Source organism: Pseudophryne corroboree, chromosome 6, assembly GCF_028390025.1.
Source record: "Pseudophryne corroboree isolate aPseCor3 chromosome 6, aPseCor3.hap2, whole genome shotgun sequence".
In the NCBI taxonomy this organism is placed as follows: domain Eukaryota; kingdom Metazoa; phylum Chordata; class Amphibia; order Anura; family Myobatrachidae; genus Pseudophryne; species Pseudophryne corroboree.
This window is the reverse complement of record NC_086449.1, coordinates 194,491,324-194,779,681: the sequence shown is the minus strand read 5'-3', so window position 1 is coordinate 194,779,681 and position 288,358 is coordinate 194,491,324. Positions and strand designations below refer to the sequence as shown.

At 46.2% G+C, this 288,358-nt stretch overlaps 2 long non-coding RNA genes and 1 pseudogene across 3 annotated transcripts in view; 2 read left to right on the top strand and 1 right to left on the bottom strand.

Annotated features, from left to right (window-relative positions):
* Positions 1-7,182, top strand: part of LOC134935125 (uncharacterized) — an 11,556-nt gene extending 4,374 nt beyond the window's left edge. Inside the window, exon 2 of the long non-coding RNA XR_010179918.1 lies at positions 6,804-7,182. This is a non-coding gene — a long non-coding RNA (uncharacterized LOC134935125). The remainder of the gene's footprint in view (positions 1-6,803) is intronic.
* A 64,670-nt stretch (positions 7,183-71,852) lies between these two features.
* Positions 71,853-208,841, top strand: LOC134935124 (uncharacterized). 2 transcript variants are annotated; one of them, XR_010179917.1, is made up of 5 exons: positions 71,853-72,022; positions 115,283-115,362; positions 143,404-143,616; positions 207,545-207,607; positions 208,753-208,841. It is a non-coding gene; the product is annotated as an uncharacterized LOC134935124 (long non-coding RNA). The 2 variants fall into 2 exon arrangements; XR_010179916.1 differs by lacking the exon at positions 115,283-115,362 and having other exon boundaries at positions 71,858-72,022.
* LOC134937815 (5S ribosomal RNA) lies at positions 100,191-100,309 on the bottom strand (annotated as a pseudogene).
* Positions 208,842-288,358: the final 79,517 nt, after the last annotated feature.

Genomic DNA, 288,358 nt, shown 5'->3' with positions numbered 1-288,358 from the left:
CGGTGTCGGCTCTGGCTTGCGACACGATCCGGTTTCCGGAGCTCGGGCTGTGCGCTGGTTGGGGTGTAGAGGCCTCCGCTGGGACAGCCTGCGGGATTGGCTTAGGTCGTCAGTCGGACGTTTCGGGTATCCGCTTTTTCTGGTCCTGCATCTGGGTGGCAATGATCTGGTGCGCCGCACTGGGCTTGACATTTGCCTCGAGATCAGACGTTAATTGCTGGAGCTTATGGCAGACTGGTCATTTTGCCTGATGCTCTGGTCAGACATTGTCCCTAGGAGGTCTTGGTGCGGAGCCTTTAACCCCAGGGAGATTGACCTGGTTCTGAGGCGGGTCAATTAGGTGGTCGGTCGCGCTGTCCTCGGGCTGGTCGGGACGCACGGGAGAATCTCCTTCCGTGATCCGACGCAGTACTGGTCTGACGGGGTGCATTTGTCGCCAGCGGGTATGCTGATCTTTTTGGAGGACATTATTCGGGTCTTTAGGTTTGTTTAGATTGTGTTCTGCTTTGTTTAGTTGAGTTGGGTTTTTTGCGTTCGGTGGCGGTGACAGGTTGGTAACCTGGCAGTTGGTCAGTTTCTGAATGGTTATTTTAGTTTAACTTAGGAGTTTTTATGTTAGTAAGTTCAGGTGTACTTTTAGGTAATTTTATAGTATTATAATTAATTTAGGGGCACCACTGTACCTGGTGGGCCCATATGATAGATCATAAACATATGTGGATATCGGGGCCGGTGGCCCAATTTTTACCCCGTGGGGGCGGAGTGTACCGCCATCCCTACAACTGTTGGTGGGCAGGGGTAGTGGCAGAAGGTCGACCCCTGGCCTTGGAGTTGGGATTTCCGATGTCTGGGATGGTGGCAGGAGGCCGATCCCGGAAAATCTGGGGCAGAAGGCTCCCTAACACATGTTTTTTATTGCTTAATTTTCTCTTATTATAATGTTGATCACCCATGTTACGTTTTATCATGTTTAACTGTTCATCTCCCCGCCACCTTAGTTAGAGAGGGAAGTCTGCATTTTAGTTTTAGTATTAATAGGCCTTCCTCTCAGTCAAAAATGAAAAGCTGACCCCTTTCACGCCAATTACAGTTGTTGTGCATTTATTTACTAAGATAAGTGTGCTTGAGTGGCGTGCGGATGCATCTGACGTGTGAAGTTTAAGACTGTGTAGGGCATATAATGTGACCAAGCAGCATAAACTCACCGTCTGAGTTTGCGGCGCGCCACTTAATGCATCACCTTGGCATGGGTATAATGTTTTTGTGGGAGGAACGTGAGGAAAAACGTTCAGGATCATGATTGGCTGGATGATGAATAGGGGCTGGTCTGACAGACATATAGCCTGCAGACCTAGGAAATCCTGCCTCTTTCCAGTTTTCCTCGTGACCCGCCCTGGGGATTTGTTTTTGTTGCTGCAGTTGGGTTCATTGTGTCGGATTTTGGTGGACGGTTTCTGAACGGTTATTTTAGTTTAACTTAGGAGTTTTTATGTTAGTAAGTTCGGGTGTACTTTTAGGTAATTTTATAGTATTATAATTAATTTAGGGGCACCACTGTACCTGGTGGGCCCATATGATAGATCATAAACATATGTGGATATCGGGGCCGGTGGCCCAATTTTTACCCCGTGGGGGCGGAGTGTACCTCCGTCCCTACAACTGGCCTTGGAGTTGGGATTTCCGATGTCTGGGATGGTGGCAGGAGGCCGATCCCGGGACATCTGGGGCAGAAGGCTCCCTAACACATGTTTTTTTTATTGTTTATTTCTCTGTATTATAATGTTGATCACCCATGTTACGTTTTATCATGTTTAACCGTTCTTCTCCACGCCACCTTAGAGAGGGAAGTCTGCATTTTAGTTTTAGTATTAATAGGCCTTCTCAGTCAAAAAAAAGCTGACCCCTTTCACGCCAATTACAGTTGTTGTGTATTTATTTACTAAGATAAGTGTGCTTGAGTAGCGTGCGGATGCATCTGACGTGTGAAGTTTATGGAAGCAAAGACTGGATATCCATATCATTTTGTAACCAGTGGGAATTAATAGTTTCATAGCTGTAAAAAAATCTAGGAAAAAGTCCTCCCTGCCAAACCAAAAGCTCAGTCTTCTCCCAAGGAGTATTATTATTATTATTATTATTATTATCCTTTATTTATATGGCGCCACAAGGGTTCCGCAGCGCCCAATTACAGAGTACATAAACAAATAATCAACCAGGAAAACAGCAACTTACAGTTGACTACAATATAGGACAAGTACAGGGTAAATAAACATAGCTACATATGCAGATGACACTGGAATAAGTATCAGGTGGCAGAAGACTGCTGGATTTGGTGCAGCTGAAGATTATTAAAGTAAGAAAAGGGTAAGCACATGAGGGAAGAGGGCCCTGCTCGTGAGAGCTTACATTCTGAAGGGGAGGGGTAGACAGACAGGGGTGAGACAGATGGGGTACATAGAGAGCGTGGAACAGAGGTTTAGGATGAGATTTGGCTGGGTTTGGTGAAGAAGTGGGTCTTGAGAGCCCGTTTGAAGTTTTGTAGAGAGGTGGAGAGTCTGAGGGGGAGAGGTAGGGAATTCCATAGAAGTGGTGCAGCACGTGAAAAATCTTGGAGGTAGGAGTGGGAGGAAGTAATCCGTAGGCAGGAGAGTCGGCGAGCATTAGCAGAGCGAAGAGGACGGGTGGGAGTGTAAAGCGAGATAAGATCAGAGATGTAGATGGGAGAGGAGTGGGTGAGGGCTTTGTAAGCAAGTGTGAGAAGCTTGAAATGGATTCTGAAAGGGAAGGGGAGCCAGTGAAGGTCTAGTAAGAGAGGAGAGGTGGACGTAGTGCGTTTGGTGAGGAAAATGAGCCGGGCAGCAGCATTGAGGATAGATTGGAGTGGAGAGAGGTATTTGTCAGGAATGCCAGTCAGGAGGAGATTACAGTAGTCCAGTCTGGAGATGACCAGTGAGTGGATAAGAGTCTTAGTAGCATCCTGGGTCAGAAAGGGTCTGATCCTGGAAATATTTTTTAGATGAAAACGGCAGGTTTGTGAGAGGTGCTGAATGTGTGGTTTGAAGGAGAGGGAGGAGTCAAGGATTACTCCAAGGCAGCGCACTTGGGGGGTAGAGGAGATAGTAGTGCCATCAATAGATAATGAGATTGTAGGAGGTGAGGTTATGCGGGAGGGAGGGAAGATGATCAGCTCGGTCTTAGACATGTTAAGTTTAAGAAAGCGCTGGGACATCCAGGAAGAGATAGCAGAGAGACAGTTGGAGATACGAGTGAGCAGAGTAGGGGAGAGGTCTGGAGAGGAAAGATAGATTTGAGTGTCATCAGCATAGAGATGATATTGGAAACCAAAAGAACTAATGAGCTTACCTAGTGAGGACGTATAGAGAGAGAAGAGAAGAGGACCAAGGACAGAACCTTGGGGTACCCCTACAGTTAGTGAAAGTGAGGGGGAGGTGGAGTCATGAGAGGAGACAGAGAATGAACGGTCAGAAAGGTAGGACGACAACCAAGAGAGGGCAGTGTCACGCAGACCAATGGAGTGAAGGATTTGCAGTAGGAGAGGATGGTCCACAGTGTCAAAAGCAGCAGAGAGATCAAGTAGAATAAGTAGAGAGTAGTGTCCCTTAGATTTAGCAGCATGGAGGTCATTGCATACTTTTGTAAGGGCAGTTTCAGTGGAGTGGAGAGGACGGAAGCCAGATTGGAATGGGTCAAGCGGTGAGTGTGAGGAAAGAAAGGAAGTAAGGCGGTTGTAGACGATACGCTCAAGGAGTTTGGAGGCAAAAGGGAGGAGAGAGATGGGTCGGTAGTTGGAGAGAGTGTTTGGATCAAGGGTAGGTTTTTTAAGAATAGGAGAGATGAGTGCGTGCTTGAAGGCAGAGGGGACAGTGCCTGACGAGAGGGAGAGATTGAGAAGGTGGGAAAGATGGGAACAAGCAGAAGAAGAGAGGTAGCGGAGGCGGGAGGGGATAGGGTCAAGTGGGGAGGTGGTGAGGGGACAGGAACGAATGAGGGCCATGACTTCCTCTCCAGATGCATGGGAGAAAGATGACAGAGTTGGTGCGAGGGATGGGGAGGGTTGGTAAGGGATGGGAGAAGGCTGGTTACTGATGGTCTGGTGTGATGTGATGTCTTGACGTATGGAGTAAATTTTGGATGTGAAGAAAGTGGCAAAGTCAAGAGCAGAGAGTGAGGAAGGGAGACGAGGTGGAGGTGGGCAGAGGAGTGAATTGAGAGTGGCATAGAGGCGCCAGGGGTTGGAAGACTGGGAGGAGATGAGGTTCTTGAAGTATGACTGTTTAGCAAGAGAAAGGGCAGCACTGAAGGATGAGAGCATAAGTTTGAAATGGAGGAAATCTGCCTTAGAGCGCGATTTCCTCCAGTGTCGCTCAGCAGTACGTGAGCATTTTTGCAGATATCTGGTGCATTTGGTGTGCCAGGGTTGAGGTGTTAATTTGCGAGGGTGAATAGTGGTTGGTGGAGCAACAGAGTCAAGAGCAGAAGTAAGGGAAGCAATGTACGTGGAAGTGGCTTGTTCAGGGCATGAGAGAGAGAGAGAATAGGAGAGAGAAGTGAGTCAAACAGGGAGGAAAGGAATGTGGTGTCAATAGCTTCAATGTTACGCTTAGTGATGGTAGCCTTAGGAGGTTGAGATGGGGAAGTCGAGAGAGATAGGTTAAAGGAGAGCAGGTGGTGGTCAGAGAGGGGAAATGGGGAGTTGGAAAAATCAGAGATATCACAGCGGTGAGTGAAGACCAGATCCAGTGAGCTCCCATTCACATGGGAGGGTGAGGAGGTCCACTGGGAGAGACCAAGTGAGGAGGTGAGGTTAAGGAGTTTAGAGGCAGGGGATTGTGTGGGGATGTCAATAGGTAAGTTGAAATTGCCTAGGATAATGGTGGGAATGTCAGAAGAGAGGAAGTGAGGAAGCCAAGAAGCAAAGTTGTCGATGAATTTGGAAGCAGTGCCAGGGGGGCGGTAAATGACAGCTACTCTAAGATGGACTGGTTGGAAGAGGCGTATGGCGTGGACCTCAAATGTAGAGAATATAAGGGATGGTTCTGGTGGTATGAGTTGGTAGGAGTAACTAGAAGGTAAAAGGACCCCAACACCACCCCCATGGCGACCCCCCAGGTCGGGGGGTGTGTGTGAATGTGAGGCCCCCAGCAGAGAGAGCAGCAGCAGAAGTAGTGTCAGAGGGCGTAATCCAAGTTTCAGTAATGGCTAGTAGGTGTAGGGATTTGGAAATGAAAAGGTCATGAGTGGGGACCAGTTTGTTACAAACAGATCTGGCATTCCAGAGTGCACAGGATAGGGGGTATAAGTCTGTGGGAGAGATGTGAATGAGATTATCAGGGTTGCTGTAGCGATGAGGTGGGATTAACTTTGAGGGCAGGGATGATGAGAGAGTAGTGATGGTACGGGTGCCTGAGCTAGGAGGGGAAACTGCAGGAGGTGGGCAGGGAGGGAGGTCAGTGTGATGTGGATGGGGGTGTGGGGAGGTGACAGGGAAGGGAGAGAGGGAGCAGGGCTGAGTTGTGGGGTAGCAGGACCATGGGGCAGAGGTGAATGAAAGTGGGGTAACAGGAAAGGTGGGGGAAGGAAACAGAGGGAAGGAGGGGAGACAGAGGAGGGGAGAGAGGAGGAGGTGTAGGAGACTAGGGGGTAAGGATAAAGATACATTATTAGGTAGACACTGAGTGATGTGGGGGGTATAGGAAAGCCTTGACATAGTGTTATGTAGGTAAATAGGTTGAGGGAAAGTGGAAGTAGGAGAGGAGACTGTAGGGGAATCCAAGCAGAAGAATTGCAGAAATGCAGGTGAGAAAAGCAGTGTAGGCTCAAGGGGTGTAGATTTAGTATGAAATGAGTCAAAAGTGTAGATAAAGTGGGTGCAGAAATGTATTTGGAGTGTAAGAAATGATAGGATTGTGAGAGGTTTAAGAAGCAATGGTACTTATGTTAGATGTTTTAAGTGTTTGCAGGTAAAATTGCATTGGTGCAGCTGTGCATAAAAAAACAAAATTACAATAATACAGATACAAGCATTTGTAGGTGAAATGGATGGTTTTTGAATTGTCCAAGTAAGGTTGTTCCGTGCTATTTATTCTGATGCAACAATCAGGAGGTGAGTGATCTGAGGAGTAAGTGACTCACATTTGTTTTTAGTTTTTCAGTTTTTTTGTTTGTTTTGTTTGATTGATGTGCTTCCGTTTTCCTTCTTTTTCACTTCGATTGAACGCTGATTGAACGCTGCTGTTATTTGTCAAATTTATCACGCTTCGATTTTAAATGCACAGCCAAACGGCTTTACACAGCCTACACCATTGGACTTAAGTAGAATACTATTACAAGTGAAACCAATAATTGAAATCTGCAACCACACCCCAACCCCTCAAATGCCAGGCAATAAATTACCTTAAAAACAACACCCAGGCATTCCACAAAGATAAAACTGGGTCTATATCATTCAAAACTTTAAAAAGTACTTCAAAAACACATACTATGCAATAATGTTTCAATTTGCATTACCCAGCAGAATTAGCTTTGCATATATAGAGATATAGTGCAACAGAATATGATGGTAGTTGTAGTCAATTGTAATTACCCAGCAGAATTAGCTTTACAGATATTGCCATCATATATACACAGTATTTAAAATAGGTTATACTATGTAAGTAATGGCAATACAGAACAGACTGCCTTTGTGTTCTGCAAGTGCCCTGATTCTCCTCCTCACTGTATATACTGCTGGTAATACTCTCTCCCTTCCTACTGAATTATTCTTTCTCCCCCCTCCCCCTCAGGGCCTCATCATGCAAGTTAAGTTCTCCTCTCTGCACCCCTGCAGTGAGTTGGCAGCCCAAGCTCTGCTGACAGATGATCCTCGCTGCTGTCTACAGATAGGACCTGTGTGATGGATACTTTTCCTGTGAATATTATGGTTGCAAATTAGCATGTTTATGGAGGTAAAAGTGCCTGTTTGTATTCTCCTAGTCAGTGTCTGCAAGGACTGCGCTCCATCTGCTGCAGAGAACCTGGTGGGAGAAGAGTAATCTCAGCGATTCGGATTGGTCCACACATCTGCCGTTTTGCTTATCCCTGGACTGAGTAGCTCCCCAATATTATTTTACATAAGTAATGTTTACACTGATAATCTCCTGTAAATTATATGTTATGAACCCACATCAGTGACAGTTTTTAGTATTCTAAAGGCTGCAGCAACTTCTGTATTCTATGAAAGACCATCCATTTTACTTCATACCGTATGTGAATATCATGTATCACCTGGAAGTGATATCCTTTGTTCTGGTCATGGAATATGGGTTTAATATCGATTGCAAAACATCCAATACTGTGGAAACACCAGAAAATTATTGTTTCCCTATAAATGTGTACTCATTTTTTTTTAGTCTCTTACGTCCTAGGGGATGCTGGGGTCCATATTATTACCATGGGGTATAGACGAGTCCATCAGGAGCCATTGGCACTTTAAGAGTTTAATAGTGTGGGCTGGCTCCTCCCTCTATGCCCCTCCTACCAGACTCAGTTTAGAAAATGTGCCTGGAGGAGCCGGTCACAGCTAGGGGAGCTCTACAGGTAAAGTTTAGTTTCTTTATTTCAGAATTTGTTTTTTTACAGGGAGGCTGCTGGCGACAGCCTCCCTGCAGCATGGGACTGAGGAAGAGGAGCAGTGTCCGCCCTGCGGGGTCTTGAGCCACTGCCCCCGCTGACTGGAAGTTGAGCTCCAGAGGGGTCTGATCGTGCCCCGCCGCAGGGGAACGCTCGCCCTGGCAGCCAGCCGCCACCCCATCAGGATGCTGAAAACAGGCAAGTGAGTCACTGTCTCCCCTTGAAAGCGGGGGGACAGTGTAAATGTAGGCGGCTAGTGGGTAGGGGTGCTCCTGGAAGGCCCAGCGGTACTGGGAGGGGGGCGCCCTGGGCCAGCTCCGGACCCAAGACTGACCACAAGCAGCCTGTCAGGGTCTAAGGATCCAAGCCAGCTTGAACTTCTCCAGCCAGTATAATCTGCATAGAGCGGGAAGACAGCGCCATTGAGGGGGCGGAGCTTCTCAGAGTGGACCCAGCAGCGTTCAGCGCCATTTTCCAGCCTGCAGCTCAAGTGGATGCCAGGTCCCTCCTGCTCAACTCCAGCTATCTGTGCGGTACCAGGGGGTTGTAGAAAGGGGGGGGGGGGGGGAGACTGTGTTAAGGCTGTGTCACCTGTTAAGGGACACAGTCAGCGCGGGTTTAGGGTTTCCCTATACTATAACAGCGCTGTGTGTGGGTTGGCTCCAATCTCTGTGTCTCTCTGCCATTCTTGGGGGGGAAACTCTGTCTGCCCAGTACCCTGTGTGTTTGTGGGGTGTTTGAGGTTGTATATCAACATGTCTAGGGACACTGTTTCATATGCTGCAGAGGAGTTGTCTTCCCAGGAAGACTCCATTCCATGTAATCAGGATTGCACTGTTTTAGCGCAGATACCAGCTAGAGAGCCAGAATGGTTAGTCTGTATGAGGGGGACTATTTCTCAGATTTCTGATAGGGTTTCCAGGACTGAGCATGCCACTCAGGTCCTCCAGTCCTCTATGGTGGTATGGTCTGATACTGCCTCCTCGGGGTCCCCTGCAGTACATTCTCAAAAACGTGCGCTGTCAATTATGCAGGATGACACGGACACCAACTCTGACACGGCAGACGGTGATGGGGATGTGTTGAGGGGGACAGCATCACTTGCCAAGGGGGTGCAGTTGATGATTGAGGCTGTTAGGGATGTTTTACACATTTCAGACACGACTCCGGAACAGGTGGAGGAGGCCTTTTTTTACAGATAATAAGAAGCCTCCCTCACCTTACCGGCATCCAAAGAATTAAATGCTATGTTTGAAAAGGGAAAATCCGGAAAAGAAATTCCAGATTCCCAAAAGGGTCTTGGTAGCTTTTCCCTTCCCAGAGGAGGATAGGAAGAGATGGGAGTCCCCGCCGATATTCGACGCCTCTGTCTCCAGGCTGTCCAAACAGGTGGTATTACCGGTCCCGGGATCTACCGCGTTAAAGGACCCGGCAGATCGCAAGGTGGATGCTACGCTGAAATCCATTTACACGGCTTCAGGGGCTATATTGCGGCCTACTATTGCCTGTGCTTGGATTGCTAAAGCTATTGCCAGGTGGTCAATCACTCTGCAGGAGGAATTGACTACGCTGGATAAGGGTGACGTTGATTTATTTTTACGTAATATTCAGGATTCTGCAGGGTTCCTGGTGGATTCCATGAAGGACCTGGGTTCCATAGCTGCGGGGATCTCCTCCATGTCCGTCTCGGCTCGCAGAGGTCTCTGGCTGCGCAACTGGTCTGCGGACGCGGAATCCAGAAAGTGTGTGGAAGGCCTGCCATACAATGGCAGGCTCTCTTTGGGGAGGCGCTGGATGCGTGGATTGCCACAGCTACCGCGGGCAAGTCTCCTTTTCTCCCCTCAGCTGCACCGGCTACGAAGAAGCCCTTTTTGTCTACCACGGCACAGTCCTTTCGGCCCGCGAGGCCTAGAAGGAATAAGCCTGCGAACACCTTCTTCAGAGGTGGTTGTGCCAAGGGAAAGAAACCTGCTCCCGCAGGTTCCCAAGCCCAGAAGCCTGCTTCTGATATTATTATTATTATTATTATTATTATTATTACATTTTATTTATAAGGCGCCACATGTGTTTCGCAGCGCCGTACAAAGGACAGTACAGGGAGACAAAACATAGCATTACAGTAAATAAATAACAGAAATACAGTACAGGTAACAGAGCACCACACATTCTCAAGACATAATACAGCTAAGATGTAAGTATTGATGGAGTGATCATCGTACTACTAGGGGCTGGTGGCCATAGATGGAGATGAGCCTTTACTAGCAGGATAAAGATGGTCATTGAGTAGGGGAGAGCTGCAAGTGAAATGTGTCGAGACGAGGGCTTAGATAACAAGAGGAAAGAGGGCCCTGCTCTGAAGAGCTAACACTCTAGTGGGGAGGGGCGACAGACAGATGACAAGAGGTGCAGGCAAGTGGGAGGTAGCCAGATGGCAGTATGCAAGCAAAGCTGAGGTGTTCACGGCATGAGGCAGGGGGGTGGAGGCGCGGCTTCAGCACTGGGTTATGCATCGGGAGGGTATGATTTGATGAATGGGTGGGGTTTTAGTGCCCGTTTTGCAAGGTCGGGAAGAGTCCAATGGAGCGGGGGAGTGCGTTCCACTGAAGGGGTGCAGCACGGGCAAAATCTTAAACTCGTGCATGGGAAGCAGTGACCAGGGCGGTGGAGAGGCGACGGTCATTAGTCGACCGTAGGGGGCGGGAGGGAGTATGAAGGTAAAGGAGGTTGGAGATGTAGGGAGCAGTGGAATTAGAGATGGCCTTGTATGTGAGGGTGAGGAGTTTGAAGAGGATTCTGTAGGGGAATGGGAGCCAGTGTAGATTTTGTCGAAGGGGAGTGGCAGATGTGGTGCGGCGGGAGAGGAAGATAAGCCTAGCTGCGGAGTTCAGGACAGATTGGAGGGGAGCAAGATGGGAGCAAGCGAGGCCAGTGAGGAGAACATTGCAGTAGTCAAGTCGTGAGATGACCAGTGAGTAGATGATGAGTTTAGTTGCACTCTGGGAGAGATATGGCCTGATACGAGCAATGTTGCGTAGCTGGAAACAACAGGATTGTGCCAGAGCTTGGATGTGGGGTGCAAAGGAGAGGGAGGAGTCAAGAGTGACGCCCAAGCAGCAGAGTTGGGGAACGGGGCAGATGGTGGTGTTGTCAACAATGATGGAGATATTAGTCGGGGGTGTTGCTCTGGATGGGGGGAAGATGATGAGTTCAGTTTTGTCCATGTTGAGCTTTAGAGAGTGTTCAGACATCCAGGAGGAGATTGCGGAGAGGCAGCTGGAAACCTGACAGAGCAGAGATCAGAAGATGAGAGGTAGAGTTGTGTGTCATCGGCATAGAGGTGGTATTGAAGGCCAAATGAGTTAATGAGCGCACCCAGGGAAGAAGTGTACAGGGAGAACAGAAGGGGTCCAAGGACAGAACCCTGAGGGACACCAACAGAAAGGATGGAAGGGTGTGAGGTGGTGCTGGAGGCAGACACAGAGAAGGAGCGGTTAGTTAGGTAAGAAGAAAACCAGTCAAGGACAGTGCTAGAGAGGCCAGCGTTTTGGAGTATGCGGAGGAGGAGAGGATGATCTACGGCAGAGGTTCTCAAACTTGGTCCTCGTGGGCCCACACAGTGCATGTTTTGCAGGTCTCCTCACAGAATCACAAGTGAAATCATTAGCTCCACCTGTGGACCTTTTAAAATGTGTCAGTGAGTAATTAATACACCTGTGCACCTGCTGGGTTACCTGCAAAACATGCTCTGTGTGGGCCCACGAGGACCGAGTTTGAGAACCTCTGATCTACGGTGTCAAAGGCAGCAGAGAGGTCTAGAAGGATGAGCAGAGAGAAGTGGCCCCTGGATTTGGCCGAAAGCAGGTCATTGGTGACTTTCACCAATGCAGGGGTATATTTACTAAGGTCCCGATTTTGACCGAGATGACGTTTTTTCTTCAAAGTGTCATCTCGGGAATTTACTAAGCAAAAATCTCGGCAGTGATGAGGGCATTCGTAATATTTTGGAAGTCCTAGGAAAAAATTACGAATCAATACACCATCGGTCAAATACGCCTGCAATTTGGTAGAAATCGGTAATTTACTAAAAAGTGCAAATCACAAACACTGCCGACAATAGCCAAACACTGCCGTGCTGAAATACAATTCGTGAAAAAGTGCTAAAAATAAACAGACCTGCTTTTTTTTCCCGTGTTTGGATTGGCATGCACGGATCCATGAGATCCGTGCATGTTTTTCAGTGGGAAGGGGTGGGAAAGTGTTAATTAAAAAAAAATAATAATGCGTGGGGTCCCCCCTCCTAAGCAAAACCAGCCTCTGGCTCTTTGAGCCGGTCCTGGTTGCAAAAATATGGGGAAAAAATGTCAGGGGTTCCCCCATATTTAAACAACCAGCACCGGGCTCTGCGCCTGGTCCTGGTTCCAAAAATACAGGGGACAAAAAGCGTAGGGGTCCCCCGTATTTCTGAAACCAGCACCGGGCCCACTAGCCAGATACATAATGCCACAGCCGGGGGACACTTTTATATAGGTCCCAGCGGCCCTGGCATTACATAACCAACTAGTCACCCCTGGCCGGGGTACCCTGGAGGAGTGGGGACCCCTTCAATCAAGGGGTCCCCCCCCTCCAGCCACCCAAGGACCAGGGGTGAAGCCCGAGGCTGTCCCCCCCATCCAAGGGCTGCGGATGGGAGGCTGATAGCCTTTTTGTCAAAAAATTAATATTGTTTTTAGTAGCAGTACTACAAGTCCCAGCAAGCCTCCCCCGCAAGCTGGTACTTGGAGAACCACAAGTACCAGCATGCAATGGAAAACCGGGCCCGCTGGTACCTGTAGTACTACTACTAAAAAAATACCCCAATAAAAACATAAGACACACACCTTGAAAGTAAAACTTTAATACATACATCCACACCTCCATATACACATACTTACCTATGTTCACACGAGGGTCGGTCCTCTTCTCCATGTAGAATCCATGGTGTACCTGTTGAAAAAATTATACTCACAAAATCCAGGGTAGATGGCTCCTCTTTTAATCCATTTGTAATCCAGGTACTTTGCAAAATAACAAAACGGACACCCGACCTCGCACTGAAAGGGGCCCCATGTTTTCACATGGGACCCCTTTCCCCGAATGCCAGGAACCCCCTCTGACTTATGTCTAAGACTGTTCCATCAGCCAATCAGGGAACGCCACGTTGTGGCATCCTCCTGATTGGCTGTGTGCTCCTGTACTGTATGACAGGCAGCACACGGCAGTGTTACAATGTAGCGCCTATGCGCTCCATTGTAACCAATGGTGGGAACTTTGTGGTCAGCGGTGAGGTTACTTTCGGTCAACCGCTGACCACAAAGTTCCCACCATTGGTTACAATGGAGCGCTTAGGCGCTACATTGTAACACTGCCGTGTGCTGCCTGTCATACACTGGCTGTGTGCTCCTGTAGTGTATGACAGGCAGCACACGGCAGTGTTACAATGTAGCGCCTAAGCGCTCCATTGTAACCAATGGTGGGAACTTTGTGGTCAGCGGTTGACCGAAAGTAACCTCACCGCTGACCACAAAGTTCCCACCATTGGTTACAATGGAGCGCATAGGCGCTACATTGTAACACTGCCGTGTGCTGCCTGTCATACAGTACAGGAGCACACAGCCAATCAGGAGGATGCCACAACGTGGCGTTCCCTGATTGGCTGATGGAACAGTCTTAGACATAAGTCAGAGGGGGTTCCTGGCATTCGGGGAAAGGGGTCCCATGTGAAAACATGGGGCCCCTTTCAGTGCGAGGCGGCTGTCCGTTTTGTTATTTTGCAAAGTACCTGGATTACAAATGGATTAAAAGAGGAGCCATCTACCCTGGATTTTGTGAGTATAATTTTTTCAACAGGTACACCATGGATTCTACATGGAGAAGAGGACCGACCCTCGTGTGAACATAGGTAAGTATGTGTATATGGAGGTGTGGATGTATGTATTAAAGTTTACTTTCAAGGTGTGTGTCTTATGTTTTTATTGGGGTATTTTTTTAGTAGTAGTACTACTACAGGTACCAGCGGGCCCGGTTTTCCACCGCATGCTGGTACTTGTGGTTCTCCAAGTACCAGCTTGCGGGGGAGGCCTGCTGGGACTTGTAGTACTGCTACTAAAAACATTATTTTTTTGACAAAAAGGCTACCAGCCTCCCATCCGCAGCCCTTGGATGGGGGGGACAGCCTCGGGCTTCACCCCTGGTCCTTGGGTGGCTGGAGGGGGGGGACCCCTTGATTGAAGGGGTCCCCACTCCTCCAGGGTACCCCGGCCAGGGGTGACTAGTTGGTTATGTAATGCCAGGGCCGCCGGGACCTATATAAAAGTGTCCCCCGGCTGTGGCATTATGTATCTGGCTAGTGGAGCCCGGTGCTGGTTTCAGAAATACGGGGGACCCCTACGCTTTTTGTCCCCCGTATTTTTGGAACCAGGACCAGGCGCAGAGCCCGGTGATGGTTGTTTAAATATGGGGGAACCCCTGACATTTTCCCCCCCATATTTTTGCAACCAGGACCGGCTCAAAGAGCCCGAGGCTGGTTTAGCTTAGGAGGGGGACCCCACGTAATTTTTTTTTTTAATTTAACACTTATTTCATTTTTTACAAAGGTGCACAATGAAGCCCAGCACGGATCTCTCAGATCCGGCCGAGATTCATTGTATTAAAGTCGGCAGTGTTTTACAAGTCACTCACGTAAAACACTGCCAAAAAAAACGAATGACATCGACATCGGTAAATCCGAAAATGCAGAATACGACAGCTTAGTAAATTAGTCGTAATAAATTCAAAAAGTTGCAACTTTACACTTTCGATGTCATTCGTGATTGAACTTTGACCTCAAACGGGAAAATACGAATTTTAGTAAATATACCCCGCAGTCTCAGTTGAGTGGAGTGGGCGAAAGCCAGATTGTAGTGGATCGAGGATGGAGTTGTCAGAGAGGTAGCTTGTGAGATGGCTGTAGACTAGTCGTTCAAGTAATTTGGAGGCGAAAGGGAGAAGAGAGATGGGGCGGTAGTTAGTGGGTGATGAGGGGTCGAGGTTGGGTTTATTGAGAATAGGTGAGACCAGAGCATGTTTGAATGGCGAGGGGAAGATGCCGGTAGAGAGGGACAGGTTAAAGAGGTGAGCAAGGTGGGAGCAGGCAGTGGGGGAGAGGGAGGGAAGGGGGTCCAGGGGGCAGGTGGAGGGGAGGAGGATAAGATGAGGCAGTGGACTTCCTTTTCTGAAGTGGGACGGAAGGAGGACAGGGTGGGATTGATGGAGGGGAGGGATAAAGGGGGCAGGAGGGTAGCAGATGGGTGACGGCGGGAGATGTCGTGTTGGACGTCCTCAATTTTGGAGATGAAGAAGGAGGCAAAGTCAGTGGCAGTGTGGGAGGATGGGAGGGGAGGAGGAGGGGGGCGAAGGAGAGTGTTGAAAGTTTTAAAGAGACGGCGTGGACAGGAGGACTGAGAAGAGATGAGTGCTTGGAAAAAGGATTGCTTGGCGAGGGAAAGAGCAGAGCTGTAGGAGGAGAGAATAAACTTGAAATGGAGGAAGTCCGGGAGAAAGTGAGATTTCCTCCAGGAGCGTTCAGCGGAGCGTGAGCATTTTTGTAAGAAACGTGTTAGTTTGGTGTGCCAGGGTTGGGGTTTGGAGCGGCGCAGGGGGTACCCCTAAGTCCTACGCATGACGGTGGACAGCTAGGCCTGGAGGAGGGTCAGGTGGGGGCAAGACTCTGGCAGTTCAGCCACGTCTGGGTGTCGTCTGGTCTGGACCCCTGGGTACTGGATATAGTGTCCAGAGGGTACAGACTGGATTTCAAGATTCCCAGCCTCACCGTTTCTTCAAGTCGGGCTTGCCAGCCCTGCTGGCAGACAGGGCAATTCTTCTGGAGGCCATCAGAAAATTGGTGGTGTCAGAGGTCATTTTTCCGGTCCCACTTCAGCAGTGGAATAAGGGTTATTATTCAAACCTTTTTGTGGTACCGAAACCGGATGGTTCGGTACAGCCTATTCTAAACTTAAAGTCTTTGAACCCTAATCTCAGGGAGTTCAAATTCAAGATGGAATCTTTATGAGCTGTCATCTCAGGACTGACGGAGGTGGAGTTCCTGGTGTCGCTGGACATCAAGGATGCTTACCTCCACATTCCCATTTGGGCGCCACATCAAGCCAAGCATATCTCAGGTTTGCGCTGATGGACGATCACTATCAGTTCCAGGCGCTGCCGTTTGGCCTCTCCACAGCACCGAGGATCTTCACCAAGGTGATGGCGGAGATGATGGTTCTCCTCCGCAAACAGGGGGTGAACATGATTCCATATCTGGCCGATCTCCTGATGAAGAGGTAGTTGCGGTCCATCGGGCTCACGACACAACTGCTCGGGAGGCACGGTTGGATCCTAAACCTTCCGAAGTCTCATCTGGAACAGACAAGGCGGCTGTCTTTCCTGGGAATGATCCTCGACACGGAAGTGCAGAGGGTATTTATCCCACGTTGGTGATTCAAGCAATGGTCCGGGATGTCCTAAAGCCCACCCGGGTATCTGTTCATCAATGCATACGCCTTCTGAGAAAGATGGTTGCCGCCTACGAGGCTCTGCAGTACGGCAGGTTTGATGCTCGACATTTTCAGCTGGACCTATTGGACCAGTGGTCGGGCTCTCACCTACACATGCACAAGAGGATACGCCTGTCTCCAAAAGTCAGTATTTCACTCCTCTGGTGGCTACAACTTCCTCACCTTCTGGAAGGCCGAAGGTTCGGAATTCAGGACTGGATCCTTTTAACCACAGATGCAAGTCTAAGAGGTGGGGAGCTGTCGCTCTGGGGGAAACCTTCCAAGGAAGGTGGTCGAATCAAAAATCTCTTCTCCCAATAAACATCCTGGAGTTAAGGGCCGTGTACAACGCCCTTCTGCAAGCAGCACACCTTTTACAGGATCGGGCTGTTCAGGTGCAGTCGGACAACGTGACCACAGTGGCCTACATAAACCGACAAGGCGGAACGAAGAGCAGGGCTGCCATGTTAGAGTGTGTCAAGAATCCTCCTCTGGGCAGAAAGGCACGCTGTAGCGATGTCGGCAATCTTCATTCCAGGAGTAGACAAATGGGAAGCAGACTTCCTCAGCAGACACAATCTCCATCCAGGGGAGTGGGGCCTCCACCGGGAGGTGTTCGAGGAGGTAACCGGTTGGTGGGGGGTTCCTCACATAGACATGATGGCCTCCCACCTCAACAAGAAGCTGGGGAGGTACTGTACCAGGTTGAGGGACCAGCAGGCAGTGGCGGTGGACGCACTGGTAACACTGTGGGTGTTTACGTCAGTGTATGTGTTCCCCCCCACTTCCTCTGATTCCAAAGGTCCTTCAGCTGGTGAGAAGAACAAAGGTTCTGGCAATCCTCATTGCTCCGGACTGGCAGTAATCGCAAGGTCTCATCAAGCTGAGTGGAACACGTCTGTGTCCCAGTGACAAGATGGCACTGTGCATGCACAGAAGACCAAACAGTGGCCATCTTGGTAAAGTCATGCCTATCTGTAGGAGCATCATGGAAACTGCACCATAACACTCTCTAGGTTTCAACAAGTTGCACATAGATGCAATAAACTGTGTCAGTGTTACTTGTATTGAATTTATATACCAGGTAAATCAACTTGTACCTCAATATATAGCCTTCTCCCCTGTTTTCATTTTTTGGTTCTATATCCCTACTCCTCCTTTCATTGTTGAAAATGGTATAAAAACATTTATTTAAAAAATAGGATTTTAATTACCTGCCGGTAAATCTTTTTCTCGTAGTCCGTAGAGGATGCTGGGGTCCATATTAGTACCATGGGGTATTGGCCCTCATTCCGAGTTGTTCGCTCACTAGCTGCTTTTAGCAGCAGTGCACACGCTAGGCCGCCGCCCTCTGGGAGTGTATCTTAGCTTAGCAGAAGTGCGAACGAAAGCTCGGCACAGCTGTAGGGCAGAGACACCCCTGGCAGCCTCCCAGGAAGAACCCACTTTACGAGTAGAGTGGGCCTTAACTGATTTTGGACACGGCAGTCCTGCCGTAGAATACGCATGCTGGATAGTGAACCTGATCCAGCGCAAAATCGACTGCTTAGAAGCAGGACACCCAATTTTCTTGGGATCGTAGAGGACAAATAGAGAGTCAGATTTCCTATGACGAGCAGTCCTCTTCACATAGATCTTCAAAGCCCGTACCACATCCAGGGCCTTTGAAGCAAATGAGGAGTCAGTAGCCACTGGCACCACAATAGGTTGGTTGATGTGGAAAGCTGATACAACCTTAGGCAGGAACTGTGGACGAGTCCTAAGTTCCACCCTGTCTTCATGGAAGATCAGATAAGGACTTTTGTAAGACAAAGCCCCCAATTCCGACACGCGTCGGGCAGAAGCCAAGGCCAACAGAGTGACCGCCTTCCACGTGAGAAACTTGATGTCAGCCTCCAGTAGAGGCTCAAACCATGCTGATTGTAGGAACTGCAACACCACATCTAGATCCCAGGGTGCCGTTGGCGCCACAAAGGGAGGCTGGATGTGCAGAACCCTTTTCAAAAAGGTCTGAACCTCAGGGAGGACAGCCAATTGTTTTTGAAAGAAGATGGACAATGCAGAGATTTAGACCTTAATGGATCCCAATCTCAGGCCCATATCCACTCCTGCCTGCAGGAAAAGGAGAAAACGTCCAAGATTAAACTCCACCGCAGGAAACTTCCTGGCTTCACACCAAGAAACATATTTCTTCCAAATACGGTGGTAATGTTTAGACGTCACCCCCTTCCTAGCCTGAATCAGGGTAGGAATGACCTCACTCGGAATACCTTTCCGAGCTAAGATTTGGCGTTCAACCGACATGCCGTCAAACGTAGCCGCGGTAAGTCTTGATAGGCGAACGGCCCCTGCAGCAGCAGATCCTCCCAAAGAGGTAAGGGCCTTGGATCTTCCAGCAGAAGATCCAGTAGATCCGCATACCCACCCTGTTTGCCCGTGCCTAGAACCGCTCCTGATTAAAATGAACAGCATCAAAAGGAAACTAATGGCACAGTGAACGATACTGTATATGTGATTTAAGTTGCTCAGCAGTGAAAAATTAAACAAACATTAATTAAAACATGAATCAGTATTCCGCATAAAAATAAGTATGTACTGTATATTGTAAAAAGGATCACGTACGCTGAATAGAGTACAAGTACTTTATTTCTTCAGCAGGCAGACAGCAAAACAACAGTACCAGGCAGCAGCATACATTTCACAGCTTAGTAATACACAGGCTTCAATCAAGTTTGTTTAACAAACCAGATGGCTCCTAACGTAACCCCACACCCCCAGTCCTAATGTCTGCATCAGACGCTATTAACCTACTGCACAAACACGTTTCTAAAAGGTAGCAGACAAGTAGTAGTAGTAGTAATTAGCCCAGCTGTGGCTTACAAAAGACTTAGCCAAGACCTGGACTGGATTCCATCAGACCTGCTGCTGCTCCTACCCTGCGAAAGCCTGCCATTCCACATTAGCCTCTTGTGGAATCATGCTGCCCCAGCCACACTCCTTCCCCCTTAGCTTCAACCACCCTGGTGAAGCTATAAATTTACCCGGCAAGTTTTCTGTCTCGCCCACATCTATTTGTGCCATCCGTCCGGGAACACAATCCTCTACCACTTTCCAGTGTTTGCCTTCCTCCCCCTCTAACTCCTCCTCCCCTAGCTTCACTATAGGGTTGCTTGGAGGATCAGGATCCACAAATGTTCTGGAAAGGGCATCAGCATTAAGGTGCTGTTTCCCCGGACGATGCTGCACCTCAAATTTGAATGGCTGTAAAGCCAAAAACAGCGGGTCACCCGGGTATTCACTTCTTTGTTTGTGTGCATCCACTGTAATGGTGTATGATCGGTAATTAGCCGGAATTCTCGCCCTAACAGGTAATACCTCAGCAATTCCACTGCCCACTTAATTGCCAAGCACACCTGCTCCACAGTTGAGTACTTGCGTTCTCTGGGCAGCAATTTCTGGCCCAGACCAGATTGTTTTGTCTAGGGACTGGTTCTTAAGGCACTCAAGGGTCCATTTACTAAGCCTTGGACGGAGATAAAGTGGATGGAGGTAAAGTACCAGCCAATCAGCTCCTAACTGCCATGTTACAGGCTGTCTTTGAAAAAATAAGATTTTAAACCTACCGGTAAATCTCTTTCTCGTAGTACGTAGAGGATGCTGGGGACTCCGTAAGGACCATGGGGATAGACGGGCTCCGCAGGAGACATGGGCACTTTAAGAAAGACTTTAGGTCTGGGTGTGCACTGGCTCCTCCCTCTATGCCCCTCCTCCAGACCTCAGTTAGAGAAACTGTGCCCAGAGGAGACGGACAGTACGAGGAAAGGATTTTTGCTAATCCAAGGGCAAGATTCATACCAGCCACACCAATCACACCGTATAACTTGTGATATACTAACCAGTTAACGGTATGAAAACAACATAGCATCAGTCCAAGACCGATGAAAACTATAACATAACCCTTATGTAAGCAAAACTATATACAAGTCTTGCAGAAGTAGTCCGCACTTGGGACGGGCGCCCAGCATCCTCTACGGACTACCAGAAAAAGATTTACCGGTAGGTTTAAAATCTTATTTTTTTAAGATCTCAGATTACTTCACCCTAAATGATTCCCCCGACATCTCCAGGTCCACCCTCTGGCTGGCACACAAGGCTGTCCTTCGAGGACACCTTATCAGCCTAGCCTCAAAAGCTAAAAAGCAATCCCTCTCCCAATACAATAAGCTCTCCATTAAACTCCACTCACTTGAGACCCAACAGAAGGCGTCCTCCGACCAGACGGTCTTGTCCGAACTTCGTACTGTTAAGGCGGAACTTGATCTCCTTCTCACTACACGGGTGGCCAAGCGTCTTAAGTGGCTTCGCCAGTCCTTTTACGAGAAGGGTGACAAGGCGGACAAGATCCTGGCGGCACGACTCCGCTCCACGAGAGCCAAAACCAACATTGTTACTATCAGAAATTCTCTCAATCAACTTGTTCAGGATCCCATTGCCATTAGAGCCGCCTTCCAATCCTACTACGCTGACCTATACAATCTCCCGCCCCTCCCACCGGGCTCTTTCCCCCTACCCCAATCCGACCTCATCTCCCACTTTCTTTCTGCTTCTAAATTACCCAGATTGCCCCAGGACGCCATGGACCTTCTTAACAGTGAGATTACGGTGGAAGAAATCACTCAGACTATACTCATGCAAAAAATTGGCAAATCTCCGGGCCCGGACGGGTTCACGGCTCTTTATTACAAAAAATTCTCTGCCCTTCTCTCCCCCCACCTTCACTCCCTGTTCAATAGGATTGTCCATGGCGACCCTTTTCCCCCTGAGATGCTAGAGGCTAGAATTGTGGTGATCCCCAAAGAAGGCAAGGACCCCCTTAACTGCGCTAGCTACCGCCCCATATCTCTCCTGAACTTAGACCTGAAAATCTTTGCTAAGATCCTAGCCAACCGTCTTAACCCATACCTCCCTTCCCTTGTTCACTACGACCAAGTGGGATTTATCCCGGGCCGCCAGGCAAGAGATAACACCAGACGTGCTATTGACCTTATACATATCTCGAACTCCAGGAGATCCCCCACTATCATGCTCTCCTTAGATGCCGAAAAAGCATTTGACCGGATCTCCTGGAGTTTTCTGAGACCCGCCTTGGAGGCCTACGGCCTGTCCGGTGGCTTTCTCACTAGCATCTTAGCATTATACTCCACCCCCACTGCCACCGTTCTAATCAATGGTATCCCATCCGCCCCACTTAGTATCTCCAATGGCACACGTCAGGGCTGCCCCCTCTCCCCCTTAATATTTGCCCTCATTATAGAACCCCTTGCCTCCCAAATTAGAGCGCATCCGGATATACACGGAATACAGGTAGGCCCCACAGATCCTAAAATCTCCCTTTTCGCAGATGACATTCTACTTTCCCTGACCCAGTCTCTTATCTCACTCCCAAACTTATTCTCAGTTCTACATTCCTATAGCCTTATATCAGGATACAAGATCAACTACTCCAAATCTGAGGCTATGATACTTCATGTCCCCCAACGTGAGGCTGAATCCCTTCGCGACAACTTTAATTTTAAATGGCAGCCCACGAAGATTAAATATTTAGGAATATACCTAACCCCTCGTTACGACTCCCTCTTTCGGGAAAATTTCCCACCCCTCCTTACCAACACACTTGCCGACCTGACCTCTTGGAACAGCCTCTTCATTTCGTGGCTGGGCAGGATCATAGCAGTTAAAATGACCATAATCCCCAAATGGCTCTATCTTTTTCAGACCCTCCCAGTGGCAGTCCCGGCCCCCTTCCTCCGCACTATCCAACGAGCCCTTGTGCGTTTTATTTGGAACCACAGACCTCCCCGCATTGCTGCCAACACCCTGAAAAGACCAACCTGCGCGGGAGGCAGAGGCCTTCCCGATGTCAAACTTTACTACCTAGCCTCTCATCTATCCCACATTGTTACTTCATATGCTCCTCCAGGATCGGTGTCCTGGCTGGACATCGAGGCAGCCTTTATTGGTCTCCCAGACCTCACCCCCTTATGGGGCCTCTCCTCCACCTCCCGACACCCAACCTCTAAACTTCTCCCCACCATTAAATTCAACCTTAAAACCTGGGACACCCTCTCCCTGAAGAGGGGTCTCACTACTACACCCTCGCCCTTGACCCCCATCTGGCAGAATCCCATGTTTCCCCCTGGACTCTCGACTGTGAGGTCCCGGTTGTGGATAACACTGGGCCTCAAATTCCCAACCAACTTTGCCGTTCGGGGCCAATGGTTGTCCCTACCTGACCTTCAACAAAAAACCCCTTCACAACCACTTAATCCCTTTCAATTCCTACAAATACGCCATTTTCTAAGGTCTCCCCCCCCCACCGCCTTACTTTGTGCCCTCACTCCCTTTGAAAGCCTATGCATCAACTCCCATTCCTCCAAAGGCGTAATCTCCCAACTTTATTCTCTCCTACTAGAATCCTCCCTTCCCCTTTCCCGGCCCCATGAACTCGCATGGGAACGGGACCTCGGGCCTCCACCAGAAACTGAGGATTGGGAGGACATGAGACTAGGGAATGCTAAATGCTCCATTGCCACCACTTTTAAGGAAACGGCCTACAAAGTTTACTACCGTTGGTACTACACCCCCGACCGACTTAACAAATTTTTCCCGTCTTCCTCCCCGGCTTGCTGGAGGAACTGTGGGGCTAGAGGCACTATGCTCCACATATGGTGGACCTGCCCTTCTGGGACCTAGTCCACTCCCTCCTCAACTCGCTCTCAGAATCCCCTGTGCTGAAAGATCCTTGGATCTACTTATTGTGTTATCCTCCCCCGCTCCTTAACAAATTCTCCCAAAAGCTGGCCTCACACATTCTAACGGCAGCAAAATCACTGATTGCTCTTAACTGGAAGAGCCCCTCCTCACCCTCCCTACTGTCCCTTAAAGCTAAAATTTGGCACATCGCCTCAATGGAAAAGATCACATACTACAGGTTGAGTATCCCTTATCCAAAATGCTTGGGACCAGAGGTATTTTGGATATGGGATTTTTCCGTATTTTGGAATAATTGCATAGCATACTGAGAAATCATGGTGATGGGACCTTAATCTAAGCACAGAATGCATTTATGTTTCATATACACCTTATACACACAGCCTGAAGGTCATTTTAGCCAATATTTTTTATAACTTTGTGCATTAAACAAATTGTGTGTGCATTCACACAATTCATTTGTTTCTTATACACCTTATACACACAGCCTGAAGGTCATTTAATACAATATTTTTAATAAATGTGTGTATTAAACAAAGTTTGTGTACATTGAGCCATCAAAAAACAAAGGTTTCACTATCTCACTCTCACTCAAAAAAAGTCCGTATTTCGGAATATTCCGTATTTAGGAATATTTGGATATGGGATACTCAACCTGTATCTCCACGACCGGGGCCACGTTTTTGAGCAGGTCTGGGCCCCCTGGCTCGCCGCCGAACGTAGTTAGCCGTACCTCTCCTCCTGCTCCTAGCCTCCTCCGTAGACCCATGGGCACCTCTTACCATCCCTCTCTCCGACATATCTCTTTCTCTTATCTCTTCTCTTTCTCTATCTTCTCTTTTCCCTTTGTCTTGTCTGTTCTCGCCTCCTCCCTGATTCCCCTCCTCCCCTTTATTCTGATCTTGTTGTTCTTAGGATATATATCATGTACAGACTCTACTGTGGTTCTCCTCCCCCCCGTTCCTCTCCTCCTCCCTCCCTCCCCCCCCTCGAACCCCATGTTTGAAGTCTATTGTTCTTTCTACACCGATTAACCCTGTTGTTTATCTGAAATTTGTGGTCTATACTGGACGCTGGCTATGTTGGCCACCTGTCCCATGTATTCCTGTAATGCCTTCTCTATGTGCCTGACCACGTATAAATAAAGAATTTAAAATAAAATAAAAATCTTATTTTTTCTTACGTCCTAGAGGATGCTGGAGACTCCGTAAGGACCATGGGGATTATACCAAAGCTCCAAAAACGGGCGGGAGAGTAAGGATGACTCAGCAGCACCGATTGAGCAAACAGGAGGTCCTCCTAAGCCAGGGTATCAAACTTATAAAACCTCGCAAGGTGTTTGAACCCGACCAAGAAACCACTCGGCCCAGCTGTAGAGCCGAGACCCCTCGGGCAGCCGCCCAAGAAGATCCCACCTTCCTAGTGGAATGGGCCTTGACGAATTTAGGTAACGGCAATCCAGCCGTTCCACGCTCGCTGAATCGTGTTACAGATCCAGTAAGCAATAGTCTGCTTTGAAGCAGGAGCGCCAACCTTGTTGGCTGCATACAGGACAAACAGTGCTTCTGTTTTTTTCTGACTCTAGCTGTTCTGGCTACGTAAGTTTTCAGAACCCTGACTACATCAAGGGACTCAGAATCCTCCAAGTCACGGGTAGCCACAGGCACCACAATAGGTTGGTTCATATGAAAAGATGACACCACCTTAGGCAAGAATTGAGGACTGTTCCGCAATTCCGCTCTATCCATATGGAAAAAAAACAGATAGGGGCTTTTATGAGACAAAGTCGCCAATTCCGACACTCGCCTAGCTGAAGCCAAGGCTAACAACATGACCACCTTTCAAGTGAGATACTTTCACTCCACCATTTTAAGTGGTTCAAAACAGTGCGCCTTAAGGAAACTCAACACCACGTTAAGGTCCCGAAGCGCCACCGGAGGTACAAAAGGAGGCTGAATATGCAGCACTCCCTTCACAGAAGTCTGTCCTTCTGGGAGAGAAGCCAATTCTTTTTGAAAGAAATTGGATAAGGCCGAAATCTGAACCTTAATGGAGCCTAATTCTAGGCCCAAATTCACTCCAGTTTATAGGAAGTGAAGGAAAACGGCCCAGATGGAATTCTTCCGTAGGAGTATTCCTGGCCTCACACCAAGAAACATATTTTCGCCATATACGGTGATAATGTTTAGTTGTCACGTCTTTCCTAGCCTTTATCAGCGTAGGAATGACCTCATCCGGAATGCCCTTTTCCGCTAGGATCCGGCGTTCAACCGCCATGCCGTCAAACGCAGCCGCGGTAAGTCTTGGAAAAGACCGGGCCCCTGTTGCAACAGGTCCTGTCTTAGAGGAAGATGCCACTGATCTTCTGTGAGCATTCTCCTGCAGATCCGGATATCAGGCCCTTTGTGGCCAATCTGGAACAATGAGAATTGTCTGCACTCCTCTTTTTCTTATTATTCTCAACACCTTTGGGATGAGAGGAAGAGGAGGAAACACATAGACCGACTGGAACACCCACGGTGTCACTAGGGCGTCCACAGCTACCGTCTGAGGGTCTATTGACCTGGCGCAATATCTTTTCAGCTGTTTGTTGAGGCGGGACGTCCTCATGTCTATTTGGGGCAGTCCCTACTGACTTGCAATCTGTGTGAAGACTTCCTGATGAAGTCCCCACTCCTGGATGCAGGTCGTGTCTGCTGAGGAAGTCTGCTTCTTAGTTGTTGTCCACTCCTGGAATGAACACTGCTGACAGTGCGCTTACATGATTTTTCGCCCAGCGAAGAATCCTGGTGGCTTCTTGCCACTCTGCTCCTTGTGCCGCCCTGGCGGTTTACATGAGCCACTGCGGTGATGCTGTCTGATTGGATCAGTACTGGTAAGTCGCGGAGCAAGGTCTCCGCTTGACGAGGGGCGTTGTATATGGCCCTCAGCTCCAGGACGTTGATGTCAAGACAAGTCTCTTGACTTGACCCAAGACCCTGGAAGTTTTTCTCCTGTGTGACTGCTCCCCAACCTCGGAGGCTCTCGTCCGTGGTCACCAGACTCCAGTCCTGAATGCCGAACCTGCGGCCCTCTAGAAGGTGAGCACCCTCACAGGAGAGATAACCTGGCCCTGGGGGACAGGGCGATCAACTGATGAATCTGTAGATGTGATTCGGACCACTTGCCAGTAGGTCCCATTGGAAGGCTTTGTATGATCTTTTCCAGGACTTGAGTGCAGTAATGCACTGACACCTGTTTTGGCTTCAATAGGTTCCTGACCAGAATCATGAGTTCCTGAGCCTTTTCTATCTGCAGATAAACCCTTTTCTGGACCGTATCCAGAATCATACCCAAGAAAGTCAGACCATGTGTAGAAATCAACTGTGACTTCGGGATATTCTGAGCGATTGCACCTTAAACTTGAACCTTTTCAAGTATAGGTTCAAGGATTTTAAATGTAAAATGGGTCTGACCGAACCGTCCGGTTTCGGGACTACTAACAGGGTTGATTTACTACCCCTTCTCATGTAGAAGTAGGGGAACTTTGACCACCACCTGTTGATGATACACTTTGTGAATTGCATTTAACAGTAGCTCCCTTTCTGGGGGAGAAGCTGTTAAGGCCGATTTTAGAAACCGGCGAGGAGACACTTGTTCGAACTCCAGCTTGTAACCCTGGGAAATAATTTCTATTGCCCCGGGATCCACCTGTGAGTGAACCCAGATGTGGCTGACCAGTCGAAGACGTGCCCCCCCTGTGGCGGACTCCCTCAGCGGAGTTCCCGCATCACGCTGTGGATTTTATAGAGGCCGGGGAGGACTTCTGCTCCTGCTTCTCATACTCACCCGGCTTCTATCTTCCAGCTCTGTGAGGAGGATGGCGGCGCTGCTCTGGGACGAACTCCAGGGTGAGACCTGTGTTCTGACTCCCTCTGGAGCTAATGGTGTCCAGTAGCCTAAGAAGCAGAGCCTTGAAACTCACAGAAGTAGGTCTGCTTCTCTCCCCTCAGTCCCTCGATGCAGGGAGTCTGTTGCCAGCAGGCTCCCTGAAAATAAAAAACCTAACAAAAATACATTCTGTCAGAAAGCTCAGGAGAGCTCTCTGAAAAGCACCCAGTCTCCACTGGGCACAGTATCAAACTGAGGTCTGGAGGAGGTGCATAGAGGGAGGAGCCAGTGCACACCCAGACCTAGTCTTTCTTAAAGTGCCCATGTCTCCTGCGGAGCCCGTCTATCCCCATGGTCCTTACGGAGTCCCCAGCATCCTCTAGGATGTAAGAGAAATGACAGTTAGGATCTGGTTGGCTGGTACTTTATCTCTGTCTACTTTATCTCCATTGAGGGCTTAGTAAATAGACCCCTCAGTTAGTGGAGACACCCTAGTAGCAAAATCTCATATGAATCTACGGTAATAGCCCACCAGAACTAGGAATGTCTTAAGTTACATTCAGGCCCGGCTCAGAGGGCAACCATCTCCTAAATGTGACGGGGTGCTGTCTTGTCATGATTTTAACTTGGTGCCGGCCACTGCTCTGTACTGGAAAGCAAGGAAATGTCGCCCACTGCTGTGAGCTTGGAGGAAGGGGGTTGTGTAGGATGGCAGTGTACCAGGCCCCAAGATTTCTGTTGCCGGCCATGTTTACATTTAGGTCTGGGCTGATGTTTAACTTGCCCTCTGCCCACAATATACCCAAAATATTTTGCCTCCACCATTCTGATGGCACACTTTTCCGGGTTAGTGGTGAACCCATGTGCTTGTAGAGAGTGTGGCTCTGCCTCTACCTTTGGAAGGTGTAAATCCCAATCTGCACTAAGAATGACAATGTTGTCCAAATATGCTGCCGCATATTCCCTGTGAGGCTGTAGCAACTTGTTCATAGCTCTCTAGAAAGTTGCTGGAGCCCTATGCAACCCAAATGCCTGAAACAGACCCTCTGGGGTAGAGAAGGCTATCTTTGTCTTAGCAGCTTCAGTCAAAGGAATCTGCCAGTACCCATTTTAACTCGGGTATGCAATAGGGTCTCTGCTGTATTAGTACCCTGGGAGGAGTATTAATATCATGCTGGATGATTTGGGTTTTCCACGGAATGGCAGAAAACACATCCTGGTACCGCGCTACTAAATTCACCACTTTCTGTTTCTGGCTAGGACTTAGGGTGACTTCAGTGGGTACCTGACAGTCTGGAATTTTTTTAGCCACTAAATATGGTTGACTGGCATTTTCTTTCCAAGGGTTTAACAGATTTACATGGTAGATTTGTACCTCCTTTCCTCTACCCTCCTGTCAAACCCTATAGTTAACAGGTTCAATTGCCTCTATGATCTCATATGGGCCTCGCCACTGGGCATACAATTTGCTTTCTGTTGTGGGCACGAGAACCAGTACCTTGCCTCCCGGTTTAAAGGACCGGTTGACTGCGGTGACATCATAACTACGTTTCTGACGCTGTTGAGCTTTATCATTGGGCCAAATGTAATAGAGTGAGAGTTTCAAAAAGTGAGATATTTGGTAAGGTTTTGCAGTTTTTTTTTAAAGTGGCAATCATTTACACAGCAAGATCAACCTGGTTTTGCAGTGTAAATGATTGCCACTTTAAAAAAAAAAACTGCTAAACCTTACCAAATCTCTCACTTTCTGAAACTCTCACTCTGTTACATTTGGCCCCATATGTTTGTTCAGAAGTGGGGCAATTTGCCTCAAACAGCCATACAGTTGGGACACAAACTGAACGATAGTAGGTTCCCACCCTTCCTTCAACAGATATAAAATTCCTCTGGGTTGTCTCTTATAGAGGAGTTTGAAGGGAATTTGGGCACATCTCAGACTGCAAACATTAAATAAGGTAAGAGTAGGTCCCTATCTTTCTTTCCTCAGACACCACCCTTTTTATCATCTGCCTAAGGGTCTGGTTACAGCATTCTATGAGGCCGTCTGTCTGCGGGTGGTTATCCAAAGTAGTAATTCTATCCAACTTTAACATGCGACACAGGTCTCTCATCAATTTAGATACAAAAGGGGTACCTTGGTTCATCAGGACCTCCTTTGGTATTTCCAAATGGATATACAGGTTGAGTATCTCATATCCAAATATTCCGAAATACGGAATATTCAGAAATACGGAATTTTTTGAGTGAGACTGAGACAGTGAAACCTTTCTGATGGCTCAATGTACACAAACTTTGTTTAATACACAAAGGTGGTCATTCCGAGTTGATCGCTCGCTAGCAGTTTTTAGCAGCCGTGCAAACGCTATGCCGCCTCCCACTGGGAGTGTATTTTAGCTTAGCAGAAGTGCGAACGAAAGGTTCGCAGAGCGGCTACAAAGGTTTTTTGTGCAGTTTTAGAGTAGCTCAATACCTACTCAGCGCTTGCGATGACTTCAGACCATTCAGTTCCGGATTTGACGTCACAAACACGCCCTGCGTTCGCCCAGCCACACCCAGAAACGCCCACTTCATGTCAATCACTCTGCGGCCAGCAGTGCGACTGAAAAGCTTCACTAGACCTTGTGTGAAACGACATCGTTCGTTGTAATAGTATGTCGCACGTGCGCATTGCGCCCCATGCGCAGAAGTGACGTTTTTCTGCCTCATCGCTGCACAGAGAACGAATGCAGCTAGCGATCAACTCGGAATGACCACCAAAGTTGTTAAAAATATTTACTAAAATTACCTTCAGGCTCTGTGTATAAGGTGTACTGTGTATGAAACATAAATGCATTCTGTGCTTAGACTTGGATCCCATCGCCATGATATCTCATTTTGGGGTATATGCAATTGCAATCGAATTCCCGAAAATGTCGAAAAACGGGACATTTTCGCCCAAAAAAATCGACAATGCAATTCAGTACTTTTTGTCAAAAAAAACGGACTTTCCAAATTCGACTTTTTGAAATTCGACATTTGACAAATTCGACATTTCTGCAATGGTACAAATGCGGCATTTCGACAAAAGTATATTCAATTGAAGATTGTAAATTCGACAACAGTGCTTTTAGACAGTAATTTCGTCATTTTCAATCCGCCTCACTTTGCTGGCGGAATCTAATAAATTTTTTTAAAAACATGGGGTTTTTTTGTGTTTTTTTTTTATTGGTAATAGCATATTTATTTATATTAGAAGGAATTAGGTACTTGGTTTGTCTATTTAGGAGGCACAAGTATTTTTTATATATTTTTTAAAATATATATTTTTTTTTATGGAATGGGTTAAAAATCAGAAAAAAAATTGCGTGGTTTTATTTTGCCAAGTACGTGGATTACAAATATCACTGGACACTGGATTTAGGTGAGTATAATTTTATTTTCAGGTACACCCCGTGGATTCTACTTGGACAAGTGGACCGAACGTCGTGTCAACATAGGTAAGTATGTGTGTGTGTCGACATGTATGTAATAAAGTTGTACTTTCAAGGTGTGCGTGTCCTGTTTTTATTTGGGTATTTTTTTTGCAGTAGAACTACAGGTACCAGCAGGCCCGTTTCCCCCCGCATGCTGGTACTTGTGGTTCTCCAAGAACCAGCTTGCGGGGAGGCTTGCTGGGACTTGTAGTTCTGCTGCAAAAAAAAACAATATTCTTTCATTTCACAAAAGGCTATCAGCCTCCCATCCGCAGCCCATGGATGGGGGGGGACAGCCTCGGGCTTCACCCCTGGCCCTTGGGTGGCTGGAGGGGGGGACCCCTTGATTGAAGGGGTCCCCACTCCTCCAGGGTACCCCGGCCAGGGATGACTAGTTGGGGTTTTCATGGCACGGCCGCAGGGACCAATATCAAAGTGTCCCCCGGCTGTGTCATTATCTCCCCAGCTAGTGGAGCCCGGTGCTGGTTCCAAAAATACGGGGGACCCCTACGCTTTTTGTCCCCCGTATTTTTGGCACCAGGACCGGACGCAGAGCCCGGTGCTGGTTCTAAAAATACGGGGGATCTTCTGTCATTTTCCCCCCTGTATTTTTACAACCAGGACCGGCTCAAAGAGCCCGAGGCTGGTTATGCTTAGGAGGGGGGACCCCACACAATTTTTTTTCGGGTTTTTTACCATTTTTTTTACATTTTTAAAAATCGAATCAAAATCCGTCAATTGGCCCGTTTTTCGACAGCGGGACTGTCGAATCCGTTTTTTATTGAATATGTCGAATTCCGGCACCCGCCGGCCGGAATTCGACGGTCGAATTGTGTCGAATTAAAAAATGGGCGAAAAATTGCCGCAATTCGCCCGGAATTGCATATACCCCTATAGCATGCAATTATTCCAAAATACGGAAAATTCCGATATCCAAAATACTTCTGGTCCCAAGCATTTTGGATATGGGATACTCAACCTGTATAGCATTAGTAACTCCCAGGTAGTGGTGCTAGATTTCAGATTACATAGCGGTATGGCTTCAGGGTACCTAGGGCATAGTCTATTATCATTAATATGTATTGATGCCCACGTGCAGATTTTTCCACCAGCCCTATCAGATCCATACCAATGTACATGAAAAGGAATGAAAATTATCCAAGGGCACCATAAACTCTGCCTAGTTTGCTGTCTTCTGACACACTGGGCATTTTTGGCAGTATTTCTTTATAGCTGCGTGAATGCCTGGACAATACAGCCTTAATTGGATGCACTGGAGAGTTTTCTCCTCCCCTAAATGGCCACCTCACAGATGCATGTGTGCCGCCCTCAATACCAACTGCTCATGTCTACCCTTTTACCCTGCAAATAGGCTACACGATACAATAAATCATTTTCAATATGAAATATCGTACACCTTCTGGTGGCAAAGCAGCAACTACTTTACCATTAACCACTACCACATTTTAAAATGCATTAATCACATTTCCATTGTCTTGTTGGTCTCATCCAAAGTCCTGTAAAGACACCTGTTCACCAGTGGGAAACCACTGTGCCTTGGTTTCATTTTCCTCTTGCCGTTCACTGGCCAAGGAGGATTTCACAATCACTAAGCTTTGGTATTTCGTAGACCTCGACTCCTGGGAAACCTCAGCCGCTGTCCGTCTGCTGATGTCATGCCATGTAATCACCTCCTGTAGCAATGGGACATAATGGCCCAGGAACAGCGGATAAGGTGATCTGGAGGTTACTGTAGCTACCACTTTAATGGTCGCCCTTTTATTACGAATGGTAGCTGCACTCTTGGGCATTCCTCTACATCCTCAAGGATACACAGCACCCTCACAGGAGGTAAAATCTGGTCAGCCCCCAGAGGAACCCGGTTAGCAGAGATGATTGTTAGTTCACTGCCAGTATCAACTAATGCCCAGATCTCCTGGCCTTCCACTTGTACTGGCAGCCAAAACCGTGTGGTTTCTGCTGGAGAAATAATTCCAGCAGCCATGCTGACCACAGGTTATTCTTTCCATACTGCAATCCATTGGCTCATCGTACTTTAGGCAGTCCCGGCGTATATGACCGGGCTCACCGCAATCAAAACACATAATCAGAGGAGGGGTCTTCGCTTTAACAGGAACCTGGGTAATGGTCAGGTAGCATTCAATCACCTCCGCTAACTCCTTAAACATTTGAGGATCAGCATAAAGTGCCCACTGTTGCACCACGCGGTCTAACACTCGTACAGCATGGTCCAGTGCAACCATTTCTACTATAATCTGAGCAGAGTTCCTATCTGGCTGCAACCATGCTTTACTCAGCCTGGCTAATGTAGTCAGCTGTACCTTTGGAGGCTCACTTGGGTCTAGCCACCATTCGTGAAACTCTTGGGCTTTGCTGAGGCCCGTCCCCCCGACTCTGCTGAGTATGGCCTTTTTTAGGCGAGGGTAAGAGTTAGCCTCAGACATGGTAAAATCCATATAAGCTTTCTGCGGCTCCCCTGTGAGACAAGGAGCCAGTCTATTATAGATTTATTTATTAACTCTTATATTCCATTGCGTTTTACATTTGGAACCAACAATGATAAAACTGGGTAATTACAGACAGACAGAGGTAGGAAGGCAAAAATAAACAAAAACACTCAGCGCCTAATCCTTAAACTGCTGGCAAACGTAGATCTGGGACTGGGCTGCAGCTTCCTAATACGGGCTATTGCAGAAAACCCTTATAGCAAGCAATCAAAATATTTAAAACCAAAGTTTTAATAGGAAGCGCTGTCCAGTAACATTCATATAATAAAAAATATATTTAATTTCACAAACAGAGCATATATGGCCATATAATATACATAGAATAGCAAGTTAAAAGATAATTAATCATCAATCTAATAATCACAGATAGATAAAATAAAAAATCAGGTGTTAGTCAATTAATGGACTTATAGTAAAAGGGCATGCAATCTTGCTCACTGCTAATATTAGTCATCTATTCGTATTAACAAGTTAGTCCATTGATAATTGGATCCAATATAATGAGCGTAATTCCTCAGATGTCACTGGTAGTTTAACTCCTACCTCCCGTGTGTAGCAGTTTGCGGGGGCTTTACATGACGGAGACCAATGTTTATAACTGTTTAAAACTGATGAGCAAAAGGATCCAACAAGGACTTGCAAGCCGGGGAGCGCTCCCTCTCCTTCCTCCCTTTCACAACTTTTGTGCCAGTGTGTCAAATGTCCACAGCAAAGGACACGGCTATCAGTGAGCGCTGGTTCATACAGATTACAGCCCAATCACGTGATGCGTTTCTCCGCCTCTCCGCTTCCGGGTACTCGGCGGCTTCTTCAGACGTGCTCCCCGGCCTGTAAGTCCTTGTTGGATCCTTTTGCTCATCAGTTTTAAACAGTTATAAAAATTGGTCTCCGTCATGTAAAGCCCCCGCAAACTGCTACACACGGGAGGTAGGAGTTAAACTACCAGTGACATCTGAGGAATTACGCTCATTATATTGGATCCAATTATCAATGGACTAACTTGTTAATACGAATAGATGACTAATATTAGCAGTGAGCAAGATTGCATGCCCTTTTACTATAAGTCCATTAATTGACTAACACCTGATTTTTTATTTTATCTGTGATTATTAGATTGATGATTAATTATCTTTTAACTTGCTATTCTATGTATATGTATGGCCATATATGCTCTGTTTGTGAAATTAAATATATTTTTTATTATATGAATGTGACTGGACAGCGCTTCCTATTAAAACTTCGGTTTTAAATATTTTGATTGAGAGGTAGGAAGGCCCTGCTCACAAGCTTGTAATCTATAGGGAAATAGGCATTGATACACAAGGATAGGTGCTATCTATTGCACAACTGTCCACCAGATTGCAAAGGTTCTTGGTGGGCTGCGGTGCATTCAATCGTGCACAGAAATGCTTCAATTTCATCAGACGAGGTAAGCTTCTGTAAGACCTCCCGCTCCTGCCCACCTTTCCTTTCAGCCAATTCAGCAACCTACTTAAGTTGTTTCGTGGGTCCTTTGCTGTGTAAAATCGTCCAGCAATAGTAGTCCCTGTTTGGGTGCCAAATGCAAAAAGGATTACGTACGCTGGATACAGTACAAGTAGTCTCTTTATTTCTTCAGCAGGTAGACAGCAGACCAAAAGTACCAGGCAGCAGCATACAGTTCACAGCTTAGTAATACACAGGCTTCAAACAAGTTGGTATAACAATCCAAATGGCTCCTAACATAACCCCACACCCCCAGTCCTATCATCTGGATGTCAGGTTCACCTTTAGAAGCATTAACCTACTGCACAAACACATTTTTAAAGGTATCAGACAAGTGGTAGTAATTAGCCCAGCTGTGTCTTACAACAAACTCAGACAAAACCTGGACTGGATTCCATCAGACCTTCACAGCAAACTTCACAGAGTGGTAACATTGGATTACAGAAGATATACTAGTGGGTTAAAGTCGGTCGGAGGAATGCATCAGCGAGAACTTTGACCCAAGGAGCCTGTCCTGGGTCTTCCACTGGATGGACATGGGCATAATTAGACCTTTGTGGGCCTATAGCAAAAATCTGAAAGGCCCCCCCGTGCGCTATAAAAGCGACGGGGAGCATAGGGAGGATGGTGGCAGAGAGGGGAGGGTCAGATAGCTTAATGAATAGAGTGTCTGACTGCAATGTTACAGGCAATGGGTTCAAATTCCGGTTATGTCAGCATCTTGAAATGTAAAAAAGGACAGTGTGACTGAATAACAAAGAGCTCTCAAGTTAAGCGTGTGAATGTTGTATAGGTATTAGCAACAGAAGGGGTGGTTGAAGGAAACATAGGTGGTCAGGAGATGCTGGGCTTCAAAGAGGGGAAAAAAGTAATGAAAACAAATAATTGACAATGTACTGCCAACAGCACCCCCTACCCTGCGGCGCTATGTACAATGGCACAGTCCGCACCACCCTAGTTACAGCCTAGACATCAACATCATTAATAACTTAATAACTGGAAAATGTAAACCCAGCAATGCCAGGTACTTCACCTGGTATATATATATATATATATATATATATATATATATATATATATAGTTGTAAAGAAGCTAAATCTATATAAATATCAAACAAATAGTCACTCCATACTTGTATTGTAGGTTTCAATCCATTAATAGATAATGGTACTCTAAAACAGAGGTTCTCAAACTCGGTCCTCGGGAGCCCACACAGTGCATGTTTTGCAGGTAACCCAGCAGGTGCACAGGTGTATTAATTACTCACTGACACATTTTAAAAGGTCCACAGGTGGAGCTAATTATTTCACTTGCGATTCTGTGAGGAGACCTGCAAAACATGCACTGTGTGGGGTCCTGAGGACCGAGTTTGAGAACCTCTGCTCTAAAATATATGTGATAAATACTATCAATAGTTTATATATTAGGGGTATAACTTTCTACTTGCAAGTCCTCAAGTTTAATCTTACAGTTTTTACCCTCCATGGATGAATTTGTAATTGGCTACTAAAAGCTGAATTAAACTAGCAAATTTGCTGATAGTTTGCTTTATATAAAAGTACAGGTATAATTTGTTAAAATTCTGTATCTCCTTTTGAAAGGCAATAACTGCATATTAAAAAGGATAAAGACTGTAAGACCCACCTTGAGGACTTGTGACTGGAAAGTTATAACCGGGATGAATAACACCAAACTCAGAAGTGGAAAAACTTTCAGTCAATAGTAAAAATGTGTATTGTATGAATTATGCTCTGTTACTATGTAAAAATAAGAATTTACTTACCGATAATTCTATTTCTCGGAGTCCGTAGTGGATGCTGGGGTTCCTGAAAGGACCATGGGGAATAGCGGCTCCGCAGGAGACAGGGCACAAAAAGTAAAGCTTTAGGATCAGGTGGTGTGCACTGGCTCCTCCCCCTATGACCCTCCTCCAAGCCTCAGTTAGGATACTGTGCCCGGACGAGCGTACACAATAAGGAAGGATTTTGAATCCCGGGTAAGACTCATACCAGCCACACCAATCACACTGTACAACCTGTGATCTGAACCCAGTTAACAGTATGATAACAGCGGAGCCTCTGAAAGATGGCTCACAACAATAATAACCCGATTTTTTGTAACTATGTACAAGTAATGCAGATAATCCGCACTTGGGATGGGCGCCCAGCATCCACTACGGACTCCGAGAAATAGAATTATCGGTAAGTAAATTCTTATTTTCTCTATCGTCCTAGTGGATGCTGGGGTTCCTGAAAGGACCATGGGGATTATACCAAAGCTCCCAAACAGGCGGGAGAGTGCGGATGACTCTGCAGCACCGAATGAGAGAACTCCAGGTCCTCCTCAGCCAGGGTATCAAATTTGTAGAATTTTGCAAACGTGTTTGCCCCTGACCAAGTAGCAGCTCGGCAAAGTTGTAATGCCGAGACCCCTCGGGCAGCCGCCCAAGATGAGCCCACCTTCCTTGTGGAATGGGCATTTACATATTTTGGCTGTGGCAGGCCTGCCACAGAATGTGCAAGCTGAATTGTATTACACATCCAACTAGCAATAGTCTGCTTAGAAGCAAGAGCACCCAGTTTGTTGGGTGCATACAGGATAACAGCAAGTCAGTTTTCCTGACTCCAGCCGTCCTGGAACCTATACTTTCAGGGCCCTGACAACATCCAGCAACTTGGAGTCCTCCAAGTCCCTAGTAGGCGCAAGGCACCACAATAAGCTGGTTCAGGTGAAACACTGACACCAACTTAGGGAGAGAACTGGGGACGAGTCCGCAGCTCTGCCCTGTCCGAATGGACAAACAGATATGGGCTTTTTTGAGAAAAAAACCACCAATTTGACACTCGCCTGGCCCAGGCCAGGGCCAAGAGCATGGTCACTTTTCATGTGAGATGCTTCAAATCCACAGATTTGACTGGTTTTAAACCAATGTGATTTGAGGAATCCCAGAACTACGTTGAGATCCCACAGTGCCACTGGAGGCACAAAAGGGGGTTGTATATGCAATACTCCCTTGACAAACTTCTGGACTTCAGGAACTGAAGCCAATTCTTTCTGGAAGAAAATCGACAGGGCCGAAATTTGAACCTTAATGGGCCCCAATTTGAGGCCCATAGACACTCCTGTTTGCAGGAAATGCAGGAATCGACCGAGTTGAAATTTCTTCGTGGGGCCTTCCTGGCCTCACACCACGCAACATATTTTCGCCACATGTGGTGATAATGTTGTGCGGTCACCTCCTTCCTGGCTTTGACCAGGGTAGGAATGACCTCTTCCGGAATGCCTTTTTCCCTTAGGATCCGGCGTTCCACCGCCATGCCGTCAAACGCAGCTGCGGTAAGTCTTGGAACAGACATGGTACTTGCTGAAGCAAGTCCCTTCTTAGCGGCAGAGGCCATAAGTCCTCTGTGAGCATCTCTTGAAGTTCCGGGTACCAAGTCCTTCTTGGCCAATCCGGAGCCATGAGTATAGTTCTTACTCCTCTACGTCTTATAATTCTCAGTACCTTAGGTATGAGAAGCAGAGTAGGGAACACATACACCGACTGGTACACCCACGGTGTTACCAGAACGTCCACAGCTATTGCCTGAGGGTCTCTTGACCTGGCGCAATACCTGTCCCGTTTTTTGTTCAGACGGGACGCCATCATGTCCACCTTGGTATTTCCCAACGGTTCACAATCATGTGGAAAAACTTCCCGATGAATTTTCCACTCTCCCGGGTGGAGGTCGTGCCTGCTGAGGAAGTCTGCTTCCCAGTTTCCACTCCCGGAATGAAACACTGCTGACAGTGCTATCACATGATTTTCCGCCCAGCGAAAAGTCCTTGCAGTTTTTGCCATTGCCCTCCTGCTTCTTGTGCCGCCCTGTCTGTTTACGTGGGCGACTGCCGTGATGTTTTTCCCACTGGATCAATACCGGCTGACCTTGAAGCAGAGGTCTTGCTAAGCTTAGAGCATTATAAATTTACCCTTAGCTCCAGTATATTTATGTGGAGAAAAGTCTCCAGACTTGATCACACTCCCTGGAAATTTTTTCCTTGTGTGACTGCTCCCCAGCCTCTCGGGCTGGCCTCCGTGGTCACCAGCATCCAATCCTGAATGCCGAATCTGCGGCCCTCTAGAAGATGAGCACTCTGTAACCACCACAGGAGAGACACCCTTGTCCTTGGATATAGGGTTATCCGCTGATGCATCTGAAGATGCGATCCGGACCATTTGTCCAGCAGATCCCACTGAAAAGTTCTTGCGTGAAATCTGCCGAATGGAATTGCTTCGTAGGAAGCCACCATTTTTACCAGGACCCTTGTGCAATGATGCACTGACACTTTTCCTGGTTTTAGGAGGTTCTTGACTAGCTCGGATAACTCCCTGGCTTTCTCTTCCGGGGGAAACACCTTTTTCTGGACTGTGTCCAGAATCATCCCTAGGCACAGCAGACGTGTCGTCAGGATCAGCTGCGATTTTGGAATATTTAGAATCCACCCGTGCTGTTGTAGCAGTATCCGAGATAGTGCTACTCCGACCTCCAACTGTTCCCTGGACTTTGCCCTTATCAGGAGATCGTCCAAGTAAGGGGTAATTTAAGACGCCTTTTCTTCGAAGAAGAATCATCATTTCGGCCATTACCTTGGTAAAGACCCGGGGTGCCGTGGACAATCCAAACGGCAGCGTCTGAAACTGATAGTGACAGTTCTATACCACGAACCTGAGGTACCCTTAGTGAGAAGGGCAAATTTGGGACATGGAGGTAAGCATCCCTGATGTCCCGGGACACTATATAGTCCCCTTCTTCCTGGTTCGTTATCACTGCTCTGAGTGACTCCCTCTTGCTTTGAACCTTTGTAAGTGTTCAAATTTTTTTAGATTTAGAATAGGTCTCACCTAGCCTTCTGGCTTCAGTACCACAATATAGTGTGGAATAATACCCCTTTCCTTGTTGTAGGAGGGGTAATTTGATTATCACCTGCTGGGAATACAGCTTGTGAATTTTTTTCCATACTGCCTCCTTGTCTGAGGGAGACCTTGGTAAAGCAGACTTCAGGAGCCTGCGAGGGGGAAACGTTTCGACATTCCAATCTGTACCCCTGGGATACTACTTGTAGGCTCCAAGGGTCCTGTACGGTCCCAGCGTCATGCTGAGAGCTTGGCAGAAGCGGTGGAAGGCTTCTGTTCCTGGGAATGGGCTGCCTGCTGCAGTCTTCTTCCCTTTCCTCTATCCCTGGGCAAATATGACTCTTATAGGGACGAAAGGACTGAGGCTGAAAAGACGGTGTCTTTTTCTGCAGAGATGTGACTTAGGGTAAAAACGGTGGATTTTCCAGCAGTTGCCGTGGCCACCAGGTCCGATGGACCGACCCCAAATAACTCCTCTTCCTTTATACGGCAATACACCTTTGTGCCGTTTGGAATCTGCATCACCTGACCACTGTCGTGTCCATAAACATCTTCTGGCAGATATGGACATCGCACTTACTCTTGATGCCAGAGTGCAAATATCCCTCTGTGCATCTCGCATATATAGAAATGCATCCTTTAAATGCTCTATAGTCAATAAAATACTGTCCCTGTCAAGGGTATCAATATTTTTAGTCAGGGAATCCGACCAAGCCACCCCAGCTCTGCACATCCAGGCTGAGGCGATCGCTGGTCGCAGTATAACACCAGTATGTGTGTATATACTTTTATATGATATTTTCCAGCCTCCTGTCAGCTGGTTCCTTGAGGACGGCCCTATCTATAGACGGTACCGCCACTTGTTTTGATAAGCGTGTGAGCGCCTTATCCACCCTAAGGGGTGTTTCCCAATGCGCCCTAACTTCTGGCGGGGAAGGGTATACCGCCAATAATTTTCTATCGGGGGGAACCCACGCATCATCACACACTTCATTTAATTTATCTGATTCAGGAAAAACTACAGGTAGTTTTTTCACATCCCACATAATACCCTCTTTTGTGGTACTTGTAGTATCAGAAATATGTAACCCCTCCTTCATTGCCCTTAACGTGTGGCCCTAATAAGGAATACGTTTGTTTATTCACCGTCGACACTGGATTCAGTGTCCCTGTCTGTGTCTGTGTCGACCGACTAAGGTAAACGGGCGTTTTAAAACCCCTGACAGTGTTTTTGAGACGTCTGGACCGGTACTAATTGTTTGTCGGCCGTCTCATGTCGTCAACCGACCTTGCAGCGTGTTGACATTATCACGTAATTCCCTAAATAAGCCATCCATTCCGGTGTCGACTCCCTAGAGAGTGACATCACCATTACAGGCAATTGCTCCGCCTCCTCACCAACATCGTCCTCATACATGTCGACACACACGTACCGACACACAGCACACACACAGGGAATGCTCTGATAGAGGACAGGACCCACTAGCCCTTTGGAGAGACAGAGGGAGAGTTTGCCAGCACACACCAAAAAACGCTATAATTATATAGGGACAACCTTATATAAGTGTTTTCCCTTATAGCATCTTTTTATATATTTCTAACGCCAAATTAGTGCCCCCCCTCTCTGTTTTAACCCTGTTTCTGTAGTGCAGTGCAGGGGAGAGCCTGGGAGCCTTCCCTCCAGCCTTTCTGTGAGGGAAAATGGCGCTGTGTGCTGAGGAGATAGGCCCCGCCCCTTTTTCGGCGGGCTCGTCTCCCGCTCTTCAACGGATTCTGGCAGGGGTTAAATATCTCCATATAGCCCCCGGAGGCTATATGTGAGGTATTTTTTGCCAAAAAATAGGTTTACATTGCCTCCCAGGGCGCCCCCCTCCCAGCGCCCTGCACCCTCAGTGACTGCCGTGTGAAGTGTGCTGAGAGCAATGGCGCACAGCTGCAGTGCTGTGCGCTACCTTAAGAAGACTGAGGAGTCTTCTGCCGCCGATTCTGGACCTTCTTCTCTTTTCAGTATCTGCAAGGGGGCCGGCGGCGAGGCTCCGGTGACCATCCAGGCTGTACCTGTGATCGTCCCTCTGGAGCTAATGTCCAGTAGCCAAAGAAGCCAATCCATCCTGCACGCAGGTGAGTTCACTTCTTCTCCCCTAAGTCCCTCGTTGCAGTGATCCTGTTGCCAGCAGGACTCACTGTAAAATAAAAAAACCTAAGCTAAACTTTTCTAAGCAGCTCTTTAGGAGAGCCACCTAGATTGCACCCTTCTCGGCCGGGCACAAAAATCTAACTGAGGCTTGGAGGAGGGTCATAGGGGGAGGAGCCAGTGCACACCACCTGATCCTAAAGCTTTACTTTTTGTGCCCTGTCTCCTGCGGAGCCGCTATTCCCCATGGTCCTTTCAGGAACCCCAGCATCCACTAGGACGATAGAGAAATTTCTAATTTAATTTTTATAATACAGGTTGAGTATCCCTTATCCAAAATGCTTGGGACCAGAGGTATTTTGGATATCGGATTTTTCCGTATTTTGGAATAATTGCATACCATAATGAAATATCATGGTGATGGGACCTAAGTCTAAGCACAGAATGCATTTATGTTTCATATACACAGCCTGAAGGTAATTTTAGTCAATATTTTTAATAACTTCGTGCATTAAACAATGTGTGTGTACATTCACACAATTCATATATGTTTCATATACACCTTATACACACAACCTGAAGGTCATTTAATACAATATTTTAAAAAACTTTGTGTATTAAATAAAGGTTTGTGTACATTGAGCCATCAGAAAACAAAGGTTTCACTATCTCACTCTCACTCAAAAAAGTCCGTATTTCGGAATATTCCGTATTTCGGAATATTTGGATATGGGATACTCAACCTGTACATCTGATTTTATAGGACTTTGCGACATGATACATACTGTAATATAGACACTATTTGGCATCTATTCAGTGAAGCAGAAAGATTGCAGAGTATGCAAAACAGGATGAAATCATAATGTCGACAGCACAAGGGCATTGAACATGTTGGCACCTGCAGAATGGCGGCATGCTCACAATGTCGGCATGTGAAATGATGACATTCTGCATGGAGGGTTAGAGTTAGTCATACTTACAAAATTGCAACGGGATTCACCGGAGGTCATCCTGACGTCACCGCTGGATACAGAAGACACTGCTGCAGACACTGGACCCATCGTACCAGGTAAGTAACCACTAAACCATGACAGACGTTTTGTTGACATTCTAATCATGTCAAAATTTTGACATTATGTCAGTAGTCTCATGTCCACATGATGAATGTCGACAAACTATACCACAACATGCAAAAAAATCCTGCTTAGTATAGTATTCACTTATGTGTTAATTTTTTTATTTTTACATGATAACACTTGGATTGCAACATAAGTGTGCGGCTATAGGGCCTGAGTCAGCATGGAACGCTTTTGTGCTGAAATCACTATTTGGCAATTTCAGCACGTGTGCATGCACGTACACTGGTGCGTGCATGCGCAAGGTCTTAAATTGCATTCTTTTCAGAACACAGTCTGAAGTCCTAACGGGGGGGTGACGGGGCGTCGACACTGCGTTTTGTGGGCGTCGAAGCACCATTTGGGGGGCACGGTCCGGACAACGGATGCATGTTCAGACCATTTGTGGGGCGGGTCTCTGCGGCTGCGTGACATCATACGCAGCCGCTGTGAGTCTAAACATGGTGGTTAGCCACCTGCTTCTGCAGCTAGGCTGTGTAGGCAGGGGGCAACCCTTATCATGCGAGTACTTCACTGCTTAGCGAATCGTTCGCATGTTGGTGGGGGGGCATAACCCGGCATGCGGGCGGACTTGCCCTTTGCTGGGCGTCCCCTCACATGTTAGTGTAAAGAGTTGTAGTTCTGTGATTTTTCGCACAACTGCAACTCATGCTAAATTAGGCCCATAATGCCATGAAATGGTAGACTGCTTAAGTGCTGGTTATATTGCACATAAGCTATAACTAAATGTACCACCATAGAAATTGTTCTGCTCAGACTAGAATATTATTTGTAACGTTCCACATATAGACAGCGCGGCACGTACTGATTAAATACTCTTTCCAGGAATAGTTATTGTTGTGATATCCGGTTAAAAATGCATTTACCATTTCATGGCACTATGGGCCTAATTCATATTTGAACGCAAACCTGATGGTGTGGGGTCTGCACAGGCGCAAGATCCAAGATCTGCACATGTGCAGAACGGGTCTTGTGATATTGTTCTGTCAAAGTCAGAAAAATATCTCTATGCACACTACCATATTTGCACCTCACACAGGTCCGTGCTGCGCATGCATACGCTCTCCCGTACGTGCGCATACTCACAGTCGCGGGCACCCGCAGGCGCATGGTATGCGTATTTACGGTAGAGTTTATGCGATCGTAGCGTGCGACTCAATCATTACATATTTTCACTAATAAGGTATTTTATAGATCATGGTCACTTTGATAGATTCTAAAAGTTTGGTTAATATAGAATGTTCATGAACAGAGAAATCCCTCTTTGTTTGATACGAAGGGTCAGACAGGAGTAATACAGTGGTGTTTAGTATCCATCGGAAGAATATTTAATTAGAAATATTCCGGTGTTGGTTTGAAGCAGATCAATCGCTCGTGCGAATAGTTATGGACATAAGAAGTTTATGAACATTTACTTTATTTGCACTTTATTACCCATGCGGCGGGAAACCCAGTTTCCCTCCCACCTGAGCAGTTGGAAATAGTCACAGCCCACCTGTATGAATCAACCTATGACCTTTTGTTATAATGCGAAGCCGAATTCCTGTGTCCAATGAACAATAAGATTGTAGGGACCATTGAATTGTATTGTGTGTGGGGCATAAATAGGCAAGCCGACCATATCCAACTTCACTCTCTTCAACGGTTCTCATTGCTGATAATCGGGAGCTGGATATCGAGGCGCATGCGATCGTTTCCCCTTGTGCGTAAGTTTTCTCCGTAATCATATTGTCTTACTGTGAGCCATCTCTCTCTCTCTCTACTCTTTCTCTCGTATTTTCCTTTAATTGTATTGTATTGTATTTCCAGTGTAGTTATCTGGTTAGTTGGTTTATGTTATATTGTAGTGTATCATTTGTACTGTGATTCCTTTTGCAAGTATAATAGTTAAAATACATATAATAGGTTTTGGACCCTAAGCCCAGGTATCTGTGTATTCTTTATAGGGTTAAGTATTCTCTGAGCGTCGGTGACGCTCAAGCAGCTTTGTAGTTAATCAGGTTACACCAGGTTGCACTTACACTCTGTCTCCACACTAAGGTATACTGTGTATCTCATTGTTAAAGGTATAGATATAAAGGTTTTAACGTTGTAAGCGTCTGCACCGCTGGTGATCTCCTCGTGGTCCCGAGCGTACGCTACGCTATAGCGAATCATCACGTTAGCCGGCAGCCAATAGCGTGCCTGCCTGTGATCACTGGGCCGTAAGCGAACGTGACGCTTGAGCGTCTCGACTACGGTTGAGCGATCGCTACACAACTTGCGTACCCTTACGGTACTTCTTACGTAGATAGCGTATAGTGTTCTTAGACCTCTTAAAGTGTTTTATATACGATAAATATTTAGCTTTATCAATTGGCGGCTCGCCCGTCCTTCACATATCTGCACTAGGTAGATCAGCAGACATTATCCCTCAGCAAAGGGCGGGAGGTTGTATCCCTCGTAGTGCTGACAGGATAAGCGAAAACAAAAACAATATAACGTATAAAATACTTGTTTATTAAAACTTAATTTTAAAAGGTGATCTGTATTAATGAAATATATCTAGTAGAACTTTCACAAAATTTTTCAATCATGATAGGTGTTTATCATATATCAATTGTCCTTGTAGAAGGTTGGTATTTAAGGAACCTGAAAAAGTTGCATGCAAGCAACGAAACGCGTTGGTGGGACTTGCCTGATAGTGTGTTTACCTAAACCTTGGAAGGACTGGACCTGGACCAAGCCCCCGCATTTGTATTTCAACAAATTGGACCCTCAAAAGAACCTATAACTACCGTGGAGGAACTACATCTACCACCCTCTGAGGAGCAGCAACTTTGCGGACGCAGCTTCGCCTAATTACCTCAAGGGACGCTGGTGGTAACTATAAACTCACGGATAGGACAAAGGGTCCTTCTTTGCAAGGGGACTATAATAGGAACAGGTTCCTTAAATACCAACCTTCTACAAGGACAATTGATATATGATAAACACCTATCATGATTAAAAAATTTTGTGAAAGTTCTACTAGATATATTTCATTAATACAGATCACCTTTTAAAATTAAGTTTTAATAAACAAGTATTTTATACGTTATATTGTTTTTGTTTTCGCTTATGTGACCATTTAAGCGCTGCATTCCTTTGTTTTACATATTGTTCAGGGGTCTGACCAACCCCTTTTTTACAGCTGCTGTGGGGAACCACCCATCTAGCGCCTGGGTATAGGTAATACCTTAGGGTATTGCTTTTCCATTTTCCTGACAGGATAAGCGTCTGCTTCGCTTAGGTAAAGAGTGCTGAAGGAATCCGGGAACCGGAGGTAAGAACAAAACGCTAGTGTCTTTTAAAACTGTTTATTTTTCTGTCTTGCGTACACACGCACGCACACATATATATATCTGCATTTCTTTTTCTTTTTCATTTTCGTATATCACTCTCCTGTCTGCCAGTTTTATAGTTGATAGAAGTGCTAAAAGAGAGTTGCCGTTATTTCATAGTTTAAGAATAGATAACATAGTTAAAGGATAGACAAACACACAGTTTTTGCCTGGGAGATAAGGCGAAGTCAGTGTGTTGTGTGGTAGATGATCAAGGATCATCTACATTGATAAAAGTATAAATTGTGTTACGGTGGATCTTTGCTTTGCGTATACGTGTCTATAACAAAGACCTGCGTACGCAATCCAAAGGCCGAAGCACGCAGCGTATATTACGCAACGGAGCGTCCGGTTACGCCCACGTAGCTCAAGTCACGATAAGTTGATTTTTAACGCAAAGCGATAAATAACGCAAAGCGATAAATAACGCGAGGCGAGAAATAACGCAAGTCTATTTTTGGGTGTCGGAAATTTAATTAACAGATCCTGCTCCTAATTGGTAACACACCTGATCTAAAGAAAAATTTCTGCGCAGAAATAGAAATAGAAACAAAAGTGTACATGTGATGAGTGAGTGTTTTTACAATTTTTAAAGGTTGAACCACAAGAAAAGTCGAGTACTCGTGAGTTACATGCGTGTAAGTGACGTGCACGGTGGCTAGGGAGGCATCCCTGGTTAAATATACAATTTTGAGCATTAGAGTATAGCAGACCAGGAGGTCATACTGTAACAAGACCAGGAGGTCATACTGTAACAAGACCAGGAGGTCATAGCAGACCAGGAGGTCCAGGTACAGCCGACAAGGAAGTCCGCTATACAGTTCACAGGCACAACACCGAAAAGGGTTGGTGCAACACCCATATAGGCCATATAAGCTCTGGCTGAAGGAATTCGCAGTCGTAAGTTTCGATTCCATTGGTCTTTCCGTACATAAGCTTAGTTGTTTGTGTACTGAACGACTGGACCGCACGTAAGTGTGTGCAGTAGTTAGTAATCTGACCTAATACCATTAGAGTAAAGGGGTCACAAACGCTATTTGTACACTCTAACGTGATTTGTGTAATTTTTTTATTTTAAGGGAAGTTTGCTGCTCACTCAGGAACTATCCAGCAACCAATAGTTACTGGAAAGAGTAAGTGTTCTTCGGATAACCCTCGCAGGTTCCAGTAAATAGAGGTTCAGGTCGCAGGGGCCCTAGGTCGAGTACGCCAGCACCATATCGGTGTGATCAGGTCGTATTGGTCGGCGTGGGCGAGTGAGTGGGGTACTCGGTAAACCGCCACCGTCAGCCTATTTTGGACATTTGGTTTTGCGTAAGAGTTGGCTAAATAAAGCAACACTTTCGAACTATGGGGGCCACTTGTTCAGGTAGGGGGCGATCAACCTCGGTTCGGGTTGATTCAGTGGTCCGACCAATTGGGTCGGCCAGGTATATAATGTGTGAGAAATACGGAAGTCACACAGAAACTTTATGTGATGAATGGGAGAGAATGACTGTACATGACGGGGAGAAATTCCCAAGAGTAGGGAGCTTCAGCTCAGAAGTGTTACAAAATTTAAGGAGGAGGATATGTCTCATAAAATCAACAAAGAGACGAATCCAGCATTATGATTATTTACAGCTGTGGCAACAGGAAGGTGAGATACAGAGAGGTTTGGCTCAGGCGGCGGGATCTGGCTCTAACAGAAAACTGATTGCCACGGCCCCACCGCCACCATATATATCAGGAGAGAAGTTGATTGCGGAGAAAGACGCACTAAGGTGTAACACAAAATCACTTAGTAACTGTGTAAATGTTAATGATAATGTTAACCCATTAACCCATGCAAGTATTAACCCGTGCAAGTTGTACCCTGTTTTGAACTTTCCTCAGGAGTGTGATCAAGAGGACGAATCGGCAACGATTTCAGCGCTCTCTCTAGCAGCCACCATAGCAGAGACCACAGTAGGCACAGCTCCACCCACGAGATTAGTAAAGGCCCCTAGCGGAGGGATAGGTGAGGTCGTATCAACTGGTAAGTACGGCACCATGCATTATGCTGAAACTATTTCACCACAGCCTGTAGAATCTACACAGAATGAGGTTGTTAGAATTACACCTGTTAGAGTAATAGCAGTGCCAAATGGGAAAACAGACACATCAGGAGCCACTCCCATTAGGAACATTGCCATGTACACCCCATTTTCCCGAATGGAATTAAGGACCATAGTGTCTGAATTTCCTGACCCTAGAAAAGACTTAGTTGCCAGTCAAAAATACATCAGAGACTTAGGTAACACTGTAGAGCCCAACAATAAAGACTGGCAGATATTGCTGAGAGCATGTTTACCCTCAAATGTCGACGCAACTCAATTTTTAGCTGATTGCGGACTAGATCATGATGTACCTCTTACAGATGTGTACAACCAAGATAATGTGAAAAGAATAAACTTGCAGCTAAAAGAGTATTTCCCAGCAGTAGCTAAATGGAATAAGATATTCTCCATTAAACAGAAGGAGTCAGAGACAGCTGCAGAGTATTTTCACAGAGCATTATTAGAAATGGCAAAATACACAGGCATAGAGGACATTAAAACAGACACAAACCATCGGGAAGTAGCAGTATCGGTACTGATGGATGGTTTAAAAGAGTCATTGAAGACTAGGGTACAGACCACACAACCATGTTGGCGAGGTCTGTCTGTGGCTACTTTGAGAGAGGCTGCTATTGATCACGATAGAAACATCACCAGACACAGGGAACAACAAGGTGATAAATTAATGTCAGTAAGTATACAGGCTCTGACCACAAGGCAGCCTTTGTTTGTATCACCAAATCCTGTGGGTAAGTCAAGTATGGTTACTTGTTATTCTTGTCACAAACAGGGACACATGGCACGAGATTGTAGAGTAAAGAATCCACGAAACTCATACCAACCCCCTAGACAACGACACGACACACGACATTGGGATCGGGGTCCACAGAAACGGAGTTATGAGCCACATACAGGGGAAACAAAAAGATATCCCCCGAACAGAGACTGGCATGCCTCTGGTAGTTCCCAGCTAACTCCCTCACAAGTAGTTGCTGCCAGCGGGATTCAGGAAGGTCACCATACCCAATAGGGGTGTGGCCATACCTGTAATCTGCAGCCAGTAAAATTAATTGCCAACCTTGGAAGTGAACCCGAGATCGCAATTAATGTAGCTGGTAAAACTTTAAACTTTCTTGTAGACACAGGGGCGGCCAAGTCAGTGATAAATTCGACAGTGGGCATGAGAACCACTGGTAGGACAATTCCAGCCATGGGAGTAACAGGAGTAGTCCAGCACTACCCTGTTAGCAAACCAGCCGAGATTACAATAGGGCCTTTGCATACCAAGCATTCCTTTTTGCTGGCTGCATCGGCACCAACCAATCTCCTGGGAAGAGACTTACTGTATAAAATGGGGTGCGTCATTTATTGTACTCCTGAAGGTGTATTCTTGGACATACCTGAGAAACACGCTCAGGAAGTGCGAGACATGTTAGACTCCCCATCAAAATTAATGTCACATACCATTATGACAAATAGGAATCCATCCCAAATAGAAGAGATGACATCTCAGATACCAGAGTCACTTTGGACAAAAGACGGACAAGACACTGGATTAATGGCAAACGTAGCTCCAGTAGTTGTACAAGTAAAAGATGGTAGGATAGCTCCAAAAATCCCACAGTACCCTCTGAAGCCAGAGGTGGAGTTAGGAGTTTACCCAGTAATAGAGCGCTTGCTACAACAGGGCATTCTGGTAAGAACGTCCAGCACTGCTAATAGTCCCATCTTCCCTGTGAAAAAGAGTGGGGGGAGGGGTTACAGACTAGTGCAGGATCTAAGGGGGATTAACAAAATAGTTGAGAGTCAGTTCCCCGTAGTGCCAAATCCAGCTGTCATCCTAATGCAAATCCCTCCCACTGCCAAATTTTTCACTGTTATTGACCTCTGCTCCGCTTTCTTTTCGGTACCTCTGCACCCTGACAGCCAATATTTGTTTGCATTTACATACAGAGGAGTCCAATACACGTGGACTCGATTACCCCAAGGTTTCATAGATAGTCCAAGTATATTTTCTCAGGCTTTGCATGATTGTTTACAGTCTTTTCAACCAGACAGTGGATCAGTATTGATACAGTATGTGGACGATTTACTACTGTGTTCAGATTCACTGGAAGCATCTCTGAAGGATACGAAACAGCTCCTGTTTCATCTTTCAGACACAGGACACAAGGTGTCCAAAGACAAGTTACAATTATGCCAAACTAAGGTAAAATATTTGGGACACTGTCTAACACAAGGACTGAGACACCTGACCGCTGATAGAATCCAAGCAATTAGAGACATGACTCTGCCACAAACCCAGCAACAGATCAGAACGTTTTTAGGAATGTGTGGGTATTGCCGTAATTGGATCCCAGGGTTTTCCATTTTGGCGTTACCTTTGCAGGAAATGGTCTCCTCAAACAAACCTGATAGGATTTCGCATACAGACGAGTCCGAAACAGCATTTGAGAGACTCAAACAGTGCCTAACGCAGGCACCAGCACTAGGTATGCCAGACTATGGGAAACCCTTTGAACTATACGGAACAGAAAGTGCTGGTTGCGCGGCAGGTGTACTAACCCAAAAACACGGTGATGCCAGTAGGCCAGTTGCATATTACAGCGCTCAGCTAGACACGGTAGCGCGATCCCTCCCCACATGCTTGCGAAGCGTTGCTGCGATAGCATTGCTAGTGACAAAAAGCGAAGATGTCGTGCTAGGCCACAACCTCACAATCCATACGCCACATGCAGTATCAGCCTTATTGAATTCTGCCCAAACCAGACACGTCTCATCAGCGAGGTTTACAAGATGGGAATTGGCACTAATGGCCCCCGTAAACATCACCATAAGGAGATGCAGTGCATTAAATCCTGCAACGTATCTCCCAGGTGTGCCTGGTCAGGCACAAAGGGTGGAAGGTGAGAGTGATGGGGAAGGAGGATTTAATACAAAGGAAGATACACATGATTGTATGGAATATTTGACCCAAAATTTTACCGCAAGGCCTGACATCAGTGACAACCCACTGGAAGATGCAGAACTCACGTTCTACACGGACGGTAGTTGCCATAGACAGTCAGACTCTGGAGACTTGTGTACTGGATACGCAGTCGTAGATGACCAAGACACCATAGAAGCGGAACCGCTAGGCCCACCTCACTCAGCCCAGGTTGCTGAACTGGTCGCCCTAACCAGAGCATGTGAATTGGCTAAAGGTAAGTCAGCCAATATCTACACCGATTCTAGATACGCATTCGGAGTAGTCCATGATTTCGGAGCCCTATGGCGTCTCAGAAATTTCATGACGGCCGCTGGTACACCGGTAGCGCATGCAACTCACATAAAAAGGCTTCTAACAGCGATACAGGAACCCGACAGAGTGGCTGTTATCAAATGTAAAGCACACACATATAGCCAAGACCCGGTATCACTTGGTAACAGCCGAGCAGACGAAGCTGCTAAGTTAGCAGCTGCTACCCCCATACAGACAGACACCACACAATTGATGGTATTTAATACCATTAACACACAGAAGTTGTGTGAAATGCAAAATTTGTGTTCCACACAGGAAAAGGCAGTCTGGAAGGCAAAGGGATATGGCCAGGAGTCCTCAGGACTCTGGACGGATGGACATGGTAAACCAGTGGCCCCCAGAGCATATCTTCCATGTCTGGCTGAAGCAGCTCACGGGCTGACTCATCTAGGCAAGGAAGGGATGTGCAAATTGGTGAGAGCATATTGGTGCGCCCCAGGATTCTCCTCTCATGCGAGTAAAAGAGCAATGTCATGCCTTACCTGTTTGAGAAAGAATATTGGAAAGGCAATACCTACAGAACCATCCCATATCCCACCTGCCGGCGGCCCTTTCCAGGTAATACAAATTGACTTTATACAATTACCCCCTTGTCGGAATTTGAAATATGTACTTGTTTGTATAGATGTTTTCTCAAATTGGGTCGAAGCATTTCCTGCGGCTACAAATACCGCTATGTTTACTGCTAAGAAAATTGTGCAGGAATTTGTATGTAGATATGGTATCCCTAGAATAATCGAAAGTGATAGGGGTACCCATTTTACAGGTGATGTCTTTCAAGGAATGTGTAAGTTGATGGGAATTGATAGCAAGCTGCACACTCCGTACCGTCCACAGGCGAGTGCGAAGGTCGAAAGAGTGAACAGCACTATTAAAAATAAATTGAGTAAAGTGATGGCAGAGACAGGATTGACATGGCCAGAAGCTTTACCCATTGTATTGTACAGTATCAGAACCACTCCCAGGTCCCCTCTTAATCTGTCTCCCTTTGAAATCTTGTTTGGTCGACAACCGCATGTTATGATTAACCCTCAGGATGATTTGAAATGTAACAATGAAGTAACTGTAAAGTACTTGATTAACATGAGTAAACAGTTAAGGAATCAAAATGATAATCTGAAGTTGGTGATTCCTGATCTACCTGATAGTAATTGTCATGACATTGAACCTGGGGATTATGTAATGATACGGAATTTTCTACGCTCAGGTTGCCTTATTGACAGATGGGAAGGACCATACCAGGTCTTATTGACTAGCACTACAGCACTGAAGGTTGCTGAGAGAGAGACTTGGGTCCATTCATCCCACTGCAAGAAGGTTGCTGATCCAGAGAAGTCCCGTGATAAGGAACAGACGGTAGAGGTTGTATCACTGGAGTGTCTGTTCCAGGAGGACTGAGGCGGCACCTGAGCCTTGAAGACCGAGAGCTGTTGTCAACTCCCCACTCCCTTTTATTATTTTCCTCCACTTCCCATCCCCTCTCCCTCAAATTTCTTTTTCCTCCTTCTCATTCTTCTCCGTTTCCTCCTATAAGATGGACTTGCCCCAAGAGACTGTGATCCGGATTTTCCTGTTGACCATGATGTTGACCAGAGCAGTCTGTTCCGGCGAGAGTACCATGGAGGTCGATAGAGGTTCTGGAATGGGTTCTGATGATAAAGATGGAGGCGTAGTTTTCCAAGATCAACCTAACCAACAAGCAAAGGCGAGTATCAGAAAACGATCCGATAGCATTGACCATAGAAGGAATTGTGACGGATTGTTAGCTGAGGAAAATTGTATCTGTAGGCTCTGTAACAATGTCATTGAAGATGGGTGCATTAAGAAATGCCAATCCAGTTTTAATATCCATATGGACCGGCATCCATTGAGTGACTATCACTCCTTAGTGGGTAATGTGTTAAACAAAACAGATTGTTGGGTATGCTCTCAAGTACCTCAAGGTCATAGCAAATCAGGGCTAGTACCATTTCCTTTAACGATAGGGGAGGTACTTGAGTTAAATGGTGGGAGACCGGTGGACAGGAGGTTTAATATCTCCAGCCCTCCTAGTTTGAAGCTCCACCAATACCATGTGGATAGGTCCCTATTATGTTTCAACATCTCCAATCCCAGAAAGCCGGGAAATTGGGAAGTGTCATGGAGTAACCACACCATGACCTTTTCGCATAGAGCAGATAGAATGCCTACAGATACAGAGCTTGTACGCCACATAGCCAGTAGAGGAAAATCTTTCCGGTATAGGTACACCTTAGGAAATAGGATTACGAGAGTTGGAGAAGTATCACCAGGATACTGTGCACATATCATACAACCTGATACGTGTATTAAGCAGATGGAAGAATTAGGATTAGGAGAGTTCACCTGGAAGGTGTGTAATATGGTTATGTCCTTCTCCGTCCCATATGTTCTCCCCGATGATGCATATTTCATATGCGGGAGAAAGGCGTACAAGTGGCTTGCCCCAAACTCTGAAGGATTGTGTTATATTGGAAAAGTATTGCCTGAAGTAATGACTGTAACACATGATAAAATGAAAGACATACATCGTGGTGCCCAAGCTCCTTATACTCACACCCATTACGAGCACGTTGTTAAAAGGCACCTGATAGAGAAGACAGAGCATCCGGCCTCTGATCTGATAAGTGAATCCACCGGGATTCAATTTTTAATCGCGTTAGATTTCACCCGCACCGCTAGAGGAGTGCTAAATTATAAATACATATCGGCGCTCGCAAATTTGTTAGATAATATCACTGAAATGTATGATGACACGTTTAGATATACTGGAAGGGAACTTCAAGCTTATAAAACAGAACTGGTGCAGCATAGAATGGTTCTTAATTACCTCACAGCAGTGACAGGCGGATACTGTGTTACATTAGCAACACAGTACGGCGTGAAGTGTTGCACGTATATCACGAATAGCACCGAGGATCCGGTCGAGGTCATAGACCAAAAGATGGACGATATTCTCCAATTGAAGTGGGAATTTCGCCGAAAACACAATCTCACTCTTGCTGCTGTAGGTAATGAGCTGACTGGTTGGGTGTCATGGTTGAACCCGCGAAATTGGTTCTCCGGTTTGGGAGACTGGGCTCAAGGAGTCATAATGGATGTTGGGAAGTTTCTCCTATGTATCTTAGGTGTTGTCATATCAATTGGCTTGATATTTAGATGCGGTCAGGCTTTAATGAAGTGCAAACATCGTACCAGGGTAATGAGTTTGAGGAATGAGGAAACTGTAATTAACCTGGATTTGATTTATGACCCAATGATAGAAATAATGATGTAATGAAAATGCGATTATACGGTCCGTTTCTTTCACCTGTTTTTCTGCTTTTCTCCAAGATAAAAAGACCCCCTTGGACGAGGAAGTTGACGAGACGCTATACAGACAACGGATAGACCAAAGAAGAAGTTTTGACCACTGTAGATACGGACATTTGATGAACTTTGCCATGGATCCCCAGTTTCCCTAGAATTCTTAAACTTACGCTAGCCCAACATTTTTTGTAAATCTAATGGCATTGACAAAGCTTTTTGCTCACACCTAATGGGCAACACAGCGCAAAGAAGACGACTTTCAACTGATACCGAACAAAACTTCAACCGACAGATGTACATTAACCTGACATAGAATACCACCGCATTTACCGTAATTATGTCTTTTCTTCATTTCTACAACCCTCAGGTAATGACACACATAGTATAGGGAATACAGGCACAGATATCAGCAATCACATATTCTCCCATTCATGTATCATCAACTAAAATGTGCTCCCCATTTTGTTCAAAATCCGAAAAGAGCTCGGTAAAGTTTGACAGCCCATCCACAGACCCGTACCACGGGATAAGAAGGAATTCAAATGTATACTTCGCAATACCTCGAAGCTTGATTTACAACACGTACGGCACGATGATACATGACCCCCCAAACATGGACTCATACACACATGCTTCTGCTATCTCACTAGGTCATACCCTCTTCCCACCTACTCCTCTCTCCTCCCTTACCCAACCATGGAAATGAATTAACCCCTGACATATATTTTTCTCCTTTTGAAATGTTTTAGAAGGTGGCAGTTATTATTGACTGCCAAAGGGTGGACTGTCAAAGTCAGAAAAATATCTCTATGCACACTACCATATTTGCACCTCACACAGGTCCGTGCTGCGCATGCGTACGCTCTCCCGTACGTGCGCATACTCACAGTCGCGGGCACCCGCAGGCGCATGGTATGCGTATTTACGGTAGAGTTTATGCGATCGTAGCGTGCGACTCAATCATTACATATTTTCACTAATAAGGTATTTTATAGATCATGGTCCCTTTGATAGATTCTAAAAGTTTGGTTAATATAGAATGTTCATGAACAGAGAAATCCCTCTTTGTTTGATACGAAGGGTCAGACAGGAGTAATACAGTGGTGTTTAGTATCCATCGGAAGAATATTTAATTAGAAATATTCCGGTGTTGGTTTGAAGCAGATCAATCGCTCGTGCGAATAGTTATGGACATAAGAAGTTTATGAACATTTACTTTATTTGCACTTTATTACCCATGCGGCGGGAAACCCAGTTTCCCTCCCACCTGAGCAGTTGGAAATAGTCACAGCCCACCTGTATGAATCAACCTATGACCTTTTGTTATAATGCGAAGCCGAATTCCTGTGTCCAATGAACAATAAGATTGTAGGGACCATTGAATTGTATTGTGTGTGGGGCATAAATAGGCAAGCCGACCATATCCAACTTCACTCTCTTCAACGGTTCTCATTGCTGATAATCGGGAGCTGGATATCGAGGCGCATGCGATCGTTTCCCCTTGTGCGTAAGTTTTCTCCGTAATCATATTGTCTTACTGTGAGCCATCTCTCTCTCTCTCTACTCTTTCTCTCGTATTTTCCTTTAATTGTATTGTATTGTATTTCCAGTGTAGTTATCTGGTTAGTTGGTTTATGTTATATTGTAGTGTATCATTTGTACTGTGATTCCTTTTGCAAGTATAATAGTTAAAATACATATAATAGGTTTTGGACCCTAAGCCCAGGTATCTGTGTATTCTTTATAGGGTTAAGTATTCTCTGAGCGTCGGTGACGCTCAAGCAGCTTTGTAGTTAATCAGGTTACACCAGGTTGCACTTACACTCTGTCTCCACACTAAGGTATACTGTGTATCTCATTGTTAAAGGTATAGATATAAAGGTTTTAACGTTGTAAGCGTCTGCACCGCTGGTGATCTCCTCGTGGTCCCGAGCGTACGCTACGCTATAGCGAATCATCACGTTAGCCGGCAGCCAATAGCGTGCCTGCCTGTGATCACTGGGCCATAAGCGAACGTGACGCTTGAGCGTCTCGACTACGGTTGAGCGATCGCTACACAACTTGCGTACTCTTACGGTACTTCTTACGTAGATAGCGTATAGTGTTCTTAGACCTCTTAAAGTGTTTTATATACGATAAATATTTAGCTTTATCAGTTCGCAGCCCCCTTGTTAGCCGCAGCGTGATTGACATGGTGCGGCATTTGGGAGAGCGGAGTGTGGGTGGCACCCACCACCATTCTACGTTTTGAAGGCGTGATGGGTCCAGGGTTTGCGTTACTGCATGCAGACTTCCTGGACCCTGGTGTCTGGATCCTATGGCCAGCCTGCATAAATTTCAGCTTACACAGGTTGGTCGGTGCCTAAAACCATCACAAAGTGTGACCTATGATCATGATGGTGATCTGAGTCTGTATCCTCAGATGCAGTACTCGGATCTCGCAAATACACAGGAGACGTCTATTTCTTACAGACGCCTCCTGCTGCATTTGAAGTTTAATGAAATGGAAGCTGCTGTGAAATTCCATGCAATCATGGATTAGGCCCTTTAGCCACACACAGGGGTGTATCTAAGGGTCCGAGCACCCCTGGCAAAGTTAGAGACTGGCACCCCCCATCTATCCATTAGGAAGGTGTACGCGCTGAAAAAGGGGTTTGGTCTCATGGGGAAAGGAGCGTGGCCATACTATAGTACCTGCTAGTAGAATATTAGAATGGATCCTAGGCAGGGCACTGTGGCTGGGAATCTGGACTCTATAGAGACATCATTCGGAAGCAAGGGGAGGCACAGCACAGGAGACTCACTGCCCACTGCAGAGAAGAAACCAGGCATACCACTACTAATATGCATGCAGCGGGCACTAGTTTTGGCCCTGGACAGAACTACTATATGGTTCTACCCACTAGCTACCTGGGAGGAAGGGGGGCACTGCCAGGTGGCCCCCCTCCCCCTCGGCCAGCGCCTGTGGCGATTGCCATCCTGGCCAAGGGCTAGATACACCCCATGCCACACGTTTTATTTTGCAATCCATGTGTTATAATTAGAGCCCCTCAAAGGACTTTTTCTTAACATTTTAACGAGAAATCCCCAGAAAAGTAAACATACATTTTTGGGCATACCAGCAATAATTATCACCCTGACTATGGGGGTCATTCCGAGTTGTTCGCTCACAAGCTGCTTTTAGCAGCTTTGCACACGCTAAGCCGCCGCCTACTGGGTGTGAATCTTAGCTTCTCAAAATTGCGAACGAAAGGTTTGCAAAATTGCGAAAAGACTTCTCTGTGCAGTTTCTGAGTAGCTCGAGACTTACTCTGCCAGTGCGATCAGTTCAGTGCTTGTCGTTCCTGGTTTGACGTCACAAACACACCCAGCGTTCGGCCAGACACTCCTCCGTTTCTCCAGCCACTCCTGCGTTTTTCCCAGAAACGGTAGCGTTTTTTCACACACTCCCATAAAACGGCCAGTTTCCTCCCAGAAACACCCACTTCCTGTCAATCACATTACGATCACCAGAACGAAGAAAAAACCTCGTAATGCCGTGAGTAAAATACCTAACTGCATAGCAAATTTACTTGGCGCAGTCGCAGTGCGAACATTGCGCATGCGCAGTTAGCGGAAAAACGCTGCGATGCGAAGAAAATTACAGAGCGAACAACTCGGAATGACCCCCTATATTACACAGTTCCACTGCAGATATCAGAGATAACCTAGGGATTCTGGGTTCCATGCTAAGCAGCATGGATCCCTCTCTGGTACCTTTGGCTTGTGGGTACCAATATAAAAAAAAAAAAAGTTACCCCCTAACAATTTTTAAAACTAGTTTTTGACCTATTATTTATATTGAACTATATGTAGAATAGGGCCTGGGACTAAGTAGAATGGCCCATTCAGGATGGTTAGGGTTTTGTTTTTGTTTTGTTTTTTATTTTGTCATTGTCTTTTTAAAAGACTGGATGACTTGCAGTCCACCATCCACTCGCTAGCCTACCTAATGGTTACAAATCTTTTTGATACAGCACGTTATGCCACATACAGCTATCAGACATCTCATTTTATGTTCTAAGTGCCCTAATACACCATTTATTCAGACCCAGATTAGGGATTATGAGAGATGGGCCCCTATCAGGGCCGGCCCAATTTTAACTTTTTTTGGTTAGCAAATATAAATTTTGGCACCCCTTGATAGAGTAACTTTTTAAAGGGACAGCTAACGCCAAAGGTGATTGCTGCAAAAAGGAGTGTGGTATCAAAAGAAAGGAGTGGCCACACAATAGTGTCCTCAAGGGTACAGGGAGATAGTAGGTGACTGGGGAGACAGTAGTGACAGGAAGATAGTGGGTAACAGAGGAGGAAAGGTTGACAGGTGAGGCAGGGAGATAGTGGGTAACTGGTGGAGCAGGGGTGATGGGGGGGATAGTGGGTGATTGGTGGGGCAGGGGTGACAGGGACATAGTGGGTGACTGACGAGGCAGGGGTGGCAGTGAGATAGTGGGTGACTGGTGAGGCAGGGGTGACAGGGAGATAGTGGGTAACTGGTGAAGAAGAGGTGACAGGGTGATAGTTGGTGACAGGGAAATAGTGGGTGACTGGTGAGGCAGGAATGACAGGGACATAGTGGGTGACTGGTGAGGAGGAGGTGACGGGGAGATACTGGGTGACTGGGGAGGCAGGTGTGACAGGGAGATAGTGGGTGACTGGGGAGTCAGGGATACAGTGGGTGGCTGGTGAGGCAAGGGTACATGGGAGATAGTGGGTGACTAGTGGAGCAACAACCCCCTTCCATGGCATGGTCACATCAAGCATATGTGACCACGCCACTATGCTAGGTCACACCCCTTCTCTAGCTCCTGCGAGATGTCCTAACTGCCATGGTGACACCTTATATATGGGAATGTGATAATGCATTGTTTAATGCTGCATAGATCTTTTCATTATGAGCTTTGAATTAAAGGTGAAACTGTCTCACTAAGAAAAGTGTTAGCATTGTCACCTCCAATACCTGTTAGATTGCAAACTCTTATTAACATGAATTACAAACATGTGCAACAACAGCACTTTTAACCTTGCCTTTTGTTGTTCCTATTGCTCAATTACAATGTAAACTCATTAGAAGATTGACCTCAATTAAAATTTTTCTTCTCTGGTTGTTATGTTTGTGTTTTCATATAATGACTCTGTATACACTGTGTTTCACCACATACATACGTATAGATACAGTATTTCAGGGTCTCACAAACTCGGTCCTCAGTCAAGACAGCCTAACAGTTCCAGTTCTAAGGATATCCATACTTGTACACGGATGATAAAATCAAACTGTTTGAGGTACTAATTAAGTCACCTGTGCCTTGAAGACTGGAGTTTGGGAACCACTACAGTATATACATGTCCTCAAGAAAGCGGAGTTCTTTCTTGAAGGCAATGGACAGGTAAATCCTTCAGTGAATCACAACCAGATCAATGTGGCTGTTTACCACCAACAAAAAGATTAGTATCAGGAGAGTAACTAGAGGTGTGCAAGCAGTGCCACCATGCAGAGCACAGGGCTCTATGGCAGCCCCACCATTGCCCCATGGCCCTTGCTTATGGCTAGCATAGTGCCTGGAACGACACCATGCAGCCAGTATCACTACAGCAGTGTCCCTGGAGCATCCAGTGGGCGCTTCAGGCAGACACCCTGCCGTCTGTGCAGCCGCTCAGGACACGCCAAGCTCTGCAGAACTTCCCAGTGCTGGTGGCCCCACTCCCCTCTGCATGATATCATGCGTTTAGGGGGCAGGGCCGGCAGAGGGCAGCATAGAGCCCTGTTACACTGCTGATTTCTACAGTAGCTTGTTCACCCTCCATATTAAGGGTCAACCTTTCTATTTCCAGATACCCATAGGCCCATGACACCAATGTATTGTGGGTAGCTGGTGGCCTCATTCATAAGAAGAATTAATCAGCCAACCAAAAACCAAGCAGTTCTCATCATGAAGAATAATCATTTCTACCTCCAGCAAATTAGTTAAAACTAGCTAGATTACTAGGTGCCTTGCCAGCTAAAACATTCTGTGTAGCTCAGTTGCACACAATTACCTGTGCATGCTCTGTGCCTCACACCTCAGTGAGGTCACTGGTTCTTCATAAACCAGCTTGGTTCAGTTCATACATTGGTTGCACTATGGTATTTTTGGTGACTGACTGGCCCACTGTAATACCAACAGGTAGTAGTACACAGTTATGTAATTACCCACAGTTTTGCAGCTGTCTGCAGAGTTAAACCAAATAGCAGAATATCTTAATTGCCTCTCAACGTATTAACCCTTTCAGTGCCTGATGCAGATAGACATCTCTCTGTAAAGGACAAGCTGGGGGGGTTATGTGTGGATTTTCCCATCGCAGCATGTTTAATAAATGCCTTGAGGGTGAGTCATTTAATAAAAATCCTGTAAGTGTGGGTGGGGGCTTCTTTATGGCAACCTGTTTTAGGGCCGGCAATATGGTAATTTGCAACGTCTTTGCTATTTTATGCAGAGCATTAGCCGAGGCAATTTCATGCATATGGATATAATGCATTAGGTAGAGTCATTTAAATATAGTGAAACTAATTTTATCATGATTAGTTGTAGGATGCGCCGGCACCATCTCATCCATAGAGCAGCCAATTTGCATGAAAATGCCTGTGGTTGCCCTAGTAACGGGCAAGGCGCTGACGGTCGGGGTCGGCACCAGGAGGGGAGTTTGTATTAAAAATCGGTCTCCAAAGTCCCCCCGCCTTTTAATTCATTATGGGCTGCAAGTAAAACAAATGAATAGCTAAAACACTCATTAGCGTGGCTCTGCCCCTTCTGCAGAAGCAGAGAGGAATGAATGCAGAAGGTGGGAGAAAAAAGGAAGAGTGAGAATGCCAGAACAGAACAGAGGGAGAGATGGAGAGTCCAACATTGAAAGGCAGAACAATTACAGTTACATTCCGTAACAATTGGTTTCACAGTAAATATACAGTACACAGGCGGAATGTTACTTGGCCAAAAGGTGTGCTGGAACAGAAATAACATTTTATCTGTTTAAACAACTGGTGCTTTTGAAGAGTTAAATTACTTTTAGTCACTGATTTAAAGATGCACATATATATATATATACTAGCGCTTGCCAGTGGTTTTGCTCACATGGATGTATATTTTGTATTGTACACATCGCTACCAAAATTTCCTTGTAAACAATATTTGCAGTTCTTCCTTCAGGGATTAACACACAAGGGGGTGATTCAGACCTGATCGCTGGGGCTGCTAACTTTACTGTCCTGCGTTCAGATAGTCGCCGCCCAAGGGGCAGTGTAAATTAGCCGTGCAAGTGTGCGATCGCATGTGTACACCGAGCTGCAAAAATCCGGTGTGTGCAGTCTGTGTGCAGCCCAGGACTTACTCCTACAGTGCGATGAGAACAGGCTGATCGGGGCCGGAGCTGATGTCACACACCCTCCCTGAAAACGCTTGGGAATGCCTGCATTTTTCTGGACACTCCCAGCAAATGGTCAGTTACCACCCACAAATGACCTCTTCCTGACAATCACCTAGCGAACGCCCGTGTGATAGAAGTTTACGCACCATCCAGTCGCTGACCTGCGATGACCGTTGTTGGCCAATACACATGCACAGTCTATTGCTGATCGTCCGCTGTGCAAAAACGCACAGCAGCGATCAGGTCTGAATCATCACCCCAAGATGCTTGGGGCTACTAACTCGTGAGCAAGCCACGTAAAGCTGCCCATGGGAGAAGCAGCTGGTCCTGAGATCTACGCCTGCAGCCCTCAGCGTTTGCCCCATGACTTGTTGCTCGCCATAGCAAAACAGAAGCTTACAGGAAACTGCAGGCACTTGAATTGAAAAGCGAAAATATTGGGGATAAGGCTTATACGTGGTATACTATATACACAGTCTTACCTGTGCCACATCCGGCTACAATCTCTGCCTCACTTATAGCCCTTTCACACCGCACAAATAACCCGGTTTTGACCCGGTATATTGCCAGGTCGACATGGGTCGCTGTGCGGTGTGAAAGGGGCCATGGACAAATTCCTGGGTCACCTAACCCGGTAATTCAACCCGGGTTATAAGAAGGGTTATTCCCGGGTAGTTACCGGGTCAGGCACAGTGTGAACAGGTTACCTGGGTCGATGCATAGGGAGCGGCAGCGCGAAGATGATGTCATCCCCAGTGCCGCCCCTGCCCCCGATGCCGGCTCCATCCCGACCCCCGAATGGCAACCCGACGGGATTGCAGTGTGTAGGGTCCAATGCCGGGACCCAGCTGGGAAGGACCCATTTCTAATTCCCGGGTGGGACCCGGCATTGCGATCTGAAAGCTGTATAAGGTTCCTCTGCTGAGCAGTCACTTTAAGGGCCCGATTTAGACCCGATCGCTGTTTTGCGAATTCCCACAGCAACCAATTATCGAATGACTGCGCATGCCAAACTACGACAGGATGGTGTGAAAATTTTGATCGCAAGGCATTTGGGGGTGGTAACGGCCCATTTTCAGGAAGTGTCAGGAAAAACCCAGGCGTTCCCAAGCGTTTTCAGGGAGGGTGTGTGTTTCGTCAGCTCCGGCCCCGATCAGCCTGTTTCTATCGCACTGAAGGAGTAACTCCTGGGCTACGCACAGACTGCACAAACTGAAAAAATCATTAGATGGTGAGTGAGTTGTGAACGGATTTGCAGATGTCCACTGTCTAGCGGAATTTTAGCACGGCGTACACATGTATTCGCACACTTGTACGGGGCAGGTTTTCACTCTCCCTGGGTGGTGACTATCTGATCGCAGACTTCTACAAATTTGCAGCACAGTGGTCAGGTCTGAATTAGGCCCTAAGGCCCTCATTCCGAGTTGATCGGTCGCAAGGCGAATTTAGCATAGTTACACACGTTAAGCCGCCGCCTACTGGGAGTGTATCTTAGCATCTTAAAATTGCGACCGATGTATTCGCAATATTGCGAGCACAAACTACTTAGCAGTTTTAGAGTAGCTCCAGACTTACTCTGCCTGTGCGATCAGTTCAGTGCTTGTCGTTCCTGGTTTGACGTCACAAACACACCCAGCGTTCGCCCAACCACTCCCCCGTTTCTCCGGCCACTCCTGCGTTTTTTCCGGAAACGGTAGCGTTTTCAGCCACACGCCCATAAAACGCCGTGTTTCCGCCCAGTAACACCCATTTCCTGTCAATCACATTACGTTCGTCGGAGCGATGAGAAAGCCGTGAGTAAAAATACTTTCTTCATAGCAAAGATACTTGGCGCAGTCGCAGTGCGAATATTGCGCATGCGCACTAAGCGGAATTTCACTGCGATGCGATGAAAAATACCGAGCGAACGACTCGGAATGAGGGCCTAAGTCAGGTTCCATTGCACAAATTGGGCGGAGTCATAGTCCACGGAAGCATGATTGGAACACCAACTTACTATATTTATATACATTTAGTCATTTTGGACTTGAGGAGCCTGCACACTGCGTGTGTCAGGTGTCTGTTTTTTTCTTTTATTGCTCCTCTCCCTGATGTCACATTGAGATCATACATACCTCAGTTTCTTTCTAGGTCACTAAGCTATACAACCGTGAAAACACATTCCAAATTCATCCAATAGTTTTTGCGTGATGCCGGAACGATCAGACAGACGAAAATTCCAAATTTTGTTTTTCATCCCCAGTAACCTGTGGCATTGTAGCAAAATGAACACTTCTAACCACATTTTGATAAATTATACCTCTCAACATTGGAGTTATCCAAAGCGGGATGAGGGCATGGCCATGGTGCATTTGGGATGTAACCACACCTTGGTAAATGTTATGTCGTAGTTACCTACTTGCTGGCTGCCAGGTGGGAGGTACGGGTGGGGAGCAGCAATGCCAATGGAGGGTGAGGGAACATGAGATTACCGGCATTGTAAAGCAGAGGCCGAAGGCCACTTCACTATGGAAGTGAACGGCACCAGACAGCTGCGATGGAGCTCCAGGAAACATGTTCATGACATTTGGGAGTCTATCAGATATTCTAGGAGAGTAGGCAAGTATAAAACATATCATTGCGATTTTTTGTGCTGTTTCTGTAATGCCACAAATGGCAGCAACGTGTCCTCTGCACATACTCCCTGGTCGCCTCTCCAGGATCTCCTTCTATAGGTAAAGTAAAACATGTTTGAACAGAGGCGTAGCCAGGACTTTGTGGGCCCCATAGCATCATTTCGAAGGGCCCCCCATCTCAATGCTTCTAGAGAGACACTACTCTGCAGCAGTTAATTTTATGCCCTATAATAGTGCCCTAGTTTCATTTTCCGAACCATAGTAGAGCCTTATTTAATGTTATGCCCCATAGTAGTGCCCTAGTTTCTTGTAGGAATCGTAGTAGTGCTTAAATTCACCCTATGTCACATATTACAGCTGACAGTACACATTATGCTGCACAATACCCCCAATTCACATTATGATATATAGTGCTCCCCGTTTATATTGTGCCTCATTACAGTACCCTGGTTCATTTTATATAATATTAAAAAATGCCCTCCAGTTCATTTTAGATCTCTCTACAATAAGCAAGTCAAGGGCATACCTAAATATATTGCAGGCCCGCCCCAAGGAAAAAGTTTAAAAGGACCCTTACGTACCACCCAATGGCGAAAAAATAAGAATTTACTTACCGATAATTCTATTTCTCGGAGTCCGTAGTGGATGCTGGGGTTCCTGAAAGGACCATGGGGAATAGCGGCTCCGCAGGAGACAGGGCACAAAAAGTAAAGCTTTATGATCAGGTGGTGTGTACTGGCTCCTCCCCCTATGACCCTCCTCCAAGCCTCAGTTAGGATACTGTGCCCGGACGAGCGTACACAATAAGGAAGGATTTATGAATCCCGGGTAAGACTCATACCAGCCACACCAATCACACCGTACAACCTGTGATCTAAACCCAGTTAACAGTATGATAACAGAGGAGCCTCTGAAAGATGGCTCCCTACAACAATAACCCGATTTAGGTAACAATAACTATGTACAATTATTGCAGATAATCCGCACTTGGGATGGGCGCCCAGCATCCACTACGGACTCCGAGAAATAGAATTATCGGTAAGTAAATTCTTATTTTCTCTATCGTCCTAGTGGATGCTGGGGTTCCTGAAAGGACCATGGGGATTATACCAAAGCTCCCAAACGGGCGGGAGAGTGCGGATGACTCTGCAGCACCGAATGAGAGAACTCCAGGTCCTCCTTAGCCAGGGTATCAAATTTGTAGAATTTTACAAACGTGTTCTCCCCCGACCACGTAGCCGCTCGGCAGAGTTGTAATGCCGAGACCCCTCGGGCAGCCGCCCAAGAAGAACCCACCTTCCTTGTGGAGTGGGCATTTACCGATTTTGGCTGTGGCAGGCCTGCCACAGAATGTGCAAGCTGAATCGTACTACAAATCCAGCGCGCAATAGTCTGCTTAGACGCAGGAGCGCCCAACTTGTTGGGAGCATATAGTATAAATAGTGAGTCAGATTTCCTGACTCCAGCTGTCCTTGAAATGTATATTTTTAAAGCTCTGACAACGTCCAACAACTTGGAGTCCTCCAAGTCGCTTGTAGCCGCAGGCACTACAATAGGCTGGTTCAGATGAAATGCTGACACCACCTTAGGGAGAAAATGCGGACGAGTCCGCAGTTCTGCCCTGTCCGAATGGAAAATCAGATATGGGCTTTTGTAAGATAAAGCTGCCAGTTCTGACACTCTCCTGGCCGAAGCCAGGGCTAGTAGCATGGTCACTTTCCATGTGAGATATTTCTTCTGGAAGAAAATCGACAGGGCCGAAATTTTAACCTTAATAGATCCCAATTTGAGACCCATAGACAATCCTGATTGCAGGAAATGTAGGAATCGACCCAGTTGAAATTCCTCCGTCGGAGCACTCCGATCCTCGCACCACGCAACATATTTTCGCCAAATGCGGTGATAATGTTGCGCGGTTACTTCCTTCCTTGCTTTAATCAAGGTAGGAATGACTTCTTCCGGAATGCCTTTTCCCTTTAGGATCCGGCGTTCAACCGCCATGCCGTCAAACGCAGCCGCGGTAAGTCTTGAAACAGACAGGGACCCTGCTGAAGCAGGTCCCTTCTCAGAGGTAGAGGCCACGGATCCTCCGTGATCATCTCTTGAAGTTCCGGGTACCAAGTCCTTCTTGGCCAATCCGGAGCCACTAGTATCGTTCTTACGCCTCTTTGCCGTATAATTCTCAATACTTTTGGTATGAGAGGCAGAGGAGGAAACACATACACCGACTGGTACACCCAAGGCGTTACCAGCGCGTCCACAGCTATTGCCTGCGGATCTCTTGACCTGGCGCAATACCTGTCCAGTTTTTTGTTGAGGCGAGACGCCATCATGTCCACTATTGGTCTTTCCCAACGGGTTACAAGCATGTGGAAAACTTCTGGATGAAGTCCCCACTCTCCCGGGTGAAGGTCGTGTCTGCTGAGGAAGTCTGCTTCCCAGTTGTCCACTCCCGGGATGAACACTGCTGACAGTGCTATCACATGATTCTCCGCCCAGCGAAGAATCCTTGCAGCTTCTGCCATTGCACTCCTGCTTCTTGTGCCGCCCTGTCTGTTTACATGGGCGACTGCCGTGATGTTGTCCGACTGGATCAACACCGGTTTTCCTTGAAGCAGAGGTTCTGCCTGGCTTAGAGCATTGTAGATTGCTCTTAGTTCCAGAATGTTTATGTGAAGAGACGTTTCCAGGCTCGACCACACGCCCTGGAAGTTTCTTCCTTGTGTGACTGCTCCCCAGCCTCTCAGGCTGGCGTCCGTGGTCACCAGGATCCAATCCTGTATGCCGAATCTGCGGCCCTCCAATAGATGAGCACTCTGCAACCACCACAGAAGAGATACCCTTGTCCTTGGAGACAGGGTTATCCGCTGGTGCATCTGAAGATGCGACCCTGACCATTTGTCCAGCAGATCCCTCTGGAAAACTCTTGCGTGGAATCTGCCGAATGGAATTGCTTCGTAAGAAGCCACCATTTTTCCCAGGACTCTTGTGCATTGATGTAGACACCTTTCCTGGTTTTAGGAGGTTCCTGACAAGTTCGGATAACTCCTTGGCTTTTTCCTCCGGGAGAAAAACCTTTTTCTGAACCGTGTCCAGAATCATCCCTAAGAACAGCAGACGTGTTGTCGGAATTAACTGGGATTTTGGAATATTCAGAATCCACCCGTGCTGCTTTAGCACTTCTTGAGACAGTGCTAGTCCCATCTCTAGCTGTTCTCTGGACCTTGCCCTTATTAGGAGATCGTCCAAGTATGGGATAATTAATACGCCTTTTCTTCGAAGAAGAATCATCATCTCGGCCATTACCTTGGTAAAGACCCGAGGTGCCGTGGACAATCCAAACGGCAGCGTCTGAAACTGATAGTGACAGTTCTGTACGACGAACCTGAGGTACCCCTGGTGTGAGGGGTAAATTGGAACGTGGAGATACGCATCCTTGATGTCCAAGGATACCATAAAGTCCCCTTCTTCCAGGTTCGCTATCACCGCTCTGAGTGACTCCATCTTGAACTTGAACTTTTTTATGTACAGGTTCAAGGATTTCAGATTTAGAATAGGTCTTACCGAGCCATCCGGCTTCGGTACCACAAATAGAGTGGAATAATACCCCTTTCCTTGTTGTAAAAGGGGTACCTTGACTATCACCTGCTGAGAGTACAGCTTGTGAATGGCTTCCAAGACCGTCACCCTGTCGGAGGGGGACGTTGGTAAAGCAGACTTCAGGAAACGGCGAGGTGGAGACGTCTCTAGTTCCAACCTGTAACCCTGAGATATTATCTGCAGGATCCAGGGATCCACCTGCGAGTGAGCCCACTGCGCGCTGAAATTCTTGAGACGACCCCCCACCGCCCCCGAGTCCGCTTGAGAAGCCCCAGCGTCATGCTGAGGCTTTTGTAGAAGCGGGGGAGGGCTTCTGTTCCTGGGAAGGAGCTGCCTGTTGCAGTCTCTTCCCCTTTCCTCTGCCTCGTGGCAGATATGAATATCCCTTTGCTCTCTTGTTTTTAAAGGAACGAAAGGGCTGCGGCTGAAAAGTCGGTGTCTTTTTCTGTTGGGGAGTGACTTGAGGTAAAAAGGTGGATTTCCCGGCTGTAGCCGTGGCCACCAAATCCGATAGACCAACACCAAATAACTCCTCCCCTTTATACGGCAAAACTTCCATATGCCGTTTTGAGTCCGCATCACCTGACCACTGTCGCGTCCATAAACTTCTTCTGGCCGAAATGGACATAGCACTTACCCGTGATGCCAGTGTGCAAATATCCCTCTGTGCATCACGCATATAAAGAAACGCATCCTTTATTTGCTCTAAAGACAGTAAAACATTGTCCCTATCCAGGGTATCAATATTTTCAATCAGGGACTCTGACCAAGCTACCCAAGCACTGCACATCCAGGCTGTCGCTATAGCTGGTCGTAGTATAACACCTGTATGTGTGTATATACTTTTTTGGATATTTTCCATCCTCCTATCTGCTGGATCTTTAAGTGCGGCCGTCTCAGGAGAGGGTAACGCCACTTGTTTTGATAAGCGTGTGAGCGCCTTGTCCACCCTAGGAGGTGTTTCCCAGCGCGCCCTAACCTCTGGCGGGAAAGGGTATAAAGCCAATAACTTCTTTGAAATTAGCAGTTTTTTATCGGGGGCAACCCACGCTTCATCACACACCTCATTTAATTCATCTGATTCAGGAAAAACTATAGGTAGTTTTTTCACACCCCACATAATACCCTGTTTTGTGGTACCTGTAGTATCAGCAATATGTAACGCCTCCTTCATTGCCAAAATCATATAACGTGTGGCCCTACTGGAAAATACGGTTGATTCGTCACCGTCGCCACTGGAATCAGTGCCTGTGTCTGGGTCCGTGTCGACCGACTGAGGTAACGGGCGTTTTACAGCCCCTGACGGTGTTTGAGGCGCCTGGACAGGTGCTGATTGATTGTCCGGCCGTCTCATGTCGTCAAACGACTGCTTTAGCGTGTTGACACTATCCCGTAATTCCATAAATAAAGCCATCCATTTTGGTGTCGACTCCCTAGGGGGTGACATCCCCATATTTGGCAATTGCTCCGCCTCCACACCAATATCGTCCTCATACATGTCGACACACACGTACCGACACACAGCAGACACACAGGGAATGCTCTTAAAGAAGACAGGACCCCACTAGCCCTTTGGGGAGACAGAGGGAGAGTTTGCCAGCACACACCAAAAGCGCTATATATGACAGGGATAGCCTTATAATAAGTGCTCCCTATATAGCTGCTTTAATATATATAATTTTGCCACAATTTTGCCCCCCCCTCTCTTGTTTTACCCTGTTTCTGTAGTGCAGTGCAGGGGAGAGCCTGGGAGCCTTCCTGACCAGCGGAGCTGTGTGAGGAAAATGGCGCTGTGTGCTGAGGAGATAGGCCCCGCCCCTTTTTCGGCGGGCTCGTCTCCCGCTCTTTAACGGATTCTGGCAGGGGTTAAATATCTCCATATAGCCCCCGGAGGCTATATGTGAGGTATTTTATGCCAAAAAATAGGTTTACATTGCTTCCCAGGGCGCCCCCCCCCAGCGCCCTGCACCCTCAGTGACTGCCGTGTGAAGTGTGCTGAGAGCAATGGCGCACAGCTGCAGTGCTGTGCGCTACCTTAAGAAGACTGAGGAGTCTTCTGCCGCCGATTCTGGACCTTCTTCTCTTTTCAGCATCTGCAAGGGGGCCGGCGGCGAGGCTCCGGTGACCATCCAGGCTGTACCTGTGATCGTCCCTCTGGAGCTAATGTCCAGTAGCCAAAGAAGCCAATCCATCCTGCACGCAGGTGAGTTCACTTCTTCTCCCCTAAGTCCCTCGTTGCAGTGATCCTGTTGCCAGCAGGACTCACTATAAAATAAAAAACTTAAGCTAAACTTTTCTAAGCAGCTCTTTAGGAGAGCCACCTAGATTGCACCCTTCTCGGACGGGCACAAAAACCTAACTGAGGCTTGGAGGAGGGTCATAGGGGGAGGAGCCAGTACACACCACCTGATCATAAAGCTTTACTTTTTGTGCCCTGTCTCCTGCGGAGCCGCTATTCCCCATGGTCCTTTCAGGAACCCCAGCATCCACTAGGACGATAGAGAAATGTTATAAAGACATGTATTTTTGACAGGGAAGGTGGGCCCCTCCCAGCTCTGGGCCCCATAGCAGTTGCACTCCCTGCATCTATGGTAGCTACGCCCTTGTGTTTTCAAGTATGCTTTATAGAGACTGCATAATAATTCACATGAATCCTTGCCCAAGTCTAAGCAGTCTACATCCTCTACCATTCACACTGAAAGTGCTCCAGCTCTGTGAGCCAACAATGGTGGTCATTCCGAGTTGTTCGCTAGCTGCTTTTGGTCGCAGCGCGGTGTTTAGGTGAAAAAACTGCATTTCTGCGCTTGCGTACGGGCCGCAGTATGCACGCGCAAAGTACTTTCACACAAAACTATGCAGTTTTACACAAGGCCGAGCGGCACTTTTCAGTCACACTGCTGATCGGTGAGTGATTGACAAGAAAGGGGTGTTTCTGGGTGGTAACTTGGCGTTTTCAGGGAGTGTGCTAAAAAACGCAGGCGTGCCAGGGGAAACGGGGGAGTGGCTGGCCGAACGCAGGGCGTGTTTGTGACGTCAAAGCAGGAACTAAACTGACTGAGGTGATCGCAAGATAGGAGTAGGTCTGGAGCTACTCTGAAACAGCATGAAAATTTTTACGAGCAGTTCTGCTAATCTTTCGCTCGCACTTTTGCTAAGCTAAGATACACGCCAAGAGGGCGGTGGCCTAGCGTGTGCACTGCAGCTAAAAGCAGCTAGCGAGCGAACAACTCGGAATAAGGGCCAATGTGCCCTCATGCTGCTTACCAGTTATTTCCTTCATGCACTGCAGCACAAATGTCTGACCTAAAAGGCATTCGGAAAATAATTTGCAAAGCTGGGTCTGATACTGTATGTTCAGGCTTGCCTACCCTCCCGCATTCAGCGGGAGGCTCCCGATTTTTACATGAGCCTCCCGCTGCCCCGCAAACCTTACCAGCCCTCCCGGATTATAGTGTTCCTCCCTCCATAAAGATCTGGGCTGCGCATGCAGGAGAAGCGTCACGGACGCCCATGCGGGTTTGTGGTGGGTAGCGGTGGCACACTGTGTAGGAGGCAGTGTGAACGGAGGCGAGCTAGGCAGCGGCAGTGTCAGAGGATAATCAGCGGAGCAGCTGTGCAGTATAGTGAAGCAAATGAGCCGGCTCGGCAGCCAGGGCTTTGCTTCACTGTGGCTGGCCCCGCCCACCATAGTCTGAGTAGTCTGCGTGTATCAGGCCAGTTTCCTCTTCCTGCTCCCTTACTGGTCCTCATTGTGACTGCACTGGGCTGCCTGCTCCCACCTCACTGTCTCAGGGTCGGCTCCTGCTCTTCAGGAAGGAGCAGTGAATCAACAGTAAGTGGGTGGTATACTGAGGTGATGTGACATGGGTGAGTGGGGGCTCTCCATATAGTGTAGTATGTGCTGTGTGTGCTGGGGTGAAATGGGGGCTATATATAGTGTAATATGTGCTGTGGGGGCTCTCCATATAGTGCTGTGTGTGTTGGGGTGATATGGGGGAGTGGGGGCTCACTATATAGTGTAGTATGTGCTGTGTGTACTGGGGTGAAATGGGGGCTATATATAGTGTAATATATGCTGTGGGGGCACTCTATATATAGTGTAATATGTGCTGGGGCGATATAGGGGAGTGGGGACTCTCCATATAGTGTAGTATGTGCTGTGTGTACTGGGGTGATATGGGGGAGTGGGGGCTCACTATATAGTGTAATATGTGCTGGGGGAATGTGATATGGGGGAGTGGGAGCTATACATATAGTGAAATATGTGCAGGGGTGATATGGGGGAGTGGGGGCTCAATATAGTGTAATATGTGCTGTGTGTACTGGGGTGAAATGGGGGCTATATATAGTGTAATATATGCTGTGGGGGCACTCTATATATAGTGTAATATGTGCTGGGGCGATATAGGGGAGTGGGGACTCTCCATATAGTGTAGTATGTGCTGTGTGTACTGGGGTGATATGGGGGAGTGGGGGCTCACTATATAGTGTAATATGTGCTGGGGGAATGTGATATGGGGGAGTGGGAGCTATACATATAGTGTAATATGTGCAGGGGTGATATGGGGGAGTGGGGGCTCAATATAGTGTAATATGTGCTGTGTGTACTGGGGTGAAATGGGGGCTATATATAGTGTAATATATGCTGTGGGGGCACTCTATATATAGTGTAATATGTGCTGGGGCGATATAGGGGAGTGGGGACTCTCCATATAGTGTAGTATGTGCTGTGTGTACTGGGGTGAAATGGGGGCTATATATAGTGTAATATATGCTGTGGGGGCACTCTATATATAGTGTAATATGTGCTGGGGCGATATAGGGGAGTGGGGACTCTCCATATAGTGTAGTATGTGCTGTGTGTACTGGGGTGATATGGGGGAGTGGGGGCTCACTATATAGTGTAATATGTGCTGGGGGAATGTGATATGGGGGAGTGGGAGCTATACATATAGTGAAATATGTGCAGGGGTGATATGGGGGAGTGGGGGCTCAATATAGTGTAATATGTGCTGTGTGTACTGGGGTGAAATGGGGGCTATATATAGTGTAATATATGCTGTGGGGGCACTCTATATATAGTGTAATATGTGCTGGGGCGATATAGGGGAGTGGGGACTCTCCATATAGTGTAGTATGTGCTGTGTGTACTGGGGTGATATGGGGGAGTGGGGGCTCACTATATAGTGTAATATGTGCTGGGGGAATGTGATATGGGGGAGTGGGAGCTATACATATAGTGAAATATGTGCAGGGGTGATATGGGGGAGTGGGGGCTCAATCTAGTGTAATATGTGCTGTGTGTACTGGGGTGAAATGGGGGCTATATATAGTGTAATATATGCTGTGGGGGCACTCTATATATAGTGTAATATGTGCTGGGGCGATATAGGGGAGTGGGGACTCTCCATATAGTGTAGTATGTGCTGTGTGTACTGGGGTGATATGGGGGAGTGGGGGCTCACTATATAGTCTAATATGTGCTGGGGGAATGTGATATCGGGGAGTGGGGGCTATACATATAGTGTAAAATGTGCTGGGGTGATATGGGGGAGTGGGGGCTCAATATAGTGTAACATGTGCTGTGTGTGCTGGGGTGAAATGGGGGCTATATATAGTGTAATATGTGCTGTGGGGGCTCTCTATATAGTGTAATATGTGCTGGGGTGATATAGGGGAGTGGGGGCTCGCCATATCGTGTAATATGTGCTGGGGGAATGTGATATGGGGGAGTGGGAGCTATACATATTTTGTAATATGTGCAGGGGTGATATGGGGAAGTGGGGGCTCAATATAGTGTAATATGTGCTGTGTGTGCTGGGGTGAAATGGGGGCTATATGCTGTGTAATATATGCTGTGTGTGCTGGGCTAAATGGGGGCTAAATGGGTGTAATATATGCTGTGGGGGCACTCTATATAGTGTAATATGTGCTGGGGTGATATAGGGGAGTGGGGGCTCGCCATGTAGTGTAATATGTGCTGGGGTGATATAGGGGAGTGGGGACTCTCCATATAGTGTAGTATGTGCTGTGTGTACTGGGGTGATATGGGGGAGTGGGGGGCTCTGTATAGTGTAATTTAGTATGGTGCTGGGTGTAATATGGGGGAGGGGGTTGTGTATTATGTAATATGGTGCTGTGTGTAATATGAGGGGGGGTTGTGTATAACACAATATAACATGGTGCTGTGCAGCGCCGTAACTACAGGTGTGCCTGGCACACAGCGCAGTTACCCTGGGGGTGCAACGGCCAGCGGCTTGTAATAAGTCAAACTGACTCATTACAAGCCGCCTATGCTGTGTGCGCCATGCTGAAGCCGGAGGCAGGGGGGGAGAGCAGCAGCGCCGAAGGCAGGAGAGAAGGAGGAGGGAGGGGGATTGGAGCCGCAGCAGCACTATGTAATTGGTAGTGGCGCCGCTGCAGCAGTCACCTCTCCTTCCGCATTGGCTGCCCGGCGCTGCTGTGAATGCTGGGATGCGCTTCCCTCATCCCAGCGTTAACAGTGGCAGCCAGCCAATGCGGAAGGAGAGGGGACTGCTGCAGTGGCGCCTCTACCAATTACATAGCGCTGCTGCGGCACCAGTCCCCTTCCCTCCTCCTCCTACTCCCCTGCGGCTGCCTGGGATCTGCCAGCACGAGGAGCCTGACTTCCAGCGGGGAAAGATGCTATCTATCTATCTATCTATCCTGTCTGCGGCAATGTGTAAAAAGGGGGACTGTCTGCCGTAATGTGTAAAAAGGGGACGCTGTCTGCCGTAATGTGTAAAAAGGGGACGCTGTCTGCCGTAATGTGTAAAAAGGGGACGCTGTCTGCTGTAATGTGTAAAAAAAGGGGATGCTGTCTGCCGTAATGTGTAAAAGGGCTCTACCTGGTGTAGTGGCACTACTGTGCGGCGTAATTTGAATAATGGAAACTACTGTGCACCGTAGTATGAATTGGTATTATTTTGTGGCCACGCCCCTTCCCCATGAAGCCATGCCCCTATATATTTTTTGCGCGCCTACGGCGCGCACTACCCCTGTCTTGCATAGGGGTGTGTGTGCGTCAACAACGTTTCTTGCACACAGCGCTAAAATGCCTAGTTAAGGCACTGGTGCTGTGTGTACTAGGTGTTATATGGGTGAGTGGGTGCTGTTTATAATATAATATATTATGGCGTTGTCTATATTGGTTGTAATATATGTGTGTGTGTGTGTGTGTGTATGTGTATGTATATATATATATATATATATATATATATATATATATATATATATATATATATATATATATATATATATATACATATATATATATAAATCTACGTACACACAATCCCACACTAGTGTACAGTGTATAGATTTTCTATTTGTCCTTCTCTTGCCACATATGTACACGGTACATTAATATAAAGTGCACCTACAGTATATTATTACTCTTTTTAATTTTTTTTTTGTGCTGCTTTTAGTACTGTAGTTTTAACCTGCCATTGCAGGACACACCCCTGAGTGGCAATAAATATGCCCATAGGTGGAGCTAGACACACCCATGGCACACCCTCAACGGCGCACCGCGGAGACATTCTGGTACCACCTGGAATCTCCCTGAAACTAGTTTTCAAAAGTAGGCAAGTATGCTGTATATCTGAAGATGTGCCTAGGTCTGCAGAACTTGCTTATGTAACATCCCATCAGGACTGTTTTGGTGACTGATATGCTATAGATAGAGCCTATCCTTGTGTATCCTTCCTATAGATTGTGAGCAGGGCCTTCCTACCTCTATGTCTGTCTGTTATTACCCAGTTTGTCTTATCACTATTGATTACAATTGTAAAGTGCATCGGCATATGCTGCGCTATATATAAGAAACTGTAAATAAAATAAAATAAATGCACCAACATTGACTTTAGCTGTATATTAAATGTTGTTGTCTCCACCTCTCGCATCGGGTGGTATTCAGTATGCCGACTGTTGGGATCCTGGCGCTCAGTATACCGGTGCCGGAATCCCGACACCCGGCATACCAACAAGTATTCTCCCTCTTGGGGGTCCACCACCCACCTAGAGGGAAAATAAATAGCGTGGCGCACATCGCGCACCATCGTGCCTGCAGCGTGGCAAGCGCAGCGAGCCCATAAGGGGCTCATTTGCTCTCGCTCAGCTGCCGGCATGCCGGCAGCCAGGATACTGAGGCCGTTATACTGGCCGCCAGGATCCCAGCTGCCGGCGTAACATACTACACCCCCCACATCTGCATTTACATTTTCAGATGGATCCAATACTAATGATGTTGGCTGCTGTGACTGGTTTAAAATCAATGATCAGCAAAATTTCCACTGACAGATCGATGCATGGACCCGCGCATTTGCTGAACGGAACCTGGCATTTGCTGAACGGAACCTCGCATTAGCATTATATAGTAAACCGTGCTTCTGCGGCTGCCTGCAAATACAGCCACTTTGAGTACAACTGAGAATCAGCCCCAAAAGCTAGATAACAGCTAATATTTTCTCATGCATAAATAACAAATCATACAGGATGTTGCATGCAAGTAGGGTGCTGCTACAGTACATCAGATTATGGGGGTCATTCCGAGTTGATCGATTGCTAGCAGTTTTTAGCAGCCGTGCATACGCATAGTCGCCGCCCACTGGGGAGTGTATTTTCGCTTTGCAGAAGTGCGAACGCTTGTGCAGCAGAGCGCCTGCAAAATCTTTTCGTGCAAAACAAGACCAGCCCTGTAGTTACTCTTCGTGTGCGTTGATTCTAACGACGGAGGGACGGCTTTTGACGTCACACACCTGCCCAGCGAACACCCAGCCACACCTGCGTTTTTTCTGCCGCGCCTGCGTTTTACCAAACACTTCCAGAAAACGGTCAGTTGCCACCCAGAAACGCCCACTTCATGTCAATCTTCTTGCCATTGGCTGTGCGTTTGGAATCGTCGCTAGAACCAGTGCAAAACCACAAAGGAGTTTGTAACTGTACGACGCGCATGCACATTGCGGTGCATACGCATGCGCAGATTAGTCATTTTTTTCACTGATCGCTACGCAGCGAACAACGGCAGCTAGCGATCAACTCGGAATGACCCCCTATGAGTTATGTGTGTATGTTTCTTACAGTACCGCTTTACATGGATTGTGTACTTTGTGGAAAGGCCTAAGGGGGTTATTCAGAGTTGGTCGCAGTTTTTGCTGTTTAAGCAAAAACTGCGATCACTAAAATTGCATGCTGGGGGCATCCCAGCACAGGGCAAGGCCGCCCAGCATGTGCGATGCTGCCCACTGATACGATCGCAATTCACTTGCGATCACATCGCAAAAACCTCAAATAGAGGTTGCCCATGTGGGCAGACTGGACCCGAAAATGGCCATGACATGCTTGCGTTTCCTGGTTCATTTCCAACAAACGCCGCATCGCCGCCCCCAGACGCCCAACGCCTGTCAGTCATAATGCGATTGCATCCTTCTGGGATGCGATCGCATAATGATTGGTCGTGCACATGCATTGCAGCCGTGGAGCATGCGCAGTTGGCTGAAAAGAGTCTGTTTGCAAATTTTACACCACTGCGTCCATCTCTGAATAGCCCCCTAAATTAATTGGTTGGGACTGGGCATACTGTGGGGATTTTGTGGAAGGCTCAGCATCTCCACCAAGTTGGCATCTGGCCTAATAACAAACTGTGGAGGGAGCCAACAGGACGAATGTCCCAAGTCTAGGGACTCAGTGGAGTCTAGCGGTGTTCCCAAAATTAAATGGAAGTTGCAAAATGCCTTATCCCATACTTGCCTACTTTTGAAAAAGCATTTCCGGGAGATTGTGAAAGTAACACTCATCAGCGCGGACATGTACTGCTCCATCTGAGAGGCGTGTCATGAAAATGACTTACATCCAAATGTTAATGAGCCCCAAAGTTAGTAAGATCTACTTGTTGAAGAAAAGAAACTGATATTTTTCAGGATTTGTTTGTATATTGTATTTTACAAGACATATACTGTAAGTGGCAACAAGAAACCTTATTTAAAATGCATGTAGCCATAGGGGAACATTAGGGCAGATATATTAACCTGGAGAAGGGATAAAGAAGTGATAAAGCAGTGATAAGCGCAAGGTGATAACGCACCAGCCTGTCAGCTCCTGTCATTTTTCAAATCCGTAATGATTGGCTGGTGCGTTATCACCTTGCACTTATTATTATTTTCTCTAACGTCCTAGTGGATGCTGGGACTCCGTCAGGACCATGGGGAATAGCGGGCTCCGCAGGAGACAGGGCACATCTAAAAAAGCTTTTAGGTCACATGGTGCGTACTGGCTCCTCCCCCTATTACCCTCCTCCAAGCCTCAGTTAGGTTTTTGTGCCCGTCCGAGAGGGTGCAATCTAGGTGGCTCTCCTAAAGAGCTGTTTAGAAAAGTTTTTTTTTTAGGTTTCAATCTCAGTGATTCCTGCTGGCAACAGGATCACTGCATCGAGGGACTTAGGGGAGAGATTTCCAACTCACCTGCGTGCAGGATGGATTGGAGTCTTAGGCTACTGGACACTTAGCTCCAGAGGGAGTCGGAACACAGGTCAGCCTGGGGTTCGTCCCGGAGCCGCGCCGCCGATCCCCCTTACAGACGCTGAAGAGACGGCAGAACGGAGGTCCGGAAAGCAGGCGGCAGAAGACTCCTCAGTCTTCTTGAAGGTAGCGCACAGCACGGCAGCTGTGCGCCATTGTTGTCACACGGCTCACTGACTCAGTCACGGAGGGTGCAGGGCGCTGCTGGGGGCGCCCTGGGCAGCAATATAATTACCTTTAGTGGCAAAATAAATACATCACATATAGCCATTAAGGCTATATGTATGTATTTTAACCCAGGCCAGTTTCTTAAAAACCGGGGAAAAGCCAGCCGAAAAAGGGGCGGAGCTTATTCTCCTCAGCACTCAGCGCCATTTTCCTGCTCGGCTCCGCTGGTGAGGAAGGCTCCCAGGTCTCTCCCCTGCACTGCACTACAGAAACAGGGTAACAAAGAGAAGGGGGGCATAAATTGGCGATATTTATATATTAAGAGCGCATATATAGTAAACAACACCTTCTAGGGTTGTTTATATACATTTATAGCGCTTTTGGTGTGTGCTGGCAAACTCTCCCTCTGTCTCCCCAAAGGGCTAGGGGGTCCTGTCTTCGATTAGAGCATTCCCTGTGTGGCTGCTGTGTGGCGGTACGTGTGTGTCGACATGTATGAGGACGATGTTGGTGTGGAGGCAGAGCAATTGCCGATGATGGTAATGTCACCCCCTAGGGAGTCGACACCGGAATGGATGGCTTTAGTTATGGAATTACGTGATAATGTCAGCACATTACAAAAGTCAGTTGACGAAATAAGACGCCCGGCAAACCAGTTAGTACCGGTTCAGGCGTCTCAGACACCGTCAGGGGCTGTAAAACGTCCTTTACCTCAGTCAGTCGACACGGGTACCGACACAGATGAATCTAGTGTCGACGGTGAAGAAACAAACGTATTTTCCAATAGGGCCACACGTTATATGATCACGGCAATGAAGGAGGCTTTGCAGATCTCTGATACTGCTGGTACCTCAAAAAGGGGTATTATGTGGGGGGTGAAAAAACTACCTGTATTTTTTCCAGAATCAGAGGAATTGAATGACGTGTGTGATGAAGCGTGGGTTAACCCCGATAGAAAACTGCTAATTTCCAAGAAGTTATTGGCATTATACCCTTTCCCACCAGAGGTTAGGGCGCGCTGGGAAACACCCCCTAGGGTGGATAAGGCGCTCACACGTTTATCAAAGCAAGTGGCGTTGCCGTCTCCTGATACGGCCGCCCTCAAGGATCCAGCAGATAGGAGGCTGGAAACTACACTGAAGAGTATATACACACATACTGGTGTTATACTGCGACCGGCAATAGCCTCAGCCTGGATGTGCAGTGCTGGGGTAGTGTGGTTGGATTCTCTGACTGAAAATATTGATACCCTGGATAGGGACAGTATTTTATTGACTCTAGAGCAATTAAAGGATGCTTTCCTTTATATGCGAGATGCTCAGAGGGATGTTTGTACTCTAGCATCAAGAGTAAGCGCGATGTCCATATCTGCCAGAAGAAGTTTATGGACGCGACAGTGGTCAGGTGATGCGGATTCCAAGAGGCATATGGAAGTATTGCCATATAAAGGAGAGGAATTGTTTGGGGTCGGTCTTTCGGACCTGGTGGCCACGGCAACTGCCGGCAAATCCACTTTTTTACCTCAGACCCCCTCCCAACAGAAAAAGACACCGTCTTTTCAGCCGCAGTCCTTTCGCTCCTATAAAAAGCGACCAAAAGGACAGTCTTATCTGCCGCGAGGCAGAGGAAAGGGTAAGAAAGGGCAGCAAGCAGCCCCTGCCCAGGAACAGAAGCCCGCCCCGGCTTCTACAAAGCCATCAGCATGACGCTGGGGCTTTACAAGCGGACTCAGGAACGGTGGGGGGTCGACTCAAGATTTTCAGCAATCAATGGGTTCACTCACAAGTGGACCCGTGGGTCCTGCAGATAGTATCTCAGGGTTACATGCTGGAGTTCGAAAGGTCTCCCCCTCGCCGGTTCCTAAAGTCTGCTTTACCAACGTCTCCCTCAGAAAGGACGTCGGTTTTGGAAGCCATTCACAAGCTGTATTCTCAGCAGGTGATAGTCAAGGTACCCCTCCTACAACAGGGAAAGGGGTATTATTCCACACTATTTGTGGTACCGAAACCGGACGGTTCGGTAAGGCCTATTCTAAATCTGAAATCCTTGAACCTGTACATAAAGAAATTCAAGTTCAAGATGGAGTCACTCAGAGCAGTGATAGCGAATCTGGAAGAAGGAGACTTCATGGTGTCCTTGGACATAAAAGATGCTTATCTACATGTCCCGATTTACCCCTCACACCAAGGGTATCTCAGGTTCGTGATACAAGACTGTCATTATCAGTTTCAAACGCTGCCGTTTGGGTTGTCCACGGCCCCTCGGGTCTTTACCAAGGTAATGACCGAAATGATGGTTCTTCTACGAAGAAAAGGCGTATTAATTATCCCTTACTTGGACGATCTCCTGATAAGGGCAAAGTCCAGAGAACAGCTGGAAGTCGGTGTAGCGCTAACACAAGTAGTGCTTCAGCAACACGGGTGGATTCTAAATCTTCCAAAATCTCAATTGACCCCGACAACACATCTGCTGTTCCTGGGCATGATTCTGGACACGGTTCAGAAAAAGGTATTTCTCCCGGAAGAGAAAGCAAGGGAGTTATCCGAACTTGTCAAGAACCTCCTAAAACCAGGAACTGTGTCAGTACATCAATGCACAAGAGTCCTGGGAAAGATGGTGGCTTCGTACGAAGCGATTCCATTCGGCAGATTCCATGCACGAACATTTCAGTGGGATCTGCTGGACAAATGGTCCGGATCGCATCTGCACATGCATCAGCGGATAACACTGTCACCGAGAACAAGGTTGTCTCTCCTGTGGTGGTTGCAGACTGCCCATCTGTTAGTGGGCCGCAGATTCGGCATACAGGACTGGGTCCTGGTGACTACGGATGCCAGTCTACGAGGTTGGGGAGCAGTCACAAAGGGAAGAAACTTCCAGGGCGTGTGGTCAAACCTGGAGACGTCTCTTCACATAAATATACTGGAGCTAAGAGCGATCTACAATGCTCTAAGCCTGGCAAAATCGCTGCTTCAGGGTCAGCCGGTGTTGATCCAGTCCGACAACATCACGGCAGTCGCCCACGTAAACCGACAAGGCGGCACGAGAAGCAGGAGTGCAATGGCAGAAGCTGCAAGGATTCTGCGCTGGGCGGAGAATCATGTCGTAGCACTGTCAGCAGTGTTCATCCCGGGAGTGGACAACTGGGAAGCAGATTTCCTCAGCAGACACGACCTTCACCCGGGAGAGTGGGGACTTCATCCAGAAGTTTTCCACATGATTGTGAACCGTTGGGAAAAACCAAAGGTGGACATGATGGCGTCTCGCCTCAACAAAAAATTGGACAGGTATTGCGCCAGGTCAAGAGACCCTCAGGCAATAGCTGTGGACGCTCTGGTAACACCGTGGGTGTACCAGTCAGTGTACGTGTTCCCTCCTCTGCCTCTCATACCAAAGGTACTGAGAATTATACGGAAAAGAGGAGTAAGAACAATACTGGTAGCTCCGGACGGGCCAAGAAGAACTTGGTATCCGGAACTTCAAGAGATGCTCACGGAGGATCCGTGGCCTCTACCTCTAAGAAGGGATCTGCTTCAGCAGGGACCTTGTATGTTCCAAGACTTACCGCGGCTGCGTTTGACGGCATGGCGGTTGAACGCCGGATTCTAAAAGAGAAGGGCATTCCTGAGGAAGTTATTCCTACTTTAATTAAAGCCAGGAAAGAAGTGACCGCACAACATTATCACCGCATTTGGAGAAAATATGTTGCGTGGTGTGAGGCCAAGAAGGCTCCAACGGAAGAATTTCAATTGGGTCGATTCTTACATTTCCTGCAAGCAGGATTGTCTATGGGCCTCAAATTGGGGTCCATTAAAGTTCAAATTTCGGCCTTATCAATTTTCTTCCAGAAGGAATTGGCGTCAGTGCCTGAAGTACAAACTTTTGTCAAAGGTGTACTACATATACAACCCCCAATAGTGCCTCCAGTGGCACCGTGGGATTTGAACGTGGTTCTAAATTTTCTCAAATCTCATTGGTTTGAGCCTTTAAAATCGGTAGATTTAAAATACCTTACATGGAAGGTAACCATGCTGTTGGCCCTGGCTTCAGCCAGGAGAGTTTCGGAGTTGGCAGCTTTGTCATACAAAAGCCCATATCTGATATTCCATTCGGACAGGGCAGAATTGAGGACACGTCCTCAATTTCTCCCTAAGGTGGTTTCGGCATTTCACTTGAACCAGCCTATTGTGGTGCCTGCGGCTACTAGCGACTTGGAGGACTCCAAGTTACTGGACGTTGTCAGAGCATTAAAAATATATATTTCAAGGACAGCTGGAGTCAGAAAATCTGACTCGTTGTTTACATTGTATGCACCCAACAAGTTGGGTGCTCCTGCGTCTAAACAGACGATTGCACGTTGGATATGTAGTACAATCCAACTTGCACATTCTGTGGCAGGCCTGCCACAGCCTAAATCTGTAAAGGCCCATTCCACAAGGAAAGTGGGCTCATCCTGGGCGGCTGCCCGAGGAGTCTCGGCATTACAACTTTGCCGAGCAGCTACGTGGTCAGGGGAGAACACGTTTGTAAAATTTTACAAATTTGATACTCTGGCTAAAGAGGACCTGGAGTTCTCTCATTCGGTGCTGCAGAGTCATCCGCACTCTCCCGCCCGTTTGGGAGCTTTGGTATAATCCCCATGGTCCTGACGGAGTCCCAGCATCCACTAGGACGTTAGAGAAAATAAGAATTTACTTACCGATAATTCTATTTCTCATAGTCCGTAGTGGATGCTGGGCGCCCATCCCAAGTGCGGATTGTCTGCAATGCTTGTACATAGTTATTGTTACAAAAATCGGGTTATTACTGTTGTTGTGAGCCATCTGTTCAGAGGCTACTTCGTTTGTGTTATCATACTGTTAACTGGGTTCAGATCACAAGTTGTACGGTGTGATTGGTGTGGCTGGTATGAGTCTTACCCGGGATTCAAGATCCTTCCTTATTGTGTACGCTCGTCCGGGCACAGTACCTAACTGAGGCTTGGAGGAGGGTCATAGGGGGAGGAGCCAGTACGCACCATGTGACCTAAAAGCTTTTTTAGATGTGCCCTGTCTCCTGCGGAGCCCGCTATTCCCCATGGTCCTGACGGAGTCCCAGCATCCACTACGGACTATGAGAAATAGAATTATCGGTAAGTAAATTCTTCTTCTTCTTATTATTATTATTATTATTACATTTTATTTATAGGGCGCCACAAGTGTTTTGCGGCGCCGTACAAAGGACAGTACAGGGAGACAAAACTTAGCATTACAGTAAATAAATAACAAAAATGGAGTACAGGTAACAAAGAGCACCACAATTCTCAAAACATAATACAGCTTAGATGTAAGTAGCGAGGGAGTAATCATCGTACTACTTGGTGCTGGCAGCTATAGATGGAGATGAGCCTTTACCAGCGGGAGAAAAAGCGGGTAAAGATAGTCGCTGAGTAGGAGAGAGCTGCGAGTGAAATGTGTCGAGAAGAGGGCTTTGACAACAGGAGGAAAGATGGCCTTGCTCTGAAGAGCTAACAATCTAGTGGGAAGGGGCGACAGACAGATGACATGAGGTGCAAGCAAGCGGGAGGTAGCCTGATGGCAGTACGTAAGCAAAGCCGAGATGTTCAAGACATGAGGCAGGGGGATGGAGGAGCAGCCTTAGGACTAGGTTATGTATTGGAGGGGTACGCTTTAATGAATAGGTGAGTTTTCAGTGCCCGTTTGAAGCTTTGCAAGGTTGGGGAGAGTCTAATGGAGCGGGGGAGCGCATTCCACTGAAGGGGTGCAGCACGGGCAAAATCTTGAACTCGTGCATGGGAACCAGTGACCATTTTTTTTTTATGCCAATGAGGGGGGACGCATTTTTCAATCTCGCACTGGGAAATTGTGAGTTAGGGACATTGGTACTAAGCATACCTCGCAACATGACCCTCTCCAGGAGGGACAGAATGTTCTGCTCCTGGACTTCCCTCTTGCTGTATGATTGCCACCACCTGTGGAGAAACACCTTTCTTATCAAGTAACTAGTTCAACACAGATGATGGTAATCATACATTAAGAGAAAAGTCCAGAAGCAGAGCATTGTGTCCCTCCTGGAGAGGGTCATGTTGGGAGGTATGGTACTATTTCAGGGAGTCAAAGGACCTAATTCAGACCTGATTGCAGCAGCAAATTTGTTAGCTAAGGGGCAAAACCATGTGCACTGCAGGGGTGGCAGATATAACATGTGCAGAGAGAGTTAGATTTGGGTGGGGTATGTTCAAACTGAAATCTAAATTGCAGTGTAAAAATAAAGCAGCCAGCATTTACCCTGCACAGAAACAATATAACCCACCCAAATCTAACTCTCTCGGCACATGTTATATCTGCCCCACCTGCAGTGCATGTGGGGCCTAATTCAGACCTGATCGTTCGCTAGGGGTTTTTTGCACTGCTGCGAGCATATAGTCGCTGCCTATAGGGGAGTGTATTTTTGCTTTGCAAGTATGCGATCTCATGTGCCGCCGAGCGGTTCTGAGTAGCCCAGGACTTACTCAGCCGCTACGATCACTTCAGCCTGTCCGGGGCCGGAATTGACATCAGACACCCGCCCTGCAAACGCCTGGACATGCCTGCGTTTTTCCTATCACTCCCAGAAAATGGTCAGTCGACACCCAGAAACGCCTTCTTCCTGTCAATCTCCTTGCGATTGGCTGTGCGAATGGATTCTTCGTACAATCCATCGCCCAGCAATGATCCGCTTTGTAGCCGTATGATGCGGCTACGCATTGCGGTGCATACGCATGCGCAGTTCTGACCTGATCGCAGCGCAGCGAAAAATCCTAGCGTGCGATCAGGTCTGAATGACCCCCATGGTCAGGGCTGTCTTTTTGTATGGGCTCAATGGGCAGTTGCCCAAGGGCCCAGGAGTATAAGGGCCCTTGGCTGATAGCTGAGCGTCCCATTTTTCCAGAGGTACCAGTTTTTTGAAAATCGGCCCTGGGGAACCGGAGATATCTGACTTCAAAGCAGTGGTCCCCATCTGAGCCTGTTAATTGCTCTGCTCAGCAAGATATCTCTGGTTCTGCCAGACATAGAGTTTTTCTGAGGATGTAATCCAGAAGCTGGGACTCTCCCCTTTCGGTGGACACTGGCAGCTTGTCTTTACTATGCCCAGAACCAGAGATAGCAGCCTTCCAGCAGCTGATCCCTGCGCCAGCTCCACATGCCTGGTATGCAGTTTTAGATTTACGTTGGTGTATTGCTCTGGCTCCTGAACTCTGATACCTAAGTCCCCAGTACCTCCTGAAAGGTAGGACTCTAGATTTTTTTAGCCCATTGAAAGCTAAGAAATGTATTTCCAGGAAATCTGCAGTCAAGCAAGCCTCCCTCCCACTGGAAAATGATGAATATTAAGACCACTCCACTAACCACCCCTCCCGTGAGTATTAAACACCCCCTACCACCCTGGAAGTCATGTACTGGGGCCCCTTCATTCAGACCCTTCATTCATTCTACAGTTTGTTGTTCTCCCTCCCGCCCCATCTCCCACCATCTGTACAGTGAAGGAGTAATTAGCAGAAATTACTCCTCCAGGTTCTACATGCTGAGCGGAAGATAGAACCCCTACTGACCACGGGGCATCAAAGCTGCCGCTGATAGCTCCCCACACACCCTACCGCTTTAGGATGGGTAGGGGCCCCAGTGCATTGCTTTGCCCAGGGGCCTAGACTGCTGTTAAAACGGCCCTGCCCATGGTTTTGCCCATTAGTTAACAAATTTGCTGCTGCGATCAGGTCTGAATTAGGCCCAGAATGCGGGAGGGTAGGCAACTATGCCTTATCCATTCTGGGTGACTGGACCTTTTCCTTTTGGTCCCATAATATTTTGTTCTCCCCACACTGATTTTACCTGAGCAGCAGGGGAAAGTGATTATAATACTGTACTACAAGAGCTTACACTGGCCCAGGTCTCTTCTCTTATTGACGCCTTCTTTCTTCCTTCTAGCACCTTTCGTGGCAACTCTAGCAAAATGCTGGCCGTGAGCTGCTACTGACTCACCACCTCGGCCTCCCATTGGACAGGCTTTAATCCTGCATTCTGCAGTAATCATGGAGAAATTTGATAAGTTGCCTTTGTGCCCAGTTTGCACAGCGTCATATCCACTCCCCCGTCTATTTTGTATTTTGTGCCAGATAAATGAGTATTCCTTGCACTGGCACAAGCAGACAGTTCTTTTTCCCACTCTATAGGGCTGCTTGCAATCTGCAGTAATTACAGCTTTATACCTTTCTCACTCACTTACCATCTGCTGCATAGTACACAGGCCTCAGTGTGATGGCAGGGATAGGCAAGCGTGCCTGGAACTGAGGATCACTCTCTTCTATATGAATAAACTCCCCAAATATTATTACATCTTATTTACATATGTATTTCCTAGCCAAAATATCTCATGCAATATCTTCCAAAAAATCCACAGTTCCCTCCTGATATACTGAGCCAATACGCCCTCCTTTTATCACTGGTTATAACACGAGAACTGCACTCACAGGAGCTGATTCTCTGTGGCACTGATCTCTGCTCACGGGTGCAAATGGGGAGTCATCTTGACGTATGGCGGGCCTATTCTGAGTCGGACGGAGCATGCCTGGATCTGTCTTTCTGCTCAGCGGCAGCAGTCTCACTGCAAAGACCGCAGCCCAGGGTTGTCACATCATTAGGCCTCATCCCCACAGTGGGAAAAAATATATATATTTTTGCAGGTCCATGGGCTATAATGATGCAATTAACATAGAATTTAACGGCAGAGAAGAACCATTTGGCCCAACTAGTCTGCCCTTAACACATGCACACACTTACACACTAGGGTTAATTTTTTGTTTTTGTCAGTAGCCAATTCACCTACCAGTATATTTTTGAAATGTGAGGGGAAACACGAGTACCCGAAGGAAACCCACGCAAGCACCAGGAGTATATACAAAACCCACACAGTTAGGGACACAGAGGGAATCGAACCCATGACCTCAGTGCTGTGAGGCAGTAATGCTAACCATTACACCATCCATAATGTCACGTCATTTAGCGCCAGCCCCTCAATATGGCACCACCATAACGGTGGTTATCTCCCCATCTTGCCCCCTTCACTAGGAAGTGGGCAGGATGCGGGAGATATATCTACTCTTGCAGGGGGAATGGGGGGCAACCCAAAAAAAATTCCGGTAGAGTAGGCAAGTATGAATATATGAGTGGTCCCTGAGGAAACCCTGCATTACATGACTGACTAATTGTCAGATTTTAAATGCATTACATTGGGAACCACTTTGTTTGGGTTCCAGAACATTGGCACACTGACACCCAGAGTTTCAAAGCAATAGCCATTTTGACTTTTGCGCAGTGGAGCAATGTTTTTTTTCTGTACTGCGCCTGCAGCAGTCGTACTGAGAACGTGCGGCGGTTGATTACTGGCAGCGGTTGAAGTTAAGATTTATACTTGAAGTGAGTAACAGGTAGTGAGCATTTGTGGGAGGTGATGGGGGGGTTACTTGTCAAACGCAGGCGTGTTGTGAGCATTTAAGGGACGTGTCACAGACAGAATCACAATGGGGGCCAGGAACAATGACATACTGACACACATGGTCCCAACTAAGAAAAGGTAGAACATCACTGCTTTAATGGATCAGCTTTCACTACTCTGAAACACTTGTGGAACAGAATCAGAGATGGACACTTTGCAAAAACTGCTGCATCTTTGTACACGATAATATGCTACTACCGCAGGAGGCGTCTTGTGTAAAAAGACACCTTCGGCCGGCTTCCGTGCACTGCCAAAGACGCAGCATCAGATCATCTGTGATAGATCTGGACCCCCACCCCACATTTTGTTGAATGCTAACCCTCTGTGCCCCAAGTGACTGCAGGCTGTCAATCACCTGACATCTGCAGCCAAACTGCACCCGATGACGCAGTTCAACAAACATTGGAGATGTTCGTAAACCATTGGTCTTGCGTACATCTCTGAATTAGGCCCCATGTCTGGAGATTGCAGGCAACAAGGTTCTCTGGGAGTTGGAGGCTGAAAAAAAAAATCTATTTTAAGCAGCCTTACCAAACACCGGCATGATGTCAGTCCTTGGTATGCTAGCTAGCTGAAGTTATGGCAAGGAAGAAACTCAGACAGAAAGCAGTAACCCAGTAGTGGATGAAATCCCGTTCAAACATATGCTAATGGCGCAGCTGCTGGGATTTGTACAGGGAGAGACGCCCACTCTCTGTGTCTTTGGGACATGTACTAAGCAGTAATAAAAGTGGAGAAGTGAGCTAGTGGAGAAATTGCCCATGGCAACCAATCTGCATTGATGTAACATTTATAATTTGCATACTATAAAAGTATACAGAGCACCTGATTGGTTCTTCACTGGCTTCAGGGGCGGATTGGCCATAGGGCTCACCAGGAAGATTCCTGGTAGGCTGACATGCCAGTGGTACCTGTTTTGTGTGTTGTCATATGGCCACACACCCCACATGACAAACATCCCCCCGCACTCAGTACATTGCATTGTCCCTATTAATTCTGCTATTCCATCTCTGCCATCCAGTGATGCTGCCATGGCTACACTGTATGTTTTACCTCTTGTGCTGCCCATGTTGGGCCACTTCTATCAAAATTTTACAGGTCCACTTTTAATTCCCAATCTGCCCCCGGTCTGCAGTTAATGACGCAAGGAAGGCCACAGTGGCGTACAATCCAGCCCTATGTTGAGGGATCCCACCCCGCTCAACAGACCCCACCCCAAACCCTGTTAGGGCTGCTTCTATACATTTCCCAGGCTGGCTTTCCATCCTAATCTGCCCCTGGCTGGCTCACTTCTCCACTTGTATCACTGTTTAGTACACGTCCCCTAATCTGCTGCTTGCGTACAAAGATGCACTATTGCCAATATCGGTCGCGCATCGCTCTCACCATCGAACTTCTGAGCAAACCTAGTGATGTGATATAACCAATGTATATTCAGTATGACATAATATTTCTGCCCTCTTTTGTTTGCTTGCTGTCAAATACCGACTGTCGTTTCCCACAGTAAAATGCGCTGTAAGTGGTGGTACTGCCATTCCTGAGCATCCACCATTCAGAGATGAAATAGTTAACCATCTTACAATAACATCACCCTCCCCTCGTTCACTTTCCATTGCCCAAACTATCTCAGTTTTCATCTGTTTTAGCTCTGATGTAAAGCTGTCGTTTTATTGCTTGGTAAATTAAAGCTGCCATAAATTGATTGAACTAAATTAATTGGAGAGTTGTCGGCGAGCGAGGCCGAGATCTGTGCTGCTGGCACAGCGTCTTACCAGGATTTTAATCACAACAAGAGGCAACAAATCTTTCTGCGCGGATACAGAACACTGCTTCATGCTTGAATTTCAGATTGTTATAGGCGCTAATAATCCCAGTGACTGGGAAAGAGTTAATTTAACTTAACTTAATTTGAGGACCAACTATCATAAAAAAAAAATATTAACTAAACTGTTTCGTAAACACAGGACATTATTGATGAAAGATGTCATGGTTTTCCAAATGCTGTTTCATTGTATAAGAACAGCAGGGTGGTTTCTTAACTATTGATTTACAAGACTGTTCTGTTATATTGGAAAGCAGTGTGAATAATTTACCCAACCATGCATTAGACTTCCATGTTCCTGCAGATAGCATTCAGCATCAATCAAAATAGTTATAGATTAAATAATGCTTTTCTCAGCAAAACTAGCATCTGTGTTTTAATAAGCCCCAAACTGTGCGATAAAGTACATACAGTAGGCACTCTGAACACAATAAACCTGGAGGTGAGATTTACAGGTTATTGTGCAGGTATAGGTGTAAGCCGTGCTCATTTGGCTTGATGGGTCCCGATGTAGCTGTGGCTTATGCTATTGCTGTTCAGTACTTTGCACATGTGCAGTACGGGTCTGCGGCGCCGGACACAGAGCGTCAGCAGACTGTCAGTGATAGAAGGGGCAGCAACGGCTTCTATTTCCCAAAACAGACGCATGTCGCTGCCGCTGTGCGGAGTGACAAGGCCAGGATCTCCGTCAGAAGACAGAGATTTATGGCCTCCTTGTGGGATCTAAAGTGGTTGGCTGGTGTGACCCCATGGATGGTGATCAGCACGTATCACTTATGCAAGCACGTACAGAGCCGGATTAAGGTGACAGGGGGCCCGGGGCACTCCAGACAGTGGGGCCCCTAATAAAGATATAAGCAGATTAATATATATAGGTACCCTATAGAAAGGACTCAGGCAGCTCTCAGTGGACTATATATATATATATATATATATATATATATATATATATATATATATATATATATATATATATATATATATATATATATATATATATATATATATATTGGTGCTAGAAACAAGACAAGGAGAGCGCACCGGTAAACGTAAAATCATTTACTTGGTATAAAAAAGAGTAATATCCACATACATAGCAGTAAGAGTATCCAAACTCAGCGAGGTCCACACGATCTCTGGAACAGCGCTCACCGAGCTGAAAACTGTCTCGTCGGCTCCGGACCCGGCGGGTGACGTCACAACGTCCTCAGCAGTTAGCCACGCGTGGCTAACTGCTGAGGACGTTGTGACGTCACCCGCCGGGTCCGGAGCCGACGAGACAGTTTTCAGCTCGGTGAGCGCTGTTCCAGAGATCGTGTGGACCTCGCTGAGTTTGGATACTCTTACTGCTATGTATGTGGATATTACTCTTTTTTTATACCAAGTAAATGATTTTACGTTTACCGGTGCGCTCTCCTTGTCTTGTTTCTAGCACCAATACCTTTGCTCCCTGGCTGGGAGTGGGATTGAGCAGCACAGAATTAACGTTTAATAAAGACTCTGGATACATGGACTTGCAGCGCAGGAATTGAATCCTGTTTCCATATATATATATATATATATATATATATATATATATATATATATATATATATATATATATATATATATATATATATATATATATCTATATATCTATATATATATCTATATCGGATCGGTAAGAGATCCGATCTGTGGAAGGTGGTGGGGGGCTGGGGGCCCTTTTAGAAAGGGGGGCCGGGGTACTTACCCCCAGGGTCCCCCCCTTATTCTGGCTCTGAGCACGTATCACTAATGCAAGCAGGAGACGTGACATGTAAAAGGCTCATGGGGGAAGGGGGAGATGACCATCTGCTCACAACCCAGACAATTATGGTAACTTAATAGTGCTCATTTTTCTGTGCACTCTATAGGGTGCAAGGGAAAATTGGCAGTGTTTTTATGAGGGGTGTCGGTGTTTCAACTGTCCGATTTGGAATTCCCCCCATATAGGATAATTCAGTTTGGTGTAATTAGTGGAGATTTTTGTTCACGTGTGCATAGCGCCCCATTTCACGTATTGTGGTCAAATAATCACTCCACGGAACAAGGGTGTTTTAAGAGAGGAGGGGACCAGCATGCAGCCTCCATTACGGGCCTGCTCCTCTCGGGCAGCTAGTAGACACTGGCATAATGCCAGAGTCTACTGCGCATATGCAGGTCTCCGGGAACATGACCCCTGCAGCGTCCATTTTCAAGTGATTTGTACCCGCACTGCAGGGCCACCGCCGGAGGGGTAAGTATACTATATGGGTGCAGAGTGAGTGGTATGGGCCTCCTCCTGGGCCTAGGGCCTATGTGCACCGCACACACTGCACCCATTATAGAAACGTCTATGCAAGGGAAGTATCAGCCCACCAGACCTTATACTAGAAATATTGGGTTTGGTGAGCAGGAATGTTGAACATAAAACAAAAGCTGCAGCATGCAACTTTTAGAAGTGGTGAGTCCCCATTTATTTTTACTTATCTATTGTGGCACTTCTGTCACCTACTGAGTAATCCAGTTGCAGCATGCATTCACAGTTCTTCACTGGAGAGAAATGCTGGCACTTTCTAACCACAAACACATAAAAAAAAAAAAAACTCAATAAAACCCTTTTACCAGTAAAATCCCTTAAAAACTTTCACCAATTTAATATCAAATAAACTCTTCTCTCTTTGGGTCCCATTTACCAATAATTGCATATTTAATGCTATCTGGGCGCGATATTATCCGAAGATCACGTTGCAATATGCAATCACTTCACCTGGATGCTGTCGGCAGAGTGTTCTGGGCTATCTGGTGCAGTGACATCAGTCCACACACTTTGTGACTTAAACAGTAATGCAGGTTTATTTAGTGAACACAGGTGACTCAGATGTAACACTGATAGCGGTAATCAGGAGCAGGGGTGTATCTAGGGTTCCGAGCACCCCCACATATTGGAAATAAGGAGGGTGTATCAAAAAAGGTGTGGCCTTGTGGGGAAGGGGCGTGGCCACAGAATAGTACTTCCAATTCACATTATGCCACACAGTAGCATATTACACCGCACGGTAGTGTCTCTTATTCACGTTATGCCGCACAGTAGTACCCCTATAGGAAACACTCTCTATAGGGGGTCTTCCACAGTTGCTGCGACCACAATTAAATTGCGGTCGCAGTGGTTGACCAGACCATTCAGCATGCTGGACGGCCTTGCCCTGCGATGGATGAGCATCCCCCAGCATGCAATAGAAAGGAAAAGCAGAATCTGCAATCCCTACCGAATAACCCCCACTGCCATTAGTACATCTGATCCCGCCCATAGGCACACACATATACACTTACATGCATACTGTCACACACAAAACATATACAGTACATATGATATACAGTACAGTCACACATGCAGTATATACAAATAGTTACACACATGCACACATACATACCGTCACATACATACATTGGGCCTAATTCAGAGTTGATCGTAGCAGCAAATTTGTTAGCAGTTGGACAAAACCATGTGCACTGCAGGGGGCGCAGATATAACGTGCAGAGAGAATTAGATTTGGGTGTGGTGTGTTCAAACTGAAATCTAAATTGCAGTGTAAAAATAAAGCAGTCTGTATTTACCCTGCACAGAAACAAAATAACCCACCCAAATCTAACTCTCTCTGCAAATGTTGTATTTGCCACACCTGCAGTGCACATGGGGCCTAATTCAGATCTGTTCGCTCACTAGCTATTTTTTGCAGCACTGTGAACAGATAGACGCCGCCTATAGGACCTAATTCAGATCTGTTCGCTCGCTAGCGGTTTTCCCTGCGCAGCGATCAGGTAACTACTGCACATGCGTATGCACCGCAATGCCCAGTCGCGCCGTACGGTTACAAAGTGGATCGTTGTTGTGCACTGGTTCTAGTGAAGAAACCATTTGCACAGCCGTTCGCAAGGAGATTGACAGGAAGAGGGCGTTTGTGGGTGGCAACTGACCGTTTTCAGGGAGTGGTTGGAAAAACGTAGGCATGTCAAAGCATTTGCAGGGCGGTTGTCTGACGTCAATTCCGGGCTCGAATAGGCTGAAGTGATCGCAACGGCTGAGTAAGGTCAGAGCTACTCAGAAACTGCACAAGCTGTTTTTGTACAGGGCGGCATACGCGCAGGCATACGCGTTTGCACACTTGTAAAGCTAAATACCTGCCCAGGGTATCGCCATCTCTGGATGGCGATACCCTATAGAAGCCTATGGGCTACTTATCGCCGACCGCCATAACCCGCCGCAGATGTCTCCCCCTGGCATACCTTCCTCCAGGCAGCCCTGGTCCTGAAAGGTAATCTCCTCCTCCCCCTAGCAACGCAGCCGGAGGTCCTTCCGGGTGCAGGGGGGAGGAGGAGGTGCCGGGGACAGCCTGCTGCCTTGTTCCCGGCAGCTGAGGTGAAGGAGAGCCCAGGGAGGTGACGGAGACCCCCCGCACACCACCTTACAGGTATCGTGGGGGGGTCCCGTCACCGCATTGCGATGTTGATTGTTAGTACATATGCAATCAACATCGCTGCGAGGTGCGGCGATGTATGTTAATACATTAATACATCCCGCCCCCATTCTTAAAAGTATCGACAGAGTCCGCCATTACTACTATATCTGGCAGGGAATTCCAAACACGTATTGTCCTTACTGTGAAAAAACCTGGTTGCCTGGCACTGACTGAGTGCTGTGTAGCCCCGCCCCCCTGCTTCCACTCCCCGAAGGTCATCAATGCCGTGCAGTGCAGTCTTGTGCCACTCCTCCCCTCCCTTAATCCGGATTGTACCTTGTGACTGTCTGTTACTGCCGGCGTCTGTGTCCAGCGGCACAGCACTGCACTAGTGATCAATCAGACTCAAAATAAACTACATCTCCCGGAGCTCCCGGCAACAAGGGATACTGGTAGCTGTAGTTTATGTTGAGTCTGATTACAAGTGAGGTGCAGTGCGCTGCCGCCTGAAACTGGCACCGGCACTAACAGACAGTTACCAAGTCTGACAGTACTACTGGATTCTACCCCATGGCCATGGATGGAACTGCCAGGCGGCACCACCTCCTTTCCTGGTGCCCCTGGCGATTACCATCCTGGCCAATGGGTAGATATGCCCCTGATCAGGAGCCCATATATCACACAAGGTAACAGCATTAGGTAGTGGTACTTGTCAGGAGATGTCTGTGGTGGGGAAGCATGGAGGACTGCACAGCCGTGCAGTCTGACTCCCACTGTAGAGAAGATGATGCATGCACTGGAAACACTGCGAGTCTCTGTAGCTGAGCTCTGCTCCCAGTCTCAGCTCTGCTCACTTGTACACCAGAACTCTGTCTCTCACTCTCTGTGTGTCACACTCTCCTCACTCTCTCTCAGATGGAGGAACAGGAACTACATCATAAGACTTCGCCTCCCAGTGACTCCTGGCATTAGAGGTCTAACACTAGGGGATGCACCCATTGACTGGTACACAGAAGGAGACAGGTACAGAGCGCACCATCTCCTAACACTCCCCTCGCACAAGACTGTCTCCGGTCACAAGTTTAAAGAACATGACATTTTATCAAACAAATCAATAAAGTCACTCCTGTAACCGAAAACATAACATGAAGCAAAAACAGTAAGAATAAATCAACATTAACCATATTCTAGTTCACATTCCATCAGGATTGCAAGTTGCAAGTGTGATGACAATCTCTTTGTCAACATGTCGGAAATATTTTCTTCACTTGCAACATATTCCACATTGACGGACTTGTTTTTCATAAACTCACGAATTAAATTATGTCTTTTAGCAATGTGCTGGATGATTTTTAAAAAAAAACATAAAAACAGATAAAATCACAGAATTTGGAGGTAATTTTGCTCCTATAGTATTATTAACCTCAATAACAATAATTTCCAATAATTTCCAGTCTATTCTGAACACCTCACAATATTGTTTTTAGTCCAAAAGGTTGCACCGAGGTTGCTGGATGACTAAGCTACGCGACACAAGTGGACAACACAAACGCCTGGCCCATCTAGGAGTGGCACTGCAGTGTCAGACAGGAGGGCAGATATTAAAAGAAGGCCCCAAACAGCACAAGAATTGCAATGAGGTAGTTGTATGACTAAGCCAAGCGACACAAACATTTGGCCCATCTAGGCGTGGCACTGCAGTGGCAGACAGGAGGGCAGATATAAAAAAAAAGGTCCCCAAACAGCACATCATGCAAAGAAGAAAAAAAGGTGCACAGAGGTTGCTGTAGGCCTAAGCTAACCGACACAAGCACCTGGCCCTTCCAGTAGTCTCACGCAGTGGCTGAATGTCGAGAGTGGGCCATAATTATTCGGTCCACTGACAGCATCTCCAGCACGCTCCAGTCACTTTTAAAAAAATCTGCAATTGGTGGACTTACACGGCAGTACCCCAGGACTAATACAGCAGTACCCCATGACTCATACGGCAGTGTCACACAGGATGGCACTTTTCAAAAAACTAGGTCCCAAACAGCACCTCATGCAAAGATGTCGAAGAGGTGCAGTGAGGTAGCTGTATGACTAAGCCAAGCGACACAAACAATTTCAACTGGAATTATACGTCCAAATCACTGGAATTAATTGGCAAAATCACTGTAATTATACGTCCAAATCAGTGGAATTAAATGGCGAAATCTCGCTATCGCCTGCCTAGTGACGTGGAATCTAGATGGGATTTGGTACCGGGGACACAATGGGGGTCATTCCGAGTTGGTCGTAGCTGTGCTAAATTTAGCACAGCTACGATCATGTACTCAGACATGCGGGGGGACGCCCAGCACAGGGCTAGTCCACCCTGCATGTCAGTGCCGCCCCCTCCCCCCCCCCCCCTCCGCAGAAGTGCAAAGGCATCGCACAACGGCGATGTCTTTGCATTTCAAGAGTAGCTCCCGGCCAGCGCAGCTTTAGCGTGCTGGCCGGGAGCTAATCATCGCTCCCCTGCCCGCAGCGGCTCCAGCCACGCCTGCGTTGGCCGGACCGCACCCACTAAATGGCGGCCAAACGCTGCCGTTTTGCCCCCTCCCACCCATCGACCTCCTCTGCTTGTCAATCAGGCAGAGGCGATCGTAGCGCTGCGACGGGTGGGCAAGCGCCGGCGCACTGCGGCGCTGGCGCATGCGCGGTTCTGACACGAAAACTGCAGTGTGCGATCGGGTCAGAATGACCCCAAATAGCTCCATCAATTATCTAAATCCCACTGCACTAATGGCGGATACCGGGCGCACGTCTAACACCAACATAAGTGTCAAGGCCTCAGTTACTGTATGAGGGCTTCCATCATCATGTGAAGCTGAACCACTAGTCATGAACATAGGCCGGGGCCTCAGCCGTTCCTTGCCACTCCGTGTCGTAAATGGCATATTGGCAAATTTACGTTTCTCCTCAGACCATTTAAATTTCTTTTTTTGGATCTTTTTATTGAACTTAGGCTTTTTGGATTTTACATGCCCTCTACTATCACGTTGGGCATCGGCCTTGGCAGAAGACGTTGATGGCATTTCATCGTCTATGTCATGGCTAGTGGCAGCAGCTTCAGCACTAGGAGGAAGTGGTTCTTGATCTTTCCCTATTTTATCCTCCAAATTTTTGTTCTACATTATTTTTCGCTAGCAGTTTTTAGCAGACGTGCAAACGCATTGTCGCCGCCCACCGGGGAGTGTATTTTCGCTTTGTAGAAGTGTGAACGCCTGTGCAGCAGAGCGCCTGCAAAATCTTTTTGTGCAAAACAAGACCAGCCCTGTAGTTACTCTTCGTGTGCATTGATTCTAATGGCGGAGGGACGGCTTTTGACGTCACATAACCGCCCAGCGTTCGCCCAGGCACGCCTGCAGTTTTCCAGACACGCCTGCGTTTTTCTAAGCACTCCCTGAAAACGATCAGTTGCCACCCAGAAACGCCCACTTCATGTCAATCTTCCTGCGTTCGGCCGTGCGACTGGAATCTTCGTTAGACTCTGTGCAAACCCACGATGCTCATTGTACCCGCACGATGCGCCTGCGCATTGCGGTGCATACACATGCGCAGAAATGGCAATTTTTAGCCTGATTGCTGCGCTGCGTACAACTGCAGCTAGCGATCAACTCGGAATGACCCCCAATATGCGGCACAGGAATGACTGGAATGACTGATGGCCAGGACACTACAACTGGTCTGTTGCAGCACAACACAACAACACTGTAAGGGACTTGTGGTTGTTGTTGTTGTTGTTATTATTATTATAATACTGTAGCAGTGGACAATAGCAGCAGCGTATACCACTGTGACTACTTTGTCACTGGAATGACTGATGGACAGGACACCCCCACTGGTCTGATGCAGCACAACACAACAACACTTTATACAGCTACACTGGATATATGGCAGCAGAGGACACCAACACTGTGACTGGCTGGACTGATGCAGCACAATACACTGACTACACTGGACTGGACAGCACAACACAGCACCACTTTATAATACAGCTACACTGGTTATATGGCAGCAGAGGACACCAACACTGTGACTAGCTGGACTGATGCAGCACAATACACTGACTACACTGGACTGGACTGAGCAGCACAACACAGCACAAGACTCGCCACCCCACTTTCCCGCCCCCACACAGACACTGAACACTGATACACTCTCCGAGACCGGAGTGAAAATGGCCGCGACGCGCGGCTCCTTATATGTAATCCAAATCCCGTGAGAATCCGATAGCGGGATGATGACGTTTTGCCGCGTTCGGGTTTCCGAGTCAGGCGGGAAAACCCGAGCCTGGCTCGGAACCGGACTCGGAAAGGGAAAGTCTGGTAGGGTTCGGTTCTCTGAGAACCGAACCCGCTCATCTCTACTTGTTATCACACTTTATGTTGATGGTCTCACTGTGGTAAGGAAGACCTAATTCGCATAAAGTCTCTCTTATCCAAAGCGCTTCTTTTGAAGTTTCTGTGAGCGCCATATATTCTGCCTCTGTTGTAGAAAGAGCAACTGTTTCCTACTTGCCCAGCTTACGGCTATGCCTGCTAGTGCAAACAGGTATCCAGTAAAAGAACATCTATCATCCTCATCTGATCCCCAGTTGGCGTCACAGAATACTTGAGTAGGGGGTTTTGGGATCTGCACTGGATAGGATGCAAAATACTAAAGCATGAAATAAAATAATATCATGAACCAACATAGAATTATCGTGTTGACCCTGTGGGTCAAAAATCGAATTATTACTTGGTTGGCAGTGCCCCCAGAAATTAGTTCAGAAAAAAATATACTTCTGGGGGGATTTGCATAGAGGCAAGAGACTGTTTGGTCTTTCTGGGGCACACTTTAGTCGTAATACGATGAAAATAGTTTATTTTTAATAGAGAATATAATAAAACTTAACATTTAATGCTGTCATATTAAAATTTCAGAACGATCAAAAAACATATAAAATATTATTAAATAAGTGACTCCCAGTGTTTCTTCCAATAGTTGTTAATATGTACAATCAAAGTCGTATATGTTGCACCAAATTGTGCATCATAGCATGAAGAAGACACCTTTGGAGTGAATAATGATCAAGGTAATGTTAATCAAAGCGACAATCTCTTGTGTTTTGTTCTTCTATCCATAACATATAAAATTCATTGAAGTATCACATGCTTAGAACAAAACATGGGGCTGTTCTTCTCATTGATCAGCAGCTCTTATGTTATTAGTACCTATTCGTATTGATTTCTGTGTTGATATATGTTAGAAGTGAAGTTTGTGTGAATTAATATTGAAGATCACAATGAAATTTGAAAAACAGAAAGACAGAGAGAATTCCAGACACTTCTGCTTTCGCTCATCTGTTGCCATCGAATGAGCAATGAGAGAGTGTCATACGCCTATTTTATTGGTATTGAAAAAAGTAAGGTACACTTCTGCTTTCCCAGGTGTTTTGGTAGTTCAGCCTATGTGATTCTACAGTACCCGATATTCCCAGAAGGTCCCCCTTTCCGGTACTGATCAGGCCCAACACTGCTTGGATTCCAAGATCAGATGGGATCGGGCATAACCAGTGTGGTGTGACTGTAGATGATGGATAAGTGTCACTGATAGTCACTGATAGCTGAACTACCAAAACACCTGGGAAAGCAGAAGTGTACCTTACTTTGGTATATGTGCAAAAGATGACTGATACTTGGCTTTTTTCTGGACCACGCCTCCAGTGGCGTTTTACCTTTGACAACCACTGTAGGTGCACGATTCTTTAGGTATACTGCAGTAGATACTGCTTCTGCCCAAAACTTCTTTTCCAGGCCAGTGTCACTTGGCATAGTCCGTGCTCACTCAACAATTGTGCGTACTGCCTGCTCACTCACGCCATTCTGTTCCGGTTTGTAGGCAATTGTTAGCTGATGCTTTATGCCATATTTTCTAAGGAATGTGGCTAAGACTTTGTTATCATACTCTCCACCATTGTTTGATCTCAGGATCTTTAGTTTCAGACTTGTCTGATTCTCCACCAGATTTTTGTACTCCACAATTTTGTTGACAACTTCCCTCTTCTTCTTAAGAAAGTACATGTATGTCATTCTTGTGGCGTCATCTATGGGAGTCATGAAATACCTGTAGCCACTGATTGATTCTTCCTCCATTGGACCACACACGTCTGTGTGCACGGTGTCTCTGCTCTACTAACTGACTTTGGAAATGGGTTGCGAGTTTCTTGCCTTTTATGCAACTCTCACACATGGGTCTTTCAGTGTTGCTCATGGTGATCCCTGTTACCATTCCATCTAGCTGTTTCTGGACATTGTCATAACCCAGATGACCCAAGCGTTTGTGCCACAGCTCCATTGGCTGTTTCTCCTCAGTAGCCATCATTGCAGTATACAGCTACATTCATTGCTGACTCGTTTGGCTTGTCACGCTGCTTCTGCGCACCACTGGAATTTCTCATCTTGCAATCTGAAGCTTTATGTCCTATCTTGTGACATACAAAACACTTGAATTTTTGCTTTTTGGACTTTGTGCCCTTTGTGATCAAGGCAGTACCCTCAGCTATGGTCTCAACAGGAATACGTTCTTGGAACTGCAGCAACTTGGCTCTTACAATCTCTGTTGTCAGTTTAGTGTCATTTGACGCAACCACTGAAAAATCTAATTCTGGCGTCAGATTCTGTAACATAGCCATTGCGACTTCTTCCTCGTACACCTGTGCCCCCACAGATGCCAACTGCTGAGCTATCAACAATAACTTATCAATGTAATCGTTCATGTCCTTGCAGGCATTCAGTTTCATTCCATATAGCATGCGTCTTAAACTTATCCTTCTCATTAGACCTTTATCTCCATATGCATTTTGCAGGGCTGTCCACATGTCCTTAGCTGACACTTTCCCACTGACTATTGAATAGACATGCTGCTCCACAGCTAAACCTATCATCCCGATGGCTCTGTCTATGTCATCTAGGTTTGGACCTGCTCCCGGGTATATAGTAACCTTCCACAACTTTTCCTGCTTAAGCTGCATCTCCATGGCAAACTCCCATGTAGCATAGTTCTCTGAACCTTTCAGCTTAGCAAAGCTCATGCTGTGTCCTGTGCTATACATCCTTTCTGTACTTGTATAAAATGTCACTTTAAACCATGGGTCTTCATCCTGTGGCCCTCCAGCTGCTGTGAAACTACACATCCAAGCATGCCCTGCCACAGTTTTGCTATTAAGGTATGCTAAAACTGAGGCAGGGCATGCTGGGATGTGTAGTTCCACAGCAGCTGGAGGGTCGCAGGTTGAAGACCCATGCTTTAAACTGTCACTGTAATTATTCAAACAGCGCTCAGGGAGTTAATCTTCAAGTACACACGGGTCGGGGCGCGAGGCCTGGGCACCATAACATGTTGGCAGAGTGTTCTGAGATATCTGGTGCAGTGACGTCAGTCTACACACTTTGTGACATAAACAGAAACGCAGGTTTATTTAGTGAATACAGGTGTCTCAGATGTAACACTGATAGCAGTAATCAGGAGCCCATATATCACACAAGGTAACAGCATTAGGTAGTGGTACTTATCAGGAGATGTCTGTGGTGGGGAAGCATGGAGGACTGCACAGCCATGCAGTCTGACTCCCACTGTAGAGAAGATGATGCATGCACTGGAACACTGAGTCTCTGTAGCTGAGCTCTGCTCCCAGTCTCAGCTCGGCTCACTTGTACACCAGAACTCTATGTCTCAGTCTCTGTGTGTCACACTCTCTGATATGGAGCAGGAACTACATCATAAGACTCCGTCTCCCAGTCACTAGAGGTCTAACACTAGGGGATGCACCCATTGACTGGTACACAGAAGGAGACAGGTACAGAGTGCACCTTATCCTAACAGATGCACTGTGAGTTGTCGGGGGTCTACACATGCAAGGTCAGCCTGACCGCACTTGCACAGCGGCCGCTTCTGGGGAAGATTCCGGAGAAACTCTGCTGGACAGTTACGCAGTGTGCAGCCCACATGCCCATGAGTAGATTTGGGGGCCAATATCGGGAATGCTTCACATTCCGGATATTGGTAAATCTGGCAGCATCACATCACCCATAGAAACCTATGGAGGATGCAGCTGCTGCGGGAATGGAAGGATCGCAGCAGGTATCAGAGATATCTTTTGTGTTTGCTCCTACATACATTTGGGGGGATACCTAATATTTGCAGCTACCACCTAAAATGTATTTTGGGGGAAATAGGCGCAAACATTGTTTGATAAACGAGCAGCTTTGTGCTTTGCTGCAATCCAATGGGGAATTCCTATTTTTCTGTAATCCAATGTGACAAAAACATTCCCCAAACTCAGGCCAACTACAGTAGGTGCATGTTCAGTTCACATAAGTGAGTCTGAGGTAGACTTGAATGCAGATGCATATATACCTGTCAGAAGGTCTAGCTCTTGAATGTGCTAGAGAACTGGTGCAATAAGGCACAATGGACCTGATTCATAATTGTATGTAATCACACAGCTGCAAAGAATCGGCAATATACAGGTGAAACTCAGAAAATTAGAATATCGTGCAAAAGTTCATTTATTTCAGTAATTCAACTTAAAAGGTGAAACTAATATATTATAGACCCAAGCGTTTGTGCCACTGGATCAGTGGCCGTGGGATTACTGTACTGGATTGACCAGCAAACTCGCCTGACCTGAACCCCAGAGAATCTATGGGGCATTACCAAGAGAAAGATGAGAGACATGAGACCGAACAATGCAGAAGAGCTGAAGGCCGCTATTGAAACATCCTGGTCTTCCATAACACCTCAGCAGTGCCACAGGCTGATAGAATCCATGCCACGCCGCATTGAGGCAGTAATTCATGTAAAAGGGGCCCAAACCAATTACTGAGTACATATGCATGATTATACTTTTCAGAGGGACGACCTTTCTGTATTTAGAATCCTTTTTTTATTGAGTTTATGTAATATTCTATTTTTCTGAGATTTTGGATTTAGGGTTTTCTTAAGCTGTAAGCCACAATCATCAAAATGATAACAAATAAAGGCTTGAAATATCTCACTTTGCATGTAATGAGTTTATATAATATATTAGTTTCACCTTTTAAGTAGAGATGAGCGGGTTCGGTTTCTCTGAATCCGAACCCGCACGAACTTCATGTTTTTTTCACGGGTCCGAGCAGACTCGGATCCTCCCGCCTTGCTCGGTTAACCCGAGCGCGCCCGAACGTCGTCATGACGCTGTCGGATTCTCGCGAGACTCGGATTCTATATAAGGAGCCGCGCGTCGCCGCCATTTTCACACGTGCATTGAGATTGATAGGGAGAGGACGTGGCTGGCGTCCTCTCCATTTAGATTAGGGTTGAGAGAGAGAGAGAGAGATTGACCTGAGGCTGTGATACTGTAGAAGAGAGTGCAGAGTTTAGTGACTGACGACCACAGTGACCACCAGACAGTGCAGTTGTTTGTTTTATTTAATATATCCGTTCTCTGCCTGAAAAAAACGATACACACAGTGACTCAGTCACATACCATATCTGTGTGCACTGCTCAGCCCAGTGTGCTGCATCAATGTATATATATATCTGACTGTGCTCAGCTCACACAGCTTATAATTGTGGGGGAGACTGGGGAGCACTGCAGTGCCAGTTATAGGTTATAGCAGGAGCCAGGAGTACATAATATTATATTAAAATTAAACGGTGCACACTTTTGCTGCAGGAGTGCCACTGCCAGTGTGACTAGTGACCAGTGACCTGACCACCAGTATATATAATATTAGTAGTATACTATCTCTTTATCAACCAGTCTATATTAGCAGCAGACACAGTACAGTGCGGTAGTTCACGGCTGTGGCTACCTCTGTGTCGGCACTCGGCAGCCCGTCCATAATTGTATATACCACCTAACCGTGGTTTTTTTTTCTTTCTTTATAGTCATACTAGTTACGAGTATACTATCTCTTTATCAACCAGTCTATATTAGCAGCAGACACAGTACAGTGCGGTAGTTCACGGCTGTGGCTACCTCTGTGTCGGCACTCGGCAGCCCGTCCATAATTGTATATACCACCTAACCGTGGTTTTTTTTTCTTTCTTTATACATACATACTAGTTACGAGTATACTATCTCTTTATCAACCAGTCTATATTAGCAGCAGACACAGTACAGTGCGGTAGTTCACGGCTGTGGCTACCTCTGTGTCGGCACTCGGCAGCCCGTCCATAATTGTATATACCACCTAACCGTGGTTTTTTTTTCTTTCTTTATACATACATACTAGTTACGAGTATACTATCTCTTTATCAACCAGTCTATATATTAGCAGCAGACACAGTACAGTGCGGTAGTTCACGGCTGTGGCTACCTCTGTGTCGGCACTCAGCAGCCCGTCCATAATTGTATATACCACCTAACCGTGGTTTTTTTTTCTTTCTTTATACATACATACTAGTTACGAGTATACTATCTCTTTATCAACCAGTCTATATATTAGCAGCAGACACAGTACAGTGCGGTAGTTCACGGCTGTGGCTACCTCTGTGTCGGCACTCGGCAGCCCGTCCATAATTGTATATACCACCTAACCGTGGTTTTTTTTTCTTTCTTTATACATACATACTAGTTACGAGTATACTATCTCTTTATCAACCAGTCTATATATTAGCAGCAGACACAGTACAGTGCGGTAGTTCACGGCTGTGGCTACCTCTGTGTCGGCACTCGGCAGCCCGTCCATAATTGTATATACCACCTAACCGTGGTTTTTTTTTCTTTCTTTATACATACATACTAGTTACGAGTATACTATCTCTTTATCAACCAGTCTATATATTAGCAGCAGACACAGTACAGTGCGGTAGTTCACGGCTGTGGCTACCTCTGTGTCGGCACTCGGCAGCCCGTCCATAATTGTATATACCACCTAACCGTGGTTTTTTTTTCTTTCTTTATAGTCATACTAGTTACGAGTATACTATCTCTTTATCAACCAGTCTATATATTAGCAGCAGACACAGTACAGTGCGGTAGTTCACGGCTGTGGCTACCTCTGTGTCGGCACTCGGCAGCCCGTCCATAATTGCCTCCACAAAGTACACAGGGAGCTGAGATGGTGGATTCCAGTGGGGACGAATTGATAATCTGTGAGGAGGGGGATGTACACGGTGATATATCGGAGGGTGATGATGAGGTGGACATCTTGCCTCTGTAGAGCCAGTTTGTGCAAGGAGAGATTAATTGCTTCTTTTTTGGGGGGGGTCCAAACCAACCCGTCATATCAGTCACAGTCGTGTGGCAGACCCTGTCACTGAAATGATGGGTTGGTTAAAGTGTGCATGTCCTGTTTTGTTTATACAACATAAGGGTGGGTGGGAGGGCCCAAGGATAATTCCATCTTGCACCTCTTTTTTCTTTTCTTTTTCTTTGCATCATGTGCTGATTGGGGAGGGTTTTTTGGAAGGGACATCCTGCGTGACACTGCAGTGCCACTCCTAAATGGGCCCGGTGTTTGTGTCGGCCACTAGGGTCGCTAATCTTACTCACACAGTCAGCTACCTCATTGCGCCTCTTTTTTTCTTTGCGTCATGTGCTGTTTGGGGAGAATTTTTTGGAAGGGACATCCTGCGTGACACTGCAGTGCCACTCCTAGATGGGCCCGGTGTTTGTGTCGGCCACTAGGGTCGCTAATCTTACTCACACAGCTACCTCATTGCGCCTCTTTTTTTCTTTGCGTCATGTGCTGTTTGGGGAGGGTTTTTTGGAAGGGCCATCCTGCGTGACACTGCAGTGCCACTCCTAGATGGGCCCGGTGTTTGTGTCGGCCACTAGGGTCGCTAATCTTACTCACACAGCTACCTCATTGCGCCTCTTTTTTTCTTTGCGTCATGTGCTGTTTGGGGAGGGTTTTTTGGAAGGGACATCCTGCGTGACACTGCAGTGCCACTCCTAGATGGGCCCGGTGTTTGTGTCGGCCACTAGGGTCGCTTATCTTACTCACACAGCGACCTCGGTGCAAATTTTAGGACTAAAAATAATATTGTGAGGTGTGAGGTATTCAGAATAGACTGAAAATGAGTGTAAATTATGGTTTTTGAGGTTAATAATACTTTGGGATCAAAATGACCCCCAAATTCTATGATTTAAGCTGTTTTTTAGTGTTTTTTGAAAAAAACACCCGAATCCAAAACACACCCGAATCCGACAAAAAAAATTCGGTGAGGTTTTGCCAAAACGCGTTCGAACCCAAAACACGGCCGCGGAACCGAACCCAAAACCAAAACACAAAACCCGAAAAATTTCAGGCGCTCATCTCTACTTTTAAGTTGAATCACTGAAATAAATGAACTTTTGCACAATATTCAAATTTTCTGCGTTTCACCTGTAATAAGCCGAAGCTTACACAGTCTGACCTCCTCCTACCTGATTGCGAAGCCAAGAAATCTGCGTCCTTTGACGCAGAAACACCCTTGGCTGCTGTCTCAGGTTGCATATTATAGGCACACCCCCTGGTTAGAAACATAGGGCCCAATTTAGATCTGATTACAGCAATGTTTCATAGATGTGCTATAAACTGCCGTATGTTTGTGCCGCTGCTCTGTCGCTCAGTAACCAGCCAGCTCGCTGCAGCCTTTGGCCTAAAACGGATGAAAACAATATTGTGAGCTATGAGGTGGTAAAAATGAACTGGAAATGAGTGGGAATGAATGTCATTGAGGTTAATAATACTGTAGGAATAAAAACAGGCCAAAATTCTGTGATTTTAGCTGTTTTTATGATTGTATCCAAAACCAAAATCCACAAGGACGGTTGGGCAAAACCAATACAGATCCAAAACACGAAGGAGATACAGATCCAAAACCCAAGATTTGGGTTGGTGGACATCTCTAATTATAAGCACACTCCTTTTTGCTGCCTCAAGTTGCCCTATTATAGACACGCCCAGGTCACTGTCTAAGGTTGCCCTATTATAGGCACACTTCTTGGATAGTTGTCTCAGGTTGGCCTATTATAGGTATCCCCAGCCATGCTTGCATGGTGTGTCCAGCATCTTCAGCTCCATCCTCCAAGCTAGTAGGGTGTGCCTCTGAGAGTCTCCAGCAATGCCTCAGTAGAGATGGCATTACACAGGACAGGTATCCCAAATAGTTCCACTGCACCACCACTGCTAAACTAGGACTAGATGCAGAACACAGTGACATGTGGTGGGGGTGAGGCAGTTGATATACATACCTCACAACATTTGGGACAGTTGAAGAGGGACATTTGTGCGGCCATGCCCCCGTTTTCGTCACTGACGGGGCATGCCCAGTGCTCAGCGAGCTGCTGGCATGCCCCCTTTCCCCCTGTCTCCAGTGAACAGACTCACAGCGTCTATTCACCGCTGCTCTGCTAAACAGGGCAGCAATGACAGGAGCCTCCCAACTGCCCTCACTGCGGGACACACACACATATATACATATACAGTGTATGTGTATATATATATATATATATATATATATATATATATATATATATATATATATATATATATATATATATATATATATATATATATATATATATATATATATATATATATATATATATATATATATATATATATATATATATATATGCGCATTGTGTGTGCGCAACCTTTGATCTGTAATTCTGCTGTGATTACATCTTGCCGGGATGCGATCGCAGGTTGATTGACAGGCGTGTCAATGGGGAGTGGTTGGAAAAAAGCAGGCATGTCATGCCCATTTTCTGGGCGTGCATCTGACGCCAACTGCAATTGCTGCAATTTAAAACATGGTGTCCAGTGCGACTGCATTCTCATTAATCTGAGTAGCCCTGGGTCAACCGCTATTGTCGATGGTACTCGTTTTTTGTGATGCATATACATTTCTGCGGCTGCTTTGCAGAATTGCAAATGCGCGGTGGTTGTGTGCTGGGCGGCCTTTTGAACAAGCTGGGTGGCTCTTGCTGTGCGATTCTATGCAGTTCAAGTTCTGCTACAATCACAGAACTGAAGCTGAATGAGGTCCACTGTACGGCACAAAGCTAAATGTAGCTTCATGCGTAACAATACAAATTGAGCACTCACAATAGCAGTCAAAAATAAAACCCCATTGGAGGCATGGCCTGGTAAAAAGCAAAGTGTCAGTCATCTCTGTGTATTTGGATGTACTACAGTACATGTGCCCATTTCTCTATAGAAAGACACAAGTTAGATCCTAAGACTATATCATGTATTATGCGTGGATATTCTCAACAAAGCAAAATATACATGACATCACATGTACTAAATACCTTTCTATGGATATGTGGGTTGGAATGTATTTGATATGTTGATGTATTATGCCTGTTCATACCCTCTTATGTTTTTGGTTTTATATGAAGTCTTCAAAATGTGGTATGTCTAATGTTGTAAGTGTAACCAAAGACAGCCTTGAGTGAGGATGGGAGGGTTAGGATAGAGTGCGCAGTTTTGTCTCTCCATCCAGGCACTAGGACCCCAGACAGCCAGAGGCACAACATCTGACCTTGTGAGCTACTGAACATGCACGGTGTCCCCCCACTTGTTCAGCTGCATCCTCCATGCATTGGTGTTTCTATAATGGGTGCAGTGTGCGTGGTGCACATGGGCTCCTGGGTCCAGGGGGGCCCACCCCTGCACACACTGCACCCATGTTTTAATACTTGCCTTTCCAAAGTCCCACGTTTGGCGCTGCAACCGCGGCAAAATCACTGCCAAAAGGGCTGCCATGCATGCACAGTACGTCATTAGTCTGCAGAATATGGCGGGTTCCATGATTCTGGAGACCTGGGCATGCTCAGTAGACTCCTGCACAATGTCAGAGCCTACTGTGCCGTGGAGAGGAGGGGGCCCAGCCGAAGTCAGCACACGGGCCTGCTCCTCTGTTAAAATGCGCCTGCCTCCATGTTAGTAGGATGGGCCCCTGAGAGTCTCCTGTGATAGCTCAGTAGAGACGGCTCAGGCCACTGACCCCAAATTGTTCCACTGCACCACTATTCTATATTGCTATTTATGTATAGTCAGCGTGTATAGTCCACTGCCACCACTGTATATATAAACCAGGTGTGTGCTCATACCTGTTACCCACCACCTGCGCTACACTATACATTTCTGGCTGAATCTGATTTTCTCATCATATACAGCTTTGTGTTCCTGTTACACATACCTCCTGCATTAATGTCATCCTATAAACCTGTTCTGTCTGGTTAATAAACCTAACACCTCGTTAAGTAATCTGCCATGTGGACTTAACCTCCATCACACATCTCTGCTACCTGTACCATCTAAAGGGTCTGCCAATATACCCAGCAAGTATGAAACACCCATCTTAGAATGATGCTTCCCGAAACAATACAGACAATGGTGCTTAATGTTCCCGAATGGACAGTATAAAAACTAAAAGCAGTAAAAATGATGAAATATGGAACAGCCTTAAGCATCTTGTGTCTGAATGCTGGAAAAAAGATGACTTTTCTGGATGAACAGACCCTAATCAATACAAATATCCATGAGAATACAGATTTATTGCTGCATCTGTATGAATGTGCACAATAAGATGTTCCTCGGTCAGTATGCAGCGCTGCTCTCTAACAATGTCATTCATTCTGTAATAGAAGCTCAACAACTTTCCATCTATTAAACCCAAACTCCCATATCCCTCATTCCTCTGCTTAAAATGTCTGGTAATAGCTATGATTTCTTCTGACTGGTAAATTGTGTGGTTTATCAGGGTTTTTTTTCATATCGGCTTATGTGTGCTAACCTGCAGCAGCTGCTGGGGTCCGGGATACACATGAGAGCAAAGTTGCCTACCTTACTGTCCCCTTCTCCGGGATGTGGCAGCATAGTAGGCGCATGGGGGCATGGCTGGCGGCAAAGGGGGGCTGTCCAGGGGCGTGGCCGGCGGCAAGGCAGGCTATCTGGGGACGTGGCTGGTGGGAAGATGGGAAGTATGGGGGCGTGGTGTCATGATAGTGTCATCGTGGCTACGCCCCTATACAATGGCGAGAAACCAGGTGAATCGCGTCATTGGATCTTCTCGGACCGCCCACTTGTTCTTTGCTGTGGCCAGCAGAGGGGGGTGAGGGGAGCTGCTAGAACAAGCGGGAGACATTCCCACCATTCTGGGGGACCAGGAGGGCCACATGATTTTTGGGAGCCTCCCGGGCATTCCAGGAGGATATGCAAGTATGCATGAGAGACCTTGTGATGTTCGCAAGATCCCGCAAATGCGCAGTGGGGCTGGCCGGGAGGTAAGACACAATCTAGTACTGATGTGCTGTGAGCCTGGCAGGGATCACCGGATGGGAAGTTCATTCTCTCCCACTCCTACGGCCAAGATGTTAACACATCTCAGCAGTATTGCTTCACCTTGATATCAGGCAAAGCAGGAAGAGCTATAGCGTTACAATAAGTGCCGCGATAGCAGTGATTCCCAAACCCAATCCTCAAGGCACCCTAACAGTTCAGGTTTTTACTGATATCCATACTTATACAGCGGTGACTTAATTAATCCACCAATCAGTTCGATTCAACTATCTCTGCTCACGTATAGTTATCCTTAAAAACTGGACTTTTAGTGTGCCCTGGGGACAGAGTTTGGGAAACACTACACTATAATATATCTGTCCCTTTAATAGAGATGTGCACTAACCCACGTGTTTTGGTTTTGGATCTATATCAATTTTGTATTTTGGATCTAATTATGCAAAATCACCCTCATGGGTTTTGGTTTTGGGTATGTATAATTATTATTATTATTTAATGCTAAAAACAGCTAAAATCATGTTATTTGGGCCTGTTTTTGTTCCTACAGTATTATTAACTTCAGTAGCATTAATTTCCAGTTATTTCCAGTCAATTTTGACAACCTCACAGCTCACAATATTCTTCACCAATGTTAATCAAAGGCTGTCTGGCTGGCAAAACTAAGCAACATCAGGCCTGCAGAGAGGGGTAAAGGGTACTCTTTACCTGGGCCTGACTGGGCCTATTTGAGGGGCCTGGTGGGAGGCCCCAGTGTCCCCCCCATTACAGATAGTGGCGGTAGCACTTTGGGCAGGGAGAAAGATGCTGCTGTGTGTTGGCTGCTGGGCTGGGAAGAGAAGCCGACCCTCTGACCAGCTACCAGTGCTCCCCCTGTGCGGAACGTGCGATTGCTTAGCTGGTGCACATAGCATATTTTTTTACTGATAGTAAGGAGGGGGCCTGGCCATACTTCCCTGTTATAGTCTTGCCCCCTTTCCAGTACTGGGGACCAGCACAGCTGTCAACAGCCCAGAGCAGCGGCACAAATACACAGCAGTTATTTCTGTTTAAAAATGTGTTGCAAATTAGTAATGCATTACAGCAATAACCAATACAAATGTCTAAAAGACCATCCCCAATGCCCCCCAAAAATGTAGCCCATTATGAAAAGAAAAGTGGTGCAAGATGGAATTGTCCTTTGGCCCTCCCACTCTTATGTTGTATTAAAAAGGACACAAACCAAGCTCTTCAGCGCCAGGGACTGCCCCTTTTGTGGTTTGTTTGGGGCCCCCAATAAACTATTTTTTGGAAGGACTACCTCTGATCATTATTGAGGCAGTTGATGATGATGGTGTTGGCAGTGGAGATTGCATGGGCAGGTCCAAACTGCTGATAGGTGATACTGGACTGCTTGTTATTATTTTACTAATTATTATTAATTTCTCAAATAAATTTCATGAACTCTCCGCAAATTGGAGGAAGTGCCTAGATGATTAACTTTCCTACTTCTACAAACTTTGTCCCCAGCAAATGCCTTCACAAATATTGTCAGGATTTTGGGGGTCATACAGATCTGATCGTAGACGTAGATGTGCTAAATTTACTTAGACATGCGGGCAGACGCCCAGCACAGGGCTAGTCTACCCCGCATGTCTGGCCCTACCCCCTCCCTTGCACGGATGTAAGAGCATTGCACAACAGCGATGCATTTGCACCCGCCAAATAACGTCCCAGGTCGCAGCGGCTGCGTATGACATCACACAGCCGCCGCGGTCCGCCCCTGCAACAGACCAGACATGCCTGCGTTGTCCGGACTGCACCCCACCAACATTGTTCTAATGCCTTTGGCACGCCACCTCCCATCCTGCGACAGGCAGAGGCGATCGCAGGCCTGAGATGCTTTCGCATCTCACTGGGATTTGCTCAGTGTGCATGCTCCGTGCGCATGCTGTGCAAGCGCACTCCCCAAAGGGCCTCAGACTGTCTGAATGACCCCCTTAATTAAATAAAAAAAATTGTAAAAAAATTTTTTGTCTTATTTCCAAGCATCACAATGGCTTTCTTTTTATCACGAGCAAGAAATGCTACCAAAGGTGGTTGTCTTACAAAACAACATCATCAACATCCTCATCATCAATACCCTCATTAGCGTCAGATAGTACGTAAATATCCCTCTCATCCTGTTGCACCTCCACACTAGCATCGTCAATTTTTATTTTGTCATCATCATCATCTTTAAAAACACCATCAAACACAGTTTGTTCTTCAGCCTTCGTGTTCTTTTTTTTGGGCACTAATTTATTGATTTTAAAGGTGATACCTCTTTTTTTAACACTGTGAAAGATTTCAATTTCAGGTGCCCTTTCTTAAACTTTGTGTCCCATGGACAACCTTTAGATGTTGTAGTACTATGATGATTGACAGCAGCACTAGTACTTAGTTGCTGTTCATGCTCTTCCATCAACTGATCGTGATCCATATCGACTCACATACCTTATATTATTAATGCAGTACTACAGCACCTACTGAGCATTATTGTAACACAGTGCCACTGTCTGGCCCTGAACACACACAAGTTTTTGGGAAAAAAAACACTTTTTATTTTCTGTTTTTTCAGAAATAACAACTTCACATTGTGACTCACACAGCACTTATCAACGCAGTGGCACGGCACGTACTGAGCATTACTGCAACCCAGTACCACTGCCTGGCCCTGAACATACAGTATGTTTGTTTTTTTTATATATTTTTTTTACAAACTGCTGTGACTCACTGTGCTTAAAGTGGACAGTTACAGCACCAGTGTGAACTAGTATAGGGTTAATGCTGTCCTGTATTAGGAGCTCTGGGCTGCACTGTGGGCAGTTACAGTACCAGCATGACTGTGCAATGCACCAATATCGGGTTACTGCCAATGAATGCTTCCCTGTATATTAGGAGGCGCTCTGGGCTGCACTGTGGGCAGTTACAACACCAGAGTGCACAAAGGGTTAATGCTGCCCCTGTATTAGGAGCTCTGGGCTGCACTGCGGGCAGTTACAGCACCAGTGTGGCTGTGCAGTGCACCAATATAGGGTTAATGCCAATGAATGCTGCCCTGTATATGCTGTCCTGGACGCCCAGCGTATTTTCCCTTCGGCAGTCCTGTATGAAATGGAGCCCGAATCACTGTGGGAGGAACTTATATCAAATGCAAAACACACAAGATCCGACGCCAGGAAGATGACGTTTTGCCTTGTTTTAGAATCTGAGCCTGACGGGAAAACCGAGCCACGGCTCATATTCACTCACATCCCAGAAGTTTGGATGGGTGCCCCTTTAATACATGTGAATAATTTTATGTCACCGTACAGCAAAATTATTACGTTTGCCGATACCGTAGAGAAAAAGTATTTTTCTATATATTGCCTACTTTCATACTATACAGAGTTGATTGTAAGTGTCAAATAGCGCTGGTTATAGTACATTTGGCAGTTATTACCTCTTCTTATATTTTCCTCTAAATCTCAGACAGCAACTTGGTCATGTGACAAGAAGCCATATCTTATAGGTCTTCTTAAATCTTGAATTTTGACCAATAATAGTTATTTTCTTCTTTTCATTAATATAACCCCAGTATGCTTTAACATTCAAGCGCTGGAGGTGCCTCGGTTCCACAGTCCTATCAGGAATACACCGCCTGCATCTCACAGCATCAGAACCATCCACTTCATTTACTGTTATTGGTTTAATAAACATGAGGCACTTTCGATCTGTGTTCCAATTTTCCCTGAAACTTTCAATGTTTCTGTTTCCTAGTCACATAATTAAAGGAAAAGACCGCTAATGACGTTAACTTTGTGCTGTGTTAATGACAGAGAGAACGGCGCCACAAATTGCTGCCATTAATAAGAAAAATAAAATATTTAAAAGGGAAGATCCATGAGAGTAATTTTAATAAACCAAAATGAGGAAAATGAATTCCTGGGCATTTGTGGCAATTTAACTCTCTGCTGAAATCTCACATATACATTGGTGCAATTATTTATTGTGTGTGTCTCATATTAAAAAAACACAACACACACAGTGAAAGCAACCCATCGAGCTGTATTTTAGTCTCACTTTGCGAGTATTTATGCCACCGATTAGTCTGCTCTCCCTGCTGTCCTGGAGTATATTACACATTAATATAATATTATCCATCTCGCAGCACTGATGCTTCACCGTAGCCACACTATTTATACACACAACAGGTACCTGGAGATGTGTTATTTACTCGCAGTCTTGTGTTTATTAAGTAATTTCCCCATTTTCTCCTAGATCTCCACATAGCCACTTCTCCACCCACACAGCTGATGGCTTTCTTGTTTACATATTTGCGGACTGTCCCCGATTTTGAGGTCAGTTCCTTTTTAGAATGAGTTTAATATCGAGGAGCTGAACGCACAATTTCTCTTTTCCTGTATGCCGTTCCTGGTATCTTTTTGTGTTCCATGTTAGTGTATAAGCTAGTGTATCACAGATAACTAAGTAGTTATATTATTGTCATGGTTATGGCATTATTATAAGGAATTCACAAAGTAAATTTAAATGTGATCTTTAACTATTATATGATTTTCTTATTAATTCTATGACAACTGGGCATAAGTAAACCATTGGGTAATATATTTTGAGGTTATATATATTCTGTACTGTATGTTGGCTGGTATTGTTTATGCAGAAGAAAGGCCTGGGTCTGAGGCCAACCTACAAGCTATGGTTTATGGCCAGTCCAGATGCTGTGAATACTAAGTAAGTCCCTCTAAATCCATTATGTTTTATATAGGCAGTACTATTTTTTCTGGAAAAATAGGTTCAGGAACTATGGGTCTGGGGTGGAGCTATTAAAAAAAGAGATAGATATCACTGACCTGGTTTGGGAGTGTTGTGGACTCGGGGTTTCTTCCGGTGACCGGGAAGAGGAACCGCAACTGGGCCGCAGCAGAGATGGCCGGATGTAAGGTGCTGGTGAATCAGAGAAGAATACTAGGTGCTGGAGGCACAACTGCGCTAACGTGCACTGGGGTTTGGAGACACTGAAGTGTTTGTAGGCGCTGAAGTACTTAGGAGGCGCTGAGGTGCTTGGAGGCGCTGAAGCGCGTGGAGACACTGAGGTGCCTGGAGACACTGAGGTGCCTGGAGGCACGGAGGTGCTTGAAGGCACGGAGGTGCTGGAGGCACGGAGGTGCTTGAAGGCACGGAGGTGCTGGAGGCACGGAGGTGCTGGAGGCACGGAGGTGCTTGGAGGCACGGAGGTGCTTGGAGGCACGGAGGTGCTTGGAGGCACGGAGGTGCTTGGAGGTGCTTGGAGGCACGGAGGTGCTGGAGGCACGGAGGTGCTGGAGGCACGGAAGTCTGGCGATCGCCACTCCTGGGGAACTGATGATACTCAGGCACTGACACAGCGCCTGATGCCTGGATTTATACTTCCCATCACCAGCTGGTTGGTGGGAAGTACCTGATGACGTCACCCGCTCAGACGCCGGGCCGAGCGACGGGAGACGGGAGCCGCCAGCGAGGACGGCCGCAGAGAGGACCAGCGCATGGTCCCATCTAAGGCTGTTAATTGCTCTTCCCAGCAAGATATCTTGTGTTCTGTTTCTGAGGGTACACTCCAAAAGCTGGGGCTCTCCCCTTTCTGTGGACATTGGCAGCTTGTCTCTACTATGCCCAGAACCAGAGATAGCCTTCTAGCAGCTGGTCCCTGCTCCTGATCCACACATCTGGTATGCAGTTTTATATTTTCGTTAGTGGATTGCTCAGACTCCTGAACTCTGATCACCACTTCCCCAGTACCTCCTTAAATGTGGGACTCATCCCCCCCCCCCCCCCCCCCCCTATTCAAGCTAAGAAATCTATTTCCAGGAGATATCTGCAGTCAAGCAATCTGCCCTGCCACCAGAAAATTATGAATATTAAGCCCACTCCACTATCCGCCCCTCCCCTACGTATTAAACACCCCCTACCACCCTGGAAGTCATAAACCAGGGCCCCTTCATTCAGTCTAATGCCCCCTTCTACAGTTTAGTGTTCTCCCTCCAACCGCATCTGTGCAGTAATTAGCAGAAATTACTGCTCCAGATCCTATATGCTGAGCGGAAGATAGAACACCCCCTACCGCCCACGGGTCATCAAAGCTGCCACTGATAGCACCTCCATCCACTACCGCTGGAGGATGGGTAGGGGCCCCAGTGCAATGCTGTTCCCAGGGGCCTACACTGCTGTTAAGACGGACCTGCTGCTGGGGCCAAGCGCCTATGGATGCTTCGAGATGCTATACAAGCTGCATGCGAGCGATATTGGCTGCAGGGTGCGTTCCAGGGGGATCAGTATGAATTACAGATGGTCGGGATGCCAACTGTCAGTATACAGACAATGGCATCCCGGCCGTCAGTATGCCGGCAGCGGGGCAAGCGCTCGCCACATGCTCTATTCCCACTCTATGGGTGTTGTGGACATCTACAAGTGGGAATAGCCCCTGTGAGCCGGGATTCTGGCTGGCGGCATTGTCAGCAGTCGGTAGTCCGGCGTCGGTATCCTGACCGCCGGGATCCCGACTGCCGGCAACTTAATTTGTGTTTAAATAAATCAATAAATCAGTTTTATGGTAATTATTTTGTGCTTTAACGAAATCAGCAGTGTGGCCTAGCTCCTACAGCAAGGCTACATGCAATGGCCGAATTCATAGATGGACGTTACCTTCCCCTGGTACAGAGGCCTGTGTCTGAATGTGCAAGCACTGAGACGCCTGGTTTCATCATATTTGCACAATCTTGTGCACCACTGACCAGTGTTGGACTGGCCCACAGGGGTACAGGGGAACCCCCGCTGAACCCCACTGCTGGGGAAGGGGGGCAGCTCCTCCTCTCAGGAGACAGATGCCGGAATCCTGGCAGCGAATCTACTTGTGGGCTTGCTGCACACTTTGGGCACACTATTATATTCCCCCTCGGGTGGTGGCATAGACCACCACCCGACTGGGAATACCGGACTTGTGTCGGGATTCAGATTGCCAGCATTTCACCGGCTGCAGGAATTCCAGCATCGGTATCCTGACCACTGGTAAATTATCCGTATCTCTACAAAACTATGGTGTATTTTCTAGTGTATTGCTGTTATTAATCTGGTACATTATCATGCATGCACTAGCAGTATTTAAATATCTATCAAGGGGCCCAGCCCATGCACTCTCTAATGGTTAGCCAAATGTCTGTGGCAGCTGGCCACAACCCCACTGGAGACTGGCCACACACCTAAGCATTGGCCCCTAGCACTGCATTCCCCCAGTGGGCCCTTCATGCCCCAGTCCGACACTGCCATTGACACTTGCCCAAGCCCTATGGTAGGTGCAGATCCACCATCTGACTATGGTCACTGTGGCTGCAGCTGTGCGTCTTGGAATGCAGTCGCTGTCACTGACATCCCCTGTGGTACTCCCATAACACGCACATGACACTCCCCAGTCACCGCCCAGGAACACCTATCATTTTTTCACCAACTTCCTGATAAGTCTGCCCCGATCACTACAGTGACTTTGTGCGTATGCTCGGTGTAATGCGTGTGCTGTAGGGCTTTCTGAATTTTTGGTGTAAGCCCAGTTGCAAATTTTCATTTGCGAGAGCATCAGCATTGCATGCAAATTGCGTGTGCATTTGAATCAGAACCAATGGGCGGTATTCAAATGATATATCATGCCCAATCTCCTTTCTAAAGTGATCCCCGTTATCGCTCATATCGAACCCATAGTAATTAGGTTTAGCTGCGTAAAGGGTTGTGCGCCCTTGTTACCCCAGGGGTAGTGAGCTGAAATGGTTATACCACGTCCGTTAGCAGAAACAGAATGGGTGTGGAAGGGAGTGAAAATAATCGAATACCGCCCAATATGTTTTGTTTTGTTACATGTTTTTTGTCACAAATTGCATCAGAGAGAAACATTAGTTTTATAATTAGAGGGTTATAAAGTTGCTGTATGGGACAAATTTTGGATTCCTGCACCAGTTCCAGAAGATCAATTATACATCCATTCACCTGACTCTCTAGCATCCTGTAACTGGCACCTTGCTTTGTCAGAAATAAAATAGATTCAATAACGGTCTTAGAGATATTATCCAAAATTGTAGCACAAGTCCTCTAGCCAGGTAGTTTAAGGGTGGAGGGGACCCATGTGCAAACTCCATGCAGGCCCGCTCCTCTCTGCGGTGCTGTAGACTCTGCGCATACGCCGGTCTCTGCAAACATGGTGCCCACCATGTTCCCGGTAACTAATCTCTATTGCACACGCTTAGGTCTCCAGAAACATGGCACCTGCCATGGTCCCGTTGACACATTTCTACTGCGCAAGCTCAAGTCACCAGGAAAATTGCCACACACCATTTTCTGAGTGATTTCTGCTTCCGAAGCGGTACTCCAGAGAGGTAAGCAATTGAACATAGGTGCAAGGAGTGCGGGGTGGGGTCCCCTGAACCCAGGGGCCCATGTGCACCACACACTGAACCCATTATAGATATGCTTCTAGCACCTTCAAGAACAACACCTCTTGACAGACATATATAAGCAAAAGCGACCAGGTCTACACATTTACATGAACACTCTTACTGTGTTCGGCCTACATTTGCCCTACCATACTTTTTCAACTTGGACTGAAGTGCTAAGTGGTGTGCCGCAAGGCTCAGTATTAGGACCGCTATTGTTCAATATTTTCATTAACGACCTAACAGAAGGTCTAGAGAGCATGGTGTCAATTTTTGCAGATGATACCAAATTGTGTAAGGCTATAAATACAGAGGAGGATGCCGAGTCTCTTCAGAACGACTTAGTTAAATTAGAAGCATGGGCAGCCAAATTGAGAATGCGCTTCAACACAGACAAGTGTAAGGTAATGCACTGTGGTAACAAGAACATAAATTACACCTACCTACTAAATGGGGTAAAATTAGGGGATTCTGTACTGGAAAAGGACTTGGGTGTCCTCATAGATAGCAAGCTAAGCAGTAGTACCCAAAGTAGGACTGCAGCAAAGAAGGCTAATAAGATATTAGCATGCATAAAATGCTAGGGACGAGAGTATTATACTCCCGTTTTATATAAATCACTAGTGAGGCCACACCTTGAATACTGTGTACAATTCTGGGCACTGTACTACAAAAAGGATATCCTGGAGCTTGAAAAGGTACAGAGGAGGGCGACCAAACTAATTAAGGGCATGGAGACGATGGAATACAAGGAAAGGCTTGAAAGACTAGGCATGTTTACATTGGAAAAGCGGAGACTAAGAGGGGATATGATCAACATCTACAAATATATAAGGGGACAATACACAGAGCTTGCGCGGGACCTGTTTTTGGTTAGATCAACACAGAGGACTCGTGGACACTCGCTCAGGTTAGAGGAGAGGAGATTCCGCACAATACGGCGTAAAGGCTTTTTCACGGTAAGGACAATACGTTTGGAATTCCCTGCCCGAGGGAGTTGTAATGGCGGAATCTGTCAACACCTTTAAGAATGGGTTAGATAAATTCCTAATGGATAAGGATATCCAGGGGTATGGTGCATAGTCATGCATTATAGTTACTATAAATAGGGATAAAATGTAACGGCTGACAGCAGCATCAGTCAGAAACTTTAGTCAAATCATCATGCATAGGAGACCATAAATAGGTTGAACTCGATGGACAATTGTCTTTTTTCAACCTCAGATACTATGTTACTTTACCTTCCCTGTTCCACCTCCCATACCAACCAACACATACAAATCAGTACACAACAGACCCCAGTCCCAATCTGACAAAGCCCTGCCCTCATCTGACCAAGCCTCGCTACAATCTGAGCAGAGATGCCCTATTTGAACCAAAACTCCACCTCTTTTGTGACACGCGAATTGTAACATTCCCTCTAAAATCAGAAAAAATTGAGACGTATACTTGAGTTTACATCGCGCAAGGAGTCGTACATGTCATATAATAATGAACCTGCATGTGGTCCTATGTGTACACAATTTTGCTTACACAATATAGAATTACAGTGACATGCAAAGTAAAATATTTATATAGAATCCAGTAACTGCGATGAATAAAAAGATCAGGTATCACAAATGTAGCTAAATATTTCTCGCCGATCTAGAGAGTTTTTCATACATACAGTATCATATAATTTTGCCAACACTCTCTCTCTCCAGGGACCTGTCTGTGGTGTGTGATGAGCAGTCTCTGGCACTACAGGGGTTAGGCGGTGCAAGCGATGTACTTATAAAAATTACTGTATAAAGAGCGACTTTCATTGATGCAGTTGAGCGTCTGCTGTTTAATGGCCTTTGTTGAATAAAACTTTCCAAGATAACTAAAGATTTATGGGGATGTTTTCCTAACTGTATTTGTATCTTTTTTAATTAAATGCCATTTAACATAACATTAGATTAATTGGATAGAACAAAATGTTATTTCACTGTAGCTGAATTCATAAAAGGGGCTGCTTACAGAATGGTTTGGGGGCATGGAATAAAGCGGCAGTAACTCTTTCAGTGCCAGCTAGCTCTGCAAGCAACCACTGTCAGTGTGAAAACACTGAGTATAGTAGATGGTGGTTGAATTGTAAGCTCACTTGGTTAGTGGCTAGAATCTGTAAAAGCTGATGAGAGCTAGTCGGTCTGGCTGGTGTTCATACTTGCCAACTTATTTATACTGTACCTCACTTTCAGTGACGTGCAGTGAGCCTCACCTCACTTCACCACACGTCACTGCTCACTTTTGGAAGATGCAGTGAAAAGATTTGAAGAGAAGATGGGGACATGACTTGGTGACACCATTGTAGATGATGTAGAAGAGGCATGGCATGTGATGATGCTAATTTTTCATTACACACCTGCCCACTCAATGTTCATAAGGGTGTGGGGCTTAAGGAAACGGGCCATTGTTGCATTCGCTCCTTTAGCCCTGATCGTTAGTGTGTAGTCATTTATAAAAACACTGCCTGAAGAAAAACTGGGTTGTAGGATCGAATGCAACAGGCATCATAGGACAACACTATAGACATTCCTAGTTTTATTTGACAGCCACAAAAGGGGTGTGTATTCATTGGAAAGAGGCGTGGCAATGTGGACAGACTGGAGTACGGTTTGGGTGGATTGTTCAAATTTCTCCACATTTCCGTTCTGTAATGTGGTGCAGTGTTTAATTTATTACAAGCATAAAAGATCTACATGAAACATTTGTACCACAAACAATAAATGAAAGCATTTAATGCAGTTGAACACAAAGCAAATTTTGGAGCAAGAATTGTTGGACCTATTTTGTGATCAGGGTCGGAAGTTGTCTTTCTAATACTTGCCACTACTTATTTTACTATAAGTGTTAACCTACATACAGAGAGAAGGCTGCACATTTGTTGGTTGATCCAATAGTTACCCTATCAGTACACCAAGAACTAGTGAGAGCACTGAGACATGAGGCACCTAGTGCCTCAAACCAAGTGTAACATATTGCTTCACTTGCTGATATTAGCTACCCTACATTACATTGACTAGGATTATTATCAGAATACATAGATGCATATTTGCATGATAAAAGAAATCAGATGAGTGATGCTCATTTGCATTCAAAACATGCCGCCAAAGGTCCATAGGGTAATGTCGCATCAATAGAGAACAATCAACTGCAATCATTTATAGAGACCTCTTAATGACATAACAGTAATACATTTTCCTGCACTCTGATTTTATTTCTTTAACAAATTGTTATTTTAGAATTCTATTGTATCAGCCCAGTGATTTAGAGCATGTTTAAATACATTCAAACCAAAAAAAAAGTATATTTTGCAGACAGACAGAAAAATGGGGCACAACTATAACAGCTGTTAAAAAATAAAAAAGCATAATAATTATTTATTTATTACCAGTTATTTGGCGCACACTTATTCCGCAGCGCTTTACAGACAGAATATTTGGCCATTCACATCAGTCCCTGCCCCAATAGAGCTTACAATCTATATTCCCTGTCACATGTACACGCACACACATTCAGGCTAGTGTTAATTTTGTTGGGAGACAATTAACCTACCAGTATATTTTTGGATTGTGGAAGGAAACCAGAGTACCCGGAGGAAACCCACGCAAGTACGGGGAGAATATACAAACTCCACATAGTTAGGATCATGGTGGGAATCGGACCCATGACCTCAGTGCTGTGAGGCAATAATGCTAACCATTATACCATGTGTACTGTAGTTTAATACATAGGATGAAATGTAGGAGTAATATGTCACTTCTGTTAGTATAGTTTCCATAGACACTTTGTAACAGGATCTTTACGAACATTGTGAATTTAACCATTTTCAATTCTAGTCTTGCTCCAATAACAAAATGGTATAAAATTTGATATTTTCTTAATTTCAGAGTTTAAAAAGGGGTGCAAATATCATGTAACAATGATATCTATTTACTGTCTTGGAAATATTCTTGATAATGTTCATTTACATTAAATAAAACATGATATTGGCGCGTATTTCATTAGGATAAAGTGTGCTTCATTACAATGTTCCCTGAAAACTCACCTCTTCAGACAAGCCTATCAAATTCCAGACCCACCCACATAACCTTAAGTGCTTCCCTATCTAATTACATCCTCTGTAGAGTATTCATAACATCACATATCTTGTCTTTCTTTAGTCTCACACCCTCCTGACACTTGGCCAACTTTGTAGGGTATCATCATACAACCCATTAAGAACCTAGCAATCTGGTGGACCATTATGCAATAGGTAGCATCTATCCTTGTGTATCTATGCCTATTTCCCTATAGATTGTAAGCTTGTGAGCAGGGCCTTCCTACCTCTATGTCTGTCTGTTTTTACCCAGTTTTGTTCTATTACTGTTCTAATTGTAAAGCTCAACGGAATATGCTGCGCTATATAAGAAACTGTTAATAAATAAATAAAATAATACATTTTAGAATATTCCTGTTTGTATAAATATCATATCAGCGTTTAATATCCATGGTCATACTTGTCAATATCAGCAACATTTAATCTAAATGAATGATCCAAGTTACATAAGCAGTCTAAGTATGCAAAGTAATATTGGCACATTGGCTTAAATTCATTAAATGTTCTCATTAAAATGAAATGATGCTTAAAATGTAAGCTAAATATAGCTATCCGTACTTGCTTATATCTATCTGTATGTAGTTCTACTATCATATCATATATTATTTAGATGTTTTCAGCGAAGTGTGTGTTTGAAATCACCAACCTTTTTATGGGGGGGTTTAAATAACATAATTTGGCCAAGAAAGACTGTCAGTTTTCAGGTAAATTTCTCTAAAAAGCTCATTAATGAGGTCAGTGTTGTGTGACAGGTATCTAGAGGTGTTATATTGATGGGAGAGGGCTTTTTGAACTTGCAAATGAGAGGTAAAAGTGTTTTTTACCAACTTTTCTTGCAACACTGAAAAATTACTGTACAGATATTTTTCTGTACCCCAAAATGCTGGAAATACTTTAATTTGATTAAAAGCACTTGCTTGCTATTGTTTTGCAACCTATAATACAAAGTGCAATAATCTCCGCTTTTTAGAAACCTCCAGTATTTTCCTTATAGCCACAAACTGCCTTCTGTATGGTTCTGATACCTCAGTTGTCACTGTTTTGGGGTCCTTGAAGGTTGCCCCACTTTTTCATGCACTTCCCCAGGTTGCATTTTGTACAAAAGCTGTGCAACCTCGCAACAGTGACCGCAAATTGCCAATTCTATTTGGATCTTGCATTTATCAAGTGCGCATATTCATGAAATGTATGCGAGTTTCATTTAACTTGCTTTCGCAAAGTCCACATGTAATTGGTTTGTCCCTTAGGGGGACATGTACTATGCAGTGATAAAAGTGGAGAAGTAAGCCAATGGAGAAGTTGCCCATGGCAACCAATCAGCTGCTCTGTATATTTGTATAGTATGCAAATTATAAATGTTACGTCAATGCTGATTGGTTGCCATGGGCAACTTCTCCACTTGCTCACTTCTCCACTTTTATCACTGCTTAGTACATGTGCCCCCCCCCCCCCCCCTCAATGTACTCTGCATTGATAATTTTGCACTTGTAGGGTTATTTGAAAATATAATGTACATTGGCCCTCATTCCGAGTCGTTCGCTCGGTATTTTTCATCGCATCGCAGTGAAATTCCGCTTAGTGCGCATGCGCAATATTCGCACTGCGACTGCGCCAAGTATCTTTGCTATGAAGAAAGTATTTTTACTCACGGCTTTTTCATCGCTCCGGCGATCGTAATGTGATTGACAGGAAATGGGTGTTTCCGGAAAAAACGCAGGAGTGGCCGGAGAAACGGGGGAGTGGTTGGGCGAACGCTGGGTGTGTTTGTGACGTCAAACCAGGAACGACAAACACTGAACTGATCGCACAGGCAGAGTAAGTCTGGAGCTACTCTAAAACTGCTAAGTAGTTTGTGATCGCAATATTGCGAATACATCGGTCGCAATTTTAAGATGCTAAGATACACTCCCAGTAGGCGGCGGCTTAGCGTGTGTAACTCTGCTAAATTCGCCTTGCGACCGATCAACTCGGAATGAGGGCCATTAGTTCTAAATAAACACCAGCTCTGTGGCAAGTGAATACAACCAAAGACGTAAGGATGAGGAAATAAAGCCGTCCCTGGGTAGATGAATAAATGTAAGTTACTAGGTAACTAGTTATGGCTCTGTGCTGCCCAGAAGATTAGCGAGACAATGTTTGCTCTTCAGTAAATATATTAACAAATGAAATGAGCACACACAAAAAAAAAGCAGGACTAACAAATCAGCATACGGTCTGCAGCAGATATCGGCAATAGCAACCTGCAGATTGTAAGAAACTAAGAAAAAAAAGACTAAAGCAAAACTGCACAATATCATCTCTAATGAAATTGGGGCATTTCTCATTTCTGAACTGCAAATGGTAACTAGATTTGGTATGATGTAACATGTATAAAGCTGTCCTATATTAAAATAAGAATTTACTTACCGATAATTCTATTTCTCGTAGTCCGTAGTGGATGCTGGGGACTCCGTCAGGACCATGGGGAATAGCGGCTCCACAGGAGACAGGGCACAAAAGTAAAAGCTTTAGGATCAGGTGGTGTGCACTGGCTCCTCCCCCTATGACCCTCCTCCAAGCCTCAGTTAGGATACTGTGCCCGGACGAGCGTACACAATAAGGAAGGATTTTGAATCCCGGGTAAGACTCATACCAGCCACACCAATCACACTGTACAACCTGTGATCTGAACCCAGTTAACAGCATGATAACAGCGGAGCCTCTGAAAAGATGGCTCACAACAATAATAACCCGATTTTTGTAACAATAACTATGTACAAGTATTGCAGACAATCCGCACTTGGGATGGGCGCCCAGCATCCACTACGGACTACGAGAAATAGAATTATCGGTAAGTAAATTCTTATTTTCTCTGACGTCCTAAGTGGATGCTGGGGACTCCGTCAGGACCATGGGGATTATACCAAAGCTCCCAAACGGGCGGGAGAGTGCGGATGACTCTGCAGCACCGAATGAGAGAACTCCAGGTCCTCCTCAGCCAGGGTGTGCCCCTGACCAAGTAGCAGCTCGGCAAAGTTGTAAAGCCGAGACCCCTCGGGCAGCCGCCCAAGATGAGCCCACCTTCCTTGTGGAATGGGCATTTACATATTTTGGCTGTGGCAGGCCTGCCACAGAATGTGCAAGCTGAATTGTACTACACATCCAACTAGCAATCGTCTGCTTAGAAGCAAGAGCACCCAGTTTTTTTGGGTGCCTACAGGATAACAGCAAGTCAGTTTTCCTGACTCCAGCCGTCCTGGAAACCTATATTTTCAGGGCCCTGACAACATCTAGCAACTTGGAGTCCTCCAAGTCCCTAGTAGCCGCAGGTACCACAATAAGCTGGTGCAGGTGAAACGCTGACACCACCTTAGGGAGAAACTGGGGACGAGTCCGCAGCTCTGCCCTGTCCGAATGGACAATCAGATATGGGCTTTGTGAGACAAAGCCGCCAATTCTGACACTCGCCTGGCCGAGGCCAGGGCCAACAGCATGGTCACTTTTCATGTGAGATATTTCAAATCCACAGATTTGAGCGGTTTAAACCAATGTGATTTGAGGAATCCCAGAACTACGTTGAGATCCCACAGTGCCACTGGAGGCACAAAAGGGGGTTGTATATGCAGTACTCCCTTGACAAACTTCTGGACTTCAGGAACTGAAGCCAATTCTTTCTGGAAGAAAATTGACAGGGCCGAAATTTGAACCTTAATGGACCCCAATTTGAGGCCCATAGACACTCCTGTTTGCAGGAAATGCAGGAATCGACCGATTTGAAATTTCTTCGTGGGGCCTTCCTGGCCTCACACCACGCAACATATTTTCGCCACATGTGGTGATAATGTTGTGCGGTCACCTCCTTCCTGGCTTTGACCAGGGTAGGAATGACCTCTTCCGGAATGCCTTTTTCCCTTAGGATCCGGCGTTCCACCGCCATGCCGTCAAACGCAGCCGCGGTAAGTCTTGGAACAGACATGGTACTTGCTGAAGCAAGTCCCTTCTTAGCGGCAGAGGCCATGAGTCCTCTGTGAGCATTTCTTGAAGTTCCGGGTACCAAGTCCTTCTTGGCCAATCCGGAGCCACGAGTATAGTTCTTACTCCTCTACGTCTTATAATTCTCAGTACCTTGGGTATGAGAAGCAGAGGAGGGAACACATACACCGACTGGTACACCCACGGTGTTACCAGAACGTCCACAGCTATTGCCTGAGGGTCTCTTGAACTGGCGCAATACCTGTCCAGTTTTTTGTTCAGGCGGGACGCCATCATGTTCACCTTTGGTCTTTCCCAACGGTTCACAATCATGTGGAAGACTTCCCGATGAAGTCCCCACTCTCCCGGGTGGAGGTCGTGCCTGCTGAGGAAGTCTGCTTCCCAGTTGTCCACTCCCGGAATGAACACTGCTGACAGTGCTATCACATGATTTTTCGCCCAGCGAAGAATCCTTGCAGTTTCTGCCATTGCCCTCCTGCTTCTTGTGCCGCCCTGTCTGTTTACGTGGGCGACTGCCGTGATGTTGTCCCACTGGATCAATACCGGCTGACCTTGAAGCAGAGGTCTTGCTAAGCTTAGAGCATTGTAAATTGTCCTTAGCTCCAGTATATTTATGTGGAGAGAAGTCTCCAGACTTGATCACACTCCCTGGAAATTTTTTCCCTGTGTGACTGCTCCCCAGCCTCTCAGGCTGGCATCCGTGGTTACCAGGACCCAGTCCTGAATGCCGAATCTGCGGCCCTTTAGTAGATGAGCACTCTGCAGCCACCGCAGAAGAAACACCCTTGTCCTTGGAGACGGGGTTATCCGCTGATGCATCTGAAGATGCGATCCGGACCATTTTTCCAGCAGATCCCACTGAAAAGTTCTTGCGTGAAATCTGCCGAATGGAATCGCTTCGTAAGAAGCCACCATTTTTCCCAGGACCCTTGTGCAATGATGCACTGACACTTTTCCTGGTTTTAGGAGGTTCCTGACTAGCTCGGATAACTCCCTGGCTTTCTTCTCCGGGAGAAACACCCTTTTCTGGACTGTGTCCAGAATCATCCCTAGGAACAGCAGACGTGTCGTCGGAAACAGCTGCGATTTTGGAATATTTAGAATCCACCCGTGCTGTCGTAGATCTACTTGAGATAGTGCTACTCCGACCTCCAACTGTTCTCTGGACCTTGCCCTTATCAGGAGATCGTCCATTTTCTTTGAAGAAGAATCATCATTTCGGCCATTACCTTGGTAAAGACCCGGGGTACCGTGGACAATCCAAACGGCAGCGTCTGAAACTGATAGTGACAGTTCTGTACCACGAACCTGAGGTACCCTTGGTGAGAAGGGCAAATTGGGACATGGAGGTAAGCATCCCTGATGTCCCGGGACACCATATAGTCCCCTTCTTCCTGGTTCGCTATCACTGCTCTGAGTGACTCCATCTTGATTTGAACCTTTGTATGTAAGTGTTCAAATATTTCAGATTTAGAATAGGTCTCACCGAGCCGTCTGGCTTCAGTACCACAATATAGTGTGGAATAATACCCCTTTCCTTGTTGTAGGAGGGGTACTTTGATTATCACCTGCTGGGAATACAGCTTGTGAATTGTTTCCAATACTGCCTCCCTGTCGGAGGGAGACGTTGGTAAAGCAGACTTCAGGAACCTGCGAGGGGGAGACGTCTCGAATTTCCAATCTGTACCCCTGGGATACTACTTGTAGGATCCAGGGGTCCACTTGCGAGTGAGGCCACTGCGTGCTGAAACTCTTGAGACGACCCCCCACCGCACCTGAGTCCGCTTGTACGGCCCCAGCGTCATGCTGAGGACTTGGCAGAAGCGGTGGAGGGCTTCTGTTCCTGGGAATGGGCTGCCTGCTGCAGTCTTCTTCCCTTTCCTCTATTCCTGGGCAGATATGACTGGCCTTTTGCCCGCTTGCCCTTATGGGGACGAAAGGACAGAGGCTGAAAAGACGGTGTCTTTTTCTGCTGAGATGTGACTTGGGGTAAAAAAGGTGGATTTTCCAGCTGTTGCCGTGGCCACCAGGTCCGATGGACCGACCCCAAATAACTCCTCCCCTTTATACGGCAATACTTCCATGTGCCGTTTGGAATCTGCATCACCTGACCACTGTCGTGTCCATAAACATCTTCTGGCAGATATGGACATCGCACTTACTCTTGATGCCAGAGTGCAAATATCCCTCTGTGCATCTCGCATATATAGAAATGCATCCTTTAAATGCTCTATAGTCAATAAAATACTGTCCCTGTCAAGGGTATCAATATTTTCAGTCAGGGAATCCGACCAAGCCACCCCAGCGCTGCACATCCAGGCTGAGGCGATCGCTGGTCGCAGTATAACACCAGTATGTGTGTATATACTTTTTAGGATATTTTCCAGCCTCCTATCAGTTGGCTCCTTGAGGGCGGCCGTATCTGGAGACGGTAACGCCACTTGATAAGCGTGTGAGCGTCTTATCCACCCTAAGGGGTGTTTCCCAGCGCGCCCTAACTTCTGGCGGGAAAGGGTATACCGCCAATAATTTTCTATCGGGGGAAACCCACGCATCATCACACACTTCATTTAATTTATCTGATTCAGAAAAAACTACAGGTAGTTTTTTCACACCCCACATAATACCCTTTTTTGTGGTACTTGTAGTATCAGAAATATGTAACACCTCCTTCACTGCCCTTAACATGTAACGTGTGGCCCTAAAGGAAAATACGTTTGTTTCTTCACCGTCGACACTGGAGTCGGTGTCCGTGTCTGTGTCGACCGACTGAGGTAAATGGGCGTTTTAAAGCCCCTGACGGTGTTTGAGACGCCTGGACAGGTACTAATTTGTTTGCCGGCCGTCTCATGACGTCAACCGACCTTGCAGCGTGTTGACATTATCACGTAATTCCCTAAATACGCCATCCATTCCGGTGTCGACTCCCTAGAGAGTGACATCACCATTACAGGCAATTGCTCCGCCTCCTCACCAACATCGTCCTCATACATGTCGACACACACGTACCGACACACAGCACACACACAGGGAATGCTCTGATAGAGGACAGGACCCCACTAGCCCTTTGGGGAGACAGAGGGAGAGTTTGCCAGCACACACCAAAACGCTATAATTATACAGGGACAACCTTTATATAAGTGTTTTCCCTTATAGCATCTTAATATATAGCATATCGCCAAATAAGTGCCCCCCCTCTCTGTTTTAACCCTGTTTCTGTAGTGCAGTGCAGGGGAGAGCCTGGGAGCCTTCCCACCAGCAGTTCTGTGAGGGAAAATGGCGCTGTGTGCTGAGGAGAATAGGCCCCGCCCCCTTTTCGGCGGGCTTCTTCTCCCGTTTTTCTGACAACCTGGCAGGGGTTAAATACATCCATATAGCCCCAGAGGCTATATGTGATGTATTTTTAGCCAGTATAGGTACTTTCATTGCTGCCCAGGGCGCCCCCCCCAGCGCCCTGCACCCTCAGTGACCGTTGGTGTGAAGTGTGCTGAGAGCAATGGCGCACAGCTGCAGTGCTGTGCGCTACCTCATGAAGACTGAGAAGTCTTCAGCCGCCGATTTCTGGACCTCTTCTCTCTTCAGCATCTGCAAGGGGGTCGGCGGCGCGGCTCCGGTGACCCATCCAGGCTGTACCTGTGATCGTCCCTCTGGAGCTAGTGTCCAGTAGCCTAAGAAGCCAATCCATCCTGCACGCAGATGAGTTCACTTCTTCTCCCCTAAGTCCCTCGTTGCAGTGAGCCTGTTGCTAGCAGGACTCACTGAAAATAAAAAACCTAATAAAACTTTTACTCTAAGCAGCTCTTTAGGAGAGCCACCTAGATTGCACCCTTCTCGGCCGGGCACAAAAACCTAACTGAGGCTTGGAGGAGGGTCATAGGGGGAGGAGCCAGTGCACCACCTGATCCTAAAGCTTTTACTTTTGTGCCCTGTCTCCTGCGGAGCCGCTATTCCCCATGGTCCTGACGGAGTCCCCAGCATCCACTTAGGACGTCAGAGAAATTGTGTTTATACTGCTGTGCCATGGTATTCAGAATTTCTTTCAACATAATAAGGGGGAAACTGAGGTACATATATTTTCTCTCAATGCATTGCGGATCATTTGGTTTTTACGTTTCTCCATAACACGCCTCCATACTATATGTAAATTTATTATTCAGTCTGCGTGGAATGTGCTTTAGGCCAACCCCACACCTGTAATAGTCACTGCATTGTTGTCAGGTAACAGGCTTGTTATGATGTCACCTATACTGCAGTATCCAGACAGTAACTTAACAAATACTATTACTATTGGGCAGAGGAGGAGCAATAAGATCACTTGTGGCATTATTAGGGCCTGTTAGTCAGAGCCGTAACTAGGTGTGTGCGGAGTGTGCTCCTCACATAGCGCTGCAGGGTAGGGGGCGCTGGTTGCAGCACTCATCAATTATGAAAAATCTAATTACTTTCATTTACAGCTTTCCCCCTCTTCTGTTGACCGCCCCTGTCTCCTATCCCCACCTCTTTTGCGCTAATACCTATACAGGATTCATGGACTTGACTTGAGAGCTCTTTGGTGTTCAGTCGCACTGTCATTTATTATATTTCAGGATGCTGATGTGCCCAGGATTTAAACTCATTGCCTATGACATTGCAGTCAGACACTCTATTCATTGAGCTATCTGCCCTTGCATAGAAAGCTAGAGAATTCCAAGGGGGAAGGGGGGGGGGGGGGGGGGGCTTCTCCTCCTATAGGGATCAGGTTCCAGACTGTGCACTAATAATACATTATGCATATGTTACATTATACTGCATAGGACTATGGTGTATTTTCTACAGTACATTGCTGTTATTAATCTAGTACATTATTGTGCATGCACTAGCAGTATTTACTGTATATATTTATCAAGGGGCTCAGACCATGCACTCACTAATGGTCAGCCAAGCCTCTGTGATGACTGGCCACACCCCCTCTGGTAACTGGCCACACCCCTAAGCGTGGGCCCATACCACTGCATTCCCCAGTGGGCCCTTCATGCCCTAGTCCTACACTGCCGGCACATACATATCTTCTGCTAAAACGTGCTTGCTACTCTATTCCAAAGGGTCTTTGTTGAGCATCTGGGTAATTTAAGGGGATCAGTACGAAATCCCGCCGGACGGGATCCCGGCGGTCGGAATACCGACATCGGAATCCCGACCGGCATAATCCCGACAGGGGGGAAAGCGCAACGCAGCCCCTTGCGGACTCGCTGCACTCGCCACGCTGTGGGCACGGTGCCTCGCTACGCTCGGCACACTCATTTATTCTCCCTCTATAGGTGTCGTGGACACCCACAGAGGGAGAATATGTTGGGATTGTGACATTCGGGATTCCGGTGTCGGTATTCCGACTGCCGGGATTCCATCCGGTGGGATCTTGACTGCATCCCAATTTAAGACTATACATAATGGAATTTCAAGCCAATTGGCCAATATTGGTTGTTCTGTTGCAGTGTATATGACCAATATTACCTAATGATTTGGTAAACCAAATCTATGCCCTAACGTCCATGCCCTATAAGTTGCCTGCAGGTTCTGGGCTAGTGGCAGGCATACATTTAGTGTAACACCTACAAATGTGCACTGATAGCACACTTTTACCACCTGTGTGAATTTTTCTTTAGAAGGGATGAATGTGCAACATAGGCCCAAAGGTTATAAACCCCATCAGTATCAAATATGTAACCAGCACAGTTAGCTACAACCTGCAGCAGAGTGTATCTAAGATGTACTTTTCTCTGTTTGATCTTGGTTGGACCTGCATTTACTAAGATCTACTTGCTGATGAAAAGGGATGCACTAATGCTCTAAATACTTACGCCAGAATCCCGAATGACGGCACAAGACCGCTATCAAAATTCCAACGAAGGTCGGGATCCTGGGGGGTGGGAGGTTAGGTTTAGGAATTAAAAGGGGGTTACGGTTAGGGAGCAGCGACGGGAAGGGTATGGTTAGGTACCGGGGGGGGGGGGGGGGGAAGGGGGGTTAGGGTTAGGCACTATGAAGGAGAAATTAAGGATAGGCACCAAGCAGGTGGGGGGGGTTAGGTTTAAGCAGAAAGAAAGGGAGGGTTAGGTTTAGGCACCTACAAGGGAGGGTTAGGATACGGGGGAAAGGGAGGGTTAGGGTACTTTCTGGGGGGCTGTCGGGATTCTGATGGTAGGTATGCCGCCGTCTGTATTCTGACTGCTGGCATCCCGTCCACCGGGATATCATAATGAATCGGATGAAAACACACTGATACTTTTCAGAGCTTGCACATGTATTATGTCTTGCGAGAGGTTCCATATAAGTGCCCAAGAGAAATCTTATTTGGGAACACATGTAGCCATAGGGATCATTGTGCCTTATATCCAATGCAGGGAAATAGCACTGATCATCCAAATTGAATGTATGTATCTTTGATTTCTTTTTTTCCCCCCAAGCTACATAATGGGTGTAAAGTGCAATGAGATGACCATGCTCTTCAGAAAGTCATGGAGATTGCTGCTATTTCCAGGAGTCTCCCTGACAATCAGGGAGAGTTGTCAGGTACAGTTTCGGCTGGGCTGACCAGACTTTAACAGGGAGACGCCTGTCATAATGTGATACAACTCCAGTCTGTTCAGGTGGGGCTTAATTCACTGGCGCTCTACCAACACCTGTATGCTGTACGCTGCTTTAGTAATAAACTAAGTTTAAAAACATCTGCCTTTTTTGTACATGGCACTACTGCTTCCAGCAAGCCCTGGTAGCCATAAGCAGTTTGTACATTCTGGCACTTCCAGAATCTGAAAGGGCACAAAAACTGTTAAAAAACACAAATCCTTATTTAAAGATTTCCCCAATCGTCTACACAAGGCTAAAATAAAATTATGCAGGAACAGAAATAACCAACTAAGTTGGAGGCTGTGGCTCCAATTAATGTGTATTTAGCAGCTGTCTGGATAGGCTAGTCACACCTATAACATCATACATACAAACAAGAATACCAGAAATATGACAGCGCTGACTGAGATGGATTGTCAATAAAATTACAATAATATTTAATGAGTTAAAATTGAAATAAAATAAAATAATTGAATAAAATAAATCTCACTGCAATAATGAGCTTATAGTCACCATACATATAGAGATTGTTCACTTGCCGCTTGATCCAATGTCCCCATGGGGCCCGCACAGTTAAATGTCCCTTATCCTGGGGTTGTGGCACAATCCCCGGGCCGAATGCTTGTGATAACAACGCTGGAGGAATAACTGTCCCAGTAGTGTGGCAATACAACAGGAAAGTCCTCACCAGTAGTGCGTAGTTGTGATGCTGTTCGGTCCTTGTTGAATGGATGTGGGTACAATAGCGCTATTTTGGCAGAGTCCTCAGAGGTCCAAGCGGTGATAGGTATTCAATGAAAGGTGACACAGGCTCACACCTGACGCGTTTCACAGCTGGCTGCTGCTTTATCAAAGGTGACTGTGATCCTAACTGGCAGTGTATTTATACCTAAGTTAATTACTCCATTCATTACTGCTGGTTTAGACAATCCATCTCATAACATATGTGTAAATTACTAAAAAAATCATCACTCTATGTATTCTGTGGATAGACTCAAGGCAATATAAAAGACACAATATACTCTATAGACCATTATACCTTATTGGTTTTAAAATTGTACTTAAATCCAGTCCGAACGTGCTGGAACGCACACGGACTTCCGGTTAGTGACCCGCATTGGTTGCTATGGAGATAGATCTACTCCAATCGTGTGCCGCTGACGTAATTACTTCCGGTCCGTGACCCGCATAGGTTGTTATGGAGACGGAGTCTATCTCTGCTCCAGTCATATAGCGCACACGAGGTCACGTGATCGGCACTCAGTGGAACGCATAATGTACTAGGAAGCCTATCTATATTCGTCCTGCTCGTGACATAATAAAATTACATTGATTATCTGTTCTTCTAGCCTACCGTCATAAGATTTTTGTATTAGCAAACAGAGAGAGTTTCATTTAATAAGATCCTATGATTAATACAGAACAATCTTATCCGGCTGGTAACATTCTACAGTTATATAAATTATCAATTGAATTTATTTTCTATTTTCTGACATTTAACTGTGCGGGCCCCATGGGGACATTGGATCAAGCGGCAAGTGAACAATCTCTATATGTATGGTGACTATGAGCTCATTAGTGCAGTGAGATTTATTTTATTCAATTATTTTATTTTATTTCAATTTTAACTCATTAAATATGATTGTAATTTTATTGACAATCCATCTCAGTCAGCGCTGTCTTATTTCTGGTATTCTTGTTTGTATGTAAAATAAAATTATGTATGACACTAAACAACTCTTTGCAGCTCCTTGTGAGCGTAGTATTAGCCAATAAAGAATCGCTTCTCTCATTGGCCATAGTTGAGAATCGTTCTAAATGCCACCCCTTCTAACCAATCAGAATGACCTTCTCATCAATTAGCAATGAGCAAAACCTTTTTGACTAATCAGAGTAAAGCTGCTCTCCATTGGTTAATTATGACAAAACTCTTGTGACAGGACTCCCCAAGGAAGGTTAGGATGGTCCATCTGGAGCAGAAGCTTGTTGCACCAGTTAATGGGAGTATTTTAGTGCACAGTGCATCCAATTTTGTGGATTAAGCAGTTTCAAATTGGGATCTCCCAACAGCATAGAGTAGTATTCCTTCAAGTAAACTAGACTGACCATCTAGGCACACCTCTGCTAAACCAAACAATTTACAAATCGCATCCAGTTTCAGAAGATCAGTGATTGTGAATACAGACATTGCTGCTGCATTATTTTTGTCAGCCACTTGAGGGAGCTCTCATCTTTGCTATGAAACTTGTAATATTCACTAAGTGTAAAGCGGGATTATCAAAGTGACAGTTTTCATCAAAGTAATATCCACACTTCAAGCCGCATTTATTTCAACTTGCAGTTTACAAACCACGCTGTAAAACTGCATGAAAACCCACAAAATAAGACAAAAATTTATTAGTTGGAAGAACTGGCAAGAATTGTCATATGACATGTATTTTGAGTATTATTGTTATTACTACCAGTTATTTATATAGCGCACACATATTCCGCAGAATATTTGGCCATTCACATCAAAGTATGATACATATACACAGCTGATAAATTGTGACCACAGCATAGATGCAAAAATCAGTTTAGAAACAAATCTTATGATATGTTCAACTTTATCAGCAGCATACAGCATTATTTATTTTATTTGTTTATTAACAGTTTCTTATATAGCGCAGCATATTCCGTTGCGCTTTACAATTAGAACAACAGTAATAGAACAAAACTGGGTAAAAACAGACAGACATAGAGGTAGGAAGGCCCTGCTCGCAAGCTTACAATCTATAGGGATACAGCATCATCCAAGTCATAATTATCACAATCATTAGGTGAACTTGGTAAATAGAATAGGAATTTTGGGCTAGTTCTTATCATAGAGTCTGATATGGAGAAAAACCACAATTAGAAATATATGTTTGCTATAAATTAATATTTATTATTATAATTTAATACTATTTAGCTAATGTTCAATATATACATAAAAATGTACATAAAGAAACAGCGACACAGCCGGCTATGTACAAATGCATTTACACAAAACACTAAAAACACTCAATGACAATGGTGCCAATAAAACAATGCATAAAACAATGGGTGAATAACCTGTATAGGAGGTGAACGATCTGTTTGGTAAATATATACAGTAGTTACCATATATGTGCAACTTGGAGTGTCTGGTAAATTACTTCTCCCAAACACAATGTAAGCAGTGCACTGAATATCTTCCCTGACATGCGGGGGGACGCCCAGCACAGGGCTAGTCTGCCTCGCATGTCAGTCCGGCCCCCCCGCACACAGAGCCGGCCATAGGCATAGGCAAACTATACAATTGCCTAGGGCATTTGATATGCCTGAGGGCATCAGCAGCTTCTGCTGATTAAAATGATATGCGGCATGCCTATATTCTGTGTGTAGCATTTCATATGCAGATACAGCCACAGTCTCACACAGTATATATGCATGATGCATATCATTTTAATCAGCAAAAGCTTCTTGTGCATGCTAGCCACATAGCAATGCAAATAAGATTCATTCTCATAAAAAAAGGTGTCCGACATTAGCATTGAGGCAAGATTTATGAGGACACATCTGTATCCAAGCAGAGGCAGAGGTCACAGTGTTAGTGGCAGTGTGAGTGCTGTGTGCATGTGAGTCGGTTGGTTGTGCAGTAGTGTTCGGAATATGTGTAAGGAGCATTATGTTTGTCATGTAAAATGCATTAATAATGTGCAACATATGTGTAAGGGGCACTATGTGTGTCATTATGTGTATAAGGGCATTAATAATGTGCAGCATATGTGTAACAGGGTACTACTGTATGTGTGTCATTATGTGTATAGGGGCACCAATAATGTGCAGCAAATGTGTAGGGGGCACTATATGTGTTATTATGTGTATTAGGGCATTAATAATGTGCGGCATATGTGTAAGGGACATTATGTGTAAAAGGGCATTAATAAAGGTTGTCATAATGTGTAAGGCGCATTATGTTTATAAGGACATTAATAATGTGTCTCATGTGTAAGGGGCATTACTCTGTGGCATTATGTGTATAAGGTGCTCTACTATGTGGCGTTGCGTATAGAAAGGGCACTACTGTGTTGTCTAATGTGAATAAAGAGCAATAAGGTCTGGTGTAATGTGAATAAGGAGCAATTCAGTGTGATGTAATGTGAATAAGGTGCTCTACTGTCAGAAGTAACGTTTATAAGGTAAAGTGATACTACTGTGGGATGTAATATGAGTTATGGACACTATCGCATGTTCAAATGTGAATAAAGTTGCAGTACTGTGTGGCTTAATTGGTATTGGGTTTACTATTGTGTGGCCATGCCCCTTGCCAGCAAAAACACCCCCCCTTTTTGGGCTGAGTGCCAAATGTGCAAACTGTTCCTATTTAAAATATAGGGGGTACAAACACCCAAATAAGAAATTCTATGGGTGAGGGGTGATGGTGCTGGGAAAGAGGTGCAAGGTCAGAGGCAGAACTAGCGGTGGTGCTAGGGGGCACCAGCCAAAATCTTGCCTGGGGCATCATATTGGTTAGGGCATGCTCTGCCCGCACAAATACAAAAGCATTGCACAGCAGCGATACTTTTGTATTTGTGGAGTAACCGCGACCAGTGCAGCTCCTGCAGCTGGCCGGGAGTTGATCGCCACTGGCCGCAGCAGCTGCCGTGGCCCGCCCCCCCCAACGGTCCGGCCACACCTGCGTTGGCCGGACCGCACCGTCGTCCAGCCCCCTCCCACCCTGCAACCGCTTCTGCCTGTCATCAAGCAGAGGCGATCACTACTGAACGACGGCCTTCGGCCGTCCAGCATGCGCCGGCGCATGAGCAATTCCGACCCGATCGCTGTGCTGCGATAAACTGCAGCGAGCGATTGGGTCGGAATAACCCCCTTAGGGCCTAATTCAGACTCGATCGCTGCAACGACAGTGATCGCAGTCTAAAGCCCTTTGGTGAGTGCGCTCACGTGCCCCATGAAGCCCTGTGACATGCGAAAGCATCTCAGGGTTGCGCTCACCTCTGCCTGATTGACAAGCAGAGGGGGTCGCGGGGTGGGAGGGGGCATGCCAATGGCGTTAGAATGCCATTGGGAGGGCGCTGTTCGGACAACACAGGTGAATCCAGAACATTGCCGCGGCAGCTGCGTGACATCATACGCAGCCGCTGTAACGTGGAACGCGGCGGGTAACCGCCTGCCAGCGCAGCCAGGCTGCGCAGGCAAGGAGCTACTTGGTGGATGCAAAAGCATCGCTGCTGTGCAGTGCTTTCACACCCATGCGGGGGGTGGGCAGGGCCTGACATGCGGGTGGGCTAGCCCTGTGCTGGGCGTCCCCCCGCATGTCTGGGAATCTGCTCGTAGATGTGCTAAATTTAGCACATCTACGATCAGCTCTGTACTTTTGTGCACAATTTCTCAATTTTTGTAATCCAAATGGTCAAAAGGATGGTTGTAGCTAATGTATCCCTGGGATGAAATAGACCTGGTAATGTGGATAAACCCGTCCCAATCTCCAGCAGGACCGTATTTCCGGATCTCCCTTGCATCACAGCACATAGCAGCAAACTCCAGGCATCCGCCAGATGATACATAATGGCAATAGACAGTCACGCTGGTGCGGCGTACAGCGTATTCTGGGGGAGCGCAACCCAGAGTGTCCTGCACGCAGTCGATGACAGGTGCCTGGCTGAGACTCCTGGATCACCTGTGGCGCTGCCTGAGTTGTTGTTACCGGCAAATGTGCAATCACAGGTGATATGTTAAGCAGCAGTCTCTGCAGTATAACAGCAACTGGTGCAGAGATCACAGGTATCCCAGGTAACAGTTCAGACTTTTCAAATAGTTGAAATTAAGTGAACTTAGACCAGGCCTTTGGAACGCACATAGGCCCTCATTCCGAGTTGATCGCTCACTGCCGTTTTTCGCAGCGCAGCGATCAAGTGAAAAAGTGGCAATTCTGCGCATGCGCATGGTACGCAGCGCGCATGCGCTAAGTATTTTCACACAAAACGTTGTAGTTTTACCCAAGCTCGAGCGACGTTTTTCAGTCGCTCGAGTGTACGTAGTATGATTGACAGGAAGTGGGTGTTTCTGGGCGGCAACTCAGCGTTTTCAGGGAGTGTGCTAAAAAACGCAGGCGTGCCAGGCAAAAACGCAGGAGTGGCTGGAGAAACGGGGGAGTGGCTGGCCGAACGCAGGGCGTGTTTGTGACGTCAAAGCAGGAACTAAACAGACTGCAGTGATCGCAAGATAGGAGTAGGTCTTGAGCTACTCAGAAACGGCATGAAATTTTTCCTGTGCAGTTCTGCTAATCTTTCGTTCACACTCCTGCTAAGCTAAGATACACTCCCAGAGGGTGGCGGCTTAGCGTTTACATACCTCCCAACTTTTAACTTGCCACAAGCGGGACACATGCGCGGCGAAGCCGTGCGCATTCCCCAAAAAGGGGCATGGCCTAAGAAAAGGGGGCATGGCTTTGCAGAGGACCCACGATCGCGAGCCATGCCCCCGTTTTCGTCACTGAGGGGGCATGCCCAGCGCTCTGTGAGCCACTGGCATGCCCCCTCTCCCTCTGACTCCAGCGTTTATTCACCGCTGCTCTGCTAAGCAGGGCAGCGATGACAGGATCCTCCCGACTGCCCCTCCCCACCACGGGACACTGCGGCTCGTGGGTGGGACAGTCCCCAAAAAACGGGACTATCCCGCGAAAATCGGGACAGTTGGGAGGTATGCGTTTGCACTGCTGCTAAAAGCAGCTAGCGAGCGATCAACTCAGAATGAGGGCCATAGATATATCCTATAAGGTGTATATTTCATTATCAATATGAATAGATAACAAATGTCTTCATTTCCTGGGTTTTAGTGATTTTTCCCTGAGATTTTTAAGTTGAGTAATGTCCATATTTTTTATAATACAAGGTGAGGCAAAAAAAAAAAAACACCCAGATTTTACACGTTACCAAAAAAGGTATGGTAAATAGTACTATTCAAAATGTTAGTACATAATCTAAAACTGCATAGTTTATTTTCAAACGTAACATAAAAATATAATAAAATCAAGACAAAGTAAAATAGGGAAATAAATAGAAGGGTAGGGGGGCAGGGAAACAGGCAGCATTCTGTATACTATTTACCCAGGAATAGAGCAGCTTCATACTATCCCAGGTAACTGTCTGCAAAAGGAGGAGTACCAGGAGTCCCAGGTTGCACAGAATCTAAGCACAGTATCATGAAGAAGGGTGGTTATATGCTCGAATACACTGGTGTTTCTATAATGGGTGTAGTGTGTGCGGTGCACACCGGCCCCTGAGTCCAGAGGGGGCCCCCACCATACACGCTGCACCCATTTTCTGAATACTCACCCCTCCAGAGTCCCGTGCCGACGTCCATGGTGCTGTTAAAACTACGTGTAAATGGCACAGCGGCTATTTTCATGGAGTTCTGCGCATGCGCAGTACAAAAATCACTGGAAAATGGCTGCTGCACCATGATCCCGGAGATCTGCGCTTGCGCAGTAGGTTCTGAGCACTCTAGTGCTCAGACTCTCAGCGCTGCCGGCAGAGAGGAGGGGGCTCGAACGGAGGAGGCTGCACCCGGGCCTCCTCCTCTCTTAAAGCGCCCCTGGCCCCATAGAAGCCAAATACCAAAGTTTGGTAATTAAGGCCTGCAATGAGGGGGCTTCAGCCTGATTCCAGTTCACAGAAATTGACAGGGCCGGTACAGGGAATCTTAGATACCTAGGCAAATCATCTGCCTACTGCCCCTATCTCACCCCCCCCTTCCCAAATACACACACACCAATACCCCACTTTCCAACACCCCCGGTTATAAAAGCGGCTTCTTAGACATTTCACAGTTGCCGTTGTCAAATTGGGAAACAAGCCGCTGGGATCCCGAATGACTGTTCAGTGGGGCTGTGCTTAAGTAAGCAGCAGGGGGGGTGTTCAATTTGGGCTGTGTGGGGAGGGTTATGGTTAGATTTCAGGGAGGGGGGGGGGGGGTTAGGTTTAGGCACCACCGGGAGGGTTAGAGTTAGGTTGCGGGGAGAGGGTTAGGTTTAGGCTGCAGCCAGGGGTGGTTAGAGGGGCATTGGGGGAAGGTTAGACAAGTAACCCCTGTCAGGATACTAAGCATCGGGATTCCGTGGTCAGTCTTCTGAATGCTGGCATATCATAACCAACCTATAGATATATCTGTATCTATCGACTGACATATGTATATATAGACATATATCTATAGACATATACATAGACATATAGGGACATGTGTATATCTCTATATATATATATATATATATATATATATATATATATATATATATATATAGCAAGCTTGGAGACTGCGGCACTCGTGGTTAATAAAGAAGAAATGCTGTTTATTGAGTCAAGCCCATGTTAGAAATGCCATGCAAGGCCGACGTTTCGGTGCCGAGCACCGTTTTCAAGGCAGGCAGAAATAATGGACAAACGTACATAACATAGAAATTACACTCACCTAAATAGGAGACAAGTTGCTACCCCACGGGAGAGCCGGGTCCGGCGTGAGCTTCCGCCAGCCGCAGCCGCGGGTGCGTCACGTCCGGTGACGTCAGGCGGCATCCGCTGTGGTTACCTTGGTAACGTGAACGCATGGCCTTATATCGTTCATCAATCAATAGAGCCTTGAAGACCAAGGTGGCGGACCAACCTGTGGCTCGTCACTTTCTTTCAGCTGGACATACTCTGGCGCAACTGAAACACATCCTGATTGACCACATACCAGTGTCCCTTAGAGGCGGTGATCGGGACGGTAAACTGCTCAAGTGTGAGAGCAGGTGGATTCACGTCCTGAACACTGTAGCCCCCTATGGAATGAACGAGCGACTTAACTGGAACGTATTCCGCTGATAGCCTCTTTGTGAGGTTGTCTTATGTAATGTTTTTCACCTTGCTGTCGTTTCTTTATTATTTATTTTTGTTTATTCTTTAATTTTATTCATTGCCCAGTGGAACTTTGACTTCAGTAACATCTATGTTCCTGTAATTCGTTTGACCAGCACCTTAGCTATGCCAGTATTGGGAACTTCAGTCCACCTATAGGTGTCTTGACTGTTGCTGACATGGGCCGTGTGACCATTTGCTGTTCACTATATGCATTTTCTACAGTAATGAGTTATATTTTAGTGCATACGTTTAACACATATAACTGCATGTTTAACTCTCATTCTGTGATCATGCACTTCTGTTTGTTTATAGGCGCCCGCGGTGAGGGCCGGGGAGATAAGTCGGAGGTATCCTGCAGCTGGCCCGGCAAATTGACGCGTCACCAGGGAAACGGGACGCGTCGCCAAGGTAACTACAGCGGATGCCGCCTGACGTCACCGGACGTGACGCACTCGCGACTGCGGCTGGCGGAAGCTCACGCCGGACCCGGCTCTCCCGTGGGGTAGCGACTTGTCTCCTATTTAGGTGAGTGTAATTTCTATCTTATGTATGTTTGTCCATTATTTCTGCCTGCCTTGAAAACGGTGCTCGGCACCGAAACATCGGCCTTGCATGGCATTTCTAACATGGGCTTGACTCAATAAACAGCATTTCTTCTTTATTAACCACGAGTGCCGCAGTCTCCAAGCTTGCTACATTTTTCTACTGAAGGCACCGCACATTATTTGTACCAGCAACGAGTGACGGTTCATCTCTGCAATTCTATATATATATATATATATATATATATATATGTCAGTGCACTGCATACTAGTGAAGAACAGCAGCCAGCAGTAACAGCACTGTGTACTCACCCAGCCAGATCAAGAAGAGGCAGCACTGCAGCAAGACAGTACCCACGGGCCGATGCATGAGAGATGTGTGCTGAGCAAACCGCTCAGCACACATCTCTCCCGGCGCTCAGCACAGCGCGATCTGTGCTGAGCGTGCGGGGGGAGACGGGGGGCCGCTCACTTCACCCAGCGGGTGCATGCAGGCCAATCTAGCAGCAGCGATAGCGATGCGCGGGGCTGCGCATCGCTATCGCTGTAAGGGGTACTCACGGAGCGATCAGGCTGATATTCTAAGCAATCTAGTCAGATTGCTTAGAATATCGCTCCGTGAGTACCCCCCTTAATACAGGCTAACATTGTAAGATTATCCATCACTGCGACCTCACCCAGTCGGGCTGCTGCTTCCGTTAAACTTCTCGGTGGCGTGGTAGCAGCAATTATGTGATGTCATGCACCGCAACGTCACACGACGCGGAGGGAGTGCAAAGACACTATGTGGGACAGGATGCTCAAATGAAGTCTTACTCTAAGCCCGGTGTCTCCAGATTATGCTGGTGCTTGATTCACGGAGGGGAGAATTTGCGGCAGTTTCTCATTTTCTGTGGTGTCCTGAAAGAGCGAATAAAACGGCACATTTGCATATATAAAATACATAACCATATTTTTGGATGTATAAACTTCTGGTTATCCCGGTCGAAACCCAGGAGCACATGTAAGAATACAATGTGGATCAACTGCGCTGCATAAAAGAAATGGAAAGGCCCAAACCACTGCTAATCACTAATTTAGCCAAACATATTCTGCAATGGGTTTTTTTTGTTGGCCCACACAAAAGAGCCACACAGTGACTGGATTTCACAGAGACAGAAGGCCGGCCAAATTGACACATCCAGTCCATGAGATATAAAGGGCGGCCCACCTTAGTAACTCCCTTTTAATCGGTGAAGTGGGAGGTATAATCAGCCCCTTTTAACTGATCCTATGTCTTTGGGATGTTTATTTTATACCCAAATATTTAATGGACTTTGGGCACCAAATTTATTCAAAATTGAGCTCAAGATGTGTCTTTGTGGAAGATGGAAGATGAAATGCTAAAGCCTCAGATTTAGTGCCGTTTACCTTATGTCCAGAACACTTGCGGTTGGAACGTAATTCGGCCTGCAAATTATGTAATGAGGTCATGGTTGATGTCAAAGTTAAAAGCATATCATCTGTGAACAGAGACAGCTTGTGTGACCCCTGCACGGAAATTCCCTTAAGGTTGGGATTATCACAGATTTTGTCCGCCAAGTGCTCAATGCTCAAGATATAAAGCAAAGGCGAAAGAGGACAACCCTGTCACATTCCATTACAAAAACAAAAGCCTGGGGAGAATAGCCCTTTAGTCAAAACCAAGGCAGTCGGACCACAATACAAAGCTGACAGAAATCCACAGTAAAAGCTATACACCTGTAAGGCCTGAAACATAAAAGACCAGGATACCCGGCCAAAAGCCTTTTGTGTATCAAGTGACAACAACACAGCCAGTAATTTGAGTTTATTAATACAACAGATTAGTCTCTGCCTTCTTGTAATGCGACCCTGGTTACACTTTCACACCAAATACTACCTGGGCTGGTCCCGGTTACAACCCTAGTCATGACCTTGGTGTTAAGTTCCCAGAGGACTGTATCTGGGTAGTCTGATTCACATCAAGTCAGGATATGGGTTGCCCCAGCACTATGCCGGGTCAGGGGCTCGGTATGAAGGGGGTATTACATACACCTAATCGTCATAAATATGACGGTTATCCGAAGTCTTTCCAGGCTTTTTTTCCCCAGCTTTGTATACACTTTTAATTACTACCTAGGAATTTTTGCATCTGAAAAAGCTATGGTGGCATTTATTATATCCTTCTTGTGCGGGCAAGCTTTGGCATGCTCTCATCTATAGGAGCTCAATAATGCACTTCTATATAATTTCTCCACCATAATGGAGGCCAGATATTTGATGAAGCCCTGCTGGGTTTCTTCTGTGACTCAGGGAAAGTAAGATACATGTGGGTCTACGTTTAAACCCTTACCCTAAATCCACAGAAAAAGGGGTTCAATAAGGGAGCTGATAATGGAATATATAGGAATATGTATACAGTGGGTATCATTTTAATAGCTTATTAAGAAGACTCCACCATAGCCAAAAGCACTAACAAGAGTCGAGAAGCTACTAACCCCAGCTACGCCCAAGCCACCATTTTATTATTTGTAACTACTTACCATAACTATTAAGTACCTGGCATAAAGCCATGAACCGCTGTTAGGATGTATGTTCTGCTTATATGGTGTCGAAAGTATAATCATATGGTAAGTACCGTATACATTCTCAGTATAAGAGCCTAAAGGACACATCATTAAGAAAGCATTTGGTATTTAAATTGCTCCCATATGCATTTATCTGTATCTATCTCTCTAGTTATCTATCTCTCTAGTTATCTATCTATCTATCTATCTATCTATCTATCTATCTATCTATCTATCTAACATTTAAGTTAAAATAAACGTACATTACATGGTAAGAAGACATGTTAACAGATACACTTTATAAGAGACAAGTCTACAGTAAATAACATGTTCAGCCAATTTAGGTTCTTAATCATCCTACCTGCATTTCACCATTTATATCTACAGTATGTATGTATCTATCTATCTATCTATCTATCTTTCTATCTGTTTTCAGCTAACATTTCCATATGCCATTTAGGTTTAATAAGTTGATCTTACATTGTAAAATATCATTGCAGGTACAGGTTGGCATCCTATTAGCTGCGGTGACTTACCACAGATAATGGATTCCCCCAGGCTAACCTATTAGCCCCATAGCCCAGCACTTATCAGGGATTTTGCAGAATCCCCGATAACCAGCCCCAGGAAACCCGTTATCAGATGGTAACACATGGGTCCACAAAGTGATCACTAGAGATGAGCGCCGGAAATTTTTCGGGTTTTGTGTTTTGGTTTTGGGTTCGGTTCCGCGGCCGTGTTTTGGGTTCGACCGCGTTTTGGCAAAACCTCACCGAATTTTTTTTGTCAGATTCGGGTGTGTTTTGGATTCGGGTGTTTTTTTCCAAAAAACCTAAAAAACAGCTTAAATCATAGAATTTGGCGGTCATTTTGATCCCAAAGTATTATTAACCTCAAAAACCATAATTTCCACTCATTTTCAGTCTATTCTGAATACCTCACACCTCACAATATTATTTTTAGTCCTAAAATTTGCACCGAGGTCGCGGTGTGAGTAAGATAAGCGACCCTAGTGGCCGACACAAACACCGGGCCCATCTAGGAGTGGCACTGCAGTGTCACGCAGGATGGCCCTTCCAAAAAACCCTCCCCAAACAGCACATGACGCAAAGAAAAAAAGAGGCGCAATGAGGTAGCTGTGTGAGTAAGATTAGCGACCCTAGTGGCCGACACAAACACCGGGCCCATCTAGGAGTGGCACTGCAGTGTCACGCAGGATGTCCCTTCCAAAAAACCCTCCCCAAACAGCACATGACGCAAAGAAAAAAAGAGGCGCAATGAGGTAGCTGTGTGAGTAAGATAAGCGACCCTAGTGGCCGACACAAACACCGGGCCCATCTAGGAGTGTCACTGCAGTGTCACGCAGGATGTCCCTTCCAAAAAACCCTCCCCAAACAGCACATGACGCAAAGAAAAAAAGAGGCGCAATGAGGTAGCTGTGTGAGTAAGATAAGCGACCCTAGTGGCCGACACAAACACCGGGCCCATCTAGGAGTGGCACTGCAGTGTCACGCAGGATGTCCCTTCCAAAAAACCCTCCCCAAACAGCACATGACGCAAAGAAAAAGAAAAGAAAAAAGAGGTGCAAGATGGAATTGTCCTTGGGCCCTCCCACCCACCCTTATGTTGTATAAACAAAACAGGACATGCACACTTTAACCAACCCATCATTTCAGTGACAGGGTCTGCCACACGACTGTGACTGATATGACGGGTTGGTTTGGACCCCCCCCAAAAAAGAAGCAATTAATCTCTCCTTGCACAAACTGGCTCTACAGAGGCAAGATGTCCACCTCATCATCACCCTCCGATATATCACCGTGTACATCCCCCTCCTCACAGATTATCAATTCGTCCCCACTGGAATCCACCATCTCAGCTCCCTGTGTACTTTGTGGAGGCAATTGCTGCTGGTCAATGTCTCCGTGGAGGAATTGATTATAATTCATTTTCTCTATCGTCCTAAGTGGATGCTGGGGTTCCTGAAAGGACCATGGGGAATAGCGGCTCCGCAGGAGACAGGGCACAAAAAAGTAAAGCTTTTACCAGATCAGGTGGTGTGCACTGGCTCCTCCCCCTATGACCCTCCTCCAGACTCCAGTTAGATTTTGTGCCCGAACGAGAAGGGTGCAATCTAGGTGGCTCTCCTAAAGAGCTGCTTAGAGAAAGTTTAGCTTAGGTTTTTTACTTTACAGTGAGTCCTGCTGGCAACAGGATCACTGCAACGAGGGACTTAGGGGAGAAGTAGTGAACTCACCTGCGTGCAGAGTGGATTTGCTGCTTGGCTACTGGACACTAGCTCCAGAGGGACGATCACAGGTACAGCCTGGATGGTTACCGGAGCCGCGCCGCCGGCCCCCTTGCAGACGCTGAAGAGAGAAGAGGTCCAAAATCGGCGGCTGAAGACTCCTGAGTCTTCATAAAGGTAGCGCACAGCACTGCAGCTGTGCGCCATTTTCCTCTCAGCACACTTCACACAACAGTCACTGAGGGTGCAGAGCGCTGGGGGGGGCGCTCTGAGAGGCAAATAAAAACCTTATTAGAGGCAAAAAATACCTCACATATAGCCCACAGAGGCTATATGGAGATATTTAACCCCTGCCTAACTTCAAAAATAGCGGGAGACGAGGCCGCCGAAAAAGGGGCGGGGCCTATCTCCTCAGCACACAGCGCCATTTTCTCTCACAGAAAAGCTGGAGAGAAGGCTCCCAGGCTCTCCCCTGCACTGCACTACAGAAACAGGGTTAAAACAGAGAGGGGGGGCACTGATTTTGGCGATATTGTATATATATAAAAGATGCTATAAGGGAGAAACACTTATATAAGGTTGTCCCTATATAATTATAGCGTTTTTGGTGTGTGCTGGCAGACTCTCCCTCTGTCTCCCCAAAGGGCTAGTGGGTCCTGTCCTCTGTCAGAGCATTCCCGGTGTGTGTGCTGTGTGTCGGTACGTGTGTGTCGACATGTATGAGGACGATGTTGGTGAGGAGGCGGAGAAATTGCCTGTAATGGTGATGTCACTCTCTAGGGAGTCGACACCGGAATGGATGGCTTATTTAGAGAATTACGTGAGAATGTCAACACGCTGCAAGGTCGGTTGACGACATGAGACGGCCGACAATCTATTAGGACCGGTCCAGGCGTCTCAGAAACACCGTCAGGGGTTTTAAAAACGCCCATTTACCTCAGTCGGTCGACACAGACACAGACACGGACACTGAATACAGTGTCGACGGTGAATAAACAAACGTATTTCTCATTAGGGCCACACGTTAAGGGCAATGAAGGAGGTGTTACGTGTTTCTGATACTACAAGTACCACAAGAAAGGGTATTATGTGGGAGTGAAAAAACTACCTGTAGTTTTTCCTGAATCAGATAAAATAAAATGAAGTGTGTGATGATGCGTAGGGTTACCCCGATAGCAAATATTGGCGTTATACCCTTTCCCGCCAGAAATTAGGGTACGTTGGGAAACACCCCTTAGGGTGATAAGGCGCTCACACGCTTATCAAGTGGCGTTACCGTCTCCAGATACGGCCGCCCTCAAGGAGCCAGCTGATAGGAAGCTGGAAAAATATCCTAAAAAGTATATACACACATACGGTGGTTATACTGCGACCAGCGATCGCCATCAGCCTGGAGATGCAGTGCTGGGTTGGCTTGGTCGGATTCCCTGACTGAAAATATTTTATTCATGTAGAGCATTTAATAGGATGCATTCTATATATATGTATGTGAGATGCACAGAGGGATATTTGCTCTCTGGCATCAAGATAAGTGCGTTGTCCATATCTCCCAGGAGATGTCAGGGACACGACAGTGGTCAGGTGATACAGATCCCATACGGCAGATGGAAGTATTGCTGTATAAAGGGAAGGAGTTATTTGGGGGTCGGTCCATCGGACCTGGGGACCACAGCAACAGCTGGGAAATCCAACCTTTTTTACCCCAAGTTACATCTCAGCTAAAAAAGACACCGTCTTTTCAGCCTCAATCTTTCCTTTCCCATGAGGGCATGCAGGCAAAAGGCCAGTCATATCTGCCCAGACATAGAGGTAAGGGAAGTAGACTGCAGCAGGCAGCCCTTTCCCAGGAAAAGAAGCCCTCCACCGCGTCTGCCAAGTCCTCAGCATGACGCTGGGGCCGTGCAAGCGGACTCAAGGTGGGGGGGTAGTCTCAAGAGTCTCAGGGCGCAGTGGGATCACTCGCAAGTTGACCCCTAGATCGTACGAGTATTATCCCAGGGGTAAAGATTGGAGAGTCGAGACATCTTCTCCTCGCAGCTTCCTGAAGTCTGCTTTACCAACGGCTCCCTCCGACAGGGAGGCAGCATTGGAAACAATTCACAAGCTGTATATCCAGCAGGTGATAATCAAAGTACCCCTCCTACGACAAGGAAAAGGGTATTATTTTTCCACACTATATTGTGGTACTGAAGCCAGACGGCTTGGTGACACATAGTCTAAATCTAAAATGTTTTGAACACTTACATAAAAGGTTCAAATCGAGATAAAGTCACTCAGAGCAGTGATAGCGAACCGGAAAAAAGGGGACTATATGGTGTCCCTGGACATCAAGGATTACCTCCATGTCCAAAATTTGTCCTTCTCATCAAGGGTACCTCTGGTTCGTGGTACAGAACTGTCAATATCAGTTTCAGACGATGCCGTTTGAATTATCCACGGCACCCCGGGCCTTTTTACCAAGGTAATGGCCGACAAGATGTTTCTTCAAAGAAAAAAGGCATCTAAATTATCCCTTACTTGCACGACCTAAAAAGGGCAAGTTCCAGAGAACAGTTGGAGGTCGGAAGAGCACTATCTAAAGTAGTTCTTCGACGGCACGACTGGATTCTAAATATTCCAAGAATCGCAGCTGTTTTCCGACGATACGTCTGCTGTTCCTAGGGATGATTCTGGACACGGTTCAGAAAAAGGTTTTTCTTCCCGAGGAAAAAGCCAAGGAGTTATCCGACCTGTCAGGAACCTCCTAAAACCAGGAAAGGTGTCTGTACATCAATGCACAAGAGTCCTGGGAAAAATGGTGGCTTTTTACGAAGCAATTCCATTCGGCAGATTCCATGCAAGAATTTTCCAAAGGGATCTGTTGGACAAATGGTCAGGGTCGCATCCTCAGATGCACCTGCGAATAACCCTGTCGCCAAGGACAAGGGTATATCTTCTGTGGTGGTTGCAAAAGGCTCATCTATTGGAGGGCCGCAGATTCGGCATACAGGATTTGATCCTGGTGACCACGGACGCCAGCCTGAGAGGTTGGGGAGCAGTCACACAAGGAAGAAACTTCCAGGGGGTATGGACGAACCTGGAAAAGTCTATTCACATAAACATTCTGGTACTAAGAGCAATCTAAAATGCTCTAAGCCAGGCGGAACCACTCCTGCAAGGAAAACCGGTGTTGATTCAGTCGGACAACATCACGGCGGTCGCCCATGTAAACAGACAGGGCGGCACAAGAAGCAGGAGTGCAATGGCAGAAGCTGCCAAGATTCTTCGCTGGGCGGAGAATCACGTAATAGCACTGTCAGCAGTGTTCTTCCCGGGCGTGGACAACTGGGAAGCAGACTTCCTCAGCAGACACGATATACACCCGGGAGAGGGGGGTCTTCATCCAGAAGTCTTCCACATGCTAATAAACTGTTGGGAAAGACCAATGGTAGACATGATGGCGTCTCGCCTCAACAAGAAACTGGACAAGTATTGCGCCAGGTCAAGAGATCCACAGGCAATAGCTGTGGACGCACTGGTAACACCTTGGGTGTACAAATCAGTATATGTGTTTCCTCCTCTGCCTCTCATACCAAAGGTATTGAAGATTATACGGTGAGGAGGAGTAAGAAATACTAGTTGCTCCGGATTGGCCAAGAAGGACTTGGTACCCGGAACTTCAAGAGTTGGTCACGGACGACCCGTGCCCTCTACTTCTGAGAAGGGACCTGCTACAACAGGGTCCCTGTCTCTTTCAAGACTTACCGCGGCTGCGTTTGACGGCATGGCGGTTGAACGCCAGATCCTAAAAGGGAAAGGCATTCCAGAAGAAGTCATTCCTACCTTGATTAAGGCAAGGAAGGAAGTCACCGCGAAACATTATCACCGCATTTGGCGAAAATATGTCGCGTGGTGCGAGGATCGGAGTGTTCCGACGGAGGAATTTCAACTGGGTCGTTTCCTACATTTCCTACAATCAGGATTGTCTAGGGGTCTCAAATTGAGATCTATTAAGGTTCAAATTTCGGCCCTGTCAATATTCTTCCAAAAAGAATTGGCCTCAGTTCCTGAGGTACAGACTTTTGTTAAAGGAGTACTGCATATACAGCCTCCTGTGGTGCCTCCGGTGGCACCGTGGGATCTAAATGTAGTTTTAGATTTCCTCAAATCCCATTGGTTTGAACCATTGAAAAAGGTGGATTTTAAATATCTCACATGGAAAGTGACTATGTTACTGGCCCTGGCTTCCGCCAGGAGAGTATCTGAATTGGCGGCTTTATCTTATAAAAGCCCTTATCTAATCTTCCATTCGGATAGGGCAGAACTGAGGACTCGTCCGCATTTTCTCCCTAAGGTGGTATCAGCGTTTCACCTGAACCAACCTATTGTGGTGCCTGCGGCCTCTGGCGACTTGGAGGACTCCAAGTTGTTGGACGTTGTCAGAGCCTTAAAAATATACATTTCAAGGACGGCTGAAGTCAGAAAATCTGACTCGCTGTTGATACTATATGCACCCAACAAGTTGGGTGCCCCTGCTTCTAAGCAGACGATTGCTCGTTGGATTTGTAACACAATTCAACTTGCTCATTCTGTGGCAGGCCTGCCACAGCCTAAATCTGTTACGGCCCATTCCACAAGGAAGGTGGGCTCATCTTGGGCGGCTGCCCGAGGGGTCTCGGCATTACAATTCTGCCGAGCAGCTACGTGGTCGGGGGAAAACACGTTTGTAAAATTCTACAAATTTGATACCCTGGCAAAAGAGGACTTGGAATTCTCTCATTCGGTGCTGCAGAGTCATCCGCGCTCTCCCGCCCGTTTGGGAGCTTTGGTATAATCCCCATGGTCCTTTCAGGAACCCCAGCATCCACTTAGGACGATAGAGAAAATAAGAATTTACTTACCGATAATTCTATTTCTCGGAGTCCGTAGTGGATGCTGGGCGCCCATCCCAAGTGCGGATTATCTGCAATACTGTACATAGTTATTGTTAACAAATTCGGGTTATATTGTTAAGGAGCCATCTTTAAGAGGCTCTTTCTGTTATCATACTGTTAACTGGGTTTAGATCACAAGTTGTACGGTGTGATTGGTGTGGCTGGTATGAGTCTTACCCGGGATTCAAATTGCCTCCCTTATTGTGTACGCTCGTCCGGGCACAGTACCTAACTGGAGTCTGGAGGAGGGTCATAGGGGGAGGAGCCAGTGCACACCACCTGATCTGGTAAAAGCTTTACTTTTTTGTGCCCTGTCTCCTGCGGAGCCGCTATTCCCCATGGTCCTTTCAGGAACCCCAGCATCCACTACGGACTCCGAGAAATAGAATTATCGGTAAGTAAATTCTTATTTTAATGAACATCATCTTCTCCACATTTTCTGGATGTAACCTCGTACGCCGATTGCTGACAAGGTGAGCGGCGGCACTAAACACTCTTTCGGAGTACACACTTGTGGGAGGGCAACTTAGGTAGAATAAAGCCAGTTTGTGCAAGGGCCTCCAAATTGCCTCTTTTTCCTGCCAGTATAAGTACGGACTGTGTGACGTGCCTACTTGGATGCGGTCACTCATATAATCCTCCACCATTCTATCAATGTTGAGAGAATCATATGCAGTGACAGTAGACGACATGTCCGTAATCGTTGTCAGGTCCTTCAGTCCGGACCAGATGTCAGCATCAGCAGTCGCTCCAGACTGCCCTGCATCACCGCCAGCGGGTGGGCTCGGAATTCTGAGCCTTTTCCTCGCACCCCCAGTTGCGGGAGAATGTGAAGGAGGAGATGTTGACAGGTCGCGTTCCGCTTGACTTGACAAATTTGTCACCAGCAGGTCTTTCAACCCCAGCAGACTTGTGTCTGCCGGAAAGAGAGATCCAAGGTAGGCTTTAAATCTAGGATCGAGCACGGTGGCCAAAATGTAGTTCTCTGATTTCAACAGATTGACCACCCGTGAATCCTTGTTAAGCGAATTAAGGGCTCCATCCACAAGTCCCACATGCCTAGCGGAATCGCTCCGTGTTAGCTCCTCCTTCAATGTCTCCAGCTTCTTCTGCAAAAGCCTGATGAGGGGAATGACCTGACTCAGGCTGGCAGTGTCTGAACTGACTTCACGTGTGGCAAGTTCAAAGGGCATCAGAACCTTGCACAACGTTGAAATCATTCTCCACTGCGCTTGAGACAGGTGCATTCCACCTACTATATCGTGCTCAATTGTATAGGCTTGAATGGCCTTTTGCTGCTCCTCCAACCTCTGAAGCATATAGAGGGTTGAATTCCACCTCGTTACCACTTCTTGCTTCAGATGATGGCAGGGCAGGTTCAGTAGTTTTTGGTGGTGCTCCAGTCTTCTGTACGTGGTGCCTGTACGCCGAAAGTGTCCCGCAATTCTTCTGGCCACCGACAGCATCTCTTGCACGCCCCTGTCGTTTTTTAAAAAATTCTGCACCACCAAATTCAAGGTATGTGCAAAACATGGGACGTGCTGGAATTTGCCCATATTTAATGCACACACAATATTGCTGGCGTTGTCCGATGCCACAAATCCACAGGAGAGTCCAATTGGGGTAAGCCATTCCGCGATGATCTTCCTCAGTTGCCGTAAGAGGTTTTCAGCTGTGTGCGTATTCTGGAAAGCGGTGATACAAAGCGTAGCCTGCCTAGGAAAGAGTTGGCGTTTGCGAGATGCTGCTACTGGTGCCGCCACTGCTGTTCTTGCGGCGGGAGTCCATACATCTACCCAGTGGGCTGTCACAGTCATATAGTCCTGACCCTGCCCTGCTCCACTTGTCCACATGTCCGTGGTTAAGTGGACATTGGGTACAACTGCATTTTTTAGGACACTGGTGAGTCTTTTTCTGACGTCCGTGTACATTCTCGGTATCGCCTGCCTAGAGAAGTGGAACCTAGATGGTATTTGGTAACGGGGGCACACTGCCTCAATAAATTGTCTAGTTCCCTGTGAACTAACGGCGGATACCGGACGCACGTCTAACACCAACATAGTTGTCAAGGCCTCAGTTATCCGCTTTGCAGCAGGATGACTGCTGTGATATTTCATCTTCCTCGCAAAGGACTGTTGAACAGTCAATTGCTTACTGGAAGTAGTACAAGTGGGCTTACGACTTCCCCTCTGGGATGACCATCGACTCCCAGCAGCAACAACAGCAGCGCCAGCAGCAGTAGGCGTTACACGCAAGGATGCATCGGAGGAATCCCAGGCAGGAGAGGACTCGTCAGAATTGCCAGTGACATTGCCTGCAGGACTATTGGCATTCCTGGGGAAGGAGGAAATTGACACTGAGGGAGTTGGTGGGGTGGTTTGCGTGAGCTTGGTTACAAGAGGAAGGGATTTACTGGTCAGTGGACTGCTTCCGCTGTCACCCAAAGTTTTTGAACTTGTCACTGACTTATTATGAATGCGCTGCAGGTGACGTATAAGGGAGGATGTTCCGAGGTGGTTAACGTCCTTACCCCTACTTATTACAGCTTGACAAAGGGAACACACGGCTTGACACCTGTTGTCCGCATTTCTGGTGAAATACTTCCACACCGAAGAGCTGATTTTTTTGGTATTTTCACCAGGCATGTCAACGGCCATATTCCTACCACGGACAACAGGTGTCTCCCCGGGTGCCTGACTTAAACAAACCACCTCACCATCAGAATCCTCCTGGTCAATTTCCTCCCCAGCGCCAGCAACACCTATATCCTCCTCATCCTGGTGTACTTCAACACTGACATCTTCAATCTGACTATCAGGAACTGGACTGCGGGTGCTCCTTCCATCACTTGCAGGGGGCGTGCAAATGGTGGAAGGCGCATGCTCTTCACGTCCAGTGTTGGGAAGGTCAGGCATCGCAACCGACACAATTGGAGTCGGACTCTCCTTGTGGATTTGGGATTTCGAAGAACGCACAGTTCTTTGCGGTGCTACTGCTTTTGCCAGCTTTAGTCTTTTCATTTTTCTAGCGAGAGGCTGAGTGCTTCCATCCTCATGTGAAGCTGAACCACTAGCCATGAACATAGGCCAGGGCCTCAGCCGTTCCTTGCCACTCCGTGTGGTAAATGGCATATTGGCAAGTTTACGCTTCTCCTCCGACAATTTTATTTTAGGTTTTGGAGTCCTTTTTTTACTGATATTTGGTGTTTTGGATTTGACATGCTCTGTACTATGACATTGGGCATCGGCCTTGGCAGACGACGTTGCTGGCATTTCATCGTCTCGGCCATGACTAGTGGCAGCAGCTTCAGCACGAGGTGGAAGTGGATCTTGATCTTTCCCTAATTTTGGAACCTCAACATTTTTGTTCTCCATATTTTAATAGGCACAACTAAAAGGCACCTCAGGTAAACAATGGAGATGGATGGATTGGATACTAGTATACAATTATGGACGGGCTGCCGAGTGCCGACACAGAGGTAGCCACAGCCGTGAACTACCGCACTGTACTGTGTCTGCTGCTAATATATAGACTGGTTGATAAAGAGATAGTATACTCGTAACTAGTATGTATGTATAAAGAAAGAAAAAAAAACCACGGTTAGGTGGTATATACAATTATGGACGGGCTGCCGAGTGCCGACACAGAGGTAGCCACAGCCGTGAACTACCGCACTGTACTGTGTCTGCTGCTAATATATAGACTGGTTGATAAAGAGATAGTATACTCGTAACTAGTATGTATGTATAAAGAAAGAAAAAAAAACCACGGTTAGGTGGTATATACAATTATGGACGGGCTGCCGAGTGCCGACACAGAGGTAGCCACAGCCGTGAACTACCGCACTGTACTGTGTCTGCTGCTAATATATAGACTGGTTGATAAAGAGATAGTATACTCGTAACTAGTATGTATGTATAAAGAAAGAAAAAAAAACCACGGTTAGGTGGTATATACAATTATGGACGGGCTGCCGAGTGCCGACACAGAGGTAGCCACAGCCGTGAACTACCGCACTGTACTGTGTCTGCTGCTAATATATAGACTGGTTGATAAAGAGATAGTATACTCGTAACTAGTATGTATGTATAAAGAAAGAAAAAAAAACCACGGTTAGGTGGTATATACAATTATGGACGGGCTGCCGAGTGCCGACACAGAGGTAGCCACAGCCGTGAACTACCGCACTGTACTGTGTCTGCTGCTAATATATAGACTGGTTGATAAAGAGATAGTATACTCGTAACTAGTATGTATGTATAAAGAAAGAAAAAAACCACGGTTAGGTGGTATATACAATTATGGACGGGCTGCCGAGTGCCGACACAGAGGTAGCCACAGCCGTGAACTACCGCACTGTACTGTGTCTGCTGCTAATATATAGACTGGTTGATAAAGAGATAGTATACTCGTAACTAGTATGTATGTATAAAGAAAGAAAAAAAAACCACGGTTAGGTGGTATATACAATTATGGACGGGCTGCCGAGTGCCGACACAGAGGTAGCCACAGCCGTGAACTACCGCACTGTACTGTGTCTGCTGCTAATATATAGACTGGTTGATAAAGAGATAGTATACTCGTAACTAGTATGTATGTATAAAGAAAGAAAAAAAAACCACGGTTAGGTGGTATATACAATTATGGACGGGCTGCCGAGTGCCGACACAGAGGTAGCCACAGCCGTGAACTACCGCACTGTACTGTGTCTGCTGCTAATATATAGACTGGTTGATAAAGAGATAGTATACTCGTAACTAGTATGTATGTATAAAGAAAGAAAAAAAAACCACGGTTAGGTGGTATATACAATTATGGACGGGCTGCCGAGTGCCGACACAGAGGTAGCCACAGCCGTGAACTACCGCACTGTACTGTGTCTGCTGCTAATATAGACTGGTTGATAAAGAGATAGTATACTACTAATATTATATATACTGGTGGTCAGGTCACTGGTCACTAGTCACACTGGCAGTGGCACTCCTGCAGCAAAAGTGTGCACTGTTTAATTTTAATATAATATTATGTACTCCTGGCTCCTGCTATAACCTATAACTGGCACTGCAGTGCTCCCCAGTCTCCCCCACAATTATAAGCTGTGTGAGCTGAGCACAGTCAGATATATATATATATACATTGATGCAGCACACTGGGCTGAGCAGTGCACACAGATATGGTATGTGACTGAGTCACTGTGTGTATCGTTTTTTTCAGGCAGAGAACGGATATATTAAATAAAACAAACAACTGCACTGTCTGGTGGTCACTGTGGTCGTCAGTCACTAAACTCTGCACTCTCTTCTACAGTATCACAGCCTCAGGTCAATCTCTCTCTCTCTCTCTCTCAACCCTAATCTAAATGGAGAGGACGCCAGCCACGTCCTCTCCCTATCAATCTCAATGCACGTGTGAAAATGGCGGCGACGCGCGGCTCCTTATATAGAATCCGAGTCTCGCGAGAATCCGACAGCGTCATGATGACGTTCGGGCGCGCTCGGGTTAACCGAGCAAGGCGGGAGGATCCGAGTCTGCTCGGACCCGTGAAAAAAACATGAAGTTCGTGCGGGTTCGGATTCAGAGAAACCGAACCCGCTCATCTCTAGTGATCACTAATCCCATGTGCTATCGCCCGATAACGGGGGATTTACCGCCTGGTAAAAATGGGCTGTAATTGGATAGCCCGATAGTACCAGCTGGCCAAAAAGCCCATTATTATCGTGCGCTAAATCATCGCACCTAATAGGATACCACCCACAGTGTATATCTGACAGTTTTCTACAAAGCAGTGATTTTTCTATGATCTATTTATCTATCGATTGATCTATATATCTATAATTTAGGTTAAAATAAACTCACAATACATGATCCTAAGACATATCAAAAGATACTGTCAGGGTCGGACTGGCCCACAGGGGAACAGGGGAAACCACGGGTGGGCCCCACTGCCTGTGGGCCCTCATCCTCCTCTAGGGATCATGTTGTAGACTCTATCCTAGTGTACATAAATGATGCATTATACATATGTGACATTACACTTCACAAAAATTTGGTTTATTATATATTTACCAAGGGGCAAAGAACTTGTACTCTGTAATGGTTAGCCAAACCTCTGTGGTGGCTGGCCACACCCCCACTGGAGCCCGGCCACATCCTTAAGCATGGGCCCCTATGACATAATTCCCCCGGTGGGCCACTCATGCCCCAGTCCGACCTTGGATACTGTTGATAACTCACCGCTCTATAGCAAGTCATACGATCAACCTATTGAGGTTATAAATCATATACTACCTGCATTTCACCACTAATACAGGTTGAGTATCCCTTATCCAAAATGCTTGGGACCAGAGGTATTTTGGATATCGGATTTTTCCGTATTTTGGAATAATTGCATACCATAATGAGATATCAAGGTGATGGGACTTAAGTCTAAGCACAGAATGCATTTATGTTGCATATACACCTTATACACACAGCCTGAAGGTCATTATAGCCAATATTTTTATAACTTTGTGCATTAAACAAAGTGTGTCTGCATTCACACAATTCATTTATGTTTCATATACACCTTATACACACAGCCTGAAGGTCATTTAATACAATATTTTTAATAACTTTGTGTATTAAACAAAGTTTGTGTACATTGAGCCATCAGAAAACAAAGGTTTCACTATCTCACTCTCACTCAAAAAAGTCCGTATTTTGGAATATTCCGTATTTCGGATATTTGGATATGGGATACTCAACCTGTATATATTATTTCTCTATCTATCTGTCTGTCTGTCTGTCTGTCTGTCTGTCTATCTATCTACTTATCTATCTGTCTATCAATTAATAAAATTACATTACACAATAAGAAGACATATTAACCATTTAATTGACGATTTCCCCCCCCCCCAAAAAAAAAACCGCTCCGAAATTGTCTGGGTTTTTTATGAATGAATTAGGTGAAGAACATGAATTTAACCCTATCCAAAATGATTTTAATAAAAAAAATATATATATATTTTGGGGGGGGGGGGGAGATTGGGGGATTCCCCCTACCCAAACACTGAAACATCGATTGGGAACATAGCAACCATTGGAACATCGGTAACATCGCGACCATCGCAACTTTACTTTTTAGATCCCGGACAGCTTCCAGGTATACAGGGGGGGGGTCTGTGAGTGACAATTTACACTCCCCAGCGGCTGCTATTGTCTGCAGCCGCTGGGGGTGGGGGATCCTGCCGTGCTGACCGATCAGCAATGATCGGCAGCACGGCAGACACAGCGGGAGGGTGCAGGGAGGCAGAGGTACCATCCGGTCCCTCTGACAGCAGCAGCAGCAGAGGGAAGTTTCCCTTCCCTGCCGCTGCTTTCACTGTTTATCTGAGGATGCGACCAGGTCAGATAAAGTACTGCCTGGTGTGGTCGCATCTGATGCGACCATGCCAGGCCAGTGGTTAACCGATAGGCCTACAGTTGGTAAGTGAAAGCAAATAACATGATAAGTCTATTGAGGTTATACATCATATCTATCTATCTATCTATCTATCTATCTATCTATCCATCTATATTTTAGGCTAAAATAAGCTTACATTACATAGGCAGAAGACATATCATGAGATACAGTTGATAACTGACAGTCCTATACCATTTCACCACTAACATCTCTCTCTCTCTCTCTCTCTCTCTCTCTCTCTCTCTCTCTCTCTCTCTCTAACAAAGCTCAGTGACATCACCAAGAGTCTTCATTATGTAATCAAGTCAAATGATCAGCATACTGAGATGAAAACCCACTATATACACTGATTGCCTTTTCCTACTCATGCAGCCTGGACCTGTGTCCTGAGGCCATTCAGATCTATGATGCACGGACTGCTCACTCACTGCCTTTATAACTGTCTGCTGCCAGGATTGACTGATCATATGTGCAACACATATGATCAATTGATGCGACGTACAACCCGCAGGGCCGCGCATCGCATCGTATTCGACCCCAAAAAATGTGCAATGTTCATGCGATGGGTCGATTGACGCATCAATATCATGTATTTGTACACGATATTGATGTTGTGTATGGGCAGCTTAAGGTGGCCAAATAAATTAGATCTTAGCTGCAGGATAGAAAACAGAGAGTTGTAGTAAATGGAGTGCATTCACAGGTAGGAGATGTTACCAGTGGAGTACCCCAGGGATCTGTACTTGGACCAGTGCTTTTTAATATCTGTATCACTGGCACTGCAAAAGGTTTTGAAGGAAAAGAATGCCTTTTTGTAGATGACACAAAGGTATGCAACAGGATAGACACACCAAGAGGGGTAAAACAAATGATTGGGCTTCTAGGCAGACTAGAGGAATGGTCAAGAGAGTGGCAATTACAGTTTAATGGCAAAATAAAATGCTAAATCATGTACTTGGGTCTCAAAAATCCAAAGGCTAAATATAATATTAAGGGCACTATAGTGGAAACTACTGAGGAGGAAAGGGATCTAGAAATGGCAGGTAAGCAATGTAAACAAAGCAATGAGGAAGGCAAGTCAGATGCTTTGTTGCATAGAGAGAGGAATCAGCAGCAGAAAGAGAGAAGTAATAATAATGCCACTGTATGTGTCATTGGTATGGCCTCATCTAGGATACTGTGTTCAGTTCTGCTTGCCATCTCTCCAGAAGGATATTAATACATTAGAGATTGTACAAAGAAGGGCAACTAAATTGGTGCATGGCCTACATTGCAAAACTTACCTGGAAAGACTAAAAGATCTTAGCATGTATGTCTCTAACGTCCTAAGTGGATGCTGGGGACTCCGTAAGGACCATGGGAATAGCGGCTCCGCAGGAGACTGGGCACAAAAGTAAAGCTTTAGAACTACCTGGTGTGCACTGGCTCCTCCCCCTATGACCCTCCTCCAAGCCTCAGTTAAGATTTTGTGCCCGAACGAGAAGGGTGCACACTAGGTGGCTCTCCTGAGTTGCTTAGTGAAAAGTTTAGTTTTAGTTTTTTTATTTTCAGTGAGACCTGCTGGCAACAGGCTCACTGCATCGAGGGACTAAGGGGAGAAGAAGCGAACTCACCTGCGTGCAGAGTGGATTGGGCTTCTTAGGCTACTGGACATTAGCTCCAGAGGGACGATCACAGGCCCAGCCATGGATGGGTCCCAGAGCCGCGCCGCCGGCCCCCTTACAGAGCCAGAAGACAGAAGAGGTCCGGAAAATCGGCGGCAGAAGACGTCCTGTCTTCAACAAGGTAGCGCACAGCACTGCAGCTGTGCGCCATTGCTCTCAGCACACTTCACACTCCGGTCACTGAGGGTGCAGGGCGCTGGGGGGGGGGGCGCCCTGAGACGCAATAAAAACACCTTGGATGGCAAAAAATGCATCACATATAGCTCCTGAGCTATATGGATGCATTTAACCCCTGCCAGAATACATAGAAAAACGGGAGATAAGGCCGCCGATAAGGGGGCGGAGCCTATCTCCTCAGCACACTGGCGCCATTTTCCCTCACAGCTCCGTTGGAGGGAAGCTCCCTGGCTCTCCCCTGCAGTCACTACACTACAGAAAGGGTTAAAAAAGAGAGGGGGGGCACTAATTACGCGCAGTATTAAAGATACAGCAGCTATAAGGGGAAAAACACTTATATAAGGTTATCCCTGTATATATATAGCGCTCTGGTGTGTGCTGGCAAACTCTCCCTCTGTCTCCCCAAAGGGCTAGTGGGGTCCTGTCCTCTATCAGAGCATTCCCTGTGTGTGTGCTGTATGTCGGTACGTTTGTGTCGACATGTATGAGGAGAAAAATGATGGGGAGACGGAGCAGATTGCCTGTAATAGTGATGTCACCCCCTAGGGGGTCGACACCTGAGTGGATGAACTATTGGAAGGAATTACGTGACAGTGTCAGCTCTGTATAAAAGACAGTGGTTGACATGAGACAGCCGGCTACTCAGCTTGTGCCTGTCCAGACGTCTCATAGGCCGTCAGGGGCTCTAAAGCGCCCGTTACCTCAGATGGCAGATATAGACGCCGACACGGATACTGACTCCAGTGTCGACGGTGAAGAGACAAATGTGACTTCCAGTAGGGCCACACGTTACATGATGGAGGCAATGAAAAATGTTTTACACATTTCTGATAATACGAGTACCACCAAAAAGGGGTATTATGTTCGGTGAGGAAAAACTACCTGTAGTTTTCCTGAATCTGAGAAATTAAATGAGGTGTGTGATGATGCGTGGGTTTCCCCCGATAACAACTGATAATTTCTAAAATGTTATTGGCATTATATCCTTTCCCGCCAGAGGTTAGGGTGCGTTGGGAAACACCCCCTAGGGTGGATAAAGCGCTCACACGCTTGTAAGGGCTCTACCCTCTCCTGAGATGGCCGCCCTTAAGGATCCTGCTGATAGAAAGCAGGAGGGTATCCTAAAATGTATTTACACACATACTGGTGTTATACTGCGACCAGCAATCGCCTCAGCCTGGATGTGCAGTGCTGGGTTGGCGTGGTCGGATTCCCTGACTGAAAATATTGATACCCTAGATAGGGACAGTATATTTTTGCCTATAGAGCATTTAAAAGATGCATTTCTATATATGCGTGATGCACAGCGGAATATTTGCCGACTGGCATCAAGTCTAAGTGCGTTGTCCATTTCTACCAGTAGAGGGTTATGGACACGACAGTGGTCAGGTGATGCGGTTTTCAAACGGCATTTGGAACATGAGAAGACGCCGTATTATCAGGCGCAGTCTTTTCGTGGACAAGCGGGCAAAAGGTTCCTCATTTCTGCCCCGTGACAGAGGGAGAGGAAAAAGGCTGCAGAAATCAGCCAGTTCCCAGGAACAGAAACCCTCTCCCGCCTCTGCCAAGCCCTCAGTATGACGCTGGGGCTTTACAAGCAGAATCAGGCACGGTGGGGGGCCCGTCTCAATGAATTTCAGCGCGCAGTGGGCTCACTCGCAAGTAGACCCCTGGATCCTTCAGGTGATATCTCAGGGGTACAAATTGGAATTCGAGACGTCTCCCCCTCGCCGTTTCCTAAAGTCGGCTTTACCGATGTCTCCTTCTGACAGGGAGACAGTTTTGGAAGCCATTCACAAGCTGTATTCCCAGCAGGTGATAATCAAGGTACCCCTCCTGCAACAGGGAACGGGGTATTATTCCACACTGTTGTGGTGCCGAAGCCGGACGGCTCGGTGAGACCGATTCTAAATCTAAAATCTTTGAACACTTACATACAGAGGTTCAAATTCAAGATTGAGTCACTCAGAGCAGTGATTGCGAACCTGAAAGAAGGGGACTACATGACGTCTCGGGACATCGAGGATGCTTACCTTCATGTCCAAATTTACCCTTCTCACCAAGGGTACCTCAGGTTTATGGTACAGAACTGTCACTATCAGTTCAGACGCTGCCATATGGATGGTCCACGGCACCCCGGGTCTTTACCAAGGTAATGACCGAAATGATGATATTCCTTCGAAGGAAGGGAATTTTAGTTATCCCTTACTTGGACGATTCCCTGATAAGGGTAAGATCAAGGGAACAGTTGGAGGTCGGTGTAGCACTATCTCAGGTAGTGTTGCGGCAGCACGATTGGATTCTCAATATTCCAAAATCGCAGCTGGTTCCGACGACTCGTCTTCTGTTCCTAGGGATGATCCTGGACACAGTCCAGAAAAAGGTGTTTCTCCCGGAGGAGAAAGCCAGGGAGTTATCCGAGCTAGTCAGGAACCTCCTAAAACCGAGCCAAGTCTCAGTGCATCAATGCACAAGGGTTCTGGGTAAAATGGTGGCTTCCTACGAAGCAATCCCATTCGGCAGATTCCACGCAAGAACTTTCCAGTGGGACCTGCTGGACAAATGGTCCGGGTCGCATCTTCAGATGCATCAGCGGATAACCCTGTCACCAAGAACAAGGGTGTCCCTCCTGTGTTGGTTGCAGAGTGCTCATCTTCTAGAGGGCCGCAGATTCGGCATTCAGGACTGGGTCCTGGTGACCACTGATGCCAGCCTGCGAGGCTGGGGAGCAGTCACACAGGGAAGGAATTTCCAGGGCTTATGGTCAAGCCTGGAGACATCACTTCACATAAATATCCTGAAGCTAAGGGCCATTTACAATGCTCTAAGCTTCGCAAGACCTCTGCTTCAAGGTCAGCCGGTGTTGATCCAGTCGGACAACATCACGGCAGTCACCCACGTAAACAGACAGGGTGGCACAAGAAGCAGGAGGGCAATGGCAGAAGCTGCAAGGATTCTTCGCTGGGCGGAAAATCATGTGATAGCACTGTCAGCAATTCCGGGAGTGGACAACTGGGAAGCAGACTTCCTCAGCAGACACGACCTCCACCCGGGAGAGTGGGGACTTCACCCAGAAGTCTTCCACATGATTATAAACCGTTGGGAAAAACTCGACAGGTATTGCGCCAGGTCAAGGGACCCTCAGGCAATAGCTGTAGACGCTCTGGTAACACCGTGGGTGTACCAGTCAGTGTATGTGTTCCCTCATCTGCCTCTCATACCCAAGGTACTGAGATTGATAAGATGGAGAGGAGTAAGCACTATATTTGTGGCTCCGGATTGGCCAAGAAGGACTTGGTAACCGGAACTTCAAGAGATGCTCACGGAGGATCCGTGGCCTCTACCTCTAAGAAGGGACCTGCTCCAGCAAGGACCCTGTCTGTTCCAAGACTTACCGCGGCTGCGTTTGACGGCATGGCGGTTGAACGCCGGATCCTGAAGGAAAAAAGGCATTCCGGATGAAGTCATCCCTATCCTGATCAAAGCCAGGAAGGATGTAACCGCAAAACATTATCACCGCATTTGGCGAAAATATGTTGCGTGGTGCGAGGCCAGTAAGGCCCGACGGAGGAAATTCAACTGGGTCGATTCCTACATTTCCTGCAAACAGGAGTGTCTATGGGCCTGAAATTGGGGTCCATTAAGGTTCAAATTTCGGCCCTGTCAATTTTCTTCCAAAAAGAACTAGCTTCAGTCCCTGAAGTTCAGACGTTGTAAAAGGGGTACTGCATATACAGCCTCCTTTTGTGCCTCCAGTGGCACCTTGAGATCTCAATGTAGTTTTTGGGTTCCAAAAGTCACATTGGTTTGAACCACTTAAATCTGTGGAGTTAAAATATCTCACATGGAAAGTGGTCATGCTGTTGGCCCTGGCCTGGGCCAGGCGCGTGTCAGAATTGGCGGCTTTATCCTGTAAAAGCCCTTATCTGATTTTCCATTCGGACATGGCGGAATTGAGGACTCGTCCTCAGTTTCTCCCTAAGGTGGTTTCAGCGTTTCACCTGAACCAACCTATTGTGGTGCCTGCGGCTACTAGGGACTTGGAGGACTCCAAGTTGCTAGACGTTATCAGGGCCCTGAAAATATGTTTCCAGGACGGCTGGAGTCAGAAAATCTGACTCGCTGTTTATCCTGTATGCACCCAACAAGCTGGGTGCTCCTGCTTCTAAGCAGACTATTGCTCGTTGGATTTGTAGTACAATTCAGCTTGCACATTCTGTGGCAGGCCTGCCACAGCCAAAAATCTGTAAATGCCCACTCCACAAGGAAGATGGGCTCATCTTGGGCGGCTGCCCGAGGGGTCTCGGCTTTACAACTTTGCCGAGCAGCTACTTGGTCAGGAGCAAATACGTTTGTAAAATTCTACAAAATTGATACCCTGGCTGAGGAGGACCTGGAGTTCTCTCATTTGGTGCTGCAGAGTCATCCGCACTCTCCCGCCCGTTTGGGAGCTTTGGTATAATCCCCATGGTCCTTACGGAGTCCCCAGCATCCACTTAGGACGTTAGAGAAAATAAGAATTTACTTACCGATAATTCTATTTCTCGTAGTCCGTAGTGGATGCTGGGCGCCCATCCCAAGTGCGGATTGTCTGCAATACTGGTACATAGTTATTGTTACCAAAAAATCGGGTTATTGCTGTAGTGAGCCATCTTTTCTAGAGGCTCCTCTGTTATCATGCTGTTAACTGGGTTTAGATCACGAGTTATACGGTGTGATTGGTGTGGCTGGTATGAGTCTTACCCGGGATTCAAAATCCTTCCTTATTGTGTACGCTCGTCCGGGCACAGTATCCTAACTGAGGCTTGGAGGAGGGTCATAGGGGGAGGAGCCAGTGCACACCAGGTAGTTCTAAAGCTTTACTTTTGTGCCCAGTCTCCTGCGGAGCCGCTATTCCCATGGTCCTTACGGAGTCCCCAGCATCCACTACGGACTACGAGAAATAGAATTATCGGTAAGTAAATTCTTATTATTTTGGAACATGATAGAGACTTTCAAATATATGAAGGGTTTTAACAAGGTACAGGAGAACTTCAAAGGAAGAGAAGTATTAGAACATAAGGACATGCACTGAAACTAAAGGGAGATAGGTTCAGGGGAAACTTGAGATAAAATTACTTCACAGAAAGGGATAAGTGGAATAGTCTCCCAGCAGAGGTGGGTAGAGGCTAAAGGTGGGTACACACTGGCCGATATATTTGCCGTTCTCTTGAACGGCCGATATATCGCGGGTCCGTCGGCCAATGTGTACGGCCAATACGTCTGTGAACTCCGTCGTTCACAGGCGTCTCGCGACGGCCCCGTAGCGCAGTTGACGGCCAATATATCTACCGATATATTAGCGCGTTGCTGTGTGTGTACGGGCGGTCGGCCGACCGCCCGTACACATGCTGCGGCGGCCGGCGTTGATTGACAGCTGAACTGGGCGGGAGTGTGTACACGCCCATCCAGTTCATGACGTCAGTCTCTGACGGATCGGGCAGTGTGTTGAGCATATCCGGCTATAGATATATCTGCCGATCAATTGATCGGCAGATATATCTACCAGTGTGTACCCACCTTAAGACAGTAGAGCAATTTAGAAATGCATGGGATTGACATAAGGATATCCTTACAAAGAAATAAGGATCATATAGGTAAGAGTATGGTTAGAAAAGGGGCAGACTAGTTGTCAAGTGGTTTTTATATGCCGTCAAATTCTATGTTTCTGTGTTAATAATTGTTTTGATAAATGCATGTTTTTATGTGTTGTACATCAAGTTATCATTAAAATATATTTTAAACAAAACCCACACATAGACCTATAAGCCTTTGTATATGGGTAACCAGCGCTGCCTGTTCCCCTTTTTTTGTGTTTCTGTTTTATATTTGAGGTGTCAGCAGCCATTTCTAGGCAGCAGCTTTTTACTGACACGTATTGCTCAGTGCCTGGTTTACTATATAATAAAACTCATATCATGCCTGCGTTTTACCATTGCTTTGTATCTATGTGTAATCCATCTATTGTTCAATCTGTCTACCTAGCATTTAGGTTAAAATAAAGTTACATTACATGGTAAGAAGATATTGGTGGTCATTCCGAGTTGTTCTCTCGCTACCAGTTTTTAGCAGCCGTGCAAACGCTATGCCGCCTCCCACTGGGAGTGTATTTTAGCTTAGCAGAAGTGCGAACGAAAAGATCGCAGAGCGGTGGCAAAAAATTTTTTGCAGTTTTAGAGTAGCTCAATACCTACTCAGCGCTTGCGATGACTTCAGACTGTTCAGTTCCTGTTTTGATGTCAAAAACACACCATGCGTTCGCCCAGCCACGCCTGCGTTTTTCCTGGCACGCCTGCGTTTTTTCTAACACTCGCTGAAAATGGTCAGTTGACACCCAGAAATGCCCACTTCATGTCAATCACTGTGTGGCCAGCAGAGCGAGCTTCGCTAGACCTTGTGTGAAACTACATAGTTCGTTGCAATAGTACTTTGCGCGTGCGCAGAAGTGCCTTTTTTTGCCTCATCGCTGCACAGCGAACGAATGCAGCTAACGATCTACTCGGAATGACCACCATTAACAGATACAGCTGATAACTGGGCAGCACGGATGGTGTAATGGTTAGCATTACTGCCTCACAGCACTGAGGCCATGGGTTTAATTCCCACCATGGCCCTAACTGTGCGGAGTTTGTATATTCTCCCCGAACTTGCTTGGGTTTCCTCTGGGTACTCCGGTTTCCTCCCACAATCCAAAAATATACTGGTAGGTTAATTGTCTCCCAACAAAATTAACACTAGCCTGAATGTGTATATGTAGGGAATATAGATTGTAAGCTCCACTGGGGCAGGGACTGATGTGAATGGGCAAAATATTCTCTGTAAAGCGCTGCGGAATATGTGTGCATTATATAAATAACTGGTAATAAATAAATACATTTTAAAAAAACTGACAGGGGGATATATTTACTAAATGTCGATTTTGGTTTTCAATCGATTTTGTGCGACAGGTACTGTATTTACTAAAGTCAAATTTGTCTCAAAATCGGCCCAAAATTGACTGAAATAGAACTTTACACTTAAATAGTACTACAATAGAACCTTTAATACTTTAACATAGAGTTCAATTCCTAACCCATATTTACTAATAGTCAAATTGATAATTTTCAATAGAACCATCAGAAATAGTTCTATGTAATTTTATATCATGTAGAATTGTCTGAAACCTCAATATGATGGAAAATACATGAGAGAGAAGCATGTGGGGCACTCTGGCTGCACGTTGAAAGGCACAGCAATGATTTATAAAAAATCATGGCTGTGCAAATTAGACAAGGAATGAAGGCGTTTGGAGGTAATACAATGCATGTGACCTATTTTGGCCAATAGAAATGCATTTGTACAATATTTGTCTATTTTGGGTCGATTTTTTTTTTTTTTTTTTTGATTGATTTTTATCGATTTTGGGCTGATTTTTGATGAATAGAACATTTGTAGAATTTCAAATAGAACTCGCATCACACAGCCATTTTTTAAAGGAACTCAAAATTGATTTTTAGTAAATTAGCTACAGTATATGGAGCAGTAACACTGACGTTGATTTCGTGGGGATGTTGGTTCTGGTTGATTTTAAATAAACCCAAAATCGACTTTTAGTAAATATACCCCCAAGTCTCAAAATCAGTCCATTGAAGTTATAATTACACACTAACTGCATTTCACCATTTATATTTATCTATCTAGTCAGTCTATCTGTCTAACATTTAGGATAAAATAAGCTTACATTACACAGTCAGAAAACATATTAATAGATACACTTGATAACTGACATTTCTATAGTAAGTCACATAATCAATCTATTGAGATTATAATATAACCTGTATTTAACCGCTTCTATCTATCTATCTATCTATCTATCTATCTATCTATCTATCTATCTATCTATCTATCTATCTATCTATCTATCTATCTATCTATCTATCTATCTATCTTTATGTTTTCATCTAACATTTTCATTTACCATTTAGGTTTAAATTAGAGATGAGCGGATTCGGTTTCACTCGGATTTAGTCGGATTTACCCGAATCTCCTTATTGGCTATCGGACGTCACGTGTTTTGGTTAGCCAATAAGAAAAATCCAGAAAATAAGAAATGGTGATAATTCTGGCGTAAAGAACCAAGTAAATCCGAACACGCTCATCTCTAGTTTAAATAAGCTTACCTTATACTGTAAAATGTCATATCAGCAGATGCAGTTGGTAACTGACAGTTCCCTACAAGCAGTGACCTTTCTAATAAAGCTGAGTGACATCACAAAGAGTGTTTATTATGTAAGCAAGTCACATGATCAGCATACTAAGGTGAAAACTTATATCATGCTTACAAGTTACCATAGATCTTTCTGAATTCATCTCAAATATCCACATAACATTTAGGTTAAACATAAGCTTACACTACATAGGCCCTCATTCCGAGTTGTTCGCTCGCTAGCTGTTTTTAGCAGCATTGCACACGCTAGGTCGCCGCTCTCTGGGAGTGTATCTTAGCATAGCAGAATTGCGAACAAAAGATTAGCAGAATTGCTACTAAATAATTATTTGCAGTTTCTGAGTAGCTCCGGACCTACTCACGAATTGCGATCAGCTCAGTCCGTTTAGTTCCTGGTTTGACGTCACAAACACGCCCTGCGTTCGGCCAGACACTCCCGTGTTTTTCCCTGACACGCCTCCTTTTTTTTTTTTTGCATACGCCGGGAAAACGCTGAGTTGCCGCCCAGAAACGCCCCTTTCCTGTCAATCATTTACCGAACACCAGTGCTACTGAAAAGCGCCACAGAAGCCACAGGAAAACAGCTAAGTTTTTTGTTAAATAACTAAGCGCATGCGCCCTGCGTGCCTTGCGCATGCGCAATTTGCAACAAATCGCAACATAGCGAAAATCAGCAACGAGCGAACAACTCGGAATGACCCCCATAGTCAGTAGACATATTATTTAGTATAAGTAATCTTAACATAATCATGAAGAACAAATATCCATTGTCCAAAATATAAAAACTAATTGACCTCATTAAAACAGCCAGAATTTTTACTAAAGAGGAGGAGGAAGAAGAGGAGGAGGAGGAGGAAGAAGAGGAAGAAGAGGAGGAGGAGGAAGAGGAGGATCCGTCTTAAATTAGATGGATCCCTGCATATGCTCACTTCTGATTGGCCTGCAATTAGGCCTACACACCCAGAACATTTAGTCTATACCTGGCCACACAACAATAGATATGCTGTGGTCGCTAACATTATCGCTACGTTCCATGTGCAGAACATCAAAAATAGCAACGTTGCTAGTGACTGCGGGCAACTGCAAGTTGCCGGTATACACTGAGCGATCAGGCCTATATGTCATTCAGAATCGTACAGATCCGACATATCAGCCCAACATCGTGCCAGTGTGTACCCATCTTATGTGTGACCACCCAATCAGTGCCCAGTTATACTCACTCAGATGCAAGTAGAGGCTCGGCTGAATGCGTACATCTCACCTTTAGTTGTTCTAAGTGGCACATGCTCAGTTTTGAAGCATGCATAGTGGGATTCAGGTGTGGTTGTAGTAATCATAGTTGCTGCTTTCTTGGAATCCTTGCATCTGAGGACACAGCATCGCATCACTCACACAATCGGCTGGCTGAGTAGCCCTGAGGTTATGCAGACAAGCCGCTGAAGCTCTCTCGCTGAGGTTAGAAAATCTCTTTTGGAAGATGGAGACCCTGACCTTGGCACTCCCCCAAAGCAGAGTCAGCACACCTTCTATTTGTAAAATGGAGCCCATCGCCACCCCATCACTGACTTATCATCTGCATCAACCTAAGAAATCATCATAGTTCACAATAAAGTTTTGGTGTGCCCTTTGTAAACTGTTAAAAGAGGAAAGAGCGATCACACGGCGTGCCCACCACTAGAAACGGCACTGGAATGCACCAAGCACTCCCAATTATGGAGGCCAATCCCAGGGCATTTTTTCAATCCCGGGATTCGGGATTGAAAAATGCTCAATCCCGGGATCCCGGGATTGCAGTAGGGATCAGTGTAGGGAGCAGGGAAAGTATATGTGGAGGGCAGCAAGGCAGGGTGGATGTAGGGAGCAAGGGAGGGTGGGTGTAGGGAGCATGTAAGGAACAGGAAGGGAGGGTGGGTGTAGGGAGCAGTGGGAGAGTGGGAGTAGGGAGCAGCGGGAGGGTGGGAGTAGGGAGAAGCGGGAGAGTGGGTGTAGCGAGCAGAGGGAGGATGTCAGGAGCAGAGAGTGTGGGTGTAGGTAGCGAAGATAAACACTTACGGGCGGGCCGCGGGCACCAGCTATGGACACACACACTGACCGCGCTGGCAGCATTTCAAACGTAGCGCTGGCCGCCAGCCAGTCAGAACTGGCAGTCCAGCAGCCAATCAGGGGCCGCGGCTGCTGCCGCTTCCCTGATTGGCTGCCGGTCTGCCAGCTCTGATTGGCTGGCGGCCGGCGCTACGTTTGAAATGCCGCCAGCGCGGTCAGTACGTGTGTCCTTAGCTGATGTAACTCCCTCGCTGACAGCTGGGCAGCGCTGAGCTATAGTGCTCAGCGCTGTCCGGCAAAACTGCGCATGCGCACTCTAATCCCGTGAATCCCGGGATTGGAGCCTCCAATCCCGGAATTCAAATCCCGGCATTTTTGGGCCCAAATCCCGGGATCCCGCCGATCCCGATCCCGGGATTGGCTTCCCTACTCCCAATGAATTAGAAGAGATCTACAGTCTCTAACCCAGTGTAAAGGAGATCACAATAGTACCTGGACTCTGGAGAAGTTCAGCTGTGGTTGGCCTCATGCAGACACAGTGCCAATGATTATGCAGATGAGTGATGATTTGCTACTTCATATATGCAGAAAGACCCCAAAAGCGCATGCATTTCCCTGACCGTACGACTCTGTACACTGTTGTCTGGCATCAGGAACGGCAAAGCAAAACCATGGGTGTTCCTTGGTGGTGACCGGGAGGTGGCCTGAAGTGAATGCAAAAAAAAGGCCATTTCATGGGCAATGTTATGGGAGTGTTACGGGAATATCAATGGCATATAAATGGTGAGAGTGATAATGCACCATGATGGGTTGTTTACATCCGGAAGATTTACACCATCCATGGCCGTTGAAAGTGAACGTATCAGGGTTTACACATTCTGTTGCACACAATACACAAGGGGAAGGTTGAAAACTAGCATTTGCAAATTACCGCAGCCATGAATTTAACTAAAATAAAAAATATATAAGATATGCAATATCACAAGAGAGCGCTTATATGTAAAATTTTGTCATAGACAATTTATTCAATCACATATGATAAAAACATATATAAATGCAATGCATATAATAAAAGATAAATAGTTGAGCACTGCTAGTAATAAACCATGTTACCATAGGGCCCGTCCCTATTAGACCGCACATAAATTCACAGCCAAGCAACAGTATATTGAATAGTCCACTCCAGAAAAGAGTAATAGGTCCCAAAGCATTCTAGAGGGATGTGAAGTGGATAATTATCACTTAGCTGTAGTGCTCAGCTATATGGTAGAACTAGCGCTGTACTACTACCTCCCCAACCGCCAGAAGGTTGATACTCACCACTGGTTCCTTATGGTCTCAGCCGAGACCAGCTGTCAGCATACAGGGTCCATTGCGGTGTGTGGGAGCGGCGGGGTTCAGCTCAGTTCACGGGGAGGGAGGGCGCCGCTCGTAGCTGGGAGCCCACGGCAAATGCCACTAGTGCAATGCAGGCTGTGGTGGAAGTGCTTGTAAGGATCCAAAGGGAAAAACAGGTAGCGTGGAGTATCCTTAACGCGTTTCTCCGTTACAACAAGAACACGGTTTCATCAGAAGGTGGTGAATTTAACTAAAATTGCAAAGGAGATGCAACTTTGTCCACCTCTGAATCAGGCACTCTATCTGTAAGCAGGTGTCTTCCGTTTATAAACAGGGATCCAGATGTATGGACAGAGAGTCCTAAATGCTAATGTAGATCTAATTTGTTTATATTATTTAGCCTACAGACTCATTGGAGTGCAGTAGTATCAATTATTTCAGGCAGCTTTAGCATGCTTCCCAAACTTTTATGAAAATGCAGTCGTGACTTTTGTGGCTGAAATTAAACCTATAACCTCCCTCTACCTAGCACCTATTAATATATTCACTCTCAGCACCCGTTAACCCAATCTCATAGGACCAATTAACCTCAATCACACACCAAGATGCCATTAAAAAGCTCCCTTACCTATCTGACTCCTGCTGCTCATTCAGATCCTCGTTCTTCTTCTACAGCCTGGAAGGCGGAGCTTGCATAATTGGCTGTGTCAGAGGGAAGGAGAGAAGAGGGAAATGGGTAGGGCATCCATGTTGCTGCCTGCAGGTTGCACCTGGCTGATAACACTGATGGCCAGAGAAGAAGGCTGCAGTTGTTGGCAGAGTGTTGCGGTGTCGGATAGGGATGTTAGTCCACACAACGGCACGTAACCAGGATGATTGGTTTATTCAGATAACTGAGATAACAGCTTGTAGTATATAGCATACTTACCGACTTCTGGGCTGCTCTCTCCGGGAGAGAGCAGCCCGTCGGCTCAGCAGGGGGGGCTGGCAGTCAGGTGACGCGCAAGGGGGGCGGGCCGGAGGCGGAACGGGTCGTGGCTTTTGGAACGCGTCATTTAAGCCACGCCCCCCACTGTGTAATGCCGCAATTACCGGCATTATACAGCAGGGGGCGTGGTTATGATGACGCGATTCAACAAGAATCGCGTCATCGCCTGCCCGGACCGCCCACTTTACTCGTTAAGTGGGCGGCGGGCAGGGGGTGACCCCCGTAAATCGGGAGACTTGCCTGCTCTTCCGGGGGGCCGGGAGGGTCACCCGTTTTTCGGGAGCCTCCCGGCCATTCCGGGAGGGTAGGCAAGTATGGTATATAGAAGATGTTCTGCAGCAGCAGGAACTCACAGCATACATGTGAAGCAGTACAGCGGTGACACAGCGTCTCAGTACACACAGGATGCGGCTTTATACACGCAGGGTGCGGCTGCGGGGTAGACAAGGTTACACACTGAGGAGAGCAGAAGCTAACATCAGTGCAGTTGTCTCTCCAGGAAGAACTCTCTCAGTCTGTGCACTAAGCACCTTCTCCTGCACTGAGGTGACACTAGGAGGGAAAACACTAGAGCAGGAAAGCTGCCTCTAGTGCTGGAAACGGAGACAGACCATAGAGTGATCCACTGTCTAACAGCAGTATGTATAAATAAATAATAGCTGGTAAACCTATGGGTGTGTCATTTTTCTCACAGGCTGCCTCAGTGGGCCACCCCCTCAGGTCTCAGTGCCCCTATGCAGCTGCGTAATGGAAGAGCCAGCCCTGTTCCTATATCTGCTTGGGGTGTGGTATGCGTGATCGGCGGTCAGGAGACCGCCGGTCAGCATACCGACGCTGGGTTCCCGGCAGCGGAATCCCGGCCAGGAGTTGGCGAGTGCAGCAAGCCCATTGCGGGCTCGGTGGCAACCTATGGTTGCCACAGTTTCTATTCCCACTCTGTGTATGTCGTGGACAACCACAAGTGGGAATAGTCCCTGTTGGTCGGCATGCCAACCGTCGGTATTGTGAGGGGGCGGGAAGTAGGTGGAGGTTATGTGACTATCGGTCTCCTGACCGCCGGTCACATAACTACATCCCATCTGCATGGACAATAACAGAACATGTTAGACAGGTGTTGTGTCTTATGCAGACTACATGGACAAATTCATCTACATACACTGTCATGGGAATGCAATCTGGAGTTTTCCACAATGGTATACAAAGAAAGAATATAAATAATTACGACAATAATAATAATGTTATAGTTGAGAACAAGGCAGCATTCCGAGATAGAGTGTGATGCACAGTTTGTACTCAGGGCTTGGCGGATTACTGATTACTGATGTCAGTAAGGGGTAAGGCTGCTTATCTTATGTGAATATGAATCTTGTGGTAAATCACACTCCCACATACAGAGAATGAACACTGACTGTGCAGATTACAGTATGTTTCGTTAGGGAGATAAGGAAATAAACACCGATATTTCAAACCTCCAGGAAAACCAACCTCCTCCTAGTCAGTGTTTCACAACTTCAACGTATAAACCTTTGGCCCTGTCAGGAGCACTCCCCCTGGCCCGCCACACACATAGCTCCTATGTATCCTATAAACCAATAAACAGATGTCATATCTGTTATATCTATCATATATACAGTACATGTACATTTATATTCCAATTAACTGTATTATACCACGATTACCTTATTTTTTGTCTATAAGAACATGTACTCCTGTGTAATTGTGTATTGGGAACTGAGGAATGTATGGATTAAAAGTGGAAAGGTTGATTTGCTAGACTTACTGAGTATTTCTGCAGAATCTTCTCTCTGGATCAGCACTGACTAGACCCTATGTTATCGCTGGTCACAAGAACTGAATGGCTAGATCTGTTCATATACCAGTCACCTACATGTTTGGCCATTCCTCAGATTTGAAAGGTGGCATTATTATTTGGTGTTCGAACTGATTGATGGGATTAACCTGTGCCAGCCCTCCCCTGGAGCTCCTGACGTCATGATGTCACGTGCATGGTGTTATTGTGTTGTGCAGAGGGGGCGATGCTGGCAGCACCAGTAAGTGCAGCACTAACCAGAGTGTCCTGTGAACGATCCAGTCGCATGAACAGTCTGCGGTTGCCTGTTTGGAACAACTAAAGGATGCTCTGGAGGCGCTGCAGCAGAGATCCTGGATGCAGAGTGCCATTCCAGGCGGCACCCATCTCACCTCCCTAGTTACGCCCCTGACCTGTACACACAGGTCAACACTAATGTCAGGAGTTGTACTGTATGAAGCCGGAAATAGGTTCAAATATTAGAAGACAAAGGTGAACATTTAAATTAAATCTGTGCACGACTCATGAGATTAAAGGAATAGTAGGGCATGTTTAATAGTGGCCTCGTTTACCATCATGCAAATGATACACTGTCGGGTACCACTTTCCAAGCCACACATTATGTTGGAGATATATCAAACCTTCTAAAGAGTACAATTGCAAATGTTGCCTATAGTAGGCTGGCCATATTATCTCTTTAACCTGGTACACTCAGGTTAATTACACAGGTTCTGTGGCTGGCTGACTACAAGCCTGCATTTCACCTTGTTTTAAGAAGCCACAGAACCTGTGTAATTCATGAGTGTCCCAGGTTAAAGGGATAATATGGTCAGCCTAACTATAGCAACCAATCACCTTTATCTATGATAAATCTAGAACATTCTAAAAAATGTGATAGCTAGAATCTGGTTGCTATGTCCTCTTTATCATCAGTAATTTTTATTAAAGTGTAAGCAAATTATAGGGTACAGAAACAAAGGGGGAGAGGGAACAATAGGGGGGGGGGGGGGTACATATATGGAGTCGACACACAAAGCATAATAATTAAGACAGGAATGACGTGTCACCATAACAAATATAAATTTTAAAAAAATGCAAACCATATATCAAACCTTGGAGAGATATAAAGTGGATAAGTTTCCCAAAACAATCAGCTTCTGTTATTTATCTAGCACAAACTATGATAGTTAGGAAGCTTTACCTCTCTCCAAGGTTTAACACATCTCCCCTTAAAGGTCATATTTAGCAAACGGGAAATTTGCAGGTTTTCCCCAGAAAATAACCATTTGTAGGTGCTACCTGCAAATATCAAACATCACCAGGAGATATATCTGCTGCGGTTCCCATTTTCATTCACAATAGCAGCTTCCATAGGTTTCTATGGGGGTTGCCAAACTGTCAAATTTACCAAACTCCAGAAGCTAACATGGCTTTAATCCCAGTAGTCTATGGGCTGCTGTAGTGCATATTTTTACAGAGCGGGATCCTTAAGATTAAGGCGCCTTAGTTTGAAAATGATCAAGGGCCTATTGTGAGAAGCAGAGGTGGAGATGCAGCTGGTTTCATGTAGGCATGTACAGAAGGGATTCGGTCAAAATCCCGGCGGTCGGGATCCCGGCAGTTGAAATACCGACACCGGAATCCCGACATTGCTGAGAATGCCAGCGCCGACATCCTGACTAGAATCACAATCCCGATGCCGCAATCCTGAACAAGTGTTTGCCAGCCCATTGGAGAGGGAAGCCGCGAGGGGGTGGGGGTAGGTTCAGGCTGAGGGAGGGGTTTAGATTTTGGCACCCCCAGGGAAGGTTGGGGGTAGGCTTGGGGGGGGGGGGGGATTAGGTTTAGGCAGCGGGAAGGGGGAGGGTTAGGTTTAGGCATTACCAGGGAGGGTTAGGCTGTGTGGGAGAAGGGTTAGGGTCAGGCTGCGGAAGAGAGGGTTAGGGCTAGAGGGGCATTGGGGAAAGGTAAGCATACAACATCACAACATCGGGATGCCACAGACACTATTCTGACTGCTGGCAGCCTGACTGCCAGCATACCAATCAGGGGCGTAGACAGAACTTTGTGGGCCCCATAGCAACATTTTGAAGGTGCCCCTATCCCAATGCTTCTAGAGAGACACTTCTCTGCAGCAGTTGTTCATTTTATGCCCTATAATAGTGCCCTAGTTCATTTTCTGAACCATAGTAGAGCCTTATTTAATGTTATGCCCATAGTAGTGCCCTAGTTTCTTTTATGAATCACAGTAGTGCTTAAGTTCACCCTATGTCACATTTCAGAGCTGCCAATACACATTATGCCGCACAGTACCCCCAATTCACATTATGATATATAGTGCTCCCCGTTCATATTGTGCCTCATTACAGTGCCCCGGTTCATATTATATAACATTAAAATGCCCTCCAGTTCATTTTATACCAGACTACAATGAGCAAGTCCAGGGACATACTGTACCTAGATATATTGCAGGCCCCAAGGAAAAAGATATCAATCCCAACCCATACAGCACACCCTGCTCTATCTATACCAATGTCCTCCTTATTTATGTAAAAGTAGAAAAACTGCAAATACGTAGAAATCCAATTTTAACACATGATTTATGAGCAAATGTGTGGCCAGTTGGGCGTATGGCCAGCATCGTGCTGTCATAATTATGGGCCTATTCTAATCTGGATGTCTGGGATTGTAGCCCCAGCCACCATATTGTTAATCTGGCCCTGAGGATCCATACTACAGCAAGCACAGCACAATAGCCTCACATGCGCATTACACCGGGCCCGAACTTGGAAGCAAAGGTATAGTGGTAGCTAGGCTCGGACTGGCCCACAGGGGAAACCACCGGTAGGCCCCATTGCCTGGGGGCCCTCCTCCTCTAGGGATCAGGTTCTAGACTGTGCACTTGAATTATATATTATACATATGTTACCTTATACTGCACAGGATTATGATGTATTCTCTACAGTACATTGCTGTCTTTAATCTGGCACATTACCATACATGCACTAGCATTCATTACTATATAAATTATCAAGGAGTCCAGACCAGGTACTCTATAATGGTTAGCCAAATCTCTGTGGTGGCTGGCCACACCCCTTTGGAGGCTGGCCACACCTCTAATCATGGGCCCCTACCTCTGTATACCGCCGGTGGGCACTTCATGCTCCAGTCCGACACTGGTGGTAGCTATAACGTTGCTTCTACCCCTCTGCCAGGACGGGGCATTATCTGAAGCTCTGTCCTGGCCATTGAAGGATGATAATTGCAAGTAAAAAACTAAATTAATTGTCACTTTGCGATTAAGAGCAATATATTCACATCACAACTGCATTAAAGTGAAGGATGTGGTACATTTGCCCCTAAATAAACACATCTGTAAAATGCATCCTGTTATCACGTAATATACCGTAAGACTGGTGTGTACTGTTCTCTCATCTGATCTGACCCTCTCTGTCATTACACTTACAGCTCATTTCCAAGTACACTCTGTAATCCAGTGAGAATGCAGCTGCCTGGCTTACATAGACATCTCTGCCCCTAAGTATTGTATATGTAATAACAATAGATCTATTAGTCTGGTTTGGAATTTTATATCGTTAATAGCCCTTTAAAAAGGTGAAAATATTGTCAAGACAACGGAAAATATTAAGAAACTACAAAAACCCAAACCTCAGGTTTATTAATAATTTCAATTAAAAGGAAAAAAAATAGAACAGGCGAACTCTGACTACTGATGGAAACCATATGTCATTATGGCAGGAGCTGAGCCTCTCCTGGGTACATTTTGCTCCTTCTGTGGAAACTTCTGGAAGATTACCAGAATTCTGCCTGAGGCCTGGTATCACATGACAGAAAAAGTACGGACAACTTAATTTCATACAAACCAGAGTCAACGAGGTTATGTTGAACCACCAAAAGTTAAAATGAATATCGTTATGGTTAAAATGCTATGCTAAATGCTCTGTGACTCCATAATCAGCGCCGTCTAAATAAGGATCAGAATATCTCATATTATAGGATACATACATCACTGAGATAAAATAGATTGCTGGGTTTATTGGTATTCAGCAAGTACAGGATATGCAGGAACACATTGGTATTGCTGGGGTTAACAGCAGTTACCTGACGTAATGCAGCAGTATGGTATCAAACAATGGGAAATGCAGATATTAAGGGGTATATTTACTAAGCAGTGACAAGAGTCGAGAAGTGAGCCTGTGGAGAAATTTCCCCATCAACCAATCATCAGCTCTGTATCATTTTATAGTATGCAAATTATAGATGTTACTTCAGTGCTGATTGGTTGCCATGGGCAACGTCTCCACTGGCTCACTTCTCCGCTCTTATCACTGCTTAGTAAATGTACCACCTAAGTGTCTCACCTCACTACTGGGATGGTTGTGTCTGTATCCCTTCAGTTATTGTTGCTTTAGATAGGATCAGACCACGTGAACAGAACAATGCCATGGGAAATACCATATGAACCACGACGGCAGGAAGAGGGGCAAGGTTCAGAACATGGGACCCAAAGTGTATGCTCGCCACTGGTAACTAAAGGGAATAGATGTTGACATGGATATTAAAACTTCTAGCCCGCTGACCTTGCTCTTACTCCTGCCTTACTGGGTCACATGCTATTTCCCATGGTTCACATGGTCTGATTAGGGCAGAGGCTACATTACTTGAAGGGGATTTAGCAGCTACTCTACCGTGACTCACACAGTAAAGATGACTGCAGTTTGCACATGGGCCCAGAGCGTATGTAGCATAGAAGACAGTAGAGTATTGATCTCCCACCATTATTTTTATTTGTTTATATTTGTTACACCTTTATGTATTAGAGTGGGTGGCATATAAGTAGGACCATAGTAACTCCTTTGGTGTAGTAATGTGGGTGACATAACTTGGGGTGATACTTATTTTTCTATGAGAAAAAGGTATCAGTACTCATAAAAAATATACAAAAAGATCCACAGTACCTTCCATACTAGGGGCAAGTCTTTTATTTTATTCATTTCTAATAATATTTTTTTTATTTATTCCTGTTTCATGATCCAGCTATAAGAGCAATAAATTATACAAAAATAGGTGCCAGTATCATCAGAAAAAAAGTACAGACTATGGGATTAACATATCACCCCTAGGAATATCAAGTGCTGTATGATGGCATCATATGTTTTTAAGGGATACTGGGTTGATCCCTTAGAGAAGGCATGATCAACATGTGACTCTCCAGCTGTTGTGAAACTACACACCCCAAAAGTGTGGCAAGATATGCTTGAATTTGTAGTTTCACAAGAGCTGGAGAGCCACAGGTTGGCCAAGGCTGCCTTAGAGCCTCCTTGGTTCTAGAGTACCTTCACCTTTCTTCTAGTTTCATACACAAGGCAGTGCAAAGATAATGTGCCTACGAGTTCATGGTCATTCGGGTTGGGTACAAAGTTACAAACTCCTGGTAGTCAGGATCCCGACAGTCAGAAGACCAACAGCCAGGGGTGTAGCGAGGGTGGTACCGGTGGAGCGCGAGCTCCGGGCGCCAGAAAAGTTAGAGAGCACGTAACTGCCTGCCAACACCACCCTCCCCCTCCGCGCGCTATAACGTGAGCAGCTGTAAAGGCAGCCACACAGCACAAGGAGGAGACACACTGATAGACTTGGAGACTAGGCAGGGAACAAGGCAGGTCAGAGGCAACAACAGGAAACACTGACAGCTGGCACATGCCAGAGCTGTGCCGTCCTCTTTATATGTCTCACTGGGGTATATGCAATTGCGGTCGAATTCCCGAAATTGTCGAATTTCGGGTCATTTTCGACCCCAAAAAAAAATCGCCTATGCAATTCAGTGCTTTCCGACCAAAAAACAGACTTTCAAAATTCGACTTTTTGAAATTCGAATTTTTGCAAATTCGACTTTTTTGCAATGATACAAGTGCTGCAATTCGACCAAAGCATATTCAATTCAAGTTTGGAAATTCGACAGCAGTGCTTTTAGACAGCAAATTCGTCATTTTCAATCCGCCACACTTTGGAGGGTGAAAACAAATAAAAAAAATTTAAACATGTTTTTTTTTGGGGGAATAGCAGATCTATTTATATTAGAAGGGATTAGGTACTTTTTTTTTTTTTTTTTGGAGGCACAAATATTATTTATATATTTTTTAAAATATATATATTTTTTATTTTTATTTTTTTTATGCTGGAACGGTAAAATTAAAAAAAAAATGGCGTGGGGTCCCCCTTCCAAAGCATAACCAGCCTCGGGCTCTTCGAGCTGGTCCTGGTTCTAAAAATGCGGGGGAAAAATTGACAGGGGATCCCCCGTATTTTTAAAACCAGCACCGGGCTCTGCGCCTGGTGCTGGTGCCAAAAATACGGGGGACAAAAAGAGTAGGGGTCCCCCGTATTTTTAACACCAGCATCGGGCTCCACTAGCTGGACAGATAATGCCACAGCCGGGGGTCACTTTTATGCCGTGCCCTGCGGCCGTGGCATCAAATATCCAACTAGTCACCCCTGGCCGGGGTACCCTGGGGGAGTGGAAACCCCTTCAATCAAGGGGTCCCCCCCCCCAGCCACCCAAGGGCCAGGGGTGAAGCCCGAGGCTGTCCCCCCCCATCCAATGGGCTGCGGATGGGGGGGCTGATAGCCTTTTGTGATAATAAAAAGATATTGTTTTTTCCAGTAGTACTACAAGTCCCAGCAAGCCTCCCCCACAAGCTGGTACTTGGAGAACCACAAGTACCAGCATGCGGGAGAAAAACGGGCCCGCTGGTACCTGTAGTACTACTGGGGAAAAAATACCCAAATAAAAACAGGACACACACACCGTCGACAGTAAAACTTTATTTCATACGTCGACACACACATACTTACCTATGTTCACACGCCGACATCGGTCCTCTTCTCCATGTAGAATCCACGGATACCTGAAAAGAAAAGTTCAATATACTCACCTCAGCCATGGTCCAGAGATAAATCCACGTACTTGGCAAAAAAAGAAAACGCAAATACCCGACCACCGGACTGAAAGGGGTCCCATGCTGACACATGGGACACCTTTCCACGAATGAGACCTGTCAGTGACAGCTGTCACAGAAAGGTCTCTAAGCCAATCAGGAAGCGCAACTTCGTTGCGCTCACCTGATTGGCTGTGCGCTGTCTGAACTCAGACAGGGCATCGCACAGCCCCGTCCATTATATTCAATGGTGGGAACTTAGCGGCTAGCGGTGAGGTCACCCGCCGGTCAGCGGCTGACCGGCGGGTGACCCCACCGCTACCCGCAAAGTTCCCACCATTGAAAGTAATGGAGCGGCTTTGCGATGCGCTGTCACAGTACAGACAGCGCACAGCCAATCAGGTGAGCGCCACGGAAGTAGCGCTTCCTGATTGGCTGAAGGGACTTCAGTGACAGGAGTCACGTGATGTCCCGGCATTCGGGAGAAAGGGGTCTGATGTGAAAGCATTGGACCCCTTTCAGTCCGGTATGGAGCGGGTATTTGCGTTTTTTTTTTTTTTAACAAGTACGTGGATTTATCTCTCTGGACGTGGATTTATCTCTGGACGCTGGAAGGTGAGTATAATTTTTTCACAGGTACCCTCGGATCGTCGGAGACCGTGGCAGTCGGCGTGTCAACATAGGTAAGTATGTGTGTGTCGGTAGTGTGTAATAAAGTTTTACTATCAAGGTGTCTGTGTCCTGTTTTTATTTGGGTATTTTTTCCCCAGTAGTACTACAGGTACCAGCGGGCCCGTTTTTCTCCCGCATGCTGGTACTTGTGGTTCTCCAAGTACCAGCTTGCGGGGGAGGCTTGCTGGGACTTGTAGTACTACTGGAAAAAACAATATCTTTTTATTATCACAAAAGGCTATCAGCCCCCCCATCCGCAGCCCATTGGATGGGGGGGGACAGCCTCGGGCTTCACCCCTGGCCCTTGGGTGGCTGGGGGGACGGGACCCCTTGATTGAAGGGGTCCCCACTCCCCCAGGGTACCCCGGCCAGGGGTGACTAGTTGGATATTTGATGCCACGGCCGCAGGGCACGGCATAAAAGTGACCCCCGGCTGTGGCATTATCTGTCCAGCTAGTGGAGCCCGATGCTGGTGTTAAAAATACGGGGGACCCCTACTCTTTTTGTCCCCCGTATTTTTGGCACCAGCACCAGGCGCAGAGCCCGGTGCTGGTTTTAAAAATACGGGGGATCCCTGGCCAATTTTTCCCCGGATTTTTAGAACCAGGACCAGCTCGATGAGCCCGAGGCTGGTTATGCTTTGGAGGGGGGACCCCACGCCATTTTTTTTTTCCGGGTTTTTCCCGTTTTTTACCGTTTTTTAAAATCGCGGCAAAATCCGCCAAATCGGCCGATTTTCGCCCGCGATTCTGGCGAATCCGTTTTTCATTGAATATGGTGAATTCCGGCAGGCACCTGCCGGAATTCACCTGGCGAATTGAGTCGGAAAAAAAAACGGCGAAAAATTGCCGCGATTCACCGTGAATTGCATATACCCCATGTCTGCTTGTAGCTGTGCAGCAGGGTTACTTCTGTCCTGCTACACCACTCTCTGTCCCAGCTGCTGCTGCAGCACCTCATTTGAAGCTGCACATGTAACACATATATGAGCGGCTCTACTGTAGCATAACGTGTATAAGCAGCTCTACTGTAGTGTAACGTGTATAAACGGCTCTAATGTGGCATAACATGTATGAGTGGCTCTACTCTGTTGTGTAACGTGTATAAGGGGCTCTACTGTGTTGCATAACGTGTATAAGGGTACTACTGTGTGGTGTAATGTGAATAACAGACACTACTGTGCGGTGTAATGTGAATTGGTACTATTCTGTGGCCACATCCCTTCCCCATGAAACCAAACCCCTATATTTTTGTTGCACGCCTTCACCGTGCACTGTCCCTATTTAAAGCATGGTGGGCGCCCAAAGGAAACTTTTGCCCTGAGATCCAAGGTCTAGACAAGGTCTAGATCGACAAGGTCTAGAATCGGCCCTGTCGTCAATTTAGGATTTTGAAATATTTTTTCTTTTCAAATGTAACGTGCACCCAATTTAGTACAGAAGAGGGGGAGCCAAAAAAATACCCTTGCTCCAGGCACCATGGCACCTAGCTACACCTCTGCCAACAGCTGAATCCTGACGGACATAATCCCGATGAATTCTGGTATTTTCAGCCTGCCTCTAATCCTAAAATTGACCCATTCATAGTTCATACCGCAGCCTAGCCGTAACCTCTCCCTCTGAAGCCTAACACTAATCTTCCCCAACCGCAGTCTAACCCTAAGTGCCCCACCCCTGCAGCCTAATCCTCCCTCTAGTGCCTAACACTAACCCCAGTACTTACCTCCGGAATGTGTCGGGATTCTAACCATTTCTATTGCAAATTGAGCATAAGTAAAAATGTAATATGACCGTCTTGGCATTATTGCATTGCTTGATATGGATTTAGACATAAGTTTTGAACTGAATGTATTCTACTAAAATGATGTACATCAGATGCAAATGGAAGACAAAGCATTTGAAATAATGCCCTGCAAGTTACATGCATGTAAAAACATACATATGAATAGTGTATCAGCCAGGGACGCTGGTCTACCAGCTGTGGTGTCTGGTGACTAAGAGTTGCATCCCCAAGTTGAAAGCAAAGCAGAAGCTCTAAGTCATAGGTCTGCAAACTCGGCCCTCATTACCCCACACAGTGCATGTTTTGCAAATAACCCAGCAGGTGCACAGGTGTATTAATTAGATATGTGCACCGGAAATTTTTCGGGTTTTGTGTTTTGGTTTCGGATTCGGTTCCGCTGCCGTGTTTTGGATTCGGACGCATTTTGGCAAAACCTCCTTGAAAAATTTTTGTCGGATTCGGGTGTGTTTTAGATTCGGGTGTTTTTTTTCCAAAACCCCTCAAAAACATTTAAATCATAGAATTTGGGGGTCATTTTGATCCTATAGTATTATTAACCTCAATAACCATAATTTCCACTCATTTCCAGTCTATTCTGAACACCTCACACCTCACAATATTATTTTTAGTCCTAAAATTTGCACCGAGGTCGCTGGATGACTAAGCTAAGCGACCCAAGAGGGCGGCACAAACACCTGGCCCATCTAGGAGTGGCACTGCAGTGTCAGACAGGATGGCATTTAAAAAAATTGTCCCCAAACAGCACATGATGCAAGGAAAAGAGAAAAAGAGGTGCACTGTGGTCGCTGGACGGCTAAGCTAAGTGACAAAAACACCTCAATATCACAGGAATTATTCGTTCTAATCAATGGTATTATTGGTCCAAATCACTGGAAGAAAATGACAAAATCACAGGAATTATTCGTTCTAATCAATGGTATTATTGGTCCAAATCACTGGAAGAAAATGACAAAATCACTGGAATTATTCGTTCTAATCAATATATTATTGGTCCAAATCACTGGAAGAAAATGACAAAACCACTGGAATTAAATGGCAGTAATGTCGGGAATTATATCAAATGGCAGTACCACTGGACATATACGGAAGTGTCAGACAGGATGGCACTTAAAAAAATTGGCCCCAAACAGCACATGGGTGGTCATTCCGAGTTGTTCGCTTGTTGCCGATTTTCGCTATGCTGCGATTTGTTGCTAAATGCGCATGCGCAAGGCACGCAGGGCGCATGCGCTTAGTTATTTAACTAAAAATTTAGTAGATTTGCTGTGGATTATGCAGCGCTTTTCAGTCGTACTGCTGATCGGTGAATGATTGACAGAAAAGGGGCGTTTCTGGGTGGTAACTGAGCGTTTTCTGGGAGTGTGCTAAAAAACGCAGGCGTGTCAGGGAAAAACGCGGGAGTGTCTGGAGAAACGGGGGAGTGGCTGGCCGAATGCAAGGCGTGTTTGTGAGGTCAAACCAGGAACTAAACGGACTGAGCTGATCGCAATCTAGGAGTAGGTCTGGAGCTACTCAGAAACTGCATGAAAATATTTATTAGCAGTTCTGCTAATTTTTCGTTCGCTATTCTGCTAAGCTAAGATACACTCCCAGAGGGCGGCGGCCTAGCGTGTGCAATACTGCTAAAAGCAGCTAGCGAGCGAACAACTCGGAATGAGGGCCATGATTCGGACGCGTTTTGGCAAAACCTCCTTGAAAATTTTTTGACGGATTCGGGTGTGTTTTGGATTCGGGTGTTTTTTTTCAAAACCCCCTCAAAAACAGCTTAAATCATAGAATTTGGGGGTAATTTTGATCCTATAGTATTATTAACCTCAATAACCATAATTTCCACTCATTTCCAGTCTATTCTGAACACCTCACACCTCACAATATTATTTTTAGTCCTAAAATTTGCACCGAGGTCACTGGATGACTAAGCTAAGCGACCCAAGAGGGCGGCACAAACACCTGGCCCATCTAGGAGTGGCACTGCAGTGTCAGACAGGATGGCACTTAAAAAAATTGGCCCCAAACAGCACATGATGTAAAGAAAAGAGAAAAAGAGGTGCACTGTGGTCGCTGGACAGCTAAGCTAAGCGACACATACACCTCAATATCACAGGAATTATTCGTTCTAACTAATCAATGGTATTTTTGGTCCAAATCACTGGAAGAAAATGACAAAATCACAGGAATTATTCGTTCTAATCAATGGTATTATTGGTCCAAATCACTGGAAGAAAATGACAAAATCACTGGAATTATTCGTTCTAATCAATGGTATTATTGGTCCAAATCACTGGAAGAAAATGATAAAATCACTGGAATCATTTGGCAAGATCACTGTAATTAATAATTAATTATAAATCACTGATATTAATTGGTAAAATCTCGCTATCGCCTACCTAGTGAAGTGGAATCTAGATGGTATTTTGTACCGGGGACACAATAACTTCATCAATTGTCTAAATCCCAATGCACTAATGGCGGAAAACGGGCGCACGTCTAACAGCGCACTGATTATACTGAGAACTGATTATACTGATCAATCATTGATTATACTGAGCACTGATTTTACTGAGCACTGATGATACTGCGGAGAACTGACACTGAGCAGCGAGAACAGCACTGGACTATTGTACTGTAGTATACTGGTCACCACAATGCAGCACTGTACTACTATATATACTGCTCACAAAAATGCAGCACAGATATGGAATGGATACTTGCAGTGACACAGAGCTGCAAGATACAGCAATTGCCTACTGTACTATACAACTATATACTGTTGGTCACCACAATGCTGCACTGTACTACTATATATACTGTAGAGATGAGCGCCTGAAATTTTTCGGGTTTTGTGTTTTGGTTTTGGGTTCGGTTCCGCGGCCGTGTTTTGGGTTCGAACGCGTTTTGGCAAAACCTCACCGAATTTTTTTTGTCGGATTCGGGTGTGTTTTGGATTCGGGTGTTTTTTTCAAAAAACACTAAAAAACAGCTTAAATCATAGAATTTGGGGGTCATTTTGATCCCAAAGTATTATTAACCTCAAAAACCATAATTTACACTCATTTTCAGTCTATTCTGAATACCTCACACCTCACAATATTATTTTTAGTCCTAAAATTTGCACCGAGGTCGCTGTGTGAGTAAGATAAGCGACCCTAGTGGCCGACACAAACACCGGGCCCATCTAGGAGTGGCACTGCAGTGTCACGCAGGATGTCCCTTCCAAAAAACCCTCCCCAAACAGCACATGACGCAAAGAAAAAAAGAGGCGCAATGAGGTAGCTGTGTGAGTAAGATTAGCGACCCTAGTGGCCGACACAAACACCGGGCCCATCTAGGAGTGGCACTGCAGTGTCACGCAGGATGGCCCTTCCAAAAAACCCTCCCCAAACAGCACATGACGCAAAGAAAAAAAGAGGCGCAATGAGGTAGCTGTGTGAGTAAGATTAGCGACCCTAGTGGCCGACACAAACACCGGGCCCATCTAGGAGTGGCACTGCAGTGTCACGCAGGATGTCCCTTCCAAAAAACCCTCCCCAAACAGCACATGACGCAAAGAAAAAAAGAGGCGCAATGAGGTAGCTGTGTGAGTAAGATTAGCGACCCTAGTGGCCGACACAAACACCGGGCCCATCTAGGAGTGGCACTGCAGTGTCACGCAGGATGTCCCTTCCAAAAAACCCTCCCCAAACAGCACATGACGCAAAGAAAAAAAGAGGCGCAATGAGGTAGCTGACTGTGTGAGTAAGATTAGCGACCCTAGTGGCCGACACAAACACCGGGCCCATCTAGGAGTGGCACTGCAGTGTCACGCAGGATGTCCCTTCCAAAAAACCCTCCCCAATCAGCACATGATGCAAAGAAAAAGAAAAGAAAAAAGAGGTGCAAGATGGAATTGTCCTTGGGCCCTCCCACCCACCCTTATGTTGTATAAACAAAACAGGACATGCACACTTTAACCAACCCATCATTTCAGTGACAGGGTCTGCCACACGACTGTGACTGATATGACGGGTTGGTTTGGACCCCCCCCAAAAAAGAAGCAATTAATCTCTCCTTGCACAAACTGGCTCTACAGAGGCAAGATGTCCACCTCATCTTCACCCTCCGATATATCACCGTGTACATCCCCCTCCTCACAGATTATCAATTCGTCCCCACTGGAATCCACCATCTCAGCTCCCTGTGTACTTTGTGGAGGCAATTGCTGCTGGTCAATGTCTCCGCGGAGGAATTGATTATAATTCATTTTAATGAACATCATCTTCTCCACATTTTCTGGATGTAACCTCGTACGCCGATTGCTGACAAGGTGAGCGGCGGCACTAAACACTCTTTCGGAGTACACACTTGTGGGAGGGCAACTTAGGTAGAATAAAGCCAGTTTGTGCAAGGGCCTCCAAATTGCCTCTTTTTCCTGCCAGTATAAGTACGGACTGTGTGACGTGCCTACTTGGATGCGGTCACTCATATAATCCTCCACCATTCTATCAATGTTGAGAGAATCATATGCAGTGACAGTAGACGACATGTCCGTAATCGTTGTCAGGTCCTTCAGTCCGGACCAGATGTCAGCATCAGCAGTCGCTCCAGACTGCCCTGCATCACCGCCAGCGGGTGGGCTCGGAATTCTGAGCCTTTTCCTCGCACCCCCAGTTGCGGGAGAATGTGAAGGAGGAGATGTTGACAGGTCGCGTTCCGCTTGACTTGACAATTTTGTCACCAGCAGGTCTTTCAACCCCAGCAGACCTGTGTCTGCCGGAAAGAGAGATCCAAGGTAGGCTTTAAATCTAGGATCGAGCACGGTGGCCAAAATGTAGTGCTCTGATTTCAACAGATTGACCACCCGTGAATCCTTGTTAAGCGAATTAAGGGCTGCATCCACAAGTCCCACATGCCTAGCGGAATCGCTCCCTTTTAGCTCCTTCTTCAATGCCTCCAGCTTCTTCTGCAAAAGCCTGATGAGGGGAATGACCTGACTCAGGCTGGCAGTGTCTGAACTGACTTCACGTGTGGCAAGTTCAAAGGGCATCAGAACCTTGCACAACGTTGAAATCATTCTCCACTGCACTTGAGACAGGTGCATTCCACCTACTATATCGTGCTCAATTGTATAGGCTTGAATGGCCTTTTGCTGCTCCTCCAACCTCTGAAGCATATAGAGGGTTGAATTCCACCTCGTTACCACTTCTTGCTTCAGATGATGGCAGGGCAGGTTCAGTAGTTTTTGGTGGTGCTCCAGTCTTCTGTACGTGGTGCCTGTACGCCGAAAGTGTCCCGCAATTTTTCTGGCCACCGACAGCATCTCTTGCACGCCCCTGTCGTTTTTTAAAAAATTCTGCACCACCAAATTCAAGGTATGTGCAAAACATGGGACGTGCTGGAATTTGCCCATATTTAATGCACACACAATATTGCTGGCGTTGTCCGATGCCACAAATCCACAGGAGAGTCCAATTGGGGTAAGCCATTCCGCGATGATCTTCCTCAGTTGCCGTAAGAGGTTTTCAGCTGTGTGCGTATTCTGGAAAGCGGTGATACAAAGCGTAGCCTGCCTAGGAAAGAGTTGGCGTTTGCGAGATGCTGCTACTGGTGCCGCCGCTGCTGTTCTTGCGGCGGGAGTCCATACATCTACCCAGTGGGCTGTCACAGTCATATAGTCCTGACCCTGCCCTGCTCCACTTGTCCACATGTCCGTGGTTAAGTGGACATTGGGTACAACTGCATTTTTTAGGACACTGGTGAGTCTTTTTCTGACGTCCGTGTACATTCTCGGTATCGCCTGCCTAGAGAAGTGGAACCTAGATGGTATTTGGTAACGGGGGCACACTGCCTCAATAAATTGTCTAGTTCCCTGTGAACTAACGGCGGATACCGGACGCACGTCTAACACCAACATAGTTGTCAAGGACTCAGTTATCCGCTTTGCAGTAGGATGACTGCTGTGATATTTCATCTTCCTCGCAAAGGACTGTTGAACAGTCAATTGCTTACTGGAAGTAGTACAAGTGGGCTTACGACTTCCCCTCTGGGATGACCATCAACTCCCAGCGGCAACAACAGCAGCGCCAGCAGCAGTAGGCGTTACACGCAAGGATGCATCGGAGGAATCCCAGGCAGGAGAGGACTCGTCAGAATTGCCAGTGACATGGCCTGCAGGACTATTGGCATTCCTGGGGAAGGAGGAAATTGACACTGAGGGAGTTGGTGGGGTGGTTTGCGTGAGCTTGGTTACAAGAGGAAGGGATTTACTGGTCAGTGGACTGCTTCCGCTGTCACCCAAAGTTTTTGAACTTGTCACTGACTTATTATGAATGCGCTGCAGGTGACGTATAAGGGAGGATGTTCCGAGGTGGTTAACGTCCTTACCCCTACTTATTACAGCTTGACAAAGGGAACACACGGCTTGACACCTGTTGTCCGCATTTCTGGTGAAATACCTCCACACCGAAGAGCTGATTTTTTTGGTATTTTCACCTGGCATGTCAACGGCCATATTCCTCCCACGGACAACAGGTGTCTCCCCGGGTGCCTGACTTAAACAAACCACCTCACCATCAGAATCCTCCTGGTCAATTTCCTCCCCAGCGCCAGCAACACCCATATCCTCCTCATCCTGGTGTACTTTAACACTGACATCTTCAATCTGACTATCAGGAACTGGACTGCGGGTGCTCCTTCCAGCACTTGCAGGGGGCGTGCAAATGGTGGAAGGCGCATGCTCTTCACGTCCAGTGTTGGGAAGGTCAGGCATCGCAACCGACACAATTGGACTCTCCTTGTGGATTTGGGATTTCGAAGAATGCACAGTTCTTTGCTGTGCTGCTTTTGCCAGCTTGAGTCTTTTCATTTTTCTAGCGAGAGGCTGAGTGCTTCCATCCTCATGTGAAGCTGAACCACTAGCCATGAACATAGGCCAGGGCCTCAGCCGTTCCTTGCCACTCCGTGTGGTAAATGGCATATTGGCAAGTTTACGCTTCTCCTCCGACAATTTTATTTTAGGTTTTGGAGTCCTTTTTTTACTGATATTTGGTGTTTTGGATTTGACATGCTCTGTACTATGACATTGGGCATCGGCCTTGGCAGACGACGTTGCTGGCATTTCATCGTCTCGGCCATGACTAGTGGCAGCAGCTTCAGCACGAGGTGGAAGTGGATCTTGATCTTTCCCTAATTTTGGAACCTCAACATTTTTGTTCTCCATATTTTAATAGGCACAACTAAAAGGCACCTCAGGTAAACAATGGAGATGGATGGATTGGATACTAGTATACAATTATGGACGGGCTGCCGAGTGCCGACACAGAGGTAGCCACAGCCGTGAACTACCGCACTGTACTGTGTCTGCTGCTAATATATAGACTGGTTGATAAAGAGATAGTATACTCGTAACTAGTATGTATGTATAAAGAAAGAAAAAAAAACCACGGTTAGGTGGTATATACAATTATGGACGGGCTGCCGAGTGCCGACACAGAGGTAGCCACAGCCGTGAACTACCGCACTGTACTGTGTCTGCTGCTAATATATAGACTGGTTGATAAAGAGATAGTATACTCGTAACTAGTATGTATGTATAAAGAAAGAAAAAAAAACCACGGTTAGGTGGTATATACAATTATGGACGGGCTGCCGAGTGCCGACACAGAGGTAGCCACAGCCGTGAACTACCGCACTGTACTGTGTCTGCTGCTAATATATAGACTGGTTGATAAAGAGATAGTATACTCGTAACTAGTATGTATGTATAAAGAAAGAAAAAAAAACCACGGTTAGGTGGTATATACAATTATGGACGGGCTGCCGAGTGCCGACACAGAGGTAGCCACAGCCGTGAACTACCGCACTGTACTGTGTCTGCTGCTAATATATAGACTGGTTGATAAAGAGATAGTATACTCGTAACTAGTATGTATGTATAAAGAAAGAAAAAAAAACCACGGTTAGGTGGTATATACAATTATGGACGGGCTGCCGAGTGCCGACACAGAGGTAGCCACAGCCGTGAACTACCGCACTGTACTGTGTCTGCTGCTAATATATAGACTGGTTGATAAAGAGATAGTATACTCGTAACTAGTATGTATGTATAAAGAAAGAAAAAAAACCACGGTTAGGTGGTATATACAATTATGGACGGGCTGCCGAGTGCCGACACAGAGGTAGCCACAGCCGTGAACTACCGCACTGTACTGTGTCTGCTGCTAATATATAGACTGGTTGATAAAGAGATAGTATACTCGTAACTAGTATGTATGTATAAAGAAAGAAAAAAAAACCACGGTTAGGTGGTATATACAATTATGGACGGGCTGCCGAGTGCCGACACAGAGGTAGCCACAGCCGTGAACTACCGCACTGTACTGTGTCTGCTGCTAATATAGACTGGTTGATAAAGAGATAGTATACTCGTAACTAGTATGTATGTATAAAGAAAGAAAAAAAAACCACGGTTAGGTGGTATATACAATTATGGACGGGCTGCCGAGTGCCGACACAGAGGTAGCCACAGCCGTGAACTACCGCACTGTACTGTGTCTGCTGCTAATATATAGACTGGTTGATAAAGAGATAGTATACTCGTAACTAGTATGTATGTATAAAGAAAGAAAAAAAAACCACGGTTAGGTGGTATATACAATTATGGACGGGCTGCCGAGTGCCGACACAGAGGTAGCCACAGCCGTGAACTACCGCACTGTACTGTGTCTGCTGCTAATATATAGACTGGTTGATAAAGAGATAGTATACTCGTAACTAGTATGTATGTATAAAGAAAGAAAAAAAAACCACGGTTAGGTGGTATATACAATTATGGACGGGCTGCCGAGTGCCGACACAGAGGTAGCCACAGCCGTGAACTACCGCACTGTACTGTGTCTGCTGCTAATATATAGACTGGTTGATAAAGAGATAGTATACTCGTAACTAGTATGTATGTATAAAGAAAGAAAAAAAACCCACGGTTAGGTGGTATATACAATTATGGACGGGCTGCCGAGTGCCGACACAGAGGTAGCCACAGCCGTGAACTACCGCACTGTACTGTGTCTGCTGCTAATATAGACTGGTTGATAAAGAGATAGTATACTACTAATATTATATATACTGGTGGTCAGGTCACTGGTCACTAGTCACACTGGCAGTGGCACTCCTGCAGCAAAAGTGTGCACTGTTTAATTTTAATATAATATTATGTACTCCTGGCTCCTGCTATAACCTATAACTGGCACTGCAGTAGTGCTCCCCAGTCTCCCCCACAATTATAAGCTGTGTGAGCTGAGCAGTCAGACAGATATATAATATATATATAGATGATGCAGCACACTGGCCTGAGCCTGAGCAGTGCACACAGATATGGTATGTGACTGACTGAGTCACTGTGTGTATCGCTTTTTTCAGGCAGAGAACGGATATATTAAATAAACTGCACTGTGTGTCTGGTGGTCACTCACTATATAATATATTATGTACTCCTGGCTCCTGCTATAACCTATAACTGGAACTGCAGTAGTGCTCCCCAGTCTCCCCCACAATTATAAGCTGTGTGAGCTGAGCAGTCAGACAGATATATATAATATTATATATAGATAATAGATGATGCAGCACACTGGCCTGAGCCTGAGCAGTGCACACAGATATGGTATGTGACTGAGTCACTGTGTGCTGTGTATCGCTTTTTTCAGGCAGAGAACGGATTATAAATAAAACTGGTGGTCACTGGTCACTATCAGCAAAACTCTGCACTGTACTGAGTACTCCTAATGCTCCCCAAAATTAGTAAATCAAGTGTCTCTCTAATCTATTCTAAACGGAGAGGACGCCAGCCACGTCCTCTCCCTATCAATCTCAATGCACGTGTGAAAATGGCGGCGACGCGCGGCTCCTTATATAGAATCCGAGTCTCGCGATAGAATCCGAGCCTCGCGAGAATCCGACAGCGTCATGATGACGTTCGGGCGCGCTCGGGTTAACCGAGCAAGGCGGGAAGATCCGAGTCGCTCGGACCCGTGAAAAAAAACATGAAGTTCTGGCGGGTTCGGATTCAGAGAAACCGAACCCGCTCATCTCTAATATACTGCTCACAAAAATGCAGCACAGATATGGAATGGATACTTGCAGTGACACGGAGCTGCAAGATACAGCAATTGCCTACTGTACTATACAACTATATACTGTTGGTCACCACAATGCTGCACTGTACTACTATATATACTGCTCACAAAAATGCAGCACAGATATGGAATGGATACTTGCAGTGACACGGAGCTGCAAGATACAGCAATGGCCTACTGTACTGTACAACTATATACTGTTGGTCACCAAAATGCTGCACTATACTACTATATATTAGTGATGTGCACCGGAAATTTTTCGGGTTTTGTGTTTTGGTTTTGGGTTCGGTTCCGCGGCCGTGTTTTGGGTTCGAACGCGTTTTGGCAAAACCTCACCGAATTTTTTTTTGTCGGATTCGGGTGTGTTTTGGATTCGGGTGTTTTATTCAAAAAACCCTAAAAAACAGCTTAAATCATTGAATTTGGGGGTCATTTTGATCCCATAGTATTATTAACCTCAATAACCATAATTTACACTCATTTCCAGTCTATTCTGAACACCTCACACCTGACAATATTATTTTTAGTCCTAAAATTTGCACCGAGGTCGCTGGATGGCTAAGCTAAGCGACACAAGTGGCCGACACAAACACCTGGCCCATCTAGGAGTGGCACTGCAGTGTCAGGCAGGATGGCCCTTCCAAAAAATACTCCCCAAACAGCACATGACGCAAAGAAAAAAAGAGGCGCAATGAGGTAGCTGTGTGAGTAAGCTAAGCGACCCTAGTGGCCGACACAAACACCTGGCCCATCTAGGAGTGGCACTGCAGTGTCAGGCAGGATGGCCCTTCCAAAAAATACTCCCCAAACAGCACATGACGCAAAGAAAAAAAGAGGCGCAATGAGGTAGCTGTGTGAGTAAGCTAAGCGACCCTAGTGGCCGACACAAACACCTGGCCCATCTAGGAGTGGCACTGCAGTGTCACGCAGGATGGCCCTTCCAAAAAATACTCCAAAAACAGCACATGACGCAAAGAAAAATGAAAGAAAAAAGAGGTGCAAGATGGAATTGTCCTTGGGCCCTCCCACCCACCCTTATGTTGTATAAACAGGACATGCACACTTTAACCAACCCATCATTTCAGCGACAGGGTCTGCCACACGACTGTGACTGAAATGACTGGTTGGTTTGGGCCCCCACCAAAAAAGAAGCAATCTCTCCTTGCACAAACTGGCTCTACAGAGGCAAGATGTCCACCTCATCATCATCGTCCGATTCATTACCCCTTTCACTGTGTACATCCCCCTCCTCACAGATTATTAATTCGTCCCCACTGGAATCCACCATCTCAGATCCCCGTGTACTTTCTGGAGGCAATTGCTGCTGGTGAATGTCTCCATGGAGGAATTGATTATAATTCATTTTAATGAACATCATCTTCTCCATATTTTCTGGAAGTAACCTCGTACGCCGATTGCTGACAAGGTGAGCGGCGGCACTAAACACTCTTTCAGAGTACACACTGGAGGGAGGGCAACTTAGGTAGAATAAAGCCAGTTTCTGCAAGGGCCTCCAAATTGCCTCTTTTTCCTGCCAGTATACGTACGGACTGTCTGACGTGCCTACTTGGATGCGGTCACTCATATAATCCTCCACCATTCTTTCAATGGTGAGAGAATCATATGCAGTGACAGTAGACTATATGTCAGTAATCGTTGGCAGGTCCTTCAGTCCGGACCAGATGTCAGCATCAGCAGTCGCTCCAGACTGCCCTGCATCACCGCCAGCGGGTGGGCTCGGAATTCGTAGCCTTTTCCTCGCACCCCCAGTTGCGGGAGAATGTGAAGGAGGAGATGTTGACGGATCGCGTTTCGCTTGACTTGACAATTTTCTCACCAGCAGTTCTTTGAACCTCTGCAGACTTGTGTCTGCCGGAAAGAGAGATCCAACGTAGGTTTTAAATCTAGGATCGAGCACGGTGGCCAAAATGTAGTGCTCTGATTTCAACATATTGACCACACATGAATCCTGGTTAAGCGAATGAAGGGCTCCATCCACAAGTCCCACATGCCTAGCGGAATCGCTCTTTTTTAGCTCCTCCTTCAATGCCTCCAGCTTCTTCTGCAAAAGCCTGATAAGGGGAATGACCTGACTCAGGCTGGCAGTGTCTGAACTGACTTCACGTGTGGCAAGTTCAAAGGGTTGCAGAACCTTGCACAACGTTGAAATCATTCTCCACTGCGCTTGAGACAGGTGCATTCCACCTCCTTTGCCTATATCGTGGCCAGATGTATAGGCTTGAATGGCCTTTTGCTGCTCCTCCATCCTCTGAAGCATATAGAGGGTTGAATTCCACCTCGTTACCACCTCTTGCTTCAGATGATGGCAGGGCAGGTTCAGGTGTTTTTGATGGTGCTCCAGTCTTCTGTACGCGGTGCCTGTACGCCGAAAGTGGCCCGCAATTCTTCTGGCCACCGACAGCATCTCTTGCACGCCCCTGTCGTTTTTTAAATAATTCTGCACCACCAAATTCAAGGTATGTGCAAAACATGGGACGTGCTGGAATTTGCCCAGATGTAATGCACGCACAATATTGTTGGCGTTGTCCGATGTCACAAATCCCCAGGAGAGTCCAATTGGGGTAAGCCATTCTGCGATGATCTTCCTCAGTTGCCGTAAGAGGTTTTCAGCTGTGTGCGTATTCTGGAAAGCGGTGATACAAAGCGTAGCCTGCCTAGGAACGAGTTGGCGTTTGCGAGATGCTGCTACTGGTGCCGCCGCTGCTGTTCTTGCAGCGGGAGGCAATACATCTACCCAGTGGGCTGTCACAGTCATGTAGTCCTGAGTCTGCTCTGCTCCACTTGTCCACATGTCCGTGGTTAAGTGGACATTGGGTACAACTGCATTTTTTAGGACACTGGTGAGTCTTTTTCTGACGTCCGTGTACATTCTCGGTATCGCCTGCCTAGAGAAGTTGAACCTAGATGGTATTTGGTAACGGGGGCACACTACCTCAAGAAATTGTCTAGTTCCCTGTGAACTAACGGCGGATACCGGACGCACGTCTAACACCAACATAGTTGTCAAGGCCTCAGTTATCCGCTTTGCAACAGGATGACTGCTGTGATATTTCATCTTCCTCGAAAAGGACTGTTGGACAGTCAATTGCTTACTGGAAGTAGTACAAGTGGTCTTCCGACTTCCCCTCTGGGATGACGATCGACTCCCAGCAGCAACAACAGCAGCGCCAGCAGCAGTAGGCATTACACTCAAGGATGCATCGGAGGAATCCCAGGCAGGAAAGGACTCGTCAGACTTGCCAGTGACATGGCCTGCAGGACTATTGGCTTTCCTGGGTAAGGAGGAAATTGACACTGAGGGAGTTGGTGGTGTGGTTTGCGCGAGCTTGGTTACAAGAGGAAGGGATTTACTGGTCAGGGGACTGCTTCCGCTGTCGCCCAAAGTTTTTGAACTTGTCACTGACTTATTATGAATGCGCTGCAGGTGACGTATAAGGGAGGATGTTCCAAGGTGGTTAACGTCCTTACCCCTACTTATTACAGCTTGACAAAGGCAACACACGGCTTGACACCTGTTGTCCGCATTTCTGTTGAAATACTTTCACACCGAAGAGCTGATTTTTTTGGTATTTTCATCAGGCATGTCAATGGCCATATTCCTCCCACGGACAACAGGTGCCTCCCCGGGTGCCTGACTTAAACAAACCACCTCACCATCAGAATCCTCCTTGTCAATTTCCTCCCCAGCGCCAGCAACACCCATATCCTCATCCTGGTGTACTTCAACACTGACATCTTCAATTTCACTATCAGGAACTGGACTGCGGGTGCTCCTTTCAACACTTGCAGGGGGCGTGCAAATGGTGGAAGGCGCAAGCTCTTCCCATCCAGTGTTGGGAAGGTCAGGCATCGCAACCGACACAATTGGACTCTCCTTTGGGATTTGGGATTTCGAAGAACGCACAGTTCTTTGCTGTGCTTTTGCCGCAAGTCTTTTCTTTTTTCTAGCTTGAGGATGAGTGCTTCTATCCTCATGTGAAGCTGAACCACTAGCCATGAACATAGGCCAGGGCCTCAGCCGTTCCTTGCCACTCCGTGTCGTAAATGGCATATTGTTTACGCTTCTCCTCAGACGCTTTTAATTTTGATTTTTGGGTCATTTTTTTACAGATCTTTTGTGTTTTGGATTTTACATGCTCTGTACTATGACATTGGGCATCGGCCTTGGCAGACGACGTTGATGGCATTTCATCGTCTCGGCCATGACTAGTGGCAGCAGCTTCAGCACGAGGTGGAAGTGGATCTTGATCTTTCCCTATTTTTTTAACCTCCACATTTTTGTTCTCCATATTTTGCGCACAACTAAAAGCCACCACAGGTATACAATGTAGATGGGTGGATAGTATAGTATTATATTACTTATGGACGACGAGTGACGACACAGAGGTAGGTACAGCCGTGGCCTACCGTACTGCTGCTTATATATATAATATACTGTATAACGGACCTGGTGGACACTGTCAGCAGACTGCTAAACTAGTATGAAGAAAAAAACAACAACACAGGTATACAATGTAGATGGATGGATAGTATAGTATTATATTACTTATGGACGACGAGTGCACTGACGACACAGAGGTAGGTACAGCCGTGGCCTACCGTACTGCTGCTTATATATATAATATACTGTATAACGGACCTGGTGGACACTGTCAGCAGACTGCTAAACTAGTATGAAGAAAAAAAAAACACCACAGGTATACAATGTAGATGGATGGATAGTATAGTATTATATTACTTATGGACGACGAGTGACGACACAGAGGTAGGTACAGCCGTGGCCTACCGTACTGCTGCTTATATATATAATATACTGTATAACGAACCTGGTGGACACTGTCAGCAGACTGCTAAACTAGTATGAAGAAAAAAACAACAACACAGGTATACAATGTAGATGGATGGATAGTATAGTATTATATTACTTATGGACGACGAGTGCACTGACGACACAGAGGTAGGTACAGCCGTGGCCTACCGTACTGCTGCTTATATATATATATAATATACTGTATAACAGACCTGGTGGACACTGTCAGCAGACTGCTAAACTAGTATGAAGAAAAAAAAACACCACAGGTATACAATGTAGATGGATGGATAGTATAGTATTATATTACTTATGGACGACGAGTGACTGACGACACAGAGGTAGGTACAGCCGTGGCCTACCGTACTGCTGCTTATATATATAATATACTGTATAACGGACCTGGTGGACACTGTCAGCAGACTGCTAAACTAGGATGAAGAAAAAAAAACACCACAGGTATACAATGTAGATGGATGGATAGTATAGTATTATATTACTTATGGACGACGAGTGATGACACAGAGGTAGGTACAGCCGTGGCCTACCGTACTGCTGCTTATATATATAATATACTGTATAACGGACCTGGTGGACACTGTCAGCAGACTGCTAAACTAGTATGAAGGAAAAAAAAACAACACAGGTATACAATGTAGATGGATGGATAGTATAGTATTATATTACTTATGGACGACGAGTGCACTGACGACACAGAGGTAGGTACAGCCGTGGCCTACCGTACTGCTGCTTATATATATAATATACTGTATAACGGACCTGGTGGACACTGTCAGCAGACTGCTAAACTAGTATGAAGAAAAAAAAAACCACAGGAGTGTTTTTCAGGCAGACAAACGTATACTGGACTGGTGGTCACTGTCAGCAAAACTGTGCACTGTACTCCTGCTATAACTGCTCCCCAGTCCCCACAATTAGGCAGTGTGAGCAGAGCAGTGCACTCAGCACAGATATATCATGCAGCAGTGCAGCACACTGAGTGAGCACAGATATGGTGGTCGGAGCGTTTTTTTCAGGCAGAGAAACAAAGGATTAAACTCACTGGTGGTATAATCAAAACCCTGCACTGTACTCCCTAACAGCTGCTCCCCGTCCCCAATCCTCCCCACAATTATAACTAACTAAGTCACTCTGTGTTCTACTATAACGGAGAGGACGCCAGCCACGTCCTCTCCCTATCAATCTCAATGCACGTGTGAAAATGGCGGCGACGCGCGGCTCCTTATATAGAATCCGAGTCTCGCGAGAATCCGACAGCGGGATGATGACGTTCGGGCGCGCTCGGGTTAACCGAGCAAGGCGGGAGGATCCGAGTCGCTCGGACCCGTGTAAAAAAAAGGTGAAGTTCGGGCGGGTCGGATTCCGAGGATCCGAACCCGCTCATCACTACTATATATACTGCTCACAAAAATGCAGCACAGATATGGAATGGATACTTGCAGTGACACGGAGCTGCAAGATACAGCAATGGCCTACTGTACTGTACAACTATATACTGTTGGTCACCAAAATGCTGCACTGTACTACTATATATACTGCTCACAAAAATGCAGCACAGATATGGAATGGATACTTGCAGTGACACGGAGCTGCAAGATACAGCAATTGCCTACTGTACTATACAACTATATACTGTTGGTCACCACAATGCTGCACTGTACTACTATATATACTGCTCACAAAAATGCAGCACAGATATGGAATGGATACTTGCAGTGACACAGAGCTGCAAGATACAGCAATGGCCTACTGTACTGTACAACTATATACTGTTGGTCACCAAAATGCTGCACTGTACTACTATATATACTGCTCACAAAAATGCAGCACAGATATGGAATGGATACTTGCAGTGACACAGAGCTGCAAGATACAGCAATGGCCTACAGTACTGTACAACTATATACTGTTGGTCACCACAATGCTGCACTGTACTACTATATATACTGCTCACAAAAATGCAGCACAGATATGGAATGGATACTTGCAGTGACACGGAGCTGCAAGATACAGCAATGGCCTACTGTACTGTACAACTATATACTGTTGGTCACCAAAATGCTGCACTGTACTACTATATATACTGCTCACAAAAATGCAGCACAGATATGGAATGGATACTTGCAGTGACACGGAGCTGCAAGATACAGCAATGGCCTACTGTACTGTACAACTATATACTGTTGGTCACCAAAATGCTGCACTGTACTACTATATATACTGATCACATAAAATGCAGCACAGATATGGAATGGATACTTGCAGTGACACGGAGCTGCAAGATACAGCAATGGCCTACTGTACTGTACAACTATATACTGTTGGTCACCAAAATGCTGCACTGTACTACTATATATACTGCTCACAAAAATGCAGCACAGATATGGAATGGATACTTGCAGTGACACGGAGCTGCAAGATACAGCAATGGCCTACTGTACTGTACAACTATATACTGTTGGTCACCAAAATGCTGCACTGTACTACTATATATACTGCTCACAAAAATGCAGCACAGATATGGAATGGATATTTGCAGTGACACGGAGCTGCAAGATACAGCAATGGCCTACTGTACTGTACAACTATATACTGTTGGTCACCAAAATGCTGCACTGTACTACTATATATACTGCTCACAAAAATGCAGCACAGATATGGAATGGATACTTGCAGTGACACAGAGCTGCAAGATACAGCAATGGCCTACTGTACTGTACAACTATATACTGTTGGTCACCAAAATGCAGCACACTGAGCACAGATATTTGCAGCACACTGAGCACAGATATGGAGCTTTTCAGGCAGAGAACTTAGATATTTGTAGCACACTGAGCACAGATATTTGCAGCACACTGAGCACAGATATGGAGCTTTTCAGGCAGAGAACGTAGATATTTGCAGCACACTGAGCACAGATATTTGCAGCACACTGAGCACAGATATGGAGCTTTTCAGGCAGAGAACATAGTCACATCCTCTCCGTTCAATCTCCAATGCATGAGTGAAAATGGCGATACACAGCTCTTTATACAGAATACGAATCTCGCTAGAATCCGACAGCGGGATGATGACGTTCGGCCGGGTTCGGGTTAACCGAGCAAGGCGGGAAGATCCGAGGCTGCTTCGGACCCGTGTAAATAAGGTGAAGTTCGGGGGGGTTCGGATCTCAACGAACCGAACCCGCTCATCTCTAGTATTAATTACTCACAGACACATTTTAAAAGGTCCGAAGGTGGAGTTAATTATTTCACTTGTGATTCTGTGAGGAGACCTGCAAAAATGCACTGTGTGGGGTAATGAGGACCGAATTTGCAAACCTATGCTCTAAGTGATTGTGCATTGTGCCAGTTGCATCATTGCTATAGTCTACTGGGCTGGCAATTCGTACTCATTGAACCCATATGGGGCTGCTAGCTGCTAAATTATAAAACTTGGCATCAATAGTTGATGCCATTGAAGCCTATGACAAAACATTTTACAAATATTTCCAAGATTAGGATCCGAACTATGGCTTTGCACATGCTCAGACCAATGATCACTCATGAGCAGTAAGAATGTTGGGTCTTGACCCAGAAATAAATTGATCACATATGTCAGTGGTCCCCAAACTTGGTCCTCAAGGCATCTTAACAGTTCAGGTTTTTTAAGGCTATCCATGGTTGAGCTTAGACAGTTACATCAAATTGATTGAGGTACTAATTAAGTCACTTGTGGTCAAGCATGGATATCCTTAAAACCTGGACTTTTAGGGTCCCTTGAGGACTGAGTTTGGGAACCTCTGACACACAGCATGCTATCACTTTACTTTGTACTGTTCCCGGGTATGGGCCCCCATTGGAGCCAATGACCCTGAATGATTTTCTTTACTTAATGATTTAATATAATTAATTTGTTAGTGCAGCTATAAGAAATAATACTTAGCAGGGTTTTATTTGGGACATTGGTAAATATGCCCCAAACTCAGGATTATTAAGTTTCCATTGCATTTCCTACCAACCACTGAGTACCTAATGTGTCTTGAGTGAGAGTGGTACAGTATTATCACCACCACTATTACTGTCGATGGCCAACCTAAAATCTATTTAACCTACATATCGGGACAACTGACCGGTCAGTCTCATTATTATTATTATTATTATTATTATTATTATTATTATTATTTATTATCCTTTATTGAATTGGCTCCACAAGGGATCTGCAGTGTCTAATTAGAGAGTACATAAACAAATAAGCAAAACAAGACAACAGTGGCTTACAGTTCAAGATAATATAGGATAAGTACAGGGTATATACACATAGCTGCATCAGATTATTTCAGCTCACTTATTTAAAGAAACATAGGAACTAATTCAGACCTGATCATTGTGCTGCAAATTTGCAGAGGGATGCAATCAGATAGTTGCCATCCAGGGAGAGTGAAAATCCGCCCACAGCAAGTGTGCGAATGCATGTGTACGCCGTGCGACAACTGCACCAGACAGCGGACATCTTTTATTTATTAGAAGTTTCTTATATAGCGCAGCATATTCCGTTGTGCTTTACAATTAGAACAACAGTTATAGATCAAAACTGGGCAAAGACAGAGAGACATAGAGGTAGGAAGGCCCTGCTTGCAAGCTTACAATCTATAGAATCTATATCTGCAAAACTGTTCACAACTGACTCACCATCGAATGATTTTTCTATACTGTGCAGTCTGTGTGACAAGCTCCTACGATATAATCAGGCTGATCGGGGCCGGAGCTGACGTCACACACCCTCCCAGAAAATGCTTGGGAATGCCTGCATTTTTCCTGACACTCCAGAAAACAGACAGTTACCACCCCCCAAACGTCCTCTTCCTGTCAATCACCTTGCGAACAAAATTTTCACACCATCCTGTCGCTGTTTGGCATCGTGCCTGGCCATTGTGGTGCATACACATGCGCAGCCATTTGATAATCGTCCGCTGTGCGATTTCGCACAACAGGGATCAGGTCTGAATCAGGCCCACAATTTGCTATCGGGACTAGACAGCCCTGCGAGTTACCCCACATTCACCATGACCACCCTCATCAGAAGTGTTGTGGACAAGCAGGAAAGCAACCGTGTTCACCATAACATGCTGTAAGTGGAGATAAGGATGATACGAATTCACAATTTTCTTACTTTAATAATTTTTGCATAGTATCTTAAGTCAGTAGGAACAGTTTGGTGTGCAGTGAAAAAGTTGTAAAAATCTAAAGTGTCGTGATTCATGAAAGTTTGGGGACCGCTGGATTTGAAAGACAAGAATTGATGAAAGAGGGAAAGTTATATGAGGATGAAATGAAAGAAAGATAAGAAAGGTGAGGGAATGGGTGACAGGAGTAAGGAAAAAAATGTATGAGGTAAAAAAGGAGGGGTATGAGGAAGGGTGGTCTTAGAGAATAGAGGTCTGGGAAGAATTTAAGGATGTGATGAAGGAAGAAATGAATAATGAAAGAGGTAAAGAAGAAGGGTAGAAGTAGAGGAGGTAAGAGGATTGCCTTCTATATAAGATATTTATTGTTTTTTGGGATGATTTTCTAAATTGTAATGCTAATGCCACATGTGCTCTGAATCTCACCCTAATTAAGAGGGTTTATAAACAGACCTGGGCAAAAGGTGGAATATACTCCTGAGGAAGCTGGCAGCCATTAGACCAGTTAAACGCGTTGAGCTCATCACCACTGACCGCAAGCACTGTTCTCACTCCTGTCCATTCCTGGCACCAATTGGACTCATTGCTTCTAACGGACTGTACAAGTGAAACTCTGTTTGGACCCGGATCATTTCCCCTTGCTGCTATTTGGATCTCTGTTTGAATTTGAGATACCCAGGGGACTGCAATTGAAAGATCGGGTAACATCACTTTTTACAAACCTTTCCTACAATGATGAATGAGCCCTAGCCAGAAGTTGTGGATTGCCCACTATTGTGTGAGATATAAGTGGACTATTTGTGAACTTTTAATTTAGTAATATTACAGAGCTGTGGCACCTCTCCTATTTTATTGAATGTTTAATAAATTGTGATTTTTTAAATATATATTATCTAATTGTCCCTATATTTATTGGATTAACAGCCGGCGCCAGTATACATTCCTTTTCCATGATCCGGAACAAGCAGACACCGCTGCGCCAGAGAGGTAAGTCGTTGAGGGCAGGTGGGAGTCAGGTTTAGGCTGTGAGAGTAGGGTTAGGCTGCACTTCAGGGTTTAGGTTGCGGGGGAAGGGGGGATTAGGTTTAGGAAACCCCCTAGGGAGGGTTAAAGTTAAGCTGCGGGGGGGGGGGGTTAGTTTTATGCTGCAGGAAGGGAGGGTTAGGTTTAGGCGTCACTGGGGAGGATTAGGGTTAGTCTGAACGGGGGGAGGTGGAGTTTGGTTCCAGCTACAGAAACAGAGGGTTAGGGTTAGGGGGCCAGGGGGTAAGGTAACTATACTGTTGGGATTCTAATCATCGGGATGCCGCGGTCAGTTGGTATTCTGACCGCTGGCATCCAAAACGCTGGCAAATCATACCCAACCCAGGCTCACAGCTTTAGGCAAATAAGATGAGAGATGAAGCAGGAGGGGAAGAATGGAGCAAAATATAAGGGTGGGGGGGGAGAAATATGGAAGGAAGGACATTTGGGAGATGAAGGAAAGTGATACAGGTGAATATGGAGAATAATAGGGGTGAGGTTAGAGGTGAGGAAAGATAGACACAGAGATGTGAGAAAAAGAAAACAGATGGAAGTAGAAAGGATAAAGGAGAGGAGAGAGTGTGTTAGTTGGGGGAGAGGTGGGCTGGGGATGGTGAGAGAGAGGAGTAAAGAAAAATGGAATCTAGTGAAGGAGAGAGAGAGACAGAAATGAGGAATGTGACAAAGGTAACCATGAAGTGAAGAAGGAGGCTTAGAGGTGAGGAAGGAGGCTGGGAATTGAGTAAGGAGTCTGAAAGATTGGTGGAGAGTGGTGGTGATGGTCAGGAATAGAGAAGAGGAGAAGATTTGGGTGGAGGATGGTGCTAAGATAGAGCGTAAAATGGGTTAGTGAGTGAAATCTTGCAGCAATTACAGTGCATTTTTTTCCAATCAAAATATAAAAATTAAAAGGGCTTTAAATAGTCATATGGATCATTAAGTCAAAGAAAAAAACCAGACAATTAAAAATGTGCTGCTACTTATTGCTGAATAAACACACTTGGATATAGGCAGTGGGGGGAGAGTTTCTGAAACCTTCAGCGTCTCTTTTGTTGTCTGAATCCTGTAACCCTTTAATAAATGGAAATATTTTGTCATTTGTTATTCAGGCAAACCTTGCAGATGTAGCAAATGAAGACTTGGGGCAACGGATTTCATGGTGAACTTTCAAAGGCATAAAATCAAAATAAAGCTACAAATACAATATTATTTCAGTTAACTGTATTTATTAAGCAAAAGACAAATGTGCAATGAGGGAGGAAAATATTATCCAAATATCCCAGTGCATTCCATGAAGAAGTTACAAATGAAGTAGACAACTTTATATTGTGTTATATTGCACCATCAGCCATCTTGCTTGTAAGGTTGCTATCCTGCTTCCACGCAATTAAACACCAGGTGGAAAATATGATTTTCCCCAAATGTCTAGAAAGGTTTTACTGTTCAATATAACATAAAGCTCCACCTGTTCCCATTATATCTATAGTATACTTTACTAGAAGTCATTGCATGATAGCAGTGGTAACTACTTACAGAAAAGATAGACTAAGGGAATATGTAATAACGTCCGACTTTGATGGAGATGCGGAATGTCGGGCGATCTCAGATTTATATTTTTAAAGCGACAATCATTTACAAGGCACTATGTGTATAAGCAGCGCCACTACTGGAGTTGTTATGTGTATAAGTGACACCACTACTAGAGGAGTTATGAGTATAAGCGGCACCACTACTGGTGGCGTTATGTGTATAAGCAGTGCCATTAATGGGGGCGTTATGTGTATAATCAATGCCACTACTGGGGGTTATGTGTATAAGTGACACCACTACTGGGGGCGTTATATGTATAAGCAGTGCCACTACAGTGGCTATTATGTGTATAAGCAGTGCCACTACTGGGGGTTATGTGTATAATCGGCGCCACTCCTGGGGGTGTTATATGTATAAGTGGTGCCACTACTGGAGGCATTATGTGTATAAGCTGCACCTATTACATATGCCCCTAACCTAAGCAGTCATTCTAGTGGATGAAAAATACATTTCTCTCATGACAGTGTAGGTATGAAATGAGGCTTAAACAAGTTAATATTTTGTTTTTTATAAACAGACTCAATTGTCATACTAACATAGGCCCTCATTCCGAGTTGATCGGTCGCAAGGCGAATTTAGCAGAGTTACACACGCTAAGCCGCCGCCTACTGGGAGTGAATCTTAGCTTCTTAAAATTGCGACCGATGTATTCGTAATATTGCGATTACTAACTACTTAGCAGTTTCAGAGTAGCTTCAGACTTACTCTGCCTGTGCGATCAGTTCAGTGCTTGTCGTTCTTGTTTGACGTCACAAACACACCCAGCGTTCGCCCAGGCACTCCCACCGTTTCTCCGGCCACTCCTGCGTTTTTTCCGGAAACGGTAGCGTTTTCAGCCACACGCCCCTGAAACGCCGTGTTTCCGCCCAGTAACACCCATTTCCTGTCAATCACATTACGATCGCCGGAGCGAAGAAAAAGCCGTGAGTAAAATTACTTTCTACATAGCAAAGTTACTTGGTGCAGTCGCAGTGCGAACATTGCGCATGCGTACTAAGCGGATTTTCATTGCGATGCGATGAAAAATACCGAGCGAACAACTCGGAATGAGGGCCATAGATAGTTCTATGGTCTCTCTCACCCACCTCACTCATGATCCTGTTCACTCATCATGTACCAATTAAGGGAAACAGTTAAGTAAGTGAGGTGTATGAAATATAATGGAAGCAGGTTCTTTGGCACAGGTTTTGGTTTATGCTGCCAATATTTTGTGTATCATGGGAAAATCAGAGGAAAAGGACATTAGTGACTTTAAGGGAGGAGAGAAAGCTGGAGCACATTTGGCTGCAGCTACAGCACTGAAGACCATTCAACCTTTTACACAGTCAGTGGCTAAGGCGATGTTGCATAGACGTCTATGAGAAAAAACATCAACAACCTAGGGCAACTGTGGTTAAAAGCACCTACTTCTCCACTATTTACAAGGCAAAAAGACCAGAAAAAGTTGTCTGAGAATATCAGTCCAGGTTTTGAACAGGTGTAGTGTAATCAAGTATTGTTTGTCAGGGATATCACAGAGAGGGGCAGAGCCGGATTATCCATAGGCACCCTAAGCTTCCTCCTAAGGCCTTGCGGGCAATGAAATACTAGTATTACTCTAAACAAGTTTCCCAAAGCTTGCCATTACAATCCAACTTTTAAGTATATCCATGCTTGTCCACAGGTGACTTAAATAGTATGTCAGTCAATTGATTTAACCATCTAGACTAAAGCGTGGATATCCTTAACACCTGGACTGTAATGGCAGAGTTTGGGAAATTCTGCTCTAAGCCATTTTCATTTTATATATATATATATATATATATATATATATATAAAATTTTATTTTTTTTAAGAAGAATTTATTGTCCGATTTACAATAACGTACAAGATCTGTACGACATATATCAACAGATATAGCAAGTTGCACAAATACATACAGAAAATACAGCAAGCAGTACATGAGTAAATAATTTTTGTTTTTCTGAATAACAGAGATAGTGCAAAGAAAAAAAAGGAATTCTCCAGGTCTACAGCGTGGCCAACCTGCCAAGAGGATTAAGAGACAATAAGAAAAAAGACAGAGAAAAAAAGAGAGCTAGAGCAGGAGCAAGAAGGGTCCAGGCAGTTCGATATACAATCTGACCAGATAAACAACCTACCTAGCTACAAAATGAGGAGGGGGCATTTTGAGAAGCCAGCCTAGGTACCCAAACGGTATCGAGCGCTTTAGCGGAATGCTTAATGATACTGGTCATATATTCCATTCTATAGACATACCAAATGTGAGCGATGACCGATTGTAGGGATGGTGGGGAGGGCAGTTTCCAGGTCTTTGCAATTTGGCATGTTGTAGCAGAAGCGACATGACGTAACAACTTATTCTGATGTTTAGTTAAAGTCGGGAGTTCCAAAGGTAGAAAGAAATATTTAGGCTCTAGGGGAACTGGAGTATCTAATAGGAGAGAAAGGAGCCTAATGATTTCTTTCCATAAAGGCGCAAGTTTTGGGCAAGCCCACTAAATATGCATAGAGGTCCCTTCAGTAGTTCATATTATATTTTTTAACAGAAAGATGGGGACAAGGGGCCCAAACCAGTAGCATTGGGCCCCTGGGATCTTACCTCTGGAGTAGGGCGGTATTGTGGTAGGCCAGAGACCTATTATGGTGAATACAGTATCTGCCATTGTTAACTTTATTTTAGTTACCTGCATTTTTTTTTATTATGTTAGTGAACAGATTGTACAGATTGTACTTATAAATGAAATGTTGTGCAATGTACAAAATACATTCAATTAGGGCATGACACCATTTTGCAGCCTAAATGAGGGCAGACACATGCGGGCACAAAATGGTATTGACATATCTTCAGGCAAAGCATGGCAAAGCCTACATTAGGCACCTCTCCAGAGAGGCAGGCAACACTTACGTGGGCATACCCTTATTGTAATTAACCTGTGCAAATTACGTTAAGCCGTATATCTTGCCATACATTACGGCACAGTAAAACAAAACAAATGTAACATACAACTCTAACTGTAACCAAAAGTGTGCCTGTAACCTACAATGGCAGACTTTTTTGGATCAATATTCAGCCTAATAATTCACTTGGTGCCATATGCCTAAGCTAATACTCTGCATTCTAATGTGCAGTGGCGTAACTATAGAGGGTGCAGGGGATGCAACTGCTATGGGGACTGACCATTTTTGGGGCCTGAAGGCCCAGCAAGCATCCCCCAGCATCCTGTTTGGATACTTTCTTTTTCATTTATTTTTTTAATTAGTAGTGCTGCTATGGCGCCCACAAAGTTCTAGCTACGCCCCTGCTAATGGGATTTGGTTCAGCCCACTAAATATCTGACAGATGTACGTAGGCGATAGGTGCACACTAACTCATTGCCATTACATTCTGCTCTAAACTAAGGGTCCAAATGTAATAAACTGCAAGCAGTGGTGAGATTTCGATGATGTAACACAAAATCTTGCCAACGCCTGCATCTTCCAATACTGTATATTACTTTTGGGCCAAGGGGGTTATTCAGGTTTGTTAGCAAACCAAAAAAGCACACTAATGGGCAAAACCATGTTGCACTGCAGGTGGGGCAGATGTGACGTGCAGAGAGATGTAGATCTGCCCCACCTGCAGTGCACATGGTTTTGCCCATTAGTTTGCTTTTTTGGTTTGCTGAATAAGGCCCCAAATTTGCAATGTTCTTTGTGACTGGTGGCACCAGATGAAGTCTAACTGGGAACCTGATACAGAGGTGCATGCAAAGTCGATGTCAGACATAGTAAAGCAACTTTTTGTTGGCGGCTGAATTATTAGCATATTTTTGCAAGTACACTGCGAATAAAATCGCAGCTGCGTGCATCTCTGAATCATGCTTATAAATCTAATTGACTGAAGGTTACCAAATTAACAAGCTGGTTTCCCTATTTTGTAATTCTGTAGTTTCTTAGGTGTAATATATTTCACCTACAGTGTGTCTTGGGCTCGCAGCAGTGGCGTAACTACTGCCCCCGCAGTCCTCGCGGTGGCTTGGGGGCGAGGGGCTGCGGGGGCGCCACTGATTTACAGCAGACTGACATGCGGACGAGCGTCCGCATGTCAGTCTGCAGTCTCCTTCCCTCCGCCGCTTTTTGGAGGGACACGGAGGGCACAGCGCCTCCCTGTGTCCCTCCTGCTGCATCATCTCCGGCGGCCGCGGGTCTAATAGGGGGAAGTGCCGTCCGTGAGCTCTAATTGGCTCACGAACCGGCACTTCCCCCTATTAGACCCGCGGCCGCCGGAGATGATGCAGCAGGAGGGACACAGGAGAGACGAGCTGTGCCCTCCGTGTCCCTCCAAAAAGCGACGGCGGGGGGGTGGTGGTAAATATCTGGCACTGGGGGCATATATGGCACTGGGGGGGGGATATCTGGCACTGGGGGGAATATCTGGCACTGGGGGGAATATCTGGCACTGGGGGGGGGGATATCTGGCACTGGGGCATATATGGCACTGGGGGGGAATATCTGGCACTGGGGGGGGGATATCTGGCACTGGGGGCATATATGGCACGGGGGGCATATATGGCACTGGGGGGAATATCTGGCACTGGGGGCATATATGGCACTGGGGGGGGGGGGATATCTGGCACTGGGGCATATATGGCACTGGGGGGAATATCTGGCACTGGGGGGGGGATATCTGGCACTGGGGCATATATGGCACTGGGGGGAATATCTGGCACCGGGGGGAATATCTGGCACTGGGGGCATATATGGCACTGGGGGGGAATATCTGGCACTGGGGGCATATATGGCACTGGGGGGGATATCTGGCACTGGGGGCATATATGGCACGGGGGGAATATCTGGCACTGGGGGGGAATATCTGGCACTGGGCATATATGGCACGGGGGGAATATCTGGCACTGGGGGGGAATATCTGGCACTGGGGGCATATATGGCACTGGGGGCATATTTGGCACTGGGGGGGAATATATGGCACTGGGGGCATATCTGGCACTGGGGGCATATGTGGCACTGGGGGGGGAATATCTGGCACTGGGGGCATATGTGGCACTGGGGGGGGTATATGTGTACCTGGCACATGGGGGGAACGACTATATTTGGCACTGGGGCATGTAAGTACCTGGCACCGTGGGGGAATATCTGGCATTGGGGACATATGTGGCACTGGGAGCACAGCCCTAGCAACAAGGACTACCTCCTAGCAACGAGCATGACACCCAGTGCATGAAACACCTGGCAACGAGCATGACACCCAGTGCATGAAACACCTGGCAACGAGCATGACACCCAGTGCATGAAACCCCTGGCAACGAGCATGACACCCTGAGCATGAAAACTCCTGGCACCGTGCATGGAACCAAGAGCATGAAACCCCTGGCAACGAGCATGACACCCAGTGCATGAAACCCCTGACAACGAGCAGGTAATTGAAAAGTAATTAGAAGCCTTACTGTAGGACTTAATGTGTAATGGGCATTACGGTGTGTGGCATAATGTATCACGGACATTGCGGTGTGTGTCATAATGTGTCACAGGCATTACGGTGTATGGTATACTATATCGCGGGCATTGTGATATGTGGTATAATGTCTCAGGGTCATTGCAGTGTGTGGCATAATGTATCACGGACATTGCGGTGTGTGTCATAATGTGTCAGGCATTACGGTGTGTGGTATACTATATCACGGGCATTGTGGTATGTGGTATAATGTCTCAGGGTCATTGCAGTGTGGCATAATACATAACGGGCATTGCGATGTGTGGCATAGAGTATAACGGGCAGGGCTTTGCGGTATGTGTCACAGGCATTACGGTGTATGGTATACTATATCACGGGCATTGTGGTATAATGTCTCAAGGTCATTGCAGTGTGTGGCATAATGTGTCACAGGCATTGTATGTGCTATAATGTATCGGGCATTGCTGTGTGTGGCATAATGTATCACGGACATTGCGGTGTGTGTCATAATGTGTCACAGACATTGTATGTGCTATAATGTATCAGGGGCATTGCAGTGTGTAGCATAATGTATAACGGGCATTGCGATTCCTGTCATAATGTGTCACAGGCATTACGGTGTGTGGCATAATGTGTCACAGACATTACGGTGTGTGGCATAATGTGTCGGGGGCATTACAGTGTGTGCATATTGTGTCGTGCATTATTGTGTGCGGCATAATGTCTAAGGGCCATTGCAGTATGTGGCATAATGTATACTGGGCATTACTATAAGGAGGAAAAATGACAAATAATGTAAGGGGCATGAATCAGGATTATTTTTCTTTCCTGTAGTGGCCAACGTATGGGCGTGCAGGTTGCAAAACTGGGGTATAAGGTAGTCTTTTCCTGCAATGCCACGCCCCTTTATGCGAAACCACGCCCGCTCCAACAAAACCACGCCCCTTTTTTTGGCGCGCGCCTATTTATCCCTTTCTTGCTCCCAATTATGGAGCATGAAGGGGGGGGGGGGGGCGCCGAAGAATTTTTTGGCTTGGGGGAGAAAAATTTCTAGTTACACCACTGGCTCGCAGAATTTGTAATGAGAAACTTCACGTGATTTAAGCCATGTAGCCATGTTTCCTTGGATTCTCAAATGAAACAAAACAGTTTTGGGAACATACAGGGCCGGTTCTATGGTTTGTGGCGCCCCGGGCAAAATATGGGGGTGTGGCTTAAATAGGGGCGTGGTCAAAGCGCTGAAAGAAAAAATACAAATAAATAAAAAGTGTACTTACCATCACCGTTCCTGACCTAGACCCCCTCCGCCGGCGGCGCCGCTCTTCTGCTCTCCTCTCTTCGATCTATGGGAGAGACGTTATTACGTCTCTCCCATAGAACAGCATAGACACTAGAGGTCAATTATGACCCCTAGTGTCTGTGCCACTATGCTGTGCGGTGCGCGATGACGTCATCGCGCATCGCACAGCAAAGGTCCTCAAGGCGAAGGGAAACTAAACCGTAGCGTCTAGTTTCCCTTCATGGAGAGGACCTTTGCTGTGCGGTGCGCGATGACGTCATCGCGCACCGCACAACTAAGGTCCTCTCAATGAAGGGAAACTAGACGCTACGCGTCTAGTTCCCTTCAAAGCGGGGAGCACAGCAGGGCACTGCGGGGGGCACAGTGGCGGTTCTTGCCCTGGTGCGGCGCCCTCCGGATGGCGCCGGCGCCCTCCGGAAGGCGGCGCCCCGGGCAAAAGTACCGCTTGCCCGTGGCAAGAACCGCCACTGGGAACATATTGTATCCCAGTTATTCTATTCAATTGGCTACAACAGCAGTAAGAGTTATGGGAAAGTAATAGGTGTTACAAATTTTGGATGGGAAAAAAAAGACGAATACCCTGTAAAAATGGTAGCACATTGAAATCTTATGTGCAGCACAAACTATACATTAAGCTTTAAAAAAATGCATTAGGTAGAGAATTCCATATCCGTTTCCATTTCCAGTGACCCCTTACCAGTTGACAGATACATTTATGCATGTGAATACTTAGTTCATTGTACCCAGATTGACCTTTAATCCTAAAAATGAATCTAATCCTATTAAGTACATTGTGCTAACTTAGAATACAGCATTCAACCCCTTCAGTTAGTTCAATGTTGAGCTTTATCAGGAAGGTTATACCAGGTGCTTAACAATGGTGGTAGAAAATAGGATTTTAATTACCTGCCGGTAAATCCTTTTCTCGTAGTCCGTAGAGGATGCTGGGGTCCATTTTAGTACCATGGTGTATAGACGGTTCCGCAGGAGCCTTCGGCACTTTAAGACTTTTCAACAGTGTGAACTGGCTCCTCCCTCTATGCCCCTCCTCCAGACCTCAGTATAGGATCTGTGCCCGAGGAGACGGACATTTTCGAGAGAGGAATTACTATTAAACATGTGGCGAGATTCACACCAGCTCACACCATCCATAAACAACATGTCGGCTAACATGGGCTTTAACATAAGTCATGCCAATCAGTATGCATAACGCAACAGCAACAGCTGTTAACATCTGAACACATGAAAAAATGTGCAAAAAGATAAACATAATTAGCAGGAAAAATTAGCACTGGGCGGGCGCCCAGCATCCTCTACGGACTACGAGAAAAGGATTTACCAGCAGGTAATTAAAATCCTATTTTCTCTTACGTCCTAGAGGATGCTGGGGTCCATTTTAGTACCATGGGGATGTACCAAAGCTCCCAGTACGGGCGGGAAAGTGCTAATGTTCCTGCAGAACTGACTGATCAAATCTTAGGTCGTCAGCAGCCAAGGTGTCAAACTTATAAAATTTAGCAAACATGTATGCACCTGACCAAGTAGCAGCTCGGCAGATTTGTAAAGCCAAGACACCCCGGGCAGCCGTCCAGGACGAACCCACTTTTCTTGCAGAGTGGGCTTTTACCGAAGTCGGTAACGGCAATCCTGCCGTGGAATGAGCGTGCTGAATGGTACCCCTGATCCAGGGCGCAATAGCCTGCTTAGAAGAAGGACCCCCAATCTTGTTGGGGTCATAGAGGACAAACAAAGATTCTGTTTTCCTTATCCTAGCCGTTCTTGCAAAATAAATCTTCAACGCTCTGATGACATCCAAGGATTTTGAGACGGCTGAGGTGTCAGAAGCCACTGGCACCACTACTGGTTGGTTGATAGGAAAAGAAGACACAACCTTCGGAAGAAAGTGCTGATGTGTTCTCAGTTCAGCCCTATCTTCATGAAATATTACGTAAGGACTCTTGAGTGAGAGAGCTCCTAACTCAGACACCCGTCTGCCTGAGGCCAAGGCCAATAGCATGACCACTTTCCAAGTGAGAAACTTCAACTCTACGTCTTGTAGAGGCTCAAACCAGTCCAATTTAAGGAACTGCAACACCACATTAAGATCCCATGGCGCAGCAGGAGGCACAAAGGGCGGTTGGATGCGCAGAACCCCCTTTACGAACGTCTGGACCTCAGGAAGAGAAGCCAATTGTTTTTGAAAGAAAACTGACAAGGCCGAAATCTGAACCTTGATAGATCCTAATCTCAATCCAGCATCCACACCCGCCTGTAGAAATAGGAGAAGTTGTCCTAATTGAAACTCCACCGCAAGAGACTTCTTGGATTCACACCAAGATACATATTTTCTCCAAATACGATGGTAATGTTTGGACGTTACCCCTTTCCTGGCCAGAATAAGTGTGGGAATGACTTCATTGGGAATACCCTTATGGGCTAGGATCTGGCGCTCAACAGCCATGCCGTCAAACGCAGCCACGGTAAGTCCTGATAAACTAACGGCCCCTGCTGAAGCAGGTCCTCGCGAAGAGGAAGAGGCCGAGGATCTTCCAATAATAACTCTTGAAGATCTGGATACCAGGCCCTCCTTGGCCAGTCTGGAGCAATGAGAATTGCTCGGACTCTTGTTCTTCTGATGATCTTGAGAACCTTTGGAACAAGTGGAAGTGGAGGGAACAGATACACCAACTGAAACACCCACTGGGTCACCAGTGCATCCACTGCTATTGCTTATGGGTCTCTCGACCTGCAACAATATGTCGGAAGCTTCTTGTAGAGACGAGATGCCATCATGTCCATTTGAGGAACGCCCCAACGACTTGTTACCTCCGGAAAGACTTCTGGGTGGAGGACCCATTCTCCTGGATGGAGATCGTGTCTGCTGAGGAAGTCTGCTTCCCAGTTGTCCACTCCCGGAATGAAAATTGGCGACAGAGCTTTTGCATGTCTTTCTGCCCAGAGGAGTATCTTTGTCACCTCTGCCATTGCCGCCCTGCTTTTTGTTCCACCTTGACGGTTTATGTAAGCTACTGCCGTTACATTGTCTGACTGGATCTGTATGGGACGACCTTGAAGAAGGTGTGCCGCTTGATGAAGGCTGTTGTACACAGCTCTCAACTCCAGAATGTTTATGAGAAGGCGAGTTTCTTGACTTGACCATCTTCCTTGGAAGCTTTCTCCTTGCGTGACTGCTCCCCATCCTCAGAGACTTGCATTCGTGGTTACCAGGATCCAGGCCTGAATCCCAAACCTGCGTCCCTCCAGGAGGTGAGAAATTTGTAGCCACCACAAGAGCCTGAATCCCGAACCTGCGTCCCTCCAGGAGGTGAGAAATTTGTAGCCACCACAAGAGCAAAATTCTGGCTTTCACTGACAAGATTATCCTTTGATACATGTGGAGATGCGACCCTGACCACTTGTCCAGTAGGTCCCACTGGAAGACCCTGGCATGGAATCGGCCATATTGTAGCGCCTCGTAAGCCGCTACCATTTTCCCCAACAGGCAAATGCACTGATGAATTGATATTGTTCTTGGTCTCAAAAGTTGTTTGACCATGCTCTGGATCTCCTGAGCCTTTTCCACCGGTAGAAATACGCTCTGTACCTCGGTGTTCAGTATCATTCCCAAAAATGATAATCTCATTGTCGGTTCCAACTGGGATTTTGGAAAGTTGATGATCCAACTGTGCTGTTGAATCACCTTCAGGGATAATGCTATGTTCTGGAGTATCTTGTCCCTGGATCTCGCTTTTATGAGGAGATCGTCCAGGTATGGAATTATGTTGACTCCTTGTTCGCGAAGGAGAACCATCATATCCGCCATCACCTTGGTGAATATTCTCGGAGCCGTGGAGAGCCCGAACGGTAATGTCTGGAATTGGTAGTGGCAATCCTGAACCGCAAACCTCAGGTATGCTTGATGTGGCGGGTAAATGGGGACATGCAAGTAAGCATCCTTGATGTCCACTGACACCAGAAATTTATTTTTTTCCAAGCTGGAAATCACTGCTCTCAAGGATTCCATCTTGAATTTGAATCTTTTCAAATAAAGATTCAGAGATTTTAGGTTTAAAATCGGTCTGACCGAGCCATCCGGCTTCGGTACCACAAACAGGCTTGAATAAAAGCCTTGGTTCCTTTGTTCGGCAGGAACCAAGGCAATTACTTTGTCTTGACATAATTTGTGTATTGCGTTCAGGACATTTGTGCTGTCTTGAGCAGAAACTGGCAAGGCTGATTCGAAAAATCGGCACCGGGGGAAGGTCTTGAAATTCCAACTTGTAACCTTGGGATATTATCTGTAAAATCCAAGGATCCAGGTCTGAGTGAAGCCAGACCTGGCTGAAAAATAGTAGACGTGCCCACACCCGATCGCACTCCCGCAGAGGAGCCCCAGCGTCATGCTGTGGCTTTTGCAGAAGTAGTTGCTGACTTCTGCTCCTGGGAGCCTGAGGGTGTTGTAGGTTTTCTACCTTTTCCTCTCCCCTTTCCTGTGAAAAAAGGGGTAGTTTTAGCCTTTTTGTACTTGTTGGGCCGAAAGGACTGCATAGTATGAGAATGATATATTTTTTTAGCCGGTGCAGCTGCCGACAGCAGAAATGCTGACTTGCCAGATGTAGTAGTTGATATCATGGCATCTAGTTTATCTCCAAAGAGGGCCTCACCATTGTAAGGGAGCGCCTCAATATTTCTTTTGGATTCTGCGTCAGCATTCCATTGACGGATCCAGAGCGCCTTGCGGGCTGAAATCGCCATAGCAGAGGCCCGTGAGCCCAGTAAGCCTACGTCCTTCATAGCCTCAACCAAGTAGCCTGCAGAGTCTTTGATATGACCTAGAATTTGCAGCATGTCATTTTTATCGACCGTGTCAATATTAACAATCAAGTTATCTGCCCACTTTTCAACTGCGTTATCTACCCACGCAGAAGCAATTGTGGGCCTGAGTAATGTACCCCTAGCAACATAGATGGACTTTAAAGTCATCTCTAATTTGCGGTCAGCAGGTTCTTTTAATGAAGCTGACCCCGCGGCAGGTAAAATGATTTTCACTGACAACCTAAAAACTGAGGTGTCTATCATTGTGGGTGACTCCCACTTACGCCTATCCTCTTCAGGGAAAGGATATGCTACCCGCAACCTTTTAGGGATAGCAAATTTATGTTCCGGGTTAGCCCAGGATTCCTCAAAAAAGGTATTTAAGTCCTTAGACGGAGGAAAAGTCACGACCTGTTTTTCTATTTAATTTAAAATAATCTTTTTCCTCAGGTGGAGGTGTTGTATCAGGAAATTCCAACACCTCTTTTACAGCGACTATCATACTTTGAATGTTCTTAGTCAGTTTGGGATCTACCCCCCTCAAATCCCCAGTGTCAACGTCAGTGTCGGAATCTGTGTCAGTGTCCCTTTGCATAATTTGGGCCAGGAACCTTTTCTGGGAACTGGAGGGGTCCCGAGTGGATGTTGTAGGTGAATCATCAAATAAAGCATCTTCCACGGACTGTCTCCAATGCTTTGTTTGTTCTTCAGACTCAGAGAATTTCCTTGCTAGTTTAGCCATATTACTCTGCAGCTTTCTCACCCACACAGGCTCAGAACACTCTTGTGCCTCCAAAATGGGTTCCTCTGGGGAACTACTTTCTCTAGACATGGTACACATGTGTACAGTCACACTACTCACACACACAGGAGCTAATGGGGACAGACCTACACTAATGTCTGTCAGAGTTACCCAGAGGGAATTGCCAGTCCACACCACGCGCCCTATATGTATTACATACAATGAATATATACATATATACAGAGCCGGCCATAGGCATAGGCAAACTAGGCAATTGCCTAGGGCATTTGATATGCCATGGGGCATCAGCAGCTTCTGCTGATTAAAATGATATGCGGCATGCCTATTTTCTGTGTGTAGCATTTCATATGCAGATACAGCCACAGTCCCACACAGTATATAGGTATGCTGCATATCATTTTAATCAGCAGAAGCTGCTTGTGCATCCTAGCCACATAGTAATGCAAATAAGATGCATTTTCATTAAAAAAATGTGCCCGACATTAGCATTGAGGCAAGATTTATAAGGACACATCTGTATCCAAGCAGAGGCAGAGGTCACAGGTCACAGTGTTAGTGGCAGTGTGAGTGCTGTGTTGTGCATGTGAGTGGGTTGGTTGTGCAGCAGTGTTCGTAATATGTGTAAGGAGCATTATGTGTGTCATGTAAAAATGCATTAATAATGTGCAACATATGTGTAAGGAGCACTATGTGTGTCATCATGTGTATAAGGGCATTAATAATGTGCGACATATGTGTAACGGTACTACTGTGTGTCATTATGTGTATAGGGGCACTAATAATGTGCAGCAAATGTGTAGGGAGCACAATGTGTGTCATTATGTGTATAAGGGCATTAATAATGTGCAGCATATGTGTAAGGGACATTATGTGTAAAAGGGCATTAATAAAGGTAGTCATAATGTGTAAGGCGCATTATGTTTATAAGGACATTAATAATGTGTCTCATATGTGTAAGGGGCTTTACTGTGTGGCATTATGTGAATAAGGTGCTCTACTATGTGGCATTGCGTATAGAAAGGGCACTACTGTGTCATCTAATGTAAATAAAGAGCAATAGGGTGTGGTGTAATGTGAATAAGGAGCAATTCAGTGTGATGTAATGTGAATAAGGGGCTCTACTGTGAGGAGTAACGTTTATAAGGTAAAGTGATACTACTGTGGGATGTAATATGAATTATGGACACTATCGCATGATCAAATGTGAATAAAGTTGCAGTACTGTGTGGCGTAATTGGAATTGGGGTTACTATTGTGTGGCCATGCCTCTTGCCAGCAAAAAAACACCCCTTTTTGGCCTGTGCGCCAATGTGCGAACTGTTTCTATTTAAAATATAGGGGGTTTAAACATCAAAATAAGGACTGCTATGGATGAGGGGTGGTGGTGCTGGGAAAGAGGTGCAAGGTCAGAGGCGGAAACTGTGGTGGTGCTAGGGGGCACCAGCCAAAATCTTGCCTAGGGCATCCTATTGGTTAGGGCCGGCTCTGCATATATACCAAAACAGCGCTTTATATCCAATGTGAAGCCTGCAGACTTCAATAAATTATGTGCTCCCCTCCCCTACTATAACACCCTGGTACTTGTATCAGCGATGTGTGAGGAGAAGCAGCCTGTAGGATCAGCGCTCCGGCATCTCTGTAAGGAGAAAATGGCGCCAAATGAGTGTTACAAGCAATTCTGAGGTGAAGCCCCGCCCCCTGTAATGGCGCAGTTCAGCCACAGTAATATTTATACTGGCGGGGGTAGTGTAAATCAGCAGCTCACATGTATGTAGATTTTGCCAGTGAGAGTAAGGATTTATCGTGTCCCTTAGAGCGCCCCCCCCCCCCCCCCCCCCCCCCGCGTGCGCACTGCACCCTGTGCTGAGAGACATGTTGCTGTGCAGCGTCCCGCGCTGCGCTGGTACCTTTATGCTGCCATGATGACCGGAGGGCCCCTCTCTGCAGGTCTCCGGTTAATACTCACCACCCTTCTGACTTCTGGCTCTGTTAGGGGGTGGCGGCAGTGCTGTGGGAGTGAGCAGCAGCCAGGCAAGGGCTGTGTTCAGTACCCTTCAGGAGCTAATGATGTCCTGTCAGCGGAAGCAGAGCCATTAAACTAACTGAGAAGTTGGTTCCCACTTCCCCCCCTAAGTCCCACGAAGCAGGGAAGCTGTTGCCAGCAGCTTCCCTGTAAAATAAAAAAACCTAACAAAGTCTTTTTCAGCAAAACTCAGTAGAGCTTCACTGATGTGCAGCCAGTCTCCCGGGCACATTTTCTAAACTGAAGTCTGGAGGAGGGGCATAGAGGGAGGAGCCAGTTCACACTGTTGAAAAGTCTTATAGTGCCGAAGGCTCCTGCGGAACCGTCTATACCCCATGGTACTAAAATGGACCCCAGCATCTTCTAGGACGTAAGAGAAAGAATTTACTAGATCAGTGATACCAACTACAGAGTAAGTGAACCCAATTTCATACAGAAGAGTAGGAAATCTCACCATCCCATCAAAGGATTTTCCAGTGCAAGGATAGCAGAGCTTGGCCTCTGTAATGAAGGTTAGTGTCTGGACCTACTACCAATGGGATGAATGACATGACTTATCCTTGAGGTGTACAGCAAATGTCCACCATGGGGAACATTACCTCGTGTTTGCATGGGACTTCTCCAGGTGCTACAGTTTCTTCCCACGCTCCAAAATTCTAATGGTACCTGTAGGTTAATTGGCTTCTGACAAAAAATTAACCTTAGTTTGTGCCCATGTGATAGGAAAATAGATTGTAAGCTCCACTGGTTCAGGAGCCGACGTGAATGACTAAATATTGTCAGTAAAGTGCTGCAGAATAAGTGTGCACTATGGCCCTCATTCCGAGTTGTTCGCTCGGTATTTTTCATCGCATCGCAGTGAAAATCCGCTTAGTACGCATGCGCAATGTTCGCACTGCGACTGCGCCAAGTAACTTTACTATGAAGAAAGTATTTTTACTCACGGCTTTTTCTTCGCTCCGGCGATCGTAATGTGATTGACAGGAAATGGGTGTTACTGGGCGGAAACACGGCGTTTCAGGGGCGTGTGGCTGAAAACGCTACCGTTTCCGGAAAAAACGCAGGAGTGGCCGGAGAAACGGTGGGAGTGCCTGGGCGAACGCTGGGTGTGTTTGTGACGTCAACCAGGAACGACAAGCACTGAAATGATCGCACAGGCAGAGTAAGTCTGGAGCTACTCTGAAACTGCTAAGTAGTTAGTAATCGCAATATTGCGAATACATCGGTCGCAATTTTAAGAAGCTAAGATTCACTCCCAGTAGGCGGCGGCTTAGCGTGTGTAACTCTGCTAAATTCGCCTTGCGACCGATCAACTCGGAATGAGGGCCTATATAAATAACTGGACTGCACTCCTTGTCCAAGACGTGCCTACAACTTCCCTATCTCTGAGGGAAGCACCGACTGGTATTTGGAACTGTACACAAGTAGGGTATTGGCTTTAAGGGGTAAATGTAATAGGTTGCAAGAAGCTGGAGGTGCGGGTGTTTGTACAAGAATGCCCATACTTTTAAAGCGGCAATCATTTACAGGCAAAACCAGGTTGGTTTTGCTTTGTACATAATTGCCACTTTAAAAATATGAGCATTCTCGCACACAACTCCCGCACCTCCAGCTTCTTGCACCCTATTAGTATCCATTATATATACCCCATACCAAGGAAATTCCCCTGTCATTTGTCTTCGGAGGGACTAGTGGCAATAAAAATGGGGGTGTAATTGTAAGCAGTAAGAGAGAGTCTGTAACTTATAAGCGGCTTTGGGGATCTTCTAATCTCACAACGTACTTTTATGGCCCATAAGGACCCAATTCTTCTTTCTCTAATGGGGCTTCACTGCCCATGTTCAAAAGCGCAGAGTGGGGGATCGTGTAGTTGATGGAGAGGCATCGACGGGCTGTCCCTCACTGGGGCCCCCAGGGCCACTGAACATCTTTTTTTTTTTAACATCAATAATTTTTATTACATTTTTTGTTTTGTAAAACAGGGGTACAGAAGGAAAAGAGGGGGGGGATCAGTACAAAAATACATGAGACAACAGAATGGCGAAAATATACATACAATTCAAAGTCAGTCAAACAGGTACATCAGGAAAGCTGCAGTGGACCCAGTAAAATAGAAAATAAAAGAGAATAGAGGCGAATAACGGTGGCATTGGGTACAGCGTAATAATACAAATTACAGCGTTGAGAAAAGGGCACTCCTAGACTCAAGGAGGGGGGAGGTCCCCAGCAGCAGAAAGGGTCTGAGGGTGTATGTCCGAGGAGGCAGAACGCATTACCAATTGTGCACCCTCACCCTCCGTGACAAAAAGATGCCAAGGCATCCAGTGTACTAAGGGAGACTTAGCAGAAAAGGAATACGGGATGTACTCAGTCTCCATCAAAAAGTGCTATAGCAGGAACAACGAAAAAAGGTACTGATGAATTAGTACCAATCAGGCACTCCAGACTGAGCTGGTTCTCTAAGCTGCTGTTAAAGGGGTATTAAGTCAATCGCCCCAACTCACAAAATAGAAACATAGATAAGAAAAACAGCGCTAAAAAATAACTAGATACCAGGTGTAGTTAAAAAATACAAATAACATTAATTTAATAAAACATACAGTTTCTGACAGATTCAAAATAGCCACAATGGTGTTATATAAATGAGCCTAATGTTATGCACACCAGTGCCAGCAGGAATGTACTGGTGTCTGAACGGTGAGGGATGCAAAACAAATGAACTCACAGACAGACTGGGGAATATGACATTACATACACAGAAGGTGATAGGGTAACAAAATAAACACAAAGTGAACAGAGAAGCCCAAAGGCTAAGAAACTGGGTGTCTCCCTAGTATTAGGAATGCTCAGATGGAAAGAAGCGAGATGTAGTGATTTAATACGTAGAGAACCCGAAATGCTGTTGCTAAGGGCAACAGCAAAACCCTAAAGGGTTACCAACGGGTGTGGCAGTAAACTCCTTGGTCAGAGATGGAATAATAGACACAAGGAGAGTCTCCACAATCCTAGTCCTCACTTGCAGTGCACTGGTTCAGCTTACTGCCACTAAACTGACACCTGAACACCTTGCACAGTGAGAAAGGATTTTGGCAGGCAAGTCTGAGAATACAGCCGCAAACTTGCTAGGTTCACAGAGTAACAAAAGAACCCCAGCAGGTTAAACGACTGACTCCAGTCTTACTGCTAGGTCTGGATTGGCAGAGTGTAATACCAAATCCCAAGGCCTATTTGCAGTAAGCAACAAACAAATACAAAGTTTACACAGTACTAGCTAGCTTTCAGGAACTGACTAACCAACAAAGATTCAGCAGCATCTGCCTAACCTGAGAAGAGGGTTTATATAGCAGGTGCTGTCCACGCCCTACTCAGACCTCACAGACTGTGAGCACAAAAACCAGCACTGGATCCCCTGCCGTGCACAGAGCCTGTAACCACTGCACAGCAAAAGACCCGAACCGGAGTATCAGCTACGCTCAGATTACTCCGCTAGCACTTGTCTCCCGGTTGCCATGACGACGTGGCAGCACAGAGCAGGAGACCCTAACAGTACCCCCCCTCTGACGAGGGGTCAAAGAACCCCTACCACCGGGTTTATCGGGGAACTGCGAGAAGAAAGAGCGTAACAGTCTGGGGGCATGAAGATCACAACTGCGCACCCACGACCGCTCCTCCGGGCCATACCCCTTCCAGTGCACCAAAAATGACAGCCGACCCCGAACCATCTTGGAGTCAAGAATCCTTTCAACAACAAACTCCCTCTGGCCACATATCAGAAGAGGGGAAGGTCTTCCACTGGAAGAAGGATTACTAATCGCCCGTTTTAAAAGGGAACAATGAAATGTTTTATTGATACCCAAAGAACGGGGTAGATCTAACTGAAATGCCACCGGATTGATAACCCTAGTGATCTTATAAGGACCGATGAACCGGGGGCCTAACTTATGAGATGGCTGTCTCAACTTCAAATTCTTGGTAGACAACCAGATGAAGTCTCCTAATTTGAAGCTGCAGGGTCTTTTCCGCCTATCAAAAACCCTTTTGGTCACTAATGACACAGACACAAGGGCTTTCTTCACTTTCCTCCAAATACCTCTAAGGACCGAAACCACAGAGGAACAAGCAGGCGTGGAGTCCAGGGGGTCAAAAGAATTGACCTTAGGATGATGCCCATACACACAAAGGAAGGGAGAGATCCCTGTAGCAGAGTGAGCCGCGTTGTTATAGGCAAACTCCGCCATGGACAGATGAGCCACCCAGTCAGTCTGACACTTGGAGACATAACACGTGAGGAACTGCTCCAAGGACTGGTTCACCCTTTCAGTCTGCCCATTAGACTGCGGATGGTAGCCTGACGACAAGCTGACAGAAATCTGGAGATCGGAACAAAATGCCCTCCAGAATTTGGCCACAAACTGGGATCCGCGGTCAGAGACCACATCAAGTGGCAACCCGTGGAGGCGCACAACATGCAGCATAAATAATTCAGACAGGCGTCTGGCCGATGGCAGCCCAACCAATGGAACGAAGTGCGCCATCTTCGAAAACCTGTCAACGACAACCCAGATGGCTGTCATCCCCGAGGATTTGGGCAAGTCCACCACAAAATCCATTGAAATGTGGGTCCATGGCTTAGATGGAATAGAGAGTGGATGTAATGGGCCAACAGGAACCCCTCTAGGAGTCTTATTTCGGGCACAGATGTCACATGCCCGAACCCACTGATCCACATCCCTAGCCACCGAGGGCCACCACACCGCCCTAGATAGCAACTCCCGAGTTCTGGCAATACCCGGGTGACCTGCCGACTTCTTGGCATGGAATTCCAGGAACACTCGCTGTCTTAACCTAGGAGGCACAAACAAAAGACCTACCGGAAGGTCTGGAGGAGCCTGCTCCTGTGCTCTAAGGACTAATGACAAGAGGTCCTGGGTAATGCCTACTTTAATACATGATGGGGACACAATGGGCAATGGCTCCTCGGTGGTCTCCTGGATTGGAGCAAAACTCTGCGAGAGCGCATCAGCCTTGATGTTTTTTGACCCAGGGCGATATGTTATCAAAAAATTAAAGCGAGCAAAAAACAAAGCCCATCGTGCCTGCCTGGCATTGAGGCGCTACGCTGACTCTAAATATGCCAAATTCTTATGGTCGGTGAGAATTGAGACCACAAACTTAGCCCCCTCAAGCCAGTGTCTCCACTCCTCGAGTGCATCCTTAATAGCCAACAATTCCCGCTTACCCACGTCATAATTCATCTCGGCAGGCGAAAATTTACGGGAAAAGTAAGCACAGGGATGAAGGCGATTATCAGAAACCCCCATCTGAGAGAGCACTGCCCCAATACCCATCTCAGAGGCATCCACCTCCACCACAAAAGGATGCTCTGGATCTGGGTGTCGCAGCACCTTGGCCGAGACAAATGCCCTTTTGAGATGGGCAAAAGCCGCTTTGGCCTCACAAGACCAGTGAGCAACATCCGCCCCTTTCTTAGTGAGTGCCACCAAGGGCGCCACTATAGACGAAAATCCAGCGATAAATCGTCTATAAAAATTCGCAAAGCCCAGAAAACGCTGAAGCGCCTTCAAACTAGTGGGCTGCACCCAATCCAGGACTGCCTGTACCTTGGAACCCTCCATTTGGAAACCTTCTGGGGAGATAATATATCCTAGAAATGCGATTTGCTGAACTTCAAATTCGCACTTCTCCAGCTTCGCCCCAAGCCGGTGGTCTCTGAGTTTCTGGAGGACTAAGCGTACATGCTTCCGATGTTCCTCCAGGGAATGGGAGAAGATTAGGATGTCATCTAAGTATACAACTAAGAATCTATCCAAATATTCCCTGAGCACATCGTTCATGAAGTCCTGGAAGACTGCCGGGGCATTACAGAGCCCAAAAGGCATCACCAAATATTCATAATGCCCTGAGTGGGTATTAAAGGCAGTCTTCCATCCATCCCCCTCTCTTATTCGGATTAGATTGTACGCACCGCGTAAGTCAATCTTAGAAAAAATGGTGGCAGTACGAAGCTGGTCAAACAAGACCGAAATGAGAGGCAGTGGGTATGAGTTTTTAATCGTGATACGGTTCAATTCCCTGAAGTCGATGCAGGGTCGCAACGAACCGTCCTTTTTACCCACGAAGAAGAACCCCGACCCAACTGGAGACTGTGAAGGTCTGATAAATCCCTTAGCCAAGTTCTCCTGAATGTACTCTGCCATAGCCTGAGTCTCAGGACGTGACAGGGAGTACAACCTGCTCTTGGGAAGCTTAGCATTCGGCAACAAATCAATGGCACAGTCATAGGGGCGATGGGGAGGTAGTACCTCTGCAACTCTTTTGGAGAACACGTCCGCAAAATCTGCATAACATCCTGGCAATCCTGGCAAACTTAGCTGCGAAAGCCTGACTGGAAGGCTCAAGCAACTCCTGAATCTCCCCAGAGACCCAGTCAAATTGAGGATTGTGGGCCCTTAACCAGGGTAACCCCAACACCAATGGGGCAAAAGTACAGACAGTCACATAAAAGGACAATTTTTCAGAGTGTGTGGCTCCAATAAACAAAGAAATCTGGCTAGTGCAAGAGGTAATTTTACCCTGGGATAATGGTTCCCCGTTTAACCCACAAATCTCAATTTCCGATGCCAAGGGTACTAAGGGAACAGAGTGTTTCAGGGCGAATTGGCGGTCCATAAAAACCCCGTCGGCCCCACTGTCCACAAAGGCCTCAGTCTTGACAGTTTGACCGAGGATCTTCAAGGTCACCGGAATGATAAAAGTCTTCTTGGGAAATTCTGACTTCTGGCCTGACAGGATATTTCCCATCACCCTCAGGCCCTGAAGTTTTCCGGCTTTTCTGGGCATGATACTACCACATGACCTTTATTCCCACAGTACAAACATAACCCCTGCTGTCTCCTCCGCGTCTTCTCACGCGAGGAGAGGCGGGTAGCCCCAATCTGCATAGGCTCCTCGGAAAATTCCTCAGAGTCTGAGGTTCCCTTGGGAAAGAAGGAAACCTCGGTCTCCCTTTCAAGCCTGCGCTCTCTCAGCCGTCTATCCACCCGAATGGATAACTGCATGAGCTGATCCAAGCTATCAGGCAAGGGATATTGTACCAGTTGGTCTTTTAACTGGTTAGAAAGACCTCTTCGGTACTGGTGTCTTAGGGCTGGGTCATTCCACTGGGTATCATGGGCCAACCTCCGAAACTCCGTACAATAAACCTCAACTGGCCTTCGCCTTTGCTTAAGGATCGAAATCTGAGCCTCGGCTGAGGCCGTCTTGTCAGGGTCATCATACAACATGCCCAGTGCCGTAAAAAAAGCATCAACACTTTTAAGCGACGGACAGTCAGGCTGCAACCCATATGCCCAGACCTGTGGGTCTCCTTGTAGCAAGGAAATCACTATGCCCACCCGCTGAATCTCCGACCCAGAAGACTGAGGCCTAAGCTGGAAATATAGCTTGCAGCTCTCCTTGAAACAAAAGAACTGCGAGCGATCTCCAGAAAAACGATCTGGGAGAATTACTTTCGGCTCCTTAACCCCTGAAGGTACTGCTGCTGCGGGAGCTCCGCCAGCGGCCTGTGAGGTGTGCATTTTAATGGACAAATCATTAAATTGTCGAGTCAGGACCTGCACCTGATCGACCACCTGTTGCAAAGTATTTTGAGGGGTATGCTCCATATCCCCACAAAATTTCAACAGGAGTATTTGGCTGCTGAATATGTTATGCACACCAGTGCCAGCAGGAATGTACTGGTGTCTGAACGGTGAGGGATGCAAAACAAATTAACTCACAGACAGACTGGGGAATATGACATTACATACACAGAAGGTGATAGGGTAACAAAATAAACACAAAGTGAACAGAGAAGCCCAAAGGCTAAGAAACTGGGTGTCTCCCTAGTATTAGGAATGCTCCGATGGAAAGAAGCGAGATGTAGTGATTTAATACGTAGAGAACCCGAAATGCTGTTGCTAAGGGCAACAGCAAAACCCTAAAGGGTTACCAACGGGTGTGGCAGTAAACTCCTTGGTCAGAGATGGAATAATAGACACAAGGAGAGTCTCCACAATCCTAGTCCTCACTTGCAGTGCACTGGTTCAGCTTACTGCCACTAAACTGACACCTGAACACCTTGCACAGTGAGAAAGGATTTTGGCAGGCAAGTCTGAGAATACAGCCGCAAACTTGCTAGGTTCACAGAGTAACAAAAGAACCCCAGCAGGTTAAACGACTGACTCCAGTCTTACTGCTAGGTCTGGATTGGCAGAGTGTAATACCAAATCCCAAGGCCTATTTGCAGTAAGCAACAAACAAATACAAAGTTTACACAGTACTAGCTAGCTTTCAGGAACTGACTAACCAACAAAGATTCAGCAGCATCTGCCTAACCTGAGAAGAGGGTTTATATAGCAGGTGCTGTCCACGCCCCACTCAGACCTCACAGACTGTGAGCACAAAAACCAGCACTGGATCCCCTGCCGTGCACAGAGCCTGTAACCACTGCACAGCAAAAGACCCGAACCGGAGTATCAGCTACGCTCAGATTACTCCGCTAGCACTTGTCTCCCGGTTGCCATGAGGACGTGGCAGCACAGAGCAGGAGACCCTAACACCTAGTAAGACAATCCCTCGACTTCTTTGCTTTTCTGAAAGGGGCAAGTCAATATATGTAAATGCCGGCATATACACAGTGTGAACATCAGCAAACAGTCCTCATCACTCTGAGATGTTATAGCGACATCCAATTTGGAGAAAGATAATTACCAGCTCCCTTGTGGTATTGGCCGGGTATTCCACCTAGCGGGGTTCCAGATGCTCTCTTTATCCTACGCAAGATAAATGGTGGTTCTCCCTGTATTTCTGTCCACAATGTCGGGTGCTTGAATCTCCCAGCGTTTTGAGTGACTTGGAGTGATTCCACTGTGCAGCTGAACAATGCCCTGGTCAGAGGACTGGCTTTCTGATGCGTTTCGCTGTCATCTGACAGCTTTAGCAAAGCCAGATGACAGCGAAACGCGTCAGAAAGCCAGTCCTCTGACCAGGGCATTGTTCAGCTGCACAGTGGAATCACTCCAAGTCACTCAAAATGCTGGGAGATTCAAGCACCCGACATTGTGGACAGAAATACATGGAGAACCACCATTTATCTTGCGTAGGATAAAGAGAGCATCTGGAACCTCGCTAGGTGGAATACCCGGCCAATACCACAAGGGAGCTGGTAATTATCTTTCTCCAAATTGGATGTCGCTATAACATCTCAGAGTGATGAGGACTGTTTGCTGATGATCACACTGTGTATATGCCGACATTTACATATATTGACTTACCCCATTGCAGAAAAGCAAAGAAGTCGAGGAATTGGCTTATTAGGCTCATTTATATAACACCATTGTGGTTATTTTGAATCTGTCAGAAACTGTATGTTTTATTAAATGAATGTTATTTGTATTTTTTAACTACACCTGGTATCTAGTTATTTTTTTAGCGCTGTTTTTCTGATCTATGTTTCCATCAAAAAGTGCAAAAGTGCAGCTGGATTTTGTGTATGACTTTCAATAAAGGGGGCGATAAAGATTGTTTCCAGTTCTGTGCCAGGGCCGCACGGGCAGCGAGACAAATATGGCCTAAAACATAATGTAAATGAGCACCCACGGATCACGGGTACACATTCAATAAAGCTATGAGAGGGGAGGGGGGCAGGTTAAGCTAAGAAATTTATTAATTAGCCCAAATACCTCGGCCCAATACAGTTTAATATGGGGGCAGGTCCAAAAAATATGGAAAAGGTGGCTTACCTCCCCGCACAGACGCCAACAAAACTTCGAACATGCAGGCCAAATCGTGTGCAACCTATCAGGCGTGAGGTATAATCTATGCAGTAACTTAAAATGCATCTCGGTGTGATTCAGGCATTTAGACATTGTAAAAGAAGACAGAAAAATGTGTTGCCATTGTGTGTCATGCAGGGTACAGTCAATATCCACCTCCCACCGGATTTGGGCTCTAGTTTTAGAAACGGGGATCCCACTGAACATCTTTGTGCCAGCTATAGCACTGGTTTTAGTTCCTTACTTTAGGTAGAGGACACACCCTTTTTAAAAAAAAAAATATTATTTAACTCAGCAGGTTTACTGTACTGGTTGCCATATCTTTCCTTCGACCACATCATGATACGCTTATTTACAATTTCTAAGCATGTTTTCAGTTTAGTTGTATATACTGTATGCCGAGATACATGTAACTCTAAACACATTACACAGCACTTTTTGGGCATTCATGTTGTGCTTTTGTTCGAATCATGAAATTGTGGCCTACTCTAAATCGTGCCCTTACTGTATTCAAAAACATTTCATTTAATTTGTTCAGACTCAGAGAGTCATTCACTAAAGTGCTGCATGGTGTAAACATGTAGTAAACTACAGGAACTATGGCAACGATCCAGCAATTACCTTTCATCTAACTAGTGTACGCGGGTGGTCTTCAGGTTGTCGGCGGCCGGCCTCCCGGCGACCACCATACCGGTGCCGGAATCCTGACCGGGATTCCGGCGCCAGTATGCTGGTCGCCGGCACCCCGACCGCCGGCAAACCATACTATACCCAGTGTACACAATATGAAGGCATGTCTAATTTATTGCCTGCTTTGGTTTGGTGAAGATTTACCTCTGTAACCACCTGACCCAGCAATCATTTGTTTGGGAAAGCTGAGTCCCACATATTCAGTGATGGGGAGAAGTTGTCTGGAGTGGAAATTACACCATCCAGCAATCCTGACAAGCGGGGATAGAGGAAATTATTATCACAGACTGAAAAATGGTGCCAAAGAGAGGGGCAGAAAAGAATAGCAGTACTGTTGCCAAAGAAGAAGTGTGTGCCAGCAATCTTGCCACTTCCATACCAAACTTAGCCAATGTGAAACAGAAAGCAATGCATCCCTATCTATCGGGCCAGCACATGAGCGGAGAAGTCACTTTGGGAGTCAGTTTAATGGGGACAAGTGCTGCAGACTCAGAGCACAGCAAAGACCTAGATAACAACTACATCACAGAAAAAGGCTTACAAGCAAAAGTACTGTAATACTCTCACTCACCAGTGGGGATCGGTGGTTTACGTAGGATGGTCTATTGTGCGGGGAGCAGTTAGCTTCCTGACGGATGGGATCCCAGTGGTCAATATACCAATGCCGGGATTCCAAAGGAGGACACAATGCTGGCGTCTACATACCAATGCCGCTTGAGATGCCGGCACCACATTACTGACAGCCAGCATCCCTATCATCCTCACAGCGGGACGCGCTGTCGTCCTGCCGCGGTGAGCGGGAGGTTAGGTTTAGGCAGGAGAAGGGGGTTAGCATTAGGTAACAGGGAAGGTTAGGGTTAGGGACCGGGGAGAGAGGGTTAGGTTTAGGCACTTAGAGGGGGAGGTTAGGGTTAGGCATCAAGCGGGGAGGGTTAGGGTTAGGCACCAAGCGGGGAGGGTTAGGGTTAGGCAGTGGGGAGGGGAGGGTTAGGGTTAGGCACCAAGCGGGGAGGGTTAGGGTTAGGAACCCCCAAGGGAGGGATAGGATTATGGTAGGGAAAAGGTAAGGGTTAAGGGCCTTAATGGGGGGCTGTCGGGATTCTGATGGACGGGATGCCGCTGTCAGTATACTGACAGCCGGCATTCCGTCCATCGCAAATCATACTGATCCCCTATTGCAGTATTCACTCCTTCCATGGCACAGAGGTAAAGGATTCCCAAACCCAGACACAATAAACATATATAAGTAATTTTTGATCTATTTATCAGGCTGCAGTTGGAGACAGATAGCATACCACTTCGTCTATAGGTGATGCAGCAGTTATTTAAATTTAAACATTAACACTTCACATATATATGCAAACAACAGTACAGGACCCGCAGCTTTAATTTTTCTCTAAGTACTGTAGACAGTCCCGTAACAATGTGAATCATAAGGTACAGCTGTTCAGGTGTCTACTGTATATACAAAAATCCCACTGAGGTTCCAAACTACTTCCTCAGTGAGTCTAATGCCAGGTACACACTAGGCGATAATTTGAATGATTTGCCCAATTCGATGGATCAGAATGACACATCATTTAAATTGTCCAGTGTGTGCGCACTATGTCGCTGATGATGCGCACCCCCGCGCATCGTCGGTGACAACCGAATGCAGTATGGCCCTTGCTGTCACTGCCGGCCTCAACAGAGATCTTGGACTCGATACAGCGATATCTCCGGGGCCCCCTCAGATTATGTATACATATATATATATACATATATATATATATTAAAGTGCAACAGAGAAACTGTTAAAATATATATATATATATATATATATATATACTGTATGTATATATATATATATATATATGTGTATATTTAGTGATTTATTTATACACATATAAATATGTATATCTCTCCTTCCTCCCCCTCACACACCGCAGTCTGTATCTCCCTCTCTCCTTCCTCCCACACACCCCACAGTCTGTCTCTCCGCAATTCCCAGCTCCCTCACCCCCGCCCAAGGTACTGTATTCCCTCACTCTCTTGAATGACTTGCAGGACCTTCCTAAGGATACTATCATGAGTACTATGGACGTAAAAAGTCTGTATATGATCATTCCCCACATGGCAAGCTTAGAAGCCATGAGGAGTTTTCTTGTTGCAAAGAACTTTGAAACTTTGGACATAGAATTATTCTTGGATTTATTACATTTCATCTTAACTCATTATTATTTTCCACGTAATGGACACTACTACCTTCAATTGACAGGCTGTGCCATTGGATCTAATGTGGCACCGATGTATGCCAATATTTATATGTTTATGGTAGAAAATTCTTTCTTCTTCTCGTCCAACTTAATCAGCAATAATATTCTACTGTACAGACGCTATCTTGATGACCTCTTGTTGTTCTGGACGGGAACAGAACAGGACTTTGAAAACCTATTGGATAAACGTGAGGGACACTCCGGTGAAACTGACAGCCACATACAGTGCCACAGAGATCAATTTCTTAGATGTCTGTTTCAATATCAAAAACAACAGGCTTTCCACCAGGGTATATAACAAACCGACGGACCAGAACACCCTTCTCCTCCACAACAGTTTTCACCCACCGGCCTTGAAGAAGGGTCTGCCCAAATCTCAACTAATGAGACAGAGGTAAAGTTGAGCCGGCACTGGATCTGGTTGTGGATACATTTCTACACAGAGGGTATCATAAGAAAAGCCTACTCACAATTAAAGAAGAAGTATTGGACATTACCCGTGAACATTTACTGTTACCTACTCACAGGGACAGACAGTATACCAAAGTACCATTCATCACAGAATTTACCTTGCCGAGTTTGGTCCTCCCCAGGGCTACCAGAGTTTTGTGGCCAATAGTATCTCCAGACCCAGGGCAAGACAATTATGCCCAGTTACAAGAGAAGACGTAACATATAAGACCTGGTGGTGAAGTTGGATGTGACCAAAAGACCACAGGGAATACATAAGAAAGAATGTTTAAGTGCCTTAAGTGTGAAACATGCAACTGTATGGATCCGGGACCTTCTTTTAAGCACCCTGTAACCAACAGATTGTACGATATTAGATACAGGTTGAGTATCCCATATCCAAATATTCCGAAATACGGAATATTCCGAAATACAGACTTTTTTTAGTGAGACTGAGATAGTGAAACCTTTGTTTTTTGATGGCTCAATGTACACAAACTTTGTTTAATACACAAAGTTATTAAAAATATTGTATTAAATGACCTTCATGCTGTGTGTATAAGGGGGGTAATTCCAAGTTGATCGCAGCAGGACATTTTTTAGCAGTTGGGCAAAACCATGTGCACTGCAGGGGAGGCAGATATAACATGTGCAGAGAGAGTTAGATTTGGGTGTGGTGTGTTCAATCTTCAATCTAATTTGCAGTGTAAAAATAAAGCAGCCAGTATTTTTACCCTGCACAGAAACAAAATAACCCACCCAAATCTAACTCTCTCTGCAAATGTTATATCTGCCTCCCCTGCAGTGCACATGGTTTTGCCCAACTGCTAAAAATTTTCCTGCTGCGATCAACTTGGAATTACCCCCAAGGTGTATATGAAACATAAATGAATTGTGTGAATGTACACACACTTTGTTCAATGCACAAAGTTACAAAAAATATTGGCTAAAATTACCTTCAGGCTGTGTGTACAAGGTGTATATGAAACATAAATGCATTCTGTGCTTAGACTTAGGTCCCATCACCATGATATCTCATTATATTATGCAATTATTCCAAAATACGGAAAAATCCGATATCCAAAATACCTCTGGTCCCAAGCATTTTGGATAAGGGATACTCAACCTGTACTACCTGACATGAACGTCACAATATGTAATATATGCCATTGTATGTCCCTGTGGGTTGATCTATGTGAGGCAAACTACCAGGACCTTTCGTGAATGCATGGCTCTACACAGGTCTGCTATCAGAGCAGCCTTGGAGGGGAAGAAGAATGACCAACCGGTGGATCGCCACTTTAGATCTGCCAACCACACAATGTCACAACTGAAATATAGTTATATGGTTTCTCAGGGCCATATATAGTTCTCAGAAGAATTATATTATATATTAAATTTAAATTTATCTTGAATTGAAAATATCTTTAGGTAATTTAACTACTTTAGATTATCTCTAATATAACCTAGTTATTACTGTGGATACATGCATCATGGTCTAAGTTGACCTACACAGTTTGTATATCTAATGCATATGGTTCAACATTAGATCTTTGTTTGTAATCGTTTTGGACTGTATTTTTTATGGTTGCACTATAGCACTTTCAGCACTATCCTATGGTGGTCATTCTGAGTTGATCACTAGCTGCATTTGTTCGCTGTGCAGCGATGAGGCAAAAAAATAGCACTTCTGCACATGCGTATGCGTCGCAATGCGCACGCGCGTCGTACTATTACAAAGAACGATGTAGTTTCACACAAGGTCTAGCGAAGCTTTTCAGTCGCACTGCTGGCCGCATAGTGATTGACAAGAAGTGGGCATTTCTGGGTGTCAACTGACCATTTTCAGGTAGTGTTTGGAAAAACACAGGCGTGCCAGGAAAAACGCAGGCGTGGCTGGGCGAACGCAGGGCGTGTTCGTGACATCAAAACAGGAACTGAACAGTCTGAAGTGATCGCAAGCGCTTAGTAGGTATTGAGCTACTCTAAAACTGCACACAAAAAATTTGCTGCCGCTCTGCGATCCTTTCGTTCGCACTTCTGCTAAGCTAAAATACACTCCCAGTGGGAGGCGGCATAGCGTTTGCACGGCTGCTAAAAACTGCTAGCGAGCTAACAACTCGGAATGATACCTATGTGCTTTATATTTGTCTATCTCTGCCCCCTCTTTTTCAGTGGCGGCCGCTGAAGACCGGGAGACCGAGGTTGCTAAGCAACATTCTGAAGTGCACCCACTGGCATCATGGTTCCCGTGACCGTAAGTGTCGGAGACCCGAACTTCCGGTTTCATCGGGACGCCCGGCGAGACGACGGAGGGAGAGTCTTACACATGGATTTTATTTAAGGTATGAAAGGCACCTCATAATGTTTGTTGGTTTGTTATTTTGATTGCACAGCACCTTGAGAAAAATGCCTTAATGGTGTTGAAACATTGGTGATACACTGCTTGCTGTTTATGATGTTGCAAGAATGTAGTACACTTTGCTTGGAATGAAAACCCAGATGAGTGCCGCCTGGTTCTTGTACTGCTAGGACATAACGTGTAAGGTCACCCAACAGAACCTAGACATGAATATAAATACATATATATATATATATATATATATATATACATACACTATATGTATATTTAGTTATTTATTTATACACATATAAATATGTATATCTCTCCTTCCCCCACACACCACAGTCTGTGTTTCCCTCTCTCCTTCCTCCCACAATCCCCACAGTCTGTCTCTCTGCAATTCCCAGCTTTCCCACCTCATCTGAAAGCTCTGTAACCCCTCACCAAGCCTGCACTCCCCAGTACCCAGACCTAAACACCAGCAGACCCCAGAAAGAAGAGACAGGCGCAGGGCACGGGAATCCTGGTCAGGGTAACTGCTGCCATGTCCCGTAACTGCCTGCAACAGAGATGGACCTGGAAGAGCGCTGCACAGTCAGTATGTGTGAGAGGCTCCTGTCACTCAGAGGCTGCACTAACACTGCCTATAGCTTGCTACTCTATTTGGACAAAACGGCTCACATCCCTGTCGGGCACTAAGTGGAATATCTTTGGGGCCCCTCTGATCCTTGGGGCCCGGTACAGGTGTCCCCTCTGACACCTCCTATCGCTGGCCCTGCCTGTTGCCGCCTATATCACTGGGTACACACATTGTCTAGTGTGTACACAGCTTAACCCTGAGTTTACACACTAACTTGTACTGAATTAGCTCGCTCTCCTACAAAGCTAAACAACCATAACCATACATATAATTACTTAGTCCAGTTGCAAAATGTTTTTGTTCAATAAACTACAAAGAAAAGTAGATTAGTCAGTAAAGAATTTGCCTCCTGAAGAGAATTGCTTACCTGGGGATACATACGATATCCCGGCAGACGGGATACCGGCTGTCACTATACCGATAGTCGCATCCTGTCTGCTGGATTCCTCGTGCTCGCCACAGGTTCTATTCCCACTCGGTTGGTGGCAGGGCCGGCTCTCTGGTTCAGCTGCCCCCACTGGTCTCCATGGAAATGGGGGCGTGCTGCGAGTCCATGACCCCGGACTCGCGGCGCGCCCTCTCCCTCAGCAAGTGTCGCCATGGTAATGGGGTTGTGCCACGAGTTCACGCCCCCATGACTCGCGGCACGCCCCTGTACATCATGGCGGCGCGCCCCCGTAACATGCGCACACACCCCTGTGCTGTGCGCCTGCACCCGGGCTGTTTTTGAGCCCCAGTCCATCGCTGGTTGGTGGCGTGGTTGAAGCCGATGTTGGGATTCCGGCTGTCAGTTTATCGGTGGGTGTCGGGTCTCCTTAATGCTGGGATGTCAACAGCCGGTAAACTGACTGCATTCCCTTGACTGACCCTTATGCTGCGTCAGAATACAGACAGTTGTGTACTTACAGTCAGCCCTATGGAGCTTCACTGGTACATTTACTGTACAATGGCATAGGTGCTTGCAGAGGATGTGTTATGTGAACACTGTATTTAGAAGTAAATTACTTGTAGATAGTTGGAATAGAAGGGGTTAATATACTCAAGGAGGTGACCTGGAACACAGTAGGATTGTGGTAAACTCATAATTTAGTGTAGAAGCTGCTGTATGGTAGGCTATTGCCAGAGATAGTTATGAGGGAGTGTTATTCCCATAACCAGTGACCAGCCTTCATCCAGATCTCTCTATGGTATCATCTTATGCGGGTCAGCAGTTTATTACCTCAACAAGTTGAGGGAATACATGTAGCGTATTAGAAAGGAAGGTATTCCTGCCAGCAGTGACTGGCTGGTGGCTGCCTTACAGTTGTGGGGTTGGGTACCGCCTGACTGACTTTTGGAGCTACCCCCTTATCCTTCTGCAGAGCCTATACATATACATACAGTACAGTCTGTATCACTGTTAAATGTAATGTGGCAGCACTAAACAGGGATCTGAGGATCAGCAACATATAGGTGCCCTCAAGGGTGCTGGAGAAGTGCTCTGAGGCACTCTGATGTTACTTGTTGGCAGTGTCATTCTATAGTTTTGCTGTGCTGAAGTTATCTGGGTGGATCGGTGTTAGCAGCAAGCTCCCTCCACACTGATCTGAGGTAGCCGTCCTCTCACAGGACCTCCATTTCTGTCCGTCTCTGGGGGGAATCACCTCCCTGCTCACAAGCTGCTCTTACTGAGGGTCTGGGGATCACCTAATGAAAGGCAGGTAGCTTTCTTCCATTGAACGCTGACTTCCAGTCGCACAGAGCAAACCTGACAGATGCAGTCAGTGGCGGTACAAGTTCATTCACTGTACCGCGCCTCACCAGACTCTGCTCTGCCTCCGGAACTTTCTTCATCACAGATCTAGCTCAGTCCTGGGTCTCCGCTCCCTCCCACAGGCTCTGCCTCTGACACAGAGCACTTCAATCCTGCATTTCAACTGCTGCTAATCACTGCAGCTCTGTTTTTATATACTGTATCTGTTCCCAGATCTCTCCCTCTCTGGCTCTGTTAAGTGGGATATCCAGGGCCGTCTTTTCGCATGGGCTCAATTGGCTCTTGCCCAAGGGCCCCAGGAGCATAAGGGCCCTATGCTGATAGCTGAGGGTCTCCTCTTTCCAGGGGTACCAGATTTTTGAAAATCGGCCCTGGGGAACCAGAGATATTCGACTTGAAAGCAGTGGTCCCCATCCAAGCCAGGTTCTGTCTGACAGAGTTTTTCTGATGGTATGCTCTAAAAGCTGAGACTCTTCCCTTTTGGTAAACACTGATAGCTTGTCTCTATTATGTCCAGAACCAGAGATATCAGCCTTCAAGCAGCCGGTACCTGCTCCTGCTCCACAAGCCTAATATGGAGTTTTATATTTTCGTTGGTGAATTGCTCTGACTCCTGAACTCTGATCCCCAGGTCCCCAGTATCTCCTGCAAGGTGGGACTCTCTAGTGTTTTATCCAAAGCTAAGAAATCTATTTCCAGGAACTTGAGATATCTGCAGTCAAGCAAGCTGCCCTCCCACCGGTAAATTATGAATATTAAGCCCACTCCACTATACACCCAACCCCTACGTATTAAACACCCACTACCACCTTGGAAGTCATGTACCTGGGCTTCTTCATTCAGCCCAATGGCCCCTTGTACAGTTTAGTCCCATCTGTGCAGTAAAGGAGTAATTAGCAGAAATTACTGCTCCAGGTCCTACATGTAAGTGGAAGATAGAACACCCCCTACCGCCGCTAATAGCACCCCAAATCCCTACCTCTGGAGGATGGATAGGGGGCCCAGTGCATTACTGTGCCCAGGGGCCTACACTGATGTTAAGATGGCTCTGGGGGTATCACACTACATCTTTGAAAGAGAGGACATACCTTACCAAGAAAGCCCCCAGACTTGCCAAAAAGCTTTGAATCTATCAGGAAAAGTGCCAGGCTCAAAGAGGGTAGTCTGGACAAAGTAAGCTGCCAGGGATCCAGCACAAGCAATCAGTGGTAGGGAATGCAGGTCTCATCTGAAAATTACATGTAGAGTCCAGGTTGGTACAAAGGAAGTCTAGGTCCAGTCCAGAATGAGTCCAGGTTCAGTTCACATGTCCAGGCAGAGTTAAGGTTCAGTCCAGAGACCCGAGAAGTCCAGAATGTGTATAGTTGTTTGAGGAGAGTCACTGCAGAACCATTCTGGCTTTTGATCTGTATCTAAAGAACTTCAGGTTTCCAGAACTACTCAGTGTCGAATTGCCCATCCACTTGGTATACGACAATGTTTCCAAGAAACACATTTACAGAGAATAACAGCCATTTGATGGGACAACAAATCCTGTTATTGTCTTCTACGTAAGAGTTTAGAATATCAAGAGGCTTTTTATGGCACTATGCTGTTGTTACTACTTAGAGAGAGTTTCACCTCTCCCTGCACGTTATATCTGCCCCACCTGCAGTACACATAGTTTTGCCCAACTGCTAACAAAGTTGCTGCTGCGATCAACTCTGAATTACCCCCTATATCCTTATCAGAGATTAAATGTTTGATACTTTATCCACAAAGACTAGGATATATGAGCATTTAAGTTATATTTTATTTGAATAGACATGCCAAGTTTCTTATTTCTCTTTCCTGGTGTGTGTTAGATTACTCTAACCATAAGATCTACCACCCTTCCAGGTGAGCTTAAGTACCAAGAACTGCATCTGAGCTATGTTAGCGGAAAAAAATCCTCTCTGGCCCAATAACAACATATTGACAATTAAGACATAATAGTAACATATATTTTGGATATAAAGTGAGTGTTAAACGTAGTTTTAATTTAACTTGCACCATACTTGTGTTCAAGATACAGTTTTGTGACATTAATAGCAGCAGACAAAGGCTTTCGTGTGGATGTAAATATTAATAGGCTGCTCAGTTAGGGTTAATGAGCTGCAGCTTTATAAAATAGACACCTAATTACCAGTAATTGTAAAGGTAATATTTATATAATTGCATAAATGTAAGAAAAAAAAAAGATTTTGTTAAAAATTATGTTTTAATGACTCTCTCAGCATGTGGGAACTTCCATAATGCCGGATGCACCAGACAATGCGTTTATAACCCCTTATTGCCCAGGATGGAATGTTTTAATAAAGAGACAACAATATGTGATAATGCATCACCCAGTCTTATAAAATGCAAAAAGCTTTATTAGTGTTACATAATTGTGTTTGTGTGCAATTTACGTAAAGTTTTGATATGCATCTATTATACCTGTGATGCCAACAGTATGACATCGTTACGTATCTGTAATGACAATGTAAACGATAATTAAATCAGAAAGAGGCATTTGTAAACTTTCAGACCTGAGGACATGCAGAAGCTGTTCTTACATGTTTGTATAGATAAACATGGTTTAGCCTATGAAGATGCTGGCTGCTTCCTGGTAGGAAGACATTGGCATATTGATGGGTTGCTTGTTGAATATGGGCTAGCTGTAATAATGCACATCATTTAGCACTCAAATGCTAATCATTAGATTTCATGCTGTGCGGTGAGTTATTTTAAGGAGCACCAACAATATTGGGTATGTAGCAGACAAGCACATTAAAAAGGTTAATGAGGGTGCAAGGAATGAAATGGAAGGGGGCGGATGAAATGGGTAGGAGGATAATAAGGGGGAAGGAAGGGAGTGAATGTGAATCGGGGGGGGTGGGGGTTTTCCACCTTGTGTTCATGTCTTAGGAAGATCCTAGTGCCAGAGCACTGAAACCGGACTGGTAGTTGAGCCAAACTTTATGAAATGTATTATGACTTAAACAGGCGCAGAGGTATCAGAGGTTAAGTGTTGTACCAGACTTACTCCAAATAAGTGTTTTCATGCAAGCTTTCCTAGTAGTTTTGAACTTTCTTTTATATGAGTAAATACTGGATTGCTTTATCTTTTTTTACTTAATACTTTGGTATTTGCGTGTTTAGTATACTTGTCCTTTTTTTAGTTGAACATATTCTACAGAAATGTCTGGGCGTTCACATGTAAGTTGAGTACATCATGGACGTGGAGTTGCAAGTCATCCATGAGAGATGTGTCCGATTTTGACTTACAAGTCTCTTTAGGATACACCTTTAAGGATGTTCCAAGGGAATGGAGAAATTTCTGTATTGTTGTTGTTGATGATGATGATGGTGATGGCCACATCTTTGTGATAAATGTACCTATTTACTAGGTTTAATGTTGCATTTTCTTCTGCTTATATGCAACTGACCATACACACATACAACTCCACTATTATAGTTATCAGTTTTATGCACATGTTCGGCCTGCAATTGTGTGATTTAACTCAAAATCAAAGCATGTGCAAGTAGTCATTGTGGCGTCAATTCTCAATTAAAATTCTATCATTTCAATTTCATGTGATGTTAAGTAAATATTTCATCAAAATACTTAAGTACCGACCACACTAGGTCCTTATTCAGAGGTGGAAGCAACGTGGAGCGAATCTTTCTGTACCGCACATGTGCCTGAGTCACACTGCACATGCACTAAGATTAATAAAAGATCATATTAATAATAATTAATAACTGATGGCGGACACAGTGATTTTTGGATGCCGAGTGATTGACAGTCAGGGGGATGGGGTAGCTAGTGAAACGTCTACCTCTGAGTCAGGCCCAGTGTGGCTTATTTATCAAATACTATTTGCACATATTAAGAGAGGAGCAGGCCCGCATAGAGTCTAATGGTGAGTCGGTAAAACAGTGACTCTGTCAGCACTAGAGTCACTAGGAGGCCATTTTCCAAAGGATTTTCTTACTGTGCATGCTCAAAACACCAGGAAAATGGCCGCAGCACCATTTTCCTGGTGATTTATGCAGCGCTGCTGTTGCCGATGTGGGACTCCAGAGGGGTAAGTATTCAAACCCTTCACCCATTATCGCCACTATACAAATAATATGGATCTCCTGGATGTTCCATGGAGGGATCTCTGAATAAGGATTCCTTATAGTTGCGAATTGCAACAATTTATAAGAGTATAGTTTTATGTGCAGGGCTGTCCCATAAGTAATATTTAACTATTTAATACAGCTTACTTACTTATATTGCTTTTATGTCTCTGTAAATGTAACCTATTTCTGTGCTGTCTATTGTTGAATTCAGTCATGTAATAAAATCGTTTGTTTCTTCCTATCTATTACATTTGTTTTCTTCATTTATATGCTCTAATAAAAGATTAACATTAAAAAAAAAACAACAGCATAGCTTTGTTATAAACAAGTGGCTGAGTACTTTGTTCCTGCCCTGTTCCCTGCTCAGTGACACTTTTACTCATATTCCTAGAGATAAAGGGCCTGGTTCAGACCTGATAACTCGCTAGGGGCTTTTTGCACTGCTGCAAGCAGATAGTCGCCGCCCATAGGGGAGTGTATTTTCGCTTTGCAAGTGTGCGATACAAAAAATATTTTTACAGTTTCTGAGTAGCCCAGAACTTACTCAGCCCTTGCGATCACTTCAGCCTGCCCAGTCCCGGAAGTGATGTCAGACACCCGCCCTGCAAACGCTTGGACACGCCTGTGTTTTTCCAAACACTCCCAGAAAACGGTCAGTTGCCACCCACAAACGCCTTCTTCCTGTCTATCTTGTCAAAGTCGAAAAATATCATGATGCATATCCTTTTGTACTAACCCCTAATGCACATGCACGCTGCTCGGGCACCTGGTCCCCCGTGCGTACACATACCCGCAAGTTGCGTAGGGGACGCTCTAGCGTCTCGTGCGCATGAGATGTGTATTTACGGCGGAGTTTGTGAGCGTGTAGCGTGCGACTCGATCATAGCAGATTTAATCCAAATAGTGCATTTTGTAGTTAATATTCCCCTAGACCATGTCAGCGAGTATGATTAGTTTAAACAGTTCCTGGACAGAGAGATTCCTCTTTGCATGATAGGAAGGGTCAGATAAAGGTTGAAAGGTGATGTCTAGTATCCAGCTGTAGGGTATTTTGAGAGTAACATTCCGGTGTTAGTTAGGAGAAGATTGCATGTTCCTGCGTATAGTTATGTGCAAAAGTAGAATATGAACATTGACTGTGTTTACTGTGTATTGTGTATGCGAGGGGGGGAATCCAGAGGATACCACCCACTAGAGCAGTTGGGGAAAGACACAGCCCACCTTTTCAAATCCACCTATGACCTTTGCTGTAATGTAGAGACAAATCCCTGTGTCCAATGAACAAAGGGATTACAGTGACCATTGTATTGTTTTGGATGAAGTGAATAAATAGAGCTTGCAGCAGGCTTGGTCACACAAGACTCTGAAGGCTTTCTCCCTGATAGCTGAGGACTGAATTCAGGTTGCGCCTGCGAAACATTCTCACGTATGTATATTCTCTGTAGCCATTATTCTCCATTATTCTGTTTAGATTTACTTGTTGGTTTGTAGTGTATGACTTGTATTGTTTTACCTTTTATTAGAATAAATCCACGGCGGTATTAGAGCTGCTGTGGTTGTAACCAAAACAAACAGTGTTGTGTTTCCTCTTTCCTGCCTGGGCTTTTAAAGTAGTTTAACCTGTTTAAAGTGTATAAGCATTGTTAAGGTGTATGCACTGCGGATACTTTGTATCACCAGCGCCACTTAAGGTTTAAAGGTATTAACATTGTTGCAGTGCTTTGCTGTTAAGGTTTAAAGTATAAGCATATTATTACATTGTTTCATTAATAAGGTTTACAGTATTTCAATCAGTGTGCGTACGTGCCGCGTGTACGTTGTACCCACGGCACGGCGTCTGATACGCTAAGTGCGTATCAAATACATTACTCAGTACGCAAATAGCGTACTTAGTCCGTAGTGTGTGTAATAAGTCTAGCGGCCATAGCGGCTCCACGGTAACAGTGTATAGCTTTATGTTTTAAGATAATAATTGACCTTATCAATCTCCTTGTGATCGGCTGTGCAAATGGATTCTTCGTAAAACCATCGCACAGCAACGATCGCTTTGTACCCGTGCAACGTGCCTGTGCATTGCGGTGCATACGCATGTGCAGTTCTGACCTGATTGCAGCGCAGCAAAAAAAACTAGCGTGCAATCAGGTCTGAATGACCCCCAAAGTTTATTTAGGGTAGACATGTATCTATGTGCCTGGGCTTGTAAAATTGCTACATCCCTAGGCTGGGAATTTGAGAATTCATCTTCTAATTACTGTGCGCACTGTAGAGAGAGCTTGTACTCAATTCCAAGGCATACAGAGATATCCTCATTGACCAGCAATATAAATTTTTAACCGAAGCATTCTTAAATTGTCAGCCTTCTACAGCAAAGCTATAGCCACCATTGTCTGAATATTTTGTTGTTATTTTTTAGTCTTTTAATTCTATAGATAACTCTATTGGCAGCTACATGGTGAAAATATACCTCCCAGTGCTAACCATGTACTGCACAGAGAAACAGATTCTATGCTAGCAATATATTGAGGAGGGATCCCCATTCCCCTCACAGCCTTAAGGGCCCTACAAACTGGGCGATTTTATAGAACAATATGAATGATATCGTTCAAAAATTAACGACAAATCGTTAATGTTGTTCAGTGTGAAGGCATCAATAATGAACGATGAGAGTCACCGCAGTCGTTCAGAATTGGTCTATCATCGTTTATCACCGCAGCCCAATTTGGACGATATCTTTGTATGCAATGTCAGATCGTTCAAATCGTTCATTAAAATCATCCAGTGTGTATGCTCCAAATCGTTATTAAAAAATCACTGATCATATCGTTCGTCAGCAAAATCAGCAAAATCACCCAGTGAGAAGGACTCTTTACATTGTCCCATTCACACAGGGTCGGACTGGCTAACAGGAGTACAGGGGAAACACCCCACTTTCTGAAGACCCACCTCCTTCACTAGGGCTCAGGTTCCAGACTGTGCACTTGAGTTATACACTGTACATATGTTACATTGGTTTGGGACTGTGAGACTGGCAGTGGGGATCCCGGAGGTCTGCATACTGACCCTGAGATCCCGACCGCAGAATGTCAATGCGGTCGCCACGCAGCAGACTATCAGGCGTTTGATCACTGTGGATCCTAGCGTCGGCATGGTGACCGCCGGGATCCCGAGAGGGAGTCACATGACCGCATCCCGTATCATTATATAGCACAGATGTATTTTCTACAGTGCATTGCTGTTATTAATTTGGTACATTATCATGCATGCATATCTCCCAACTGTCCTGATTTCAGCAGGACAGTTCAGTTTTCTGGGACTGTCTGACCTGCGAGCTGCAGTGTCCTGTTGGCGGGGGGAGGTTGGGGGTAACACTCTGACACCACTGTAGAGCAGTGGAGAATGGAGAATGGATGACAGGTGCATGTGCCCATCATCTATACACACAGTATTGGCTCTGGAAGAGGCTGTGGTCTGTCCAGCAGCTCCCGGGGCACTGGGCAAACCCCCAGCTTGACAAAAATGGGGCGTGGCTTGTGGGTTTGGTATTCCCCATGCACTTGCATTGGTCCCGATCTCCTCTCTGTAAAAGATGGGATGTACAGTATGTGAATGTACTATCAGTATTTAATAACTAGGTAATTACAGTTTAAGGGGCCCATGGACCATGTACTCTATAATGATTAGTTAAGCCTCTGTGGTGGCTGGCCACACCCTTAAGTTGAGGCCACTATCAGTGCATTCCCCGCTGGGCCCTTCATGCCCCAGTCTGACACTGCATTCACCACATCCTGAGCCAGAGGTTCCCAAACTGTGTGCCGTGGTTCCCTGGGGTGCCTCGGAACACTTGCAGGGGTGCCCTGGGTTGGTGGTCCAGGACCAATTCAAATTATTCATGGTCAATATAATAGGCAAAACCAGTGCTGGTGGCTGGCAGTCATAAATTATGTGGCCAAACAAGCAAATCTTGTCCCTCACCACACAACTGACCCTAAGGATGACATATAAACGCAATCTACTTAATATAATATTTCTTTCTAAGTTTCTCAAAAAGAAATTTTTGGCCTATCGGTGCCGTGAAAAAAATTCTGATATTCTAGGGCGCCGTGATTCAAAAAAGTTTGGAATCCACTGTCCTGAGCTATAAATTGTAATCCTGCGTACAAGACCCTCAGGGTCAGATTTACTAACCATCTGGCCACTCCGTCCACCATATATCAAGTATTAAAATTGTATTTCTAGTTTCCTCACAAAATTATACATTTTTATATATTTATATAAAAATGGGAGATGTACAGTTCACACCTCTGAGAAGGTAACACTGAGAAGCAGCCTAGAACCAATCAGGTTATAACTGTCATTTTATAAATTGTGCTAAATAAATGAAAACTAGAAGCCAATTGGCTGCTACTGTATATGCAACTTCTCCACTTTACTTCTCTTGAAGGTTTGATCAGGGCCATAACTAGGGTTGTGCGAGTGGTGCCGCCAGCAGTAGTGCAGGGTCCTGTGGCTTGCAGGATGTCTACCAGGGCTGCCATCAGAAATTGTGAGGCCCAAGACTGACAAAATATACCCCCCCCCCCCCTCTTGGGGTGGTAGAGCTGTGGATAATGTGGGTGGAGCTATAGTGGGGTAGGGGCATACATTGGTGCTTCAACCAGTTTAAAAAAAATTGGGCTGAGCAGGTGGGTGTTATTATAACATGTCAATCTATCATATAAATTATATGATACCCTAGCCCTGCTTCAGCCACCTTAGTACCTGGATGTCAACTTTCTGGTTGCCCCTTCCGGGAGGGGGCAGCAAGGTGGTACAGCAAAGTGCGGTGAGGGAGCATGGCTTCAAATAGGGGGCAGGAAGGGGCATCTTACTGCAAGAAAGATTATGGGTGGGAGCGTGGTTGCGCTATTGCATCATCGTAGCCACGCTGCCCGCTATGCAATGCCGAGATTACTGCCATTGTACATTGGGGGCGTGACTATGAGGATGTGATTCAGTGTGAATCGCCTAATCGGCCACTTGGTCCACCCACTTTACTCTATAAGTGGTCGTCTGTGTGGTGGGTGGATCCGGGAGACTAGCCCACTTTCCCGGGGGGGGGGGCAGGAGCTTAATCCGATTAACAGGAGCCTCCCGGTCGTTCCAGGATAGTAGACAAGTATGCCTCAGTATGATACATAAATACCCTCATGGCAGCTCCACCTCACACATACATACCCCAACCACCTCCCTGTCACACACATATACTCAGCCCCAGCTACCTACCTCTAACACATGTTTCTGCCCCAGCCACCTACCTTTTACACATATACCACATCCACCTCCCTCACACACACATATACCTCAGCCACCTCCCTCTCACACACATATACTCAGCCCCAGGTACCTACCTCTAACACATATATGTTCCTGTCCCAGCCACCTACCTATTACACAGTTACCCCATCAACCTCCCTCACACACATATATACCTCGGCCACCTCCCTCTCACACACATATACTCAGCCCCAGCTACCTACCTCTAACACATATATGTTCCTGCCCCCGCCACCTACCTCTTACACATATACCCCATTCACCTCCCTCTCACACGCATATACCTCAGCCACCTACAACTCACACACATTGGTGACAGCTCCTCCAGTTCTTACATTAAGCCCTTGGTCATTTTCAGCCCAGGCCCACGTGACTCCAGTCCTGAGAATCCTCTTACCTCTATGACTGCTATCACCCTGTCTCACTTTATGTTTTGTAATTGTAAAGCACAATAGAACATGCTGGCGCTTATAATAAATCTTAATAAATTAAAAAGTGTACTGTCTAGATGTTCTGAGAAAGTGATGTGGAGGTGCAGGGGAAAGTGCTGCTGCCCCTCACCTCCTCTGGCAGCAGACCGCAGCTCATGTTTCATAGCGGACACAGTCATGCCAACCATGAAAACAATTCACCAATGCAATTTTATGTGGGACAAGAATCAAGTAACAACAGTATCTTGTAGCAACAGGAAGGATGCGCCATGGTTGAATACTCATTATGTTTGTTGCACTTTGCCATTTCAGGCTGTTTGTGTCTAAACAAGAATGTGTGAAGGAGACACTCTCGGGTGAAATAAAGAGGTTAAAAGCACCTGTGAAATGAATCAATAAAACCTTTATTGCTCTGCCTCTCTGGTTCTGCCTCTGACCGGGAGCTGAGTTATTATATGCGTACGCTGTGTTTACAACTGAAAGGCCAACCGGGTGCAGAGTCGTAATGGAGAGAAGAGTGTTTGCCAATGTTATTTGTGAGGAGTGTGTGCAGGCAATGCTCTCAGCCTCAGATTACACAAACAGCTCCTTAGGTATCCCATTGAACCTCAGGAATCTCCAGATGGCACAGTACAGCATCAGGTCAATGAACTATGAGCAACACACTATTCCGTTTACTAAAATTAAAGCAATTTCTGGAAAACCGGAGAGAAATGTCTCTTTTTTATAACTCAGATGGTATGTGCAAGCTGTTCTGTCTCCCTGGGGAAGGAGCGGAGTAGCGAAAAGCAAGTTTTATTAAGAATACATCTATTTGTAGGTTCTGCACACAGCCAATCCGTTTACTCTCGCCTCTTACTTGTTCGGGAATTTTTGTCTTTATTTGCTGCTGTTCACGAAATGGAAATTTTTGAATGCATGGGTAACGCCACTTGTCAGTTAAGAAAAAAGCCTGACGCACTTCCAGATTACTATTTAATAATCCCGCACCGCTGTTTGCGAGTTGTTGTTTTTTGGTTTTTATTGCTGAAACAATTCAAGTAACTTAGAGTTAAAGTATTCTCCAAGTTTGGAGTCTTAAATGCAAATAGAAAGGCTGGTGCCGTTTCCGATTTCTAAAGATGCAGTACGGGGGGCAGTACGGATGGTGTAATGGTTAGCATTACTACCTCACAGCACTGAGGTCATGGGTTCAATTCCCACTATGGTCCTGTGTCACAGATGTATCTAGAGAGGAGGGGACCCATGTGCTGTCTCCGTGTGTGGGCTCTCTCCTCTCCAGTCCCGTAGCCAGCAGTGGCGCCGCTGTTAGCGCTCTGAGGGGCAGATGTATTAACCTGGAGAAGGCATAAGGAAGTGATAAACCAGTGATAAATGCAAGGTGATAAATGCCCCAACCATTAAGCTACTAACTATTAATTTACATATTGGAGCTGATTGGCTGGTGCATTTATCACCTTGCACATATCACTGGTTTATCACTTCCTTATGCCTTCTCCAGGTTAATACATCTGCCCCTCAGTGAGCACAGTGCCAGAGTCTACAGTGCATGTCCAGGTTTCCGATAAAAAGGCACGGCGGCCATTTTTTCGAAGACATGCGCATGCACTGTAGACTCTGGCACTTTGGCAGAGTCTCTAGTGCTCTCTCAGGGTGCAAACAGCGCTGCCGACAACAGGACTCGGGAGAGGAGGGGGCCCACACACGGACACCGATGGATGCCAGAAAGGTAAGCATAGGTGAAATGGGTGCAGTGTGTGTGGTGTGGCGCCCCTGGACTCAGGGGCCTGTGTGCACCGTACACACTGCACCCATTATAGGTCCGCCACTGCCCTGTGTGGAGTTTATACATTCTCCCTATGCTTGCGTAAGTTTCCTCCGGGTACTTCGGTTTCCTCCTACAATCCAAAAAATATACTGGTAGGTTAATTGGCTGCCAACAAAATTAACCCTAGTGTGAATGTGTGTATGTATGGTAGGGAATATTGATTGAAAGCTCCACTGGGGAAGGCAATGAATGCCCAAATATTCTCTCTGTAAAGTGCTGCTTAATATATGTGTGCGCTATATAATTGGTATTAAATAATTATAAATGTTCATACAGTCCAATACATGTAATATGTGCACTATATGCACAACCAGATTACTGGTTCAGGCTCCTCATACATCCCTGGAAAATGCCTTTTTTTAGATAAAGTAGCAAAATTAGTTTTTAGTTTTATGCGTCTAAAGCAAAGTGTGTCACGAATGCTGGGTTTTGAGTATCCGGATTGAGATCCTTGGGATTAGTTGGTTTACTAGATGAGAAACCTCCTGCTCACCTGGGTTTTGCCCTGAAGAGTGGGATGACGTTTGTGGATACTGGAGACCTGGAACACGGAACTCAGAACTGGAGTCTGAACCAGAGAACTCAGGACTGGAGTCTGCAGCATCAAACTTAGATCTGGAACCAGTTATGGGACATTCAGGACCAGTGGCAGGTTTTACCTACGGGCTGTGAGATTGCAAACCCTCCCCCCCGCCCAGTAAAATCTGCAACTTCAGTGAGCTCAACTGAGACAGTTGCAGTCTGTGTGACTCATTGGTTTCACTGTGACTGGCAGTGACTTCCTATTGGAAGTGCTACCTGCCAGTCACCTGCAAGACAGGTAGTCCCAGTGGGAGGTTTCCGAGACTGCCAGACCGGGCTGCAATCAGCAGAGAGCTAGCTTCCTGTAGGAAGGAACAACCTGCCTGATCGTCAGCCTTATCTGGCTTCTATGGGCTGCAGTTGATACAGTCCATAGAAGCCAGGGGGTTGTACTGGAATCGGCTAGTTGGGGCCAGCTCTCTCCTCTCCGTCATGGGTAGCAGCAGCCCTCCTACCCAAAAAAAGCTAGGAGCCGCCGCTGCCCAGGACTGAGACCTGAATACAGGCACACAGGGAACTCAGATCTAGAATAACCCACAGGAGACTCCGAACTGGCACCATTTGCAGAACACTCAGATCTGTAATCTGAACCATAGAACTCAGTACTGGAATCTGCAGCAGAGAACACAGGCCTGGAAGCAGGCATAGAACATTTAGAAGAGAGACCCGAACACAGGTGCATATACCATGAACTCGCTATATGGAACTCAGAGCTGGAATGTTCAGAGGGATCGGAAGGTCTGTACAATTACTGTAAGTGCTAGATAATTACTTGCTGAGTGGGTGAGTCCTTATTTTCTACATTCCATGCAATAAATATTTATTGGAATTATGTTAACATAGAATAAATGACAAGGTCATCTTGAGTCACACACAGAACCTGCCTTAAAGTTTGCCAAATTTTACGCCAAAAATATATGCCTGAAAATTTTATTGCAAAAATGGTGGTCTCAGTTGTCCACATTTCAACATACAGTACATCAAACTCAAAACGTAGCACAATTTCTGTATCAGATCAGATGTAGAAACACACATACTTATCTCCAGTGGCAGCTCCTACCTGTATGGAGGAGGAAGGCTGCCACTGGCTGCGCTGCCTGGTCCGGAAAATGAGAGGAGATGCTATCACCAGTCACTGGCTGGGTCCTGGCACCTGCACAATGGAGCTGACAGGTGTAATACCCTGGAACTGCAAGCACAAATCAACTGTGGCAATACAGGTGCCAGCATGGCTGTGTAATATAGAACAGAGCCAGCAGCCTACAGCTTGCAGCACAGAAGGAGTTAACAGCCCAGCTCACAGCAATACAGATCAGTCTGCAAAATGCAAAGGGCATGACTCACCAATTTGCAGACTCAGAGCGGGAAACTTAGAGCGGGAAATTCAGAGCGGGAGATCCCAGATGGAATGTGTCCCTGGGAATGCAAGGTTATAAAAAGGTTGTCCTGCAGTGAGAGAGGACACAACTACAGCAGAGAACAGAGAGCAGACAGACAGTGAGCAGACAGTGGAGAGACAGTGAGGAGAAGCATGTGTATTAGCTAGCAGAAGTGTGGTGGATTAACCAGAAAGATGTAGCCCCAGTGAGGGCTCCCCACATGTTTTGGTGGGGAGTGATGCCAGCCACAGCAAGGCACTTGACAGAGGGAGACATCGCAGTGTGAGAGCAGCAGTATTCAGAATCCAGTGAAAGGGTGATGCCAGGAGAAAAGTGTGCTAAAGGTGTGTGTCTCGAGAGGTATCTGGGTGAAGTGGTCGGAAGCCACGCGGCGTGATTAAAAGCCCCCATGGAAAAGAATCTCGAGAGGTATCTGGGTGAAGTGGTCGGAAAGCCACGCGGCGTGATTAGAAGCCCCCCATGGAAAAGAATCCTCGCTAAGTAAAAGAGAGAGAGAGAGAGACGGTAACCTGATGTGTAGCACTACTGGTCACAGAATGCCCTGGTACGTACTGATGTTCGCCATATATATATGCCGCTGCGACTGTGATGCGCTGGAGGAGGTGCCCTGATATGTGATCCACTGTAACTGTTATGCTTTGTGCTGGAGGAGTGTTCACAAGTTATCCCTGCAATATCCCTGTTTGATGTTAAAATAAACTTTATGCTGTTTATGAGATGGCCTGGCGCCCAATTCTTTATGCGCTGCACCGACACCTGTAGTCCACACCCACAATGCACCTGTAATTAAACACCTGATTATTCAGGGCACCCTCTGGTATCCGTGCCTGAACCCATGACCAGCCGGGGCAGAGTAAGTGTGATGCACTATACACAGTGACTGCAGATTTTGCATACCTAGTACCAGTGGGGTGTTACACAGGTGCCAGGACCGATGCCTGTGCACACACAATGGCGGGACTGTGCATGCGAAAAACATTGGCTTCTATGGATTGCATCAACTGCAGCCCATAGAAGCCGGCTAGGGCTGGCAATAAGGCAGTGAGCCTGCAGGAAACACGCTGTCTAGCAGTCCTAGAGGGAGGAAACACTGCCTGTAGTGCATACTTGCCGACACTCCCGCATTCTGCGGGAGGCTCCCGTTTCCCCGGCCAGTCTACCGCTGCCCTGGAAAGTGCCTTCAATCCCCTGGAATCCTCCAGCCCCATGTAAAATCCGGGTTGTGCATGTGTGACCCCTGGGTCCTGACGCGACGGGGGCGGAGCTTGATACGGCCATACACTGCGGCGCAGGATGCGTAGCCGCACACCAATGCCTACAAGCGGTAATCTCCCTCCCGCTCACCAGTGCAGGCAAGGTAGGCATGGAGACCACATGGTTCGGCAGCAGCATCAGCGGATCCCCATTCCCCCCTGCCCCTGCACATTGGGAGCAGCGGGCAGTGAGATATCTGGGAAGGGGAGTGACAGGCCAGGCACGGAGAACCACTCTGGCAGGAAGACTGAGCTAGGAGGTGGCTGAGAACTTGGACGAGAGGCTGGAGATGGAGTGCCTGGTCCCAAGGTGAGTGTGTGATTCTACCCACAGCGTGTGTGCATAGTTTGGAATTGGCCCCTGTGTAACTGTAGGCTGGCACTTACCTATGTATGTATGTGTGTGTGTAGGGTGGCACTGACCCCTGTTTGTATGAGTGTATGTAGGGTGGCACTGACGTGTGTGTGTGTGTGTGTTGGCACTGACCCGTGTATGTGTGTGTGTAGGGTGGCACTGACGTGTGTGTGTGTGTGTGTGTGTAGGGTGGCACTGACGTGTGTGTGTGTAGGGTGGCACTGACGTGTGTGTGAGTGTAGGGTGGCACTGACGTGTGTGTGTGTGTGTGTGTGTGTGTGTGTGTGTAGGTAGGGTGGCACTGACCCGTGTGTGTGTGTGTAGGGTGGCACTGACCCTTGTGTGTGTAGGGTAGCACTGACCCATGTGTGTGTAGGGTGACACTGACTTATGTGTGTGTAGGGTGGCACTGACCCGTTTGTGAAGGGTGGCACTGACCCATGTGTGTGTGTGTGTGTGTGTGTGTGTGTGTGTGTGTGTGTGTGTGTGTGTGTGTGTGTGTGTGTGTGTGTGTGTAAGGTGGCACTGATCCGTGTGTGTGTGTGTGTGTGTGTGTGTGTGTGTGTGTGTGTGTGTGGGGTGGCACTGACCCGTGTGTGTGTGTGTGTGTGTGTGTGTGTGTGTGTGTGTGTGTGTGTGTGTGTGTGTGTAGGGTGGCAATGACTCCTGTGTGCAACTGCAGGACAGCACTCAGAGCGGCAGTAGACACGCCCGTAGGTGGAGATAGACACGCCCCTTCAGCGTCTTGCCCTGCACCCTCTCATACAGTATAGAATCTCCCTGAAACTGGTTTCCGAAAGTAGGCAAGTATGCTGTAGTGTCTGTGAGTGACAGTGAAGTACCTCCAGTAGAAAGTCACTACCAGTCACATAGAAGCCAGGGCTCACTGACACTGAGCTGAAGTGGGGGATTTTACTTGAGGGCGCAGCAGGGGGTGGTACTGCAGTCCGGGATCCGGTCTGAAGATCGACAGTGTCTAGGTCGACAATGTTTAGGTCGACCACTATAGGTCGACAGTCACTAGGTCGACATGGATGGAAGGTCGACAGGGTTTCTAGGTCGACATGTGCTAGGTCGACAGGTCTAAAGGTCGACATGAGGTTTTTTTTTTTTTTTTTTGTTGTTGATTTTTTCATACTTAACGATCCACGTGGACTACGATTGGAACGGTAAAGTGTGCCGAGCGAAGCGGTAGCGGAGCGAAGGCACCATGCTCGAAGCATGGCGAGCGAAGCGAGCCATGCGAGGGGACGCGGTGCACTAATTTGGGATCCCGGTCACTTTACGAAGAAAACGACAAAAAAAAAAAATCCTCATGTCGACCTTTAGACCTGTCGACCTAGCACATGTCGACCTAGAAACCCTGTCGACCTTCCATCCATGTCGACCTAGTGACTGTCGACCTATAGTGGTCGACCTAAACATTGTCGACCTAGATACTGTCGATAAAACGAACCACACCCCTGCAGTCCTGTAACCCATAGGTAAAATCTGCCACTGCTTATCTCTGTTCTTCTCTATTGTGTATATATGCAGATTTTCATTATGTATATTGTGAAAAGCCTGTAACAGCCCTATTTGATTAACATGTACTATGTAATTTGTTGCATGTACAATTCGCTATGTCCATCGCTAAGAAACCCTTGTGGAACCTTCTAAATAAAAGATAATAAAATAATACCTATGCCAGTCAGTACTACATCTTGAGTATAAATGTAATACTCACTATACTCAAGATGTAGTACTCATGTCAGCATTTACAATGTCGACAGTTACAATGCCAACATTGTTGAAATTTTGATATTTAACATGTCGGCATCTGCAGAAAGGTGACATGTTAATAATGTCATAGACAAATTATCAGTGATAGAATAGGTATGGAAAGGCAGCTCACCGGGGGCGGAATGTACTAAAGCAGAAATGCGGGGAAAAAAACAGTTTTCAGGGATTTTACTGCATTTTCAAATGTACTAAAGCTATGGCTGGCGTTATCCTATAGAAGCCTATGGGCTTCTTAGCACACAGCGCTGTGTGAGGGATCCGATCAACTCCCTCCCAGCATGCCCTGTGGCTGCTGCATTCTACTGGGACCGGAGTGCATCGCAAAGGACAGCTCTTATAGGGAGAGCTGTCCTTTGCTATACTAATTGCACGTGTTACTGTATATGTGATTAGTATCAATGCAATGTGGGCGGGATATAAAAAGCAGGGGTAGTACATCCAGGGCCGGTGCAAGGTTTCTCAGCACCCTAGGCAAAACTTTAACTAACTGGCCCCAACCACCACCAATACCCTCTTCCCAGCCCTTCAGGTGAAAGTGTGGCTTATACGTTCCACAGCCATCACCTGCATTAAGTACAAGAAGGATGTTTTTTTTCAGAGACATCCTTCATTTTGTGATAGACAGACTCAGTGGCACCCGCTCAGATCCCGGCGCCCTAGGCAGCTGCCTAATGGTAGAGCCGGCCCTGAGAACATCCCAGCACAGGGGTCTCACTATTTCCCCTATAAGGCAAATTGCCTCACGATAAAAGAAAAAAACAGATAAACGCCTTTTCCAACCCCAACCCCTTCTCAAATGAAATATTATACAAATGTATTGCATAAAAATACAATGTATCCAAAATACTTTTAATTCAATAAAAATTGAATCCAAAAACTGTATGTCTATTTGAAATAGCTATAAATCAGTTACAATTCTCACACATGTAAATAGCTGTAACCGCAAGTGCATACAATACCCGGATAGGTGTTGTGCGAGACAGTGGGTATATATGCTATAATGTCCCAGTGGGTCTGCTCGTAGCAGTCACCGTATATACTCTTCGCTGTAAGTGAACACCCCCGCGGCTGCGGGTAGATTATCCAGATTGCCCTGTTTGTGCAACAGTCTTTGGTGCACTGGTGTCTGATTCCAGTACACTGTAATACGTGAGTTCCACACACTGTAATACGTGAGTTCCACACACAATTGCCCTTGTCTGGGGACCATCAGGTATTTCCTCTACCTTAAGTGGTGCTCCATACAGCTGGCACCCGCACCAATAGCCATAACACCTACTTTTGTAGAGATAAGTATAGGGGGTCGTCATTCCAGCGATAATACTGGAGGACTACCTTTGGCCACACAATAGACCTAATAGGGAACTAAATTCATTAAGTTTAAATACAGCATTTTAAGAGTGTTAGGGTTAGGTCACAGGGAGGAGGTTAGGCTAGGGTTAGACAAGCACAAGGGGGAGTGATTAAAGTTAAGGATAAGGGGAGAAATACTCACCGAAATGCTGCACCATCACAGGACCGTGCCAGAAGTGACAGTCACAGCAACTTCGGGAGCTGGGAGAAGACGCTAGAGCCGCCGCTGCCACTGGGAGAAGGTAACAGCACACTAGTGACTAGACCATCAGGGACAGTTTGCCAACAGTTCATCATGGTGACAAATCATCCAGGTAGACATGATGAATCTCAACATGGCCACTGTCGCCATGCTATGTCTACTTTCTCATGTCTACCTAATGATTATATATGTCATGAATATATATAATTCATAAAAATAAATATTAATGTAAACCACGATACTAATAAATGAATTACTATTTACTGCTGTGGTCAATATGCAATAAGTGGCTAAATATACAGAAATGGCTGAATCATGCTGCTAATAATCATTATCATCTTTCTGGATCATTGCATACATTCTCTAGAACCCTCCGAAATGGAATATATGGGGTGTGCCCACTTATAATTGTTGTGGAATCACGTGAACATATCTGTAATATGTGCAGGGTTTGTGGTACACAAAGGCTCATGGGTCAAGGAGAAGATTGTGTTGCTCCACGAGCAGAACATATTCTTCCACCATGCCGTGCCGGCAGCATTCCCCGCCCTATATCTGCTGCTGGATGCACCATTGTTCCAGCAATGTCTTTGGAAAGATGTCGCCGGCACAGGAGACAGCAATTACTCTGGCACTGAAGATTCTGTGTCTCCCTTTTACGTAGCTCTAAATGTTTATATCTGCATCTTCCAGCGACACCATGCAATATACTTTATTTCCTAGGATTTTCAAATGAGCCGGGAAAGAACAGACACATTCACAATCTTTTATACAGTACATGACCAGCTTTCCTCCAGTCTAGACTGATAAAGTGTTCTGTGCAGATCTTGAGTAGATTGACTACAGAGCCTGGTTAACCATTCATTACTATTCATAACTTCAACTCTTGTTGTCATTCTTTAGATGTTTCACCAGTTAGTCCTGTAACAGCAACAAAGAGAGGAAATAACTTGCTCCTGTGGTGTCTGTAGATGCTAGTAGGATTTACATTTTATGAGAGAGAAAAAATGAAAGGGAAAATATGTAAAAACATGAGATTTCATAGTATTCATGGACCCAGCATAAACAAGCGTCTTCAGTAAAACAAGGCTGGAACAATCCGCAAAAGGAAACAGCTTCTTTACTAGAACCAATAAATGGGTGTGCTTGTAATAAATATGTCTCACAAACCAATTTGATCAATAAACATTAAACTAGTATTAAACGTGTTGACACTACTTCTATGTTTATTGATTGAATTGGTTTGTGCAACATGTCTTGTATGTTATAGATCTTTACTCAATGAGTATTAAGGATATTACACAACTGAGCTGAAGGTGTGGAGAAAACGACAAATTAGACAGGTAAAGTGAATGTTATAGCATGATAATGTCTACTAAAGTGTCCATATAAGTGACTGTGAAGCATTTAGGTAAAGAAGATTTTTGATTGCACCTAGGGGGTCATTCCGACCCGTTCGCACGCAGCAATTCTTCGCTGTGGTGTGAACGGGTCGGAACTGCGCGTGTAAGGCGCCCGCAATGTGCACGCGCGTCATTGCCCAGCGACAGCCATCACCGGGCAATGACCAGAAGAGAGAAGAAAGTGATCGCTAGCGCGATCGCAAGAAGATTGACAGCGGGGAGGCGTTCCAGGGCGGATACTCACCGTTTTCCGTGCATGGAGATCCGAACGCAGGCGTGTCCAAGCGTTTGGAGGGCGGATGTCTGACGTCAATCAATTGAAAGTAAAACTTACCAGGAAATACCCATCCAATCCAGGCAGGCAATAGGAACAGGTGCTGGTATTCTCATTGATTAGGCTCATCCTGTTAGTGGAAGCATGGGGTAGTTGCGGGGGTACCACAGGTTGTGATCCAAGACCAAATCCAATTATTTATTTATTGTTCATGTAATAGGCGAAACCAGTGCTGGTGGCTGTCAATCATAAAAGATGTAACAAACAGAAGAGCAACCCTGTCTACTACCATATAACTGACCCTAAGGATAAAAGGTACAGTAAGTACAATTTACTACATTTAATACATTTTTCTGTATTTATCAGTAAGAAACTTTTGGCCTAGTGGTGCAGTGAAAGAAATGCTGAATGCTCTTGTGGACCGTGATTGAAGAAAGTGTGCACACTAGAAGACTCATACAGATAAATCAATGACTAATTAGGGCAGTTCACTGCTAAAGATGGGATGTAGTTATGTGACCGGCGGTCAGGAGACCGCCGGTCACAACCCCCTACCCCTACATCCCGCCCCCTGAGAATCCCGACAGTTTACCTGCCGGCTAGCAGGGACTATTCCCACTTGTGCGTGTCCATGATACCCATAGAGTGGGAATAGAATGCCACCAAGCCCGCAAGGGGCTTGTGGCGCTCGCCCCCCTCCCCCGTCGGCATTCTGCTGCTGGGATACCGGCAGATGTATGCTGACCTGTAGTCTCCTGACCGCCAGTCACTCATACCCAACCTCTATAGATACATTACGTTAGTTCTGATGGGGCTAGGGGGGTCATTCCGAGTTGATCGCACATTGCAACGTTTTGCTGCTCATGCGGTCAACTAGACACCGCCTATGGGGGAGTGTTTTTTAGCATAGCAAGGCTGCGATCGCTTGTGCAGCCTGCAGCCCTGCTATGCTAAAAAAGTTTCCTGCAAAACAAGACCAGGGTATGAGTTACTTACCCTGTGCGACGGATCCAGCGACGAAGGAGACACTGCCTAGTAGAAGAGTCAGATGTACACACAATATACTATATGAGCCCAAGGGTGTATGTGGATATTGTCAGTGCCGTAACTAGACATTTTAGAGCTGTGTGCAAAAACAGCATTGAAGCCCCCCATATTTAAAATTGGGCCACGGCGCGCAACAAAATATAGGTGCGTGGCTTCATGGGGAAGGGGCGTGGACACAAAATAATACCAATTAATATTACGCTGCACAGTAGTCTCCATTATTCAAATTACGCCGCACAGTGTCACACACCAGGTAGAACTTGTCACACATTACGCCAGGTAGAGCCCCATTTGATACATTATGGCAGGTAGAGCTCCTTTTTACACATTACGAAAGGCAGAGCTCCCTTTTACTCAGCACAGCAGGTAGAGTCCCCATTTTACACATTATGACAGGAAGAGCCCCCTTTTACACATTACGCCAGGTAGAGTCCCCATCTTACACATTATGACAGGTAGAGCCCTTTTTTGCAGATTACGCCAGGTAGAGTCCCCATTTTACACATTACGGCAGGTAGAGTTCCCTTTTACACAGTACAGCAGGTAGAGTCCCCTTTTACACAGAACGGCAGGTAGAGCACCCATTTTACACATTATGGCAGGTAGAGTCCACATTTTACACATTATGGCAGGTAGAGCCCTCTTTTACACATTACGGCAGGTGGAGTCCCCTTTTACACAGTACGGCAGTTAGAGTCCCCTTTTACGCAGGTGGGGGAAAGGTCATCGGAGGTCTGACACTGAACTCGCTGCCTTGGGCTGCACTGTGATCAGTAATGTCTCCTCCTCTCCACGCCCCCACCCAAACGCTGTGGCTCCTCGAGGTGCAAGGCACTGTGGGAGTCAGCTGGGGTTGTTAGAGACATACGCATTGTGTCAGGTTCCAGAAGAGCCAATAGAAAGGCTATGTGCCAAGTGCCCAAGGAATGGTAAAGATTGCAGCTATGTCAAGTAGAGGAAGAAGAGAGAACTATATTCAATGTGTCAGGTGACTCAGAAGGAACGCTACCCCCTGTCTCAAGTCCCCGAGGAGGAAAGTGTACGGTACCCAATGACAGTAGAAGAAAATAGAGATCATTACCCCTTGGTTCAAACTGTGTTTGGGAGCCCTGAACCATCCCAAACTGAAGCTTGTGACCTCCATCCCCCCCAATTACTTCTACCTCCATGCAGTTCAAGTCTCCCCCCCTTACCAATCACCAGCCGGACACTCCCCAGACACATAGCAAGACCAGACCTTTAAGTAGTTTGCAAAGCCTCACATTGCTTCAGACACATCACCCTAAAAGTTTGTCATGCATCTCATCCTAAACCAATATCCTGGTTAAAGCTGTGTTACATCTGCAAGAATACTACAGTAGAGAAAGCTCACCTTCATCTGGCGCAGTGTATGTTCCCATTCATGTTCAAAAGTCAATGTAATTTCTACATAATGTAAGTCCTTAAATAATGGCAGCAATGCTCTGAAAAGTATCACTGTGCCTCCTTCTCTTCCCCGCCCAAACACCACGGCTCCTCGCGGCGCAGGGCACTGTTGGAGTCAGGTGGTGTTGGGAGACTCTGAGACAACGCAGGGGGGGGGACAGGTGTGGAGCATCCTATCCGGGGGGAAGGTGGTGCTGAAAGTCTGCTGTGCGGTGCCCGCTACCTTGTCTGTATAGTGGTGTGCTCAGCAACAGAGAAGGAGCTGAGCGCACACCACTTGATACAGGGCAGCGCTACAGCAGCGGGAGGCGGGCGGGCGGCCGTGCAGACTGTGCTGCCAGTAGGTGCCCCCACAGTGCATATGCGCTGTGGGCAAGGCACCGCTGGAATACAGCTAGTTATGTCCCTGGGCATTATACATAGGTGCAGCAGTATATACTGCTGGAAAGTTGGTGAGTTTTGATCAGAGATGTGTGGAAAAGATAGGGAGGGAAGACACTGCCTCACCTGTCATGGACTTTTTACTCCAGAATTTTGACTATAAAAATGATTAGCATGATATAATGAAGATATTTCTAATATTCTTTGTATTTTACATATTCTTTATATAGTAAAAACTTTATATAGTAAAAAGCATATATACTGTACGTTAGTATGACAGGAAAGGCTCTGCCTTACCTCACCGACGTCACTGGATGCCACCATCTGTCGCACCATAGAATATTGCTTCAGCCCTATGGCAGGTGCAGCGTCTCTGTCTGACCATGGCCTCCCATACCTGTGGCTGTGCATCTGTGTACGCACCTGTTTGCACTGACTCTCCTGCAACACTCCCATAAAACACCCACCGGACAGACCATATTTGCATGCACTACTAACCTCCACAAGCGCAGTGATAGCCAACCTGATTTGGTGGTCACATTGGACGGCCCTCTTTTGTGCCGCACAGGGAGATACTGGGCGTCATTCTGGTGTGGTTGAAGTTGCTATCACTGCTGTTTCCTTGGAAGCTGAAGTGATAGCGCTGTATGGTGATGCAGCAGGAGGTGTCTATTACAAGCAGACGCCTCCTGCTGCAGTAGTGATCCGAGCTGCATCCTGGGATGCAGCAACAGATTAAAGACCACACCATTGGAGAGGCCAGGAAATCTCTGTCCTACGACGAAGATCCCTGGCCTCTTCCCACCCCCTAAATGGCGGTGACACGCCTCAGTTTATTCAAACAGAGCCCTTCGCCGCTACCCTCCCCACCCCGAAATGCCATCAAACTGTCAGTCAACTACAGTCTGGCCTGCGTCCTATGCTGCAGGACCTGTGCGCACATGCCCAGAACAGGTACTGCACATGCACAAGGGGCCTAATTCAGTAAGGATTGTAAATTCTGCTATTTAGCAGAATTTGTAGTCCTTTTGTTAGCATGCCCCGCCCATCGCAGGGCAAGGTCGCCCAGCATGCTGACCGCCACCTCCTCCCCTTCAACAAGCAGAAATTGCGATCGCATTGCAATTTCTGCTTGTTAGCAGAAATTAAGGTTGCCTCCACCGCCATCTTTCCGATCGTGGCGGCTGTGTGTGACGTCCCCAATCGCATTTTCTGTGGGCCCCACGCACAGTGACGTCATGCCGCAGCCGGGCTATACATGCATCTTTTGGATGATAGTCCAAATTGAGCTGCATGCACAGGCGAGGGAGGGGGACGATAATGATGTGCATCGATCATCGTCCGCAGTATACACACTGGGAAATATTGTAAACAATATCAGGAGGGTAAAAAATAAAATTAGAGATATTGTTGACAATATCGTCTAGTGTGTACAGACCTTTAGTCTGTACCTCATCTTGCTACATATACAGTACATTACAGGAGGACTGAGTTTTATAACTTTATGTGCTAAAGATATTTGTGAACTCAGGATTGAGATATAATTGATAGAGGGCTAAAGATTCCATTTATGTGTGTGAGCAGGACATCAGCAAAAGATGGTGATTAGGGGTGGCTTAAGAGAACAGAGGGCCCACAAGCAGGCTCCATGCGGCCCCCTCCTCTCTGGCAGTGCTGTAGAGTGTGGCATTTCTGCATGTGCAGGTCTTTGAAAGTATGACGCCTGTGCCTTATTTTGATATTTTCCTAGTACATTTTTCTGCTCTGCAGCACCTGTTCACTGGCCAACATGGAACTTCCAGATAAGTACAATTATGTGGGTGCAGAGTGTGCGGCATGTGTCCCCCCCCCCCCCAGACCCAGGGACCCGTGTGCACTGAAGATCCTAAATCTATCTTCTACTTAAGTCCACTGGTGTAGGCTGTGCAAAGCCGTTTGGCTGTGCATTTAGTATCGAAGCGTGCATTTTATCAAAGCGTGATAAAATTGACACATAACAGCAGCGTTCAATCAGCGTTAAATCGAAGTGAAAAAGAAGGAATACAGAAGCACAACAATCAAACAAAACAAAGAAAACTGAAGAACTAATAACAAATGAGAGTCACTTACTCCTCAGATCACTTACCTCCTGATTGTTGCATCTGATTAAATAGCACGGAAATACCTTACTTGGACATTTCAAAAACCGTCCATTTCACCTACTAATGCTTGTATCTGTATTGTAATTTTGTTTTTTAAGCACAGCTGCACCAATGCAATTTAACCTGCAAACACTTAAAAAAAACTAACATAATTACCATTGCTTCTTAAACCTCTCACAATCCTTTCATTTCTTACACTCCAAATACATTTCTGCAACCACTTTATCTACGCTTTTGACTCTTTTCATACTAAATCTACACCCCTTGAGCCTACACTGCTTTTCTCACCTGCATTTCAGCAAATCTTCTGCTTGGATTCACTTGCAGTCTCCTCTCCTACTTCCACTTTCCCTCAACCTATTTACCTACTTAACACTATGTCAAGGCTTTCCTATACTCCCCACATCACTCAGTGTCTACCTAATAATGTATCTTTATCCTTCCCCCTAGTCTCCTACACCTCCTCCTCTCTCCCCTCCTCTGTCTCCCCTCCATCCCTCTGTTTCCTACCCCCACCTTTCCTGTTACCCCACTTTCATTCACCTCTGCCCCATGGTCCTGCTACCCCACAACTCAGCCCTGCTCCCTCTCTCCCTTCCCTGTCACCTGCCCACACCCCCATCCACATCACACTGACCTCCCTCCCTGCCCACCTCCTGCAGTTTCCCCTCCTAGCTCAGGCACCCGTACCATCACTACTCTCTCATCATCCCTGCCCTCAAAGTTAATCCCACCTCATCGCTACAGCAACCCTGAAAATCTCATTCACATCTCTCCCACAAACTCATACCCCCTATTCTGTGCACTCTGGAATGCCAGATCTGTTTGTAACAAACTGGTCCCCACTCATGACCTTTTCATTTCCAACTCTCTACACCTACTAGCCATTAATGAAACTTGGATTACACCCTCTGACACTACTTCTGCTGCTGCTCTCTCTGCTGGGGGCCTCACATTCACACACACACCCCGACCTGGGGGTCGCCATGGGGGTGGTGTTGGGGTCCTTTTACCTTCTAGTTACTCCTACCAACTCATACCACCAGAACCATCCCTTATATTCTCTACATTTGAGGTCCACGCCATACGCCTCTTCCAACCAGTCCATCTTAGAGTAGCTGTCATTTACCGCCCCCCTGGCACTGCTTCCAAATTCATCGACAACTTTGCTTCCTGGCTTCCTCACTTCCTCTCTTCTGACATTCCCACCATTATTCTAGGTGATTTCAACATCCCTATTGACATCCCCACACAATCCCCTGCCTCTAAACTCCTTAACCTCACCTCTTCACTTGGTCTCTCCCAGTGGACCTCCTCACCCTCCCATGTGAATGGGAGCTCACTGGATCTGGTCTTCACTCACCGCTGTGATATTTCTGATTTTTCCAACTCCCCATTTCCCCTCTCTGACCACCACCTGCTCTCCTTTAACCTATCTCTCTCGACTTCCCCATCTCTACCTCCTAAGGCTACCATCACTAAGCGTAACATTGAAGCTATTGACACCACATTCCTTTCCTCCCTGTTTGACTCACTTCTCTCTCCTATTCTCTCTCTCTCATGCCCTGAACAAGCCACTTCCACATACAATGCTTCCCTTACTTCTGCTCTTGACTCTGTTGCTCCACCAACCACTATTCACCCTCGCAAATTAACACCTCAACCCTGGCACACCAAATGCACCAGATATCTGCAAAAATGCTCACGTACTGCTGAGCGACACTGGAGGAAATCACGCTCTAAGGCAGACTTCCTCCATTTCAAACTTATGCTTTCATCCTTCAGTGCTGCCCTTTCTCTTGCTAAACAGTCATACTTCAAGAACCTCATCTCCTCCCAGTCTTCCAACCCCCGGCGCCTCTTTGCCACTCTCAACTCACTCCTCTGCCCACCTCCACCTCGTCTCCCTTCCTCACTCTCTGCTCTTGACTTTGCCACTTACTTCACATCCAAAATTGACTCCATACGTCAGGACATCACATCACACCAGACCATCAGTAACCAGCCTTCTCCCATCCCTTACCAACCCTCCCCATCCCTCGCACCAACTCTGTCATCTTTCTCCCATGCATCTGGAGAGGAAGTCATGGCCCTCATTCGTTCCTGTCCCCTCACCACCTCCCCACTTGACCCTATCCCCTCCCGCCTCCTCCGCTACCTCTCTTCTTCTGCTTGTTCCCATCTTTCCCACCTTCTCAATCTCTCCCTATCATCAGGCACTGTCCCCTCTGCCTTCAAGCATGCACTCATCTCTCCTATTCTTAAAAAACCTACCCTTGATCCAAACACTCTCTCCAACTACTGACCCATCTCTCTCCTCCCTTTTGCCTCCAAACTCCTTGAGCGTATTGTCAACAACCGCCTTACTTCCTTTCTTTCCTCACACTCACTGCTTGACCCATTCCAATCTGGCTTCCGTCCTCTCCACTCCACTGAAACTGCCCTTACAAAAGTATGCAATGACCTCCATGCTGCTAAATCTAAGGGACACTACTCTCTACTTATTCTACTTGATCTCTCTGCTGCTTTTGACACTGTGGACCATCCTCTCCTACTGCAAATCCTTCACTCCATTGGTCTGCGTGACACTGCCCTCTCTTGGTTGTCGTCCTACCTTTCTAACCGTTCATTCTCTGTCTCCTCTCATGACTCCACCTCCCTCTCACTTCCACTAACTGTAGGGGTACCCCAAGGTTCTGTCCTTGGTCCTCTTCTCTTCTCTCTCTATACGTCCTCACTAGGTAAGCTCATTAGTTCTTTTGGTTTCCAATATCATCTTTATGCTGATGACACTCAAATCTATCTTTCCTCTCCAGACCTCTCCCCTACTCTCCTCACTCGTATCTCCAACTGTCTCTCTGCTATCTCTTCCTGGATGTCCCAGCGCTTTCTTAAACTTAACATGTCTAAGACCGAGCTGATCATCTTCCCTCCCTCCCGCATAACCTCACCTCCTACAATCTCATTATCTATTGATGGCACTACTATCTCCTCTACCCCCCAAGTGCGCTGTCTTGGAGTAATCCTTGACTTCTCCCTCTCCTTCAAACCTCACATTCAGCACCTCTCACAAACCTGCCGTTTTCATCTAAAAAATATTTCCAGGATCAGACCCTTTCTGACCCAGGATGCTACTAAGACTCTTATCCACTCACTGGTCATCTCCAGACTGGACTACTGTAATCTCCTCCTGACTGGCATTCCTGACAAATACCTCTCTCCACTCCAATCTATCCTCAATGCTGCTGCCCGGCTCATTTTCCTCACCAAACGCACTACGTCCACCTCTCCTCTCTTACTAGACCTTCACTGGCTCCCCTTCCCTTTCAGAATCCATTTCAAGCTTCTCACACTTGCTTACAAAGCCCTCACCCACTCCTCTCCCATCTACATCTCTGATCTTATCTCGCTTTACACTCCCACCCGTCCTCTTCGCTCTGCTAATGCTCGCCGACTCTCCTGCCTACGGATTACTTCCTCCCACTCCTACCTCCAAGATTTTTCACGCGCTGCACCACTTCTCTGGAATTCCCTACCTCTCCCCCTCAGACTCTCCACCTCTCTACAAAACTTCAAACGGGCTCTCAAGACCCACTTCTACACCAAACCCAGCCAAATCTCATCCTAAACCTCTGTTCCACGCTCTCTATGTACCCCATCTGTCTCACCCCTGTCTGTCTACCCCTCCCCGTTAGAATGTAAGCTCTCACGAGCAGGGCCCTCTTCCCTCATGTGCTTACCCTTTTCTTACTTTAATAATCTTCAACTGCACCAAATCCAGCAGTCTTCTGCCACCTGATACTTATTCCAGTGTCATCTGCTGATGTAGCTATGTTTATTTACCCTGTACTTGTCCTATATTGTCGTCAACTGTAAGTTGCTGTTTTCTTGTTTGATTATTTGTTTATGTACTCTGTAATTGGGCGCTGCGGAACCCTTGTGGCGCCATATAAATAAAGGATAATAATAATAATAATAATAATAATATTACAGACACACCAGTCTTACTGATCATTACCTTTTTGTTGATTACAAATACATGCATTTAATAGGACCGTGACCATCTGGCAGGATAGCCCCCTCCTCTCCCCGGCACTGTAGGCTCCTGCATTGTACCAGAGTCTACAGCGCCGGAAACATGGTGCCTGTCATGCTCCAGAGACTCATTTCACTACTGCATAAGTACAGCGGCCATCTTGGCTGTGATATTTGCCACGACTGCAGTGCCTGATGCAGGAGTCCGGAAAGGTAAGTATTAAAATATTGGTGCAATGTGTGCGGTGTGGACCGCACAGATTGCATCAATTCTATAAATGCAAATGCGAGTTGCATTATACTTTGCATTAAGCCCAAAACAGTGCATGTCTTGGACAGATCTCAGTGTGAGTGGAGAGGAGGAATGGTATGGTAGGGTGAACAGGAATCATGAAAGCCGTGATGTACACACAAGGAGATACGGTATGTAGCAACAGTGTTGTTTTGTAAATGAAGTAACGCTGCCAAACTCCTCCTGATGACATCATCACAAGATAGCGTATCATTCTGGCAGAGCGTGGAAATTGGAGTTTGGCTTGCTAGCAACTATCCTGCTCTTCCTCTGCTTGTAGGAGTGCTGAACCTGTGCCAAGAACTCTCCTAGTTTTGAAACAGAAAAAAAATAAACCCATGTGAGCAGTAGCTTGCCTTTCACAGTCTATATTCTGGGTGTCAAATGTAAAAAACAGGGTATTTTAATTATAGCACAGTAGGTCTACTGATCGATGTGTATCATGATTTGGATAAAGTAATACATTTAAGTCAAAGATTTACAGTTACAAAAATTGTGCCTCTTCTGTAAAGTCAGAACACATCTTCTAATATTTCTTCTTCTCAGGCAGAGGGCTATTCTATTTGTGGAGTGCCCCCCGAAAATTAGGGATCCTTATTTCCATAAATTGCAGCAATAAAGATAATTATTCATGTGTAGCAATTTGAATTACCAATTAGGAAAGGGTGTAATAGGGTATGCCGGCGGACGGGCTCCCGGCAGCCAGCATACCAGCGCCAGAATCCCGACCACCGGCATACCGACAGCTGGGCGAGCGCAAATGAGCCCCTTGCGGGCTTGCTGTGCTCGCCACGCTGTGGGCACAGTGGCTACGCGCGCCACACTATCCTCCCTCCATGGGGGTCGTGGACCCCCAAGAGGGAGAAAAAGTGTCGGTATGCCGGGGTGTCGGGATTCCGGCGCCGGTATACTGTGCGCTGGGATCCCGACAGCCAGCAAACTGAAGACCACCCATTAGGAAGGCGTAAAGTGACCATACTGTATCTTTTTGATTATTTTGTTTCTACCTTTCCAGCTGTGCATGCGCAATGTGCTTCCAGACATCCTGCATTTCACTTGAGATTGATTGCAAGATCCCTCTCCAGCAGGGCAGCCCCATAGCAGGTAATGGGCGAGCGTCATCTGAATATGAACTTAGCCACGTGGGCAAAATACAGAAACAGGTCTTATCAAATAAAGGGGTATATGTACTAAGCAGTGATAAGAGCGGAGAAGTGAGCCAGTGGAGAAGTTGCCCATGACAACCAATCAGCACTGAAGTAACATCTATAATTTGCATACTATAAAATTATCCAGAGCTGCTGATTGGTTGATGGGGAAATTTCTCCACTGGCTCACTTCTCCGCTCATATTACTGCTTAGTAAATGTACCCCAAAGTCCCCAAAGGGATGGCTGCTGCGGGGGCCAAAGGACAGAAAGTAGAAGATACATCCGATATCTCGCCTACCTCCCAACTGTCTTGCTGTCCCACCTGTGGGTCGCAGTGTCCCACGGTGGGAGGGGGGGTGGCAGTTGGGAGACCTCTCTCACTTGACTCTTAGCAGAGCACCGGTGAATAGACACTGTGGAGGGGAAATGGCCAGCTGCTCACAGAGCGCTATCCATGCCCCATAGCGATGAAAAGGGGGGCATGGCTTGTGATTTTGGCTTTTGCAGTGGGGCCGCACACCTAGCCATAAGGCCATGCCCTCTATTTTTGAGCATGCACCTATGTTCCTCTTCTGCTAAATAAAAAGTTGGGCAGTATGATCTCCTGCTTTCCTCTTTGGTACAGCTACAGAATACTTGTGCCCTTAAACATGCGGAAACAAAAGTTCATGCATATTTTAAGGGCATAAGTGATTCATAAATATGCTCGTTAGTGAGCATTTGGCATAGCTCCCAACTATCCTGATTTTCAGGACCATCCTGCCGTCCCTCCCGTGGGCCGCAGTATCCCGAGGTGGGGGAGGGGATTTGGAAGGCTCCTGTCATTTGCTGCTCTGCTTAGTGCAGAGCAGCGGTGACTATATGTTGTGCGCATGCATCTATTCATGGGCGACAGAGGGACTGGGGGCATGCCAGCAGCTCACCATGCCCCTAGGGCCAGATTAACAATAGGGTGGATGGAGCTCCAGCTCCAGGCCTCCACATAAAATAGGCCCATCATCATGGCAGTATGATGATAACCAGCTGCTTAGCTGTCAATCTATCTTAAGTAATTAAACTGTAGTTCTGGTTTTCTCACAAAATGATGTGATTTTTGTATTTTTATGTATTTAGAGAGAGAGTGGAACTAATAGTATGGGGGGTGTACACACCTATGTGACACTTATCACAACCACACAGTGCTAGTCACAGCTTCTCCCCTTCTCAGTATAAGCCCTTCAACATTTTCAGCCCTAGGCACATGTTGCCCTTAATCCAGCCATGCATGCCCCCAGAGTGATAAAATTGGAGGCGTGGCTGGCGATCACTGCATTCACATGAAGCCACGTCTCCTTTTCCACAGGTCACGTCCCCTTTTCAGGTGTGCACAGCTTCGCCGAGTGAGGGGATCCCGAATTCAATGCTGCGGATGTTGGGAGGTATGATATGGTGGGGGTCACACATAGGTTGATACTGGCACTGTCCAGCATCCAGTTGGGTTATACCACACTTGCCGACTTTATGGCTGCTCTCTCCGGGAGAGAGCAGCCAGGTCGGCTCAGCAGCGGGCGGGGCAGTGACATGACGTGCAGAGGGGGGCGGGCCAGAGGCGGAACAGGGGCGTGGATGATGTATCGCGTCTTGTAAGCCACGCCCCCTGCTGTGTAATGCCGCTATTACACTATACTGCAGGGGGCGTGGCTATGATGACGCGATTCAACAAGAATCGCGTCATCGACTGCCCGGACCGATCACTTTACTCGCTAAGTGGGCGGCCAGGCAGGGCCGGGCGGGTCACCCAATTTTCGGGAGCCTCCCGGCCATTCCAGGAGAGTAGGCAAGTGTGGTTATACCCATATGCAGCCAAATTAGACAAGAACTGCCCATGCGGCGCACAGGCTCAGCAGCTGGAGGCTTTGAAGCTACAATGGAGTCTGGTAGTGCATGGGAAGATCATCACATAAAGAAGCCACCATCACTCACAGTCTGACTGCTTTTACCAATATGCCCAGTAGTAATAAACTTGTATTTGATCAGATGACTCTTGTATTTAATCAGATCATTGTCTTATTTTGGAGCCAACCAGTCTGTAATATCATGGTACCTAGCCAGTACTGCAGCATGTGAGACCAGCATTACTAGTGTGTAACTGAGGTGAATGCCTTGTGCTGTTAGGATCACATGTCCAGTTATATACACACAAATCCTGTCAAACTTCTGGTCACACATTAAAATCTCAAACACAGCTTTCTGTACACAGCCACAAAGGATTATTAATACCAATAATCATAGGATAGTTATGAGTGCGCTGAATGCAGTGGACATTGCAGAGATACTGAAGTACATACACCACTAAAAAATAGGCTTAGAGGCTGCGCAGACTGGCATTAGGAGGGTTAAACTTATTATCAATCTGGCAATGATGACATTATTAGTAAGCAAATGCAAACAATGTCCTTTCTGGTGCAGTTCCCCTCAATTGAATACTCAGTACTACTTAGTAATCTTCTTAGTAAGCAGCCAGGATTATTAAATTTGTGAGGGCTCTGTGCCCAGCTACAGTAGTCTGCCACTGCAGCCTAACTCTGGCATGTTTTCTGTGTTTATTTTGCTATGACTGTGGCAAGCCTGAGCTTGATGGTATGGTGGGTGAGGGCGATGTCTGCTCAGATGAAGAAGGCATGGAGTAGGCTCATTTTGCTGGATGTGCATAGTCTGGAATCTGGTGTACAGAGATGTACAGTACACTAATGCACTCAAGCGCCTGGTCTTATCTCTGTGCAGTGTATACACAATGACTCACTTATTAGTCATAACACTGCTCACAATGCAGACACAATGAGCGGAGAAGGCTGCAGTCTGAGTCACCTGTCCATAGACAACTGCCTCTGACACCACATCAGGACCTCTTCTCCTGCGCTACACCTCCAGGGAAAGTCTCGGGATTTACACAGACAGTTTTCATTGTTTCCATGGAGCGACAGACAAGCAAATAAATTGTATATTTTGTGTTGCTTTTTAGGGAATTTCAGGTTCCACCATCAAGGCAACTTTTTCCACCAGTTTCAGTAAGCTTTAAAAATACATAAGAATACGGACACAGGGTTTGATACCTCTGAAAATAATCTTCTCTATGTCAGCTCATCGTGACCATACACTGTAGCTGTAAATATAGCCTAACCGCTTTCCTTGCCATTTAGCTGTTGAGGAGCACATATGTGAGCTGGCTTGTTGGCTATGAGACTCAGATTTCCAGTTCCAGATTCATTCTAAAAAAAAAAAAAAAGGATCAATAACAATTAATAAAAAAAATATGAAAAAATGCTTTAATTTGATAGTAAAGGATTTTTTCCTGTTGCCACCCCTAGCTCACGCCATCGTAAGTGGGTGGCATGTGGAAGACTGGCTTACTCCCTTTGGACTCTGGTAGAAACCTCCAGACATTCTGGGATAGAAAGTAAGTGTGCATTTTTTGGTTCCACGTACACAGCATCAATAAAGGATTTTGCACTCCATGGGTGATGAACCCACTGACATAGTCAACAACAACGTTGTGATGTCACCTAGTGATTGGGAAGTGAAAACCAGCTGCCTGGGATGGGAGTTAGGTGGTTTGAGATCCAAATACAGAGCTGCCCAAGCCACTGCTAGACTGCTCTACGCTGCTATACCAGTGATGTTGTACCCCATGTGGAAATATTGATGCTAATTTGTTTTAACTTAAATGTGAGTTTTTATGTGCGCTGCAATTAAACTATTGTTATCTTTTTATTCACTATGGTGCTCATCCTGCGCTTTCTTTGACCAGAAATGCTTTTGATGTACTGTATGTAGCTCCTGAAGAAGAGGAACGTTGTACAACAGTTCTGCAAACAGTGAAGTTGAACAGACTGCTGTTTATGGAGTCACTTCCACTTATATGGTTGGACTAACATTTGCACACGGTGACATACATTTCTTGATTGAGATATATATATATATATATATATATATATATATAGCAGGTATGGACCGGCACTCCTCCTGATGGCTGAACGTGACCCTGGTGCCTCCTGATAGCAATTGTGTAGTATCCCAATAGAAGACAGCGGCACTCAAGGCTTTACAAAAATGAAAAACTGTATTCAAAAGTGAATAAACAAGCCGACGTTTCGGGGCTTACCCGCCCCTTTGTCAAGGTGTATGCACCTTGACAAAGGGGCGGGTAAGCCCCGAAACGTCGGCTTGTTTATTCACTTTTGAATACAGTTTTTCATTTTTGTAAAGCCTTGAGTGCCGCTGTCTTCTATTGGGATACTATATATATATATATATATATATATATATATATATAGTTGCAAAGAAATGCAGCGCCACTTATGAGGCTACTAATCCCAATATACAGAAAAATCACACTCCCAATTATCTGGGCGTCAACTGTCCCCTAAAAAAACAGCAATGGTGTGTTGCCGCAACAGTTTAAAATGGGAATACCGAATAGGGGTTCTAGCGACCAGCGGTGTGATATTAACAATCTCAATTACCACAAAATAAGTGTGTATATTAAAATAAAAATATTTTATTTTACAATACTATAAAATACTATAAAACGGAACACAATTATGAAATTAAAAAGTATATATATAAAAAATGCTCTATAAAAAGTTGGTACACAATATATTATATATTTTTCTCATCTAAAGTGCAGATTTTAAAGTGCAAAAACAAAAATCTGAGGAGAGAGACTATATAGTATATAGTTTAGGTATCTTAACTGATTTAGCAGGAGGTCTCTAGGGAAAGGCCCTAGGCGTTTCGTCTCTCAGACTTCTTCACTAATCCATTGATCCTGAAAAGGGCCCCACTGTTTGCTAACATGGTTTTAGCCATTAAAAGGACCTATCTAGCCATTTCTACTGAATATTACACACTGTTACCTCAATACTGAAGTATAAACAATGATTTTCCATTAGGAGCAAGAGTAAATGACAGTGTAGGCATGCATATTTTCTGACTGTTTGGAACGGGGTACATCAGATGCAGACTGACTTACAGAACAGAAATCAGCATAGATTCCAACATCACTGTGATTTCAGAAATCACTGCAGAACAGAAATCATTGCCGAGCAGAAATCTCTGCAGACCAACACTGGTGACTATGGCTAATACCTGCCAGTGCAGGTGCAGTGCGACATCTGATCCTCCAACTCCCTGCTCTTCTGTTGGAGCTCTGCCTGCCCCCCACTGGTACATATCAGCCTGTGCCTTTAGATCAGTGCAGATTTCGGCACTGGGAGACATCCTGAATAAAGTTGCTTAAACAAAAAATTAAATTCCACGGCCTAGTTGGTGGCCACCACGCAGCTATTTATGGCCCTGACGAAGGTCAAATCTGGGCAATAACCTAATTTGTTGGAGCTAGGTACAAAACTCTGGCAATGCATAAAGGACAGACAGACACACAACACACACACACACACACACACACACACACACACACACACACACACTTTCTCGCTTATTATATGGAATTCTATAAAAGAACTTTCATTGAGGTCCTAGGGATTAGTCTTTGAAATTGATAAATCTGGAACATTTCATTTTGGTCAATTCTTTTCTGATTATCTCATAAATATGGATTACAAAGAGTGAAATTATGTTTTACAATAAAATCATTATCAACTGAAATAAATAGTTTACATGTTTGTGTTGAAGTTTCTCTTTGACAGAGGTAAGAAAAGGGTATATTCCCTGTCTATTTAGCTGTGTCCATATATAAAATATAGGTAACTACAGCATCCACTGATAATTAGTTTGATAGTTCCTTGTAATCACCTTATGTATATTTCCTTCTAAAATTGAATATACAGAAATAAAATTGTATTTTTGTTTATATCAGAAGTGAATTCAATATATTTGCAATGAAGTTCATAAAATCACTAAAATCCTCTAGTGTACCATTCAACAGCAGTATATCATCAATATAACATTTGCACAATTTATAGATTATCAAAACTCTGGGATATCTGGGATGGCTGTGGGGTCTGCTTAACTATTATTGGGTTATATGGGGTTTGGCTATGGGGTTTTCCCCATAGCCATCCCACATATCTGAGGCTTAAAAGGATCAAAATGTAAAATAGTTATGTGTGAGGAGAAAGGACATTAATTTAGAAATAAGTTCATGTAACCATTGCTTCATGTTGGATATATGGTTAAAATTTCCCAACATGCTAAACTGCGTCCCTCATGATAAACTGAGGTATATATTTAGTGCACATGAGTAGTTACTGCAAAAAAAATCCTTGTGCCACATAAAATCCCCTACTATTTCTAAAAAGGCAGTAGTTTCTTAAGGTAGAATGGAAGTTACACTACATATACAGTGGGTCAATATATATTGATGCATGTGAGATTAATGAGTCAATACCAGTGATTATTGGCCTGTTAAGCAAAATATGCAGCTCCCGCCATTAGAAGTGATGTGCTGTTGCTGGCGTAAATCATTTCATGGTGTTGAGGTTGTTTTCCTGCTCAACCTAATGGCATTGTGCCATTATAGTGGTAGTCTACAACTGTCCTGAGCTTAGGTTTTTCACTAGCTAGTGGTCAATAATAGTCCAAGTTGTTCAAAAAGAACACAAGCAGTGACACTTGCAGGATTTTAAAAGAGGCAAAAAGTTTCCTATACAGTAAACATAGTTACAAAGTGCTTCTGGGCAGTAGATTAAACCTCAGGACCCAAAGGGGTTGCCGTACCAACAAAGTAAAGAAAGAAGCCCTTCTTACTTTGCTTTCAAAAGCATTGGAAAACACAACACTACACAGCACCAGCTCCCACACACCCCGGTTCAGGAACCAGAGCTGGGAACCACATCACCATCAACAGCAGCACCACCCACTGCAAGACATGTCTGGCAATACGTGCCCATCTACTATGATAACTCCACTCTAAACTCCTATAGCCAACAGAGCTCCACAGCTCATCCACCATGTTCCACTATAATAATTATAAATCAAACAGGCTACATTGAAAATGTGCATCCCATGGTAAAAGCACATAGTCAGATTCACACCTAAAACTTTGCTAAGGGACTATTGTGAATCAGCCCACCGGATACACTTATCAAGCCTGGGTAAGCCTTCCTGGGCTGATGACTTTATTGACTATGTTGGTAACTCACACTCATGTGATCCATGCTCCATTGTTCTGACTGTCACTACTCAGAGTTTGCTCACCAGGGATCCGCTGCCAGTTTGTGTATGCCAGAACAATGTTTAGAGGTCAGCATTGCTGACTGATTGTATGTGCTGGAATGGGTGCATTGAACCTGGTGCTTCTAAACATTGTCTCGGCATACACAGACTGGCAGCGCATCTCCAGTGAGCCATTCCGACTCTGGAGCATAAGGAAGTGATAAACTAGTGATAAGCGCAAGGTGATAACAGCACCAGCCAGTCAGCTCCTAACTGTCAATTTGCATATTGGAACCAATTGGCTGGTGCGTTCATCACCTTGCACTTATCACCGGTTTATCACTTCCTAATGCCTTCTCCAGGTTAATACATCTGCCCCTCTGTGTGTTGTGCATTAGAGATTTCATCTTAGCTCTTGTGATCTGTCTTCCAGAGTCCTAATCAGTGGCGGAACTGTGGGAGGCAGCGGAGTCGGCTGCCGCCGGGCTCCTGACCTCCAGGGGGCACATCTCCTCCATTATCTTCTGCAGCCTAAATCGTTCACTATGGAGGAGCTGTGCCAGTGACACGGAAGCTGCCTCCTCGTTTTATATACAGAGCAGACTCTGGCTGCAGCTAGGGGGAGCTCCAGACAGAGCGCATCTCCTCCCTCAGTGAAGCTCTCTGTTCATCTCTGTTCCTCCATTGGGCTAGCAGCAGGTAGGCACTGGCAGCACTTGCCTCAAGCTGCACTAGGGGGTGTTAGTAGTGGGAGGGGGGATGCTGGGGGGTATTTAATAAATGTTGGCAGCTCTGTTTTGTGTGTGCATGTTTTTAAGTGATGTGTGTGTGTGTGTGTGTGTGTGTGTGTGTGTGTGTGTGTGTGTGTGTGTGTGTGTGTGTGTGTGTGTTTAAGTGAAGGAGGCTTTTGTAAGTGAAAGGCATGTGTGTAAGTGAGGTGTGTGTGTGTGTTTAAGTGAAGGAAGCTTGTGAGATGCGTGTGTGTGTGTGTGTGTGTGTGTGTGTGTGTGTGTGTAAGTGAGAGGTGTGTGTGTGTGTGTGTGTGTGTGTGTGTGTGTAAGTGAGGTGTGTGTGTTTAAGTGAAGGAGGCTTTTGTAAGTGAGAGGCATGTGTGTAAGTGAGGTGTGTGTGTGTGTGTGTGTGTGTGTGTGTGTGTGTGTGTGTGTGTGTGTGTGTGTGTGTAAGTGAGGTGTGTGTGTGTGTTTAAGTGAAGGAAGCTTGTGAGGTGTGTGTGTGTGTGTGTGTGTGTGTGTGTGTGTGTGTGTGTGTGTGTGTAAGTGAGAGGCATGTGTGTGTGTGAGAGAGGGGTGTGAGTCGTGTGTGTGTTTAAGTGAAAGATGTGTATGTGTGTGTGTGTGTGTGTGTGTGTGTGTGTGTGTGTGTGTGTGTGTGTGTGTGTGTAAGGCATTTGTGTGTTTTTAAGTGAAGGAGGCGTGTATGTGTCTGTGAGAAAGAGGCATGTGTGAGAGGCGCGTATTTGTGTTTAAGTGAAAGAGGTGTTTGTGTGTTTTTAATTGAAACAGGCGTGTGTGTGTGGTTTTAAGTGAAAGGCGTTTGTGTGTTTTATATATATATATATATGTCCAAGAAATCCGGCACACTGAGATATAGAATGACTTCTACCTGGGTGCCTTTACTGTAATTGCATAGATCCAGTACAGGCAGCTGCATGAGCTGGCTGAAAGCACGGCACTCCAGGATTTAATTCATAGCTTTTTTATAGAAAATGAATAAATGGTACAAGCATAATATATTTGTTATGTAGCTCTCAGTCTTTGTGGAATCCTCATTAATGCCAACGTTTCCGGGCCTCTGCGGACCCCGTCATCGGGGCTGAGGTGAGAGAGCAAGTCCATTGTTGAGGATTCCACAAAGACTGTGAGCTACATAACAAATATATTATGCTTGTACCATTTATTCATTTTCTCTAAAAAAGCTTTGAATTAAATCCTGGAGTGCCCTGCTGGCACACCACTGCGCCAAAGCATCTCCATTGGGACCCGCTAGTGGGTGAGGGAGTACTGTGGTTGTGCTATAAAGGTATGCTGATGTCTATTTTATAGTGATGACTGACTTGGAGTGACGTCCACTTTGCTTGTGTATCTATATTACTCTTGGGAAAAGCACCTGAGCACGCTGCTACTGTTTACCCTGAATGCCGGATAGCTACGTATGGTGTGTGTGTGTGTGTGTGTGTGTGTGTGTGTGTGTGTGTGTGTGTGTGTGTGTGTGTGTGTGTGTGTGTATATATGTAGGGGGGCACCAACATTTATCATGCCTACGGGCGACTGGGGTGAACAAACATACGCCACTGGTCCTAATCAAACACCTGTGTGTTATACTTCAGCATTAATGCACCACCTCCCTGTATTGCTCTCCAGCATTCCAAGTTGCAACATCCTGTGTTGTGCTATTGAGAGTGTTATCAGTGTGCTAAGCTTTAGAATCATGTACAGCTTAATAAGTCTACCCAGCTGTTACCTAGTACCTCATTCTTCGCTGGTGCCTCTCCAATCTCCCTAAAGTCCTCTCTTCCAATCTCCCTAAAGTCACATTTTATGCTTTCCCGAGCAGCTGTAAACTGTGGGGTATCTGCAGCAGATCATAAACCTTCTTGTGGGGGTCCCTGGCGAAGACCAGTGAACTGTTGGACTCTAGAACTGACCAAATGAGTAGCCCACATTAGAGTGCCACTGTGGCAGTAAGGTCTCATACTGAACTGGCACCTGAGCAAGTTTAACTAGTCCGCCTCCTAGAGTTGACTTAACTGAACAGTTGACCTGACTTTACAAATGGCAGACTTTGGGGTCTATTCAATACCTGTCGGATCCTCTCCGACATTCAATTTCCGGATATTTCCGACAGGTTTTGCCCATTTTCGACAATGCTGATCCGACTTTTTTTTAAGTTGAATCAGCATTGTCGAACACGGGCCAAAAACCTGTCGGAAATGGCCACAAATTCAACTAAATACGTTGATCCACGGTTAATCCGCCGAGTCATGTGTTTTCCGACAAGTCGGAAAAACTGCAACTTATTTCAATAGGTCGAATCCTGATTCGACCTAAAAAAGTCAGAAACTGCCATCTTCCCAACTTGACAGCAATTCAGACTTCAATTGAATAGACCCCTAAGTCTTACTTAAAATGAATCAAGATGTCATATCCAGTAAGCGCTTCCTGTGGACCAACTCATTGCATGGACCTTGTAATTGAGAGCTACACACCTTGTTGATTACCACATCCTAGTGAATTGAAACGCTGCAGTCTTTGGAAAATTTATTCAATTCCTAATTGCCTTTCTTCCATATGTTTAAGGTAAGCACAAACATTTATTACTGTTACCTAGTAACATATAGAAATAGTTTGCTCTTTCTAGGTATTTTTTTTGTTTGTTTCCCTAGTTGGTGTGGTATGGGTGACATCAGAAATGAAACACTCATTAATTTACAATGAAACAGTTCTTAACGACTAAAAGAGTTCTCAACCACTATTCTCAAATACCACTAATGGGTCATATTTTGCGGGCTTCTGTCTGTGTAAACAGGAGGGATAATTACTGATCTGATCTAATGTGTATACAATGAATACCACTTTATTATAAGAACTATTGACAATCATTCACTTAGTCAGTTTCAGAATAAAAAGTGCATATGTGTATGAACTCATTACATTTTACTGCCTCCCACAACTGGTTGCCTAAGAAAGCTTTTTTATTAGGAGGCCTTGGCTTAAAGGATGACTGCCAACTCTTAAGGTGTATACACACAGTGAGATAAAGCTGTAAGGTTTTGACTATATAGTCAAAATCTTATGAAAAGTTAGTACATATCTCAAGGTGTTAGGCAGCTTGCGATACAGATTCGATCCCGATGCGCGCTCCCGTAGGGTCGGTATCGTCAGTGCCATATTAAGGTCCACAAGGGCCCGGAGCTGAAATTGTTGAAGGGCCTATTGTGTGCCACCACAGGGGTGTGACCAGTGCTGTGGTGGTGTGACTAGTGATATGTAGGTGTGACCAGTGCTGTAGTGGTGTAACTAGTGATGTGATGGTGTGTCCTGTGCTGTGGTGGTGTGACTAGTGATGTGTAGGTGTGACCAGTGCTGTGGTGGTGTGACTAGTGATGTGTAGGTGTGACCAGTGCTGTGGTGGTGTAACTAGTGATGTGTAGGTGTGACCAGTGCTGTGGTGGTGTAACTAGTGATGTGTAGGTGTGACCAGTGCTGTGGTGGTGTAGTGATGTGTAGGTGTGACCAGTGCTGTGGTGGTGTGACTAGTGATGTGATGGTGTGTCCTGTGCTGTGGTGGTGTGACTAGTGATGTGTAGGTGTGACCAGTGCTGTGGTGGTGTGACTAGTGATGTGATGGTGTGTCCTGTACTGTGGTGGTGTGACTAGTGATGTGTAGGTGTGACCAGTGCTGTGGTGGTGTAACTAGTGATGTGTAGTTGTGACCAGTGCTGTGGTGGTGTGACTAGTGATGTGTAGGTGTGACCAGTGCTGTGGTGGTGTGACTAGTGATGTGTAGGTGTGACCAGTGCTGTGGTGGTGTAACTAGTGATGTGTAGGTGTGACCAGTGCTGTGGTGGTGTGATTAGTGATGTGTAGGTGTGACCAGTGCTGTGGTGGTGTGACTAGTGATGTGTAGGTGTGACCAGTGCTGTGGTGGTGTGACTAGTGATGTGATGGTGTGTCCTGTACTGTGGTGGTGTGACTAGTGATGTGTAGGTGTGACCAGTGCTGTGGTGGTGTGACTAGTGATGTGATGGTGTGTCCCGTGCTGTGGTGGTGTGACTAGTGATGTGTAGGTGTGACCAGTGCTGTGGTGGTGTGACTAGTGATGTGATGGTGTGTCCTGTGCTGTGGTGGTGTGACTAGTGATGTGTAGGTGTGACCAATGCTGTGGTGGTGTAACTAGTGATGTGTAGTTGTGACCAGTGCTGTGGTGGTGTGACTAGTGATGTGTAGGTGTGACCAGTGCTGTGGTGGTGTGACTAGTGATGTGTAGGTGTGACCAGTGCTGTGGTGGTGTAACTAGTGATGTGTAGGTGTGACCAGTGCTGTGGTGGTGTGACTAGTGATGTGTAGGTGTGACCAGTGCTGTAGTGATGTGACTAGTGATGTGTAGGTGTGACCAGTGCTGTAGTGGTGTAACTAGTGATGTGTAGGTGTGACCAGTGCTGTGGTGTAACTAGTGATGTGTAGTTGTGACCAGTGCTGTGGTGGTGTGACTAGTGATGTGTAGGTGTGACCAGTGCTGTGGTGGTGTAACTAGTGATGTGTAGTTGTGACCAGTGCTGTGGTGGTGTGACTAGTGATGTGTAGGTGTGACCAGTGCTGTGGTGGTGTGACTAGTGATGTGTAGGTGTGACCAGTGCTGTGGTGGTGTGACTAGTGATGTGATGGTGTGTCCTGTACTGTGGTGGTGTGACTAGTGATGTGTAGGTGTGACCAGTGCTGTGGTGGTGTAACTAGTGATGTGTGGTGTGACCAGTGCTGTGGTGGTGTGACTAGTGATGTGTAGGTGTGACCAGTGCTGTGGTGGTGTGACTAGTGATGTGTAGGTGTGACCAGTGCTGTGGTGGTGTGACTAGTGATGTGTAGGTGTGACCAGTGCTGTGGTGGTGTGACTAGTGATGTGTAGGTGTGACCAGTGCTGTGGTGGTGTGACTAGTGATGTGTAGGTGTGACCAGTGCTGTGGTGGTGTGACTAGTGATGTGTAGGTGTGACCAGTGCTGTGGTGGTGTGACTAGTGATGTGTAGGTGTGACCAGTGCTGTGGTGGTGTGACTAGTGATGTGATGGTGTGTCCTGTACTGTGGTGGTGTGACTAGTGATGTGTAGGTGTGACCAGTGCTGTGGTGGTGTAACTAGTGATGTGTAGTTGTGACCAGTGCTGTGGTGGTGTGACTAGTGATGTGATGGTGTGTCCTGTGCTGTGGTGGTGTGACTAGTGATGTGTAGGTGTGACCAGTGCTGTGGTGGTGTGACTAGTGATGTGATGGTGTGTCCTGTGCTGTGGTGGTGTGACTAGTGATGTGTAGGTGTGACCAATGCTGTGGTGGTGTAACTAGTGATGTGTAGTTGTGACCAGTGCTGTGGTGGTGTGACTAGTGATGTGTAGGTGTGACCAGTGCTGTGGTGGTGTGACTAGTGATGTGTAGGTGTGACCAGTGCTGTGGTCGTGTAACTAGTGATGTGTAGGTGTGACCAGTGCTGTGGTGGTGTAACTAGTGATGTGTAGGTGTGACCAGTGCTGTAGTGGTGTGACTAGTGATGTGTAGGTGTGACCAGTGCTGTGGTGGTGTAACTAGTGATGTGTAGGTGTGACCAGTGCTGTGGTGGTGTAACTAGTGATGTGTAGTTGTGACCAGTGCTGTGGTGGTGTGACTAGTGATGTGTAGGTGTGACCAGTGCTGTGGTGGTGTGACTAGTGATGTGATGGTGTGTCCTGTGCTGTGGTGGTGTGACTAGTGACGTGTAGGTGTGACCAGTGCTGTGGTGGTGTGACCAGTGATGTGATGGTGTGTCCTGTGCTGTGGTGGTGTGACTAGTGATGTGTAGGTGTGACCAGTGCTGTGGTGGTGTAACTAGTGATGTGTAGGTGTGACCAGTGCTGTGGTGGTGTAACTAGTGATGTGTAGTTGTGACCAGTGCTTTGGTGGTGTGACTAGTGATGTGTAGGTGTGACCAGTGCTGTGGTGGTGTAACTAGTGATGTGTAGTTGTGACCAGTGCTGTGGTGGTGTGACTAGTGATGTGTAGGTGTGACCAGTGCTGTGGTGGTGTGACTAGTGATGTGTAGGTGTGACCAGTGCTGTGGTGGTGTGACTAGTGATGTGATGGTGTGTCCTGTACTGTGGTGGTGTGACTAGTGATGTGTAGGTGTGACCAGTGCTGTGGTGGTGTAACTAGTGATGTGTAGGAGTGACCAGTGCTGTGGTGGTGTAACTAGTGATGTGTAGTTGTGACCAGTGCTGTGGTGGTGTGACTAGTGATGTGTAGGTGTGACCAGTGCTGTGGTGGTGTGACTAGTGATGTGTAGGTGTGGCCAGTGCTGTGGTGGTGTGACTAGTGATGTGTAGGTGTGACCAGTGCTGTGGTGGTGTAACTAGTGATGTGTAGGTGTGACCAGTGCTGTGGTGGTGTGACTAGTGATGTGTAGGTGTGACCAGTGCTGTGGTGGTGTGACTAGTGATGTGATGGTGTGTCCTGTGCTGTGGTGGTGTGACTAGTGATGTGTAGGTGTGACCAGTGCTGTGGTGGTGTGACTAGTGATGTGATGGTGTGTCCTGTGCTGTGGTGGTGTGACTAGTGATGTGTAGGTGTGACCAGTGCTGTGGTGGTGTAACTAGTGATGTGTAGTTGTGACCAGTGCTGTGGTGGTGTGACTAGTGATGTGATGGTGTGTCCTGTGCTGTGGTGGTGTGACTAGTGATGTGTAGGTGTGACCAGTGCTGTGGTGGTGTAACTAGTGATGTGTAGTTGTGACCAGTGCTGTGGTGGTGTGACTAGTGATGTGTAGGTGTGACCAGTGCTGTGGTGGTGTAACTAGTGATGTGTAGGTGTGACCAGTGCTGTGGTGGTGTGACTAGTGATATGATGGTGTGTCCTGTGCTGTGGTGGTGTGACTAGTGATGTGTAGGTGTGACCAGTGCTGTGGTGGTGTGACTAGTGATGTGTAGGTGTGATCCAGTGCTGTGGTGGTGTGACTAGTGATGTGATGGTGTGTCCTGTGCTGTGGTGGTGTGACTAGTGATGTGTAGGTGTGACCAGTGCTGTGGTGGTGTGACTAGTGATGTGATGGTGTGTCCTGTGCTGTGGTGGTGTGACTAGTGATGTGTAGGTGTGATCAGTGCTGTGGTGGTGTAACTAGTGATGTGTAGTTGTGACCAGTGCTGTGGTGTTGTGACTAGTGATGTGTAGGTGTGACCAGTGCTGTGGTGGTGTGACTAGTGATGTGTAGGTGTGACCAGTGCTGTGGTGGTGTGACTAGTGATGTGATGGTGTGTCCTGTGCTGTGGGGTGGCATCCGGGGGTGTAAAGTCATTCCAGTGGTAAGTTAGAATTTGGAGCTCATGTGGTCCTCTATGCCCGTATGTGCCTACAGTATTCATATATGTGCTCCTCTGTCTTTATGTGCCTATGTCTGTATGTGCTCCTCTATGTGCATATGTGCCTATGTCTGTATGTACTCCTCTATGTCCATATGTGCCCTGCGTTGTCTGTATGGGCTCCACTATGTCTGTATGTGCCTATGTTTATATGTGCCCCTCTATGAGTTGGGTAGAGGATCCCGACAGCTGGATGCTGGTGGTCAGATTACTGACACTTTTGGTAAATAAAGTAACCCTACCCCTCACCCTCTCCCTAACCCTCCCCTCATGCAGCCTAACCCTAACCTTCCCCTCCAACAGCCTAATTCTAACCTCCCTTCCCACATACTAACACTAACCTTTACCCTAGTGCCTAACCCTAACCTCCCCTCCCGCAACCTAACTCTAACCTTCCCTGGCATACTTATATTAGGGAAGAGCAGGGGTTAAAGTGAGCCGGAACGGGGCGGAACTGCGTTCCGTCAGTTCCACTTGGAGACGGTCCTCCGGCTTACCTAACCCGATGTGTGTTGGCGCCGCAGGGAGAGGCCGGGCACCTGCTGAGATTGTGTTATCAGCAGCGCCCGGCTCTCCCTGCACAGCCAGCGGCAGGAGCTCACTACTGAGCTCCTGCTTCCAGCTCCCGGCTCAGTGCGCGCTATGAAGAGAGACGTCATGACGTCTCTCTCATAGTGCTGGGGAGCAGAGTGAAGCGGACGCCATGAGGATCACAGCAGGAGCGGGGATTGGTAAGTATGGTGTTTTATTTGTTTT